The sequence below is a fragment of the Cololabis saira genome, chromosome 3 (genome assembly GCF_033807715.1).
Source record: "Cololabis saira isolate AMF1-May2022 chromosome 3, fColSai1.1, whole genome shotgun sequence".
In the NCBI taxonomy this organism is placed as follows: domain Eukaryota; kingdom Metazoa; phylum Chordata; class Actinopteri; order Beloniformes; family Belonidae; genus Cololabis; species Cololabis saira.
Genome location: NC_084589.1, coordinates 5,418,288 through 5,687,000, shown reverse-complemented (window position 1 = coordinate 5,687,000; position 268,713 = coordinate 5,418,288). Strand labels below are relative to the sequence as shown.

Here is a 268,713-nt window from a genome sequence, read left to right as displayed (position 1 = left end):
AATAACTGTTTCTCGCTGAGAAACAGCCTAAAAGCGGATTTCTGTGAAAACACAGTTTTACCTTCTGATTTTTTGAGGCAAGCTATTGAAAACGTCAGAAAATTGAAGGAGGGAGTCTATATAGTTGATTTGAGTGACTCCTTTCATTATTGGACTCACCAAACCACTTACCTGTGTTTCAGGTTGAAAATGACTGTTTCTGGCTGAGATAAAGCTAAAAGCGGATTTTTGTGAAAAGACTGTTTTACCTTCTGATTTTTTAAGGCAAGCTATTGAAAACGTCAGAAAATTGAAGGAAGGAGTCTATATAGTTGAATTGAGTGACTCCTTTCATTATTGAACTCACCAAACCAATTACCTGTGTTTCAGGTTGGAAATGATCGTTTCTGGCTGAGATAAAGCTAAAAGCGGATTTCTGTAAAAACACTGTTTTACCTTCTGATTTTTTAAAGGCAAACTATTGAAAACGTCAGAAAATCGAAGGAAGGAGTCTATATATTTGATTTGAGTGACTCCTTTCATTATTGGACTCACGAAACCACTTACCTGTGTTTCAGGTTCAAAATGATCGTTTCTGGCTGAGATACAGCTAAAAAGCGGATTTCTGTGAAAACACTGTTTTTATCTTCTGATTTTTTAACCTTCGTCTGGTGTTAGGGTCGCCACCGACCCGTTCTTAGGTTTGAAATTCATAAAACTACCACAAAAATGCGTTTATTGCATCAAGGCTTTTTGACTTTGTCAGGAACCTCTATTTCAACAAAATAATATCCAAAAAATGTTTTTCACTAAATTATAAAATGCTCTGGTTGAAATTGTTACCTTTTTGGTGTTAGGGTTGGTTTCGACCCGGTTATAAAATAAGCTTATAAAGCAATAATTAGAGTCAAAACTGAAATCATAAGTGCACTGTCAGACAGCCAGCTCCTCTCCCAGTCATGTGAGCTTCAGTGGATTCTCATTTTGGATTTTTGTTTTCCAGTTTACCTGCACATAAACAAAAACAAATAGTCGAGCATGTCCAGACGTTTAGGGTCAATTCACTCATTTCACTTGCAGAGTGCACATCTCCAGTTTGCAGCATGCAAAAATGAGAAGAAGATTTACAGTAAGCCAAGTTCTGGACTATATTTTTGTTGAAAATGAGAGAGACGACAATGAGTAGCATAGTGATGCAGAGGAGCAGGATTCTGAGGAGGAAGACTATGTGGAGTATCATCCAGAAGACACTGACACATCTGGTGAGTCTGACGAGGAGGTCCCTGATGCTGAAGCTTCTTCTGCTGAAAAATTAAAGTCCAAAAATGGAAAGATACTTTGGAGCTCAGTACCTCATGTACATGGCAGGGCAGCTGCTGAAAATGTCATCAAAAAGACCCCTGGAATCTCAAGGTTTGCTTTGACAAGAGTCAGCGATATCAAAACATGTTTTGAGCTATTTATGCCATTGTCAATAAAAAGAGTCATAATTGCTATGACAAACCTTGAAGGGAAAAAAGTCCATGGCGACACGTGGAAAGACATGGATGAGGAATGCCTGGATGCTTATATTGGAGTTCTTCTTCTTGCTGGAGTGTACAGATCCTGCAATGAGTCCACTGATAGTCTCTGGGATGCATCGAGAGGCAGAAATATTTTCCGGGGAACAATGTCAATTCAGACCTTTCGAATGATATCACGATGTCTCAGATTAGACAACAGGGATACCAGAGCAAGATCTGACAAGCTTTCCCCCATCAGGGATGTTCTGGGAGAAATGGGTGCAGCTCCTTCCACTGATGTTCAACCCAGGGCCAGAGGTGACAGTGGATGAACGTCTTCTCCTTTTCCCAGGAAAATGCCCCTTCCGGCAATACATACCCAGTAAGCCAGGGAAGTACGGCATAAAAATCTGGGCAGCCTGCAATGCCTAAAACAGCTATGCCTGGAACCTACAGATTTACACAGGCAAAGCTGCGAGTGGCATCCCTGAGAAGAACGAAGGAAAACGTGTGGTCCTTGATTTGACTACTGGCCTGCAAGGTCACAATATCACTGGTGACAATTTTTTAAAGTTCTATTGCTGAAAAAATACTTTTTTTCCATTTCCTTGAGGTAAACGTAAACGGGTCGAAATTGACCCATAACACCATAGATGTTACTATAGTTAATATTATTAAAATGAAAAAATAAATGAAACAAATTTATTTAAGAGATGTGTTATAATATGCCTCAGTAATAGCCAGGTAACACGACAACCTTTTATTTATTCATATGATTCTCTTGAGGTACATTTTTACCAGTTTTTAAAATTGAAATCAAGGGCTATACTGACAAAAAAGGCCCAGAGGCCCACACCAAAAATATTAAAAGCAATATTTTCATGGATAAGGAAGCCTAACAATGTAACCAAGAGATGAGAAACAAATTGGATGATGGATAATTGCTTTTAGTGTATTTTAGAGATGATTTAAAACACGGGTCAAAACCGACCCGTTAACATCGGAGATGGTAACAGAAAGCTAACACCAGACAAAGGTTAAGGTAAGCTATTGAAAGAGTGACTCCTTTCATTATTGGACTCACCAAACCACTTAGAAAGTTTTCAAAGTTCCAACTGAGTGCAGCTAAACTCATCCATGGAGCTCTGCTTCCATCTTGTGGGCAAAAAATGGAACTTCTCCCGTGCAGACAACACTGCAATTTCCCCCTCTTTTCTGCTGATATTTTCAATTCTGGTGGAGGCCAGTCAAAAAAAATGCAAAAGGAGGGCCCCATCATTGCTAAGCCATTTTGATAATTTTTAGATTTTTAAATGTAATTTTAGACAAGTTGGAGGGATTTTAATGCAGTATTTCTGCTGCTTTTTAACCCTGGCTGAAGTGCAATTTTTTCCTCTTTTCTTTCATTTGGCTGAAGTAAAGCCAGGAAAAACATGTGCAAAAGGCAGGCCGCATCATTACTAAGCCATTTTGATCGTTTTTAGATTTTTAGATTGTGATTTTAGACAAGTTTGAACAATTTTAATGCAGCATTTCGGCTGCTGTTTTTGGCAGAGTCTGGAGTGAGATTTTCCCCTCTTTTCTTCTCATGTTTCTAATCTGGCTGAAGCAAATGAAGGGAAAAAATGCTCAAAAGACAAAGCCAATTTTTGTGAAGGAATTGTGTTTATTTTCAGATTTTTTTCAGAGCAGTTGGAGACATTTTAATGCTGTCATTCTGCCTTTTAGGCGAATATGCAGTACCTCATTTTGTCCACAGCACGGCGCAGTGATGCGCTCCCGGTAATGGGCGGGGGGGGCAGACCTGTGTTTCAGGTTCAAAATAACTGTTTCTCGCTGAGAAACAGCCTAAAAGCGGATTTCTGTGAAAACACAGTTTTACCTTCTGATTTTTTGAGGCAAGCTATTGAAAACGTCAGAAAATTGAAGGAGGGAGTCTATATAGTTGATTTGAGTGACTCCTTTCATTATTGGACTCACCAAACCACTTACCTGTGTTTCAGGTTGAAAATGACTGTTTCTGGCTGAGATAAAGCTAAAAGCGGATTTTTGTGAAAAGACTGTTTTACCTTCTGATTTTTTAAGGCAAGCTATTGAAAACGTCAGAAAATTGAAGGAAGGAGTCTATATAGTTGATTTGAGTGACTCCTTTCATTATTGGACTCACCAAACCACTTACCTGTGTTTCAGGTTGAAAATGATCGTTTCTGGCTGAGATAAAGCTAAAAAGCGGATTTCTGTAAAAACACTGTTTTACCTTCTGATTTTTTAAAGGCAAACTATTGAAAACGTCAGAAAATCGAAGGAAGGAGTCTATATATTTGATTTGAGTGACTCCTTTCATTATTGGACTCACCAAACCACTTACCTGTGTTTCAGGTTCAAAATGATCGTTTCTGGCTGAGATACAGCTAAAAAGCGGATTTCTGTGAAAACACTGTTTTTATCTTCTGATTTTTTAAGGTAAGCTATTGAAAGAGTGACTCCTTTCATTATTGGACTCACCAAACCACTTAGAAAGTTTTCAAAGTTCCAACTGAGTGCAGCTAAACTCATCCATGGAGCTCTGCTTCCATCTTGTGGGCAAAAAATGGAACTTCTCCCGTGCAGACAACACTGCAATTTCCCCCTCTTTTCTGCTGATATTTTCAATTCTGGTGGAGGCCAGTCAAAAAAAATGCAAAAGGAGGGCCCCATCATTGCTAAGCCATTTTGATAATTTTTAGATTTTTAAATGTAATTTTAGACAAGTTGGAGGGATTTTAATGCAGTATTTCTGCTGCTTTTTAACCCTGGCTGAAGTGCAATTTTTTCCTCTTTTCTTTCATTTGGCTGAAGTAAAGCCAGGAAAAACATGTGCAAAAGGCAGGCCGCATCATTACTAAGCCATTTTGATCGTTTTTAGATTTTTAGATTGTGATTTTAGACAAGTTTGAACAATTTTAATGCGGCATTTCGGCTGCTGTTTTTGGCAGAGTCTGGAGTGAGATTTTCCCCTCTTTTCTTCTCATGTTTCTAATCTGGCTGAAGCAAATGAAGGGAAAAAATGCTCAAAAGACAAAGCCAATTTTTGTGAAGGAATTGTGTTTATTTTCAGATTTTTTTCAGAGCAGTTGGAGACATTTTAATGCTGTCATTCTGCCTTTTAGGCGAATATGCAGTACCTCATTTTGTCCACAGCACGGCGCAGTGATGCGCTCCCGGTAATGGGCGGGGGGGGCAGACCTGTGTTTCAGGTTCAAAATAACTGTTTCTCGCTGAGAAACAGCCTAAAAGCGGATTTCTGTGAAAACACAGTTTTACCTTCTGATTTTTTGAGGCAAGCTATTGAAAACGTCAGAAAATTGAAGGAGGGAGTCTATATAGTTGATTTGAGTGACTCCTTTCATTATTGGACTCACCAAACCACTTACCTGTGTTTCAGGTTGAAAATGACTGTTTCTGGCTGAGATAAAGCTAAAAGCGGATTTTTGTGAAAAGACTGTTTTACCTTCTGATTTTTTAAGGCAAGCTATTGAAAACGTCAGAAAATTGAAGGAAGGAGTCTATATAGTTGATTTGAGTGACTCCTTTCATTATTGGACTCACCAAACCACTTACCTGTGTTTCAGGTTGAAAATGATCGTTTCTGGCTGAGATAAAGCTAAAAAGCGGATTTTTGTGAAAACACTGTTTTACCTTCTGATTTCTTAAGGCAAGCTATTGAAAACGTCAGAAATTAAAGGAAGGAGTCTATATAGTTCATTTGAGTGACTCCTTTCATTATTGGACTCACCAAACCACTTACCTGTGTTTCAGGTTGAAAATGACTGTTTCTGGCTGAGATAAAGCTATAAAGCGGATTTTTGTGAAAAGACTGTTTTACCTTCTGATTTTTTAAGGCAAGCTATTGAAAACGTCAGAAAATTGAAGGAAGGAGTCTATATAGTTGATTTGAGTGACTCCTTTCATTATTGGACTCACCAAACCACTTACCTGTGTTTCAGGTTGAAAATGACTGTTTCTGGCTGAGATAAAGCTAAAAGCGGATTTTTGTGAAAAGACTGTTTTACCTTCTGATTTTTTAAGGCAAGCTATTGAAAACGTCAGAAAATTGAAGGAAGGAGTCTATATAGTTGATTTGAGTGACTCCTTTCATTATTGGACTCACCAAACCACTTACCTGTGTTTCAGGTTGAAAATGATCGTTTCTGGCTGAGATAAAGCTAAAAAGCGGATTTTTGTGAAAACACTGTTTTACCTTCTGAATTCTTAAGGCAAGCTATTGAAAACGTCAGAAATTAAAGGAAGGAGTCTATATAGTTCATTTGAGTGACTCCTTTCATTATTGGACTCACCAAACCACTTACCTGTGTTTCAGGTTGAAAATGACTGTTTCTGGCTGAGATAAAGCTATAAAGCGGATTTTTGTGAAAAGACTGTTTTACCTTCTGATTTTTTAAGGCAAGCTATTGAAAACGTCAGAAAATTGAAGGAAGGAGTCTATATAGTTGATTTGAGTGACTCCTTTCATTATTGGACTCACCAAACCACTTACCTGTGTTTCAGGTTCAAAATGATTGTTTCTGGCTGAGATAAAGCTAAAAAGCGGATTTCTGTGAAAACACTGTTTTACCTTCGGATGTTTTAAGGCAAGCTATTGAAAACGTCAGAAAATTGAAGGAAGGAGTCTATATAGTTCATTTGAGTGACTCCTTTCATTATTGGACTCACCAAACCACTTAGAAAGTTTTCAAAGTTCCAACTGAGTGCAGCTAAACTCATCCATGGAGCTCTGCTTCCATCTTGTGGGCAAAAAATGGAACTTCTCCCGTGCAGACAACACTGCAATTTCCCCCTCTTTTCTGCTGATATTTTCAATTCTGGTGGAGGCCAGTCAAAAAAAATGCAAAAGGAGGGCCCCATCATTGCTAAGCCATTTTGATAATTTTTAGATTTTTAAATGTAATTTTAGACAAGTTGGAGGCATTTTAATGCAGTATTTCTGCTGCTTTTTAACCCTGGCTGAAGTGCATTTTTTTCCTCTTTTCTTTCATTTGGCTGAAGTAAAGCCAGGAAAAACATGTGCAAAAGGCAGGCCGCATCATTGCTAAGCCATTTTGATCGTTTTTTGATTTTTAGATTGTGATTTTAGACAAGTTTGAGCAATTTTAATGCGGCATTTCGGCTGCTGTTTTTGGCTGAGTCTGGAGTGAGATTTTCCCCTCTTTTCTTCTCATGTTTCTAATCTGGCTGAAGCAAATGAAGGGAAAAAATGCTCAAAAGACAAAGCCAATTTTTGTGAAGGAATTGTGTTTATTTTCAGATTTTTTTCAGAGCAGTTGGAGACATTTTAATGCTGTCATTCTGCCTTTTAGGCGAATATGCAGTACCTCATTTTGTCCACAGCACGGCGCAGTGATGCGCTCCCGGTAATGGGCGGGGGGGGGCAGACCTGTGTTTCAGGTTCAAAATAACTGTTTCTCGCTGAGAAACAGCCTAAAAGCGGATTTCTGTGAAAACACAGTTTTACCTTCTGATTTTTTGAGGCAAGCTATTGAAAACGTCAGAAAATTGAAGGAGGGAGTCTATATAGTTGATTTGAGTGACTCCTTTCATTATTGGACTCACCAAACCACTTACCTGTGTTTCAGGTTGAAAATGACTGTTTCTGGCTGAGATAAAGCTAAAAGCGGATTTTTGTGAAAAGACTGTTTTACCTTCTGATTTTTTAAGGCAAGCTATTGAAAACGTCAGAAATTAAAGGAAGGAGTCTATATAGTTCATTTGAGTGACTCCTTTCATTATTGGACTCACGAAACCACTTACCTGTGTTTCAGGTTGAAAATGACTGTTTCTGGCTGAGATAAAGCTATAAAGCGGATTTTTGTGAAAAGACTGTTTTACCTTCTGATTTTTTAAGGCAAGCTATTGAAAACGTCAGAAAATTGATGGAAGGAGTCTATATAGTTTATTTGAGTGACTCCTTTCATTATTGGACTCACCAAACCACTTACCTGTGTTTCAGGTTGAAAATGACTGTTTCTGGCTGAGATAAAGCTAAAAGCGGATTTTTGTGAAAAGACTGTTTTACCTTCTGATTTTTTAAGGCAAGCTATTGAAAACGTCAGAAAATTGAAGGAAGGAGTCTATATAGTTGATTTGAGTGACTCCTTTCATTATTGGACTCACCAAACCACTTACCTGTGTTTCAGGTTGAAAATGATCGTTTCTGGCTGAGATAAAGCTAAAAAGCGGATTTTTGTGAAAACACTGTTTTACCTTCTGAATTCTTAAGGCAAGCTATTGAAAACGTCAGAAATTAAAGGAAGGAGTCTATATAGTTGATTTGAGTGACTCCTTTCATTATTGGACTCACCAAACCACTTACCTGTGTTTCAGGTTGAAAATGACTGTTTCTGGCTGAGATAAAGCTATAAAGCGGATTTTTGTGAAAAGACTGTTTTACCTTCTGATTTTTTAAGGCAAGCTATTGAAAACGTCAGAAAATTGAAGGAAGGAGTCTATATAGTTGATTTGAGTGACTCCTTTCATTATTGGACTCACCAAACCACTTACCTGTGTTTCAGGTTCAAAATGATTGTTTCTGGCTGAGATAAAGCTAAAAAGCGGATTTCTGTGAAAACACTGTTTTACCTTCGGATGTTTTAAGGCAAGCTATTGAAAACGTCAGAAAATTGAAGGAAGGAGTCTATATAGTTCATTTGAGTGACTCCTTTCATTATTGGACTCACCAAACCACTTAGAAAGATTTCAAAGTTCCAACTGAGTGCAGCTAAACTCATCCATGGAGCTCTGCTTCCATCTTGTGGGCAAAAAATGGAACTTCTCCCGTGCAGACAACACTGCAATTTCCCCCTCTTTTCTGCTGATATTTTCAATTCTGGTGGAGGCCAGTCAAAAAAAATGCAAAAGGAGGGCCCCATCATTGCTAAGCCATTTTGATAATTTTTAGATTTTTAAATGTAATTTTAGACAAGTTGGAGGCATTTTAATGCAGTATTTCTGCTGCTTTTTAACCCTGGCTGAAGTGCAATTTTTTCCTCTTTTCTTTCATTTGGCTGAAGTAAAGCCAGGAAAAACATGTGCAAAAGGCAGGCCGCATCATTGCTAAGCCATTTTGATCGTTTTTTGATTTTTAGATTGTGATTTTAGACAAGTTTGAGCAATTTTAATGCGGCATTTCGGCTGCTGTTTTTGGCTGAGTCTGGAGTGAGATTTTCCCCTCTTTTCTTCTCATGTTTCTAATCTGGCTGAAGCAAATGAAGGGAAAAAATGCTCAAAAGACAAAGCCCATTTTTGTGAAGGAATTGTGTTTATTTTCAGATTTTTTTCAGAGCAGTTGGAGACATTTTAATGCTGTCATTCTGCCTTTTAGGCGAATATGCAGTACCTCATTTTGTCCACAGCACGGCGCAGTGATGCGCTCCCGGTAATGGGCGGGGGGGGCAGACCTGTGTTTCAGGTTCAAAATAACTGTTTCTCGCTGAGAAACAGCCTAAAAGCGGATTTCTGTGAAAACACAGTTTTACCTTCTGATTTTTTGAGGCAAGCTATTGAAAACGTCAGAAAATTGAAGGAGGGAGTCTATATAGTTGATTTGAGTGACTCCTTTCATTATTGGACTCAGCAAACCACTTACCTGTGTTTCAGGTTCAAAATGATCGTTTCTGGCTGGGATACAGCTAAAAAGTGGATTTCTGTGAAAACACAGTTTTACCTTCTGATTTTTTAAGGCAAGCTATTGAAAACGTCAGAAAATTGAAGGAAGGAGTCTATATAGTTGATTTGAGTGACTCCTTTCATTATTGAACTCACCAAACCAATTACCTGTGTTTCAGGTTGGAAATTATCGTTTCTGGCTGAGATAAAGCTAAAAGCGGATTTCTGTAAAAACACTGTTTTACCTTCTGATTTTTTAAAGGCAAACTATTGAAAACGTCAGAAAATCGAAGGAAGGAGTCTATATATTTGATTTGAGTGACTCCTTTCATTATTGGACTCACCAAACCACTTACCTGTGTTTCAGGTTCAAAATGATCGTTTCTGGCTGAGATACAGCTAAAAAGCGGATTTCTGTGAAAACACTGTTTTTATCTTCTGATTTTTTAAGGTAAGCTATTGAAAGAGTGACTCCTTTCATTATTGGACTCACCAAACCACTTAGAAAGTTTTCAAAGTTCCAACTAAGTGCAGCTAAACTCATCCATGGAGCTCTGCTTCCATCTTGTGGGCAAAAATTGGAACTTCTCCCGTGCAGACAACACTGCAATTTCCCCCTCTTTTCTGCTGATATTTTCAATTCTGGTGGAGGCCAGTCAAAAAAAATGCAAAAGGAGGGCCCCATCATTGCTAAGCCATTTTGATAATTTTTAGATTTTTAAATGTAATTTTAGACAAGTTGGAGGCATTTTAATGCAGTATTTCTGCTGCTTTTTAACCCTGGCTGAAGTGCAATTTTTTCCTCTTTTCTTTCATTTGGCTGAAGTAAAGCCAGGAAAAACATGTGCAAAAGGCAGGCCGCATCATTGCTAAGCCATTTTGATCGTTTTTTGATTTTTAGATTGTGATTTTAGACAAGTTTGAGCAATTTTAATGCGGCATTTCGGCTGCTGTTTTTGGCTGAGTCTGGAGTGAGATTTTCCCCTCTTTTCTTCTCATGTTTCTAATCTGGCTGAAGCAAATGAAGGGAAAAAATGCTCAAAAGATAAAGCCCATTTTTGTGAAAGAATTGTGTTTATTTTCAGATTTTTTTCAGAGCAGTTGGAGACATTTTAATGCTGTCATTCTGCCTTTTAGGCGAATATGCAGTACCTCATTTTGTCCACAGCACGGCGCAGTGATGCGCTCCCGGTAATGGGCGGGGGGGGCAGACCTGTGTTTCAGGTTCAAAATAACTGTTTCTCGCTGAGAAACAGCCTAAAAGCGGATTTCTGTGAAAACACAGTTTTACCTTCTGATTTTTTGAGGCAAGCTATTGAAAACGTCAGAAAATTGAAGGAGGGAGTCTATATAGTTGATTTGAGTGACTCCTTTCATTATTGGACTCAGCAAACCACTTACCTGTGTTTCAGGTTCAAAATGATCGTTTCTGGCTGGGATACAGCTAAAAAGTGGATTTCTGTGAAAACACAGTTTTACCTTCTGATTTTTTAAGGCAAGCTATTGAAAACGTCAGAAAATTGAAGGAAGGAGTCTATATAGTTGATTTGAGTGACTCCTTTCATTATTGAACTCACCAAACCAATTACCTGTGTTTCAGGTTGGAAATTATCGTTTCTGGCTGAGATAAAGCTAAAAGCGGATTTCTGTAAAAACACTGTTTTACCTTCTGATTTTTTAAAGGCAAACTATTGAAAACGTCAGAAAATCGAAGGAAGGAGTCTATATATTTGATTTGAGTGACTCCTTTCATTACTGGACTCACCAAACCACTTACCTGTGTTTCAGGTTCAAAATGATCGTTTCTGGCTGAGATACAGCTAAAAAGCGGATTTCTGTGAAAACACTGTTTTTATCTTCTGATTTTTTAAGGTAAGCTATTGAAAGAGTGACTCCTTTCATTATTGGACTCACCAAACCACTTAGAAAGTTTTCAAAGTTCCAACTGAGTGCAGCTAAACTCATCCATGGAGCTCTGCTTCCATCTTGTGGGCAAAAAATGGAACTTCTCCCGTGCAGACAACACTGCAATTTCCCCCTCTTTTCTGCTGATATTTTCAATTCTGGTGGAGGCCAGTCAAAAAAAATGCAAAAGGAGGGCCCCATCATTGCTAAGCCATTTTGATAATTTTTAGATTTTTAAATGTAATTTTAGACAAGTTGGAGGCATTTTAATGCAGTATTTCTGCTGCTTTTTAACCCTGGCTGAAGTGCAATTTTTTCCTCTTTTCTTTCATTTGGCTGTAGTAAAGCCAGGAAAAACATGTGCAAAAGGCAGGCCGCATCATTGCTAAGCCATTTTGATCGTTTTTAGATTTTTAGATTGTGATTTTAGACAAGTTTGAGCAATTTTAATGCAGCATTTCGGCTGCTGTTTTTGGCTGAGTCTGGAGTGAGATTTTCCCCTCTTTTCTTCTCATGTTTCTAATCTGGCTGAAGCAAATGAAGGGAAAAAATGCTCAAAAGACAAAGCCCATTTTTGTGAAGGAATTGTGTTTATTTTCAGATTTTTTTCAGAGCAGTTGGAGACATTTTAATGCTGTCATTCTGCCTTTTAGGCGAATATGCAGTACCTCATTTTGTCCACAGCACGGCGCAGTGATGCGCTCCCGGTAATGGGCGGGGGGGGCAGACCTGTGTTTCAGGTTCAAAATAACTGTTTCTCGCTGAGAAACAGCCTAAAAGCGGATTTCTGTGAAAACACAGTTTTACCTTCTGATTTTTTGAGGCAAGCTATTGAAAACGTCAGAAAATTGAAGGAGGGAGTCTATATAGTTGATTTGAGTGACTCCTTTCATTATTGGACTCACCAAACCACTTACCTGTGTTTCAGGTTGAAAATGATCGTTTCTGGCTGAGATAAAGCTAAAAAGCGGATTTTTGTGAAAACACTGTTTTACCTTCTGATTTTTTGAGGCAAGCTATTGAAAACGTCAGAAAATTGAAGGATAGTACAGCGGCATATCCCCCAAAGCAAAGAGGATTGTGCACTTTTTGAAAAAAGCATGAAACTTCTACCACTGTTAGATGATACCATGAGGTTTATTTTCAGATGTGGAGGACAGTCAGATCTGACCCCTGAGGCCCGGGAGAGGTCAAATTCAAAATGGCCGCCAAGAATATTGAAAAATGCTTAACTTCGGAACCAAGCGCAGTAGAAGAACATTTAAGATGTCATTTCCTACTGATTTTTGGGTGCCCAGTCAGCTGGTGATACCTTTGAGACCAATAGAATTCAAGAAAATGCATTTTATTTAAGGTCAAGGTAAAAAAAAAAATGTAAAAAACGCAATAAATATGTATTTGTATCCATGTGCCCCAAAATGTTCTATAACTTTTTAATATCTGTTATTATTAACTATGATGATGTGTAGTGATTTTATTTCTAGCATTAGAACTACCTCCAGGTCCAGGTGGCCCTCTATCAGTAGCTAATTCCATTAGAGTTGTCAGTAGGGTGGATGACACCTGAGCAGCTGAGGCTAACAACTAACGTTACAGTCTGGAGGAGAGACAACTTCTGGCAGGAATATTCTGACATGAATATTCTGACAAACAGGTAAACTGAACATTATCAGTAATGTTGTGAATGTTTAAAATTACGTAGTAATTTGTGAGCTAAGTCAGTTGAATGATTGAACACAGCATAGATTTCAGCTTTCTAATTTAAAGGATATCACTTATCTTGATAGCTAAAAGTAATGACTCCTAAAGCCAAACTCTTGCATGCTAGCTATTTAGTGGTTAGCCAATTAGCATAACAGCCACTTTGACTACTGGTACAAGACCTTGTCATTGGAGCTCCTCCTTCTACGGTACATCAGGTCCATTCGAGAAGGCAACTTCCAGCTGTACGTGGAATCCCTTACACAGGTCATGCCCTGGATGTTTGCCCTTGATCATAGGCCTACGCACTACAGCAGGTTGCTGTCCGTGCACATCCGGGACATGATGGCCCTTAAGGACAGACACCCAGATGTCCATGCAGAGTTCATGTCAGGACATTTTGTAGTACACAAAACCACCAACAAACTCTCTGCTATGGCTATCGACCAGTGCCATGAACAGAATAATGCTATGGTGAAAGGTTCTGGAGGGGCAATTGGATTGACTGGGAATCCAGGAGCACTGAGACGCTGGATGGTAGCTGGGCCAGAGATTGCAAGGATCACTAACGAGTTTGAAGAACAGGCAACAAAGCAACAGTGTGAACCTAGTGACTCGAGACACCATGAGCAGCAACCTGCAGTACAAGTAACATTCCTGAAGGAGGTCCAAGCACTCATAACAGTGCTGGAAGAGATGGGGAATCCCTTTCTAGAACACAGCCAGGATCTTCTAGTCATTGACACAAGAGACATTGTGGATACCCAAATAGCTGACACTGTAAGAGGAATTGCTACCCTTGGTGAGGAGCAGTACACTAAGTTTGTGACTGAAAGGCTGGATAAGTGTACAACACCTATCACACATCCTCTTCCAAAGAACAAGTTGCCACTGTTCAACAGGCCACCTGTCAAGGTCAAGTCAAAAGAGAAGGCACAACTTGCTGCACTGAAGAGTGACTGTGGTCTTTTTTCAAGGATGACATCTCGTGTCAAACAAGAGATGGCAACATCAACAATTTCTTTTCCCATGAAAACCAGGCAGCACCCCCAGCTCTGTCAAGTGGAGGGAAACTTCGGCTTGGGGTTAAAGCTGATCTGCTTCGATGTCTGGAGTCAAATCTGCCCGAAAACAAGAGTGTCCCCGTGGCTGATGCAGTTATTTTAGATGGTGCAGCTGTGGTTCAAATGCTGAATCCAAATACATCAAGAACATTCCAAGAGTATGGTGAAACTGTTTTTACACCATACATCTCTGCTCAACTCGATGTAAGCTCCCGTGTTGACCTTGTTTGGGATGTATACTTATCTGCCAGTCTGAAAGCCTCAACAAGGCAGAAAAGGGGGGGAGGGCATGAGGAGAAGAGTGGCATCCCTTAATGCGATGCCCAACAACTGGAAGGACTTCCTTCGATGCGATGACAACAAAACAGAGTTGTTTTCTTTCCTGACACGAGAAGCCATTCGCCTGCCTGTTACACAGGGCAAGGAACTGTATGCAACTGATGGAACTGGAGTGCTCTGCTCTCTTACTGACTCATGTGTGGCCTGTCTTGCCCCATGCCTGCAAGAGGAGGCTGACACTCGGCTACTTCTGCACGCGGCAGATGCTGTGCAGAAGGGTTGTAAGAAGAACCCAGGCAGCCCTCCAGGAGCACATCAAGAGGACTTGCTTTCAGGCCAACCTATGGAACTGGTCTACTGGTCTTGGATCCAAACATCCCAGACCCATCTGACTGGGGTTGGAGAAAAGAATCCACTGGGTGGCAGCCATTCTGGACAGCTCTCCCTGAAGCATCAAAATCTTGCCATGAGCTGATCCGGTGTAACTGCCGCAAAGGGTGCACTGGACGGTGCACATGTGTCAAAGCTGCACTTGCGTGTACTGATCTCTGTTTTTGTTCGGGAGATTGTGTTAGAGTTTAGTCCTTCATGACTAAGAAATTGGATTTCCATTATGTGATCCATTATTGATTGTTTGTTTGATTGTTATGCAACCTTACAGTAGGTTTTATGACAGGTGCTGTATTAATATAAGTTATTATAATAATTCTTGTCATCATAAAAAAAATCACTTGTTACTTTCATTATTTGGGAAATACACCACCTTTCTCCGTCTTTCGCCTCCCTTTGTCTGAATAAATTGACCTTGACATTGATCTGAAGGCATTTTGTTGAATTCTATTGGTCTGAAAAGTATCACCAACTGAATGGGCACCTAGAAATTAGTGGGAAATGACATCTTAAATGTTCTTCTACTGTGCTTGGTTCCGAAGTTAAGCATTTTTCAATATTTTTGGCGGCCATTTTGAATTTGACCTCTCCAGGGCCTCAGGGGTCAGATCTGACTGTCCTCCACATCTGAAAATAAACCTCATGGTATCATCTAACAGTGGTAGAAGTTTCATGCTTTTTTCAAAAAGTGCACAGTTTTTTGGTAATCCGCTGTACTACAGGTGTTTTGGGAGAGGGAAGGGCTAGGGGACAGAGTTATCTTGTTTGCATTCCTCCAGGAGATTGTGAGCAGGAGCGGTCGTGCCAAGCCGCTCTCTCGAGGTCAAATTAGTAGAATCAGCGGTTGTTTTGAGAACAGGCAGCCCAGTAATTTTCCGTCTGCCTTTACAGTCTCTGATCATCATCAGCGACTTCAATCAGACGAAATAGTGATCAATCAATTCCGGCCAAGCTGAGCTCTCAGCTTCTCCATGTTGTTATCCATCTTGTTGATGAGCTCAAAGCCCCCCGCCAGCCTGCGGTTCTGCTCGAGAATCGCATCCAGCTTACGGGCCTGCTCCCCAGCGTAAAAGCCAGAGGGCTGATCGCTTTGCTTGATCCTTCTGCCACGTCCGGCAGCCTTGCAAAGTGGCTGAAAGAGGCCGCCGACGACTTACGCATTTGTCGATACATCAGGAAACCACCTCCTCCGATCATGGAGAAAATCAGGAGAAATCCTGCGATCATAAATCCAAATATGTAGGCATCTTCTGCATCCTCAACTGACAAAATTGCCAAACATAACGGCTTCCACGCTTTATACGCGTCCATCGAATATCCAGCAAAGAATGTCCCGTCAGGGCAGGAGGGCTACCTTACCCCCTGTCTTCTTGTTGAAAAAAATTGGTCAATTGTGCTGAGAGACCAGTTAATCCATTCCATGGTTGTAGGGTTTCGGTGGAGTGAAAAGAAGGAAACTCTGAAGATGAGACAGGACAAAAGCAGTAGCAGGGCAGATAGATAAGGGAGTGGAGCAGAGAAGCGTCCGCCTTCGCTGAGAGCCGGAAGAGAATAAGATAAGTCCACAACCCCACTTGATCTGACTGTCTACAGTCATGTCTGACTATAGATTTCACCCTTAATATCATTCAGTATCACACAGGCTTGAATGACATTGAAGAGAGAGAGAAACAGAGAGATGGGGAGTGAGGAGTGAGTTTGCGCGCAGTTAATACACGCTTCGAAAAGACGGTATTTGCTCAACTATTTTTGCGTGTGGGAAATAGCGCTGGCCTTTGTGAATAAGACGGTTTTTGCAATGAGGCTTATTTGCATAGAAAGGGGGCAATTTTGCGCCGAAATGTATGAATATTCCCTAATTTACATGCATGCAAATGGCACAGGCGCACCATGACGCTATTTGCTTGGCAGCGCAAATAGCTGCAATTCGCCCTTTGCGGGTGCTTTGTGAATTAGACGCTCTCTTTTTGTCTCATTTGCACCGGTTTAGCGGCCGCAAAAGCCGTGCAATCCTTTTGTGGATTTACCCCATAAGACACAAAGAGCGGCAGCCATTTCCGAATGATTCAGGTTTGTAAAATAGCCTTTTTCCATCTCCGTAATATTGCAAAGATTAGGAAAATCCTCTCGCAGAGTGATGCAGAAAAACTAGTTCATGCGTTTGTATCTTCTAGACTAGATTACTGTAATGTGTTGTTAGCAGGATGTCCAAGTAATTTGCTGAATAGGCTCCAGCTGATCCAGACTGCAGCAGCACGAGTGCTGACAGGAATCAGCAGGAGACACCACGTCTCTCCAGTGTTAGCGTCGCTCCATTGGTTACCCGTAAAATTCAGAATCCAATTTAAAATTTTATTACTTGCATATAAAGCCCAAAACGGCTTAGCTCTGCATTATTTGCAAGACCTGATAGTGCCTTATGTTCCTGTCAGAGCTCTCCGTTCTCAGAGTGCAGGTTTACTCGTAGTTCCTAGAGTATCTAAATGTAGATTTGGAGGGCGGGCGTTCTGCTATCAGGCACCACTACTATGGAACCAACTTCCAATCTGGGTTAAAGGGGCTGACACCACCTCCACCTTTAAAACTAAACTTAAAACATTTCTGTTTAGTAAAGCCTATAGTTAGTGTTTAGTAAACCTCTAGCTGGTGTTGGTAAATCTCTAGGTAGTGTAAACTTTAGTGTGTCAGAGTCGCTCCTGTAGTTTCTTGTGCTGGCCCCCCCTTCTCCTCCCTTTTCTCTCTTTTGTCCATGTTGCAGCATCCTTTGCCGGACACCGGAACCTGCAGGTGGTCGTGGGTGGCTTGTAGCTTGCATTACGGAGCACAAGTCTTTCCCCGACCCTGCACCCCAACCTGGGACTTGCTGATTGGGCCGGAGCTTCGGGAGCTGCGTGCTGGCCTGCGGTCCCCACCCCTGGCCCCCCCTTCTCCTCCCTTTTCTCTCTTTTGTCCTACAGGTGGTCGTGGGTGGCTGTAGCTTGCATTACGGAGCACAAGTCTTTTCCTGACCCTGCACCCCAACCTGGGACTTGCTGATTGGGCCGGAGCTTCGGGAGCTGCGTGCTGGCCTGCGGTCCCCACCCCCGGTCATCCCGTTGCTGCTTCCACCTGCCTGCTGTGCTGTTGCCGTCCCTGACCCACCAGTCTGGCCCTCGGCAGGAGGGTCCCCCCTGATGAGCCTGGTCCTGCTCAAGGTTTCTTCCCTCCTAAAGGGGAGTTTTTCCTTGCCACTGTTTGGCTTAAGGTTTTTCTCCCACTAGGGGAGTTTTTACCTGCCATTGTTTATGTAATAACTGCTCGGGGGTCATGTTCTGGGTATGGGTCTCTGTAAAGCGTCTAGAAACAACTCTGTTGTATTAGACGCTATATAAATAAAATTGAATTGAATTGAATTGAATTCACCCTTCTGCATGTCTGCTTCGTGGTCTGCAGGCATAGGAGCTATTAGGTCAACTCCCACAAACGCAATACTAGTAGAAGCAGGAGAGACACCACTGGATTTAAGAAGGGATAAACTGACACTTACATACTGGGTAAGATTAAAGGGGAGTGGGGAAGAAAACCTTGCAACAACGACAATAAAAGACTGTTGGGAATATTCTAAATTCCAGAGCCATGGGTTTGGGTGGTCAAGGGATGAAAGACTGAGAAGATATGCAATGGAGACATTAGAATTCACTAAGTACACACCAATGAGTAATATACCTCCTTGGCTCTTCCCAGAAGCAAAGGTAGACATGAACATACTGGAACAGAAAAAAGAATGGAGAATGAATGAAGTAGGAGGTAAAGCGAGTATTTACTTGAGAAATAGTTATTACAACTACCTGAAAATATACACAGATGGGTCAAAAAATCAAAAGGATTGTGTGGGAATAGGTGTGTATATCCCTCAGTTTGATGTGAATATCTCTTAAAGATTATCTAACCAACTATCAGTATATACAGCAGAAATGGTGGCAGTCCATTTATACTTTATTGGGTTACAGTGGGTGGAAGAGGTTAGTCCGGATAAGGTGGTGGTTTGCACAGATTCTATAGCGGTATTGAAAAGTATACAATCAAAATCAACTTGCAGAGAAGACTTACTCATCGATATTTGCACATAATTGCACATGAGGGAGTAACAGGGAATGAGGGTGCTGATAAATTTGCAAAAATGGCTCTGCAAAAGGAAATAACAATACCAGTTCCACTAGGAAAAGGAGAAGGTAAAGCAATAATAAAGAAGAAAGGAATGGAAATATGGCAGAAAAGGTGGGAGGAAGATCAGAAAGGACAGGAATACCACAAAATACAAAAGTCTATAATAACAAAGAATTATACTGAAAGGAACAGAAGGGAGGAAACAGTTATAACAAGACTCAGACTGGATCACACAGGACTAAATGGCACCTTGCATGTAATGGGAAAAAGGGATAGTGATAAATGTGAGAACTGTGGAATTAAAGAAAACAGTGAACATATCCTAATGCATTGTAACAGATATAAAATAGAAAGAGAAAGGCTAGGCTGGACGTGGGTCTGGTGGTCTCTGGGTTTGTTTTTTTTTAACAGTTAGAACATAACAACCTAGTGAACTGTCCATGACTTAGTCTCTGAACCTGACAGGGCATCTCACTGCTCTGCCACTTCTGGTGTGGTATGTAGGTGAGTCATCCACACACACAGGCGGAGGATCACGTGGTGGTGGTGGGTCTTGTGGTGGCAGGTCAGCAGACTCAGGTGTCTGAGGGTGTGTTACATCTGAAATCTCGGGGGGGTCAGTGTCCCTGAAAAAACTAGGATGTACCTTCCTCAGATGTCGCCTGTTCCTCCTGAATGTTTTCCCTGCAGGTGTCAGCACATTGTAGGAGCGAGGCTCATGTCTCCGGCTCGCCACTATGGCAGGCTCCCATCCGCGCCGTGTCTGCATATGTACGGTGGTGCCCGGGATTAAAGCTGGTAGTGGCTTGGCATCTCTGTTGTGGTACAAACGCTGGCGCGTCTGCAGGTCCTGAATCCTGCTGTGCACGTGCTGCGGTGTCGACTGCTTTAATACAGCACTGGAACAAGGAAGTATACTCTGCAGGACTCTTCCCATCAGCATTTGTGCAGGTGACATGTTCAGTCCTGTCACTGGCGTGTTCCTCAGTGACAGCAGCACCAGATGTGGATCTGTGCCAGTTTGCATCGCTTTTTTCAATGCGTGGTTCACAGTCTTTATGGTCCTCTCGGCGAGTCCATTGGGCCGCGGATAGCCTGGGCTGGAGTGTGTGAGTCTGAACTCCCATGAAGCTGCAAATGACTGCATCTCACAGCTGGCGAATGGAACGTGATCGCTCACCAGCTCTCTGGGGATCCCATGCCTGGCGAAAACAGACTTCATTTTCTGAATAATTGAATGAGCTGTTAGATCAGGCAAGTTCAGCACCTCAGGATATTTTGTCAGATAGTCCACTACCCAAAAGATAGGACTGACCTTTCAGCTGGAAGATGTCAGCTCCAACTTTCATCCATGGAAGCTCTGGGACATCATGTGTGATGAGTGGCTCTTTCTGCTGTTGTGGCTGAAACTGTTGGCACTGCACACATTTCTCCACCATTGTCTCTATGTCGTGTGACATGCCCGGCCAGTAGAGGACTTTTCTTGCTTTGGCTTTTGTGCGCTGCACTCCTTGGTGAGCTAGATGGAGCTTCTCTAAGATTACCTTTCTGAAGCTCTGTGGTATAATAATTTTGTCTCCAACCATCACAATATCATTCTGGATATTGATGTTGTTTTGCATCGGCCAGTAACTGTGTAGATTTTTGTCCAGGCTGTGCCTTTTAGCAGGCCAGCCTTTCAGATGCCTCTCACATACAGCTTGCAATACCTTGTCTGCTGCTGTTGCCTTAATCAGCTGGTTGAGTGTCTCTTCACTCAGTGCATCTGTGGCCTCCATGGCATACACCACTTTCTCGTCACAGGGGTTCTCGTTGACGTTTTCTCCATCTCTGCTCGCTGTGGCTCGTGATAATGCATCTGCGATGTGCATGTGCTTTCCTGGGGTGTATGTAATGTTCAGGTCATACCTCTGGAGCTGCAGCAACATACCTTGTAGCCGTGCGGGTGCTTTACTCAGTGGTTTTCGCACTATGGCCTCCAGGGGTTTGTGATCTGACTGCACTGTCACGGGTCTGCCGAAGACGTACTGGTGAAATCGTTTGGCAGCAAAGACGATCGCAAGTAGCTCCTTCTCTATCTGAGCACACCTCTTCTCAGTGTCAGTGAGCGCTCGCGATGCATAACAGAGAGGCTAGCCCTCTTGTAGCAAACATGCACCTAGTCCATCTTTTGATGAGTCGGCTTGTAGTGTCAGTGGCTTTTTGTGATCATAATACCGCAGCACAGGAGCCTGTGTGAGGGCCATGTTTAAAGTCTCTAGCGCTGCGCTGTGGTGCGGGCACCACTGCCACACTGCATCTTTCTTGAGCAGCTGTCTGAGGGGTGCTGTCAGAGAGGCCTCACTCGGTATGTACTGCGCTAAGAATTTCGTCATTCCCAGCAGGCGTTGGAGGCTCTGTTTGTCCTCTGGCGGCGGCATGTCGATGATTGCCTTGATTTTTGCATCATCAGCTCTCTGTCCTGCTGATGTGATTATGTGTCCCATGTATTTCACTGTGTCCGCTTTGTACTGGATTTTGTCCTTGTTTAATCTCACATTCGCTGCCTTTGCTCTCTCCATCACTTTGTGTAGGAGTTCATCATGCTCTTGTTCTGATGAAGCAGCAATGATCATGTCGTCTGCAATGACGTGTACACCTGAAATATCACAAAAAGTCTCACAGTTCTTTTGCTGAAACACTTCGCTGGCCGACTTGATCCCAAACAGGAGTCTGAGGAAGCGGTATCTGCCCCACGGCGTGTTGAAGGTGCACAATTTTGAAGATGGCTCGTCTAGCTCTATCTGCCAATATCCATCTTTTTTATCCAGGATGGTGAAGATGGATTTTCCTGCCAGTTTGCTGCGCACATCTTCAGGAGTAGGAATGGAGTAGTGCTGGCGCACAAGGGTCCAAACACACCCTTAGTGAACCGTTTTTCTTTTTTGTGGCGACAAGACTGTTCACCCATTCTGTCGGTACGTTGACAGGCGTTATCACATTTCTTTTCTCTAGGTCATGTAGTGTGTCTTTTAGTGTGTCCATGATAGAGAGGGGTATGATTCTGCAGCCATGAATCACAGGTGGGACAGATGGATCAACATGTATGTGATGAACTACTGGAAACTCACCCAGCCCTGTGAAGACCTCAGAATACCTTTCAATCAGTTCGTTTTTGGTGGATGGAGGTTTTGGTGGCTGCGGCGGTGTTGATGTGATTATATCAACCCTCTTCACCAGCCCCAACTCTGTACACGCTTCTGCACCCAGGATCGCCTTGTCTGTCTGGCTGGTTACATGGAACTCCAAAGTGGCTGTGTGTTTGGCGGTTTTGCATTGCAGAGACACAGTGCCCCCTGATGGCAGGCGGGCTCCACCAAAAGCGATTAAAACAGCCTTTGTAGGCCGCAGCTGAATGGGACCTGGCAGGCACTTGAAAATGGACATGGGTAACACGCTTGCATCAGCGCCTGTGTCAAGCTTGAACTTTATTGGTACACCTCTGATGCTGGCTGTCTCATGCCATTTGCTGTGCTTGGTGTGGCATGCTGGTTTGTCTCCATCACTGCCTACTGAGCCAATGTATAAGGAGTCCACTTCACTCTCTATATTGTGTACAGTCTTTGCACGATAGTTGCCACTTTTCACACTGTCTGCTCGACATACCTTAGAGAAGTGATTACTTTTCCCACATTTGTGACACACTGCTCCATAAGCTGGACATTGGCGGGGCTCATGCTTTCTTCCACATTTCTGGCAGTTCATCGGTGGTCGTGTCATGGCATTTTTATTCCAGCTGCCTGCACGTTTTTGTCCTTTTGCTTTCTCAATAGCCTCCACTGGAATGTCATGTGTGGCTGGTGTAGCCTGCATCGTCTGTATTTGTGTTTTTGCAAGCTCAGTTGATCTGCATATTTCTAAGGCTCTGTGAAGTGTAAGGCCATTTTCACGCAGCAGTCTTTCCTTCAGACGAGGGTCATTTATGCTGAAGACCAATTTATCCCTCAGCATGTCATCTTCACGTTGGCCAAACTCACAGTCCTTACTTTTATGGCACAGCTCTGTGATAAATCTGTCCACAGAAATCCCTGAAGACATCACATGTGACCAAAACTGATGCCTTTCAAATACAACATTTTTCCGTGGGCTGCAGTAGTCTTTGAATGCTTCAAGTACCTCTTCCATCATGACATCACCATCGACTGAGGTAATTGTGAGTGTATTATACACTTCTAACGCTTCTTCGCCTATGGTGTGAAGCAGGATCTCTATTTTAACATCCTCCTCCTTGGCTTGCGCACCTGAAGCGACCATGTACAGCCGAAAACGTTGTTCCCATCTGCGCCAGTTTTCAGCGATGTTGCCGGTGAGTATCAGCTGTGACGGCGGCTTGAACTGCTCCATGCTCACGCTGGCTGGCTGCACGGCTTTAGCTTGCGGTCACGTGCCTGCTAATCCTCTGTAAACTTGCACACAGTACCTCGGCTCACTCCGGAACTCCGTCTTCTGACACCATGTTGTAGTCTTGTGTTATATCCAGACTCTGTAATTCTAACTGTGGGTAACTTATGTTATATGAAATAACACACATGAAGGCGAGGCTGCAGTTAACTCTGTTTAGTGCCGCTCAGCTCTACACGCAGTTACAACTCAGACCAACATAGTTGAGCACCGAGTGCTCGACCAAATACATCACAAAGATGCCGTTTCACTGAATGTATAAATTAATATTTTGTTTAGTAGGCTATGTTGCGGTCTCCACACAAATAACATTGGAATATGGCTCAAAAATGGAAACCACAACATCATGAAGGACACCAACAAAAGAGAAAGTTTAACAGCTTTTATTTAAGCAAACCTCCCAAAAATAAATACACCGACAGAAATCATAATACTCACTATAAGGAAAAAAGGGACCTGGAGATGCCGGCTGAACTAAGGAGGATGGGGGGGGGGGGGCACAGCCCACCCCTTTAAAGGGACGTCGAAGCTGGACCCCCCTCCCTAACTCAAAACCCAACTAAGTATAAACAAATGAGCAAACGACCTAAAATAAAGACTACCGGCCATCTCCAGGCCCAAACTAAACTAAGGATCAAATTAAAAAAAGCTAACAAAAGAGCATCCAGTTTGGTGTTGCTTGGTCTGTGTCTCCTGGCACACTGAGCAGAGAGGAGCTTTATAGGCTGATGGGAATCAGTTCAGGTGTGCCAGTCCAGGTGTGGTATTCTGAGATGGGAGGAGACAAGATTAATTAGATGATTGGGAATGCTGTGTGTTGAGAGAGAGAGTCATGGCCACACGCAACAGCTACACCCTGTGTTAAACATCGGGTTGATATTCTAAGAACCTTTTCTTAGATTTCCTTTTCTTTTCAAGGAATTAGTCTAATATAGCCTACAGCAGAGGTCTGTTTTTCACGTTACGCACTGTTGCGGTTTGGTTGGAAGATCTTAAAATAAAGTGTAAAAAAAAAAAGACTGTCTTGTCATGCTATTTTTTACTTAATGTTTATTATCTCCTCTTGCCTTAAGCTTTATCATGTAGCGATGCACTCTTGACTTTGTAAGAAAAATGATTTTGTGGTCATTTCAGCACCGCCATGTATTAGACAGCTCCTCCCGTGCTGTCTGATGCGATGGTGAGGTTTGTTGACCTGCAGACTGTTGTGTAGAATCTTGACCTCTTAAAAAGTTTCTAATAGGCTACAATAACCCAAGTCATTTATTTGATTGTAAAATTTAACAAACTGTTGGTCAAATCTATATAGACTTCATAGTAGGGGTGAGCGCATGCATGTGCGCGATTGTGCGGGTACGCCTAATTAGTAACATGCACTAGGGCCCGTCAATATATCTAGCACTGGGGCCCGTGCTGAGGTTGCTACGCTGCTGGGTAGAAGTATAGATACTAGAGTTTAAAAATACTCCTGTACAAGTTAAAGTAGCAGCTCAAGTTTTTTACTCAAGTAAAAGTATAAAAGTAAAAGTAATGTAAGGGGGAAAAAAGCCATTAAGGACAAAAGCCATTGAAAATGAATGCATTTTAGTATAATGGAAATATATTAAAGAACCATATATGTGTACTATTGAGCATTAACATGTGTTTCAGAGAGCAGAAGATATGATGACTAGTTGCCTATAAGTATTGTAATGGTGCAAAAAGTCAAACTTATGAGGCATGTTATCATTTATCCTAACCTTTATTGGAATGTATGTCCAAGTTTAGTTGCAGGAATTTGAGGGCAACGGATGTAAGAACAAAACTGGACAAATAACAACAACATAACAAATACTAATAATAACAAATAATAACAATAGAAACAGTAATAAAACAACGATAGAAACAGTAATAAAACAATAAATGCTGACTCATATTTATAAACTTCTATTAACTTACATAAATATATATTTACATGGTAAAATAAAACATCAATAACAACAATAACAATCGTAGTTGGGTGGCCCCGGTGGGGGGGTGGGGCCGGGTCCGGGGATCGGGCCTCCCCTGACCGGGGGGTGCACGGGCAGGCGCGGCGGCGGGGTGGCACCATTCCCAGGTGTCTATGTCTTATGTTGTCAGTATAAATGGGGGGATGTTGGACCGTTTCCCCCTCCGTCCGGGGGCTCCGGCGGCGCCGGGGCGCCCGTGGAGGTACGGTGGGGCCCTGGCCCGGCTCGGAGGGCCGGCCCCCCGTCTACTGGATGGCCGGTGGGGGAACGCGGGTGTCTTACCAGAGCCGGCTTTGCTGCTCCTGGCTTCGGCCTCCGCTCCCCCTCCTTCCCCCCCTACACGATTCATACGCACATAGGCGAAGGGGCGGGGGGTCCGGGTCGGGGGGGGCATTGTCCCGCGTGGCCCGGCACTCCCCGCCTCACAGTTTTAACAGCAAAGTAGACACTGCACATTCAACACTTAATAAATACATTTGACAAGGACACGTAGTTCGGGAGGGGGGGGGGGTTGGTGTCAAATCGATACTTGGCCCTCCCCCTCCCTGTTTTTATGGCATTAATCACATGCACTCAACACCAGGGGCGGGAGGGGGTCCCACATCACCCGCGTTCCCTCGCCGGCCTGGGATAGTTGGGTCGGGATACCCGGGCCTGGCGGGGCTCGCCGTGCAGCCTGGGGTGCCCTCTGGCGGTGCTGGACCCCCCCGGGGAGGGGGAAACGGTGCGTGATTGTGTGTCTGTGTCGGTGAGAATGCGGTGTGGAAGGGTCCTGCCATGGAGGATTTGAGCCTCCATTGGCAGGACAACAAAACTTAATAATTTATCAATATTATATTATACAAAGATGGTTATTATTATTATTATGCTCGCAGGCAATACTAATATTTTACAATAAGATGTAAAAAGGCATGGAATAACTAATATTTAGAAATTTCATTGTAAATCCATTGTTTGGTGCAAAATTGTACAGATTCTGTCATTGTTCAAATCCTTCTGTACTGAACTGTATATGAAGTATGCTGAGGTCCTCACCATTGTGTAAGTGTGGCAGCGTTTTCTTCGGGGGGCTGGATGTTGGTCTCACTCATCACTCAAAGAAATAGGTCATTAGATTTAAATAATAATGTAACGTCAACCAGTCCCACAAAACTAGTTTATTTAAATTTGAAGAAAACTAGATGAAACTGTCTTAATTAAGTGCTACATCATACAGTTATGTTGAATTTACTTAGTGCTATTATGTTGAATTTACTAAACATCATTACGTTGAATTTATTAATCATTGTTGAATTTACTTAACACTGTTAAGTTGAATGTATTAAACATCATTATGTTGAACTTACTAAAAATCATTACCTTGAATTTACTAAACATCATTACGTTGAATTTGTTAATCATTACGTTGAATATACTTAACACCGTTACGTTGAATTTATTAAACATCACTATGTATAATTTATGAAACACCATTTTGTTCCATTTACTAAAATCACTTATGTTAAATATACCAAACACAAATTAGTTGTATTCATGTTGTAGGACTTCAATAAAAACCACTTACGGCAATTCACGTTATTCACATTTTATTTATTTACTAACAACAAATTTGAATAACAGGCCAAAACGAGGCATGTGCCAAACAGGCCCCATGTGCTGTGAGTGAGTGAGTGAGTGAGTGAGTGAGTGAGTGAGTGAGTGAGTGAGTGAGTGAGTGAGTGAGTCAGTCAGTCAGTCAGTCAGTCAGTCAGTCAGTCAGTCAGTCAGTCAGTCAGTCAGTCAGTCAGTCAGTCAGTCAGTCAGTCAGTCAGTCAGTCAGTCAGTCAGTCAGTCAGTCAGTCAGTCAGTCAGTCAGTCAGTCAGTCAGTCAGTCAGTCAGTCAGTCAGTCAGTCAGTCAGTCAGTCAGTCAGTCAGTCAGTCAGTCAGTCAGTCAGTCAGTCAGTCAGTCAGTCAGTCAGTCAGTCAGTCAGTCAGTCAGTCAGTCAGTCAGTCAGTCAGTCAGTCAGTCAGTCAGTCAGTCAGTCAGTCAGTCAGTCAGTCAGTCAGTCAGTCAGTCAGTCAGTCAGTCAGTCAGTCAGTTTCACCTAATGGACTAAATAAAGCCTGAGAAGAATGTGCAGGATGAACACAATGTATTGTTCTGACTGCTCGTTTCTGAAGACGGTATAAAGGCTCAAGTTTGGTATGATGGGTACTAGCCCAGACTATCCATCCATCCATCCATCCATCCATCGTCCGCCGCTTATCTGTTCCCGGGTCACGGGGGCAGCAGCCTCAGCAAAGATGCCCAGACTTCCTTCACCCCAGACACTTCCTCCAGCTCCTCCGAGGGGAGTCCGAGGCGTTCCCAGGCCAGCCGAGAGACATAGTCTCTCCAGCGTGTCCTGGGTCTGACCCGGGGTCTCCTCCCGGTGGGACATGCCTGGAACACCTCCATAGGGAGGCGTTAGCCCAGACTATATTACAGTAATTAATATAAGGATAAATCATAGAATAATATAACATAATGGCTAGAGCTGATCAAATGACGGGTTTTACGTAAAATACCAACACTCTTAGCAATCTTTGTAGATATAAACATAATATGTGATTTCCAAGATAATGATTCATCAACCATAATGCCGAGGAATCGTGTGGAGAACACATTAGTTATAGGGATATTATCGATATATAATCTATCTGTGTGTCTGTCTGTCTGTCTATCTGTGTCTGTCTGTCTGTCTGTCTATCTGTGTCTCTGTGTCTGTCTGTCTATCTGCGTCTGCCTGTGTCTGTATGTGTAAAAATAACCATATGTAAACTAAAAAAAACAGGCATGTGCCAAATGTGACCAACACAGGCCATGAGTGTGTGTCTGTCTGCCTGTGTCAAATAGCAATATGTAAACAAACTAAAAATTAGCACACAAAAACCAAGTGCATCAGTGAGGTGTTAGAGAACAATGAGCCACCAGAACAGGTAACACACTCATAAAATACAGGTGTAATTTTCTAACATTAACACCTAACATAAAATTCTATTGGGACAGTGCTGGTGTCTAGAGAGGCTATTCACAGGCTAGGAAACTGACGCCTGGTGCACTCGAACAACCAGCAAAAAGAGAAAAAAGGTTAAAAAAAAAGAGAAAAAAAAAAGAAATAAAAACCTGTCTCTGATTGTATTTACAGTAACTGCAGTCCAACTGCTAGCAGTCATAGGCACTACTGGTGCAAGCACATGTAAACTCCTTACCCTTACTCATATAATTTGCCTTTGAGGACCTGTACCGTCCGTGACAGTTTCTGTCCATTGTCATGACCGGCTCTAAGTCATGGCAAAATACAGGGACAGGAGACGGAAGTAAAACAAATATTATTTATTAAGTTAACCGAAAAACAAACTACTGAGGTACCATAACAAACAGAAAAAGCCATAAGGATCCTATGGAGTGTGGAGTCAGTAAGTCAGTAGTGTGTGCGAGTGATGGATGAGTGAAACATAGTGTAGTGCAGGGTGTGTGGATGGAAAGAATACAGAAGAACTAGAACACAGACAAAGACATGGAGAGCTGAGGGAAGGTGTTCTCTCATAGAGATCTTTTCAGACTCAGGTGCAGGCTGCTTATATACTCAGGGGTGGAGACACCGGGCCCAGGTGAATCCAATGAGCACAAGCAGGCAATCAACCCTCAATGAGCAGGTTCTCAAGTTTCAGGCCTACCTGGAATGTTAGCTTGCAAGACATGCTCCATATTAGGAGTAATCTATATAGGGGCATCACACCTCCCCCCCTAAGGTCGTGGTCCCTTTAGGAGGATCCACGGCTCCCCAATTTAGAATAAATTTAAATTAGAAGACCATTAACCCAAAATCCAAAACTCAAGAAAGTAATAATAATAATAATAATAATGACTTGGATTTATATAGCGCCCTTCAAGGCACCCAGAGCGCTTTACAGAGATCATTATTCATTCATACACATTCTCTCCGGTGGTGGTAAGCTACATTTGTAGCCACAGCTGCCCTGGGGCAGACTGACAGAAGCGTGGCTGCCATATCGCGCCAAACGGCCCCTCCGACCACCACAAACATTCATACACATTCAAACACATTCACACGGGGCAAGGTGGGTAAGGTGTCTTGCCCAAGGACACTACGACAGCAAACTGGGACAGAGCGGGATTCGAACCGCCGACCTTCCGATCATTGGACGACCCGCTCTGCCACCTGAGCTACTGCCGCCCCATTCATATTTAACAATTTTAACATTAACTTTAAAATTAAAAATTTCCCCATAGCAAAATTTTAGATTTCAAACACTGGTGTTAAACAACCCCTTTAGAAGCCATGTTCCTCAACACCTTCTGAATAAATTCAAAGGTGTATTTGAGGTTACTGGGGTACTCCAGATTTAGGCAGTAGATGAGCCCAAGGAGGAGTGCGCAACCAATTGCCACATCCTTCACGTCCTGCAGCACTTCCACCCCCTCTATGATAATGTTGACATCCTCAGGGTCATCTGTGGGCTCCGCTCCTTCATGTTGGATGACATAGACCACCATGTCGAGTTGCTCACTCATTGCCTGCTGCGCTTCAGGATCAACATCCTAAAAAAAAGGATTTAGAAAAAAGAATTTGTGAAGATCTGTTTTAACAGTCAGTGTCTCAGATTGTCTTATTGTCACACTATTTTTAAAAGATATTCATAACAGTTAAAAATGTCTTCAGGCGTTTACCAATAGTCCAAACCCCAAGTATATTCAACTAGAATGATAGAAAATCATGAAGTAGAAAATACTTGTATATCAGAAGCTGAACCTAGATCGTGACATTTTGGTTCAGACTTGATAAAAATAACAATAATCAAAATAATTATTTCAGCTCTTAATTAGAAACCTGGAAGTAATTTCACAAACCGCTGGACCAATCAGTGCCAAAACTTGTAAGCACACTCCCAATTGGTTACAGAAGTACCCCTATTTATTTTCATATGTTTTATACTTTTTGAAATATTTAAGTGCAATTTCATGTTGGAAGTCAATCAGTCTGTGATTGTACCGACACAATGACTTACTTTGGAGTCATCCATAATTGATATGTCAGATGACTGGCATCATAGTTGACCGACATCACAGCCTGGCCACATGAATTGAAAGATCCACATTGGAGCCTTAATGTTCCCATGTGGAGCCAGCGATCCATGTTATTTTATCTTTATATGGTAAATGTCCCATCCAGTAAATATGTCACAATCAATTATAATCTTTGTCATAAATGTTTGCTTACTTGATGATTTATGTAAAATAAATATTTATATTGAATATCCAAAACAATAAATGTTACATCCAAGGATTCATATCATACCATTTTGCAACTTACCAGGGACTCCTTTATGAGGTTATAAGGACTTTCATTGAGGTAAACACAAAGCGCTTTCAGGATGCATTCTCTGCATTTTTCAACAGAGGGATTCTGTGGAAGAGAAATACAAATTCAAAATCTACACATAGTAGTCTCTGTGTACATCTCCAGGACACAGGTTTCCTATACTGGGTTAATTTTTTCCATATGGCCTATGGGAAATTAACCACAACAGCAAACTGGTATGCTGACATCTGAACACCTGGGAATGTAGTTATGCACAGAAACAATACAGAATCCGGGTGCAGGTGATCATACTTTAAGGACTTGCAGAGTGAAGACACCCATGTTCACATTACCCATACACAAGGGTTGGTGAGATAAAGAAACAGGATCAGGGGCAGACAGAACCTCAGGTAGTGAGAAAATACAGGGAAAGACTGGGTAAATAAGTAGAGTTATAAGTTTAATGAGAGAAAAAGTGTAAGATGGTGACACATGAACAGCATTTACGTCTTTTTACCCTTCAAGCAGGGAATAGCATCCGTGTCATTTAAGATGTTTCTAGATTATACATAGAAAAAAAAATAACGTTTTTGGTGAATGTGGAAAATTCTGTTAAGTTTTTCAGAACACTTAGGTTAGGATAGAAGCCGTTTTTATAATCTGGATCAGGTCTTGATTTCCTGCAACTACCGACCTTGCCCATGGGCCCAGGGATCATGGCTGCCATGATCCCTTTTATCTTTAGTCCTGCTGTTCCCCCCCTTCTTTCGGAAGGCCTTCAACAACGGATCCGTGTAATAATCCAGTTGGAACACCAAGGTGGACACCAGCGGCTTAGTGGTAATGCGGGTGAATTCAGCATTTACCTGAAACAGATTGAGTGATGCACAAGAAAATCTAAAGCTGAAAAGCCGTGTTATCACGATCACGACAGAGGTGTCATGGTGTGATTCTCAGGTCCTTCAACTAAATACACCATACCATAAGCTAAGGGTTAGGGTTAGGACGCTGACGCGCTGCATAAAAGACAAGCCATTTCCGTGTTGTTAAACCGTGTCCGCATTTATTCTTCTCCAACACTGGACAAACAGCCAAAAGCAAGGCAAGATATTCACTCTCTCTGTCCGTATATTCACACGGTAATCAAGCGGTATTCATGCGGTCAACAAAAAATGACACACTCCCTACTCACCCCCTCTCCATGCAGCCGCCGCAGTGAAGAGGTGAATATATGCCCATTCATTCAATGACCCAGATTACTACGCCTTGACCACACCCCCCCGTGACATGAGTGACAGGTGTCAAACTAACAGCTGATGCCAACATAAACATAAATATTTAGCATATGGCACCTACACCAGTGTTTCGCAGTATCTGGCGGTAATTGTTCATTTTAGTGCCCAAACTTATCTGCCACCGTAACCAGTTCCTTGATTTGTTTTGCAACCAGAGCCCGGGCCACTTGTTCCAAGTCTTCGCTCTCATTACATTTCATTACATACATTTCATATTTTACCATTTCTTTTACCAACACATCTAGAATGCCCGACCTTAGGCTGGTATTTCGACTCAGAGGAGTGCCATCTTTGCGATAGGCATCGTTGGCCTCAGCTAGCTGATGCTCTATCTCAACAGCAAACTGGGGTATAGTGAAGGTTTGAGGCCATGGCTGTGATCTCAAGGATGACCCTGAATTTGAGGATGAGGCAGAGGAAAGAATGTCTGTGTCTGATGCCGAGGACAAAGCATCATCTGATCCTTGACACAGTTGGCCTGATGGTCATCCATGTGTGGGGCATGGTATGGTGCTATTGTGAGGGCTAGTGCCTGACTCATTTCTTAAGTAAATTACTTTCACTGTGCTCCTGTCTTTTATCAGGGAAGTGGATGACAAGTTCACAAAGTCATTGTCGAATCTTGCGTCTCTTAACTGCAGTCGAAAATTTCCTAACAAGTCATGCTGTCTTTTGATCTCCGTTTTAAGGTCTTCCAGATCAGGTGGTATTCCATTGGGAAGATCCAAAATGACTACATTGTCTATTCCAAGTACAACTCTCAGGATTGCAGCCATCTCGTATTCAATCTAAGAAAAACAAAGACAGGGTATTAATGAAATGGAAAATATAATAACACAAATCTGGCCATAGTAACCAGACAACATAAGATAAGTCATAATAAAGCAGAATGTGCGACAGAGAAAGACAGAAAGTAACAGCTCATGACAGACAGAGAGAGCGACAGAGAGACAGTAAATTCTGGGAGTGTGCAGAATTAGCCAATTAGATCACAGAGATGATTAGGATGCAGTTTGAGATAGCCAGGTTGGGAATTTCACCAACACACCGGGGAACCCCCTACTCTTTGTGATAAGTGTCATGGGATCTTTAAAGGAGCTGTATGTAAGAGCAATAATAAAACGAATCATAAAATGACCCCGATATGTCAACAGACATTTAAAAATCATGTTAATTTCAAATACTTATGTCACTGACAACAGCACTCAAGCCAGGATATTCCAGTTTAAAAAGAGGAGTTGCAGCCCTCAAATGATGTTTATGTTGTCATTTTTTGTTTTGGCCTGAAGCTCCACCCTCCACCTATCTCCCAATCACAAAGTCAGTATTGTTTCGGCATCCGGGTTGCCAGCTCGGCTCTAATTATCACAGCCATGGCAGCCTACGTTCCTGCTGCATTCTGCAGCCAACCTGGCAACCTCTGGTCGGGGGGAGGAGGGGGAGGGTACACGCCGCTCAACAATATTTTGAAAGTGACTGCAGTACCAGTTTTGGCCATTTCTTACAGACGGCTCCTTTAACATGAACATCAACTCAAGGTGAGCATTAAAGCCCATGAGACATTAGTTGACCATGGCAACATGAAAAGTAGAACTTCACAGAATTAGATTCCTAAAAAAAAGTTTCCCAAAACTGTCATGTGGCTACATGGGAGCCTATTTTTCCTGCTACACAATTTTCCGTCATGTTCATTTACAGTTATTGAGCTTATTCATTTTACCTCTACAATGTAGAAATCTTTTTAACGTCACCATCCGCTTGGATCCAACTTTATAGTCAGCCAGAGGGTACTGATCAGCAAGGTCCTTCCAGTCAACCAATGCCACCTGTCTCGTTGGCTCCAACTTGTAGGCTCTGTAGTGCTCCCAATACCATGCAGACAACTTTTTGATGATGAAGCTTAAGTCACCTTTTAAGATACAGAGCTGGATTATTTCAGAGAATTCTGGGAGGCCTCCGCAAGATCCAAGCACAACTATCATGCCCTTTTTGTAGTCAATGCCATTAATGGAGACACTATTGGCAAGGTTCACAGCAGTGACTTCTGGGTATTTCAGAGTGAGAATATGCACAACGTCTTCATTTAGGACATCAATGGGGACCTTCGAGACTTGTGCTACTTTCAAGGGTGATTGTTCACTTTCAGGTATGTTCAGATGGCCCACCATCAACTGATGTTTTTTTTGCCAATGACAAAGTTATCTTCCGGAAGTTCTTTGTATGCCTAACAATCTGTTTAAAAAGGCTGTGTTTGGCCTCATATCTTATGGTCCATAGCGCTACGAGGGGACCAAAGTTTCTTACCATTTCTGGATAATGTTCCAGAAAATGATGTTTTGGCAACAACTTTTTATCAGGAAAGACTTCCTTTAAACGTCGTCGGTGCTCTTGAGATTTTGAACTCTAAATAGTCAATGTTCTCTGCACAATGAATGGGAGCAACAACCAAATCGACAATGTCTTTTAGATCCAAAATCAACTGCCATGCAGGTTCATCATCCGGAAAGTGTGCCAACAATCAAAGGAAGTAACCTAAGGAGACACCAGTTTTCATGGGCATTGCCACCAATCGTGTGAATCTTGGGGTTTTTTTGCAGCAAAGTTTTGGGCAACAAATGAGGCCGTTTTTTTATCCACCCACTCGTGTGGGAACAATGTAATGAGACTGTTTTTTTTTTTTTTTTTTTTTTTTTTCACCTTGTCTGCACACATATTGATACCATGACGGTAGAAACCAAGAAACCAAAGGTATATATATGTGCATTATTACTATATTTAATATATATATATATATATATATACGCATACATATGCATACACATACATAAATATACACATACAAACCCATTTTTTTTTTTTTTTTTTTTTTTTTTGGGGGGGTGGGGTGGGGGGGGTGACGACATCCACTGCCAATCCAGGAAGCAGGAACACACGGAAACACACGTCAAGCACTGGAAATCTGCAACAAAAAAACCACAAGCAAAGTACGAAACCGGCACGGAGCCGACCAAAACATGAAGGGCAATCGACACAAATCTTGAGATCTGATCGCAGTCTGAGCTAAGCTACCGCTACCTAACCCCAAAAACTACAAAGCAAGCATGCAGGTGAACAGGCCAGTGTGTATGTCTATGTGTGTGTATGCGTGTATGTATATGATCATGCGTGTGTGTGTGTGTGTGTGTGTGTGTGTGTGTATATGTGTGTTCGTACGTGTGTGTGTATGTGTGTGTGTGTGTGTGTGTGGCTGTGTATGTTTGTGTATATGTATGTGACTGAGTGGCTATATGTATGTGTGTGTGTGTGTGTGTGTGTGTGTGTGTGTGTGTGTGTGTGTGTGTGTGTAATAAACCAAACAAAGCTCCACCTGAAGTGTATCTATTTTGGGGGGGGGGGGGGGGGGGGGGGGAGCAACCCCGCCACCCGCGAGACCAGAGGCCGACACAGAAGAGTCCCCACATCCGCAGGGGCACGCGGCGCCCGCCCAGCGACGGAGGACCAAGGCAGCAATGCCCCCCCAGCGCAGACAGCCACCCCCCACCCAGGCAGGGCCGGGCCCCCCCCGAGTGGGACCCCCACGTCCACGGCCCAGCCCCCCCCCGGGAGACCCGGAGACGTCCCAGCCACAGCCCCCCGCCCGAGCCCCCCCCAGCCACCCCCCCCATAGGCCCCCAAGGCCCCCACCGGCCAGGGACAGGGCCCCACGGCCCCACCCACCGCCCCCCAGGGGCCACCAGAGGCCCGCGCCCCAGACCCCCCAAGCCGACCCCCAACCCCAAGGGCTACGAGATCACCACCCCCCCGCCCCCACTAGGTAACGAAGCCAATAATCGGGGACCAGAGAGAGTGCAATTCAGCCGAATGTTGTTCAGTGGAGGCAGACATTATCTCACTACTAATATGATCTGATAAAAGATTCCTAAAATGGTTGATACATGGTTTTCTTTGCGATAACTAAGGCAGTGAGAACCCGGTGTGTCCAATTAGGTTCTATTTGAGTGTCTCCCAGGTGACCTAATATACATACCGTGGGGCACACTGGTATTCTGTAGGTGATCCATGTGGATAAATCCTCACAAATCTCCTTCCAGAACCTCTGTACAGAACCATAAAGCATGCATATAATTATCTGGGGTGTTCTCTGTGCACTGTGAACAGATATTAGAGGTGACAAAGCCCATCTGGAACATCCTTTGTCCAGTATAATGTATTCTATGAAGAACTTTGTACTGTATAAGTTGTAAGTTTGGGTTTTTAGTCATAGTAAACGTATTTAAGCATATTTGTGACCAAGAAAACTGGTCGGTATTAAGAGAAAGATCCGCCTCCCACTTGGAAATCGGGAGAGAGACTGAATCGTCCAGTTTAGACACTAACCTGTAGAGCTTTGATAACAACTTTAACGTGCTTAGATTCAATAAATCTGTTATCTTAGCGGGAAGTTGTAAGTCTAATTGGCTAATTTTGTATGTTTTATTTATTATGGCCTTAAGTTGTTGATACTCTAAAAATGTATTCCTGCTAACTCCGTATTGAACAATAAGTGTATTGAAAGGTACAAACTGTCCTCCTACAATTACGTGCTGTAAATACCGTATTCCTTGATCTCTCCATTGAACAAAATTAACCATCTTTTTATCATTTTTCACGATGTCTGGGTTGTTCCATATGGGTGTACAGTCACATGGAAAAAGTGAAATTTTAGCTACTTTAAGAAATTCCCACCAAGCTGATAAAGTTGTGCTAATATTAATGCTTTTGAAACATTGATGATGTTTGATACTTTGACTAATGAATGGTAACTCTGAGATTTCTAGTTCATTACAAAACACTTGCTCTGAGTCCAGCCATTGACTATCTAAAGGATGATCTTTTGACCATTTTACAATATACTGTAATTTATTGGCTATGAAGTAATACTGAAAATTAGGTAACTCTAAACCTCCATATTCTTTAGATTTTTGCAATGTCTTTAAACTAATACGTGGAGTTTTATTTTTCCACAGAAATGTTGATACATATGAGTCCAACGATTTAAACCAGGAAAGAGGGGGAACGTCCTTGGTTCTGCGCTGAAATGTTCCTGATCTCACTTCTTTTTAGCCCATGAGCCCCAAGGTTATCCGCAATAACACACTGTACTGTGCCCTTAATAAATGACCCAAGCTGTGGTATGAACTACTGTTGCTAGAAAAGTTTAAAGAAACGCTTCCTGAGCGCCTGGCTATTTATTTGAGTGAGAAGAACGCTAAGACTTTGGCTAGGGTTGCCAACCGTCCCGATTTAGGCGGGACATCACGCATTTGAGCCAAAATGAGCGCATCCCGCACGGGACGCTCTTTGTCCCGCCGCAGCAGCCGCACTGGTAAAGGGAGGATGCATATATTTTTTCTCTTTGTGCGCCGCGCATTGTGTGTCTGTCTGCCTGCCTGTCTGGCCAGCTGAATCCTAAGGGCACTACTAGGACCGCTCAGTATGCAGTGCTCATGTGCTCATGTGCGTGTGATTCAGTCTCTGTGTGTGTGTATGGGCGTGTGCGCGCGATGTGGGTGTGCTGCGTTGGTTTGTGAGGAAGTGAAACGCGTGCCAATATTTACATCTAGTCTCGCATGGAAAAATGAGCGCTGCTGCAGGAGGACGTGAAAATGATGAGAGAAAATATGAAGAGGAGGACGTGGATGTCCCAGGCCCCGGCCCTTCGAAAAAGAAAAGACTTGTGTCATATAACAAAAAGTGGGAGGAAAAATACGTTTGGGTTAAGCCTGTGTGTGGAGACCAGTCGCGGGTCTTCTGCACGTTCTGTCGGAGGGAGTTTTCTAAGTTATAAGTCACGCTGGAGAAAATGACCTGAAGAAACATGCAAGTTCTGATATGCATACCCGTGCAACAAAAAACAAAGGCAGCTCAAATATTGCAACATTCTTTGCAAATTCCACTGCAGAGCAAGACAAAATCGCTGCATGTGAGGTAACATCAGTACATAAGCCTAACAACTTCTAACCAGTCAGATTTGTAGAAAATGTGTATGATTGATTGCTATATAAGCTGATTCACACAAGAGTTTGATTGAATCCAAAAAGAGACAATTTGCATGAATGTGTGATGAAATGGCCTTAAGTAGTCTAACTAAATAATACAATGTGATTTTCAAAGGTTCGTTTCCAAGACAATTAAGTCTTAAAGTACATTTTCTCAGATTTATTGGTGTCTTTCTAGTCACACAATTGAATAGTCAGTGTTTCCAATACACTGATCTATTTGTGGTAGTAGGTACACCCTAAATAGATTTTGACCCCCACAAATACTGCCACATATTAATTTCAACTAGTTGACTGCAAACTCCTGCTTTAGCTTACAGTATATTTTTATCTTGTCGGAATATTATTCCAGCCAATAAGTTAGGAAGTTCCATTTGATTTGATTTTACTTTTGTTTTGCCTACAAAGCAAAATGTTACTTTACTTGAGTCTCCCCTGAAGTGATTTTCGTATTATTTATGCAAGCAAAATTCTACCATAACCTGTATGCAGAATATATATAGGGAAACAATTATTTTTTCATCGCTGTAAAACCACAGAACAGTAAAGAAGATATTGATGTGTATAGGTCTTCATAGATCTAGTCTCTTCATTTTGACCTAAAAGTGCACCAGATTGATCAATTTTTACTTAAAATCTACAAATTTTTCTTCCAGGGGGGCATTTCCACGGACCCCCCTAGGGGTTCTGTGGTCCATGAAGTTTGGGGAGGCTGAGCCCCCCCAAAGCTCTGATGCTAAAATCGCCCCTGTATATATATATATATATATATATATATATATATATATATATATATATATATATATATATATATATATATATATATATATATATATATATACATTTGAGTACATTTTCTCTAAATGGACCTCTTAAAGTTTTAGTTGAAGACCCCTGCTATACAGTGTTAATATTTAATGGGCCCAGGGTCACTCTGTACTGAAAAAACTGGGCCTCAAGGTCAGAAAGGTTAAGAAACCCTGGTATAAACAACCCGTGCTGCTCCAACGTCACTAAATCATGCAAAAGGGGCTCGGCTCGGACCCGGACCTGGACCCGGAACTGGACCTCGACCCGGATCTGGACCTGGACCCGGGTCAGGACCTAGACCTGGACCAGGACCTGGACCCGGGTCTGGACCTGGACCCGGGTCTGGACCTGGACCCGGGTCTGGACCTGGACCCGAAGCTAGACCTGGACCCGTGTCAGGACCTAAACCTGGACCTCGACCCGGACCTGGACCCAGACCCGGACCTGGAACCGGGTCTGGACCTGGACCCGGGTCTGGACCTGGACCTGGACCCAGACCTGGACCTAGACCTGGACCCGGACCTGGACTCGGACCCGGTTCTGGACCCGGTTCTGGACCTGGACCCGGGTCTGGACCTAGACCTGGACCCGGGTCTGGACCTGGACCCGGGTCTGGACCTGGACCCGGGTCTGGACCCGGGTCCTAGACCTGGACCTGGGTCTGGACCTGGACCCGGACCTGGACCCGGGTGTGGACCTGGACCTGGACCCGGACCTAGACCCGGACCTGGACCCGGACCTAGACCCGGACCTGGACCCGGAACTAGAGCCGGACCTGGACCCGGGTCTGGATCTAGACCTGGACCCGGGTCTGGATCTAGACCTGGACCTGGACCCAGACCCGGGTCTGGACCTGGACCTAGACCCGGACCCGGGTCTGAACCTGGACCCGGGTCTGGACCTAGACCTGGACCTGGACCCGGAGCTAGACCTAGACCTGGACCCGGGTCTGGACCTATACCTGGACCTGGACTTGGGTCTGGACCCGGACCTAGACCTAGACCTGGACCCGGACCTAGACCTGGACCCGGGTCTGGACCTAGACCCAAACCTAGACCTGGACCTAGACCTGTACCTGGGTCTGGACCTGAACCCGGACTTGGACCCGGACCTGGACCCGGACCTAGACCTGGGTCTGGACCTGGACCCGAACCCGGACTTGGACCCGGACCTGGACCTAGACCTGGGTCTGGACCTAGACCTGTACCTGGGTCTGGACCTGGACCCGAACCCGGACCCGGACCTGGACCTAGACCTAGACCTGGACCCGGGTCTGGACCTAGACCTGGGTCTGGACCTAGACCTGGACCTGGGTCTGGACCTGGACCCGGACCTAGACCTGGACCTGGATCTGGACCTGGACCCGGACCTAGACCTGGACCCGGGTCTGGACCCGGACCTGGGTCTGGACCCGAACCCGGACCTGGGTCTGGACCCGAACCCGGACCCGGACTTGGACCCGGACCCGGGTCAGGACCTAGACCCGGACCTAGACCTGGACCCGGACCTGGACGTATGGCGCTTTTGCATTAGTACCGCATCAGCCCGGCTCAGCGTGGCTCGGCTGCACCCGTTTTGTCCTCGTTTGTTTTTCCACAGCCAGGTGAGAAGTGTATGGAGTGATATTTGTGCCAGAATCTTGAGCGAGCAAAGATATATTCTGAGCACACAAGGATCGATTTTGAGCACATAAAAATATATTTTGCAAGCACATCAATAATATTTCAAAAATAAATAACTATGAATTACTTAGCTTTAAGGCTCTTTGGATTTTCAATTCTAATTTCAAAGCAATAAATAAAATTATTGATGTTGCTGTGAGGTGAGGAAAGTTGTCCATCATCACTGGTGGTCTCTCTGATGCATCTCTGTCAGGCCAGTGGATGAGGAAGCTGATTTACATAAGATCTGGACCTGGACCCGGGTCTGGACCTAGACCTGGACCCGGGTCTGGACCTGGACCTAGACCTGGACCCGGGTCCTAGACCTGGACCCGGACCTAGACCTGTACCCGGGTCTGGACCTGGACCTAGACCCGGGTCTGGACCTGGACCCGAACCCGGACCTGGACTTGGACCCGGACCTGGACCCGGACCTAGACCTGGACCCGGGTCTGGACCTGGACCCGGACCTAGACCCGGGTCTGGACCTGGATCTGGACCTAGACCTAGACCCGGAACTAGACCCGGACCTGGGTCTGGACCTGGACCCGGGTCTGGACCTAGACCTGGACCCGGACCCAGACCCGGGTCTGGACCTGGGTCTGGACCTAGACCTGGACCTGGACTTGGGTCTGGACCCGGGTCTGGACCTGGACCCGGAGCTAGACCTGGACCCGAGTCTGGACCTATACCTGGACCTGGATTTGGGTCTGGACCCAGACCTAGACCTAGACCCGGGTCTGGACCTAGACCCGGACCTAGACCTGGACCTGGGTCTGGACCTAGACCTGGACCTGGACCTATGGCGCTTTTGCATTAGTACCGCATCAGCCCGGCTCGGCGTGGCTCGGCTCCACCCGTTTTGTCCTCGTTAAATGTGTACCCCCCCGGTGGAAATATGTTTTGTTGTGGTTCTCTGCTCACCGCTGTTTGACCGCCGTGTCGCTCATTGTGTTAAATACATGTTGTCGCACATTGTAAACTATTATGTAGGTTGAACACGTGTGTTTGAATTGTGCTACTCGGCGAATCCATCTATGGCTAAAGTGAAAACTTAGCCTTAAAAATAAAAATATCCCCACGATAAGCCATAATTATGAGATAAAAAGTCATAATTATGAGATAGAAACTCGAAATTATGAGATAGAAACTCGAAATTATGAGATAGAAAGTCATAATTATGAGATAGCAAGTCGAAATTATGAGATAGAAAGTCATAATTATGAGATAAAAAGTTGAAATTATGATTTTTATGTCATAATTATGACTTACCGTGGGGATATTTTTATTTTGAAGGCTAAGATTTCATCTTATTTTTTTCTTTTACTGGTGGAAATGAGCTTCCATAGACATCACTGGATGTGATTTTATTTTTATCTCCAGTTTGATACTTATATCCTAAAGTCTGCATTAGGCTTATAATCAGGTTTCACATAATGACTGGTAAATCCCTGGTGCTAGAACCTCATTTGAATTATTCTGACCGTGCTGCTGCTGCTGTGGTTGTGTGTCAGAGACCTGATCTGTGGCATTTTTTTTAGTGATTATGTTTTACTGGGATGTTTAGGCCACAAGGGCCCATCTAGAATGCTTCGCCCCCCCTGGGCTGGGACCCTTGCTCCGCCCCATTCATGAGAATGTCAGAACCCTGGAGAGCTCCATCAGTGACCGGCTTCGTCACCAGTGATGCACCACTGAGAGGCATCGCAGGTCCTTCCTCCCCGCTGCCATCAGACTCTACAACCGTTTTTACACTGTTTCTTTATTTCTTTTAATGTACTGTATATACTGTTCATATCTTGTAATTATATATATTTTTTTTACTTTTTACTTTTTTACCCTTCCCTGCATTTGTATGTTAAGTGTACTGCTGCTAAACAAGTGAGTTTCCATATTGAGGGAGAAATAAAGGATTATCTTATCTTATCTGGTTAGAGACAGCAGACTGTTGAAAAACAGTTTATTGTTAAAAAATATGGACCTCTTTTTTATTTTACAAAAACCTTAAATAATCTTATGACTGATGTTTAAAGCTATTTTCATGAAAGTCAAACAAATGGAAATATAAAACAAGTCTGGAATATATAACAGCGATGCTGTACACAGTAAAAGTCCTCCAGACGTCACATGTTGGGGTTCGGGTCGTCGTCCTTCAGCTCTGCTGCTCGGGTGAAGCTGCCGCCTCATCGGCGTCTCCCGGCTCGGCGGCCGGACCTTCCTCCTCAGAGCTGCCGTGACGAGCTGCTGTACGGAATAATCGCATCAGATCCCGAAATCTGCGAGAAACCTGAAGACATCGAGAAGGTTAACGGACTTGCAAAGCGAAAGCTGCTTAGAGGCCGGAGAAAAGCGTCACCTCGGCCGGAGTCTTGTTCCCTAGCAGGTTGGAGATCGATTGGAAAGTGTTCTGATTGGCTCCTTCCTGCTGACACGTCGTCAAGATAACGCGATCAGCTTCTCTGGAAACATAAAAACAAATCCGGTCCATTCCTCCTCAAAGCTGATGGACGGGGGGGGGGTTACCTGAGGAAAGGAGAGGAGGAGGAGAGGAGGAGACCTACCTGGTCCAGAGGATGACTCTCTCTCCACTCGCCGTCAGAGAAATGTTCTTGGCACAAACAGGGAGATCTAGGGGGGGGGCAGAGCGAGGGGGGTGCGGGGGGGAGGAAGAGGAGGAGACGGGAGGAGGAGAAGAAGGAGGAGAGGAGGGAGGAGAAGAGGAGACGGGAGGAGGAGAAGAAGGAGGAGAGGAGGAGACAGGAAGAGGAGGAGAGGAAGGAGGAGAAGAGATGGGAGGAGGAGGAGAAGAGGATACAGGATGGGGTGGAGGAGAAGAGGAGGGAACTGGGGGAGGAACCGAAGGAAGGAGAGGAGTGAGGGAGGAGGAGGAGGAGGAGGGAGGAGAAGAGGAAACAGGAGGAGGTGGTGGAGGAGGAGGACAGGAGGTATCGGGGGGGTTGGAGGAGGAGGGGGAGAGCGGGGAGCCGGACATCTCCATCCTTCTCCTTTTCACCGCTGGACTTTTCTCTCTCTCGCTGTTCTTCCCGTCGTCCTCTTCATCACCATCTTCATCATCCAGTTCATCCTCCTCCTCCTCTTCCTCCTTCCCATCCAGAGGAAACAAGCTTTCCCATGATGCAACACTCTGATCTGTGGATACAGGAGAGTTTATCTGCATACAATTAAGTTTAAAATACAAGAAAAAGAACATTATAATAAGCAAAAGCAAAACTGTTAAATATACATGGTCAATAAGCATTAGCACTTTACAATTCTGAGCACTAAAGCACTTTAAAGAAGCAATCGGGCAACGTGTAATCTGCATCAGCACTTTACAAACTCTTGCACTTAAGCACTTAGCACTTTAACTTTACGGTCACTTACTGGTTTATCAATTGCAACTTGTTTTATTGCTCAATGATTTTTATCTAGCTCAGTCGTGTTTTTGTTGGTATGAATGTCATATCTCGTCTCCTTTGTCTGCTGGTTCTGATTCTGTGTCTGTGGCATTAATTTAATGCAGGGACGAATGGTGGAAATTACTGGCTACAACCGTGAATATTTACACTTGTGTCTATTAACATGTACAGTTCAACAAATAAAAGTGAATTGAATTGAAAGACAGTTGGATAAAGATGTGTTTATCAAAAGTACCTAAAAGTGAAATAAATTAAATATAGGGTTGTTTTAATGAACATAATTTAAAATGAACAGAAAGTAAGTTACATATACAGCGGGGAAAATAAGTATTGAACACGTCAACATTTCTCTCAAAAAACATATTTCTAATCGAGCTATTGACATGAAATTTTCACCAGATGTCGGCATCAACCCAAGTAATGCACAGATACAAAGAAATCCAAACATGTATGTCCATAAATTAAGTTATGTGTAATGGTGATTACAGCCTCAAGACACCTCCTGTATGGAGAAACCAGTCGAATACATTGCTCAGGTGTGATTTTGGCCCATTCATCCACACAAACTGCCTTCAAATCGTCAAGGTTCCGGGGGTCTCTTCTGTGAACCCGGATCTTCAGTTCTTTCCAAAGATTTTCAATTGGATTCAAGTCTGGTGATTGACTGGGCCATTCTAGCAGCTTTATTTTCTTTTTCTTCAACCAGTTGAGTGTTTGCTTGGCTGTGTGCTTGGGATCGTTGTCTTGCTGAAAGATCCACCCTCTTTTCATCTTCAGCAGCCTGGCAGATGACAGCAGATTCTGATCAAGAATGTCTCCATACTTTTCTCCAGTCATTATTCCTTCAATGATATGAAGTCTACCAGTACCCAATGCTGAAAAACAGTCCCACGCCATGATGCTCCCACCTCCAAACTTCACTGTTGGTATGGTGTTTTGGGCGTGATGTGCCGTGCCATTTTTCCTCCAAACATGTTGTCTTATGACATCCCAAGAGTTCAATTTTGGTCTCATCTGACCAGAGTATGTTCTCCCAGAATGTTATGGGTTTATCCAAATGTTGTGTCGCAAACTCCAAACGAGCTTCAACATGCTTCTTCAAAAATGGAGTCTTGCGTGGTGTGCGTGCATGGAGGCCATGGCGATTGAGTGCATTACTTATTGTTTTCTTTGAAACAAAGGTACCTGCTGATTCCAGGTCTTTTTGAAGCTTTCCACGAGTGGTCCTGGGCTGTTGGAGAACCCTTCTGATGATTGTTTTGACTCCTCTGTCTGAAATCTTGCGAGCAGCCCCTGGCCGTGGCTGGTTTATGGTAATGCAGTGTTCTTTCCACTTCAGGATGATGGCCCCCATGGTACTCAATGGAACTTTCAGAAGTTTAGAAATGCGCCTGTAACCAATGCCTTCAGTGTGTTTTGCCACAATAAGGTTGCGTAGGTCTTTGGACAGCTCTTTGCTTTTACCCGTCATGCAATGCTTCTTGATATTGCTTTGCACTAATAGGGGACAGGTTAACCTTCTAAATACTGACAAACTCCAGCTGTTTTCTTGGCTTTCCAGACCTATTTACCCCTCCTTTTCTTCATGTGTTCAATACTTATTCCCTGTGCCATTTCACTTTATTACACATAACTTAATTTATGGACATAAATGTTTGGATTTCTTTGAATGTGTGCATTACTTGGGTTGATGCCGACATCTGGTGAAAATTTCATGTTAATAGCTCGATTAGAAATATGTTTTTTGAGAGAAATGTTGACGTGTTCAATACTAATTTTCCCCGCTGTAAATTGGGTGAGAAGTTCAGTCGTCCCGGAGGAGCCGATGGGAAAGTCGTTGCTGCTCCTCACCCCCTCACCCCCTCACCCTCTCACCTTCACCCCCTCTCTCCCCCCACCCTCACCCTCAACCCCACCCTCACCCTCTCCCCCACCCTCACCCTCTCACCCTCTCCCCCACCCTCACCCCATCACCCTCACCCCCACCCTCTCACCCTCACCCCCACCCTCTCACCCTCACCCCCTCCTCCTCACCAATTCTTTTCTAAATATCTTTAGTTTTATGTGTTACAGGCTGCACCGATCCAGATCCAGATCCAGATGCCTGTCCTTCACCCGTCGAGTAACGTCTTTCAGGGATGATACAAACCCGGCTCAGGTGTAACTGGTGCTGCTCAAGTGTGACTGGTGCTGCTCAGGTGTGACTGGTGCTGCTCAGGTGTGACTGGTGCTGCTCAGGTGTGACTGGTGCTGCTCAGGTGTGATGCTCACCTGGCTGAGGACTGCTGCCGCTGCTCCCCTTCAGGTCCGGGTTCTTGTCTCCATGTTGGTCCTGAGCGGTTCTGATATGAGGGAACAGCGGGTCGAGGCTCTTCATGGCCCTGGAGGTCTGGAGGGGTAAAGGTGAGTCAGCGGGGCGGGAACATGAGTCAGCGGGGCGGGAACATGAGTCAGCGGGGCGGGAACATGAGTCAGCGGGGCGGGAACATGAGTCAGTGGGGCGGGAACATGAGTCAGCAGGGCAGGAGCAGGGCGGGAACATGAGTCAGCGGGGCAGGAGCAGGGCGGGAACATGAGTCAGCGGGGCGGGAACATGAGTCAGCGGGGCGGGAACATGAGTCAGCGGGGCGGGAACATGAGTCAGCAGGGCGGGAACATGAGTCAGCAGGGCGGGAACATGAGTCAGCAGGGCGGGAACATGAGTCAGCAGGGCGGGAACATGAGTCAGCAGGGCGGGAACATGAGTCAACAGGGCGGGAACATGAGTCAGCAGGGCGGGAACATGAGTCAGCAGGGCGGGAACATGCAGCTTTACGGTGGTGACGGTTTTACTAGTCGTGTAGGTGAGGGCTGCTGTTAGTCTGAATCTGCGTTAGCAGCATCTCTGACTAACCCTAACCCTGGAGGTCTGGAGGGGTGAAGGTGAGTCAGCAGGACGGGAACATGGGCTTTACGACCTCTGAAGGTCTGGAGGGGTGTGAAGGTGAGCCAGCAGGGCGGGAACAAGCAGCTTTACGATGGCGACAGCTTCACTAGTCGTGTAGGTGAGGGCTGCTGTTAGTCTGAATCTGCAGCATCTCTGACTAACACTAACCCCCCGTTTGTTCTGCTCAGGCGAAGCGGGTAGAGGCGGTTTCATGGCTGTGTTATGTTAATGGAGTTATATTAAAAACATTTAAGTGAAATAGCTGGCAAGGCTATTTGTTTAAAAAATAAATAAATAAATCAGTTGAATTTAAACATTGGTAATTGGTGATTTGTAATAAACAAAAGAAAATTTATTTTTGAGTAAAATGCGTGGCAATGCCATACCATGGAATTTTCCAATGTCAATAAGAATGTCTTACAACCATAGAAATGATCTGATATTGTTCAAATAAAATACATTTTCTATTGATTGTACAAAGTCTAATAATATTGATAAGTCCTCGTGTTGGTACTCAGTATCTGCAGCACTCCTATGCAAGTACTTGTAATCTGGAAAGAATGTAGTGTATCAGAGTAACCTAATTACTATAATATTTATTTCAAATGGGTATGTAGGACTTGGATTTCTCACTTTTTGCAGCTCTTTTCCTCTTTTTGTTTGCACCTAACATGACAAATCCCTAGTACTGTAAAAGTTTCTTGACTGAACCTGGAAATAAAACCTAATTCTGATTCATTTTGAACCCCTTATCACAATATAGTGCAGCTAATTCCCTGTTGCCATCCGTTACCTGGTTGCCATGGCAGCGAGAGCATCCTTTCCTCTTGTGTCTGCGGATCTTCACGTCTTGACAGAGGCAGGACCACTCTTTTTCTGACCAATCACAGTCCTGCAAACACAAACACACAATCATTAAAGCTCATTTAGCCTCATGTCACCTGCAGGCGAACTATTAGAGGACTATTTTATTTCCTGTTGAACTCTGAACTGCAGTAACAAAACAGTTAGGGTTATTTAAACCAGCCGCATGTCTCTTACACCCCCATCCTAACCCTGACCCCCTAACCCTAAACCAGCCGCATGTCTCTTACACCCCCATCCTAGCCCTGACCCCCTAACCCTAACCCTAAACCAGCCGCATGTCTCTTACACCCCCATCCTAACCCTGACCCCCTAACCCTAAACAAGCTGCATGTCTCTTACACCCCCATCCTAGCCCTGACCCTAACACTAACTCTAAACCAGCCGCATGTCTCTTAGACCCCCATCCTAGCCTTGACCCTAACCCTATACCAGCTGCATGTCTCTTAGACCCCGATCCTAGCCTTGACCCTAACCCTATACCAGCCGCATGTCTCTTAGACCCCCATACGAACCCTGACCCTAACCCTAAACCAGCCGCACGTCTCTTACACCCCCATCCTAACCCTGACCCCCTAACTCTAAACCAGCCGCATGTCTTAGACCCCATCCTAGCCCTGACTGCCTAACCCTAACCCAGCCGCATGTCTCTTAGACCCGATCCTAACCCTGACCCTAACCCTAAACCAGCCGCATCTCTCTTACACCCCCATCCTAGCCCTGACCCTAACCCTAAACCAGCCGCATGTCTCTTACACCCCCATCCTAACCCTGACCCTAACCCAGCCGCATGTCTCTTACACCCCCATCCTAACCCTGACCCCCTAACCCTAAACCAGCCGCATGTCTCTTAGACCCCCATCCTAGCCCTGACCCCCTAACCCTCGCCCAGCCGCATGTCTCTTAGACCCCATCCTAACCCTGACCCTAAACCTAAACCAGCCGCATCTCTTACACCCCCATCCTAGCCCTGACCCTAACCCTAAACAAGCCGCATGTCTCTTACACCCCATCCTAACCCTAACCCTAAACCAGCCACATGTCTCTTAGACCCCCATCCTAACCCTGACTCTAACCCAGCCGCATGTCTTAGACCCCCATCCTAACCCTGACCCTAAACCAGCCGCATGTCTCTTACACCCCCATCCCAACCCTGACCCCCTAACCCTAAACCAGCCGCATGTCTCTTACACCCCCATCCCAACCCTGACCCCCTAACCCTAAACCAGCCGCATGTCTCTTAGACCCCCATCCTAGCCCTGACCCTAACCCTAAACCAGACGCATGTCTCTTAGACCCCCATCCGAGCCCTGACCCTAACCCTAAACCAGCTGCATGTCTCTTAAACCCCCATCCTAACCCTGGCCCCCTGACCCTAACCCAGCCGCATGTCTCTTAGACCCCCATCCTAACCCTGACCCTAACCCTAACCCAGCCGCATGTCACTTACACCCCCATCCTAACCCTGACCCCCTAACCCTAACCCAGCCGCATGTCTTAGACCCCCATCCTAGCCCTGACCCCCTAACCCTAACCCAGCCACATGTCTCTTAGACCCCATCCTAACCCTGACCCTAAACCTAAACCAGCTGCATCACTCTTACACCCCATCCTAGCCCTGACCCTAACCCTAAACCAGCCGCATGTCTCTTACACCCCCATCCTAACCCTGACCCCCTAACCCTAAACCAGCCGCATGTCTCTTAGACCCCCATCCTAACCCTGACCCTAACTCAGCCGCATGTCTTAGATCCCCATCCTAACCCTGACCCTAACCCTAAACCAGCCGCATGTCTCTTAAACCCCCATCCTAGCCCTGACCCTAACCCTATACCAGCCGCATGTCTCTTAAGATAAGAGAAATTTCTGGAAATTTCCAGATTACAGCAGCAAAGGGGATAGTGCAAAACACAAGAGGCATCAATATTACACAATAATAATAATAACTAGACAATTTCTTGCAGAAATTTTGAGAGTGCCACGGCGGGCTGCTGCAAATTTGTGTACATTTTACAAGCAATAAAGGTGAAGGACTCTATACCGAGTCCAATGACACCACCCATGACTCTCTATGTCAAACCATTCAAAAGATATTGGACTTTAACGTATCAGCCAATCAGAAGAAGGGGCGGGGCTAATTTGCACCAATGAGGGTCAGGGACTCGATACTTAGTCATTTGACACCACCCATGTCTCTGTATGTCAAACCATTCAAAAGATATTGGACTTTAACGTATCAGCCAATCAGAAGAAGGGGCGGGGCTAATTTGCACCAATGAGGGTCAGGGACTCCATACTTAGTCATTTGACACCACCCATGTCTCTGTATGTCAAACCATTCAAAAGATATTGGACTTTAACGTATCAGCCAATCAGAAGAAGGGGCGGGGCTAATTTGCACCAATGAGGGTCAGGGACTCCATACTTAGTCATTTGACACCACCCATGTCTCTGTATGTCAAACCATTCAAAAGATATTGGACTTTAACGTATCAGCCAATCAGAAGAAGGGGCGGGGCTAATTTGCACCAATGAGGGTCAGGGACTCCATACTTAGTCATTTGACACCACCCATGTCTCTGTATGTCAAACCATTCAAAAGATATTGGACTTTAACATATCAGCCAATCAGAAGAAGGGGCGGGGCTAATTTGCACCAATGAGGGTCAGGGACTCGATACTTAGTCATTTGACACCACCCATGTCTCTGTATGTCAAACCATTCAAAAGATATTGGACTTTAACGTATCAGCCAATCAGAAGAAGGGGCGTGGCTAATTTGCACCAATGAGGGTCAGGGGCTCGATACTTAGTCATTTGACACCACCCATGTCTCTGTATGTCAAACCATTCAAAAGATATTGGACTTTAACGTATCAGCCAATCAGAAGAAGGGGCGTGGCTAATTTGCACCAATGAGGGTCAGGGGCTCGATACTTAGTCATTTGACACCACCCATGTCTCTGTATGTCAAACCATTCAAAAGATATTGGACTTTAACGTATCAGCCAATCAGAAGAAGGGGCGGGGCTAATGTGCATTCCCTTGGTCATGTGACCAGTTCTGGGTCACATGACCCGGAAGTGTATACTGTATTATGCTGTATATACTGTGGATGGATGGATGGATGATGGATGGATGATGGATGGATGGATGGATGATGGATGGATGGATGATGGATGGATGATGGATGGATGGATGGATGATGGATGTATGGATGATGGATGGATGGATGGATGGATGATGGATGGATGATGGATGGATGGATGGATGGAGGGATGATGGATGGATGATGGATGGATGGATGATGGAGGGATGATGGATGGAGGGATGATGGATGGATGGATGGATGATGGATGGATGATGGATGGATGATGGATGGATGGATAATGGATGGATGGATGGATGATGGATGGATGGATGGATGATGGATGGATGGATGATTGATGGATGGAGGGATGGATGATGGATGGATGGATGGATGGATGGATGATGGATGGATGATGGATGGATGGATGATGGAGGGATGATGGAGGGATGATGGATGGATGGATGGATGATGAATGGATGATGGATGGATGGATGATGGATGGATGGATGATGGATGGATGGATGATGAATGGATGATGAATGGATGGATGGATGATGGATGGATGGATGATGGATGGAGGGATGAATGGATGATGGATGGATGGATGGATGGATGGATGATGGATGGATGATGGATGGATGGATGATGGATGGATGATGGATGGATGGATGATGGATGGATGGATGATGGATGGATGATGGATGGATGATTGATGGATGATGGATGGATGGATGATTGATGGATGTATGGATGATGGATGGATGGATGGATGGATGGATGGATGGATGGATGGATGGAGGGATGGATGGATGATGGATGGATGGATGATGGATGGATGATGGATGGATGATGGATGATGGATGGATGATTGATGGATGTATGGATGATGGATGGATGATGGATGGATGGATGATGGATGGATGATGGATGGATGGAGGGATGGATGATGGATGGATGATGGATGGATGGATGATGGAGGGATGATGGATGGAGGGATGATGGATGGATGATGGATGGTAGAGGAGGATGATGAAGGTAGAGGATGGTGAAGGTAGAGGATGATGAAGGTAGAGGAGGATGATGAAGGTAGAGGATGATGAAGGTAGATGATGATGAAGGTAGAGGATGATGAAGGTCAGGGTTCAGATTTCTCCATTTTCCAGGTTATATTATATTAAGTCTGTACTGACTGAGTCATGTGACCAGTCCTGGGTCACATGACCCAGAAGCCTGCGGGGGGGATGAGTCATCAGAACAGAGAAGCTTCTAGAAACTTCAGAAGCTTACTAGTATATATACAGAGGTAATGACTCAGCTATATTTTCGGTTGTGACAAACCTCAAATCACTCCACTTTGTCATCAAACCGTAGCTCTTAGCAGAAAAATGAAAACATCGTGAGCGACGGAGAACCCAGCAGATTCCGGAAATGTTATTTTCATACAGATATCACTTAAAATGTGTTAGCAACGGCAATTCGAAAACAAAAATGAGATTTTTTTGAAGAAAACTTCATTTAACATGGGAGTCAATGGAGAGAGAGACAGGATTTGGCGTGTCTGTTGGCCCTGCCGTTCCAATTTTGTGCACACAACGCCTGTCAAAGTCACATTATTTGAAACTCAACATCTATGTCTACATTCTGACCAAAAATTATCTTTCTAGCTTTTACGGTTTGCCCGTGAGCTCGAGTTACAAATAAAAATTATGATCATTTTTCGAAAGTCTCTCCACTCTAATGAATTCGAACCGCACTGATGATTTGACAAAAAAGTGATTTCCAGTCCTCGCTTGAGCGCTCATATCTTGAAAAGTGTACATTTTAGGAAAAAACAGTTCCAGGTTCAGAGAGAGAAGAGAAGTTTTCCTCCGTTTTGAAGTTTGAATGACATTTCTACGTGCAAGTATGACAAAGATACGTGACTCAGAAAAAAGGTGAATTTGGAGTTTTTCCAACCTCCTTCCAGCCACAGTGTGAAATGCTGCCCCATTCACTTACATGGGAAAATCTCCCCATTAGTTTGGGAAATTTGGAAATGTTTTTGCACTTCGTGCAAAAACTATTTATGCCATTGCTCTGAAAATCCACAGGACTGTAGATAAATTCAGGCCCTACAACTTTCTAATTTGGTTCAGAATTTTTGGAGTAACGGTGTGCGAGTGGTGAGGCCCCAAACTTCTCCCAATGCATTCCGGATGGGTTTTAGCGCGCACGTTTGTGCACGTTGCGCAAAAACGTGCACGCCAATAGCTTATAAAAGTCATAGCACACGATTCCCGATTAAGGCACACGTTTCTACGTTTTTACTTTTCGCGTTTTCCCAAAGCTCTAGGAGGAGTAGCGAACCGAAATCTGTCCGGAAGAGGAATCAGAAGAAGGCCTACTCCTCCTTGCTATTGCATAGCTTTGGAGGAGTCGTGCCTCTGGCCGGGGGCCGTGGCACTATTGTTATTCTGCGGGTTTATTATTCTTCTGATTCCTCTTCCGGACAGATTTCGGTTCGCTACTCGCTACTCTACTCGCTACTAGAAAATTTCTGGAAATTTTGATACGGCCCATTCGACCCCTCTCGCTGCTTTGGTTTGGGGCTGTAATGGTTGTGTTCGGGGTGGTTCTATGTCAGTTTGAGGTGTTTACAGTTGTATTGCATTCATTCCTGTGCTCCCAATAGTTATTAAAGGCGTGCGCTTTTTGGCGTCTAGTGCCCCCCACGGTGACACTTTTGACTGAAAAAAGTAATGCCCATCGAGGCACGATGGAGACGCATCCAACGATGTATGCCATGCATGGGTGCACGTTGCGGTTCAGGCTACGTTAATGGATAGGTTTTTGTTTCACCGTGGTAAAAAAAAACATCCGAATGAATGGGGCCATTTGGCATGGATTTTGACATAAAATTTCCTTAAATAACAGCTTCATGAAATTTGAATATGTTGAAGTCCACAGCGTGCCGAGTCGGGGAACATTTGTAGGATGTCTCTATGATAATCTGTTGCCTAGCAACAAGCGTCAAAGTCAAATGGAAATAAAGAAAAAAATGAAAGGTCATTATCGCAAAAAGTGTAATAATTGGCATAATGAGCTTGTAAGGTCCGTTAGTGCCAATCGGGCCGAGTGTTTGAAAGTTTGAACGATGTCTCTACGATAAAGTCTGGCCGAGCAATAAACGTTCAAATTTTTGCCTTTTTTTTTGCTTTTTGGCATCTAGCGTTGCCACGGTAACACTTTTGACTGAGAAAAGTAATGCCCATCGAGGCACGATCGAGACGCATCCAACGATGTATGCCATGCATGGGTGCACGTTCCGGTCCGGGCAGCATTAACAGATGGTTTATTCACATGGTCCCCCATACAAATGCATTGGTTTTTGTTGCCATGGTAACAAGCTCCATAGGATAGAATGGGACAATTTGGCTTCAACATCTCAAAAGCTGGAAACGACAGCGTAATGAAACCTCACTATGTTGTAGTCCACACCAACCCGAGTATTTTAATGTTGAATTAAAGGTGACCTATTATGGCATTTAATGTATATTTTAAACAGGCCTTGAATGTCTTAAAAACAATCTAAAGCTTGTTTTTTCTACATAAATCATAAATTCAGCCTGTGGGCCATGTCACTAGTTTTACCGCTTCTAACCTCTTTTTCTGCGCCTCATTTTTAGGGAAGGGGGGGGTATGATAATGAGGCTCTGTGCTGATTGGCTCCCTGAATGACGTGTAGCAGGGGAGGAGCATAAACCTCGCTCCGCCAGAGCAGCCCGAGCCTGTAAATTATCACAACACTGAATTTTCACAAATGGCAACTTTGTTAAAAAAATAAAATATGAGTTGTATATAAATAACATTTATGCACTATTTAAGCCGGATCTGCCCGGCGGATGCTGAACGCTGCCCCGGAGCCCCGCCGGGCGCCCGGGAGCACCGCGCATCACCGCGGCTTTAACGGGGGAATCTGACCGGTTCCGACCGGCCGGGACCGCAGGAACCCGCCTGGACTGGTAGCAGGGACTCCCGGGGGACCGACCAGCGGAATTTCAGCCGGATCTACCCGGCAGATGCTGCGCGACGGGCGCCGCAACCCCACAGCGGGCGCACAGATCGGCTCCTGAGCACATCCGCGGCGCATCGCCCGTTACCGGGGATCAAACCGACAGATTTGCCTGAAAATCTCGGAGGATGAAGCTGGTCCAGCCTGGGACAGACCCCCGAGGACCCAGCTCCCAAACCACCCGGAAACCTGGATGATTTAACCCGGATCCGCTCCGCCGCGGCGCCGCGTCCGACTGGCTGAAGGAAGGACCGCTCCAGCAGCGGAGAGAGCTGGTTGTGGGCGTGGTTTCAGCAGCGGAGGCTGAACCTCTGGAAATCTGCTGATTAAAATCTGCTCCCGTCGTGACGTCACGACGGGAGCAGATTTTAATCGGCTCAAAAAAAACCACGTGACACTGGGGGACTCTGTCCGGCGGGGGTCAGAGAGCTTGCAGAATTTCATGGTATTTTGTCTCCCCTGTGCTGGCAGGGTGAGGGGAGACCACTTTATATATGTTAAAACAAGAAAAAACGTGTTTTTCATAATAGGTCCCCTTTAAAGTCTCTACGATATCACGTTGCCGCGCAACAAGCGTCCAAAATTCCGTTAGCATCAAAATGAGCAAAGTGGAATATCTCAAATACCGTAATAACAAGCATGACGAGACTAAAATATGTTGCAGTACAAAGCGTCCCGGGTTTGTCAATGTTGTAATGATGTCTGTACGATAAGCCGTTGCCTAGCAACAAGCGTCCAAAATAAAATGGATTTTTTTTTTAAATTGAAAGTTAAATATCGCAAAAACCGTAATAACCAGCATGATGAAGTTGTATGGGCCTTTGGGGACAATCAGTCCGAGTGTTTGAAAGTTTGAACGATGTCTCTACGATAAAGTTCGGCCGAGCAATAAGCGTCCAAATTTTCGCCTTTTTTTTTGCTTTTTGGCATCTAGCGTTGCCACGTTAACACTTTTGACTGAGAAAAGTAATGCCCATCGAGGCATGATGGAGACGCGATGTATGGCATGCATGGGTGAACGTTGCGGTTCGGGCCGTATTAACGGACAAAAAAAAGTGCGGAATAATAATAATAATAAGGAAGAAAAGGGAAACCTTTTCTGGATACTAATATATCGCCTTCATTTTTCAGGTTTTTACGGCCGTGTTTCACTTTTTGGGGATTTTTTTTTTCCACATCAGAGCGGGGTCATGCTCTACACCCGCTGGTGCGCTGTGGGACTTTTGCGACTTTAGTTTGTTAGCAAAATGCTAGCAACATTGCCTTTTGGGCCATTCTGGACGATTGCAATATGGTCATGCCACTACTTGGCATGCCCATAATAAGAAGAAGGAAAATAAAAATAGTAATAAATAAAAAATACTAGTATACAAAAAAAGAAAAACAGATGGATATTTACAGATGTTATTTATGCACGTTGCAGAGTATGGTATTGCACATTATTTTCCGGTTTGTATATTTATTGTCAGGATTGTTTGTGGTCTACTGTGAGCAGTGCTGGTTGTGTAGTCTCACAGCTGCAGGGAGGAAGGACCTTCTGTAGCGTTCCTTCAGACACCTAGGGTGAAGGAGCCTGTCGCTGAAGGAGCTCTCCAGCGCTCTGATGGTGTCCTTCATGGGGTGGGAGTCCTTCTCCATCATGGATGACAGCTTAGCCATCATCCTCCTCTCTCCCACCACCTGCACTGTGTCCAGAGAGCAGCCCACGACAGAGCCGGCCCTTTTGATTGTTTTGTCCAGCCTCCTTCTGTCTGCAGCTGTGATGTTGCTGCCCCAGCAGACCACTCCGTAGAAAATGGCTGATGCCACCACAGTGTTATAAAATGTTTTCAGGAGTGTTTCCTGCACACCAAAAGCCCTCAGTCTCCTGAGCAGATAGAGTCTGCTCTGGCCTTTTTTATGGAGTGCGGAGGAATTAGTAGTCCAGTCCAGTTTATTGTTGAGGTGAACATCCAGGTACTTATAAGATGTCACCATCTCAATGTCCTTTCCCTGGATGTTCACCGGTGTCGGGGGGGATTTATTACACCTGCGGAAATCCACCACCAGTTCTTTAGTTTTCCCCGCGTTGATCTGGAGGTGGTTCTGCAGGCACCAGTCCACAAAGTCCTGGGACAGTTCTCTGTACTCGCTATCGTCTTCATCTGTGATGAGGCCGACGATAGCAGAGTCATCAGAGAACTTTTGAAGGTGACAGGTTGGGGAGTTGTAGGAGAAGTCAGCAGTGTAGAGAGTGAAGAGGAACGGCGCCAGGACCGTTCCCTGCGGGGCCCCCACACTGCAGACGACCATGTCCGATGTGTGGTCCCGTGTCCTCACATACTGTGGACGGTTGGTGAGGTAGTCCAGAATCCAGGATGTGAGGTGACTGTCAACCCCTGCATTCTCCAGCTTGTCTCCCAGAAGTGCCGGCTGGATGGTGTTGAACGCACTGGAGAAATCAAAGAACATGATCCTCACAGTGTTCCCAGGTTTCTCCAGGTGAGACAGGGCACGATGTAGCATGATGATGACGGCGTCATCCACCCCAATGCCAGGTTGGTAAGCAAACTGTAGTGGGTCCATCGCTGGGCTCAGCATGGGGCGGAGATGTCGGAGGAGCAGCCGCTCCAGGGCCTTCATCAGGTGGGATGTCAGAGCCACCGGCCTGAAGCTGCTGAGGTTCTTGGGGTGCGGGTTTTTGGGAACAGGTACCACGCAGGATGTCTTCCATAGTGGTGGTACCCTCCCCAGGCTCAGGCTCAGGTTGAACATGTGTCCAACAATCCCGCACAGCTGGTCTGCACAGGACTTCAGGAGCCTGGAGCTGATGCGATCCGGACCTGCAGCCTTCCTCGCGTTCATCCTCCTGAGCTGATTCCTCACCTGGAGGGTTGTGAGGGACAAGCTGGAGCAGGGGGGGGGGGGGGGTGTATCAGAGGTAGTGGAGGGGGGTGGGGGGGTAGAGCAGAGTGCAGGAACAGCGGGGGGTCGGCTGTGGGATGAGCTTTGTTGTTTTGGGAGTGGAGGTGGGGGTGGGGGTGGAGCTGGAGGTGAAGGTGAAGGTGTCGATGACAGTGGGGGGGCTGTTGTTGAGCTGAAGGAGGAGGAGGAGGAGGGGGAGGGGGGATGTCCTGTAGAAGCAGATGAAAGGGGTTGCAGCAGTGTGAGCTGGGTTGGGGGAGGGGGAGAAGACTGATCAAATCTATTGAAAAACAAATTTAGATCGTTCACCCACTGTTGGTCCCCCACAGCCTGGGAGTCTGGTTTCTTCTTGTGGCCCGAGATGGTTTTTAGGCCTTTCCAGACTCCTCTGATGTTGTTCTGCTGCAGTTGTTCCTCCATCTTTTTCCTGTAGCAGTTCTTCCCCTCCCTGATCCTCCTCCTTAGTTCCTTCTGAGCAGTCTTCAGCTCCTCTTTATTTCCTGATCTAAAGGCCCTCTTCTTCTCCTTCAGGAGAGCCTTTATGCCAGGATTAATCCAGGGTTTATTGTTGGAAAAACACCTTACTGTCTTTGTGGGTATGGTGTTTTCCACACAGAAGTTGATGTAGTCTGTAATACAGTCAGTGAGACCATCAATGTCGTCCCCATGTGAGTCACAGAGTTCCTCCCACACAGTTGTGTTAAAACAGTCCTGCAGAGCTTCTTCAGCTTCGCTGGACCATCTCTTCACTGTGCGGGAGACAGCTGGTTCCCTGTGCACCAGGGGTCTGTACACAGGCTGGAGATTAACCAGGTTGTGGTCGGATCTGCCCAGCTGGGGGAGTGGTGATGAGGTGTATGCCTCCTTGGTGTTGGCATAAAAAAGGTCCAGAATTTTATTGTCCCGGGTGCAACATTTTACGTATTGGGTGAAAGTTGGCAGAGTGGAGGACAGAGATACGTGATTAAAGTCCCCAGAGATCAGAAAGAGAGCCTGCGGGTGCTGTGTCTGCAGCCTGCTGGTGACTGAGTTCAGTGCATCACATGCTGCATCACCATTAGCAGAAGGGGGAATATATGCAGCCATCATGATAACATGCGTAAATTCCCGCGGCAGATAATATGGCCTCATACTAACAGTCAGCAGCTCAATGTCCCTGCTGCAGTGTTGTTCTTTGATGGTGATGTGCCCGGGTTTGCACCATCTCTCATTCACAAACACCGCCAAGCCCCCTCCTTTCCTCTTTCCACTTTCTCTCGTCCGATCCGCCCGCACCAACTTAAATCCGTCCAGCTCCACCACCGTGTCCTGGATCGCCGCAGTGAGCCATGTTTCTGAGTAAACCATTACGCTGCATTCCCGGTACTCCCGCTGATGCCGGGTCAGTGCCGCCAGCTCATCCATCTTGTTAGGGAGAGATCTTACATTTCCCATTAAAACAGACGGGAGGGGTTGGTGAGCAGATGGAGTAGACGTGTTTCGTGAGTGCTCCCGTAAATGCCAAACTTTTTAAACCACCAAGCCCTCAAACTTTCAAACTTTTTCCTTTAAAAGGGATTCCCTGTTGCTGTTTTTCTTTTTTTTTGTCTCGAACGAGCCCACTTACCTCCGAGATGGCTTCGAAGAGCGGCAAGTCGGGAAAAAAGGACGAGGCTGGCGCTGTCTTAACCCTGGCGGCCATTACCACGTTGCTGGAGGAACACCGCGCTGCCCTGGCCGCCGAGTTCAAAAATACTTTCAGTCAGCTCGACTCCAAACTCGACCAAACGCGGCTCGCGGTCGAGGACCATGGCCAACGGGTTTCGTCCCTTGAACTCGCCACAGAAGACCTCAGCCAGCGAGTTACGGACCTTGAAGGCATCTGCTCGACTCTACGGGATGATAATGCTCGGCTGAAGGCTAAGGTGGTGGATTTGGAAAGCCGAAGCAGAAGGCAGAACATCCGTATCCTGGGCTTACCGGAGTCGACCGAGAGCGGTTCTCCGGCGGCTTTCTTCTCCAAGCTGCTGTGTGAGGTGTTCGGGAACGATACGCTGCCGTCACCGCCAGAGATAGACAGAGCGCACCGCTCGCTCGCCGCCAAGCCGGCCCCGGGACAGAGACCGCGTCCGGTCATCCTCCGCCTTCACCGGTACCAGACGAAAGATCTCCTCATCAGGGAGGCGCGCCGTAGAGGAAAGGTGGAATATCGCGGCCACCCCATCCGGATAGTGGAGGATTACAGCCCCGAAGTTGCCAGCCAACGAGCGGAATACAGCGGAGTCATGTCGGAGCTCTACCAGCTGGGTCTGAGGCCGGCTCTGCTCTTCCCCGCCCGGCTCCGGCTCACGCTGTCCGGGGGGGCCAGGAAGTGGATCGGCTCCATGGATGAGGCGCGCAAATTCATCACGAGTCGCAGCAAAACTTCAAACCCGGCGTAACGGGACCGTTGGAGGCTGTCACGGCTCCGCCTGCAGCCCGGTGCGGCTCACTGACGCTCACGGACTGACTTTTTTTTCTCTCTCCTTTTTTTTTTTTTTTTACGTGAGCCACATTATTCCTGAGGGGAGGGTGAGTAACCCCGCGACAACCAGTATTTTCTCTGTTGTTAGTTTGACTGCCCTTTTGCAAATATTATTAATTTGCAGTTCTTTTTGGCTATTTGAGGGAAGGGGGAAAATAAGTGGTGAAGAGGGAGAGAAAAAAAAAAAAAAAAAAAGAAAAAGCTTTTCCGATTTACCTATACGTTTTGTAATAATTGTAAGCTGTTAACCTTACTTTTACGCTGCTTAAGTCGGACGTTTTATATTTTATATTTTTGTACAAATATTTCTGGGCTCATATCGGGACTTCCAGGTCAAGATTTGAGAGGGTATTCCTTTTTTTTATTTATATCTACACGTTTTAAGGTGCTAATAGGTATACACCCATGATACGGGAGCAAAAGCTATTAGTGTGTAGGATTGGAAGATGCGTTATTGCACTTTGTTTGTTTTGAAGAGCTTGCTGCTTTTTTTTTTATTTTTCTATAGCAGCTGTATTAGTTGGGGGGGGTGGGTCGGGGGGATATGTCACTGCCAGAAACTTTGCATTAACTCTTTTCAACTCATTACTCAATGTGGGTCACATTCAACCTCCTTTCCGTTCTCTTTTTTTTTGCCTAGGTCATTGTGCACACCTAATTTTTCTTCTTAGATATTATGAGTAGATACTTGAAGTTGGTGAGCTGGAATGTTAAGGGTCTGAATCACCCTGTTAAAAGGAAGAGGATCTTCTCACATCTAAAACACCTTAAAACAGAAATAGCCTTTCTACAAGAAACTCATATTCGTAGTTCTGATAATAGCCGCCTGTTCCCGAGGTGGTCAGGGCAGAGATTTCACTCCTCCTTTCAAGCTAAGGCCCGAGGAGTTTCAGTTCTGATCAGTCAGGATGTTTCATTTGAGCAGCACAATGTGATTTCTGACAAGTTTGGTCGCTACGTGATCGTTTCTGGGAAATTATTCAATACATTGGTCGTACTTGTGAACGTTTATGCCCCTAATTCAGATGATGCAGTCTTTTTTGAACGACTGTTTTCACTGCTCCCTGACCTTAATACATATTCTCTCATACTGGGTGGTGATTTTAATTGCTGGCTCGACCCAGTCCTAGACCGATCCTCTACCAACCCCGGCACAGCAAGTAAGTCAGCCCGTCTTATTCAGGCGTTCCTTTCTGACTACGGTGTTTGTGATGTGTGGCGTTCTTTACATCCATGTGACAGAGAATACTCCTTTTTCTCACAAGTGCACCACACATACTCGAGGATTGATTATTTTTTTATTGATAATCAACTGATTCCCCTGGTTCATTCCTGTGCTTATCAGAGCATTGTCATTTCCGACCACGCTCCTGTGGTTCTAACCATGTCCCTTCCTGACCTACCTCAGAGAGACAGACAGTGGCGATTCAATTCAACTCTGCTGTCGGACACAAATTTTGTTAAATCTATGGAAACGGAAATAGCCTTTTTCCTATCCACGAATATGACTCCAGGAATGTCTAGTCTAACTGTCTGGGACTCCCTCAAGGCTTATCTCCGGGGACAGATTATATCCTACACTGCTAGGGTGAGGCAAAAATCTTATAGGGAGCGATCAGACCTTGCCCGCCAAATCAAAGAGGTCGATGAAGAATATTCTCGCACTAAATCCCCAGATCTTTACAAAAAGCGGCTAGAACTTAAAACTAAATTTGACCTGCTTACCACTCACCCAATTGAACAGTCACTTCTGAAAAGTAAAACCAGGTTTTATGTTTATGGAGACAAATCTGACAAATTATTAGCCAACCAACTTAAAGGCTCTAAGGCTAAACAAAATATTTCTAAGATTCGATTACCAAATGGCCATGTAACTACAGACCACTTACTCATAAATGAAGCATTCAGGGACTTTTATACCCAGCTATACACCTCGGAATCTCAGACTGATCGAGATGAGATTGCAGACTTTTTAAATAGTCTTAGTATTCCCAGTCTTTCACCAGATCTAAGGAAGACATTAGAAGAACCGATATCCCTGATGGAAATTACTCGAGCCATTTCTTCACTGCAGTCGGGTAAATGTCCTGGCCCTGATGGCTTCCCGGCGGAATTTCTAAAGAAATTTTCTACTCTGCTTTCCCCACTGCTATCTACAGTTCTTTCAGAATCCTTCAGCCACGGTTCCCTCCCTCCTTCTTTTTCGGAGGCCTGCATCACCCTCATAGCTAAAAAAGGGAAGGATCCTACTGAATGCGCCTCCTACAGGCCCATCTCCCTCTTAAACACAGATGCTAAAATCCTAGCTAAAGTCCTAGCCCATAGGCTGGAGAATGCCCTCCCCACAATTATATCTGAAGACCAAACTGGCTTCATTAAAGGTAGGCAGTCTTACTTCAACACAAGGCGACTGTTCAATATTATCTACTCTGCCTCCGAGGCTATCCCTGAATGCGTTGTCTCTCTGGATGCGGAGAAGGCATTTGATCGCGTCCAATGGGATTATCTCTTTGCTGTGCTGGACAGGTTTGGTTTTGGTCCGAACTTTGCTCTGTGGATTAAACTTCTCTATTTACACCCAACAGCCTCAATTCGTACTAACTCTCAACGGTCAAAACCATTTAATCTGCATCGTGGAACCCGTCAGGGGTGCCCCCTTAGTCCCATGCTTTTTGACATGGCTATCGAACCGCTTGCCACAGCGCTCCGATCTTGTGAGGATGTGTCCGGTATCTGGAGAGGTGGCAGGGAACATAAGGTCTCGCTTTATGCCGATGACCTCTTGCTTTTCATCTCTCACCCTCTGGCCTCATTACCCCCTGCGCTGTCACTTCTCAGTCAGTTTGGGAAACTCTCAGGCTATAAACTGAATCTCAGCAAAAGTGAGCTTCTCCCTACCAATCTCGAATCGCATGCTTTAGACCTTTCCAATTTTCCCTTTAAAATCGCAAATGACAAATTCTCCTATTTAGGCATATCTGTGACAAGGAAACACAAAGACCTGCTCCAAGAGAATCTTATCTCATTGTTAAATGAGACCAAACAAACCCTTACACAATGGTCACCCCTGTCAATGTCTCTTGTGGGTCGCATCAATTCAGTTAAAATGACCATTTTACCTAAATTTTTGTACCTTTTCCAGACCTTACCACTCTTTATTCCTGGTTCTTTTTTTCAGTCCCTTGACTCAGTTATATCTACATACCTATGGCGGGGTAAAAGGCCACGTTTGAACAAAACTCACCTTCAAAAAATTAAGTCTGCAGGTGGTCTGGCCCTCCCAAACTTTCGTTATTATTATTGGGCTGCTAACCTGCGCTGCCTTGCATTCTGGTCCTTCTACTGCGACGGCGCTGACCGCCCTGACTGGGTGGCGATGGAGTTACATCCAACTGATGACCTGTCAATTCCTGCCCTACTCGGCTCCTCACTTCCACTTCCTTCACTTAAATCAATCAAAAACCCAGTGGTTAAACATTCTCTTAGAATTTGGGCCCAATTTAGGAAGTTTTTTGGTTTTCACAGCTTCTCTCTTCTTAGCCCCATTGCATCAAATCACTCTTTCAAACCATCCCTTGAGGACCCCACCTTCCAGGAATGGCACAGGAGGGGTATGATTCGTTTCAGAGATATGTTCATAGACGGCACCGTGGCATCTTTTGAGCAGTTAAGTAGTAAATTCAGCCTTCCAAAATCACATTTCTTTAGGTATCTTCAGGCTAGACATTTTGTTCTTGCCCAGACACCCAGCCCTGGTGCATCGATAGGCTTGACCACAGTTGACAAAGTTCTTGCCACAGACCCATTCAAAAAGGGGCTCATTTCGTCTTTCTATGGCATGTTGCTGGATCTTAAGAGTGCCCCTACAGATAAACTCAAAGCAGCATGGGAGCAGGACTTAGGGCTTCCCTTATCAGAGGATACCTGGGAGTCCATACTCAAACTGGTTAATACAACCTCCCTGTGCGCACGTCACTGCTTAATTCAGTTTAAAGTGGTACACAGGGCTCATATTTCCAAAGCAAAGTTATCCTCCATGTACCCAGATATTAGTCCATACTGTGTAAGATGTAAAGTAGCAGAAGCCTCTCTCATCCACATGTACTGGTCCTGCCCATGTCTAAACAAGTACTGGATGGAAGTATTTCATACTCTCTCTCTGGTGCTTAAAATCAGATTAGAACCAAACCCACTGACTGCCCTGTTTGGGGTCATGGAGGGAGGAAGGAAGTTAACCACTGCACAGGGGCACACTTTGTCTTTTGCCTCCCTTTTGGCTCGTCGGGCAATTCTGTTCAGGTGGAAGGATCCCTTCCCTCCTACTCGTGCGCAATGGCTGGAAGACATCATGTCCTGCTTAAAACTGGAGAAAATTAGATACTCGCTTCAGCAATCAAATAAGTTCCAGAAAGTGTGGGGACCTTTTCTAGAAGCATTCCAGACCCTGTGAACTATACTTCATATTTCTTTTATATTCCTAGTGCAGGCTTTTGATGATAGAGTGACCTCATATTGTGATTAGTAATCTGGCAGTGACAGGGGAGGGATTAGTTTGGTCTGTAGTTTGTTTTTGTTACTATTTTATATTTTTTCATACTGTTTAATTGTTTTTTATATTCTGTACACTGGTGTATGCTATGATTAACATGCCCATGCCTAATCAAAATGTTTGTAATTGACATGCAGCATTTCACCTTTTTTACTTTGTGAAAATTTTAATAAAAAGATCTTGAATTAAAAGAAAACAGACGGGAGAACAGGTCTGTATTTCCTCCTCCTGATGCGGCGCTCAGCTCCGGCACGGCATCCCCGTCTCCAGACCCCCATCCTAGCCCTGACCCTAACCCTGAACCAGCCGCATGTCTCTTACACCCCCATCCTAGCCCTGACCCCCTAACCCTAAACCAGCCGCATGTCTTACACCCCCATCCTAACCCTGACCCCCTAACCCTAAACCAGTCGCATGTCTCATAGACCCCCATCCTAAACCTGACCCCCTAACCCTAACCCTAAACCAGCCGCATGTCTCTGACACCCCCATCCTAGCCCTGACCCCCTAACCCTAACCCTAAACCAGCCGCATGTCTCTTACACCCCCATCCTAACCCTGACCCCCTAACCCTAAACCAGCCGCATGTCTAATAGACCCCCATCCTAACCCTAACCCTAAACCAGCTGCATGTCTCTTACACCCCCATCCTAGCCCTGACCCCCTAACCCTAAACCAGCCGCATGTCTCTTACACCCCCATCCTAACCCTGACCCCCTAACCCTAAACCAGCCGCATGTCTCTTAGACCCCCATGCTAACCCCGACCCCCTAACCCAACCCTAAACCAGCCGCATGTCTCTTAGACCCCCATCCTAACCCTAACCCTAAACCAGCCGCTTGTCTCTTATACCCCCATCCTAGCCCTGACCCCCTAACCCTAAACCAGCCGCATGTCTCTTACACCCCCATCCTAACCCTGACCCCCTAACCCTAAACCAGCCGCATGTCTCTTAAACCCCCATGCTAACCCTGACCCCCTAACCCAACTCTAAACCAGCCGCATGTCTCTTAGACCCCCATCCTAGCCCTGACCCTAACCCTAAACCAGCCGCATGTCTCTCACACCCCCATCCTAACCCTGACCCTAACCCTAAACCAGCCGCATGTCTCTTAGACCCCAATCCTATCCCTGACCCCCTAACCGTAACACTAAACCAGCCGCATGTCTCTTACACCCCCATCCTAACCCTGATCCCCTAACCCTAAACCAGCCGCATGTCTCTTACACCCCCATCCTAGCCCTGACCCTAACCCTGCCGCATGTCTCTTACCCCCCCATCCTAGCCCTGACCCCCTAACCCTAAACCAGCCGCATGTCTCTTACACCCCCATCCTAACCCTGACCCGCTAACCCTAAACCAGCCGCATGTCTCTTACACCCCCATCCTAACCTTGACCCCTAACCCTAACCCAGCCGCATGTCTCTTACACCCCCATCCTAACCCTGACCCCCTAACCCTAAACCAGCCGTATGTCTCTTAGACCCCCATGCTAACCCTGACCCCCTAACCCAACCCTAAACCAGCCACATGTCTCTTACACCCCCATCCTAGCCCTGACCCTAACCCTAAACCAGCCGCATGTCTCTTACACCCGCATCCTAACCCTGACCCTAACCCTAAACAAGCCGCATGTCTCTTCAGATTCAGATTCAGCTTTATTTGTCCTTTGCAAGGAAACTTGTTTTCAACCCCGTACGCCACACACAACCTCAAGATACATAAATACATACATTACATCACCCACCCATACACATTAAACAGGAACACACATTTAGCGACGCAATCTATTTAGTTCTGTTATAGCAGAGGGGACGAAGCTTCGGCTGAACTTGACCCTTCCAGGTCAGGGACCTGTACCGGCGGCCAGATGGAAGCAGCACAAAGTACGGGTTTAGGGGGTGACTGGGGTCCTGGGTGATGGTGAGTGCTCTGCGTGTTATGGCTATGGTGTTGAGGTCAGAGAGGATGGGGGTGGGGAGGCCAATGATTTTGGCAGCTCTGTGAGTGATTTGTGTCAGTCTTTTTGTGTTGGGGGATGACAACATGTTGAAGAAACAGGAGGAGCAGTAGAGGAGGATGGGCTGTATTATGCTCTTGTACAGTAACAGTAGGAGGTGGGGGGCCACTGAGAGGGCTCTCAGTTTTCTGATGGCAGAAAGTCTTTGTTGGCTGCGTTTATGGATGTCGTGGATGTGTGATTCAAAGGTGAGTTTATTGTCTATAATGAGTCCCAGGTATCTGAAAGTATCTATCACCTCTACGGCTTCTCCGTTGATGCTGATGGGGTTGTGGGTGGGGAGGGGGGTTGACTTGCTTGTGCTGGGGGAGGTGATGACCAGTTCTTTGGTTTTGGACACATTGAGGTGCAGATGGTTGTCAGAGCACCACTGTGTGAGGTGAGAAATGGAGTTCTGGTATTCTGTGAGTGAAGTGTCTAAAAGTCTAACCCTAACCAACTACACCCCCATCCTAGCCCTGACCCTAACCCTAAACCAGCCGCATGTCTCTTAGACCCCCATCCTAGCCCTGACCCCCTAACCCTAACACTAAACCAGCCGCATGTCTCTTACACCCCCATCCTAACCCTGATCCCCTAACCCTAAACCAGCCGCATGTCTCTTACACCCCCATCCTAGCCCTGACCCTAACCCTAAACCAGCCGCATCTCTCTTACACCCCATCCTAGCCCTGACCCTAACCCAGCCGCATGTCTCTTACACCCCCATCCTAACCCTGACCCCCTAACCCTAAACCAGCCACATGTCTCTTAGACCCCCATCCTAACCCTGACCCTAACCCAGCCGCATGTCTCTTAGACCCCCATCCTAGCCCTGACCCTAACCCTAAACCAGCCGCATGTCTCTTACACCCCTATCCTAGCCCTGACCCCCTAACCCTAAACCAGCCGCATGTCTTACACCCCCATCCTAACCCTGACCCCCTAACCCTAAACCAGCCGCATGTCTCATAGACCCCCATCCTAAACCTGACCCCCTAACCCTAAACCTAAACCAGCCGCATGTCTCTTACACCCCCATCCTAACCCTGACGCCCTAACCCTAAACCAGCCGCATGTATCTTACACCCCCATCCTAGCCCTGACCCTAACCCTAAACCAGCCGCATGTTTGACACCCCCATCCTAGCCCTGACCCACTAACCCTAAACCAGCCGCATGTCTCTTACACCCCCATCCTAACCCTGACCCCCTAACCCTAAACCAGCCGCATGTCTTACACCCCCATCCTAGCCCTGACCCTAACCCAGCTGCATGTCTCTTACACCCCCATCCTAGCCCTGACCCCCTAACCCTAAACCAGCCGCATGTCTCTTAGACCCCCATCCTAACCCTAACCCTAAACCAGCCGCATGTCTCTTACACCCCCATCCTAGCCCTGACCCCCTAACCCTAAACCAGCCGCATGTCTCTTACACCCCCATCTTAACCCTGACCCCCTAACCCTAAACCAGCCGCATGTCTCTTACACCCCCATCCTAACCTTGACCCTAAACCAGCTGCATGTCTCTTAGACCCCATCCTAGCCCTGACCCTAACCCTAAACCAGCCACATGTCTCTTACACCCCCATCCTAGCCCTGACCCTAACCCTGCCGCATGTCTCTTACACCCCCATCCTAGCCCTGACCCCCTAACCCTAAACCAGCAGCATGTCTCTTACACCCCCATCCTAACCCTGACCCTAACCCAGCCGCATGTCTCTTACACCCCCATCCTAGCCCTGATCCTGACCCTAAACCAGCCGCATGTCTCTTAGACCCCCATCCTAGCCCTGACCCCCTAACCCTAACACTAAACCAGCCGCATGTCTCTTACACTCCCATCCTAACCCTGATCCCCTAACCCTAAACCAGCCGCATGTCTCTTACACCCCCATCCTAGCCATGACCCTAACCCTAAACCAGCCGCATCTCTCTTACACTCCATCCTAGCCCTGACCCTAACCCTAAACCAGCCGCATGTCTCTTACACCCCCATCCTAACCCTGACCCCCTAACCCTAAACCAGCCACATGTCTCTTAGACCCCCATCCTAACCCTGACCCTAACCCAGCCGCATGTCTCTTAGACCCCCATCCTAGCCCTGACCCTAACCCTAAACTAGCGGCATGTCTCTTACACCCCCATCCTCGCCCTGACCCCCTAAACCTAAACCAGCCGCATGTCTCTTACACCCCCATCCTAACCCTGACGCCCTAACCCTAAACCAGCCGCATGTATCTTACACCCCCATCCTAGCCCTAACCCTAACCCTAAACCAGCCGCATGTCTCTGACACCCCCATCCTAGCCCTGACCAACTAACCCTAAACCAGCCGCATGTCTCTTACACCCCCATCCTAACCCTGACCCCCTAACCCTAAACCAGCCGCATGTCTCTTACACCCCCATCCTAGCCCTGACACTAACCCAGCTGCATGTCTCTTACACCCCCATCCTAGCCCTGAACCCCTAACCCTAAACCAGCCGCATGTCTCTTAGACCCCCATCCTAACCCTAACCCTAACCCTAAACCAGCCGCATGTCTCTTACACCCCCATCCTAGCCCTGACCCCCTAACCCTAACCCTAAACCAGCCGCATGTCTCTTACACCCCCATCTTAACCCTGACCCCCTAACCCTAAACCAGCCGCATGTCTCTTACACCCCCATCCTAGCCCTGACCCAAACCCAGCTGCATGTCTCTTACACCCCCATCCTAGCCCTGACCCCCTAACCCTAACCCTAAACCAGCCGCATGTCTCTTACACCCCCATCCTAACCCTGACCCGCTAACCCTAAACCAGCCGCATGTCTTACACCCCCATCCTAACCTTGACCCTAAACCAGCTGCATGTCTCTTAGATCCCATCCTAGCCCTGACCCTAACCCTAAACCAGCCGCATGTCTCTTAGACCCCCATCCTAACCCTGACCCCCTAACCCTAAACCATCCGCATGTCTCTTAGACCCCCATCCTAACCCTGACCCCATAACCCTAACCCTAAACCAGCCGCATGTCTCTTAGACCCCCATCCTAACCCTGACCCTAACCCCAACCCTAAACCAGCCGCATGTCTCTTACACCCCTATCCTAACACTGACCCTAACCCTAAACCAGCCGCATGTCTCTTAAGGCTCAGTTATGGTTCTGCGTCAAAATGGCGCCGTGCCTACGGCGTGTGGTTTGGATCGATGCAGAGGACACGCCGTCACCTGCGCCGTCTCTGACGTGCACCTCCTGAAAATTGTAACTACGCGTCGAGGAGACGCCGACCACACACAGACCGAGAGGGCTGTGATTGGTTCGTTTGAAAGCGAAGCATTTCCGGTTTCCGGTTTGAATCAGTAGTCTCTTTTCTTCGTCAGGGCTCTTTTCTTCGTTTATGTGTGATTTTTTTTGTTTTTGTTTTTTGCACAATAGTTGTCCTTATTTCTTTGATTTACTGTGACCGGAAAAAGTCGGATAAACCATTCAGAAAAAGATCGCTAACTAGTGGCCCCGGGGGGTACTGCACCGCGACCAAATGGAGAGACGGAGAAGTCTGAAGGGTACACGGTGCACGGCGTCACGGCTGCGGCGTGTGCTCTGCGTTGGTGTGACGCAGAACCATAACTGAGCCTTTAGACCCCCATCCTAGCCCTGACCCTAACCCTAAACCAGCCGCATGTCTCTTACACCCCCATTCTAGCCCTGACCCTAACTCAGCCGCATGTCTCTTAGACCCCCATCCTAGCCCTGACCCTAACCCTAAACCAGTCGCATGTCTCTTACACCCCCATCCTAACCCTGACCCCCTAACCCTAACCCAGCCGCATGTCTCTTAGACTCCCATCCTAGCCCTGACCCCCTAACCCTAAACCAGCCGCATGTCTCTTACACCCCCATCCTAACCCTGACCCTAACCCAGCCGCATGTCTCTTACACCCCCATCCTAGCCCTGATCCTGACCCTAAACCAGCCGCATGTCTCTTAGACCCCCATCCTAGCCCTGACCCCCTAACCCTAACACTAAACCAGCCGCATGTCTCTTACACCCCCATCCTAACCCTGATCCCCTGGCCCTAAACCAGCTGCATGTCTCTTAGACCCCCATCCTAACCCTGACCCTAACCCTAAACCAGCCGCATGTCTCTTAGATCCCCATCCTAACCCTGACCCCCTAACCCTAAACCAGCCGCATGTCTCTTAGACCCCCATCCTAACCCTGACCCCCTAACCCTAAACCAGCCGCATGTCTCTTACACCCCCATCCTAACCCTGACCCCCAAACCCTAACCCTAAACCAGCCGCATGTCTCTTACACCCCCATCCTAGCCCTGACCCCCTAACCCTAAACCAGCCGCATGTCTCTTAGACCACCATCCTAGCCCTGACCCCCTAACCCTAAACCAGCCGCATGTCTCTTACACCCCCATCCTAACCCTGACCCCCTAACCCTAAACCAGCCGCATGTCTCTTACACCCCGTCCTAACCATGACCCTAACCCTAAACCAGCCGCATGTCTCTTACACCCTCATCCTAGCCCACAACCCCCTAACCCTAAACCAGCCGCATGTCTCTTACACCCCCATCCTAACCCTGACACCCTAACCCTAACCCAGCCGCATGTCTTAGACCCCCATCCTAGCCCTGACCCCCTAACCCTAAACCAGCCGCATGTCTCTTACACCCTCATCCTAGCCCTGACCCTAACCCTAACCCAGCCGCATGTCTCTTACACCCCCATCCTAACCCTGAGCCCCTAACCCTAACCCTTTCTTACACCCCCATCCTAACCCTAACCCTTTCTTACACCCCCATCCTAGCCCTGACCCTAACCCAACCCAGGAGGTTTTTAGGTCAATTACAATTCCATACCATAAACTATCAGTCTCTCTTTATGAACATGATACCAGACTCAATGTTTGAGGTTGTAATAAAAGCCCATCTTTATCCAGGAGATCAAGGAGATCTAACGAAGAACCTCGGACACAGACCGGTGTCAGTACTGGTCTTGCTGGTCCTCTAGACCTGGTCCTGCTGGTCCTCTAGACCTGGTCCTGCTGGTCCTCTAGACCTGGTCCTGCTGGTCCTCTAGACCTGGTCCTGCTGGTCCTCTAGACCTGGTCCTGCTGGTCCTCTAGACCTGGTCCTGCTGGTCCTCTAGACCTGGTCCTGCTGGTCCTCTAGACCTGGTCCTGCTGGTCCTCTAGACCTGGTCCTGCTGGTCCTTGAGACCTGGTCCTGCTGGTCCTTGAGACCTGGTCCTGCTGGTCCTTGAGACCTGGTCCTGCTGGTCCTCTAGACCTGGACCTGCTGGTCCTCTAGACCTGGTCCTGCTGGTCCTCTAGACCTGGCCTAGGTCTCTGCTGGAGTGTAGGTGTATAGCTGTCTTGACTGACTTGATTATTAGAAGGTTTCAGGTCGTAGAAAGTAATTAAATTCCCTTCAGCCGTGTCTCATTTACAAACTTTTCGACATAAACTGAACAGTTTGTAAATGAAGTTCTGAGAACAGTTTGTTTACTGTTTCTGTATTTGTTTGTTTACTACAAACAAATACAGAAACAGTCCATGTCTGGGTTGTTGTGTGCTACGCTTTTTATGGCTTCACTTCAGGCCGGTTGTCATGGAAACATGATGTAATTGATTTAACTGGTCTGGGTTCTGACCTTGTAGTTTCTGTGGGGATCCATCTTCCTCCTCTGGCGGCGGCTGGTTATTGGCTGGATTTTCTGCCCTTCCTCCTCCTCCTCCAGCTCTGGCAGCGTCACCTCCTCGAACCCGCCCAGGGCCAAACCTCCGGGCACCTGGCCGATGCCCTCTTCATCCTCCGGCCAATGGGCTTCCTCAAACTGCCCGGGGTAGGCCGGAGGTGGGCGGAGATCGTCGAAAAATACCCAGAATTCAGCTTGTAGGTGGATGTGGCCTTTTAACAGGGTGGCCATTTGAGTTTTGAGCTGGAAACCACAAACTGCCATCGTTACCATCAGTGTGCAGATCAATAACAGCAGGACATCAAGTTATTGGCTGGAACTGGATCTACTGACTGTGGTTCTTCCTGGTGCTGCTTTGGTGGTTAATCTGAGACAAACGTACCTCCTGGATGCTGGTGTCACTCAGATCTGTCCCCGTCTGCAGAGCCTTGATGATCTTCTGGTAATGAGATGGATTGTCGCCAAAACTGATCTCCAATTGTCGCAAAAAACGGCGGCTGCGTTCAAACGCCTGCTGTTCCTCAAACTGGAGAGACAAGAGTTCATCAGCCAATCACCTTCTGACTTCTGCTCCCCCAGATTCAGGGAGCTTGACGTTTGAAGTTTGAATTTATTCACAATACCATAATAATAGTTATAATAATACAATTGAATTAAGTGGGTAGAGTGAATGGGTCCCCCAAGGAAGCTAGGAAAGCTTATAGGTGGGGGCCCATAGTTCATATAAGGGTGGGGGTACAATCAATGGTATAAGCAGTTACCATCCGTAAAGAGATGGTGATGGATAACTGCATACAAAGTACACAAAAACAAAAACACTTAACATACATACTTAACATTACATACACATACAGTCACACACATACATTCCAGCGGTCCATGAAAAAGCATTTTATATTATATATAGGTTAGTAATAGATTATTTTTTAGTTGTCTTTTAAACTTGGAGATAGAAGGCAACACCTTGAGGCCATCATCATCAATCCTATTCATCAATCCTATTCCAAACCTGCAGCCCCTGCAAACAACACTCATACTGGCACGCACATGTCGGCGACATTTCCCTAATATGAGTGGTTTGATTCTTGTTTGGTATGTGTGCTGAGGACTGGAGATTGGCACAAGACTAGGGTTGAGCCTGTTGACCATTTGAAACATAAGACAAGCATTATGATAATTGTTTAGCTCAGCCAGTCTTAGTAACTCAAAGCGGTGAAATAGAGGGTGAGTGGGGGAATTTATCTCTGACCAAGACAGGGCCCGTATGACTTTCTTTTGCAGAGATGCTAGTTTTTTAAGATGGCTTGTGAAGGTGTTGCACCATATCACATTACAGTAGTTGAGATGAGGTTCACAGAGAGTTTAGTACAACGTAAGAAGGGCAGACAGAGGAAGGAAGGGTCTGATCTTGTAGAAGAAGCCAACATACTTGGACAGTTTGTTTACAAGATGGTCAATATGACATTTAAAATTGAGAGAATCATCAATATGGACCCCCAGGAATTTAGTGGCATATACTCTTTATTTCCTGCCCATTTATTTTAAATAGGCAGTAACCAGTGTGGACAAACCTTTTGTTTGATTTGAATAAAATGAAATTTGTTTTGCTGACATTTAATAAAAGTTTGTTACATTTGAACCAAGAGTCCACTTTGGTTAACTCAGAGTTTACTATATCTTGAAGAATAAGTTGGTTTCTGTGTGAGGTAAACAAATTAGTATTGTCAGCAAAATTATTTTATAAAATATTTTGGAACAATTTACAAAGTCATTTATATAGGATGAATAGGAGTGGCCCCAAAATGGAACCCTGGGGGACCCCAAAGATTTTAGGCTTACGGGTAGAGTTATGATCATTTACATGGACATACTGTTCCCGCTCATATAAATAACTTCTGAACCATGCAAGTGCCAAACCTCTGATACCATAGTGATGTAATTTATCCAGCTATGTATCAAAGTCAATGGTATCAAAAGCTTTTGATAGGTCCAAGAAAATACCAACCCCACATTTTCCCTCTTCAATGCAGTCATGAATTTGTTCTATTAGGTCAAGTATTGCCATACAGATTGTGCTCTTTTTTCTGAAAACGTATTGGGAGGGAACAAGAATATTTAGTTTTTCAAGATAGCCACTGAGTCTATTGTATACCACCTTCTCCATTACTTTAGAAAAGGTGGGATTGACATGGGCCGATAGTTGCTCATATCATTGCGGTCACCTGATTTAAAAATGGGAATTATCTTTGCTATTTTGGTCATTTTGGGTACAGTGCCAGTAAGTAAAGAAAGGTTAATACAATGGGCCAGTGGCTCTACAATGATGTTAGCAATGGCTTTCATGATATTACTACATATTCCATCTACACACGCGGTGTATGAGCTCCTCACATCCATAATGATCTTGAGTAGTTCAGTACTATCTGTTGGTTTCATGTAAAATGAGTGAATGTAGCTACCAGAAAGAAACACCCTGGGGTTGACTGATCTTCCTAAACAGATTTACACCTATTGAAGCAAAATGAGTATTAAAACTCTGTGCAAGATCAGCTTTGGCATCACCAAGATCAGGTAGAGTAATGGGTTTATGTCTCCTGTTGAGGACTTCATTTAACACATTCCAAGACCTCCTGCAGTCCCCCTGTGAAGCTTGTAAGAGTTCTGTGTAATGACTTCTTTTGCACTTTCTTATGATCTGTGTTAATTTATTTTTATAAGAAACATATTTCTCTTTATTTAGGTTAGTAGGATTTTTCATGTAAGACTTCTAAAGCCTACTTTTATATTTAATAGACTTTAAAATTCCATTCGTAATCCAAGGGTTCTGAGTAGTGCTGCATCTGACAGTCTTTTCAGGGATTGTGTCCTTAATGGAGTCTTGGATTATCTTAATCAGGCTCTCATATGCAGCATCAGCAGTCCCACTATCATAGACAGAGTCCCACGACTTGGTCTGTATATTAACAATTAGGTTCTGCACATTCCTCTCATTAAGAATTTTAGATTTAGTTTTTGAGAGTGGAGGAGAGAACAATTTGCCAGAGCCAAAGAATATTGCAATGGGAAAATGGTCTGTAATGTCAGACTGCACAACTCCCGTCTCCAACTTAGTGTTTAGAATATTAGTGATAATATTATCAATAACGGTCCTGGATGCCTGTGTAACTCTAGTAAATCTATTGATAGTGGGGAAAAAGGGGAGGAGTGCAATGTGTTCATAATGTCATGTTTTGGCCCATCTTCCTTGGAAATATCGATGTTATAGTCACCAAGGAGTATGCAGTCTTTTTTTAGCTTATTCAGTTTGTGTAATAGAACTTCCAGATTACATAAAAATGTGTTAAGAGGAGAGTCTGGAGGACGATAAAGTACACCAACAATGATTGTCTTGTCATGATTGTGTATCTCAATGAATAAAGACTCACAATGATCATCTTCTAAGTGAAGATCACAGGTTTCTACTTGGAGACAGCTTTTAACAGAGACGGACCCCTCCACCTGATCTATTTGGTCTGTTCTTAAAGTGTAAATTGTACCCATCAAGGTTAAATAAATCAACATATGAAAAGTCATTGAGCCAGGTTTCACTACACCCAATAACATCAAAATGACAGCTTGAGTTTGACAGTAAGGCAGCTAAATCGGAATGATGTTTGTTTAGGCTTCTGATGTTAAAGAAAAAATATGTACATCAATTACCGGCTTTAAATTATCGGCTTCAAAAACATTACAGGTAATATTACCACCCATATCACTACGGTGCTGAGAATCTCCAACAAAGTTTAAGTCATCAAAACCCATAATATAAACAGTACAGATTTATCAAGGACTTTACTGGGATTACATGTATACATTGACACGGCAATAGCCGCAAACACACTCGGGACAACCAGACACATACATACATCACACATCTCCACACCATACACACAAAACAATAAAACAAAAAACAAACCACAAACAAACATATACACACACAATGCAAAACTGCCATACACACATACACACCCATTCCTCCCCATTTCAATAATACACAGCTGAAACCTTAAGAAAACTCGCTATCTCCTCATATACAATCTTTCTCGTATGGCCATTGATTCACTCGTTTCACCGTTACTGAACAACTTAAATTCAATTCATTTGAACTAAGCTTAAGTGGAGAATGCCAGACCTCCGTCCTCCAGGTCCTCTGGGGGTTCAGAGGAGTTTCCAGACCACCCAGGATATGTGGAGCCAATCCCAATACACCCCCTACTGTCTACCACTAGCCCTACTTTCTACCACTAGCCCTCTCTCACTACCACTACCCCTAAAAAAGAAGCCACAGATTTTAGGGCACTTGAAATCTTCCCAGGGCCCTGTCCCAATACTCCCCCTACCCCTACTTTTCAGCACCACCCCAAAGTAACCGTTAAGATCCCCAACCTGGGCTCAGTTTATCCAAATAACGCCTGTTAAGAAATTTGACCCGATGTTTTCGGAGAGGAGCTGCCGGCTCGGAGCAGCAGCAGCAGCAGCAGCAGCTCACAGCTCAGCGGGCCTGCGCCGTCGTCCCGGGGAGAAACCTGCAGCTCTGTGGAGAATTACCGCTGGCTGAAATAAATCATTTAGGAAAATAAATGTTGGTTTAATAGATGAAATCTTACAGTTGTAGCTACGCCTGTTAAGAAATTTCCTCGGAAAATTTCGGGATGATGATGCCTGCCGGCTTGGGACCTGATTTATGGTTCTGCGTTAAATCGACGCAGAGCCTACGGCGTAGGGTACGGTGTACGCCATAGGCTCTGCGTTGTAACGCGGAACCATAAATCAGCCTTTATTCTGGCGAGGTTTGAAAAAGACTTCACAACAACGGGCAATCGAGTAATTATGTACATTCACTGAGTGAATATTATGAAAGTAAAATATATATTTTGCGCTAGAAATGTAATCGAAACGCATTTTTATGCAGAAACTAACTCAAAATATTTATTTTATTCACTAAAAAATAAGAAATGTCCGCCATGTTTTTTTTTTTATTCAGTCCGCAAATGACGACGAAAAGCATTCTGGGAAATTTTTCTGGCCCTAGGTCAGCTAGTCAGCATCTGAAAACCGTCGCTCTGTAGGGACAGATTTATATCCACTACCCCTAAATAAGCACACTCCCCCAAGGTGAAAAGAGGAATTGGGACACCACTACCCTCACGGGAACGCGCAACATTTAGGGGAAGGGCTGAAAAGTAGGGGTAGTGGGGGTATTGGGACAGGGCCGTGGTCTCTCCAGTGTTTCTGCTGAAGGCCTCCTGATTAGAGATGACCACTAGCACCCGCCCAGAGAGCCACCCAGGGGCCCTCCTAACACTAACCCCTGATGGGTTAGGGTTCTAACCCCTGATGGGTGAGGGTTAGGAGGACTCCCAGCCCAACCCTCACCCTGATGGGTTAGGGTTAGGAGGACTCCCAGCCCAACCCTCACCCTGATGGGTTAGGGTTAGGAGGACTCCCAGCCTAACCCTCACTCCTGATGGGTTAGGGTTCTAATCCTTGATGGGTGAGGGTTAGGAAAACTCCCAGCCCAACCCTCACTCCTGATGGGTTAGGGTTAGGAGGACTCCCAGCCTAAACTTAACCCTAACCCTCACCCCTGATGGGTTAGGGTTAGGAGGACTCCCAGCCCAACCCTCATCCTGATGTGTTAGGGTTAGGAGGACTCCCAGCCCAACCCTCACCCTGATGGGTTAGGGTTAGGAGGACTCCCAGCCCAACCCTCACCCTGATGGGTTAGGGTTAGGGTTAGGAGGACTCCCAGCCCAACCCTCATCCTGATGGGTTAAGGTTAGGCTGCTGTCCTGGATGTGGAGGAACAGTGTTTCTACTCCCACCTCCTCCTGGATGACTGAACTTCTATCTCAGGGTGAATCCGGTTACCTTGTGGAATAAACTTATCTCAGCTGCTTGTTACTTTCCTCAGTTCTTTCACTACCCACAGTTCTAGAGGAGAGGGTATGGCTGTAGATCAACTGGTAAACAGATACTCTGTCCTCACCACAAAATCCTGGTATAGGGTCCAAATTACTGCAGCTGCTGCAACACTCAACCTAGCAGTCTCAGAATGAGTTGCTCTCTTCAAGTACATAAATCTGGGGGAACCAGTTATGCAAACTTAGATGTGCACTTCACGTCCCAATCAAGGTTATTGATCTAATGCAGTGTTGGACTCTCGCACCCCTGAATGATCTTTACCAGGAGGCTGAGGGTTCGATTCCTCTGTAGCTGGAGCCTCTTCTCTAAAAGGGGAACCACCATCAAAGGGTGCCGGTCCCCATGGGCTGCTGTCCCCCACATGTAGCAGAGGAAAGAAATCCCCTCCACATCCAGAACTTTGAGTACCTTCCACCACCAGGAAGACCCACCCACCACCATGTTAGTGGGCTGGAGAAGATCTCTGTTTCTCCAGCCATCTACTGAAATCAGCCCTGCCTCACAACACATATTGCGCTTTTCCACTAGTACCTACTCAGCGCGCTTCTCCACTACGGGCCAAGGCGGATAGAGGCTGGCCGAGTAGATACTTTTCTGTATCTATTCTGCCGAGGTTCTAAGCGTGTTGAGTCGGTCCTGTATCTGACGTCATCACAATACACGCCAAGGATTGGTCGGGGGGCGGGGCGGTCAGACGCTTGAATCAGGAAGCGGAAGTCGAGAGCGACTCGTGGCTCTTCATTTTATCCGACAGGCAATGGCAGCGCAAACGTCTGTTTCTGATCCAACTCTGAGGTGCAGATGTTAATAAACTTGGTGGCTGAGGAGAGAATTAAAAAGATCTAGACGGGCGATAAGGAACGACCAGATCTACCAGGAGCTCTGTCATTTCTCAGCCGCTCGCGGCTCCCAGCTGATTTCTCATCAGCGCTGAAAAGAACAAAATAAAAAAAAAAAAATTGCCGCTTGAAGCTTCTCTCACTTTCATTTTTTAACTTGATATGGAACACAAGCCACAGACCCAGCAGCATATATCTCATCTCCTCCAGGTTCTACATCTTTAGTGTTGTTGTCTTCTTCGTTTAGATCACACAATCAAATACGTCACAGCAGCATCACTCCAACCCGCCCACTTCTCACCTGGGTGTCTAGAAACAAACGAGGACGAGGCGAGTGGAGGCGCGCTGAGTAGGTACTAGTGGATAAGCGCCAATAGAGTTGGTGAAATGGCCAATCACGCCCCTCAAGCTAACCACATCACACCCCTCCAGCTAACCACATGGGTGTTGAAGTCCCCAAGCAGAACCACGGATGCCGGTCCAGTCCTACATGGTACCTCCCACCCTTTAGCCTGGAGGAAGGTCCGGGACCACTCAGGGAGTTTGGTTCAGAACACAGTTTGTGATTGAGATGGTTCCGTCACGTCGAGTCAGTATTTTTCATCCTCAAACATGCTCAGGGTGAGAGTTAGAAACACGCCAGAAACCCACAGAACCCACTCAAGATTACAAGCTTACACATTTCAAAACTAAAGAGCTTCACAGAACAAACATCACCCTGAGTTCCCAAGTGGCTGCTTACCAGTCCACACTGCAGAGCCTGGTCAGGATGAAGGAATGCAGCAAAGTCTCGGAGGAGGTCCGTCCGGTTTCCCAGGAGGCAGCGCAGCTTCCTGAACAGCAAAGTCACCTCCACCTTCTCTCCAGCGTGGTCAAACTTGTTCAGTAGAGACACAAACTCCTCAACCTGGTCAGGTGTATCATGTAGCGCCTCACGTACCTGTGTCCACAGAGAAGAATCATCTTGAACTAACAAACCCAAACATGTCCCTCTCCTACAGCGACTCCGGTGGAAACCTGCTCTCACCCTGTTCAGGTAGCTCTGGGCGAAGGCCATGTCCTTGCTGTCCCTGTGAGGGTCGTTGTCCAAAATGTTCTCATCGTACAGCAGCAGCAGCTTGGCTGCATCTTTACTGTGACGTTCCTGACGACGACTCCTCAAACCTCGATGAGGACGGCTACGACCTGAGGACGGACCAGGACAGAGGACAAGAAAGGACAGTGGTGGACGGAACAGAAAAGAGGAGACAAAGAGGACACATTACTGGTGCGATCTAAACGATGGAAACCACAGCCCACCAGAAACCCCTCACACCTCGTCCTCGTCCAGGACACCTGCCTCCTCCTCCTCGGGGTGTGCCCTCTCCTGATGGGATCTCCTCATCCATCTTGATGCCCCGCCCCTCCTCTGATTCCTCCTCTTTTGGACCCTCCTCCTCCTCTTCCTCCTCCTCCTGCGAGCCAGGAGAGGTGGGGGAGTGGTCCTCCTCCGAGTCGCCATCGGGACAGAGTCGCTGCTCCGCCGCCAGCCATGTCAGCTGCTTCATGGTCTCCTGGGTTGGGGTAGGGGTAAAGTTCGGCCGGGTTAGAGGTTGGGTTTGTGTTGGGGTAGGGTTAGGGTTAAAGTTGGGTTAGGGTTAGGGGTTGGGGTTAGGGGTAAAGTTGGGTTGGGTTAGGGGTTGGGGTTAGAGTTAGGCCCAATCCCAATACTCCCCCTACTTTCTTTCACTAGCCCTACTTTCTACCACTACCCCTAAAAAACAAGAGACAGATTTTAGGGCACTTGAAATCTTCCAAGGGGCCTGTCCCAATACACCCACTACCCCTACTTTTCAGCACCACCCCTAAAATCAGGAAGCTGAGAGCCAAAAGCTGTAATTTCAGCTGTAGCGCTGTTAATATGGCACTTTATTAAGTTTTAATATTTTTTCAGGTGTAAAAGTAACCGTTAAGATCCCCAACCTGGGCTCAGTTTATCCAAATAACGCCTGTTAAGAAATTTGATCTGATGTTTTCGGCGATGATGAGAGCCGCCGGCTCGGAGCAGCAGCAGCCGGAGTACAGACGTGATCGCCAGGTCAACCTGCGCCGTCGTCCCGGGGAGAAACCTGCAGCTCTGTGGAGAATTACCGCTGGCTGAAATAAATCATTTAGGAAGATATATGTTGGTTTAATAGATGAAATCTAACAGTTGTAGCTACGCCTGTTTAAAATTTCTGCCTGCCTGCCGGCTCAGGAGCTTATGGTTCTGCGTTAAATCGACGCAGCAGACTTCCGGTATGAGGCACGAGGGATAGACGTGCAGGCAGCTCGCTCCCGCAACTTTACTTTTAGTTTACATGTAGAACCTCTCTTTTTTTTATTTTTGTTTTCTATTTTTTTATCTCTGATAACTTGTCTGACCACTTTTTTACCTCCACAATGTCTAAATCGAAGAGCAAACAGGATAAAGACGGCTCTCCCGCCTCGCTTGCTGGTGTTACATTAGCAGAACTTAGCTCCCTGTTAGACGAGCACGGGAAAGCATTAGCTGCCGACTTTAAAGCATCCTTCGACTCATTGTCAACAACACTGGAAGGCTTGAGTTCGACTGTAGCGGGCCATGGGGAGAGGATTGGCTCGCTAGAAGACAACTCTAATGAGGTGGACCGCCGTCTCCAACATTTAGAGACCGCCTGTTCTTCCCTCAAGCAAGACAACACAATGCTAAAGGCTAAGCTAGCGGACCTGGAGGGACGTAGCAGACGTCAAAACATCAGGATCATCGGTAGGGCTGGGCGATATGGCAAAAAAAGTGATCACGATTTTTTTTCCCATATTGAACGATCTCGATTTTTAATCACGATTTTTTTAAATCAGAAGATCCCCCCCTCCCTTCTGGAATAAAATAGAAAGAAACCAGAGATTAGTTTTTTTTTTATTAACAAATAAAGCAAATAGCATGTTTTAACAAGAATCCAGAATGCTACCAGTGGTACCCACCGAAAAAACTAGGGATGCACCAAAATGAAAATTTGAGGCCGAAACTGAAGCGGAATAAAATTTAAAGACTTGGCTGAATACTGAGTACTGAATAGCCTACGGAATGCGGTTGTTCACAGTTTTTCATTTATTTTGCCATTTTTTTCACATTGCATAAATAAAATTGCAATGACATTATTAAAAACAAAAACAGTAAACTAATATGATTTGAGCCACTGTCAAGCAGCTGGCGATGCGGTTGCTTAAATTGACCAACAGGTGGCTCTCTAACATCACTGTTTGTTTACTGTGCGTGACTCTGACGCTGGTTGGTAATTAAAGAGTTAAAACTCACTCGCCACTTACAGGACTCAGTAGCCAGCAGAAACGGCAGTTTTATTACATTTATTAACTGTAGTACCGCTATTATGAGAGGTTATTTCTCACAGTATTAGCCTAAAGGGACTTAAGGCTGATTTATGGTCCCGCGTTACACCAACGCAGAGCCTACGGCGTCATCATACTGAGCTATGCTTGTTTCCTCCGCGCTCCGACACATTCACTCCGCTGAGCGCGCACACACACACGCACGCACGCACACACCCATGTCGGGGCCGCGGAGTTTCTGAAGTCGGCGGTGATCAGAGTAATTTGTGGTACAAGCAGAGCGAATCACAACTTTAATGAGTGCGGTTCGAATACACAATACATCCATCATGAAGGGCATTTTGTGAATCCATCACACCCTCCTCCTGTACGCTCGGAAGAAGTTGTCCGGCGAAATAAATAAATAAATAACCGCTAACCGTGAGTCCCGGTCGGCTCGAAGCTAAGCTAACGCTAGCCTGCGGTTGTTGTCTTGTAGTTTTATTCTCTCTGGTCACGCTTGCTCCCACCAGTGCAGGGGAGGCAGATGTGACTAGTTTACTGCCTATGGTCATGCAACTTGCCGCGGCATGTCATGCATGATCAATTAATGCAGACAGCGCGGTGCCAGGAAAGCGGGTTGTGATTGGTTGTCGTGCACTTTGCTGCAGCATGTTTTGCACGTGATCGAGAAAGTAGACCCACAGCTGATCACCGTGATCGAGCTTAATTTGATCGCGATCACAAATCGAGATCGTATAATCGCCCAGCCCTAATCATCGGCCTACCTGAGTCCCTTGAGGGTTCACGACCAACCGCGTTCTTTTCCCAGCTACTCGTGGATGTTTTTGGCAAGGAGCTGCTGCCTTCACCACCGGAGCTCGACCGAGCCCACCGGAGCCTGACCGAGCCCACCAGAGCCTTGCGCCCAGACCTGCTGCCGGAGCCCGGCCACGGCCTGTCATCATCCGCCTGCATCGCTTCCAGGTGAAGGACCTGCTTATCCGTGAGGCGCGCAGACGAGGTGAGCTGTTCTACAAGGAGCACAGGATCCGTCTCTATGAAGACTACAGCGGCGATGTGTTGAAGCAGAGAGCTGAGTATAAAAACTCCATGGCTGAACTTTACAAGCGTGGGTACAAGCCAGCTCTGCTGTATCCAGCTAAACTCCGTATAACTCTCCCCAACGGCAAAAAGACGTGGATCCAGTTCGTTTCGGAGGCTGACAAGTTTGTGCAGGACTTGAACAGAGATACGTAAGCAACCAAACTCTCTATATAGCCCTGTTAACCTACAGTATACATGAATGTGTGTTTTTCTTTTCTTATTTATTTATTTATTTTTTCTTTATTTTTTTCCCTTTTTTTAATATATATATATATATTTTTTCTTTATTTATCTATTTTATTTTATTTATTTTTTATTTTTTACCTATTCATTTTTTTTATTTATCTTATTTATTTATTTATTTATTTTATTTATTTATTCATTCATCTTTTTTATTTTTTTAGACCATATCTTATCCAGCTCAGGGAGCAGACTTGGACCCTATAGATACTCAAACTGGGCTTCTAAACTGGGCTTCTATAATTGTTACCAATTTTCCTTTTTTTTTATTATTTATTTATTTATTTATTTATTTATTTTTTCTTTTATTTTCTTTTTTTTATGTATTTTTTTTAAATTTTTTTATTTTTACACTGTATCTTGTCCAGCTCAGGGAGTGGATTTGGAACTTATAGATACTCAAACTGGGTTTCTGAACTGGGTTTCTATAATTATTATCTATTTTTTTCTCTCTTTTTTTTATTTATTTATTTTTCTTATTTATTTTGTATTTTTTTTTTACACTGTATATTATCCAGCTCAGGGAGTAGACTTGGAACCTATAGATACTCATACTGGGTTTCTGAACTGGGCTTCTATAATTAATTATCTATTTTTTCCTCTCTTTTTTTCCATTCAGTTATTCATTTCTTTTCTCTCTCTTCTTTTATTTATTTTTTTAATTTTTTTTTCTTTGATTTACCGTAGATGACCATTTAGTAGCCCGGGCGTTTAATATGCTAAATCCACTTGGACCCCAGGCGTTTATAAGAACCAGGCGGGTATTTGCACCAGGCTACAATTTATTTTTGCAATGAGCAGCACCGGACCATTACTTACAAAGAACATATGAGATCACCATAGTACCACTGGAACTAAAATTGTACACACTGTACACAACACAACACCTCACGACGAGCTCCCGATCCGTGAGGTCGCAAGAAAATCAACCGTGTTTGAAATCCTGGTCGCTCCTGGTGAAGGAATCACAATTGAAGCAGCTGCGACCCGATTTGACTCATCCTTTCACAGAGAGCATGCACAATCTCTGATGTTACGTCAAAAACTATTATTTGTAGTTTAAGTTTTGCAAATTCACATTACAAATCATGTTTTAATAGCAAAAAAAAAAGAGCGCATTTCAACGTACGGTGCGGGTCGCCGCGTACCAGTGCAGTCGCTCTCAGTCGCGCTGCAGACTCTGAAGCCTGAATTATGGTTCTGCGTAAAAATCGACGCAGAACCTACGCCGTAGGGTACGGCGTGGCCTACGGCGTATGGTACGCGGCGACACGCACCGTACGCCGTAGGCTCTGCGTTGGTGTAACGCGGAACCATATATCAGCCTTCAGTGTGTGCGCTGTCTGCTCTTCGGAAAACCTCTTTTTTCTCTTCTCATTTTGCTGGGACGCCGGGTTCCTCCGTCAAGACGAGACGAGGAGCGGAAATTCTCGCCGCTCCACTCCGCTCACATGCTCTGGTATACAAAGACAGTTTGTCTGTGTAACGGCGACACACAGAGCTGATCAGAGCAGTATGAACGATACTGTACACAATACAATGCAAATACAGTGTTATTACCAGGTTATTACCGGTAGTCGCCCGGGCGTTTAATTGAACCGGCGTTTATTATGCCAAATGGGCTCGGACCCCGGCGGCTATTAGAGCACAGGCGCGTATTTGCGCGCGGGCGACTATTTGGTCATCTACGGTATTTATTTATTTTATTTATTTATTTATTTTTTTAACACTATCGTATCCAGCTCAGGGAGTGGACTTGGAACCTATAGATACTCAAACTGGACTTCTATAATTATTATCTACCCACGACCCCTTTTTTTTTTTTCTTTCTTTTCTTTTTCTCTTTACACGCACACAAAAAGTAAGGATTTTTGTACCTTTAAAATGCCTTTTTTTTTTTCTTTTCCCCTTTTTTTTTTGATCAGAATGGGGAAAATGTGTGATTTGTCCCAAAGTCTACTGTTTAATTGTATTTCTGAATAGACTGACGGGTTCGAGTTTCAAATTGCACTATTTCTTTGTGTTTCCAGTAGACTGATATGTTTGGGATACAAGTAATACAGTTTCATGTATTTCCAGTAGAAGTTTGCGTGGGGTCAGGTCACTGACATGTTCGTATGGGTTGATGGGCTAAAAACAACTCATCATATCTCTTTATATATGGGTTCTTTTTGTGGCTTTTGAGGTTAAGATGCGTGACAGGGCTTGGGGTGGGAGGGTGGGATGTTTGTACTTTGTTTTTTCGTTGTTTTTGTAAGTTTTGGTTTACTGTGCGTTCTGTTAAAGTATTTTTCCATTATTTTTGTGCTGTTACTGCTACAATTCAAATTTTTCTCTCTCCAACACTGACTCTGCGACATAGGTGGGAAGGGGCGGGGGCATTTATAGTGGATACATCTCCAACCACTCGGTCAATCCTTTCTCATGGCTAGTACAGTCTCTTTTTCTGCACCGAGTGGTGCAGTTCGTTTCACTAGTTGGAATGTTAGAGGTCTAAACTCCCCTACCAAACGCAACAAAATAATCAACCATCTTAAAGCCCTTAACACTAAAATAGCTTTTTTACAAGAGACTCATCTCAAGCCACTAGACCACGCTAAACTTCAGAGGGGTTGGGTAGGCCATCTTTTTCACTCCTCATTTTCTAGCAAGGCGCGCGGGGCGGCAATTCTTATTCATAAATCCATCCCTTTTTCAGTGTCCTCGGTCATTTCAGACCAAAACGGACGCTTCGTAGTTGTTGTAGGTAGATTGGGGGCTAATAATCTGGTGTTGGCAAATGTGTATGGCCCAAATTGGGACAACGAGAATTTTTTTAAGAAATGTTTTTTTTCTCTTCCCGACCTAAATTCTCATCAACTTATCCTTGGTGGTGACTTGAACTGCTGTCTTGACCCCTCGCTTGATCGCTCGTCTAACAGGCCTTGTGTGCCATCTAAATCATCTAAAGTGATCCAGCTGTACATGGAACGATTTGCAATCTCAGATGCCTGGCGTTTTTTCAACCCTAACACCAAGCAATTCTCCTTCTTCTCTCCTGTTCATGGAACATTCTCACGGATTGATCTTTTTCTTATTGATAGTAAACTTCTCTCCTCTGTCGTTTCGTGTTCTTACAGTCCTATTGTGATCTCAGATCATGCAACCGTCGTCATGGATGTCTCTTTTCCAGGCAGGTCTCTTTCCCGCTCTCCCTGGCACTTTAATTCTCTACTACTTTCTGACTTGGACTTTGTTAACACAATCAACAGTCGTATTGATCTTTTTATATCCACTAATGTCAAGCCAGATGTTTCTGCAGCGGCCATATGGGAGTCATGTAAAGCTTTCTTGAGGGGAGAAATATCTTACTCTGCTTATCAGAGGAAGATTGCTATAGAAAACAAGGTCTCCCTCTCCAAGGATATAGCGGAGCTGCAGTCAAAATGTGTGGATACACCTAATGCAGATTTTCTTAAGGATTTACTCACGAAAAAGGCAGAATATGACATTCTAGTCTCCAAAGAAACAGCACAGTCTTTACTAAAAACCCGCCATAACTATTATGAATTTGGGGATAAACCAAGTAAGTTGCTTGCTCACCAAATTCGACATGCCTCCTCATCAAAACACATCACCCAAATTAACACAGATACGGAACCTACCAGTGATCCTCAATCCATTAACGATCAGTTCAGAGATTTTTATGCATCATTATACACCTCTGAGTGCCCGTACAATAAAACACAATACAAACGCTTTTTTAATTCCTTAGATTTCCCTTCTATCAACCCCGAAGTGTTCTCTGGTCTGGATGCACCATTTATAATAAATGAGCTTAGGAGTGCCTTAACACTTATGCAGAGCAGGAAATGCCCGGGCCCTGACGGGTTCCCGGCTGAATTTTTTAAAACCTTTGCAGATTTCACTGTCACCCCTATTACTTAATATGTTTAACGAATCACTGCAGAAAGGTTCACTTCCTCTCACTCTACGTCAGGCTACTATATCCCTAATATTGAAGAAGGATAAAGACCCACTGTCCTGTAGTAATTATCGCCCTCTCTCTTTGCTGTGTGCAGACGTTAAAATACTGGCTAAAATGCTGGCTAGGTGCCTGGAGAGGGTCCTGCCAACTATCATCGCTCCAGACCAAACAGGGTTCGTAAAGAACAGACAATCCTTTCACAATGTCCGACGTCTGTTTGATATTCTGTATTCATCGACAACCTCTGATGACCCTGAGCTGGTCATTTCTATGGATGCCGAAAAGGCGTTTGACCGGGTGGAGTGGCCCTACCTGTTTTACACTCTGAAACGTTTTGGCTTTGGCGATACATTTATTTCTTGGATCAAACTTTTGTACACGTCCCCCCTTGCTTGTGTTCGCACGAACAATGACTATTCTGACTATTTTTCCCTCAGTCGTGGTACCCGTCAGGGCTGCCCACTCTCTCCACTACTTTTTGCAATTGCCATTGAACCTTTGGCAGTAGCCCTCAGGTCCAGTCAGATGGTTGGCATCTCAAAGAGGGGGCATAGAACATAAGCTGTCCCTATTTGCGGATGATCTCTTGGTCTTTCTTGCTAGTCCTGATAAATCTATCCCCATTGTACTATCAGTGTTGAGAGATTTTGGGCATGTCTCTGGTTACAAATTGAATCTGCATAAAAGCGAACTTATGCCGGTTAATGCGGCGACCATTGCCAATCCCCTTTCCAATTTACCATTCAGAACATCGCGGGAGCACTTTAAATATTTGGGCGTTTGCGTTAAGAAGAATTTTTCTGAATTATTTAAGAGTAATTTTTCCCCTCTCTTAGCTAGGCTGACCCAGGATGTCCATCGTTGGTCTGTGCTGCCTCTGTCTCTCGCTGGTCGTATAAATTGTGTTAAAATGACTGTGCTGCCCAAGTTCTTATACCTATTCCAGTGCATACCTATTTTTCTCCTTAAACATTTCTTTCACTCTCTGGATAGCTTAATCTCACAATTTATTTGGAACAAAGGCACCCCTAGAATCAGAAAAGACATTTTACAAAAGCCTAAACAGTTTGGGGGCCTGGCTCTGCCCAACTTCTTGCTTTACTATTGGGCTGCGAACATAAGAGCAATGTTGCACTGGTGCCCCCCCGACAGCCAGTCTCCATCATGGCTGCAGGTTGAGGAAGCCTCATGTAGTCCCTCTTCTTTGCTGGCCCTGCTGTGCCTCCCGCTGTCATCGTCACCGACTTCTCGGTCCAGTAGTATTGTGGTGAAAAACTGCCTTAAAATCTGGAATCAGTTCAAGCGACACTTTGGACTTAAGGAAATACCTATCTTGGCACCAATTCATTCTAACCCTCTGTTCACTCCATCTGTTATTGACAGAGCTTTTTTGATCTGGAAAGATCTAGGGATTGTTTCACTAAAACAGCTTTACATCAGTGGCACATATTGCTTCCTTTGACCAGCTGGCCGAGGCTTTCAATTTGAGTCGCACCCATTTCTTTAGGTATTTGCAAGTTCGAGATTTTGTTCGCACTGGCTTCCCTGCTCTTCCTCCTTCTACTCTTGTTGATACACTATTGGATATTAAGCCCAGCCGCAAAGGCTCAATTTCAATATTGTACAGTACTCTTCTCAACAGTCGGACTGTAGCCTCTGACACATTTCGCAATGCCTGGTCCGTAGAACTTGGTGAAGATATAGATCCTGCCACCTGGGAGCAGGCTCTGAGTAGGGTTCACTCCTCGTCTATCTGTGCTCGCCATGGAGTTCTACAGTGTAAAGTGGTGCATAGAGTTCACTGGTCTAAGACTAAGCTGGCTCATAATACCCTGACATCGACCCAAACTGTGACAAATGTCATCTAGGTCCAGCTCATCTCAGTCACATGCTCTGGTCTTGCCCCACCCTTGCTCCTTTCTGGGATTGCGTTTTTAACTCCCTGTCAGCTATCACATCTGCCGACATCCGACCTTCGCGACTACTCGCCCTGTTTGGTGTCCTACCCACTGGCCTTTCACTGCCGTCCCACTTTGCTGAGCTTGTTGCCTTTCTCACATTGTTAGCAAGACGTGCCATTCTGATGCGGTGGCAACGCCCTTACCCTCTCTCTCTCATTCTCAATGGATTAAAGACGCCCTGCAGTTTATGAGACTGGAAAATATTAAATACTCTCTTTGTTTCTCCGAACGGAAGTTCCATAAAATATGGCGACCCTTCCTGGATCATGTCAGATCTCTCCAAATAGAGATCGACCCTGACATCTAGACAACCTAGTCTTGCTGCCCCCCACGCACGCATGCACGTGCGCACACACGCGCGCACACACACACACATGAACATTAGCCTATAGTGCAGTAGCAGTGGTTTTTTTTTTTTTTTGCATTTATGCACGTACTTGTGTTAATTTTGTTTTTACTTGTACGGGAGGGTGGGGGTGGGAATTGTGGATAAAACTGCCTCTTGTTTATTGTATATTTGTGTAAGTTTCATAAATAAATCATACAAAAAAAAACAAAAAAAAAATCGACGCAGAGCCTACGGCGTAGGATACGGCGTAGGATACGGCGTCACCTACGCCGTAGGCTCTGCGTTGGTGTAACGCGGAACCATAAATCAGCCTTTATTCTGGCGAGGTTTGAAAAAGACTTCGCAACAACGGGCAAGCGAGTGATTATGTACATTCACTGAGTGAATATTATGAAAGTAAAATATATATTTCTCACTAGAAATGTAATCAAAACGCATTTTTATGCAGAAACTAACTCAAAATATTGGTTTTATTCACTAAAAAATAAGAAATGTCCGCCATGTTGTTTTTTTTTTGATTCATTTTGCAAATGACGACGAAAAGCATTCTGGGAAATGTTTCTGTCCCTAGATCAAACTAGTGAGGAAATCCCTCTATCCGTAGGGACAGATTCATAGCCACTACACTACTTTTCTTCACTACCCCTAGGTGGAAAGAGGAATTGGGACACCACTACCCTCACGGGAACACGCAAAATTTAGGGGTAGGGATGAAAACTAGGGGTAGTGATAGTATTGGGACAGGGCCTTAGGATTGGATTAGGGTTTTAGGGTTAGAGTTAGGGATGGATCAGGGTTTTGGGGTTAGGTTTTGGTTAAAGTTGGGTTGGGGTTGGGTTAAAGTTGGGTTAGGGTTAGGTTGGGATAAGGTTTTAGGGTAAGGTTGGGTTGGAGTTAGGATTAGAGTTAGGGTTAAAGTTGGGTTGGAGTTAGGGTTGGATTAGGGTTTAGGGATTAGGGTTAGCCTTCATGACAACAGCTTCGGACGGCATCATTGCCCAGGAAATGTTAGATCTTACCTGTAACTCTGGAACTGAGAGCACAGACTCCTCCGACGCTGATGACATCACCTCCTCCTCATCCTCATCCTGTGTGAGGTCATCAAAGTCCTCCTCCTCTTCCTCTTCTTCCTCCTCACCCTGACGATCCTGATCTTCCTCTTTTTCCTTCTCTCCATCCTCCCCATCTCTGTCTTCCTCCTCCCCATCTCCCCCACCATCCTCTTGCTCTCTGTCTTCTTCTCTGTCTCCACCTCCGTCCTCCTGTTCTCTGTCCTCCTCCCCGTCTCCACCTCCGTCCTCCCAGTCTCTGTCTTCCTCTCCCTCCCCAGCATCCTCACCATCTTTTCCTCCTGCTTCCTCGTCTCCGTGTCCTTCAGGTTCACCTTTACCTTCTTTCCTCTCTGCTTCCTCTGGGTTCCCCAGCAGAGTCCTCTCTTCCTCCTCTTCTGGTTCTCCACAGGAGGACAGAGGACTCAGTGTGGAGGTGGAGGTGGGACCTTCCTCCTCCATCTTCTTCTCCTCCTCCTCAGGTGGGGGGTGGAGCTTCACCAGGGTCTCCCCCTGCTTCTCCCGTGTGATTGGCCCTTGCAGCTCCTGCCCTGGTGCATTGTGGGAGGTGTTGGTGGGAGCTGGTGAAGTCCACACCATCTGGAGCAAGAAGCAGTCTGGTTTCTCTGCAGCCGCCGAGCCTGGAGGGTTGGGGGTGGACGGGGGGGGCAGGACCCGAGGGTTGGGGGTGGACGGAGGGGGCAGGACAAGAGGGTGGGGGGGGGGCTGGCCAACAGCAAGGTGGTCAGGGGGCAACTGGGCCCCCGGAGGGGGGGGGGGCGGCCAGGTAGCCGAGCGGCTGCAGCTCCACCTTCCTGTCCGACTGAACCTCCACCGGAGCTTTGGCGATGGGGAGCAGAAATGCATTGTGGGCCAGGGTGAACAGGCGCCGGTGGGCCCGGCGAGGGGGGCGGGACTTGCTGACGTAATAGGGGTGGAGTCTGAGGAGGCAGCCGGCGGGGAGGGAGGGGGGGAACCGGTTAGTGGGGAGTCGGGTCTTCTGGATGATCAGCCGACTGTTCTGTTGGACAGAACCAGAGTTAACGGGTCGGTTAACTGGACAGAACCAGAGTTAATGGGTCGGTTAACTGGTTAATAACACATTTCATTTTTATTGTCCTTAGTTAGTTAGGGTAGGGTAGTCTCAACGTGCTACACCAACAAAACAGCACTTAATCCTAAAGTTATAAAAACTATTCTCAAATAATTTCATACAATTCCTTCTACATTCTAAAGGTTTTCTGAACAAACATGTTTCAAACGTCTCCTAAAGACTGGAGGGTCTAGCGGTCTCAGGTGACCTGGTTCAGGTACCACAGAGACCTGGTACCAACCAGACCAGACCTGGTACCGACCAGACCTGGTACCAACCAGACCAGGATGATTCTGTTCTGATGATTCCAGAGATGATTCTGTTCTGGTAGGACCTGGACTGACCTCCGTGGAGGTTACTGGAGCGGGTTCTGAGTCTGGATGCTTTTCTTATACTTGGTTCTTACGTTCTGTTGGGTTTTTTGGGAACTGGGTTTTGTTTGCTTCCTTCTGAACCTCTTCTATTCAGCGTTGAAGGGACGTCGTTGTTTTCTGGTTGACGTCCTTCATCTGCCCTCATTGTTTGCTGTATCCATATGTAACAGTGTTAAGAAATACTTTGATTATAGTCAAATTATGTTAAACTTGGTACACAGCCATGGCTAGTTCTATTTGATTTCAGTTTGTATTTGATGTATTTTATTTTGAAGATATTGTGTTGCATTGTGGGTAATCCTCAGTACAGCAAAATTCAATACTGAGGGTAAGATGGTCTCCTGTTTGCTCAGACACAAACTAATTAATTAAAAATATCTATGCTTCATATAAGTGACCAAATATGCACTCATGTTTTCATAATGTTACCCAGTAACATTCGTTGTGTATTGTTTTGTATGTAATTGCTTATTTTATGGTGTAGAAAAAACGTTTAGCATGTTAGCTCGTTATGCTATTGGGTGTCACATAAGAATCCACTAACATTGTTAATGCTGTGTCTGAACAGGAGATGACCACAAGTTGTACTGTGTCTGAGCTGTCGTTGTGTGTCCCACTGTGTTTACTCAGGTATGTTCTGTGCATATGTGCAATACTGTTTAATATTGTTTTTGCTGTTATGTCTGCAAAGTACCGTATTTTCGCGACCATTCGGCGCACCGTGTGGAAAGGCGCACCCTCATTTTTGTGTGTCATTTTTAGATTTAAAACATACATATGGCGCACCGACCCAAAAGGCGCAGTCTACAGAGCAGAGCTGCACACACGAGTGCCGCAAAACACGCCGGCCGGAAAACACACACACCCGCTGCAGAACGCACACACGCAGAACGCACACACAAGCACACAAGCGCTTATTTAAAAAATAGAGCGGGAGCAAAACCTCTGTTTCTGCATTAAAGAGCTCCGCTAATTCAGCTGCGCCAGTCCGAATTTCCTCGGTGTCAGTCACTTTCTGCACAACAGTAAATAAACTTTTCATACCCCGTTGTGCGGATCCTCCACCGCGCAGAGCCCGTCTCTCCCCAGCGGGGTGGAGCAGCGCGCGTCACAGCGGCTTTAACCGGGAATGTGACCTGTTCGGACCGGCTGGGACCGAAGCCACCCACCTGTATGGGAGTAGGGGCTCCCGGGGAAAGACCAGCGGCATTTCGGCCGGATCTGCCCCGGGGATGGTGCGCCCTGGCCCGGCAAACCCGCGGCGGGAGCCTGGCGGCTCCTGAGCGCATCCTCTGCATCTTGGTTAGGCTACCAGAGATCAAACCGACAGATTTGCCTGAAAATCTCGCAGGGTGAAGTTGTTCCGACCTGGGACAGACCCCTGAATAAATAAAAGGTAAGAAAATAAACGTTTCCCGACCGCGGCGGTCCCGGGTCCCGCGTCCCGCGTCCCGGGTCCCGCGTCCCGGGTCCCGCGTCCCGGGTCCCGCGTCCCGGGTCCCGCTCCGCGCTGGTCCCGGGTCCGCTCCCCGTCTGCTCCCCCGCGCTGGACCCGCTCACACACGCGCTGTCGGGGAGCCGGTACCGGGGTTTGTATCCGACAGGAGCTCCAGTCCGAATTTCCAGACCTGTCTCAGCCACCTGATCATCATCATCCCTTCATCCAGCCCCCCCTTTCCATTCGTCCTTATAATGACTCCGGCTGGAAACGTCTTATGCAAAGTTTTTCTTTTAAAAGTCACCATAGGTTTCTGTCCATCAGCTGCGCCAGTCAAGCGCTACATAAATGAGAATCTGTGTGTCGCGCCGCGAATACACACCCGCGCATGTCGGGGTCCGGTACCGGGTTTGTAACCGACAGATTTGGCTGCAAATTTCGGAGGGTGAAGCTGATCAGACCTGAGACAGACCCCAGAAATCTCTGCTCGCAAAGCGGCCGGGAACCAGGTCGATTGGACCGCTTGGGGAACCAGGAAGTCGGGTTGCAGCAGCGCCCATCACCGCGCTGCTCCAGCCGCTGCTTTAACCGGGGAAAGTCACCGGTTCCGACATGCAAAACACACGCGCGCTGCAGAACAAGTGTGCTTATTTAAATAGAGCGGGAGCAAAACTTAGTTTGATTGTATTTTATTTCACTTTACACATCAAGCAAATCCTTAAAAGTTTTCATCTTCTGTTTCGCATTAAACAGCTCAGTGGATGGTCTCATTCAGCTTCACCCGCCCCCTTCTCCCTTTACCGTTCTCATGGCCGGCCTTACATTACCGTAATTCAGGTAATAGACACGGCGCACCGTTTCTTAAGGCGCCCGGCACATTTAAAAAAAAAAAAAAAAAAAAAAGTTGCGCCTTATGGTCGCGAAAATACGGTATGCAGATTTGAAGAATATAGAGGTTTACCTGTAATTTCGCGTTTATCTTAACAGGTAGCACTAAAGTTAACTTTGTTTCCACTTAATTAAAAAGGAGCTTTGTTATTTATTTTTCTATTTTTGTCAGACTTTGTGTTTAAAACAAATAACCACTATACGATCACTATATCAGTATAGCGAAATTCAATACTGAGGGAGATGACCACAAGTTGTACTGTGTCTGAGCTGTGGTTGTGTGTCCCACTGTGTTTACTCAGGTGAATAAACCACACTCTTCTGCTCCAACCTGGACGTCTGTGAATCCTTGACCGAGACGGCAGGCAGGACAGATAGAGGGTGTCACATTGGTGCCATGACCCGAGACTTCTGTTGAGCTGTGGATGCTACCGATCGATCCGGGACTGTTCTGCTGTTGCTGTTCATCTACAGTTGATGAAGTCAGGTGGATGTTTTGTTTTAATGCAGTGCAAGTGGTTAGGAAATCAGATTGAGGACATTTTTTTATTTTATTTTACCAGTTATCTGTGCAAGCCTTTTGAAGTTTAATTTCTATTTTATTTTGTGATATTGTGCGCTTGACATGAGTTATTCTAAGAGGGGATTTTTTGTGACTCCTTTTGGGGTTGGTAGAGGTAGGGGCCTTATAGCTCCTGTGAATTTGCAGTTCGACAGACCTGTTCAGGGGGGTCGCGGTGTTGTGTCGGGTTACCAGAGTGCAATTATGTAAATATCCATCTGTAAATATCCGTCAGTTATCTTTTTTATATACTAGTATTTCTTATTATTTATTTTTCTTCTTATTATTATTATTGTATACCAGTTTACTGTTTATAGTGTGTTATTATTATTACTGTGTTATTACTTTTACTTTTTCTATTGATGCCTCTTGTTTTTGCACTATCCCCTTTGCTGCTGTAAACTGCAAATTTCCCCTCTGTGGGACTATTAAAGGTTTATCTTATCTTATCTTATCAGTCAGCCAAAGTGCGGGTTCCCCTGCCCCGACTAGCCAGACCACAGCTTCCCCTGTCACAGCCAGGCAGGGCACTGGTTCTTTTGACCCGGCTAGACAAAGTACAGATTTACTTGTCCCTACCCCTACGCCTGATGCCATTGCTGCCAGTATTGTCAGTCAGATGGGTGATGTATTAATTCAGCAGGTCAGTCAGTGTGTAGCACAGGACATTATGTCTCACCTCAGTCCGTCTGTCAGTACCCCCTTACTCAATGCTGCCCCTTCACCTGCCCCTGCCAATGTGTTGACCAGTACTGCCTTGCATGGCGCTGCCCCTCCGCCTAACCATACCAATGTGTCTGCGACAAATGCACTTGATGTCTCCCATTTGCAATATGTGTCCCATCGGAAGCTGAAGGAGCCGCCCTGCTTCAGAGGTGACAGCTCAGACTCCGTTTCTGTACAGGAATGGGAGGAACTCATGAGGAGTTTCATTAAAAGGTGTAATTTGCAGCCTGAGGAACAAGCAGAGGAGATCCTTGTTCACCTCAGAGGCAAAGCCAGGGATGTTGTCCGGTTTGGGACCAGGAACAGTGATATCGACATCACCCGCAACCCTGATGCTATTTATGGCCTTCTGCAGAAGCACTTTGATTCTGCCCCATGCTCGTCCCTCCCACTGGCGGACTTCTACACCACACTTCCTGAGAAGGGTGAAGGTGCGTTTGACTATTGGCTCAGGCTGAACCGTGCTGTCGACCTAGCTGCTGGACGCCTGAAGGAGCAAGGCAAGACACTAGATAGCCCTAGCACTGAAGTGACACGCATGTTCATAAAGAACTGCCCGTCCACTGAGCTGGCTTTGACCTTTAGGTCCAAGACGATAAACAAGTGGACAGTACATGAGGTTCAAGATATTCTGAACGAGTACCACTCTGAGACTGCATCAGCGGCTAGCAGGGCTCCCAAGGAGCGGGTGTCTGTGAATGCTCTTGCTACTGCTCTTCCACCTGTACTACCTGCTGAGGGGCAGAGCTCAAAGCAACCTCAAGCCACTGACCCTGATGCCTTGAACCGCCTTATCGGCATGTTGGAGAAGGTTCTACAGCAAGGGCCTGTTCCGAGTTCAACCAGGCAGTCTGGTCCACGACTCCCCAGGGTTCGCGGTTTGAACAACATGCCCTGTTCTGTCTGTCGAGATGCTGCACATTCTGCATTGACCCACTGCCGGGAACATAGACTCTGCTTCCAATGCTATTCACCTGACCACTCCAGGCGTAATTGTCCCGACAATGCATTGCCAACCTTCAGTCAGCAGTCGGAAAACTGATGGGTCCACACCTAAGGGAGGACAGTGTGGATCATGACCGTGACCCTCCCAACTGTGATGATGAAGATTTGGAATCCATGTATGACTCTCTCTGTTCTGTCGCAGTCTCTGGGAAGACTGCCATACTCCAAATGACACACAGGCTTCAAAGGGCTGACAGTTTGTTCTATACCAATGTTTGTGCTGCTATTAAGGTGCTTATACGTCAGATGAAGGGTTCTGATAACTATTGGAGTCTTTTGGCTGCACCAGTTGACGTTGCCAATGATGAGTGCTACCAGTTCTTGTCCTTGCTGTCCAATACTGAGAAGTGGAAGGGGGGACCCATGCCAGACAAGGTTGGCACTGTAAAGCTGAGACAGAGTGTCATGCTCGAGCCGTTGTGTGAACACCTTGTTTGGGGCAAGCTGCCTGCTTCTGCACCCATATCAGTGGGGAGTACAGTCGTTGTTGAGGCAACCCAGTCAAGATCCAGGCCCAGGAATGTGCTGGTGGGCCGTGTCATATCGCCGCTGTGGGGGGACAGGTGGGTGCCCCTGAAACTGATCAACCCTAGCACTGAGACAGTGGTACTGAAGAGGAACAGCAAGATTGCAGATGTGTCACCGTGTGTTGCGGTTGAGGAGTTGTCCCCACCTGACAAGGTCTCTATTAATATGCAGAGTGTCACGCAGCACCCAGTGGCAACGAGGTCTCTTGAACAAGTGGAAGATGTTTTAAACAAACTGGGACTTCAAGAACTGGACCTGAATGCCTGTGAGGTGTCAGACTTGTGGAAAGACAGACTGCTGCGACTTATTGAGAGCTACGAGGGTGTTTTCTCGAGAGACAAGATGGACTGTGGGGAGGCCGCAGGTTTTGTCCACAAGATAAGCCTTGTGGATGACAGGCTGTTTCGCTTACCGTATCGCCGTGTACCGCCCAGCCAGTACGAAACGCTGAGAACAGCCCTCAATGATATGGAGGAAAAGGGTATTATCCGGAAATCACACAGTGAGTTTGCGTCACCCCTGGTCTTAGTGTGGAAGAAGGATGGCAGTCTCTGCATCTGCACTGACTTCAGGTGCCTCAATGCGAAGACAGTAAAAACGCGCACCCACTGCCTCACCAGGCAGATGCTCTCGCTGCGCTTGGGGGAAACGTTTTCTTCTCTACCATGGACTTAACATCTGGTTTCTATAATGTACCACTCTATGAGGAACACAAGAAGTACACAGCCTTCTCTTCACCCTTCGGCCTGCACGAGTATAACAGGATGCTGCAAGGTCTGTCCAACAGTCCTGCAACATTTATGCGAATGATGCTGTCAATCTTCGGGGATGAGAACTTCACTAGTTTGCTCTGTTATCTGGATGATCTGATGACCTTTGCCCCCACCGAACAGCTGGCTCTTGAGCGTCTGGATATGGTGTTCTCCCGTCTCAAGAATCATAGGCTCAAGCTAGCACCAAAGAAGTGTCATCTCTTGCGGAGATCAGTTAAGTTTCTGGGACATGTCATCTGTGGGGATGGGGTGAAGAAAGACCCTGACAAGATGAAGGCCATCATGGATGTGGGCGAGACTGACCTGATGGAAGATGACGGTGTAACTCCTTCCTGGAAGAAGATAAAGTCCTTCTTGGGCCTGATTTTCTATTACCAGCACTTCATTGCTGATTGCTCTGCGAAAGCTAAGCCCTTGTTCAAGCTCCTCTCTGGGCGACAGGTGCAGCGTAAGACCATGAAGGGCAGGAAGGCCAAGAAACGATTATCTGCTCCACCGGTGCTTACAGCAAGCGACTGGACTTCTGCGTGCAAGGACTCATTCCAGACTCTGAAGAGTGAGCTAGCCAATGGTGTCACATTAACCCATCCTGACTTCAGTGAACCTTTCATTCTGTCTGTTGATGCATCATTCGACGGGATTGGTGCAGTCCTGTCTCAAGTCCCACAAGGTGAGACTGTTGCACGACCTGTCGCCTTCGCCAGCAAGACACTGTCCCGGTCACAGATGAACTATCCAGCGCACAGGCTGGAATTCCTGGCGTTGAAGTGGGCCGTTTGTGACAAGTTTGGTCATTGGCTGAAGGGGAGACACTTTACTGCCTGGACGGATAACAATCCGCTGTCCTATATCCTGACAAAGCCCAGCTTGGATGCATGTGAACAAAGATGGGTGGCTAAGCTAGCGGCATTCGACTTCGATCTTAAGTATGTCCCAGGTGTTAAGAACGTTGTTGCCGATGCGCTCAGCCGCGAGCCATTTGTTCACACTTGTATCAGTCACCGTCTGATGAAAGAGCCTTACATCGCATTGTTGGATGAAGTCAATGGTGTTGTCAGGGGTACAGTACAGGATGCCTTCTGGCTGACAAACAATTGTCAGGCTGTTCGGGATGTAGAACCGAGATCATCTGATTCCGATGTTGAAGCTGTCTCTCGAACTGGAGAAGGCTCCATCAGCCCTGAGGAGATGTCAGCGGTGCTGATTGCACATGGTGACAGTGGCATGACCAGACTGCTTGGTAATGGCCCACCTTTACCACAGTTGCCTGGAGAAGAGGCTTCCACAGTTATTCCCCAGAGTCAGCTCTTGAGTCTTCAGGAGCAGGATGCCACGATAAGCAGAGTCATGTTCTATGTGCAGCGGCATAAGAGAGCCACAAGACGGGAGACAGCATCTGAACCTAGCTGTGTCAACAAGCTCCTCAGACACTGGAAGAAGTTACGGGTGCGAGATGGAGTCCTGTACAGAGTGAAGAAGGATCTCAGGCTCAATAAGAAGCTCTTCCAATTCATTGTGCCAGATAGCCTCAAACGTCAAGTTCTCTGTGGTGTCCATGATAATGCTGGTCACCAGGGCCGGGCACGAACCCTCTCCCTCGCCAGAGAACGGTTCTTCTGGATCGGCATGGAAAATGATATCGCCAATCATGTCCGCTGATGTGAGAGATGTCTCATTGGCAAAACACCTGAACCTGAGGCCCGCGCGCCCCTTGAGAGCATACAAACATCTGCGCCAATGGAATTAGTTTGTATTGATTTCTGGTCTGCCGAGCTGACTGACAAGAAGACAGTCGATGTCTTGGTTGTAACGGACCACTTCTCCAAATGGCACATGTCTTTCCCTGTCGAAATCAGTCTACGAAGCAAGTTGCCCGCCGGTTGTGGGATGATTTCTTCTGTATTTATGGCTTCCCCCAAAGAATACACTCGGATCAGGGTGCCAACTTCGGGAGCAGACTCATGAAAGAGCTTCTGGAGATGGCGGGAGTTCATAAGTCGCGCACCACCCCATACCACCCAATGGGTAATGGTATTGCAGAACGTTTCAACAGGACACTGGGGAACATGTTGAGAGTCTCGCCCCCGACGGCGAAAGCCAGATGGCCACAGATGTTACAAACGTTGACCTTCTGCTACAACTGTACGGTGCACGAGACCACTGGCTTTGCCCCCTTCTTCCTGATGTTTGGGCGAGTCCCACGTCTCCCCATTGACATCATGTTCCAACATGTCTGCCAGGATGACAAGGTGGTCAGCCGTACCGAGTTTGTTAACCGCTTGAGGCAGGACTTGTGTGCGGCCGCAGAGATTGCTCGAAGGCACAGCCTTCAGGAGCAGGCGCACCATGCCAGGATATATGACCGCCGAGTTAAAGGCTCTTCATTGTCTGTGGGCGATCGAGTGTTGCTGGCTACTCGTGGTGAGAAGGGCAAAAGGAAGCTCTCTGACAGATGGGACTCCACCCCTTATGATGTTGTGTCGGTGAGACCTGACATCAACGTGTACAGGATAAAGGATGTTCAGACAGTCAAGGAGAAAGTTGTGGACAGGAACCTTCTTCTCCCGGTGGACTTCTTGACTTTGGATGAGGATGAAACCCCAATCTCCGTAGCCGGATCAGATTTCAGTGCCATGGCTGATGAAAGTGTCCAGGAGTCAGCTGGTGGTGTGGATCACAACGTCCAGACTATGGATTGGCTCATGAATACTCCTGAGATTGAGGACTCTGTTGATGGGAGTGGTGGGGATGAAGTTTTGTCAGTGGCTGCAGGGAGTGATTCCCTCTGTTAACTTTGATGATTCTGACCCCGCTCCAGCTGTTGCAGCTCCTTCCCCAGACCCTGTCTCTGCCGCTGCATTCCATGTTCCTAATTTTGCCCCTGCCAGTCCAACATCTGTCCCCGATTCTGCCCCTGTTGGTACAGCTCCTAAGACAGCCCATTCCCCTGTTGTTGTAGCTCACTCACCTGATCCAGACTCAGTCAGTGTGCCTCGTTTCGATTTAGATGTTAACCAGGATACTGCTGTTTGCACACAGCCTCAGAGTGTTAGTGCAGCTCGGCCTGGTGCAGTCACTACCAGGCTTGGGAGACATGTCAGACCTCCTGACAGATTGATTTGTGAAATGTCTCCACAGAGGGTTGAAGTTTTGTTTTGAACCCTTTTGGGAATATGTTTGTGGTTTAGGAGACCAACATTTTTTTTTGTTATGAGTTTCTGGTAACCCTTGGTTTGGGGACATTGATTTGTGACTGTCATTTTTGTTTGACGTGTGCAATGAGAGCTAAGTGAAATATGATGTGTCAGGAGGTGTAAAGGGCAATTTCTATTGGTCTGTGAGGTGTGTAGGGTCTGCCTTATTCTGTCACGCTCCTTATGAGGATTTTGTTTTGACTGTGTTATACGTCTGCGCTCTGATTTTATTCAATCTTTTTTCTGACTTCTGTGAATCCTTGACCGAGACAGCAGGCAGGACGGATAGAGGGTGTCACATACATACATATCTATATATCTATATATATATATATATATATATATATATACACATACACATTATGTTCTGCAACATTCTGGATAACATCAGCTGTCAAATGAAGGCTAGGTTTGATCATTTTGGCGAGCTAGCTTTCCTTGGTTTGGTGGAGTGCGCAAAATTCAGGGTCATGTCACAACATTTTGATGACATGAAACTGCAGAGCCTGTCAAAGTATGCCAAATTCTTTGACTTTGTGAAACTGAAGGTGGATCTCGTTGGACTGTATAGTTCACAAATGGTGAGGGATGAATGTAAATCTCCTGGACAGCTTCTCAGCTTTTTGGCCCGGAACGATCTCATTCCAACTGTTTCTGAGGCGACAAAGTTGCTCCAGCTCATGCTAACTGTTCCAGCTACTACAGCATCGGGGGAGAGGTAATTCTCAGCACTTAAAAGACTCAAAACATACAGTCGCAACAGGACTGACCAAGGACGACTTTCTACCCTGGCACTGATTTCCATTGAGACAGAGAGACTTTTAAAACTGAAGGAAGATAAGGAAGACTTCTACAATCAAGTCATCGCTGCTTTTGTTCAGAAGGAGCGGCGCATGGACTTCATTTATAAGTAAAGGTAAGACCATAATACCGTATTTTCTGGACTATAAGCTGCACCTGTATATAAGCCGCATCCACTCTATTTAAAAAAAAACAATAAAAAAAGATATACAAGCCGCACCTGTATATAAACCGCATCCGCACTATTTAAAAAAAAAAAGATATTTAGCCGCAGATATTTATGTTGTTAGATTAGATATTTACTACATGTACAGAAGGATTTTGAACTGTAAATGATGTACATGTTTGTACCTAAATAGATCCTTTCCTAACAGTGTCTTTTAACACGGCAGCAACTTTGCTGATTAAAACGGGACAGAACCAAGAGAAAATAACCAGTATTTTTTTATCTATTTATCTGTTTGAAATCTGCTTCTACCTACTTCTATCTGCTAAAGAAGAAGTAGCGTATTCTTCTTTGCATTTATTTTGTCTTATTTTTTATTCTAATTCCGGTTAGCACTCCCCCTAGCGGTGGAAGAAAAATCCACAGAATATCCACAGAACCTTTGTATAAGCCGCATGGTTCAAAACCTATGAAAAAAGTAGCGGCATATAATCCAGAAAATACGGGTAACTTTTTTTTTAATTAAATGTGCTTTTTGTGCGCTACAGTTTGTATGTGTAAAGCATTTGTATGTGAATGACGATAGGAGGTTTTAAACATAACCAGTTAACTGCTGCCATTCAAATGGTGAATAAGTTGCTCTGGAGGGTTCATATGCTTGTAAATCTGACTGATTAAGTCAGTCCCTCACCATCCATGAATCTCACCGCACGTCACTGATAGATTATATATATATATATATATATATATATATATATATATATATATATATATACACACACACACACACACACACACACACACACACACACACACACACACACACACACACACACACACACACACACGGTCGCCATAGAAACCATCCATAAAGCTCTGCACTCCTTCTTGAGCCGACCTGATATGGGCTCAAATTAAAGCCATAAATATTTTGTATCTGTAAATAAACTTTGTACTTGTAGAAATATTCTGTGCGTGTGCAAAAAATATTTGTACTTTTAGAAATATTGTGTGCATGTTTAAAACATTTTTGTAGCTGTGGAATTAATTCGTCTGTGTGCAACATTGGATATGCAAAGCTACAACCTTTTTTTTTTTTACAAAAGCTACAAACTTTTTTTACAACTACAAATTATGGCGAATTATGGCACTGTTTTGACGTGCCAATAATAAGAGCCAATCAGCGATCTTTGGCACGGGTTTCTGGAGAGCCAATCAGCACATTGCATACAAATATTTTTTGCACACGCACAAAATATTTCTACAAGTACAAATATTTTTTGCACACGCACAAAATATTTCTACAAGTACAAAGTTTATTTACAGATACAAAATATTTATGGCTTTAATTTGAGCCCATAACCTGAAGGCACATGAAGTCCTGGTTGCACCACAGGCCTCAGCATCCGCTGCCCCGCTCCGTCATCCATCACACTGGAACTCAGAGCTGCTGACCCGGTCCGGGTTCCGGTCCCAGCCCTGGTTTGGGTCCAGAACCAGGATCCAGCGGACCATAAAACAGGATAAAGGTTTACCTGGATCAGGTTTATGGCGTCGTACCTTCAGCCAGTTGGGCATGTTGGATGTGTTCTTGTCCACCGGGGGGCGCTGGTCTCCAGACTGAACACTGCAGGAGGCTGGGAGCTGGGGGACCAGTCCCCGTGTCAGGAAGACCTGTAACCATGATGACACGAAGACCTGTAACCATGACAACAGTAATACCTGTTTGTTTTTTTGTTTATTTAATTCGATCCCCATTACTCTTCCTGGGGTCCACACACAACAAACATCACATAAGACACAATAAATCAACAAAACGTAAATCAATAAGACATCAACAAAACATCAAATGAGACACAATAGATATCATGTCTGACAAAACATAAAAACAATTAAAATTAAAGCTGCAAGCAGCGATGAACGGGCCCTCGCACTCACGGCCACCGCCCCCCATAAGCATATCAGAAATGACACCACCCATGACTTCCTATGTCAAACCATTCAAAAGTTATAGCAGAAAAAAGGGACAACCAATCAGAAGAAGGGGCGGGGCTAATTCAGGCCAATGAAGGTGAAGGACTCCATACAGAGTGTGATGACACCCCCCACGACTCTCTATGTCAAACCATTCAAAAGTTATAGCAGAAAATCGGGACAACCTATCAAAAGAAGGGGCGGGGCTAATTAAGGCCAAAGAAGCTCAATGACTCCATACAGAGTCAGATGACACCACCCACTACTCTCTATGTCAAACCATTCAAAGGTAATGGCAAAGAATAGTATTCTAGGGGGCGCTGTTGAGCCGTTAGGCCACGCCCATTACTGCAAACCATGAAATATCAAATTTATCGTCAGGCCTGGCTTGCATGCAAAATTTGGTGACTTTTGGAGAACTATCAAATATGGACCAATCAGATGAAGGGGGGGGGGGGGGGCGCGCTTTTTGGCGTCTAGCGTCGCCACCGTAACACTTTTGAAAGAGAAAAGTAATGCGCATAGTCGCAGGATGGAGACGCACATTTTGATGTATAACACATCTGGGTTCACGATACGGTTCGGGCCGTATTAATTCTCGAAGGAATGGCATATATTACGCGATTAATTCAGAATGTTCAAAATGGCCGACTTCCTGTTCGGTTTCGGCCATGGCGCCAAGAGACTTTTCTTTAAGTTGCGACATGATACAGGTGTGTACCAATTTTCGTTCATGTACGTCAAACCGTATCGTGGGGCTTGAGGCACAAAGTTTTCAAGGGGGCGCTGTTGAGCCATTTTGCTCAACCATTAAATATCAAATTTTTCGCCAGGCCGGTCTTGCGTGCAAAATTTGGTGACTTTTTGGGCACGTTTAGGGGGGCAAAAAGGCCCTCCTTTTGTCAGAAGAAAGAAAGAAAAAAAAAATTCCTACAGATACAATAGGGCCTTCCCACCGCAAGTGCTCGGGCCCTAACAAGTAAAGCAAACATACAAAAACAATGCAAGACAAAAACAAAACATAATAACAAACGGTATAGGCTTCAAATTAAAACAAACTAAAGTATAAAACCAAACATCACAATATATTAAACTATATCCCATCTAATTCCCTCAGATTTAGATAACATTTGGATTCAAATTAATGTGATTTTTTAAACAGTTTTTTAAAACTTGCCTTAGTCAGTGCTTCAATAATCATAATTGGCGACTTGTTCCACACGGAAAGAGCCCGATATATTCTAGACCTCCGGACTGCATCTGTTCTGGGTTTGGGTTTCACTAGAGAACCTCTAGTAGCCTGCCTGCTATTGTAACTGTGCTGATCTCTGGTGACATAATGTAATTGTGAATACAGATGGTTTGGTTGTTTACTGTGGAAGATGTTTCTGAAAAAAAACATTAAGTTACAAGCCAACCTCTCCTGGACTCTGAGCAATGAGAGACTGGCATGCAAACTTTCAGTACTCTGTCTCACACCTGATGGACAGCACAATGCGAGCCTTGCAGCTTTATTCTGAGCAATTTGAAGCTTAGAGAGGTCTTTTTTGGCTGCACTCGACCAAATTGGTGAGCAGTAATCAAGGTGAGATAACACTAGTGCTTGGATCACCAGGAGTAAGAAAACCAGAACATCTTCTGATACATGCTACACCTTTACCCATTTTCTTGACCAAATTCTCAATATGTTTCTCCAGTCACTCATCAAGTGCGACACCGAGCAATTTAGTCTCTTGAACCTGTTCAATACCTGAACCTTTGAATGATAAGACCAATTTGTTGTTATTATTAGCAGCATGTTTGGCCCCAAACATGATGCTTTTAGTCTTTGCCACATTCAAAACCAATTTATTCTTGCATATCCATTGAAGTATTAGTTGTAGTTCTGATTGAAGTGTGTTCCTTAACTCTGTCTAGGTTTGCTGTTAGCAGCCGAGAAACTCTTCTGTTTGTTTTTAGGAAGAGGTACGACTGTGGCAGAGTGGAGTAGCTGCAGCCACTCAGGTGGATGGGAAACAGGTGTGTCCCATCAGCCTGCCAGCCTTGATAAGGACTGGGAGACTGCAGCTGGGCAGGTGGGAGACTGAGAAGCTGCTGCTGTGCCATGCTTGTGCACTGTGTGGTGATTTTGTGAGTAATAAAGAAGGGTCTGCACGAAACTCCGTGTCCTCTCCATCCTTCGGTCGGGCCCCCGTAGCATCCACCCTGCTACATCTGGCGCCCAACGTGGGGCCCGAAGAATGGACGAGAGAGGCACGGAGCGGGCCCTGGACACGCTCGCCCGGGCCATGGCGGCTACCTTCCGGGACCAGGGCGAGCGGCAGCTGGCCGCCATAGAAGCCCTGGTGGCCGCGGGGCGACCCACCGCCCCTGCACCCCGTCTGAGGGCCGCCGCCGCAGCAACGCGGGAGGAGCTGGCGGCGCCGCAGCTGATAGGCCGGGAGGCAGAAGCTGCGGGCCGCCAAGCGACGGCTCCCGAGGCGGCGGGACCCGCGGAGCGACCCATCCCTGCACCCCGTCTGAGGTTCGCCGCGGCAGCGCTGGTGGCGCCGCAGCTGAGAGGCCGTGAGGCGGAAGCTGCGGGCCGCCAGGCGACGGCTCCGGGGATGGAGTCAGCGGCGGAGACGGAGACGGAGGCGGAGTTGGCTGGGGAGGCGGCTGCGGAGGCGCAGCCGCCATCAGCGACGGCGGGGATGGAGGCGGACCACCAGCCAGAGCAGGGCTGCGTTGCGGAGGAGGAGGAGGAGGCGGTCCTGGAGGCGGACCGGCAGCTGGCGCAGGACTACGCCACGGAGGAGGCGGTCCGGGGCGCACCGTGTGGCCCGAGGCCACCACGGGCCCGGCCAGGAGAGCGTCGTCCACGGCAACCGGGCCGACGCCGGGGTCGCCCCCCCCGACCGTTGCGCTGGTCGGGCCGACGCCGGGGACGACCCCCCGACCGGGAAGCCCGGAGGGTTCCTCTCCCGCTCCGAGGGGGCGGGGGGAGTATGCTCGGCCGGACGGACCCCGGCTCGAGTTTGTCGTTGGGGGTGTGTGGCAGAGTGGAGTAGCTGCAGCCACTCAGGTGGATGGGAAACAGGTGTGTCCCATCAGCCTGCCAGCCTTGATAAGGACTGGGAGACTGCAGCTGGGCAGGTGGGAGACTGAGAAGCTGCTGCTGTGCCATGCTTGTGCACTGTGTGGTGATTTTGTGAGTAATAAAGAAGGGTCTGCACGAAACTCCGTGTCCTCTCCATCCTTCGGTCGGGCCCCCGTAGCATCCACCCTGCTACAACGACCTTGGCAGATTTCCAGGTCTGTGGGAATAGACCCTGCTTCAGACTCAAATTGAAAATGTGGCAAATTGGCAAGGAAATTATATTTGAAACAACTTTAAGTAGCTGTCCATCCAAATTATCCATACCAGCTGATTTACTATTATTTAGCCCAGCAAGTAGTTTTTCCACCTTTTCAATTTCTATAGGTTGAAACTCAAAACTACATTGTTTGTTGCTCATTATATAATTGGCAATTATTTGAGAAGACATACCGTTTTGACGAGGGGAGCCCATTTCCTTTCTTAACTTATCAACTTTGTCGTCAAAATACTGTATTTTCCGGACTATAAGCCGCTACTTTTTTCATAGGTTTTGAACCATGTGGCTTAAACAAAGGCGCGGCTAATCTGTGGATTTTTCTTCCACCGCTAGGGGGCGCGCTAACCGGAATTACCGGTAGAATCAAATCTAAGACAAAATAAATGCAAAGAAGAATACACTACTTCTTTAGCAGATAAAACTTGGTAAAAGCAGATAGAAGGACGACAAATTAAATATTTTCAAATCCTCCCCCCCCTTCATCATGGAACCCACACGAAGAACTTCGTATGATGCAAGTTTTAAGTTTAATAAATTGACCGATACAGGACATGTGTCCTTAACATCGGTATCAAGAATAACTTACAATAAATACATAGGACTAAAATTTACATTCAAAACATTTCATAAAATCACACACAGTTTAATTGATTCCATTTTGCATCACCTATCAGCTCTAAAATCATACAAAAAGTCTTTGTTTGACCAGAACCTATCCAGTCTGTTCTTGAAAGAGTTCGAAGATTGGGCCTGCACGACTTCCTCTGGAAGTTCATTCCATTCTTTGACCGCGCGCAGTGTGAAAAAGTTCCTCCTCTTCTCTGAGTGACACTTTTGAGGGAACAACTTCAAAGAGTTTCATCTCAGTTCATATGTACTGTTCCAGAACTGAACAATAGGTTCGGCTGTGGCATCGTATATCTCATGTACAAGCTTGTATACTTCGATCATGTCCCCTCTGTGTCTCCTGTATACAAGGGTTGGCAGTTTCAGAGCTCTTACTCTCTCTTCATAGGACAACCCTTTCAGACCTGGGACTAGTTTCGTAGCTCTTCTCTGAACACCCTCAATTTTTTCAATGTATTTAACTTTGTAAGGGCTCCAAACAGAGTTAGCATATTCTAAATGAGACCTGACCAGAGCTTTATATAATGGTAGCAGCACTTCACTATTAAGATCTAAAAAAGTTCTTTTTATTATAGCCAACATGGAATTGGCCTTCTTGACCTTATCTGAGATGTGGGTTTGGAATTCTAATGTACTGTCAATCGTGACCCCCAAGTCCTTTTCCTCCTGTATTTGTTTGACCACTATGTCTCCAATTTTATAGTTTACATTACTGTTACCTTTTTTTGTAATATTTAGATGCTTACACTTTTCAGGGTTCAGTCTCAGTAACCAAGTATCACTCCAGGTACTCACCCTTTCAAGATCTGATTGGAGTTCAACTCTGTCGGAGTCATTTGTGATGATTCTGAATACTTTTGTGTCATTTGCAAAAACATATACATCTGATTTCACTGAACTGGGTAGATCGTTTATATAAATGACGAAGAGCACAGGGCCTAACACGGAGCCTTGTGGAACTCCCGACGTCACTCGTCTCCACTGTGAGGCTGCTCCATTTACCACTACCCGCTGTCTCCTATCCCTTAAAAAGTCCCTTACCCAGTCTACGACTCTCCCATCAATACCATAAGCCTTCAGTTTCGCTATGAGTCTTCTGCGGGGAACCGTGTCGAACGCTTTTTGGAAATCCATATATATACAGTCCACCTCCTTCTACAGCTGCTGACCATTTTTCGAGAACTGTAAGGAGTTGAAGTGTAGTTGATCTACCAGATATAAACCCGTACTGTTTATTACTAAAAAGCTTATTAGATTTCATATGCTGAACTATGTTCGTCCTTATTAGTTTTTCCATCGATTTACATATTACTGACGTCAGGCTGACTGGTCTGTATTTTCCTGCTAATGCCTTACATCCTTTTTTGAAAATTTGCACTAATTTCTGCCTCCTTCCACTCTCATGGCAGAGCCGCTGCATCTAGCGAGCTATTAAATAGCGCTGTTAGAGGTTCAGCAATCACCTCAGCTAGTTCCTAACAAGATCTTCGTGTAACAGATTACCTGAAACAACAGAACACTGTGATCACTTTTGCCTAGGGGGCTTAAATACAGAATGTCCTCGACCATATTTTCATTATTTGTGATTATCAGGTCTAACACATGTGGTGTGTCCTTCCCCCTCCATCTTGTTGGCTCCAATACATGTTGGGTTAACAGCTCATTCTGTATACAGTTCAAAAACCTATTGTCTAGTGATGTCAGATTATTGACCTTCACATCAGACAGATCCCAATCTATAGTTGGCATATTAAAATCTCCCATGATTAATCTATGAACATACTTTCTATTTACAACCTCCTCCATTAGAGCCAGTAGATTATTATTGTTGTCTTCAGTCCCACTGTCAGACCTATTGATTAAACCCACCAGCATAGCCTCTTGTTTATCACACTTAATCTCAACAAACATGCTTTCTTGAAATTCAGTCCTGAATGTTACTTCAGTGACCTCTAGGGATTTGTGTGTGTATAGCAGCAGGCCTCTACCAATATCATTCTCAATGTTCCTTGAAAACATAATATACTCATTAGTATCATCCTGACTAAAGTCTCCTGGGTTCAATTTTTGTTTCTTGCTTTTAGGCTTGACCTCAGTAATCCCCATAATATGTATGAGAGGCATGGATTTCAAACGGGCAGTGAGCTCATGCATTTTGTTAAACAACTGATCAACATTTGTTTATATGCATGTAATGTTTTCTAATGCAGGTGTTCTGCTGACCCTATGCACCTTGGATGTAGCGGGCAGTCACTCATTAGATTTTGACATCTTCACCACCCGCCTAGCCCAGGGGGGGCCACGGACTCTGAAGATATGACCTTCTGTCGACTTCTTCTGTTTCTCCTTTGCCTCTTCATATAACTCCCTCTCCTTTTCCCTCTCTGCCTTTGTGAGGTCATTTGCTACACTGGTCTTCTTGAACTTGTCGTTTTGGTGCAGCAAAGAGACGTTCTTGAACAAGTTGGTCTTAAGTTCCATGTTCTGCAATGTGACCAGCAGAGGTCTCCCTCTCCTCCTTCTCTCCTCTGCGTCCTCACTCCTGACGAATTTCCCCAGCCTGCTCGCTCGCACAAACGAGGCTGTAGTCGTTCGCACCTTACACGTTTTGAATATTTCCTTCACAAAGTCCAGATCCAACCTTTGTCGCTCCTCTGCATCATCCAAGTCCTGGTCATCCATACCAAACACCACGATATTTCTCTCCCTTGATTTCCTCTCGTCTAGCTCCGTTAGGACATTGTTGAATGTAATAGATTGTTCCCTTGGCTCACCATTGCGCACTACTTCGGCATAACTTACTCCGTCCTGCGTCGTAGACTTCAGACTCTCCTGTATAAGCTCGATGACCCTCTTCTCGTCACATTTAACCTCCAGCTTTGCCTCCCATTCACTCATTTGCTCTTTGAACTGCTGGGTGATTATCTGGCATTTCTCCTCCATCATCTGTTCCGCAGCGATACATTTCTCTACGCCCTCCTCACAGTCCTGACAAAACCACATAACGCCAGAGCCTTGTTTCCGCAACACCGCATATTCATCTTCATCTTTCTTTAGGCATGATATGCAATTATGCTTCTTGCAGCGCTTACAGACCAGTGCCGAAGGCAGTTGAAGGCCGTTGATCTCGCTATACAGGAAGGAAACCGCGCTGCTGCTCGGAAGCTTAGCGTCAATGAGTCCATGGTGAGACATTGGAGGATGCAGCGGGATGAGCTCATGCAATGCCCAAAGTCCAGGAAAGCTTTCAGGGGACATAAAAGCAGGTGGCCTGAACTAGAAAATGTCCTGGAGGACTGGGTGAACACGCAGAGAGCAGGTGGCCGAGGTGTATCCACTGTACAGATCCGAGTTAAAGCCAAAACCATTGCCCACGAAATGGAAATTAAAGATTTCAAAGCGGGGCCGTCATGGTGTTTCAGATTTATGAAGCGTAAAAACCTGTACATCAGAACACGGACCACTCTCTGTCAGCAACTCCCCCCTGACTATCAGGAAAAAATAAAAAACTTCCATAAATTCGTTGAAAAACATGTACAAGAACACTCCATCAGACCAGATGAGATCATAAATACGGACGAGGTCCCTTTGACGTTTGATCTGCCTTTGACCAGGACCGTTAACAAGAGGGGCGCATCATCTGTGCAGCTGAAAACAACGGGCCATGAGAGGACGCATTTCACCTGCGTTCTGGCATGCACTGCATCCGGGCAAAAACTTCCACCACTGGTGGTTTTTAAGCGCATTACTATGCCTAAAGAACAATTCCCAAAAGGCATAGTGGTCAAAGTTAACAGCAAAGGGTGGATGATGGAAGGCGTGATGAAGGAATGGTTAACGGAGTGCTACAGCAAGCGGCCGGGAGGATTTTTTCACCGGAAAAAAGCACTGCTTGTTTTGGATAGTATGAGGGCCCACATCACAGATTCTGTAAAAGCAGCAATCAAGAAAACAAATTCTATTCCAGCTGTGATTCCTGGAGGTGCAACCAAGTTTTTGCAGCCGCTTGACATCCGTGTCAATCGGGCAGTTAAAGCTGCGCTCCGGGTTGAGTGGCAGACTTGGATGACAAGTGGAGAGAAGTCATTCACAAAAACCGGCCGCATGCGAAAAGCATCCTTTACTGACGTCTGTCAGTGGATCCTAACAGCGTGGAGTGCTGTGAAAGAATCCACCATCACCAGCACGTTCAGAAAGGCTGGACTGCTACGCGAGGAGAGCAGCGCAGCTGCAGAGCCGACCTCAGCGGAGGATGACAGTGATGACAGGAGAGTGAGACTGATGGAGACAGATGTGATGAAGCGCTGCTGAGTTTGTTCAACTCCGACACTGAAGAAGAGGACTTTGTGGGTTTCAGCGAAGATGGTTAAGGTGACGTGATTTCACAGATAAATAAATAAATACAGTTTATTTTCTCTTGGTTCTGTCCCGTTTTAACCAGCAAAGTTGCTGCTGTGTTACTGTTAAAAGACATGTTATGTCTTTGTTTATTGTTAGGAAAGGATCTATGGTATTTAGGTACATACATGTACATCATTTACAGTTCAAAATCGTTCTGTACATGTATTAAATATTTAATTTAACAAATAAACTTTAACATAAATATCTGCAGCTTCCATATCTTTTTTTTTTTAATAGAGCGGATGCGGCTAGAGCGGATGCGGCTTGTATACAGGCTTGTACATCTTTTTTTTATTTTTATTTTTTTAAATAGAGTGGATGCGGCTTATATACAGGTGCGGCTTATGGTCCAGAAAATACGGTACTCATTGAAATGGTTTGCAATGTCCTTTGGTTTTGTTAAGAAAATTCCCTTGGCATCATGAAATAAGGTATATTAGTTTTAGCTATACCCATGATTTCATTCAGGGTTTTCCAAAGTTTGCTGCTATCATTCTTCTTTTCCTGAATCATGTTTTGATAGTATATTTTTTTCATTTTTCTGTTAAGATTTGTAACTTTATTTCTCATTACACGATACATTTTCCACTTTTCAGTTTCTTTAGAGTCAACTGCAGCTATTTCAGCTCATCTCTTTTATGCATACACTGCGTGATTTCTTAATCAATCCATGGTGCCTTATTAGATCTTACTGTGAACCTTCTTAATGGAGCATGTTTGTCGGCCACAGAGAGAAATAGTTCAGTAAATAAATGTAGGGCTTTATCCACCTCATTTAACATTAACACTTGGTTCCACCCAACATTCTTTATATCCTAAGCAAAATCATTTTTACAAAATGTTTTATATGACCTATTATACAGTATTTTAGGGCCAGCTTTAGGAATTTTGCTTTTTCTTACTACGGCCACAATATTATGGTCACTAAAACCTATGGGAGCAGATACTGCTTTGGAGCATAATTCACTGTTATAAATAAATATAAATATGTGGTCAATACAAGTTGCAGATGTTTGGCCATTATTACAATAAAATCTTGTTGGCTTGTTCACCATCTGAATTAAATTACAAATGAGTGCAGTGCTGTTCAACTTTTTCCTCAATGGGCATGAAACTGACAGCCAATCAATATTAAAGTCACCTAGGACAAACATTTCTTTACCGATATCAGTTACCTTCATCAATGCAGTACATAAATCTTCAACATATTGCACACTTGCACCTGGGGGCTTATAAACACAGCCAAACTAAATCTGCTTACAGTGAGAAAGGTGGACCTCCAACCAAAGAGCTTCTGTTAGGAACCATCAGGTCCAGCCTAATCTTGGTAGGAATATGGCTTTGCACATACAGTATATTGCCACGCCTCCCCCAAAAATATTCCTATCGTTTTTAAAGATGTTGTAACCTGGTATGGCTAGCCACATGTCTATCACTGAGTTGTCTAAGTGTGTTTCTGAGACAGCAAGAACATTGATATTTTCACTATTAATTAAACAAAATACTTCATCCACTTTGTTTCTTAAACTCCTAACATTAATGTGAGCTATTTTTAACCCTTTGTTTGGCAGGTTCAGTGCCATTCTAATCTCAGTTCACATTGACCAGTGCAGTAGAGTTATATCAGTGACTTGGGGCCTTCTTGGTCCCAGTCCCAGGCCTCACAATGAGGCGGTCGTAACTGATGATAGCATAGTCACCTCTGGCTCTTGCTTCCCTCATAGCGGGCAACAGTCTCAGCTCTCAAAAGTCCTCACTGATGTAAACTGAGGTTTTCCTCAGGTTCACTCTAGCCTTGCCCAGGATTAGCTGTTTCTCCTGTAACCATGACAACAGTAAGACCTGTAACCATGACAACAGTAAGACCTGTAACCATGACAACAGGAAGACCTGTAACCATGAAAACAGGAAGACCTGTAACCACGACAACAGTAAGACCTGTAACCATGACAACAGGAAGACCTGTAACCATGACAACAGGAAGACCTGTAACCATGACAACAGTAAGACTTGTAACCATGACAACAGGAAGACCTGTAACCATGATAACAGGAAGACCTGTAACCATAATAATAATAATAATAATAATAATAATAATGACTTGGATTTATATAGCGCCCTTCAAGGCACCCAGAGCGCTTTACAGAGATCATTATTCATTCATACACATCCTCACTAGTGGTGGTAAGCTACGTTTTGTAGCCACAGCTGCCCTGGGGCAGACTGACGGAAGCGTGGCTGCCATATCGCGCCAAACGGCCCCTCCGACCACCACCAACATTCATACACATTCAAACACATTCACACGAGGCAAGGTGGGTAAGGTGTCTTGCCCAAGGACACTACGACAGCAAACTGGGACAGAGCGGGATTCGAACCGCCGACCTTCCGATCATTGGACGACCCGCTCTACCACCTGAGTTACTGCCGCCCCATGACAACAGGAAGACCTGTAACCATGACAACAGGAAGACCTGTAACCATGACAACAGGAAGACATGTAACCATGACAACAGGAAGACATGTAACCATGATAACAGGAAGACCTGTAACCATGGCAACAGTAAGACCTGTAACCGTGACAACAGTAAGACCTGTAACCATGACAACAGTAAGACCTGTAAGACCTGTAACCATGACAACAGGAAGACCTGTAACCATGACTCGAGAGCCGCTTTGGACAGAGATCAAATCTAACCCTCCAAGTTATTCCAGAGCTTACCTGGATGATGTCACCTTGGTGATCTCACCTGGATGATGTCACCTTGGTGATCTCCCCCTGATGTCACCTTGGTGATCTCACCCTGATGTCACCTTGGTGATCTCACTCTGATGTCACCTTGGTGATCTCACCAATCTCACCTTGATGATGTTGTCGCTGGGAGCCTTGGCGCTGCTCATCTCTCTGATGTGCTTCCTGATGTTCCATCGACTCTTACAGAGCAGGTAGGAACTGATCAGCTGATCCGGGTGGACCGTCCCCTCAAAATGCTTCAGACCCAGAACGATGAGCCTGCAGCAATGCACCATGGGAAAAGATCAGGTCAGCGTGTAGTTAGTTCCTGGTAATGGAGTCAACAACACGGCCTACTGGGAACCGGCTCTGGAGCCGTCGGCTCCATCTGACACACCGTTCCCTGGCAAACTTCATCATCCCTATCATCTAAAGGGAAGCTCTAACCTGCTGTATAACCTGTATATATGTGTGTGTGTGTGTGTGTGTGTGTGTTACCCGTCCTCCCCGGCCGTGAACATGTGTGTGTGTGTAGTAAGTGTGTGTGTGTGTGTGTGTGTAGTACATGTGTACGTGTGTGTGTTACCCGTCCTCCCCGGCCGTGAACACACTCCTCCCCCCCCCCCGGTTGTGCAGGGCGGGGTCCAGGCTGCAGACAGGAAGTAGTTCTGGGTACAGGAAGACGGGCCTGGTGGCCATTAGCCAGGCGGCATCGGGGGACAGCAGCGGGAAGGCGTGGCCTAGACACAGCAGAGGTCAGAGGTCAGTGTTAGGGGTCAGAGATCAGAGTTAGGGGTCAGAGGTCAGAGTTAGGGGTCAGGGTTAGGGGTCAGAGTTTGGGGTCAGAGTTAGGTGTCAGGGTTAGGGGTCAGAGGTCAGAGTTAGGGGTCAGGGTTAGGGGTCAGGGTTAGGGGTCAGAGTTAGGGGTCAGAGGTCAGAGTTAGGGGTCAGGGTTAGGGGTCAGGGTTAGGGGTCAGGGTTAGGGGTCAGGGGTCAGTTAGGGGTCGGGGGTATGGGTCAGATTTAGGGGTTAGGGGTCAGGGGTCAGTTAGGGGTCGGGGGTATGGGTCAGATTTAGGGGTTAGGGGTCAGGGTTAGGGGTCAGGGTTAGGGGTCAGGGTTAGGGGTCAGGGGTCAGTTAGGGGTCGGGGGTATGGGTCAGATTTAGGGGTTAGGGGTCAGGGTTAGGGGTCAGGGGTCAGTTAGGGGTCGGGGGTATGGGTCAGATTTAGGGGTTAGGGGTCAGAGTTAGGGGTAGGGGTCAGAGTTAGGGGTCAGGGGTAGGGGTCAGGGTTAGCGGTCAGGGTTAGCGGTCAGGGTCAGAGTTAGGGGTCAGGGTTAGGGGTCAGAGGTCAGAGTTAGGTGTCAGGGGTCAGAGTTAGGGGTCAGGGTCAGAGTTAGGGGTCAGGGGTCAGAGTTATGGGTCAGGGTTAGGGGTCAGAGTTAGGGGTCAGAGTTAGGGGTCAGGGTTAGGGGTCAGGGTTAGGGGTCAGGGTCAGGGTTAGGGGTCAGGGTCAGAGTTAGGGGACAGAGTTAGGGGTCAGAGTTAGGGGTTAGGGGTCAGAGTTAGGGGTCAGAAGTCAGGGTTAGGACCTGGTTGGTCTAGTGTTGCTGCTCTTACTGCTGGTGGACGCAGCCATCTGAGGCAGGAGCCTCCTGGGAGCTTCAGCCGGAGGGGGGTGTGGGGGGTTAGGGTTAGCCCCTGGGGGGGGCTCCACCTGCTCCACCTCCCCCAGCAGGGCCAGCGCCCCCCCCAGGTTACACACTGAGAAGCTGCTCCACAGACGTACCTCCTCCTGACGCCGGCTGAATTGCTGCAGCTCCTCCTGGGGAAGGAGATTCTGGATTCAGACATTTCTGATATTCAACATGAATCAGTAAAAAGTGTAAAGGAAATGTCTTTAATTCTAAAAAACTATCGCAAAAACTTTGCTAACCAAAGTTTTGTTGTATAAGCTGCTGGAGACTGAAGCTCCCAGAGGGATCAATAAAGTTGAGTCTAAAGCCTGAATTATGGTTCCGCGTCAAACCAACACAGAGCACACGCCGTCACCGTGACGCCGTCGTGAACCCTTCAGACTTCTCCGTCACTCCATCCCTGTCCAGTACCCCCTGTGACCGCTAGTTAGCGAACGTTTCCTGAATGGTTTATCCGACTTTTTCCGGTCACAGTGAATCAAAGAGATAAGGACAACTATTGTGCAAAACACAAAAAAAAAAAAAAAAAAAAAAAAAAAAAAAAATTCACACACACGAAGAAAAGAGCGCTGAAAGTTTACGACAGCTTCAAACCGGAAATGCGTTGCTACCAAGCGAACCAATCACAGCCCTCTCGGTCTGCGTTTGGTCTGCGTCGCCTCGACGCGTAGTTACAATTTTCGGGAGGTGACGTCGTCAGTGACGGCGTCAGTGACGGCGTCAGTGACGGCGTCAGTGACGGCGTCAGTGACGGCGTCAGTGACGGCGTCAGTGACGGCGTCAGTGACGGCGTCAGTGACGGCGTCAGTGACGGCGTGTGGTCTGCGTCAATGCATACCCCACGCCGTAGGCACGGCGTCGTTTTGACGCAGAACCATAACTCAAGCTTACGGTGCTTTCACCTCTGTCCCATTTGGAGCAGTTGTTCCGAAACAGGGAGCGTTTCCCCCTAAAGATCGATTCGTTTGGTACATCTGAAAACAGCAATCGCGCTCGGATGCAGCACAAAATGGCTCGCTTCCATTCCAGACCTGGAGCGGTTCGTTTGCAGTGAGAACATAATCCACACAGTAATCGACACAACTCCATTCATGTGTATGCGCAAGGAGAAGAGTCAGGGCAGAGGCTCCACCCCCTTCTCTCCTATTGGACCCGCCGCGATGTTGTCACAGCGCGCCACGGTGAAATTATAAAATGTTCAAGTCAGGCAGGCAGGCGCGGCACAAAAGGTGCGGCAGGTGTCCTCTCTCGCGCGCCGCTGAGCTCCGCGCCGGTAGCACATACACTATGAATGGGATTGGCGGCGGCGGCGGCGGCGGCGGCGGCGGCGGCGGCGGCGGCGGCGGCGGTCTGCACTTTGCGCCCTCTTTGTGAAAGGGGTTATAACCATTGTTGTTTTTCCCGGGGTACGGAAGAGGAAACTCCATCCGTGTTCATTTCTGACCAATGAGAGAACAGTTGGTTCATGGCATTTGTTAACAGCTTTGAACCGCTACAGACGGTTGCCTTGTGAACACAAACGTCACAAACTAAAAACCAAACAACTGTATCGATTTAGCCCCTGAATCGGAACAAAACAAACCACAGACCACACGTCTCAAAGCTCCCTAATAACCTCTCTAAGCGAGGGTTAGGTTTCAGGAAATGGTTTTTCAGACGCATCGGTTATCCATATCAGCATCATTCCACCCTGAAGAGGCCAGAGGAACCTTCCCAGCCACTCCGCTGGTAGGACAGGATGCTGTTTGTCCACCCCCCAGGACATGGACCCCCCAGGACGTGGACCCCCCAGGACGTGGACCCCCCAGGACGTGGACCCCCCAGGACTCACCAGGTACTGTTTAGTAATGGCCGCCTCGTGGTTCAGCGCCAGGATGCGCTGAGTCAGCAGGTGAACTTGAGTCAGCAGCTGCACGTGCTGCAAGAAACAAACTCAGGTGAACATGAAGCTGGAGAACCCAAACCACACACTCTACCACACACTCAACCACACACTCTACACACTGAACTACACACACTCAACTAGGCCCGTAAGCCGCTACAGCCACCGCGCTACAACCACCGCTACCACGCTACCGCCACCGCGCTACAACCACTGGGCTACAACCACTGCGCTACAACCACGCGATACCGCTACCTCGCTACAACCACCGCGCTACCGCCACCACGCTACAACCACTGCGTTACCGCGCTACTGCCACCGCGCTACAACCACCGCGATATCGCTACAACCACTGCGCTACCGCTACCGCCACCACGCTACAACCACTGCGCTACCGCGCTACAACCAACACGCTACCGCCACCGCGCTACCGCCACCATGCTACCGCCACCGCGCTACCGCCACCGCGCTACCGCCACCACATTACAGCCACCGCACTACAGCCACCGCGCTACAGCCACCGCGCTACAGCCACCACGCTACCGCTACAACCACTGTATCCATGAGCAGCTCTTTTTTCACACGTAGGTGCACCGGGTTTTAAGATGATAAAACCACCGCGCTACAACCACTGCGCTACAACCTCCGCGATACCGCTACCTCGCTACAACCACCGCGCTACCGCCACCACGCTACAACCACTGCGCTACCGCGCTACTGCCACCGCGCTACAACCACCGCGATATCGCTACCTCGCTACAACCACTGCGCTACCGCTACCGCCACCACGCTACAACCACTGCGCTACCGCGCTACAACCAACACGCTGCTACCGCCACCGCGCTACCGCCACCATGCTACCGCCACCGCCGACGCGCTACAGCCACCGCGCTACCGCCACCGCGCTACCGCCACCGCGCTACCGCCACCGCGCTACCGCCACCACGCTACCGCCACCACGCCGCCGCGCTACGGCCACCGCGCTACCGCCACCGCGCTACAGCCACCGCGCTACAGCCACCGCGCTACAGCCACCGCGCTACCGCCACCGTGCTACAGCCACCACGCTACCGCCACTGTATCCATGAGCAGCTCTTTTTTCACACGTAGGTGCACCAGGTTTTAAGATGATACAACATATAAACCGAAGCAACAGTCTGGAAAGTCAAACTTTATTCAACTCAGACTATCGTTCAGTTGTAACTAAAACAGAAAAACACATTTTAGATAATTCGTCTTCCACCAATAAAAAGAGGAGGTGGTGAGCGTCATACTAGTCCTGTTCTCTGATTGGTCCATCATTGCCAGCGATAGCAGACAGTTGAAGTTAGTGTTTTGATACATACAAGTCTTTTTATTCGTTTTTTATCATTAAAACAGGAACAAATTTTTATTATTCAAATAGAAAAAAACAAGAAAAATTAAAGCTGCAAGCAGCGATAAACGGGCCCTCGCACTCACGGCCACCGCCCCCATAAGCATATCAGAAATGACACCACCCACGACTTCCTATGTCAAACCATTAAAAAGTTATAGCAGAAAAAAGGGACAACCAATCAGAAGAAGGGGCGGGGCTAATTCAGGCCAATGAAGGTCAATGACTCCATACAGAATCTGATGACACCACCCACGACTCTCTATGTCAAACCATTCAAAAGTTATAGCAGAAAATCGGAACAACCAATCAGAAAAAGGGGAGGGGCTAATTAAGGCCAAAAAAGCTCAAGGACTCATTACAGAGTCCCATGACACCACCCGCAACTCTCTATGTCAAAACATTCAAATGCTATAGCAGGAAATAGGGACAACCAATCAGAATAAGGGGCGGGGCTAATTTTCATCAATTATGATCAAGGACTCAATACCGAGTCCAATGACACCACCCACGACTCTATGTCAAACCATTCAAAAGTTATGGCAGAGAAAAGTATTCTAGGGGGCGCTGTTGAGCCATTTTGCCACGCCCATTAATACAAACCATGAAATATCAAATTTATCGCCAGGCCTGGCTTGCATGCAAAATTTGGTGACTTTTGGGGAACTATCAAATATGGACCAATCAGATGAAGGGGGGGGTGCGCTTTTTGGCGTCTGGCGTCGCCACGGTAACACTTTTGAAGGAGAAAAGTAATGCGCGTAGTCGCAAGATGGAGATGCACATTTTGAGGTATAACACACATGGGTGCACGTTACGGTTCGGGCCGTATTAACTGCCGAAGGAATGGCATAAATTTCATCAAAATGACACGACTAATTCAAAATGACCGACATCCTGTTCGGTTTCGTGCATGGCGCCAAGAGACTTTTCTTTAAGTTGCGACATGATACAGGTGTGTACCGATTTTCGTTCATGTACGTCAAACCGTATTGTGGGGCTTGAGGCACAAAGTTATCTGGGGGGCGCTGTTGAGCCATTTTGCCACGCCCATTAATGCAAACCATTAAATATAAACATTTTCGCAAGGCCTGACTTGCATGCACAATTTGGTGACTTTTTGGGCACGTTTAGGGGGGCAAAAAGGCCTTCCTTTTGTCAGAAGAAGAAGAAGAAAAAGAAAGATAGAAAAAAAAATTCCTACAGATGTAATAGGGCCTTCGCACTGAAGGTGCTCGGGCCCTTATAACCCCAAAAAAACAGACAAAAAAAAAATTAAAACTTAAATAACATATATTGCCAGATAACCATCAGACACAGGGCCAACATAAATGAAAATGAATGAAGTCCCCTACATTATATTATCAGCATCCATACCCTCCACAAAGTTCAGGAAAGGCTGCCAGATCCTCTATAAGGTCTCAGTGGATCCCTGAACAGTTACCTGATCTTTTCCAGTTTGAGATGAGTCATGACTTCCCTGATCTAGTGATTAGATGATGGTGGAGCAGAGTCTTTCCATTTAAACTAAATCAGTCTCCTAGCCAGGAGGGAACAAAAGGCCATCATGTTGGTTTCCCGCCGCATAAATAGAGGAGAGTCCACAGGAGCCAAACAGAGCAATATATGGTGACGGCACAATCCTTTTCCCACATATTTTAGAAAAAGTCTCAAAAATGTTGTGCCAAAATAAAAAAAGTCAGCAGCACACAACAGTCATGTGGAAGCAGCAGCTGGATGACCAGGGGGGGGTGCAGGCAGGCGGAAGCAGCAACAGCAGACATCGACATAGGCAAGTGGAAGCAGCAACGGGATGACCGGGGATGGGGGAGGGGGGCCGGGAACCGAGGCTCCAGCCTGCAAACATGCACAAAAGAGAAAAAAGGGGGGCCGGCACAAGAGACTACAGGTACGATGGACAAAAATGATAGCTATGAGATATTTATAATAGATAAAAATGGTAATGGAGAAGAGAGGCAGGGAAAAGGAGAGGAGAAGAAGGGTGAGAGGCACCGCCCAGCGGATCATGTCGGTGCCCCCCTGCAGCATAAGCCTATAGCAGCATATCTACCGCGAAGCTATATTTGAGACTAACTATTATAGTCTTGTTCTATAGCTGCAACTATGACTACTCACTCTAACACACTAGAGTTTACACTACCTAGAGATTTACCAACACCAGCTAGAGGTTTACTAAACACTAACTATAGGCTTTACTAAACAGAAAGGTTTTAAGTTTGGTTTTAAGTTTAGTTTTAAAGGTGGACGTGGTGTCAGCCTCCTTAACCCAGATTGGAAGTTGGTTCCAAAGTAATGGTGCCTGATAGCAGAACGCCCGCCCTCCAAATCTACATTTAGATACTCTAGGAACTACGAGTAAACCTGCACCCTGGGAGCGGAGAGCTCGGCCAGGAACATAAGGCACTATCAAATCTTGTAAATACTGCGGAGCTAAGCCGTTTTGGGCTTTATATGCAAGTAATAACATTTTAAATTGAATTCTGAATTTTACAGGTAGCCAATGGAGTGACGCTAACACTGGAGAGACGTGGTCTCTCCTGCTGATTCCTGTCAGCACTCGTGCTGCTGCATTCTGGATCAGCTGGAGCCTATTCACAGGGATTAAAGCAAAAAAAAAATTTTTGACTGAGATTTTTTTTTCAGGCCAGTTCATATTCCCCCTCCATCGATGCACTGCACCTATTGTGAAAACCAGGTTTTTTCTTGCTTTAACATATATAAAGTGGTCTCCCCTCAGCCTGCCAACTCAGAGCAGGAGGAAAGCAACCAAATTATGCAGTGTCTGTACAGCAGCCCGGATGAGCCGTCCAGTGTGATGTGGATCTACGAGCCGTTCAGATTCTGCTCCCCAAAGTTACAGAACTTGGGTCACCACCCATCCCTTGAATTAAATGTTGCGTTCCGTATTGAACCAATACGGACATATATTATGCTCTTATTTATTGATGTCATAATCTACATGTGAAGGTCGGAAAAGTTGAATATATTGCAAAACTTCATTCGTAGTAAATTCAACTAAAGGTAAAACAAATATCTTATTTCCCACTACATTCAAAGTGAGATATTTCAAGCCTTTATTTGTTATAATTTTGGTGATTATGGCTCACAGTTTATGAAAACCCCAAATAAAAAATCTAAAAAAATTAGGATATTTTATGAAATCAATAAACAATTCAACCATCAAAATGATAACAAATAAAGGCTTAGGATATCTTGCTTTGCCTGTAATGAGATAAATTAACTTTTACACCATATTCTAATGTTCTGACCTTCACCTGTAGCCAGTACTCGAGTTGTAAAAAAAAAATATCAGGGGGGATGGTGGATTTGATCATATGGGGACAGATAATTTGTGCTGATTACAAATAATATAATATATTACAAATAATAGCAGTGACCAAAACACCTGCAGAAATACTGCAGGAATGACATAGCAGCAGTTAAATGCAGCCTTCTGTAAGCTTTAAATATCCACTGGGCTTACATCAAAACACAACAATAAAAAACACTTTTCTGAACTTATCAATATGACTCTGTCCTTCACAGGATAAGTAACATGGATCACTGCAAAAACTCACAATCTTAACAAGAATATTTGTCTTATTTCTAGTTAAAATGTCTCATTTTAGTAAAAAAAATCTCATTACACTTAAAACAAGACTCATCACTGGAAAAAAACAACAATTTTCACCTGTTTCAAGTAGTTTTTCACTTGAAATAAGTAGAAAAAAGATTTTTTTGCTTGTAATGAGAAGATAAATCTTGTCCCACTGACAGATTTTCCTTCTTATTTCAAGTGAAAATGTACTTGAAACAGGTGAAAATTGTCAAATAAGTTATTTTTCTGGTGATGACTCTAAATGTTGAAATAGCAGTAAAACCACATGCATTGATGAGGTCGACATAAGGGATGGCAAGGGGGGATGGCAGTTTTACAGGGGGGGATGATTTGGACCGTTTTTATTTCAGGGGGGATGATTTGGACCGTTTTTATTTCAGGGGGGGATGATTTGGACCGTTTTTATTTCAGGGGGGGATGATTTGGACCGTTTTTATTTCAGGGGGGGATGATTTGGACCATTTTTATTTCAGGGGGGGGGGGGTGATTTGGACCGTTTTTATTTCAGGGGGGAGGATTTGGACTGTTTTTATTTCAGGCGGGATGATTTGGACCGTTTTTATTTCAGGGGGGATGATTTGGACCGTTTTTATTTCAGGGGGGATGATTTGGACCGTTTTTATTTCAGGAGGGGATGATTTGGACCGTTTTTATTTCAGGAGGGGATGTCATCCCCCCTCATCCCCTAACAGGTCCCCGGCGGGCGTCGCAGCTGGGGAGATCCGCGGGAACGGCCCGGCGCGCGTCTAGAGTCGCCGCCGCCGACCGCCGTTCCCGATCCCCCCCCACCGGCCCGCCTTCCGCGCGGCGCCGGACACCGCCCCGCGAAAACCCCCGCCTGACGACGCGGGGACGCCGCTGGACGAAGGCCCCGCGCGGCGGGCCGAACCCGCATCTGCGGCGGCGGGGAGAGGAGGGCGGACGGGGCGACTGCTCATAATACATCCATGCTGCTCCCCCAGACTCCCCCCTTGATCCAACACCCCCCCTCTGTTTCTGATTGGCTAATACCAAGACTCTGGCTCGCTTAATTGGTTTACAATAGCGCCAGTTTAATGACGAAAGGCTGATTTATGGTTCAGCGTACTCCAACGCAGAGCCTACGGCGTAGCTCTGCGTCGATTTAACGCAGAACCATAATTCAGGTTTAACATGATAACGCACGTGCAAATGTTTTTTTGTTCTTTTTTTTTTTTCTCTAATTTTCGAATTGACGGAAATCTGTCTAGAGACGGAGAACTTTAATCCCTACTATTCAGCAAATGACTTGGACATCCTGCTAACAACACATTAGAGTAATCCAGTCTAGAAGATACAAACGCATGAACTAGTTTTTCTGCATCACTCTGCGAGAGGATTTTCCTAATTTTTGCAATATTACGGAGATGGAAAAACGCTATTTTACAAACCTGATTAACATATGGTTTAAACGACAAATCCTGATCGAAAACAACACCAAGGTTTCTCACAGTTGCACTGGAAGCCATCGCAACACCATCTAGTCCCTTCCTAAGGTGCTCTGAACCAAGAATGATAACCTCTGTTTTATCTGAATTTAGAAGCAAGAAATTTCTGGACATCCAGTCCTTGATGTCCCTAAGACATGCCTGAAGTTTAACCAACGGTTCTGTCTCATCCGGCTTCATAGACAAGTAGAGCTGCATATCATCAGCATAGCAATGAAAGTGTATGCCGTGATTCTGGATTATACTTCCCAACGGCTGCATGTATAAACTAAACAAGATTGGCCCTAGCACTGAACCCTGCGGAACACCATAACAGACCCTTGACTGTTCTGAAGAAACCTCATGTACATGAACAAACTGGAACCTGTCAGATAGATATGATTTAAACCAACGTAGAGCTGTCCCTTTAATCCCAACAACATGCTCTAACCTGTGCAGTAAAATGCCATGATCAACAGTGTCAAAAGCAGCACTGAGGTCCAGTAGAACCAATATGGACACTAATCCCTTATCTGAGGCCATAAGAAGGTCATTCGTGACTCGAACCAGTGTCTGAACCCTGACTGAAAGACTTCAAACAGATCATTTCTATACAAATAGTCACATAACTGGCTTGAAACTGCCTTTTCCAGAATTTTAGATACAAATGGAAGGTTAGAAATTGGCCTATAATTAGCTAAGGTGTCTGGGTCAAGAGAAGGTTTTTTAAGTAAAGGTTTAATTACTGCCACTTTGAAAACCTGTGGTACATATCCTGAGCTTAGGGGATAGGTTGATTTGGTCCAGTATTGTCACACCAATAAGAGAAAAAACATTTTTGAATAGTCAAGTCGGGATGGGGTCTAACATACATGTGGTAGACTTAGCTCTATTAACGAGTGAAGTCAGCTCAGGGAGGTCAATAGGATCAAAACAGTCTAGAGTCAAGTCAGAGCCTAGGGAAGTCGCTAAAGCTGAAGAAACACCTACAACCGGCTGGTTGATTTCTTCTCTAATTCTTGTGATTTAACTGTTAAAGAAGCTCATAAAGTCTTCACTACTGAGAGCTGCAGGAATACACGGCTCCACAGAGCTGTGACTCTTTGTCAGCCTGGCTACAGTGCTGAACAGAAAACGTGGGTTACTTTTGTTATCCTCTATCAACGTTGAATAATAAGCTGTTCTTGCTTTGCGAATGGCTTTTTTATATACTATTAGAATATCTTTCCATTCACGATAGAGGTCTACAGACTTACAAGAGTGCCACTTCCTTTCCATTTTACGCACGCTTTGTTTCAACATGCGAATATCTGAATTGTACCAGGGAGTTAAGCTCCTGTGGCTAGAAACCCTCCTTTTCAAAGGAGCAACTTCATCTAAAGCTGAGTGCAACAGATCAGCAGTGTTACTAACAAGAAAATCAACATCAACATCAGAGGTAGAACCCAGGTCACTGGCCTCTACCAAAAAGCAAAGCATTTGCACCCTTGTCCTGGTATAAATTACAGAGTCATCTTAAATTGGATCATCTCCCAAGTTTGGTAGATTTTAAAGCTAGGATCAAGGTCTATCTGACTACTGAATGCACATGTTCTTTTATCGAACATTGAGTGATTATACTGTAGTATTTATATATACTGTAGTATATATACTGTAGTGTTTTATGTCTGTTTTGTTGATGTTGTTGAATGTGTAACTGATGTGGACCTATTGTGCTGCCTTCTTGGCCAGGACCCCCTTGCAAAAGAGATTTTAATCTCAATGGGTTTATTCCTGGTTAAATAAAGGTTAAATAAAAAAATAGTGAGAGAGAGGCTGGCTGACAGAGAGGTAGCTCTAACTGAGGCTCCTCCAGGACCGTCCACGCAGGGGCTGTGGTGTCACTGGTCACCCAGTACAACATGGCTCTAATGTTGGCAGCCCAATAGTAACACATAACGTTTGGGAGAGCCATGCCCCCCATTGTACTCTCTGCAACACACGCAGTACGTGCACATGCAGCGATTCAAGGTGGTTGGAGATCTGATCAGATAATGACATGCAGAAGATTGGATCAACTTGTCTGATTACACATGCTGTTCTGAGATCAGACTGAATCAGATTGAATAAACCACTGTAACCAGAGCATGGCTGACTCCGTGACGCTAGGTGGCGCTGTACCCGAGGTAACCATGGTAACCATTTCAACAAAGAGCCACTTCCGGTTGACCTCCGCTTAACAACAAGCGGAATTCTCCTTCACTCGCCCTTCTTTTCTCCAGTCGCACTTCTTTTCTTCCCTAACCCCTAAAAAAGAAGGGGGAGATTTTAGGGCACTTGAGATCTAGGGCACTTGGCCCAGGTGCCTGTCCCATTTCTCCTACTCCCCCTCGTTTTCATCCCTAACCTGATCAGGAAGCAGAGAGCCAAAAGCTGTTTTAATTTCAGCTGTAGCGCTGTTAATATGGCACTGTATTAAGTTTTAATATTTTTACAGGCATAAAGGTAACCTTAAGATCCGCAACCGGGGCTCAGTTTATCCAAATAACGCCTGTTAAGAAATTTGACCCGATGTTTTCGGAGATGAGAAGAGCCGCCGCCCCCGGGGAGCAGCCTCAGCTCACAGCCCGAGGAGAGACGTGTCCGCCGGGTGAAGCTGCTGCGTCAGCCCCGGGAGAGAAACTCTCTCTGGGACGCTGCTCTGTTGAGAATCACGCCGGCTGAAATAAATCATTTAGGAAGATGTTGGTTTAATAGATGAAATCTAACAGTTGTAGCTACGCCTGTTAAGAAATTTGCTCCGAAATTTAGAGATTTCTGTCTGCCGGTTCCGGAGTTTATGCCGCGTTCCATTTACCTCGGAAATCGGAAGTGGGAACTGGGAATGGCAGCCATCTTGGAATGGTAACTCGGGGGTGGTGAAGACTCTCCCACTTTCCCAGTGGGAAACCCCACTTCGAGGGGCGTTCCAGTTGAAAATTCCGACTGGGGACTGGGAAATCCCCACTTCCGAGGATAAATGGAACGCGGCATTAGGTCCGCGTTAAATAGACGCAGCCTACGGCGTAGGGTACGGCGTATTTTGTTTTTTTTATGCCACAGTTTGCAGATTGATTGTTGATGCGTGGGCTAACGTGTCTGCTGGGATTATTTTGCGAGCTTTTGCAAAAGCGTGCATTTCCGAGGCACCGCACGGCACGGAACGTGACTCTGACAGCGAGGAATTCGGACTGGCACAGCTGATTTAGCGGAGCTCTTTAATGCAGAAACAGAGGATGAGACTTAATGGGTTTGATTAATGTAAAAACTGAAATAAAGTAGCCTACAATCAAACAAAGTTTTGCTCCCGCTGTATTTTTAAATACGCACACTCCTGTGCTTGTGTGTGTGTGTGTGTGTTCTTGTGTGTGTGCCGTTTCGGTCGGTGCGCCGTGTGTGTTTTAAATACAGAAATGTGACACAAGACTGAGGCTATGCCTTTTCACACGGCGCCCGTATGGTCGCGAAAATACAGTATTTATATATGAAATGTCAGAATAGGAAATATTTTGAGGACACCCCTGAAGCAGTCAGACGACACCCCAGGGAGCTACTACTGAGCAGCGTTGCGTCGTCTCCTTTCACTTCCGGGTGAATCCCCTCCCCCGGGGGAAAACCCCACCCGGGGGAAATTCTCGAGCATGCGCAGACTGTAATATCCATGTCTCCGTACACATGGCATTAACAAGGCGGTTGCGACTGGCTTATCTAGGTGCTGCAAGCGGGTTGATGAATCCAGTCTGATCAGATTACTTGACTGACTTAAGGTGTTCACATGCAGTTTAAAAGTCAGTACGATGTGTGCAAATGATCTCCAACCAGTTTGAATCGCTGCATGTGCACGTACTGACTTCTCTTAATTCGGGGTGTTTTTTTGTGCCAGATAAAAGTTGAAATATAATTGTTCAGTTTGGAGAAGAAAGATTTTGTCAAAAAAAAAAGGAAGGCATTGGAAGACATAAAAACTTGGGCAAGACAGTCATCTTCACGGTATTAATTCTACCACCTAAGGAAAGAGGCAAGGGATCCCAACGCTCAATATCACTACTAAGGTTAGACAGAAGAGGCTGATAGTTTGGAGTGTATAAATCTTTGTGATTGTGGGTGATCCAAATTCCAAGGTATTTGAATTTCTTGAGGTTAATTTGGAATGGGAATGAATCCAAAGCTATCTGACTAGCACCAATTGGCATTAACTCACTCTTCTGAAAATTAACTTTGTAACCAGATATTCGGCCAAATTCTTTAAGTAGAAGCATTAATATAGGGAGGTTGGAAAGGGGTTGCGAAATGTACAGTAACATATCGTCCGCATAAAGCGAAACTTTGTGTTCCAGTCCAGCATGCTGAATTCCCTTGATATCAGTATTCTGTCTCAGAGCAAGAGCAAGAGGTTCCATTGCAACTGCAAACAGGAGGGGCGACAGAGGGCAGCCTTGTCTTGTGCCTCGTTGGAGCTCAAAGTAGATGGACAAGTTATTGCTAGTGCGTACAGCAGCCATGGGGGATATATACAATATTTTTATCCATGATATAAACTTAGGCCCAAACCCAAATTTCCTCAGCGTAGTGAAAAGATAACCCCACTCCACCCAGTCAAACGCTTTTTCAGCGTCAAGTGAAAGCACTATCTCTGGTGTTCCGGGTGGAGAGGGGCCATAAAGGACATTTAGAAGACGCCTAACATTAAAAAACGAATAGCAGTTCTTAATAAAACCAGTTTGGTCAGGTGATATAATAGAGGGAAGAACCACCTCCAAGCATTGCGCCAGCACCTTAGCAAGAATTTTAGCATCTGTATTAATAAGGGAAATTGGACGGAATGAGCTGCATTCTAGAGGGTTTTTCCCCTTTTTCAGTAACAATAAAATAACAGCCTGACGCATCGTTGGAGGGAGGGACTCTAATGCTAATGATTCTTTGAAAACTGACGGTAATAAGGGCGAAAGCTGGGTGGAGAATTTCTTATAGAAGTCTGTCGGAAAACCATCTGGGCCCGGAGATTTGCCAGTTTGCATAGAGCTAATTGCAGACGCTATCTCCGCGGCCGAGAGGTCTTCCTCCAGGCCATCAGCCATCTCCAGATCTATACATGGAATATGTAAAGGGTTAAAAAATTTGTCAAGATCAGAGGGGCTTGCAGAGGAATCTGACGTATATAATAACTGATAAAAATTTTGAAAGCAAGAATTTATTTTCAGACTGTCTGTGGTTCTGGCACCATACTGATCATTCATTTCAGGGATGGTCTGGTAGGCTGTTCTTTGGCGCAGCTGATGAGCGAGTATCCGTCCTGCCTTTTCTCCATGTTCATAGCACCCCTGTCGGGATTTAGAGATGAGGTATTCTGCCTGTTGTGTTGATAAGAGATCAAACTCAGCTTGGACTAATAAGCGCCTCTTCATAAAGTCAGGTGATGAAGATTGACTAAATAACCTATCTAGATCCAAAATCTAATCTGCCAGCTCTTTCAGGCGAGTATTGTTCACTTTTTTTTTGCACAATATGAAATAACCTGTCCGCGTAAATATGCCTTCAGTGATTCCCAAATAGTTAAAAAAGACATTCCCGGAGTTTGATTGATATCAATAAACGACGTAATCTCAGATGCAATTAAATTGTTAAAAGCTTCCTCTGATAATAGCAGTGAATTTAATCTCCAAGGGCGGTAAATAGACTGAGTGTTGGGAATACGCACTGACAAAGTCAAAGGACCATGATTTGAAATAACAATCGCACCGTAGTTGCACTTTGAAACAAGGGGGAGAAACCTATTATCAAGGAAAAAATTGTCAATACGCGAGTAGGTCTTATGAACAGGGGAATAGAAAGAATATTCCCTGGCAGTAGGATTACGGAATCGCCACACATCAGTAACAACGTATGAGTCAAGAAATAGCTGGATAGGGTTAGGGTTAGGGTCCTACTGCAAGAAACTCATTTAGTTAAAGCTTCAGCAGATGCATTGGCCACGGCACATTTTCCGCATGTTTTCTCCGCCTGTTACAACTCCAGACAAAGAGGGGTAGCAATTCTCATTAATAAAAAAGAGTAAATTTCACTGTAAAGGACACACACATTGACTCAGAGGGTAGATATTTAATTTTAGTCTTGCAAATTTGAAGCTTGAATTTATGTATTTCTAATGTATATGGTCCAAATGTTGATGACTCCTCGTTTTTTCACTCTTTTTTCACCTCACTTTCTGCTCACCTAGACAACACAGTCATCATCGGAGGAGACTTCAACATGGTTCTGGACCCTGGAGTGGACAGGCTCAGTAATGCAGGCGGACACAGGAGTTGGCAGTCAGCAAGTATTGTTAAGCAATACATGAATGATCTGGGTCTTTGCGATACATGGCGCTCTTTACACCCAACCCTTAGGAACTACACTTTTTTCTCAGCCGTTCATCACTCATACTCTAGGTTAGATTATTTTTTAGTCAGTAGCTCTCTGATGAGAGATATCTCAGAATCACAAATTCACCCAATCATTATTAGCGATCACGCACCTGTTTCTTTCACTCTGGGGAAGAGGGGGAGCGTATCATCCTCCAAAATTTGGAGATTTAATACATCATTGCTCAAAGACCCCGACTTTACTAATTTTTTTAAGAAAGAATGGGATATATTTTTACAAAATAACGACCAGTCGGAAATATCAGCGAGCGTTCTATGGGAAGCAGGAAAAGCAGTAATGCGAGGCAAAATAATTTCCTTTTCCTCAAATAAGAAAAAAAAGACAACTTAAAAACAAAAGAATTAGAATGTGAAATAAAGACGCTAGAGGAGGCCTTCCAGACCTCTGCAGACAAACGTATCCTTAACAGAATAAGGAAAACTAAAATAGAATTAAATAAAATAATTGACGCAAAAACACAGTTTCTAGTACAAAGGCTTCGCCTGGAAAACTTTGCACATGCCAACAGATCAGGAAAATACTTAGCCAATCAATTAAAAATAAACAAAGAAAAAACAACCATAACATCCATTAAGGACCAGTCAGGGGAAGTTACACATGATCCCCGTTTAATAAATTCAGTCTTTAGAGACTTTTACTATAAATTATACTCGTCACAAATTGAACCATCTGATCAATCCATTAATGAGTTTCTTGGAGACATTAATCTGCCGAAGTTACAGGAGGGGGAAACGGTGCGTGATTGTGTGTCTGTGTCGGTGAGAATGCGGTACGGAAGGGTCCTGCCATGGAGGATTTGGGCCTCCATTGGCAGGACATCAAAACTTAATAATTTATCAATATTATATTATACAAAGATGGTTATTATTATTATTATTATTATTATTATTATTATTATTATTATTATGTATAGTATATCATATTATTATTAGTATAGATATCGGATAGGTGAATGGATGAATGAATGGGATGCCTGGGTCTGGGGCCCTCCGTTGTCGGGCCTGCACGGGTGTCGCCTTGTTGGGGGGTTCCCTCTCTCCGGGCCCGTCTCCGGTCCCCCCCGCTGCCTCTGCGGCGGGGCGCCCCTCTGGTCTTGGAGGGCCACTTTCGTGGGGGGCGGGTGCGCCTCCCCGCGTCGGCGGCCGGGGCGGCTCTGTCTCTCCGGGCAGGCTGGCCCCCTGCCGGGTGGGGGTCGTTGGCCTGAAGGGTGAGGGCCTCCTGGCCGCGTGTCCGGCCCGGACCGGGTGGCCAGGGATTGCCTGGGTCGCGGTCCGCCGCCGCGGGATCCCTGGCTGCTTCTTCCCGCGCCGTGAGGGCCCCCTCGGCCGCCGCCGGGGGGGGGCCCTCGCAGGCGGTGGGTTGCCTCCCTCCTACTTCTCCCCTCTGTGGGGTTGCCGGTGGCCTGGGTTCCGGGCTCTTCCGTGTCGGCCTCTGGTCTCGCGGGGTTGCTCCCCCCCTCCCCCACTATAGATACACTTCAGGTGGAACTTTGTTTGGTTTATCACACACACACACACACACACACACACACACACACACACACACACACACACACACACACACACACACACACACACACACACACACACACACACACACACACACACACACACACACACACACACACACACACACACACACACACACACACACACACACACACACACACACACACACACACACACACACACACACACACACACACTCACCTGCTCTCTAGTTTTTGGGTTTAGGTAGCGATAGCTTAGCTCAGACTGCGATCAGATCTCAAGATTTAGGTCGATTGCTGTTATTGTTTTGGTTGGCTCCGTGCCGGTTTCGTGCTTTGTTTGTGGTTTTTTGTTGCAGATTTCCAGTGCTTGACGTGTGTTTCCGTGTGTTCCTGCTTCCTGGATTGGCAGTGGATGTCGTCGCCCCCCCCAAAAAAAAAAAAAAAAAAATCACTGGGTTTGTATGTGTATATTTATGTATGTGTATGCATATGTATGCGTATATATATGTATATATATTAAATATAGGAATAATGCACATATATATACTTTTGGTTTCTACCGTCATGGTATCAATCATTAATATGTGTGCAGACAAGGGGGAAGAAAAAAAAAAAAAAAGAAATAGCTGGATAGAACGAGTGGACTTGGACATGGAGGAATTATTGCGTGAGCTACGGTCTAAGGTAGGGGAAGGTGTACAGTTCATATCACTCCCGAGAATGAGATGATGCGTTTGGCAGTCTGGAGAATAAATTTGAAAAAAAAACATGGGATTGTCCCAGTTTGGCGCGTAAATGTTTACTAGAATAACAGGAAAGGCATAAAGCAGTCCCACTACAACAATATATCGCCCAGCAGAGTCAGCCTCTACACTCGTCATTGTGAAAGGAGTGTTTGAGTCAATTAGTATTGCAGCCCCCCTGGCTTTAGACTGAAAATTGGAATGGTATATCTGCCAGGCTCCCTTCAGTTGAAAATGGTCAGATGTGTGCAAGTGAGTCTCCTGGAGAAATGCTATATTTATCTTGAGCTGTTTTAGATGTGTAAATATCCTTTTACGCTTTACCGGATGATTTAGCGATTTTACATTCCAACTTACAACGTTGACCACACAGCCATCGAGCCCGCTGGGAGTGGAAGTCCTACTCATGTTGGTTGACTAGAGGTTGAAATTAGGAGCCGACATTGTAAAGACCACAACTTAAAAGCAAGTAAAAAAAAAAAAACTATAGATATCTGGCAATTCCACAGATGAAAAAGTCTGGTAAATCCCCCCCTCCCCACCCATAACACCTAGAACGAGGTGAGCAAAATACCCTACCAAAACGGCCTGTGTCTCCAAATATTGAACAGTAACAGTAGCAGACACTGAAGATTAGGCAAAGAACATACCTCCACTTAGTTTAGGAAATAATATTAATAGTCAATAATATATTTGGTGTCCGCTGGGGCAGGCTGCCGAGGAGGGAGGAGGAAAATAAAAAAAAAAAGGCAAGAAGAATCCAGAAGCGTTCAGTGTAATACGGTTTCACAGCAACGTCAGACTCATCGGGCAAATTTCTCCTTGACATAAAACAAGGCTTCCGCTGCATCAGTGAAGTCCTTCTCCACTCCGCCGTGCGTAATCCGGAGACGCGCTGGGAATAGGATGCCAAACCGGACTCCTTGGCAGCCGTGCAGCAGTTTCCTCACCTCCGTAAACGCAGCACGGGCCCTGGCGACGCTTGTAGTGTAGTCGGGAAATATATTGATCCTCTGCCCTTTGAATGTGAGCGGCTTTGGGTCGCGCGCCATGGCTGCTGCTTTAAGCGCAGTCACCTCGGCGCCCAGGGCAGTTACCGTAGACTTTAAAACAGCCACCTCGTCAGACCATGTATTTAGCCCGTCTTCAACCTCCCGAATAGAAGTCTTCATCCGGTCAATGTCGGAATGCAGCTCCGCCGTGTTGCTCGCAAGCTCAGCCTTAACAGCCTGCAGCTCACTTTTACTAAAGTTGAAGTCATCAGCGAGTGCACTTTTTAATTCTCTCTTGAGTTCTGACTTAATCACAGTTTGCATCTCTGATTTTATTGCCTGGAGAATATCTGCTTTCACGGCATCCATCTTCTCTTTATCAAGCCGCGGGGAGGTCCTCGCCGTCGGGGTAGCTTTGGCGCTCGTTGCCGAGGCGGTGTCGGGCCCAGCGGTTGAAGATCCCTTGTATGCAAATTTCCGGAGATTTGACGCCATAAATCCATCAAAACACGAACTTTTAGGCTACAGCAATGTTATAAATCTGATTTATCAAAAGTACTGTGCATGAGGCGCTTTTAAATATAAATAAAGCAGAGGTCCAGCGGGAGCTCAGGCTAAGCACGTCTTATTCCATTGCCACTCTCCAGCAACCCCCCCCCCCCCCCCCCCAAGGACCGACTTTAACGTATCTGAACGGTCTGACATCGATCAGCGGAGCAACTTCGTCTCCACCAAAGTCAAGCAGGAAACCGCATAAAACTGGTTGGAGGTGAGTAAACACAACTAAATTCATACATAAGGTGTCCTGAGGGGTATTCCAGGAAGCAGGTTCAACAAACTAAACCTAAACTGAGTTGACTTATCCTGAGATAGGAAACTAGTTTTCGGTTCCAGAACAGCGGATATGAGTTAGTTCAATAACCTCTGAGTTTGTTAACCTTGAATTAAGCGCGTGCATGAAGAAAATAAAAAGCCATCATCAATGGAGCCCTGATACAACGATTCACCATGGCAACCGGCGACAACATAAGATCCACATATTTCACGCCACTGGAGTTAGAAGTGTTAATACGTGCGTATGGGGAGTATGAGAGCAGATTTCGGGAGAAAAAGCAACACAGCTGAAAAGTAAGCAGACAACCACGCAATTTAAAAAAAAAAGAAGAAACAAGGCAAGTGATGGTCCAATGTTGCCCCAGCAGCAGAAGATATTAACGAGGCTGTTAGCCACTGATGGATTAATTATGCAAGTTCATTTTAAGGAAAAAATATCAAATCACCCTACCCTCTTATAAATCTGTTTAAGGGAGATATTTGACTTTTTTTTAAATCTCTCTCTCTCTCTCTCTCTTTCTGTCTTCTGCCCCCTCCCTCTCCTTTTTGAATTTGGACTTTAACTGTTTGAAGTTAAACTCGGATGTCCCTGTGATATTGTTGCACTGACATGGTGAATAAAATAAGTTACGTTTGTTAACTCTGCTCTTGCTGTCCGTGGTGCAGAAAACGGATGTGTATTGCTTAAAGGCCCATTGGCTGAATTGACGCCACTGAGGGAGGAGACAGAGAGAAACTCAGGGTTTATTGAAGTAAACCTGCTAGCAAGCAGGTTAGGTTCACAGGGCCAGTTGCCGTAGTAACTGACTCAGAGTTTGAGTTAAATCGCTTTCTGGAACTGAAAACTCCGGATTTCTCTCATCTCAGGGTTAACAAACTCAGAGTTTTCACAAAACCCGCTTTCTGGAATACCCCCCTGGATAACAGGGCGCACTGCCAATTTTTGAGAAAAATTTATGATTTTAAGTGCCTTATAGTGCAGAAAATACAGTACATTTATTGAATAAGCACCAGTTAACAACAAAAACAGTCTCAAGGTTATTCACGATGAGAACAAACATCGTCCTCCTGACAGAGTCCTGCTAAAATATCTATATTCATAGGTCTACCCATCTACCGTATATTTATATCTATCTTTATCTATCTATATAATATCTAACTATCTATCTATATTAATATATCTACCCATTTATATTTATCCATCCATCTATATTACCTATAGCTATATCTTTATCCATCTGTTTATTCAGATATATGTTGATCATGTCCGTCTATACGTCTCACGTTTGTCCTGAACCCCACGTTCCAGACAGCTGTGGTTCCAGCCGTGAGCCAGCTGAGGTGCGTTGCAGGTGATGGGGGATGGGAGGTCCAGGTGAAGGGTGGGGGTCTGACTCACCTGCTGCAGCTGCTGCTGGAGCTGCAGCAGGTGAGGGGGGGGTCCAGGTGCAGGGTGGGGGGTTCCAGGCGCAGGGTGGGGGGTCAGACTCACCTGCTGCAGCTGCTGCTGGAGCTGCAGCTTCTGGTTGTGGTCCAGGTGGAGGGGGGCGTGGTCCAGGTGCAGGGTGGGGGGCGTCTGGCTGGGCAGCAGCAGGATGGGGGGGTTGGGTTGCTGGTACGGAGCATCGCTGCGAGGCGGGTGGATGGTGTCCTGCAGGGCTCTGCGCTGCTGCAGAGCTTCGTACTGTTTCCTGACCGTCTGCCGCCGCTCCGTTAGCATGCTGGCTAACGGGGCCTCGAAACTACGGAAACACAGAAGGGTCAGACTTCTGTTAGCATGCTGGCTAACGGGGCCTCGAAACTACGGAAACACAGAAGGGTCAGACTTCCAAACATGAGCAGCTGTCGCTGTTTAAAGAATGTAACGTCTCATCGAGCTGCTTCCACCATCACAGTGTTGGACATTTAAAAGGTCTCTTCCTCTGGATGTGTAAGATTCATCACTGGCTGCGTTTACATGGGAAGTTTAATTCCTTTTTAAGTCAGAATTAAAATTAAATCTGATTTAAAATGAGTAAAAATTACCATGTAAACACCTAATTCCAAATGAAAATGGCCATTCCGAATTAAACTAATTCCGAAATAAGTGGCTGGTTTATTCCGATTTTAAATCCGAATCGAATAATTCCACGATCCGCCAGCACCGGCGGTTCTCATGGTTCCTGGGGGAGATGCTAGCGTGTTAGCGGTCGGCCTGCTGCCAGCAGACTTGTATCTGTTTCCTCTCAACGTCTTCTTCATGAGTTCTGTGCTCAGAAGAGTCAGTGGAGGAAGTTTCTGTTCCTCCCTACCCAAACGGTGGCAGCACTTCTCTGCTGCACCGTCCCATAAGGAGGACTGACACTTCCCAGTGTTCAGTGGTTCAAGTCTGAACTCCCACCACCCTGATCTGGACTCAACCACCCCCTCAATAAAAACACTGAATCCGTCTGTCAGCATCTCCTCTTTAAGCTTGAGTTATTGTTCTGGGTCAAAACGACACCGTGCCTACGGCGTGTGGTACGCATTGACGCAGACCACACGCCGTCGCTGACGCCGTCACTGACGCCGTCACTGACGCCGTCACTGACGTCACCTCCCGAAAATTGTAACTACGCGTGGAGGCGACGCAGACCACGTGCAGACGGAGAGGGCTGTGATTGTGCAGTCGTGAACTTTCAGTGCTCTTTTCTTCGTGTACAGTATGTGTGATTTTTTTTTTGTTTTGTTTTTTTGCACAATAGTTGTCCTTATCTCTTTGATTCACTGTGACCGGAAAAAGTCGAATAAACCATTCAGGAAAAGATCGCGAATTAGCGGTCGCGGGGGGTTCTGCACCGTGGAGAAATGGAGGGACGGTGAAGTCCGAAGGTTCACGACGGCGTCACGGTGACGGCGTGTGAACGGCGTTGGTTTGACGCAGAACCATTATTCAAGCTTTAGAGCCACGTCACAATAAAAGCACAATGAGTCAGGTGGCGGTGATCTCTGAGTGATTGTGGTCCCAGCAGGGTCACATGGAGTTCGGGGTTCGATACCCGTCTCACGCAGTTACCACCCATCGCCCAGGTGTCTGAGACCTGAATCCATTTCACAAACTGTAGATAAAGTTAGATGTAATAAACGTAAAGCTGTAAACTAGGGGTGGGCGGTACACCGGTGTCATAGTCATCACCGGTGTGACACTGCGCCACGACATGGATTTTGCAATACCGTCAATACCGTAATAAATCAATTATAAAATAATAAGCCTAAATAAGGCATTAAAAACGTCGGTGATATGCAAGGTTTGCTGCAGTGTTGTGACAGCAAGAGGTTGAAACACAAGCAACCTGTTTCATCACTTAAAAAACACGCACGCCCGTGAATATGAAGAGGCAACCCGGGCCAAAACGAGCGCAAGTGGGACCAGCAGCTGCTGCTGGGACCGCTGCTCCGCTGGTGCTGCTGAGCAGCACCAGCGGAGCAGCGGTCCCAAGACTACACAGCTTTCACTGCAGGCATCGTGTAGGCTACTGCTGCTACACCTTACGACAAGAGTAGTAAGAAATGCAGGGCTTAAAGTATTCCGGCACCGTGCCGGATCTCCGGCGTACGGAGTTTTTTTTTTCTCGGCGTGCGAGTTTGACTGCTTTAAAAAAAAAAAAAAAAAAAAAGGTTTGAGAGAAAAAAAAAGTCTGAGTCAACCGAGTTCGTCTACCAATGGAATGAGAGGAAAGCAGCTCTGGCTCAACCAAACTAACACCAGCCAATCAGAAGTAGAGCGGGGCGGGTCTTTGACGGCAGCGGAGCGCAGAGCGCTGTTTCAACCTGCTGGAAGAATCACCGACTTCAAGATGGAGAAAAAATTAATGAATGTCGGTTTAAAAGAATCTTTTTTCCCAGAAGAAAAAAAGAGTGACAAAAAAATACCCATAACCATGTTCTTCTCTCGAAAAAACACACCTGTACCGCGGGCTTTAGAAGAAAAAGACGCTGCAGCGCAAGTCGGGATGGAGCGGCTCAGAAGAGCAGGGAAATACGTGCGAGGCGGTGCTGAACTCCGCAATTTGAAGCTTTGTATAATAATTATTAAAAAAAAGGGGTTGCTACTATGTGAATATCACTTATCACGGGTTCTTTTTGGAACGTAACCCTATCGAAAAACAAGGGATTACTGTATATGAATACTCATGGCATAAACCTGTCAAGTTTTGGATTTAAAATTAAGGGAAATTTTCCACCACCCGCTGTCCAACCAGCCCAACCGAGGTCCAGTATTAGATTTTAAGACAGGTTTACAAAATATTTAGAATATAATATAATAAAAATAAATATAATATATATATATATATATATATATATATATATATATATATATATATAAGATCAAGATAAGATCTTTAGGTTTTTTGCCAAATAAATATGTTGAGAATGCATAATACTCTCCCATGTCTCTTTTTTATAAGGATACCTACCATTTACTTATTATATTATAAAAATATTAACCTTATTCACATAAAGGGACAGGACAGGCTACTCCTCCCAAAACATACCAAAAAATACCGTGATATTATACCGTCACCGTTCAAAAGATGAAAAATACCGTGATATTAATTTTAGGTCATATCGCCCACCCCTACTGTAAACACGTATCCCCATCATGCATGTTTACCGTAACTACCCCTCAAATCAGCAGCATTACCGTAAAACCTGTGGAACATTAAACTTGGGTGCAGGTAGTGAAGGGGGCTCCTCTTCCTCCCGCTCCTCATCCTCAGCTGCCACATCCTGGAGCTGAACAAAAGTAAGAGGAAACATATTCATGGGTTCTACTTCAGTCCATCAGAACCTTAAGAACTGGTACTGGTGGAGTATCAATGGTCAACTGGACTCACCGTGTCGAAGAGTTCTTCCAGAAGCTCGTTCACCTCCTTCTCTGAGAAGAACAGAAAGACTTCAGGTCAACCGTACCACGCAGAAAACTCCTGAGGAGTTGAACCCCGACCCCCGGAAACCCCGACCCCCAGAAACCCTGACCCCCAGAAACCCCGACCCCCAGAAACCCCAGAGAAACCCCAACCCCCAGAAACCCCGACCCCCAGAAACCCTGACCCCCAGAAACCCCCCAGAAACCCCCAGAAACCCCGACCCCCAGAAACCCCAACCCCCAGAAACCCCGACCCCGAGAAACCCTGAGAAACCCTGACCCCAAAAAACCCCCCAGAAACGCCGACCCCCAGAAACCCCCCAGAAACCCAGACCCCCAGAAACCCCCCAGAAACCCCGACCCCCAGAAATCCCGACCCCCGGAAACCCCTAGAAACCCCGACCCCCAGAAACCCCTACCCCCATAGTCTGGTCAGTTTAGGCAAAATGGCTGCAAAAAATGATTAACATTTGAGCCAATGTTTTTCTGTTAATTTAGGGCCTAATAAACAAAAAAATGCAAGGAGCCCAAAAAATTAGCTAGGCGAAGTCCCTGAAACGGCCACGCCCAGTTTTTAGACCTGGAATTTTGTATCTCGGCTCATGAAAGTCGCAGAGAGCTGATCTTGGGCTCAAAAGATGCGGAAACACCACATTTATATTAGTGTTATTAACAAACATATACTCTAAAACCATTATTTGTTCAGTTATTTGTGAAAAACTAGTTTTCACATGATGCATGGTGGTATTATCACTAGAAATGTAATTATGTAAAGAAGAGAGACGAGGCATTCCAGGAAAAACATCTAGAGGACAACAGTTTGATTTGGAGCAATTGGGTGGCCAATGAAAACAGCCCCATGTTTCACTACAGGACCAATGTCCTTGAAGCAATCAAGAAAGTTCTTATCTTCATCAGATCCTTCCGGGAGGCCAACTTTATCATGATGATCAGTGCACTTGAGCAGCTCATTCCTCTTTTCTTTGCACTTGATCATACACAATATGCCAGATGGGCATCAGTGTTTCTTCAGGATCTCAAAGAGCTCAAATGGAAACACCCAGAGTTGTTCAAGGAATTTCTATCAGGCTCTTTCACAGTAAACACCAGAGGTAACCCATTTTTTCGAAGATTGCATGTGATCAAAAGCAGGAGCATAATATAAAGGTCATCAAGTCTGGCACTGGATACGTCGATATTATCAATCGGGAAGATCAGGAATTCTTCAGGAAACTTTAACTTGCCCTACCCGAAATCCAGTGCTACCTCGCCAAGATCGAAGGTCAAGATCTAGCACACGGGCACAAAGAAATGCTGGACTCGTTCAAGGAAACATTTTCAAGCCACATACTCAAAGTGTACCAGGGGATCCTTACCAACCCATTCAACCAAGCTCAGTTCATGAGGTTGAACTCATCCATTCCCTTCCCAGATGTCATAACTAAAGATGCCAGCCTTGTTTTTACAGTCGGAAAAACACAGCATGACCAGTTTGTGCAGGAGCGATTTGTATATGCTCAGAAGGATGTCAATGCGAACATCTCACGAAATGCCCTGAAAGTTCCAAGTTCAGGTGCAAAAGTCCAGCTTGCTAGCCCTGCAATCAAGCCACCTAAAGGAACCTTTGCAAAGCTGAAGGAGGCCTGCAGATCGAGAGAAGAAGAGACAAGGGGGCTCTTTGGTGGTGAATTCACGGGTAAATCTAGTTGATATAATTTCAAAGTTATTCAATATTCATTTTATAGGTGAATTGATTTAACAGTACTAATTTAATTTTGGTTAAACTATTCATTTCAATTACAGGTTTACCAGAAGCCCTGTCGACAAAGGATGGAGACATTTATCACAGCCAAAAGTCTCAAATCCTGAAGGACATCGGAGTACAAGTTCAATCTACACCCTCAGAGGGACTTGTGATAGATCTATCTGTGCAAGTACGAATCCTGGCAAAGTCTCTCACCAAAGGCATGACATTTCGGGACTGTGTCATCAAGGTGTTGAACAGCATTTCCAAGATTGGTCATGAGAAGGGAGCCAATCGTATTGACATTGTGGCTGACCTCTACCAGACTATGAGCATTAAGACTGCGACTAGGAAGAATCGGGGGTCAGCAGGTAGTTCACAGATGGCCTTCAGCGAGAATGACACCGTGCCCGAATCTAAGCAATTCTTTGAAGCTTTTCTGTCTAATCAAGACAACAAGGTAGCTGTAAGGTTTTAGAGATGGTAACCCTTACAGGCAGGACGAAACCTTGCGGGATTCAGGTGTAGAGCGAGCAATGACATGACATGAGACCAGCAGGGATTTTCCAGAACTCTTTTTCTTTACTTGTTGCACAAAGTCACACTTTCCTACATGGAGCAGGGCAAACAAAGCACAGGCTTACAGGTGCCGCAGATCCTGGCAGCCAAGGTGAAGCCCAACTTGACGCCCCTCTCTCTCGCCCCCCACTTGTTCTCACACCTGGCCTATCTACTAACGGCCTCTACCATTTCCCACACACACCCAACTAAGTTTAAATATGTTAACCAATAAATCCTGCAAATAATATTTACACAAACAATCTACAAATGCATACTGCATAACACAGATTAAACAAAATACATAATAAACTGAATAAATGTCCAACAGAAGCTAAATTCAACAAAACCCTCTACTTCCTCCCCTCTCTGGTCCTGGTCTACTTGGTACAGCCCAACCAGGTAGTCAATTGACACAGCTGTATCCCATCAATTGGAGTTCTGTTGCTGCATGCTCATGTATGCACCCATGAGAACACGCCCACCCGGAAGTCGACCTCAAAGAGAGAGTGGTTAGTAGGGTCACCAAAATAAAAATACAAAAAACAACAACAAAAAAGAACTTCCTATATTAAACAGTTTTTCCAACTGAACACATATGTGTTTAAGAGTGTGTTGATCACCTTAGTGAGGGGGATGATTTCCAGCTCCCTCACACTTCTCACCCCCTCCGGCAGTCTCGCCAACCCCGTGGCGAGACAGGAAGTCAGCCACCGTATTCTGCTTCCCTGGCCGGTAGTGGATGGAGAATCGGTATGGTTGAAGGGACAGGAACCAACGAGTGATCCGGCTGTTGGTATCCTTCATCTGCTCCAGCCATTGCAGCGCTCTATGATCCGTTTCCAGGTTGAACTCCCTGCCAAGCAGGTAGTACTTAAAGGTGTCAACAGCCCACTTAATGGCCAAACATTCAAGCTCCACAGTCGAGTATCGGGTCTCCCTGGGAAACAGCTTCCTGCTGATGTATGCCACTGGTTTCCTTTCTTCTCCATCTCCTTGTAGGAGGACCCCACCGATCCCCCGACGAGAAGCATCCGTCTGGACTGTGAAAGGCAAGTTGAAGTTTGGACTCTGCAAAACCGGCTCCTGGCACAGGGCATCCTTGAGGTCCTGGAATGCCTTTTCCTGCTCCTCACCCCACTCCAACTTGGTTTTTGCTGTGCTGGTGAGATCCGATAAGGGCGCCGCCCTTGCAGAGAAGTCCTGGATGAAGCGCCGGTACCAGCCCACCAGGCCCAAAAACGACTTGACCTGCTTCCGGGTAGTCGGCCTCTCCCTTGCTCGGATTGCTTCCACCTTGTCCTGCACAGGCTTAATGACACCGCCTCCTAGGATGTAACCCAGGTATTGGGTTTCCTGCTTCGCCACTGCGCACTTCCCCGGATTGATAGTCAGGCCAGCCTCCTTGATTTTCTGCAGCACCATCGCCAGGTGGTTCAGATGTTCCTGCCAAGAGTTACTGTATATGACAACATCGTCAAGGTAAGCAGCGGCAAATGTGTCCATACCTGCCAGCACTTGGTTCATCAGCCTCTGGAAGGTGGCAGGAGCCCCGTGGAGACCAAAAGGCATCTTGGTGAACTGCCAGAGTCCTTGAGGGGTCCTGAAAGCCGTTAGCGGCTTGGCAGCATCCGACAGGGGCACCTGCCAGTAGCCTTTGCAAAGATCCAGGGTGGTGATGAACTTTGCTTGGCCCACACACTCAATAAGATCATCCAGTCTTGGCAGAGGATAAGCATCAAATTCAGATTGTGCATTTATCTTCCGGAAGTCAATGCAAAATCTGATGCTCCCATCCTTCTTGATCACCAGGACGATAGGATTGCTCCACTCACTGCTGGAGGGCTCGATGACGCCCAACTCCAGCATGACAGCAATTTCCTCTTCTAACACCGGCAACAGCCTCTGTGGAGTGCGGTACATTCTCTGCCTGATGGGGGTGCTGTTCTTCAGGCGGATGTCATGCTCCACTAGCTGGGTTGCTCCTGGTTTCTCCTGAAACAAATCTGGTGGAAAAATGGCCCGCAACTCTTGCTGCTGAGTCAGAGAGAGATGAGAGAGATCAAGGGGTATAGAGTTGTGACATGTAGGAGTAAACTCACCCACAACATCATCCTCCTCCCCCACAGTCCGAACAAACATCTGCTGTTGGGGTGGGGTTTCCCGAGTTTTCCACTCCTTCAGCAGATTGATGTGGAAAGTCTGCTTTGGATTTCTCCTCTCTGGCATCGCAATCTCATATGTTGTTGCACCCAACTTCTTCAGCACAGTATATGGTCCTTGCCATTTCGCCAGCAACTTGTTTTCAACTGTAGGAAGAAGGAGAAGTACCTGCTGACCTGGACTGAAGGATCTCTCTCTGGCCGCCTTGTCATACCAGGTTTGCTGTCCACGCTGCGCCTTCTCCATCTTTTTCCTCACCAGCTTGGTAGACTGCTCCATTTTCTCCCTCATCTGAAGGACAAATTCCAAAACACTGGTTTCCTTACCCTGGGATCCCACCCAGGTCTCCTGCAGCACGTCAAGGGGACCCCTCACTTGCCTGCCATAAAGGAGCTCAAAAGGTGAGAAGCCAGTTGAAGCTTGCGGCACCTCCCTATAGGCAAACAGTAGATACGGGAGCCACTTGTCCCAGTCTTTGGCATTAGTGGAGATAAACTTCTTCAGCATGCTTTTCAAAGTTCTGTTGTACCTCTCCACTAAGCCATCGGTCTGGGGGTGGTAAGGGGTGGTCCGAATGGTCCTAATGCCTAAGAGCCTGTAGACCTGCCTTAGAGTGTTTGAAAGGAAGTTTGTTCCCTGATCTGTCAGGATCTCAGATGGAATACCCACTCTAGAAAAGAGCTGCAGTAATGCATATGCTATTTGTTTAGCTGTAATGTCTCTGAGGGGAAATGCTTCAGGATATCTGGTGCTGTAGTCACAAACCACCAATATGTAGCGGTGTCCTGACTGTGTTCGCTCTAACGGACCCACAATATCCATGGCTATTCGGCTAAATGGCACCTCCATAATGGGAAGCGACTGCAATGGGAATCTGGGGACATTCTTATTTCCTGATAGCTGACAGATTGGACAAGACTGACAGTAATCCTGTACCTCTGTGTTCAGGCCTGGCCAGTAAAATCTGCTGGCAATTCTGTCCAAGGTCTTTTTAGCTCCTAGATGACCCGCCCAGGGAATACTATGGCCCAACTCTAGCACCTGTTCCCGGAGCCTCTGTGGAACCACAAGTCTTTCCCGCTCATCTAGGTTGCCTTTGTAGTACAGCACCTGGTCCCTGAGGAAATAGCCTTCCCCTGCCACCTGACCCCACTGCACTACAACTGCCTGTTTAAAGAAGCCCTGAAGTGACTCATCCCGTTTTTGAAGTTGTAAAAAATCACAACTTTTGTCACCATCAAAAATATCCGGCTCTGAAAGCCCTGAACCTGTCCTTACTGTACCCGCCATTTTCTCTTGTCTTTTCAGTCTCCTACTTTTCCTCACTTTAACAGTGACCTCCGGAAAACCTTCATCAAAGTAAGGTAATTCGGAGAGAACATTTAGATCCTCCTCAGCTGAATCCTGGCCTGGACCGTGAACCTCTGGATTTACCTGGACTGAGGACTGGGGTACTGGCTCCTCTAGGCCCGGAACACTTTCAGGTGGTCCTGCCTGGTCTCCACTTTGCCCTTCCTCAACCAACTCCTGTACCCGTCTTTGTGATCTCGTAGTGACAATGTTGACTGGCTTACATGACCTAACCAACTCCTGCAGGATGGGAACATCCTCTCCCAAGAGTACTGGATAGGCCAAGCTGTCTACCACCCCCACTGAGAGAAGGTAAGTTCGCCCCGCTACCTCCAAGTACACCATAGTCATAGGATAGGCTTTAAGGTCACCATGCACACAAGAAATATCTAGGACTGACTTTCCTAGGGGACCCTCCTTCTGGACTAATGATGGGCGTATGAGAGTTTGTGTACTACCAGTATCAAGGAGAGCCTGGGCTGGTTTACCATTTATCTTTACTGTAGTGACCCGTCGTTTCCCCACTACACAACTGTCACTTTGACCAGGCCGAGGGACAGTGCAAAAATAATCTGCTTTAGTTTTTCTGACAGGACATTCTGGCTTAATGTGCCCCTCCTGACCACAGTGATAGCAAACAGGTTTAGCAGCCGAACCTGTCCTAATGAGAGTTTGAGGTTTTTCTAGGGGCCTAGCTGGCTCTGGCTCTCTGGGACCACCCCAACCCCCTGACCCCAATGGCTTACCACGGGTAGTTATGGACTTCTGTGGAGGCTCGAACCTGTAGCTCTTGGACCCCCATCGGGCAGCAAGGAAGGTTTCCACCAGCTGAGCTGCATGGCGTGCTGACTTTGGATCCCTTTCCTTCACCCATACTCTGAGTTCTGGAGACAGAGAGCGGTAAAATTGTTCTAGAATGAAGGTCTCCCCAATCTGCTCCTTCGTCTTCTTCTCCGGTTGAATCCACTTATCGTAAAAGTCTTTAAGTCGATTGTAAAACTCTCTTGGGCTCTCATCAGGGCGGATGTCAGGCTCCCTGAACCTCTGCTGATAGACATCTTCATTGATTTCATATTTGGCAAGGATGGCCTCCTTGACTGCCTTATAGTCAAAGGTGTCCTCTGCTGCCATGGTCACATATGCTGCTCGTGCCTTCCCCGTCAGGTGAGGAATCAGCCTCACTGCCCACTCGACCTCCGGCCACTGATATGCCATCGCAAGGCGCTCGAATGTAGTCAGGTACTGCTCAATATCATCACCCTCCTCCAGCCGGGGAACTGCAGCCTGCCCCCAGCCCCTGCCCGTTGGCTCGCTGCGGACACTGGACTGGGAAACATGCCCCTCCGGCTCCTCCTGCTGTGGCTGCTGCTGCCGCCGCCGCTCTGGTGATGCATTCAGTTGGGGCTGATTTTCACCTCCCTGCTGCTGCTGCTCCAGATCATCTCTGAGGTTGTTCATTTGAATCTGCATTTGGCGCCACCTTTTGTCCTGTCTAATTGTTTCTTTGTCCCACCTTTCACTCAGGTCACGTTGAAAGTGAAGACATTGCTGCAACATACCAGTAATTGATTCCATATCCACAGGCCCCCGGTGCTCCACGCTGGGGTGTAGGATCATGGGCTGTCCTCCTGCAGCACCCTCTTCAGAGGCATCCTCCACAACATCCATCTTTTGAGCCTTGGACTGTGCTTTAGGTCCCATGTTGTCAGCTCTCAACACTTTTCACCTTAAATCTTGCCACGTCTCATCCCACTCCTGACACCAAATGTAAGGTTTTAGAGATGGTAACCCTTACAGGCAGGACGAAACCTTGCGGGATTCAGGTGTAGAGCGAGCAATGACATGACATGAGACCAGCAGGGATTTTCCAGAACTCTTTTTCTTTACTTGTTGCACAAAGTCACACTTTCCTACATGGAGCAGGGCAAACAAAGCACAGGCTTACAGGTGCCGCAGATCCTGGCAGCCAAGGTGAAGCCCAACTTGACGCCCCTCTCTCTCGCCCCCCACTTGTTCTCACACCTGGCCTATCTACTAACGGCCTCTACCATTTCCCACACACACCCAACTAAGTTTAAATATGTTAACCAATAAATCCTGCAAATAATATTTACACAAACAATCTACAAATGCATACTGCATAACACAGATTAAACAAAATACATAATAAACTGAATAAATGTCCAACAGAAGCTAAATTCAACAAAACCCTCTACTTCCTCCCCTCTCTGGTCCTGGTCTACTTGGTACAGCCCAACCAGGTAGTCAATTGACACAGCTGTATCCCATCAATTGGAGTTCTGTTGCTGCATGCTCATGTATGCACCCATGAGAACACGCCCACCCGGAAGTCGACCTCAAAGAGAGAGTGGTTAGTAGGGTCACCAAAATAAAAATACAAAAAACAACAACAAAAAAGAACTTCCTATATTAAACAGTTTTTCCAACTGAACACATATGTGTTTAAGAGTGTGTTGATCACCTTAGTGAGGGGGATGATTTCCAGCTCCCTCACAGTAGCCCTGAACTTAATGTTCTCCAAGATTGCTAAGGAACAGACATGGAACTGGAGCAAGGAATTCTGCATTACCTACGGCAGGAAGATCCTTGCAAACTTTGGCGAAGATTTTGAGATCCAGCTTTATGACCGCATAGAAATGCTTGAGGAGGCTGACAACCGCATCGTTTTCCATGTGATGGACATGCTAAACAAGGGGATCAGGTCAGTTACAGTTCGAACAGTCGACTCTGATGTAGTTGTCATCCTGCTAGGGTTCACTACAAAGTTCCTGTCAGTATGTTGTGACTTGCAACTTATCGTTGACTTTGCCGTTCCGGACAAACGCAAGTTCTACTCAATCACAGAAGCACACAAGAAGCTTGGTGGAGATGTGGCTGATGCCATGCCTGTGTTCCATTCTTTCAGTGGCTGTGATTCTGTGAGTGCCTTCTTTGGCCACTCAAAGAATGCTCAATTCAAAGCCTGGATGAACCACAGTAAGTTGACAGAGCTCACTGCTGCATTGAGAGGACTAAGTTGCTGCCCTGATATCGAGACAGTTAAGAACAGCATGGAAGTTATTGAACCCTGGGTAATGAGCTGGTACAACAAGGCTGGACTGTACGACTGTGTGAGTATAGATGGACTCAGATTCCAGCTGTTCAAGCACTCTGTTAAAGATGAGCTGCGAGACCTGCCCCCAAGTAAGGATGCACTTCTACAGCATCTGTTGAGAGCTGCATTCCAGGCAGGATGGCTGTGGGGGAACAGCCTTCTACAACTCCCTTGTCCCCCGGTTGTTGAATGGGGATGGATTACCGATGGGGAGGAACTCTTCGTCAGGTGGAGCACAATTTCCGCAGGAGACACATTGTCTCGGGTAACAGGGGTGTGTAGCTGCAGAACTAATAAATGCACCTCATGTTCTTGTGCTGGCAGGGGGATGAAATGTCTCATATATTGCAAGTGCCTAAGCAAGTGTTTGAATCCTGTGTGATGGGATGTGTGATATGTTTAAATAAAGTTTTTTGAGGCTTCACATGGTTTGCTCTATTTCTTAGGTGGTTGTTGGGGTCCTCATCTTCTAACAATTACTCAACTTAAACACTAGTAGGGGCCTATGCCCCATGAATAGATCTAGAACTAGATCATGAACTTCATGAGCAGATTTGGCTGAAGTGGCTTGGGTATTGATCAATTCAGTGATAAAAAAGGGTTTTTCTTGAATATCCCAAAAAGTAAAGGTTTTAGGCCATATGTTTCTTCATAACACTAATATAAATGTGTCATTCCCGCATCTTTTGAGCCCAAAGTCAACTCTGTACGACCTTCAGGAGCTGAGATACAGAATGTTGCGTGCAAAAAGTGGGTGTGGTCGTTTTGGACCCTTCGCCTACCTACATTTTTGGGCTCCTTGCATTTTTTTCTTTATTGGACCCTAAATAAACAGAAAAACATTGGCTCAAATGTTAATCATAATTTGCAGCCTTGACCCCATTTTTGCCCCAAACTAACCAGACTACCAGGGACTCCGACCCCCCAGAAACCCCAACCCCCAGAAACCCCGACCCCCAGGGACTCCGACCCCCCAGAAAACCCCGACCCCCAGAAACCCCCCAGAAGCCCCAACCCCCCTCAACACCTACTGGTGATCTGCACCGCCCGGTCCGTCCTGTAGTCCTCCAGGTCCGGCTCATCCAGATCCTCCAGGAAGTTATATTCAGGGTCGTCGTCGTCATCGGCTTCATCTGAAAAATCCCAGATTCAGAGTTGAAAGGTCGTGGTGAAGGTTGCTGGTTCAGACTCCTGCAGGTTTAACGTCAGACTATGTCCTGGTTCAGGGTTCGTTTATGACATCCTTTCATCCTCCATCATTCATTTATCAAAAACATGATTACAGGAGGAAAAGTTTGCTCGTTTAAATCAGTGGTTTCCAAAGTGTGGGGGGAGGGAGGGGGGCACTGAATCAATGAAACAATGAATGCTGGGAGAGTCCCGGCCATGTACAGAAATGATCTGAAATCAGTCAGTTCAGAATGAATTATAGCACAGAGACAACACTGGTTCCACTGGACCTCAGGTAAGGGATTAGTGTCCATACTGGTTCTACTGGACCTCAGGTAAAGATTAGTGTCCATACTGGTTCTACTGGACCTCAGATAAGGGATTAGTGTCCATACTGGTTCTACTGGACCTCAGATAAGGGATTAGTGTCCATACTGGTTCTACTGGACCTCAGATAAGGGATTAGTGTCCATACTGGTTCTACTGGAAATCAGATAAGGGATTAGTATCCATACTGGTTCTACTGGACCTCAGATAAGGGATTAGTTTCCATACTGGTTCTACTGGACCTCAGATAAGGGATTAGTGTCCATACTGGTTCCACTGGACCTCAGGTAAGGATTAGTGTCCATACTGGTTCTACTGGACCTCAGATAAGGGATTAGTGTCCATACTGGTTCTACTGGACCTCAGATAAGGGATTAGTGTCCATACTGGTTCTACTGGACCTCAGATAAGGGATTAGTGTCCATACTGGTTCTACTGGACCTCAGATAAGGGATTAGTGTCCATACTGGTTCTACTTGACCTCAGATAAGGGATTAGTGTCCATACTGGTTCTACTGGACCTCAGATAAGGGATTAGTGTCCATACTGGTTCTACTGGACCTCAGATAAGGGATTAGTGTCCATACTGGTTCTACTAGACCTCAGATAAGGGATTAGTGTCCATACTGGTTCTACTGGACCTCAAGTAAGGGATTAGTGTCCATACTGGTTCTACTGGACCTCAGATAAGGGATTAGTTTCCATACTGGTTCTACTGGACCTCCGATAAGGGATTAGTGTCCATACTGGTTCCACTGGACCTCAGGTAAGGATTAGTGTCCATACTGGTTCTACTGGACCTCAGATAAGGGATTAGTGTCCATACTGGTTCTACTGGACCTCAGATAAGGGATTAGTGTCCATACTGGTTCTACTGGACCTCAGATAAGGGATTAGTGTCCATACTGGTTCTACTGGACCTCAGATAAGGGATTAGTGTCCATACTGGTTCTACTGGACCTCAGATAAGGGATTAGTGTCCATACTGGTTCTACTTGACCTCAGATAAGGGATTAGTGTCCATACTGGTTCTACTGGACCTCAGATAAGGGATTAGTGTCCATACTGGTTCTACTGGACCTCAGATAAGGGATTAGTGTCCATACTGGTTCTACTAGACCTCAGATAAGGGATTAGTGTCCATACTGGTTCTACTGGACCTCAAGTAAGGGATTAGTGTCCATACTGGTTCTACTGGACCTCAGATAAGGGACTAGTATCCATACTGGTTCTACTGGACCTCAGATAAGGGATTAGTGTCCATACTGGTTCTACTGGACCTCAGATAAGGGATTAGTGTCCATACTTGTTTTACTGGACCTCAGGTAAGGGATTAGTGTCCATACTGGTTCTACTGGACCTCAGATAAGGGATTAGGGATAGTTGTCCAAAGACTTGTATTGTCTCCATTTATGATTCATGATCTACGTTAAGGTGTGAGAGTCTGACCTTCACAGTCGGGGACCATGAGACCCTGCAGCCACTTCGTCCAATGACGGTCCTCCTCTCGGTGGGCGTGGCTCTGGTCGTACATGTCAGCGGTGATGTCAGGGGCCAGAAGCTCCGCTTCCAGCTGGTCCAGAGGGACGTTGACCAGAGGAAGCCTGGAGCGGGTCCGGTAGGCCAGACAGCTGGAGCCACCGTCCTCTTCCTTCCTGTCTAGAGACTGAGATGCAGAAGTGGAGCCTCCTTCACCGTGATGATCACCATCCAGAGGTAAACATGTAGGCTGTAGCGGAGCCAGAGGGAGGGCGAGGGGGCGGGCGCCCCGGGGCCCACAAGCTCATAGGGCCCAATGATAGGGCCCTTTTTTGTGTGATACGTTCATATATAATCGTAAATTGTAGGCTATAATTATGTTAAAATGTGCATTGTGCAGCCAGTGTAGGCTAATTTTTACTTTACAACTGTCCTGAACGCATCAGGGCCGTGAGCCAACGCTGATTGGCTGTAAAGCCTGATTTATGGTTCCGCGTTAAATCGACGCAGAGCCTACGCCGTAGGGTACGGCGTAGGGTACGGCGTAGGGTACACCGCGACGCGCAACGTACGTGTGCTTCACCGCGTACCCTACGCCGTAGGATCTGCGTTGGTGTAACGCGGAACCATAAATCAGCCTTAACAGTTACAGCCAATTTGGTGACTCAGCAAATTTGCTGCCATGAAGGAGATGAGCGCCAAACTTTAAAAGAGGAATAAGCATGTACAAAGTTTTATGGAAGAGTTAACTACCATTGGTGAGTCAGTGTAACCTTCATAAATAATTTCTTTATCAGAATGTTGTGGTAGCCTTGACCACCTGCCTATTTGAATGAGCTTTGTGTTGTTGTCAACTAGACAGCCGAGTCTATTCTGTTATAGAGCTCAGAAATGATGTTACAGACCGCTGTGTCTATATCTATCTAAATAGATTGTGTCATTTTAGACCAGATATGTTGTTTTTTTTGCATTTAAGCTGTATCAAAGATGGAACTGAGTCAGTCCGTGACTATCCGTTTTCATCGCCATGTGATTGACTCAGGCCTCTGTGTGTGTGTGTGTGTGTGTGTGTGTGTGTGTGTGTGTGTGTGTGTGTGTGTGTGTGTGTGTGTGTGTGTGTGTGTGTTCTTCTGAAGAAGTTTGTGACTTTACTCTGCTTTCTGCAGCATAGGCTGCAGAAAGTGAGAATAAATGTTGTTTGATGGGTAGGATGAGGTGTTGAACGTTAAAATGACTATCATAAGGACCCATGGAGAATGCTCCACCCCCTCTGTACTGAGACCTGCGCTCTGCCACTGCATGTAGGGGTTAGAGTTAAGGTGTTACCTGGTCGTAGGTGAACGCAGGGCTGCAGTCCAGCTCCTCCTGCACGGCATTCAGTCTCTCCAGGAAGGAGAACTCAGGTGGGGCAACGAGGTGGTGCGGTGGAGGAACGCTGGGTATCTTCATGCGTTTACTCTGGTGCTCTGGAACAGCCTAGACGACAGGTAGGACATCAGTCTAGACGACAGGTAGGACATCAGTCTAGACGACAGGTAGGACATCAGTCTAGACGACAGGTAGGACATCAGTCTAAACAGGTAGGACATCAGCCTAGACGACGGGTAGGACAGCAGTCTAGACGACAGGTAGGACAGCAGCTGCAGGGTTAGGGATCATACAAAGTAATTTGCTGAATAGGCTCCAGCTGATCCAGAATGCAGCAGCACGAGTACTGACAGGAATCAGCAGGAGAGACCACGTCTCTCCAGTGTTAGCGTCGCTCCATTGGCTACCCGTAAAATTCAGAATCCAATTTAAAATTTTATTACCTGCATATAAAGCCCAAAACGGTTTAGCTCCGCAGTATTTACAAGACCTGATAGTGCCTTATGTTCCTGGCAGAGCTCTCCGTTCCCAGAGTGCAGGTTTACTCGTAGTTCCTAGAGTATCTAAATGTAGATTTGGAGGGCGGGCGTTCTGTTATCAGGCACTATTACTATGGAACCAATTTCCAATCTGGCTGACACCACCTCCACCTTTAAAACTAAAGTTAAAACCTTTCTGTTTAGTAAAGCCTATAGTTAGTGTTTAGTAAACCTCTAGCTGGTGTTGGTAAATCTCTAGGTAGTGTAAACTCTAGTGTGTTAGTGTCAGTAGTCATAGTTGCAGCTATAGAACAAGACTATAATAGTTAGTCTCAAATATAGCTTCGCGGTAGATATTCTGCTATAGCCCTATGCTGCAGGGGGGCACCAACATGATCCACTGGGCAGTGCCTCTCACCCTTCTTCTCCTCTCCTTTTCCCTTCCTCTCTTCTCCATTTCCATTTTTATTTATAATAAATATCTCATAGCTATTGTTTTTGTCAATCGCTCCTGTAGTTTCTTGTGCTGGCCCTCCTTTTTTTTCTCTTTTGTGCATGTTTGCAGGCCGGAACCTCGGGAGCTGCGTTCTGGCCTGCGGTCGCCTCCCCCCATCCCCGGTCATCCCATTGCTGCTTCCACCTGCCTACGTGGATGTCTGCTGTGTGCTGCTGACGCCCCGCCCCCCCCCTAATCATCCCGTTGCTGCTTCCACATGCCTGCTGTCTGCTGCTGACGTCCCAGACTCCCCCAGTCTGGCCTTCGGCAGGAGGGTCCCCCCTTATGAGCCTGTTCCTGCTCAAGGTTTCTTTCCTCCTAAAGGGGAGTTTTTCTTGCCACTGTTTGGCTTAAGGTTTTTCTCCCACTAGGAGAGTTTTTACCTGCCATTGTTTATGTAATAATTGCTCGGGGTTTATGTTTATGTTCTGGATCTCTGGAAAGCGTCTAGAGACAAAATCTGTTGTATTAGACGCTATATAAATAAAATTGAATTGAAAATTGAATGTTCAGGTACAAGCAGGAAAACCCGCCACGCTGCTAGAAATCAACGTGCAGGAGTGAATATCCACCAAAACACGTTCCTCCAGATCTCCTGATGTAACGAGGGATTTAAATAAACTCCTGACTTTCACCCGAACGAGGAAAGAGAAGCCCGTCTGACCCCCATAAACCTGAACCAGAGTCTGGTGGAGACGTGAACATCAGTGAGAGTAGCTCAGACGTCCATTAGTGATGAAGCAGCTGATCAGATTCATGAACACCGTTAGGAACCTACATGATAGAAATGACTGTGTAAAGTCACGTCGCTGCACAACCGTGGAAGCTTTGGCACAACTAGAAGACATTAAGGAGTCTGAGTCGGAAACGTGGAGTTGGACGTACACACAGTTTTGGACATCAGAGTTCTTTTTTTGGTGTTTGCACGATGATCCAGCCCTGGATGATCTCCTGGATCCCAGATCTTCCTACTGACCCCCCTGGGGCTGAGGGCCGCTTAGGCCCTCAGCTGTCCCAGTCTTGGGATGAAACTTCACTGTAAAACGACTAATAAAGGAATCTCAAGTTGGGGTTGGAGTAGTGAAGAACCAACGGCTCCAGATGGTAAAAGTCCAGGTTTGTTTCACACTCCATGTTCTTCCCTGTAAAGTCCTGCTTCCTTAAATCCAGATGTTTATGTAGAAAGTTTCATCTACTCCAGAAATGTTACCCCTGGAAAGATGCTGTTATACTCATTTACTGAACGTAAAAAACTGATTGGGAAATTATTCTATTTGAATTTCGGTGTTTTGATCTGTATTTATTTTATATCGTTACGTTTATTCATGTTTATTGTCCTACATTTTTCTGTGTTACATCTTTGGGTCTTTACATTGTAGAAGTATTAATTCATAAAGAGTTTTTTATAAAACGCTTACCTGCAGGGGTTCTTCAGTCTGTTGGTCCACTGGAAGCACCTGAGAACCCAGGTGCATTCTGGGAGGTGAAGACAAGCTCTCCACATCACTGGAGAAAGTCTTCAGAAACAGAAAATCAGCAGTTAAACATCCATGTTTGGCCTCAGCAGCTTTCAGAGATGTTTTAAATTGGTGCATCATTTATGTGTCTAGTGAGACGAAAGCCGTAACTAATGAAGATTACAGCGGCCTCAGCGGCCTACAGGGAAACATCCCTCCTGTCCCCTGCAGGTGGAAGCAGAGCTTCTGCAGCAGTGGTTAGGGTTAAGCTGCAGTTAGACTTGCAGTTGGTGCCTGTGTTCGCGTCCTTTCGGGTCCCAGCGTTCCTCGCGTAGTACGCAAGGACAGCCCTTCATACCGGTGGTGACCGATAGGGGGCAGTAAGCAGAGCAACAGTTGGAAAAGCTACTTATATATATACACAAGGCCGCCAGCAACTTATCTGATCAAATGCAATGTATCAAACCCCCCCCCCCCCTAGTGACAACACCCAGAAAGAAATTAGATATTAGATGGATAGTACAGGCGCCATGCCATATCTGCGAACATACCAATAATCCTAGCTAGCCAATGGCATGGTAAAAAATATTACTATAAACACAGATCATCTTGTCAATACAATGATAACCTTAAGACTGTCAATATCCAGCCAAAGCAGACAACCTCCTCTGACGTGGACGTACAACAGATAAAATTAGCTCTCCTTAATATCAGATCACTAAATAACAAAACTTTCTTAGTAAATGATCTGATTAAAGAAAATAACTTAGATTGCATCTGGCTCAATAACGACACAGCTACAGCAATAATGATAGAGACTTGTCCACCAGACTACAGCTTTCACCAACTACCCAGAAAAAACAGAAGAGGAGGAGGGGTTGCAGCTGTTTTCTCCTCAAAACGTATGTTTAGAATCATAGAACTAGGTGATTTCACGTCAATGGAATATCTTGCTATTGAGCTCAAAACTAAATCAACAGTTTTGGTCATAATATATCGCCCACCCAGACACTCACCAATATTTATACAGGAGTTATCTGAGCTGATCTCATTATGTGTTACCACATATGATAAGGTAATCATAAATGGAGACCTGAACATCCATTTTAACAAGAAAACAGACTCCAAAACTATAGAACTTGTGAATCTATTAGATAGCTTTAATCTAACACAACACGTAACAAAGCCAACTCACCGGCATGGTAATACATTAGATTTAGTGATAACAACTGGGCTAAACATCAATAATGTCTCAATTACAGAATTGCCTCTCTCTGACCATCACTGTATAGTTTTCAACGCAGAGATAACCTCAACTAAAATTAAAAAAGAAGTCATAGTCCACAAGATGCTTCTAGATGACAAAGCTGAATCAAAGTTCTCTGATCTTATCAGTCTATATGAGCCACACAGTCATGATAGCTCTCTAAATGCAATGGTAGAAAATCTCAATGATGCACTGTCATCTGTATTAAATTCTGTCGCACCGCTAAAAGCCAAAAAGAAGTTGGCGACCAGAACCTCTCCATGACTGAACTATAATGGTGTCACCATGGAAAAAAGGAAATGTAGGGCAGCTGAGAGGAAATATAGAAAAACAAAAACCCCGATCCACTATGATATCTATAAAGATGCTTTAACTACCTACAACAAAACCATCCGCTTAGCAAGGAAGGATTACTTTTCTAAAATGATCACAGAAAATTCTGGAAATTCCAGAGTTCTCTTCTCTACCATTGATCAACTGCTCGACACTGCCCCCACGCCTCCACAGTCTTCAACAATCAAATGTGAAGAACTTGCACAGTTTTTTAACAGAAAAATAACCTTCATCAGAACCAGCATTACTCATGATGGAAATAAAGCTGATTCCGGCAAACCGTGCAATGCAAACATGGGAAGGTTCACATGTATCACATTAGATGAGCTCTGCAAAACTGTCTCTGAATGTAACTCCTCTACCTCAGACATTGATCCTGTTCCTACAGCATTCCTTAAGCGAGTGCTTAATAGTGTTTCAAGCCCTGTCCTAAACATCATAAACACATCCCTTAAGACTGGTGTTTTCCCAGATGCCTTTAAAACAGCAGTTGTAAAACCCTTGTTAAAAAAACCTAACTTGGATAGTGAGGTACTGGCAAACTATAGACCGATTTCCAATCTTCCCTTCATTAGTAAGGTACTTGAAAAGATAGTTTTAACTCAAATAAATTATTTTCTAGAAGAAAACAACATCCTAGAGGAATTTCAATCAGGGTTCAGAAAATATCACAGCACTGAAACCGCTCTCACTAAAATTATCAGCGACCTCAGACTGAACTCTGATGAGAATAAGGTCTCCATCCTTGTCCTGCTAGATCTCAGTGCAGCATTCGATACAATTGATCATGATATTCTAATCAATCGTCTTGAAAAGCTTGTTGGTCTCTCGGACATTGTGCTGAACTGGTTCAAAACGTACATCAGAGGGAGGAAATTCTATGTTAGACTAGGAGGTCATATGTCTGAGAAATATGACAACTACTATGGAGTTGCACAAGGAAGTTGCCTAGGTCCATTACTTTTTTCCCTTTACATGTTACCTCTGGGTGATATTATCAGAGAACACAATGTACGTTTCCATAGCTATGCGGATGATACACAACTGAACATATCCGCAGAACCAAATGATACAGCAGCTACAAACACCATTACTAACTACCTATCAGCAATACATAAATGGATGAGTAATAACTTCCTGAAACTAAATGAGAACAAAACTGAAATTCTAATTATCGGCCCCAAAACAAAAAGAGAAACATTAATTAAAAACCTAGGTGGGTTAACTCCTTGGATTAAATCCGAGGTCACAAGTCTTGGTGTTATCATAGACTCAGAATTGAATTTCAACTCCCATATAAACAAGGTGAGCAAAACTTCCTTCTTTCATCTCAGGAACATAGCAAAGGTAAGACCTTTTATAAATCAAAATGATGCTGAGAAGCTAATTCACGCTTTCATATCTAGCCGGTTAGACTACTGTAATGCACTTTTCACAGGTCTCCATAAGAAAACCACAGGGAGACTTCAGCTCATCCAAAACTCTGCAGCTCGATTGTTAACAAAAACTAAAAAGAGAGAGCACATTAGTCCTGTCTTAGCTACTCTGCACTGGCTCCCTGTAACATTTAGAATTGACTTTAAGGTCCTGCTCCTTACATACAAAGCCCTTAATGGACGAGGACCAAGCTACATCTCCAACATTCTAACAAAGTATGTTCCAAAAAGAACCCTGCGGTCGTCAGCTGCTGGGTTATTAGAAGCTCCCAGAAACAGAGAAAAGCAGATTGGTGATGCAGCGTTTGTCAACTACGCCCCAAAACTATGGAACACACTGCCCAAAAACATCAGGGAAGCCGAGTCGGTAGATATTTTCAAAAGACAACTTAAAACCTCTCTCTTTACTCAAGCATTTAAACATAAGATAACCGCGCCTTAGCTGCCACTTTCCTTTTATCTACTACCGTATATATATCATTGATTTTTACTGTCTGTATTACTTTTATACTTTTAAATTTTTTTATATGATCATTTTTATCTTGTACTCTTATTTGTTGATATTGTTCGTTGTTCATTGTTAGTTTTCATATGAATACGACTCGTGCCGCATTTTTACCTTTTTATATTCATATATTCAATTTTTATATTCCTTTTTTATCCTATCTTAGTAGTTGTCCTGTGGAGGAATTTGGAACTGAATTTTGTAAGGGTTATGTTTTATATCACTGCACTTAAATATTTGTGTTTTTTGTTTTATTTGCTGTTGTTGTTTCTTATTTGTACTCTTACTGTAAAGCACCTTGAGCTGCGACTTTCGTCTGAAAGGTGCTATATAAATTAAAGCTGCAAGCAGCGATGAACGGGCCCTCGCACATACGGCCACCGCCCCCCATAAGCATATCAGAAACGACACCACCCACGACTTCCTATGTCAAACCATTGAAAAGTTATAGCAGAAAAAAAAGGGACAACCAATCAGAAGAAGGGGCGGGGCTAATTCAGGCCAATGAAGGTCAAGGACTCCATACAGAATCTGATGACACCACCCACGACTCTCTATGTCAAACCATTCAAAAGTTACAGCAGAAAATCGGGACAACCAATCAGAAGAAGGGGCGGGGCTAATTAAGGCCTATGAAGGTCAAGGACTCTTTACAGATTCCTGTGACACCACCCACAACCGTCTATGTCAAAACATTCAAATGTTATAGCAGGAAATAGGGACAACCAATCAAAAGAAGGGGCGGGGCTAATTCAGGCCAATGAAGGTCAAGGAGTCCATACAGAGTCAGATGACACCACCCACTACTCTCTATGTCAAAACATTCAAAAGTTATAGCAGGAAATAGGGACAACCAATCAGAAGAAGGGGCGGGGCTAATTTTCACCAATTATGGTAAAGGACTCAATACCGAGTCCCATGACACCACCCACGACTCTTTATGTCAAACCTTTCAAAAGTTATAGCAGAGAATAGTATTCTAGGGGGCGCTGTTGAGCCGTTAGGCCACGCCCATTAATGCAAACCATGAAATATCAAATGTATCGCCAGGCCTGGCTTGCATGCAAAATTTGGTGACTATCAAATATGGACCAATCAGATGAAGGGGGGGCGCGCCTTTTGGCGTCTAGCGTCGCCACGGTAACACTTTTGAAAGAGAAAAGTAATGCGTGGTGTCGCAGGATGTAGACGCACATTTTGATGTATAACACACCTGGGTGCACGTTACGGTTCGGGCTGAATTAACTGCTGAAGGAATGGCATAAATTTCGCCAAAATTACAAAATTTATTCAAAATAGCCGACATCCTGTTCGGTTTCGGCCATGGCTCCAAGAGACTTTTCTTTAAGTTGTGCCATGATACAGGTGTGTAGCGATTTTCGTGCATGTACGTCAAACCGTATTGTGGGGCTTGAGGCACAAAGTTTTCCGGGGGGCGCTGTTGAGCCATTTTGCCACGCCCATTAATGCAAACCATTAAATATCAAATTTTTCGCCAGGCGTGGCTTGGGTGCAAAATTTGGTGACTTTTTGGGCACGTTTAGGGGGGCAAAAAGGCCTTCCTTTTGTCAGGAAAAAAATAAATAAAATTAAAGCTGCAAGCAGCGATGAACGGGCCCTCGCACTCACGGCCACCGCCCCCCCCATAAGCATATCAGAAACGACACCACCCACGACTTCCTATGTCAAACCATTCAAAAGATATAGCAGAAAAAGGGACAACCAATCAGAAGAAGGGGCGGGGCTAATTCAGGCCAATGAAGGCCAAGGACTCCATACAGAATCTGATGACACCACCCATGACTCTCTATGTCAAACCATTCAAAAGTTACAGCAGAAAATCGGGACAACCAATCAGAAGAAGGGGCGGGGTTAATTTTCACCAATTATGGTAAAGGACTCAATACCGAGTCCCATGACACCACCTACGACTCTCTATGTCAAAACATTCAAATGTTATAGCAGGAAATAGGGACAACCAATCGGAAGAAGGGGCGGGGTTAATTTTCACCAATTATGGTAAAGGACTCAATACCGAGTCCCATGACACCACCCACGACTCTTTATGTCAAACCATTCAAAAGTTATGGCAGAGAATAGTATTCTAGGGGGCGCTGTTGAGCCATTAGGCCACGCCCATTAATGCAAACCATGAAATATCAAATTTATCGCCAAGTCTGTCTTGCATGCCAAATTTGGTGACTTTTGGAGAACTATCAAATATGGACCAATCAGATTTCAAAATGGCCGACTTCCTGTTCGGTTTCGGCCATGGCTCCAAGAGACTTTTCTTTAAGTTGTGCCATGATACAGGTGTGTAGCGATTTTCGTGCATGTATGTCAAACCGTATTGTAGGGCTTGAGGCACAAAGTTTTCCGGGGGGCGCTGTTGAGCCATTTTGCCACGCCCATTAATGCAAACCATGAAATATCAAATTTATCGCCAGGCCTGGCTTGCATGCCAATTTTGGTGCCTTTTGGGGAACTATCAAATATGGACCAATCAGATGAAGGGGGGGCACGCTTTTTGGCGTCTAGCGTCGCCACGGTAACACTTTTGAAAGAGAAAAGTAATGCGTGTAGTCGCAGGATGGAGACGCACATTTGTACGTATAACACATCTGGGTTCACGATACGGTTCGGGCCGTATTAATTCTCGAAGGAATGGCATATATTGCTCCAAAATTACGTGATTAATTCAGAATGTTCAAAATGGCCGACTTCCTGTTCGGTTTCGGCCATGGCGCCAAGAGACTTTTCTTTAAGTTGCGACATGATACAGGTGTGTACCGATTTTCGTTCATGTACGTCACACCGTATTCTGGGGCTTGAGGCGCAAAGTTTTTTCGGTCTGAACCAACCAGATGAAGGGTGGGCGCGCTTTTTGGCGTCTAGCGTCGCCACGGTAACGCTTTTGAAAGAGAAAAGTAATGCGTGTTGTCGCAGGATGAAGACGCACATTTTGATGTATAACACACTTGGGGGCACGTTATGGTTCGGGCCGTATTAACTGCCGAAGGAATGGCATAAATTGCGCCAAAGTGACACGATTAATTCGAAATGGCCGACTTCCTGTTCGGTTTCTCGACATGACGCCCAGAGACTTTTCTTTAAGTTGCCCCATGATACAGGTGTGTACCGATTTTCGTGCATGTACGACAAACCGCATTGTGGGGCTTGAGGCACAAAGTTTTCAAGGGGGCGCTGTTGAGCCATTTTACCACGCCCATTAATGCAAACCCTTAAATATAAAAATTTTCGCCAGGCCTGACTTGCATGCAAAATTTGGTGACTTTTTGGGCACGTTTAGGGGGGCAAAAAGGCCTTCCTTTTGTCAGAACAATAAGAAGAAGAAGAAGAAGAAGAATTCCTGCAATTACAATAGGGCCTTCGCACTGCAAGTGCTCGGGCCCTAATTAAAGCTGCAAGCAGCGATGAACGGGCCCTCGCACTCACGTCCACCATAAGCATATCAGAAATGACACCACACACGACTTCCTATTTCAAACCATTCAAAAGTTATGGCAGAAAATCGGGACAACCAATCAGAAGAAGGGGCGGGGCTAATACAGGCCAATGAAGGTCAAGGACTCAATACAGAGTCCCATGACACCACCCACGACTCTTTATGTCAAACCATTAAAAAGTTATGGCAGAGAAAAGTATTCTAGGGGGCGCTGTTGAGCCGTTAGGCCACGCCCATTAATGCAAACCATGAAATATCAAATTTATCACCAGGCCTGGCTTGCATGCAAAATTTGGTGACTTTTGGAGAACTATCAAATATGGACCAATCAGATGAAGGGGACGAGCGCTTTTTCGCGTCTAGCGTCGCCACGGTAACACTTTTGAAAGAGAAAAGTAATGTGCGTCGTCGCAGGACAGAGACGCACATTTTGATGTAAAAAAAAAAAAACACAAAAATTGCTGACAAAAATTTCGGCATACAGCTGGGCTCGAACTCCCGACCTCTGGCACCAAAGACCGCAATACTCTGGCTGAGCTATGTCTCAGCTATTCCTTTCACTTTGACTTACTCGCTTAGGAGAGACCAACATAGCGATAAAATGTCTGGAACTCTTTTTTCCTAATTTTTTTAAATATTTGTAAAGGTATAAATATTAGTAAATCAATACTATTTCATATTATTACTTTTTCTGTAACCATTCTACCGAGGTTCTAACCGGGCTGAGCACGGGACTATTTCTGACGTCACCACATTAAAACAGCTGATTGGTCGGGGGGCGGGGCTGTCATCACCCTACTCGCCACTGATTGGTCGGGGGGCGGGGCCGGCAGACGTTTGAATCAGGAAGCGGGAGTCAGCGCAAGAGCGACTGGCGGCTCGACGGGCTGCGCAAGATGGCGGCCCGTACAGACGTGAAGGTACGTGGCTGAGTCGAGTTTTCAGTTTTCACCCTTTTTTATCTTATTTTTGAACAACTTTCAAGTCATGACTTTTTTGTAAGACCTTTTTATATCTCCCTGCTCCATTTGACTGAGGAAGTGCTTCACCAACGCTGCTTTTACACCGAAGTCCGTCGAGTTCATCAAAAAGCTAACGGCGGCGGCTAACATCAAATAAGCTGACGGACTAGACTGACGTCCTTCAATTCTGGGCTGCTGTCACCATGTTCCGGACGGAGCACGGGCTTAAACGCAAAGAAAAAGAGAAAATACTCCCCTCCAAGAATACGACGAAAGTTTCACCCAAAGGTATGATGGCAACTGCTAAGACCACTAGTGCTCCGGCTTGTTCTGCGACCGCTGCCGCCCACGCTCTAACCGAGCATGATTATACTGGCTCCAACACCTGCAGTCGCAGCCAGAGCCCGGAGCTGTCATCTTTTCCTGAGTCCGACCCTGATACTCCTTCCAAACCAGATGGGAAGAAGATGAAAGGCGACTTAACCCTTTCTGAGTTACAGAGAAATATTGCTGGCCTTATCAATGAGCGCTCCAATAATCTGGAGAGCATGATCAACAATAATACTGTCAGCATCGACGCTCTGAAAAAATCCATTGACTTTGTGTTCACGGAGGTCGAAACCCTGAAAACTGACATGAAAGCGGTGAAGTCCACATGTAAAAGTAACACCCAGAGGCTGTCGGAGGTTGAATTGAAAGTCAACGAGGCAGAAAGATACCAGCGAAGATGGAACCTAAGGCTCCACGGTATCCCCGAAGACAGACAAGAAAATATCAAAGCCAAAGTTGCCGACATTTGCTGTGCTGTTGTCGGGGAGACCCGGGCTAAGATTAAAGAAGATATTGACATCACACATCGTCTGGGTCGATATGACGACAAGCAAAGGAGACCGAGGACGACCATCATCCGCTTTGCCAACAGATCATCGCGTGACCTGGTGTGGAAAACGGCCAAAAACTGCAGCTTTCTCACAGAGAACAAGCTGAGATTCACGGAGGATCTTACTGCTACTGACAAAGCACTGCGAGAAAAACTTTGGCCCTTGATCGATGCTGCCAGAAAAGAAGGAAAGAAGGCACACTTTGCTGGGAATCGTGTGATAATAGAGGGGAAGGAGATATGCCCACCGGTGTCTCCACAAGAAATACTTTCTGATTCTGCTCAGATGGACACGTCAAGACCTCCTTGATAGTCATCTTGCTGCTGTCTCCGTTTGAAGCTCATCCTGCTGCACCTACACCTGCACTCTGCACCTGCTCGGATGGAGATCAGATCACAGCAAGATTTTCCTGATGGATGTTTGTGCTCTTTCTATGCACACACACACTGTTCATGGTACAGTCTCGTTTACAGCACTAGTGCCTGGGAATATAAGGTTATATTTTTATATTTTTGTTATATTGTTCCTGGTTAGTCAGACCTATTGTTTATTAAGGGGTGGAAATTGTTCACTTTGATTACAACACTTCTTTCACTGTCTTTATCAGTCTTTTCTCTCAATGCCAGGGGATTAAGAGAGAATGTTAAGCGTAAAGCTTTATTTTTATTTGCAAAACAGCAGAAATCTGATTTTTGTTTTTTTCAGGAATCACATACGGTGGTTAATGATGCTTCTTTTTGGAAAACTCAGTGGGGAAATAACATATGGTTCTCGCATGGCTCAGAAAGATCAGCAGGGGTCGCTATCTTAAAGAATAACTTTGATGGTGCTATCTTGCACTCAGAAAGCGACCCTGATGGTCGATATGTAATACTAATACTGAACATTGACAGCAACATTCTCCTTCTTGCCAATTTATATGGGTATAACTCAAAACCTGAAAATGACTATTTGTTTGATGCCCTAGATTCTCGTTTTTTACACTGGTTATCAAAATACCCAAATGTTATTTTTCTTGTGGGTGGTGACTTCAACGTTGCTCTGAATGGTTCTATAGATAGGTGGCCTCCAAGTACAAACAATTCCTCAGCTTCTCGTCTGTTACTATTCATGCAAAAATTCCATTTGGTAGATATATGGAGGAAAAAAAATCCTAACGTTAAACTTTATACATGGAATAATAAGGCTTGCACTTCAATGTCACGCATAGATTATTGGTTAGTTTCTGATTGTTTAGATGAGAATAACCTTTCTGTTAATATAATAACAACTCCTCTAACTGACCATAGAGCTGTGTCGTTATGTATCTTTGTTAAATCTAGCACAATTCACACATTTAGAGGCGCTTATTGGAAACTTAATAATTCTGTTTTGAAACACGATTCAGTAATTAAGAAGGTCCAAACATTGATAAACTTTTTCTGGAACAAGGCTTTAAATGATAAATGCTTTTGCAGAAACTGGGAACTTTTTAAATTTGAGGTAGCTAAGTATTTAAGAGAGTATGGGTCCTTATTATCCAAATCTAGAAAAATTGAGGAGACAAATGTAATTTCTAGAATAACTGCTCTCTCGCAAATTTTACCTGAAAATTTATCAGAAAATGACATACAGGATTTAATCTTACAGCAAAATAAATTAAATTAAATATACAGGATGAAAGCGGAGGGAGCTTTTGTGAGGTCAAGGAGGAAATGGTTGGAGGAAGGGGAACAAAATTCTGCATATTTCTTTCAATTAGAAAGATCTCGTGGTAAAAGCAATTCTATTCGAAAACTCACTATCAATGGAATTACTACTGACGACCCCAAAACAATTGCTAATTACTGTTCCACATTTTATAGAAATGTATATGAGTCACAGTATAGTGAAGCTGATGCTAACAACTTCTTTGGATATCTCACTGAAACAAAATTAATCAAGAATGACCAAAAAAAGCTCTGTGATAGCCCTATAACTCCAGACGAAGTCCTGTTTGCCATTAAACACCTAAAGCTTAATAAATCTCCCGGAGTCGACGGCTTAACTTCTGAGTTTTATATTTCTTTTGCAGAAAAATTAGCCCCCTTCCTCCATGGTGTGTTTATAGAAAGCATTACAAATCAAACTCTCCCTCCCACTTTATCTCAAGGCCTTTTAACCCTAATTCCAAAACCTGGAAAAGACCCGCTTTGTATTGATAACTGGCGACCAATCTGCCTTCTTAACGGTGACTACAAAATCTTGGCTCAGATTTTTGCCAACAGAATAAAAACTGTGTTGGATTACATTATCGATGAAACCCAAATTGGGTTTATGAGACATAGACATATATCTAATAACATCAGGCTTGTTCTCGACCTTATTGACTACGCCGATCTTTGCAATGATGATAGTTTAATTTTGTTTCTAGATTTCCGCAAGGCATTTGATACAATCGAACACAACTTTATATTTCAGGCCTTGGAAAATTTTGGTTTTGGCCCTTACTTTTGTGCCGCCATTAAGACCATGTATAATAACGCAAATTGTTCAATTAAACTGTATGCAGGCACCTCTCCCAGATTTGATTTAAAGCGCGGAGTCAGACAAGGATGTCCGGTCTCGCCGTACTTGTTTCTGATTTGTGCTCAATTACTCTCTGATTACATTAAGATCAGCCCCTTGAAAGGTATCACAATAGCTGAAAACGATATTATTATTAGTCAGCTGGCTGACGATACCACCTTATTTTTAAAAGATGCTTCACAGGTTTCAGTAGCCATTAATTTAATTCAGATGTTTTCCAATGCCTCTGGGCTCTGTTTAAACGTTAATAAGTGTGAGCTGCTGGCTCTCAAAGATTGTGATGTTTCCTCTATCTCTAACATTCCTGTGAAAGATTCTGTCACTTACCTCGGTATTGTTATTAACAAAAATCAAGACACTAGATGCTCTTTGAACTTCAGCCCTACCATAAGAAAGATACAGAAAAAACTAAACTCTTGGCTACAAAGAGACTTATCCATTAGAGGAAGAATTCTACTAACCAAGGCAGAGGGCATATCCCGATTGACTTATGCAGCTTTATCTCTCGATGTGAATAAACAGACCTCTAGAGCCATTGATAACATACTTTATAATTTTGTGTGGAAAAACAGAATACACTACATTAGAAAATCAGTCTTAATGAACTCCTATGAACATGGTGGCCTGAACTTTCTTGATTTTTTTTTTATTTATTTATTTTTTATTTTTATTTTTTTTTTCTATTCTTTTTTTGGCGTAATTAATTCTTATCCTGCTATAATTTCATATCCATTTATTTTTATTTTATTTTTATGTTTCTATGTTGGAGGGGTAAAAAAAAAAAAAAAAGGGTAAAAAAATCTTTGACTTGTGATTTTCTTTTAGTGATACTTGGTACACTACGGTCACTTAATGTAGTGATCTTTCTATTGTTTTTTTTTCTTCAAAATAGTTATGAGATGTATGTACCATTGTTACTTTGGCTATTGATTGATAAAAAAAATTAAATAAATAAAAAAACAAACAAAAAAACAATAAATACAGTTAATTTTAAGTTCATATGGAGAAATAGATGTCAATATATAAGAAGGATTGACATGGTAAAAAACTATGATGATGTTGAATGTGATCGATTTCAATATTATGAATGGTGTCTTGAAACTGAAATGGTTAAAATCTTTCCTTACAAACAGACATTCCATCTGGTTTATTTTTCCTAATATGATTTTCCAAAAAAATGGGTGGAATAGACTAGAATAATATTATTTTGTTGAAGACAAGAATTTGGACTTTGTCCTTAATAATTTGGTGTTATTGGGAAAGTTCTTCATTCACAAATGTAGATTTTTTTAAGACCAAACCGTGTTTGACCCGTTGGAGAAATGAGCTAAAGCTCTTGAGTAAGTCCTTGAGTCTTGTTAAAGAAAAGAAAGCCCTTAAACAGTTTTCTTTACTTGAAAGATAGGATTTAATATAAGATGGCCCTTGTTTTTATTTAATTTTTATTTTATGTTGTACAATAATTAGATTCTCAGTGTATATTTTGTAATACTGATGTTGCTCAACCCAAGGCAAAAGTTTGTAATTCTGATATGACTTTTCAATTTCAATTTATTTATTTGGTGAGGAGGGACAGTGCACATCATTATGCGTTTACAAATAAAGGCAGATGCACCCAAATGTAGCCTATTGGCTAATTCCCATTGGCAGTCCCCCCCCCGGCTAGGATATAAAAACAGGCAAGTTAAGACCAATAGAGTGTTCAGTTAAAAAAATACAATAGTACAATAATAAACCAATACAACAATAATACAACCAACCCCATAACACATTTCATAGTATTTTACATTCATAAGTTATAGTTATAAGTTATAGCAGCAGACTAAATAAAGTGCAAGTGTCTATGTAAAGTCCTGGTGTCACAGCTATTAAGTGCAGAGTAGAGGTGTAAAGTGTGTGGTGTATGGGACTGTGGACTTGAGAAAAGAAAGAAAAAAGAAGAGAAGAAAAAAAAGAAAGAAAAAAGAGGTAGGGGGATGTAGGTGGAATGGGGTTGCAGCAATGCAAGACCGGGTCATGCTATTGGTTTAGATGTGGTGGTGAAGGATTGATTTTAGTTTTAAGTCATTGAACGGTGGGAATGGGGAAAAAAAATAAAATAATTAACTAAAGGAGAGGTAGTAGTAATAACAGTATGACAGCGCTACATGATAACAGTGGTTACATCAAACATGGTCACAAGTTTGTCTGTGTAGCAACCATTTTTTCAGGTTAACTTTAAATGTAGCATATGTGTCACATTCTCTTATGGTAGTTGGTAGACTGTTCTACTCACGCTTGAGAGTACTGCCTGTCCACGTGATGTGCGTCTGTGTGGGATCATGCAGTCTCCTCTTACAGTTGCCCTCGTGGTATGGCATTCACGTTTTGCGTGACGTAGGCAGACATAGGAGGCGGTGCTAGGCCCTTCAGCCTTCAGTATTTTATATATGGTACAGGCATATTTAAAATCAGTGAAGTTGTTGAAGTTGAGCAGACCATATTTTCTAAGTATATGACAATGGTGGTATGTTACGGTTTTTTTGTCAAGTATTTTTATTGCTCTTTTGTATAGTGATTCTACTTGGTTGAGTGTCGTTTTAGTAGTGAAAGACCAGTTGGTGAATCCATATTCGATGTGTGACATGACCATTGCGTGCATGAACACTCTGGCTGCCTTGGTAGTGAGAGATGGTCTTATAGTTTTGAAATTGGCAAGGTTGAATTTGATTATTTTTGAGATCCTGTTGACATGATTCCGGAAAGAGAGGGTGGAGTCCAATGTGACTCCCAGGTATTTGAATTTGTTCACTAGCTCTAGCTCCTCTCCTCCTAGGAAGACGCCAGAGTGATCTGGATTCTTTGGTTTTTTTGAAAAGTACATGCAGACGTTTTTTTTTTAGTTTCAGAGAAGACATGATTTCTTCAGTCACTCATTGATATGGGTCAGTTCTGTAGTGAGTACACTTCTTGAACAGTTTTGGCAGAAGTAAAAATTACTGCGTCGTCTGCGTACATTTGAATATGAGTGTTCTTGCACACATCAGGCATGTCGTTAATGTACAGTGAGAACAGGATAGGCCCGAGTATTGACCCCTGAGGAACCCCTACTGTACATGGCAGTTGAAGGGATCTGGCACCTTCGATGGCTACACACTGTTTCCTGTCAGCTAGATATGATTTGGTCCACCTGATTGCCTGTTCTGAAAAATTGAAAGAAGACAGTTTGTTTAGCAGTACTGTGTGATCAACGGTATCAAATGCCTTTTTCAAATCTAGGAACACTGCTCCAACACATGCCGTTTTGTCAAGAGAGTGCTTGGTCTTTTCTAAAAACAAGTTGATGGCTGTTTCAGTTGAATGGTGTTTCCGGAAACCAAATTGAGCAGGATGCAGCGGGGTGTGGTCTAAATTTAGATATTCTGTGAGTTGCATTAGAACCCATTTCTCTAGTATTTTGGAGGGGGCAGGTAGAATGCTGATGGGCCTATAGTTCTGCACGTCTGTCTTTAATCTGTCTGTTAATCTGTCAGATTAACAAGGTGTGCGATGGGATCGGCTAGTGATTGGATATGGGTTTTAAGGAACATGGTATCAATACCATGGGCATCCTTGGCTTTAGAGCTGTTTAAGGAGCCAGTGATTTTAACCACTTCATTTCTTGTAATCGGTTGTATACTGAACGTAGGCCCTTCGGCTGCGGTGCCAGCTCCCCAGCTGACAGCACAGCCAGAGGGCGCCCCCATGAAGAGTTTTGTAATGTCCTCAACCGATTTCAAGAAAAATGTGTTCATTTCGGTGGCGAGAGAGGCTGGATTCCTTGCTAGTTTATTATCAATAATCAGTTCTAATTCACTATTACCTTGTTTACTCTGTTTGCCTGTTAATTTGTTGATGTTTTGCCACAGCTTTTTCCCCATCACCCCCTGCATTTTTCATGATTGTTATAAAAAGTTTTGCTTTGGCCTTGCGCATTAATTGGGCATGGCCAAGGCCTCCTTTTATGTGCTTTGTTTGTTTGTATCTATCTTTCAATTAAAAAAAAAAAACAAATTCTGGTGTAAAACTAAAGTGAAGTTAAAGTGAGTTAACGAGGGGCAAGTTAACCTGCATGGGGAACTTTCTCCAGCTGAGAGCAGCATAATCGTGCCAGCTGGGATCAGACTGGGAACAGCGATACTAGTGCCCAGAGCGAGAACTGCAGGTCCCGTACGCGTTCAGTGTCTTTTTGAGAACGTGCCTGTCGACGCGCCAAATGAACGCAGGATACGCGTGACGTCACGCGTACGCATTCTGAACTGCAAGCATAGATGGGCCTTTAAGGTCGTCCTCAGCTTCATCACATCCTGTTGGTGGTTAGACAGAGCCACGTCCGACCTGTCGGACCTGTCGGCTTCACTCACCTCCTCAGCGGTGTCCTCCTCCTCCTCATCCTCCTCCTCGGGACAATACTCTTCATCTGACGAGTCTTCATCATCATCCAGATCGATGTCCACAAACTGAGGAGGCTGAAACACAGACGGGTTATTAACCTCATGAGGAACATCAACATCTACCTGCAGCAGGTGGTTATGAGGCACCGCAGACGTAGCCTGGAACTTTGCTGGTTCCTGTGTTCCTGCTGCCCATCTGGAGCTGCTATCACCAGGGAGGAACTCCTGAACCAGACCCTGGAGCAGAGAGGAACTCCTGAACCAGACCCTGGAGCAGAGAGGAACTCCTGTACCAGACCCTGGAGCAGGGAGGAACTCCTGTACCAGACCCTGGAGCAGGGAGGAACTCCTGAACCAGACCCTGGAGCAGGGAGGAACTCCTGAACCAGACCCTGGAGCAGGGAGGAACTCCTGAACCAGACCCTGGAGCAGAGAGGAACTCCTGAACCAGACCCTGTAGCAGGGAGGAACTCCTGAACCAGACCTCCTCATGGGTCCTCAGGCTACCAAGCTCAGCTAAAGCCTGGATTATGGTTCTGCGTTACACCATCGCAGAACACACGCCGTTGCCGTGACGCCGTCGTGAACCCTTCGGACTTCTCTGTCACTCCATTTCGCTGCGGTGCAAAACCCCCCCAGAGCGCTAGGGGGGTGCGATCTTTTCCTGAATGGTTTATCCGACTTTTCCGGTCACAGTGAATCAAAGAGATATGGACAACTATTGTGCAAAAAACCAAAACAAAAAAACACGAACGGTCAAGGAAGTGCACTGGCAAGCATCCATAGTCGATAAACGACTGACGGAGGCCGCCGCCACTTCACGAACCGGAACTGGAACTGGTTGCTACCAAGCAAACCAATCACAGCCCTCTCGGTCTGTGTAGGGTCGTAGTTACAATTTTTGGGAGGCGCCTAGGCGTGGCGTGCGCCGTGGGGTGCGCCGTGGGGTGCGCAACACGGCGCAACCTGCGGTGCACGCTCGGTGTGGATTTAACGCAGAACCATAATCCAGCCTTAAGTAAACAGCAGTAGTTTTAAATGTTCTCACTGAAACAGCTCGGGGGGTTGACGGAGCGGACAGGTAGATTCAGCAGGTAGTAAAGACTCTTTACCTGGGGGGAGACGGGGTTCAGTTGTCCCTCCTGAGCCTTCTTCAGTCTGGACCGGGTCATCTTCGGCTCCTGGTGGATGACAGAAACCCTGTTAGCTGAACAACCTGAATAACTTGCTCTGGCTTGCTGATTGGGTAACGTACTGCGTCACGCATCGCGTCACTTCCTGGTGTTGCGGTCTGTTGCTGCTGCGCAGCGTTTGCAGGCTCTGATCTCTCCCGACTTTTTTGTCTAAACTTAGATTGTTTTCTGGTAAAATAGCAATATATCTGGTACATTTCTGTCTTTATTTCAACACTCGCTCATTTTCTCTTCCGCAACTTTCATTGTCACCAATCACCAATACATTTTCTGTCCGTTAGCTTCCGTTAGCATCTTAGCATGGCCTCTCCGTCTCCGTTTCTCCACCGTTTCACCTCTCTGCTGCTCAGTGTGTGAAATGTTTAGCTATTCCTCTGCCTCCTTTAGCCAAGACGGTAAGTGCTTAAAGTGTAGTTTATTTGCAGGGTTGGAGGCGGGGCTCAGTCAGTTAGAGGTCCAGTTCTGCCAATTTGACCATAGTCCGATAGACTCGTCAGCTAACCAGGCTAAGTTAGCGGCCGACCAGCCTGTAGTAGCTGCCGTTAGCTGCTCCCCTACAGCTCCCGAGCAGCCGGCCAGGCAGGGCCGGTGGGTGATGGTTCGGATGAAGCGTAGTCCTAAAAGGTGCACGGAACACCACCACTCGCTTCACGTGTCTAACCGATTTTCCCCACTCAGCGACACACCCGTTGAGAACCCGATCCTGGTGATTGGCGACTCCATAGTCAGGCATGTGAAGCCGACTCCAGCGACCATAGTTGCATCCCGGGGGCCAGAGCAGGCGACATTGAAGCAAATTTGAAGCTACTGGCAAAAGGTAATCGTAAATTTGGTAAAGTTATCATCCATGTCGGAGCTAATGACTCCCGTCTTCGCCAGTCGGAAGTGACCAAAATGAATATTGTCTCGGTGTGTAACTACGCCAAAACCATGTCGGACTCCGTAGGTTTCTCTGGTCCCCTCCCCAATCTGACCAGCGATAACATGTTTAGTCGCATGCTCTCGCTCCGTCGCTCCGTGGGAATTTTCAGATTTCCTTTCTGGATTATTGATCAGTACAGATAAATTCCTCATAGTGGGTGATTTTAAAAGTGGACAAACCGATGCACTGTTTTAATCATACTCTCGATCTCGTTCTCACCTACGGTGTTGAAACTGATGATCTGTTGGTGTCACCTGTGAACTCCCTTTTATCCGACCATTACTTAATAACATTTGAATTTCATTTTGCTGATGTTGAAGTGCAAAATAGGAGGTATTATTTTAGCAGATGTTTGTCTGATGAAGCTATTGCTAAATATAAGGAGGCCATTGCTCATCTTACGACAGTGGAAAATAGTGAAGCAGTAGAGGCCAGTGACCTGGGTTCTACCTCTGATGATGATTTTCTTGTTAGTAACTCTGCTGATCTGTTGCACTCAGCTTTAGATGAAGTTGCTCCTTTGAAAAGGAGGGTTTCTAGCCACAGGAGCTTAACTGCCTGGTATAATTCAGATATTCGCATGTTGAAACAAAACGTGCGTAAAATGGAAAGGAAGTGGTACTCTTGTAAGTCTGTAGACTCCTATCGTGAATGGAAAGATATTCTAATAGTGTATAAAAAAGCCATTCGCAAAGCCAGAAAAGCTTATTATTCAACGTTGATAGAGGATAACAAAAGTAACCCACGTTTTCTGTTCAGCACTGTAGCCAGGCTGACAAATGGCGCTTTTGCATTAGTACCGCCTTAGCCCGGCGCGGCGCAGCGCGGCTTGTCGCAGCTCCACCCGTTTTGTCCCTGTTTGTTTTTCCACAGCCAGGTGAGAAGTGGGGGGATTGGGGTGAAGCTGCTGTGACGTACTCGATGCAATCGAGCGCAACCGCTTTGTTCGTGTCGGCGCTGATGAGAAATCAGCTGGAGCCGCGAGCGGCTGAGAGTAAAACAGCCCGTCTACATCCCTTTTTTAATTCGCTCGTCAGCCCCCAGGTTTATGAACATCTGTTCTAGAGTTGGATCACCCAACAGACGTTTTGCGCTTTATAATAAAATCGCCGCAAGCCGCGAGTCGTTCTCGCGCTGACTCCTGCTTCCTGATTCAAACGTCTGACGGCCCCACCCCCCGACCAATCAGTGGCGTGGAGGGTGATGACGGCCCCGCCCCCCGACCAATCGGTGGCGCAGAGGGTGGTGACGTCAGAAATAGTCCCGGCTCAGCCCGGTTAGAACCTCGCCAGAATGGTTACAGAAAAAGTATCTGCTTGGAGCGGCTCTACCCACCTCAGCCCCTAGTGCAAAAGCGCAAGACGGGGCCATGGCGGGTAGAACCGAGCTGAGTAGATACTAGTGCAAAAGGGCCAAAAGAGTCACAACTCTGTTGAGCCGTGCATTCCTGCAGCTCTCAGTAGTGAAGCCTTTATGAGCTTCTTTAACAGTAAAATCACAAGAATTAGAGAAGAAATCAACCAGTCGGTTGTGGTCGTTTCTTCAGCTTTAGCGACTTCCCTAGGCTATAATAGTTAGTCTCAAATATAGCTTTGCCCCCCTGCAGCATAGGGCCGCAATAGGCCTATGCTGCAGGGGGGCACCGACATGATCCGCTGGGCGGTGCCTTTCACCCTTCTTCTCCTCTCCTTTTCCCTTCCTCTCTTCTCCATTTCCATTTTTATTATTATAAATATCTCATAGCTATCGTTTTTGTCCATCTCTTTTTTCTCTTTTGAGCATGTTTGCAGGCCGGAGCCTCGAGAGCTGCGTTCTGGTCTGCGGTCCCGGTATATTGCCTAAAGTTAAAGAAGTACATTTTACAATTATGAATAAGGTCTATCCTGTGGCAGAATTTCTTTAAAAAAAATGAAGCCATATTGTTTTCTTCATGGATGATTTGGAATTTTCTGTTTCTGATGGTAAGTACCATATTCATTGTGCCAAATGGAGAAATTGTAAACCCTCCTCCTTTTATTAACGATTTTAAGATTTTTTTTACATGTCTCAAAAGAGTAGAAAACAAAAATGCAAGTCAAATAAGTCTAGACATTGCTCGTTACTTGTTATTCTAATCTAATAATTCCTCTCCTTTTCTATGCTCCATCATGTGAATTTAAATGCTTAATTTATTTTGTTATTCATATGCACCTTTTAATTATTAGAGCGCCTTGTTTTTTATTTTTTGTACTCTTCACAAGAATCCCCATTTTTTATTGTAGGTTTTCCTTTCTTTTCATATTGCATTTAAATTGCTATTTGTCCATTATCCTGTTTGAGATTTTGTATATTTTCAATAAAGTTTTTGTTTATTGATAAACTTAATCAATCATCAATATGAATAAATCCGAACGGGGCACCACCTGAATACCAGGAATTACTCAGTAAACAGCCGTTATTCTACGCGTTCCAGGTGTCATGGGGGGGGTGGGGGTTAGTTCAGTACTGGTTCTTTTGGACCGAAGCTCAGCTTCTGAGACTTATTTTGTTGGACGGCTCCACCAGATGGTGGGAGTCTCTGATTCACCTGCCAGGAGCTTCTCTGTCTATCAGCAGACCTTCCTGCCCTGCGGTGTTCCTCTGGGACCTGTTCTTGGACCCATTCTGTTAGCGTTGTCCACGTTGCCTCGTGGTCAATTAATTACAAAGTTTAGCAGCGTTTCCCATCATCTTTATGCTGATGATACCCCGCTTCTTTGCTATGTCCATCCAGATGAGTTAAAAGGTTGACGGTCATCGAGTCCTGGTCGGATATAAACTCTCTGCAGTTAAACTCAAGTTAAAGAGAGACTGTTATTTGTGCTCCTGACAGTTACATCCCGACGATAAAACCGAGGCCTAACCCTAACCGTAACCTTACCTTGTGCAACCTCGGGTTGTTCTGGACCATTCTGTGTCCTGAGATGCTCAGGTTCATGTTCAGTGTTTTCCATCAATGAAACATAAGACATGTTGTTTTTAAGGCAGAAATGGAAATGATTATTCCTGCTTTCACAGCTGAATTACTGTAATTCTCTCTTCATCAGTCCCTGAATGGCCTGCAGCAGCTGTTTCACCACCAGGAAGAGGGACCGCATCACTCCAATCATAAAAATGCTTCACTGACTTCCAGTTTTAGGATTAGTTTTTAAGTTCTAGTTCAATTCAAGGTTCAGAGCTCTAAATGGTCCCCGCAGTACGTCTCTGAGCTGCTGTGGTTGTTCTGAGGTCATCTGAGCAGAGATCTGCTGGTTCCTGCTGGACCTCGACCCCCTTCTCTTGGTTTCATAGTCTCAGATGAGACTTCTAGAAAACAGCTGAAAACACTATTATTTCTTCAGTTTGTTGTGCTCCCCCCACCCATGTCTGCAGGCCAGAGCTTCAGGAGCTGCATGCTGCCCTGCACCTAATCTGAGACCAGAACAACGTGCACCAGTTTTAGTAGTTTTAGGTTACAGCTGAATATTAGTTAGCTAATCCTCCTCAGCGATGGATCGACAGGGTTCCTGCAGACCAACCAAGGTCCTTTTAACTTATACGTGTTCATGTCGTCTATCAATGTTGCTGAAATTACTGCCAACAGAAACCAGGAGAGTTAACCACCTCTGCTTCTAACATCCAATCTGTCATAAAAATCTAAGTTCTGATATAATTGTTTAGAAGCAGTGGTCATAACCTCCCCGGACCTAATCTGCAAGTACAACTAATTTTTGAGGTTACGGTGATTTCTACGGTATTCGTTTAGAAACACTTTATAAAAACAGAAAAGCGTGACGTGAACCCTTCAAGAGGTCCTGAATGTCGACACGAGGAGTTGCAGGTTGAACTCCGACCATCAGCTGATGGATCACGATGGAAACCAACTCACAAACATGGGCAGGTCCTGCGTGTCCCTGATGGTGGCCTTCATCATGGCCACGACGTGCTCGTGGGTGATCACCTCCTGGAACAGAGACGCGCGTCAGAGAACAGCTTTTAGCTAGTTAACCTGCACAGAGACCACCTGTAAACCGGTTCAGGTGCACAGAGACCACCTGTAAACCGGTTCAGGTGCACAGAGACCACCTGTAAACCGGTTCAGGTGCACAGAGACCACCTGTAAACCGGTTCAGGTGCACAGAGACCACCTGTAAACTGGTTCAGGTGCACAGAGACCACCTGTAAACTGGTTCAGGTGCACAGAGACCACCTGTAAACTGGTTCAGGTGCAAGACGGAGGCTGCTCACGTGCAGGATGGCGCGGACGTTGCTGGACGTCAGGTTGTGCCGTCTGGACTTCCGGTCCAGATCGATGTCCAGCCGTCCCAGTTCGTCCTCGCTGGACTCTCCTGTCTCCATGGCAACGGATTCCTTGCCCAGCCCCCCCTGACCTGAGCGGGAGATAGAGATACAGGTGTGACCAAAGCTGTGACCAAAGCTGTGCCCCCCCCCCTCCTCACGTGTTCAACTGTCTGCTCCTGAGCTCCTCACCTGAGACAGGTGTCATCTCCACTTCCTGGGCGCGGTTAACGGGACTTCCTGTCTGAGGCATGGCCGACGTCCAGATCTGTCCGAGGTCTCCGCTGTCCTCCGGATCTCACTGACTTCGCCTCACCGTCTGCTGGAACGCAGGGATCAATTCTCTCAGTGATGGATACCGATGGTATCAGTGACGGATACCGATATCAGTGATCGATACCGATAATATCAGTGATGGATACCGATAATATCAGTGATGGATACCGATAATATCAGTGATCGATACCGATAATATCAGTGATCGATACCGATAATATCTGCGATCGACACCGATAATATCTGCGATCAATACCAATATCAGTGATCGATACCAAAATCAGTGATCGATACCAATATCAGTGATCAATACAGATGGTATCAGTGATTAAGTATCAAGGACGCTCACACAACCAGACCCCCCATAATCAACAACACCTGAATATCGTTATGGCTGCTCCTCCACCCTTGCCACAGTTAGGTTTAGGTTAGGTTTAGGTTAGGGTTAGGGTTTGGGGTCGGGGTTAGGGTTAGAATTCGGGTTAGGTTAAGGTTAGGGGTTCGGTTAAGGTTAGGTTTTAGGGTGAGGGTTAGGGTTAGAATTTGGGGTTAGGGTTAGAATTTGGGGTCAGGGTTAGGTTAAGGTTATATTTTAGGGTGAGGGTTAGAACTTGGGGTTAGGGTTAGGTTAATGTGTTAGGGTTAGGTTAAGCTTAGGTTTTGGGGTCAGAGTTAGGTTAAGGTTAGGGGTGCGGGTTAGGGTAGGGATTTGAGGTTAGGGTTGGGTTTAGGGTGTTGGTTAGGATTCGGGTTAGGTTGAGGTTAGGATTAGGGTTCGGGTTAGGTTGAGGTTAGGATTAGGGTTCGGGTCAGGGTAGGATTAAGGTTTGAGTTTTGGGTTGGTCGGAGTCACCTGGTGGGGTATAGTAAATTATATTCAAGGGTGAGGTCCTGGTGGACGCAAAAGTGACCATTTTTGGGTGTTAGGGCTAGGTTGCTTGTTATTGTTATGAACTCGTGATTCGGTTGTGTTTAGGGTCCTGTCCTGTTTGTTTGTAGATGATAATTTCGCGACTGGTCTGTAGGGTTTTTTGTTTAATTTTGGGTATTCTTTTTTGTACTTGCTGAGTTAGGTTAGGGTTAGGAGTTAGGTTAGCGTTAGGAGTTAGGTTAGCGTTAGGAGTTAGGTTAGCGTTAGGTAAGCGTTAGGAGTTAGGTTAGTCCAGTAAAAACATGTATAATTCTGAACTGAATGAACTCTTGCATCCCTTGAAACTACGCTAATATTTTTACAAATTCTGTTCCGATCTTCATCACTAAATGTCAGGTTCAGATCCCTTTCCCACGTCTCCTGCAGGGCTGAACCCGGTATCCCCGACCGGTACCGGGTCGCCGGTAAACTGGACCGGTGTTCTGCCAATTTCTGCTGCTTTGCTCCCTAAACCACTTCCTTGTCTCTTGCCAGGCCGTCATTGTAAATAAAAATGTTCTTAATTACCAGCCTGGTTAAATAAAGGCCAATGACAGAATGAATATCCAATAGGGCTTGGTCGTCTTGACATCATCACTTGGCGGACCCACCATTTCCGATGCTACATTAGCTGCTCTTCAGGCCACTGCACACTGTGTACAGACGTGCTCCCTCTTCGTTGTGTCTTACTTGTAATCAATACTTTCCGTTATTCTGTAAACCATGGTAACCCATTGCTGTGTTGTGGGTGCAGCAGCTGCACCCATAACAGACGTGGTGAAAAGATCGCTATTGGTGTAACTTTTCACCGCTTTCCTGCTTGGAAGCAGAGCCACGGAGACCAAGCATCTGAGATAACAAAGAGTCGTCGCCTCGCTTGTATCGCAGCGACCAAACATAACCTTCCACAGTATCCCGATTTCGATGAGTTTACTCCCTGCATTTTCATTCTGGTAAGATAGTGTACGATTATCTTTTTATACATTGTCTCTCCTTCAACCGCGACACCACACACATACAAGCGCGCACACAAACACACGTAGGCAGTCACAAGGCTAACACTATGCATTAGATAGACGTGACACTCATAATCATGACATGGCACCTGTAATAACTCTTCAATTTCTTACATGTCATGATGTAAGTTAGATAGTGTTAGCCTTGTGACTGCCTTTACGTGCGTTTGTGTGCGCACTTCTATATGTGTGTGTGGTGTCGCGGTTGAAGAAGAGACTGTATAAAAAGATAACCGTACACTATCTTTAACTTACCAGAATGAAAATGCAGGGAGCAGACTCATCGAAATCGGGATACTGTGGAAAGTTATGTTTGGTCGTCTTACAGCTGCGATCCAAGAGAGCCGACGACGCTGTTATTTCAGATGCTTGGTCTCCGTGGCTCTACTTCCGAGCATGAAAGCGGTGAAAAGTTACACCATTAGCGATCTTGTCCGTTAATTATCACTATTTTCTCCAAATAACGGTCCCAGGCTACCTTGTTTAAGGTATCCCGGTAAATACCAGTTCCTTTCCAACATTTTAACTTTTTTTTTTGCGTTCCGTGCTACCACACTGCTAGTACACTGCTTTGTTTGCACTCACAAGGCATCGGCAATGGCCGCCGTGTCCCAGAATGCACCTTGCACCCACGTCCGAAATTGCTTACTTCCACCCTAATGAGTATGCAAAATGTATGCTCTATCCATACTCATTCCGGAGAAATGTATTAGTGTGGATTGATGGACACTAGCCGAGCAGAAACCTCCCACAATGCAATTCAGCGGTGATTGGTTGCTAAGTAATACGTATATGTCATAAGTATAAAATTAAGTATAATAATATTATTCTACAATATCATAATATTCGTATATAATAATATTATATAATGTCATCATGTTTCGGCCAGGAAATAGCGGAGTGGTGCTGCTACTGCTGCTTTGAAAGGTTACCATGGTAACAACTCCCCCCCTCCGTACGGCAGGAAGTGACGTGTGTAGGGCTGAAACGATTCCTCGAATAATTTGAGTAATTCTATTACAAAAAATGATCGAGGAATTTTCTCTGCCTCGAGGAATCGTTTAATTTTGCCAGCTCAAGGCAGGGTGTTTCGCCCGGACTACATTTAATGTGGCACAACGCGCACGTAAAGGAAGAAGAAAGAGGAGGCGGATATGTTTGGTTTTAGTAACATGTCGTGCTCAGGCAGTCTGCAATAGCCCAGACGGGAGACACATGTAGCTCAGTGCTTAACTTTTATTTTCAATCCACGCTATATTCGTCTGGTCCGTTCTCCTATATGTTCCCCCTCTAACCCCTTACATACATAGGTTCCTCTAAACATCTGTTCCCGCTACAGTTTTAACTAAAAAAAAGGCAGAAAATGTCAGAAAAATAAAAATTAGTTGTTTTCAATTTTAGCTCTGTAGTCATTCGTGGATAAAACAAGCAGCACTGGTGTCTAATGTGCTCCAATACAGCAGGTCTCAGAATTTTATTTTGAACACTGCCAAAACTCAAAATCTTATACTTTAACTTAAAACTTAACTAGAACTTTAAATTTGCTTGACACAAATGAAAGTTCAATTGAAACACGTGGGAAAAACACCTAACCTTTTAAGTTTTGTGTGTTATCAGGTGTAATGTCATTTTTAGGTTAGAAATAAGAACATTTCTGGGTAAGATCCTTAGTTTTTTGAGTGATGGCAGTGAATTTGGTCAACTGGTGTAAGTTCAGGGTTTTTAAATGCACAGCCATGAACCTACTGTATTATATAATTTAGTCTTAGTAATGTCAATTAACATCTAACATCTTATGTATATTTATAATTGCTCTTTAACTAAACAAAAATATGTTTTATCTGATTATTCGATTAATCGATGGAATTTTCAGTAGAATACTTGATACTCGGTACTAAAATATTCGATAGCTGCAGCCCTAGACGTGTGCGCTCTTAATAGTACGTCCGAATTAATGCATACTACTGATATTTACTCAAAAGTGTGCCGAAATGAAGTATACTTTTTAGTATATACTGTTTAGTATGGCATTTCGGACGCACCGATAGAATTATTTATTTTTCCTTTTGTATCGTATAATGTTCACAAAGTGTAATGCAATTCATGTAATGGGCCGTGTATTTTGAAGGATCAAATACTCAACATCCCATATTATCCATTTAGCGTGGCAAACTGAAAATCAACTGCGCATGCGCAGAACCACAAAGTAGCATTTCTCGGCAGGTAGCAAACATTGGCAGAACACCGGGTCGCCGGTAAACTGGACCGGTTCCGGGTCGCTGGTACCGGCGACCCAGTACCGGGAACATTAACCCGGTTCGGGCTAGCGGAACCACCTGACGGTACCAGAGCTGTTTGGCGCAAACCCGGTAAACTGGACCGGTACCGGCGGGAGACTCACCGAGCTGCCGCGGCGGGTCGACCTGGTTACCGGGCTGGTACCGGGTGGTGACCGGCTGGTCGAGGGTTCGATTCCCGGCCTTAGGTAGTTAGTTAGTTATTTAACCATGTTTACGCTGAAGCTTCCTTAGCAGAGCAGCTTCTCCTGCTGCATAACAAACACACTTCCGGGATAAACCCTCCACAATAAAATACTGTATCCGGGCCGCCATAACAAACACACTTCCGGGATAAACCCTCCACAATAAAATACTGTATCCGGGCCATAACAAACACTTCCTTCTTCTCTCATCTTCTTCTCTCAGTTTATTGCAACCCAGCTGCAGGCTTTTTTTTTTTTTTTTTTTTATTGAACAGAATTTTTTAAACAAGAAAAACACACTTTATACAAAACTACTAGTAGAGGAAATATAAGAAAAAAGAACATCCAGGAGGTTTTATGAACAAGAGACATATAAACAAAGATAAGAGACAAGTAAAGTCAATACGAAGGAACAGTAAGGCATTACAAAGCAAATAGCATCGACATTTCGGAAAGAGACTTAAAATAAAGATACTTTGATATATCGGTTACTAATTTTTTTGCAGAGTTATTTGACTTAATATTTTTTAAAGAAAGAAAAAAACTTTTGAAATCATTTATAAAAAAATGGAAAGAGGGCTTCATTTTTCTCCACTTACAACAATGTATGTGGTATTTAGCCAGTATTTGGAATGTCATTTATTTTTAAAGATAGCCAATTTCTAATTTCTTGCCAAAAGATTTTTGAGACAGGACACAATAAAAACATGTGATCAAGAGATTCTTCCGATTCATTGCAAAAAACACAGGGGTCAACTTCAAATTTAAATCTACGTCTCAAGAATTCAGCGGTTGGATACATTTTATTGATCAATTTAATATGAGTTCCCTTGACTTTGGGGGGAATGGGCCATTTTATATAGTTTGAGTGGGCTTTTTCTAATGTAGACAAACTTAAAGACTGTGAAGTGTCAGAATATAAACCTCTGTGATAGTCGTTAAATGATCTCGACTTAAAGACAGCACTTATAAACTTGTTGTTACATTTCTTATCCAATAACCCATAATCCTCAATAACTAACACGGGAAGTGCTGTCTCAATATCGCCATACATTAGAGCACTTTTAATCAAATGAATAAGTGGCAGGGGAATGGCTTTACAAACCTTTGTAAATTCTGCATGACAATTTAAACCATATTTGGTCAAGAAGGAAGCAAAATCAATGACATTCCCAATATCATCTAGTAGATCAGTGACAAAAAATATCCCTTTCTCAAACCAGTTTTGTTTAAACAAAGATCTTCTATTAGATAGTATTACTCTATTGTTCCATAGAGTTGATCTATGGGGTGAAAAATTATGATTGAACAGCATTTTCCAGAAATTGAGAATCTGCTTGTGTAAATTTGACAACTTAACAGAAATCTTGCCCACTTCAAAATCACATTTTAGGAGAAACTCTAATCCACCTATTTTACTAAACAAGGACCTGGGGATATGAAACCATAGAGAGTCAGGCTGAGACAGACAAGCCTTGATCCAGTTAATCCTAAATGTACCAACCATTGCCTCGAAGTCCAGCGCTTTCACACCACCTCTTTCATAATCTTTAACAAGTTGTGACCTTCTAAGATAATGGGTTTTATTCCTCCACAAAAATTGGAAAATTACAGAGTTTGCTTTTTTTATATTTTTGGAAGAAACATACAAGGAGTGGCATGGATATATCAATCTAGAGATTCCCTCTGCCTTAGACAGAATAATTCTGCCAAATATTGTAAGGTCTCTTGTTAGCCAACGGCTGAGGGATTTCTTCACATCAGTAATACGGCTGGATACATTTACATCTTCACGTCTAATAAGATCTTTTGATATGGTTATTCCTAAGTATTTCACCTCAGATACAACATTTATTTGTTCTATAATGGAGTCAGGACATTCATGAATAGGGAGTATTTCACATTTGTTGATATTAAGAGACAGACCTGAAGCATTAGAGAAAAAAGAGATCTTGTTTAATATTCTTCCCACCATTGATTTGTTTTTTAAGAAAATAGATGTGTCGTCCGCAAATTGACTCAATTTAAACTCTTTGTTAAGAATGGTAATACCTTCTATTTCTGGGGATTGTTGAACTAGGATAGTTAGTAATTGAGTTGCCAAAATGAAAAGCTTTGGGGATATAGGACAGCCTTGTCGAATACCTCGCGATACCATAAACCTAGGCGTCATACCAGGATTAAGAGAAACGCAACTGCTTATATCCGTATAAAACATTTGAACAATATTACAAAAGTTTTTACCAAAGCCCAGAAAGCTTAAAGCTTCCAAAAGAAAGGGATGTTCCACGCTATCAAAAGCCTTATAAAAATCTAGAAAGAGCACTAAGTTTTCAGAATCAATATAATTACTATAATCCAACATATCAAGTATCAACCTCGTGTGATTATGTATGTTTCTGCCTTTTATGAAAGCCGACTGGCATTCATCAACAAGTTTAGTTATGCCACAATCCAGGCGGCTTGAGTATACATGAGCTAACATCTTATAATCATTACACAAAAGTGTAATTGGCCTCCAATTTTCAAGTGAGAGTTTATTTTTGTTGGGCTTTGGCAATAGGGTAATGAGTCCCCGTTTCATTGTAGGGGATAAATGACCATTTGCAATTGTTGTGGAATTTATCAAACCAGTTCAGAAGTCCGCTTTGTGGTTTTTATGAGGTTTTATTGAGCCGGCGGTGAGCACTTCTACACAGGCCAGAGGTCTGGTAGAAATGCTGACCTCGAGTGAGGTTGTAATCAGATTCTTATACAACAAGGAGTTTAACAAATGCAGGAATACACTAATCAGGCAAGAGACAAAAAGTAATTTACAGTCGGATGTGAATCGGGCCAAATGTCATTATCAGACATTTGGCATGACTGACACAGACCTCCAAATCACCCCATGGGGTGCTCTCTTGATTCCTGTCTGTTTGAACCAACTTCCAGGTGTCGGGATCTGCCCGGGGGGTAGGAAGTTGAGTAGCAAGTTGTAGCTTCCTCAAAAGGTCTTGAGTCCAGTTCAAAGCCCTGCAGGAGGTAGGACTGGGGCGACCTCCCCCTGCAGGGGGCCAAGCTGTCAAAATTCTTCATCAATTCACAATTTTTTTTTTTTTTTTTTTCTTTTTGTTGAATTACAGTGGAGTATTTTGCAAGTGAACCTTAAACATGTGATCAGAAGTCAAATAACAACAAGCCAACAAAACAAATTCAAATATCAAGTAACCAACGTGTCCTAACTGTTCTTTAAAGCAATCAAAAAACTAGTTGCGACAGTTGTATGTAACGTTTTAGCAATGTCTTTCAAGTGATGCGTTATTTCTTGGACTGTGGCATTGCGGGTATAAATGTACAACATTCAGTTTTAATGACAGCACAAGTTCCCCCTTGAGAAGCTAATAAATCCATCATCCCTAAAGCAGTCATTTCTTGTGAGAGCATAGGCATGTCTTTTGCAGTGGTGTTGGCTAATCTTCAACTGCATGGGATAAATATCTTATCTGTTCCAAAGCTGCCATGACTCCGTAATTTGGAACGAGGGCACCAAAAAATCTTGTCCATGGTGTTTGTGTGTGTGTGTACAATTCTCTTCTAACAATGTGAACGATTCTCATGGCTGGTACCGCATGGCCCAGACCACATATTCCAGACCAACCGTTTGGAAGATATTCACAAGCCTTCACGCCACAAATCCAGTAAACATCCTTTGGTAGAGGTATGGAACAGCGATTAACCATTGTAGCAAGGTAGCTATAATAGTGGATTTTGGCTGGTTTTAGGCTTAACAAGCGGTTCTTCAGAAGGAGAGCATGTGGAGTCACAGTTTGGCCTGTGCTGCTCCTTTGCTCCCCTGCTCCCCTGCTCCCCTGCTCCTCTGCAGAGGTCCCAGGTGCTGGAGCTCAGCTACTTCCGGGCAGGAAGAAGAAGGAATCGGCTGGTTTCCGCTGCATGGTCGAGGAGTTGTGTTCTTGCAGTGGGATGCGTGGAACCAGGTTAGACGCCCCTCACACTTGACGGCGGTGTTGGTGGTGAGCAGGACGTGTTGAGGTTTAGACCAGCGAGGTTTCAGGGCGTTTTTCCGTCGGAACTCCCTGACACAGACCCAGTTGCCGGGTTGGAGGTTATGGCACGGTTTGTGACTAGGAGGAGACTGGACAGCTTTTACTTGTCTGTGGATTGACTGGACAGCAAAAGTTTAGAGTACAACAGAATGATATCATGGATTCATCCATGGCATGGAAGTCCATCTTCTTCATATATACAGAACTGAATTGCTTGGTATGGTCATAGGTCTACCCATAATCCTTTCATGAAGCGTGAGTTTTGTGCTTCCTAATGGGTGTTAACAGGTGTCAACATTGTCCATTTAAGTCCAGTTTAAAATTCTCTGCACATACAAAAACATTTTCATACATGAACATTTTCATACAAGAATAATTTCATATCCCTCACATAATGTCTATTTGCAGAGCTTCAAAAAAAATCACGGTGGGGGGAAGTGTTGATAATGTTTGCAATATTTTTATAGGATGCAAATCTTGGAGCTTATCAGTCTTTCAACACTATCTGACACATTCCCCCTTTTTCTCATCTGTGATTGCCAACTGTGATCAACTATTCACGTGTACAAGGATGTTGGTGCAACAACGCGGCCGTCGTTGCTGACCCACAAATTATTTACATTTTTACAACCATGGGAATGCTACAATCCGTTTTTCCTTCACCTCAGTAGTCTTCTTGTAGGAGAGCTACATCATTAGGAGAAACCAGGTCGTTAGCGGGTATAGAAGGGCAAAGTTTTACATAGACAGGTAAGCCAAATTTGGCAGTTTCTTTTGCTGCATGGTCAGCTGAAGCATTGCCTAGTGAAAACAGGGTTGGACTGGGTGTGGGCTTCACATTTAACAAAGCAATAGATGAAGGTAGTTGACAGGCTTGTAACAGTTCACCAATCAATTAACCACATTTATCTCCGAGGATGCGATAAATGCTCGGTTCGCCCACAATATATAAAATCTATAAGATACAATATACACAACCAAAAGCATATCTGGAATCTGTATAGATTGTAACAGTTTTACCTTTTGATCAGTATATAGTTTCATCTACTTGGGTGGAGCTGGAGAGGGGGGCGCTTTCAACAATTAAGAATTATCACAAATTGTATAACCTGCGTATGGTATTCCATTTTTATAAGCAGAGCCGTCAGTGAGGAAAACAGGAAAAGTCAGGACGAGTGTTAAAGACAGAGGTGTCAAAAGTATTCTCATTCATTACTCAGGTAGAAGTATAGATATTAGAGTTCAAAAATACTCCTGTAGAAGTTGAAGTATTGTAGAAGTTGAAGTATCAACTCAAAATTTATTTATTTTTATTTTTCTCAAGTAAAAGTATAAAGTACTGGTTTCAAAAGTACTTAAAGTATAAAAGTAAAAGTAATATAAGCGGGGAAAAACCATTAAGGCTAAAAGCCATTGAAAATGAATGCATCTTAGTATAATGCAAATATATTAAAGAACCATATATGTGCATTATTGAGCATTAACATGTGTTTCAGAGACCAGACACGTACAAACCAAATATGTTTATACTTCTCATCCAACCACAACCAAATTCACTCTATCCGGATGGCACAATTTAACTGGATAGTTTTTTTAAAGGCCGAAATGAAGTAGAGTAAGGAGGCTGTTTTTAAAACGTAAGGAGTAAAAAGTAAAGATAATTGCGTGAAAATGTAAGGAGTAAAAGTAAAAACCGTCTAAAAAATAATTACTCCTGTGAAGCATACACAACCAAAAGTTCTACTTAAGTAAGGTAATGAGGTATTTGTACTTCGTTACTTGACACCTCTAGTTAGAGATTAGTTATACATGCATTCAGAGACGTTATAGTAGGCCACAGACAGATTTCCATGCACTTCCATGATGAAGTTACCATAGGCAGGATACGATTATGTAAATTGGGATGCTCTGATTTGGCTCACCCCAATGGGAGCCGATCATTGGCTGTTTCCTCTGCGCCTCCTCTCAGCGCTCAACCTGTGTAGGAAACACTTTTGAAAAAGACATTAGTATTTTCATACATTTCAGATTCTTTTTTTGCGTTATCCAGGCCTACCCTTTGTGGAGGGCAATTAGCAAATATATATTTTGCATGTACCCTGGAGGGAATCCATCAATCTGATCTCGTGACAGACCACAATTCTCTTTTGCTGTCAAAATTGTTTTAGCATAAAGTTCCCTGGGATTATCAATTTTCCCTTTGAACTGTTAAGGCAATAAATACTGTGAAAAAAAATCTGAGCTTGCTCTGGTGTGATTTTGGCAACAGCTGTGGGATTAAAAGGGAATTCTACAAGCATCAAGTACTTTGCGCATCAAGTACTTTACTTTTCAAATCATGTGGCAAAGTTAGTTTAACCGCTGTTTCCTCTAGCCATTTTGTTTATTAATTTAAAATCTCTTACCATTATTTGGCTCCAAATTTTGTAGGCAACAGATCTTGGATTTTTGTAAAATCCAGTCGTCATCAGAAGTGTCATCGTCATTTGATTCTTTAATCAGTTTCATTGGATAAAGGTTTTGATTTTATCATTTAACTGGTTCTCTAATTTCTTTTTCGTCTGCGTTGTGTTTTTAAATCCTTCTAGCCATCAGCTTTTTATTTTGATCAGTAAGCGAAGCTATTTGAGATTCTGCATTACGGCGTCTACCTTCATCCCTCCAAAAATCTGAGGGAGTTTGAAGTGCTTTTTAGTTATTTTAACAATATTTAATACTAACTGAGTAACAAACAAAACTAACAAATAAAACTATCGGTACCGTGATTACCATACATGTATTTAAAGAACTGAAAAACTTCACTTGACAGAGCATACAAATCATTCCTGTTGGTGCAAGAAGAGCAAGTCGATTCTTGCAGAAATGAAATATACCTCATTTTGGGAGAGCGTGTCATCCCGACTTATAAAATAAAACAGTTTCTCTACATACATTATGTCTATTTCTCACAAATATATCAGTGTTCCAACACTTACGGACCCCACGTCCTGCATATGCATAAGAATAGTCCCCCTGGACTATCTTTTTATTGGTACCAGACCAACCATGGCGCTCTTGGCCATTTCTCTCTTTAATGTTACCTGAGATATTAAACCTTTTTTAGAAGAGCGAGTCAGATTCTTAAGGCAGGAGAAGCAGAACATTCTCACAACACAATCAAATTCAAGTGTTATGAAATTGCCAGCGTTCCTAAAAACATCTCTACAATAACGTTCCCAATAACACAAAATAATAAAATAACCTTCACAACCACACAGCGGACTTACCTAAAATCTCAGGATGACGTCAACCATTCTCCGGCACTCCAATTCACAGACTTTCGACAACAACTCAGCAACAATAATTTGGGATTTTGTAAGTGGATCCCTTAACCTCTAAAATTTTAGATAGAGTCGCTGATTGCGCCGTTGTTCTGGAACAGGAGTTTCCATCGAAGGTCTATTGTCATCCGGGTCACAGCACCAAATTGTTGTGGAATTTATCAAACCAGTTCAGAAGTCCGCTTTGTGGTTTTTATGAGGTTTTATTGAGCCGGCGGTGAGCACTTCTACACAGGCCAGAGGTCTGGTAGAAATGCTGACCTCGAGTGAGGTTGTAATCAGATTCTTATACAACAAGGAGTTTAACAAATGCAGGAATACACTAATCAGGCAAGAGACAAAAAGTAATTTACAGTCGGATGTGAATCGGGCCAAATGTCATTATCAGACATTTGGCATGACTGACACAGACCTCCAAATCACCCCATGGGGTGCTCTCTTGATTCCTGTCTGTTTGAACCAACTTCCAGGTGTCGGGATCTGCCCGGGGGGTAGGAAGTTGAGTAGCAAGTTGTAGCTTCCTCAAAAGGTCTTGAGTCCAGTTCAAAGCCCTGCAGGAGGTAGGACTGGGGCGACCTCCCCCTGCAGGGGGCCAAGCTGTCAAAATTCTTCATCACAATACATTCTGTCAGGGCATTAAACAACATCATTATAATATCAGTCCAAAAAAAAGTAAAAAACTCAACAGTTAACCCATCCAAACCAGGTGATTTTCCCTTTGACATCTGTTTGATCGCATTATCCAATTCTTCAATTTTTAGATCCTCTTCCATAATTTGCATAAAATCATCATCCAACTTCTTTCCATGTGTCTGGATCATTCCAAAAAATAAAGACTTGCTCTCCTCTGAAAATCTTGATGTGTATAAATTTTCATAAAAGGCTTTTATTTCTTCATTTATTGTTTCTGACTCTCAATTAACATCATTGATAGTTAACTTTTGAATCCTTTTTTTAGTCTGTCTTTGTTTTTCCAGGCTGAAGAAGTAGGAGGAATTTTTTTCACCCTCTTCAATCCAGCGGGCTCTTGAGCGAATATACGCCCCTTTTGCTCTTTCTAAATATAAGTTATCCAATTCAACTTGAAGCTTGTTTAGTTGGAGATGCTCTTCTACAGTTAAGTTGTCATTATTTCCTAATTTATTGATTTCACTAATAATACGATGTTGTCTCTGCTTTTTAATTTGGTTGAGGTGTTTACTTAATCTAACAGCAGACTCTTTGATTTTAAACTTAAACCACTCCCACTTGCTTAAAGGTGATAAATCCAAATCAGAGATCTCTCTAACCATTTTTTTCACTTCCTTACAAAACTCAGTATTTTCCAGTAAACTGTTATTAAACTTCCACACGGAGATGGCTCTCGACTCAATCCTTTGATATTGTAAACACAAGGTAACCATACAATGATCAGTCAGAGGTGATGCAGAAATTTCACAATTAGAGACGTCACTGATGAGGTTGTTGGAGATTAACCAGTAATCTAATCTTGAACACTGACCGTTTGAAGCTGAGTTGAACCATGTAAATTGTGAGGTATACGGGTGCTTTACTCTCCAGTAATCAACTAGATTTAGCTGCGATGTAAATTCAGCTATGGTTTCATCATAATTATGACTTTGCCTTTTAGGTGGAATACGATCTAAACAAAGATCAGGTGCCAAGTTGAAATCGCCCCCAATTACAATTTTCTCAGTAGAATATGAAACTTTCCATCTCTCAATCAGCCTTTTCAAAGAGGAAAAGAAACTTTTGTTCAATGTTTTTTGATTATAACCATAAACATTTATCAAAATATATGAGACATCGTTAAGTTCTATCACAACCATTAACCAATGTCCTTTTGTGTCACTCATATGGTCAATTACTGTCCCAGAAAATCTATTTAGCAGAATCATCACACCAGCTGAATGTGACGTCCCATGACTGAAAAAAACAGAGTCCCCCCACTGTTGTTTCCAAAATTTAACGTCAGTCTCTGCAGAATGAGTTTCCTGCAAAAAAACAAGATGTGTCTTTTGCTCTTTACAAAAAAGAAAAGTCGCCTTACGTTTAACACTGTTCTTTAACCCCCTGGAGTTCAAAGAAAGAAAAGATAACATTTGCCAAACTAAGGAAGTCCTTAGAAATGTGCCAGTAACCTGATGGGCAGGACTGAATTAAGATTGTCCTTGTAAACATTTCAACATTGTGCAACTGTGCAACAAATCCCTGCAACGGCATTTAGAAAAACAACAAAAAACAACAAACTGAACGTTTGATTTAAAGCTCACTTACAGCATATCTTTCAGCTTTAAGCAGATAAAGACGGACCATCATAATGTCCGTGTTCAATCAGGGTCAACCCGCCTGATGTCAATCAGAGCGTATCCCTCCTTCAGAAATGCTCTTTTTCCTTTTTTCCGGGCTTCTTGCACCAACGGCCAGAGTTTAGCTCGAGCCACCCGGTCCTCGCTGGAGAAGTCTTCTTTGAAGCGGATGTGCATCTCACTGCAGACTCTTGCATCACGAGACTTTTTCCACACTTCATCCCGAATATTTCTCATGCCAAACTGGATGATGATTGCCCTGTTTGATGTTGCCGGATCATTTCTTTTTCCCAGGCGATGAACGGTGTCGACAGAGTCCCGAAGTCGATCCACTGACAGCGGCACCACCCTCGTCAGGATCCCTATGACGGTTTCTCTCGTATTTTCTCCCTCTTTTTCAGTCAGCCCGGTGAGTCTCAGGTTCCACCTTCTTTTATAGCGAGCATGCTCATCACATGCATTTCTGAGGGTTTTATTTACCTTCTGTAGATCATCAACTTGCTTCTGCAGCACGGCAATATTCTGCTTATTCTCATTTATAGCCGCTGCGTTCATCTCAATCTTCTTTTCGATGTTCTTTAGGAGCGCGGTTTGACCATCCACCTTGCAGGTTAAAGCTTGGATGGCGTGCAGGATGGCAGCGCTGTCACTCGGCTCATCATTTTTCTTACCATTACCACGTTGTTTTTTTGGATTTGGACTGTTAAGGATTCTGTCCTGGACCCAAGCGCACGACACCAGACAGGTTCAAAGTTAGCCAAAAAGGCGTAGTTTATTCTCACAAACAAAAAACACTGCCTCCTTAAATGGCAGGGGAAAGAAAACTCGCTGTACGAATACAGGAAAAAAGTCCTCAACAAAAATCCACAAAGTAATCCAAGAGAAAGGTCCTCAGCATAATCCACAAAGAATCCAGAAAACCCTGATCACATACAGGAGTGACAAGACGAACTCACAAGGGTTTGCCAGCAGTTCTGATCTTTATATGAGCTCCCAGTAATGACCTGATGCACTACAGCTGCGCTCCCGTGGCTCAGCTGCGCCACCCGGCTCGTCGCCGGGCGCGCAGATCTCTGGCTCTGCGCTGCGCAGACTCTGCTTCTGCAGTGCGATCGGGCCAAGGGGAAACCCCAGCTGGCCGAGACATAACAGTACCCCTCCCTCCAAGGGAGCCACCTGGCGACTTGCCAGGCTTCTCGGGATGGGTCCGATAAAAGTCGGTCAGAAGACCGGGGTCCCTGATGAGATGGCGGGACACCCAGCACCGTTCCTCTGGACCATAACCCACCCAGTCCACCAGAAACTGGTACCCCCGCCCCCGTCGTCGAACGTCCATCACACGGTGGACCCTCCATTCCGGGTGGCCATCCACGATCGTGGGTGGAGGCGGATCCGGGGCAGGGGGCATCAGGGGACTCCGTGAGACAGGTTTGACCTTTGACACATGAAAGACAGGGTGGATGTTTAGGGAAGCCGGCAGTCTCAGCCTCACGGCTGCAGGACTGAGAACTTTCGTGACCTCGTAGGGTCCCACGAACCGCGGCCCCAGCTTCTTGCCAGCCGACGGTAGGGGAAGGTCCTTGGCAGAAAGCCACACTTTCTGCCCCGGGCGGTACGTCGGTGCAGGGTTCCGGCGACGGTTGGCCCCCCGCCTGCCGCTCTCCGCTGTTTGAAGCAAGGCAGTCCTGGTGGACCCCCAGACACGACGACACCTCTCCAGATGCGCCTGCACCGACGGGACTGCCACCTCCGTCTGTTGCGCCGGAAACAATGGCGGCTGGTACCCCAGCGATGCCTCGAAGGGGGAAAGACCTGTCGCTGAGCTGACCAGGGAGTTGAGGGAGTACTCGACCCACGGGAGAAATCGACTCCAGGAAGCAGGGTTCTTTGCAGCCACACAGCGGAGTGCTGTCTCCACACTCTGGTTCATTCTCTCCGTCTGTCCGTTAGTCTGAGGGTGATAGCCAGAAGAGAGACTGATCGAGGCACCCAACCCCTTGAGGAAAGCCCGCCATACCTGGGACGTGAACTGGGGTCCTCGGTCCGAGACCACATCCTGGGGAAGGCCATGGAGCCGGAACACCTGGCTCGTGAGGAGATCCGCCGTCTCTGCCGCCGAGGGGAGTTTGGGGAGGGCCACGAGGTGCACCCCCTTACTGAAACGATCAACAACAGTTAGGATCACTGTCATCCCCTGGGAGGCCGGTAGTCCAGACACGAAGTCCAAGGCAATGTGGGACCAGGGACGGCTCGGAACAGGAAGTGGCTGTAGTAGGCCGGCCGGTGCCTGGTGAGAAGCCTTGCTGCGGGCACAAACAGGACAGGCCAAAACAAAGTCCCTCACTTCCCTCCTCATCCCAGGCCACCAGAACCGTCGAGCCAGAAAGGTGAACGTGCGGTGGACCCCAGGGTGACAGGCAAACTGGCTAGAGTGACCCCAATCCAGTACTCTGGACCTAACTGATTCCGGAACGAACAACCTCCGTGGCGGCACACCACTAGGGGCCGGGTTAGAGTGCAGCGCCCTCCTGACCACCGTCTCGATGCCCCAGGCCACCCTGCCCACCACTCGGGCCCCGGGAAGGATAGGTGCCGACTCCTCGGTGGACGGTCCCCCCCCTTGATGCAGCCGGGACAGGGCATCCGCTTTGCAATTACGGGAGCCGGGACGATAGGTGAGGGTGAAGTCGAACCGACTGAGGAAGCCGGCCCAACGAGCCTGTCGCCCATTAAGGCGCCTGGCTGCCCGAATGAACGTGAGGTTCCTATGGTCAGTCCAAACGATAAACGGCTGCCCCGCCCCCTCAAGCCAATGGCGCCACTCCTCCAGAGCAGCCACCACAGCCAGCAGCTCACGATTCCCGATGTCATAGTTCTCCTCCGCGGGAAGAAAACGCCGAGAGAAGAACGCACAGGGGTGCACTTTCTGATCCCTCTCCGATCGTTGGGAGAGGACCGCCCCCAGCCCGGTGTCCGAGGCGTCCACCTCCACGATGAACTGCCTCCCGGGGTCTGGATGGAGCAGAACAGGGGCGCTGGTGAACCTCTCCTTGAGGGACTGGAAGGCGGCGTCAGCAGCCGAAGACCAGACGAAAGGTTGGGAGGGGGAAGTCAACCTGGTGAGGGGTTCCGCCACGACACTATAGTTCCTTATGAACCTCCGGTAAAAGTTTGCAAACCCGAGGAAACTCTGCAACCCCTTCCGTGACCCAGGAACCGGCCAATCGACCACCGCCTGAACCTTGCGGGGGTCGGCTCGAGTTTGACCCCCCTCCACTATCAACCCCAGGTAGTTGACAGAGGCAGAGTGGAACTGGCACTTCTCCGCCTTAACATAGAGTCGGTTCAAGAGGAGACGCTTGAGTACCCGGCGGACGTGCTGGACATGCTCCCCGAGGGTCTTAGAGAAGACCAAGATGTCATCGAGGTACACCACCACGAATTCATCCAACATGTCACGGAGCACGTCGTTGATAAGCGCCTGAAACACCCCCGGGGCATTGGTAAGACCGAATGGCATTACTCGGTACTCGTAGTGACCCCGCGGTGTCTTGAACGCGGTTTTCCACTCGTCCCCCTCCCTGATCCGCACCAGGTGGTAGGCGCTCCGTAGATCCAGCTTAGAAAAGACGGTAGCCTGGGTCAGGGGCTCAAGGGTGGAACTCATGAGGGGAAGGGGGTATTTATTCTTTACTGTGATGTCATTGAGTTGACGGTAGTCGATGCAGGGACGGAGGCCCCCATCCTTCTTCTTTACGAAGAAGAAACCCGCTGCCACCGGGGAGGACGAAGGCCGGACAAGCCCAGCTGCCAGTGACTCTGAGATATACTCCTCCATGGCGGCCTTCTCCGGAATGGACAAACTGTAAAGCCGGCTACTGGGAAGGGGGGCCCCAGGATGGAGGTCGATCGCGCAATCGTAAGGCCTATGCGGAGGAAGACTCTGGGCTCGGGACTTACTAAATACCTCCCCCAGATCCCAGTACTCTCGGGGGACAGAGGCAAGATCCGGGGAGGTGACGCTGGGGATCGACCGGGGTAACGAGCCAACAGCCGCCTGGAGACAACGAGCGTGGCAAGAAGCACCCCACTCCAGGATGGTTCCCGAGGACCATGCCACATGCGGCTCATGTTGCATGAGCCACGGGTACCCGAGAATCACCGGAGCCGACGGGGATGGAATAAGGAAAAACTGACGGGTCTCGACGTGGTTACCCGCCACCGTGAGGGAGATGGGACGGGTGCACTGGGTGATACGGGCCAGACGACGGTCGTCCAGAGCGAAGGCCTCCACGGGTTCCCCCAGAGCCTCGAGCGGAACCTTAGCCTGGGCGGCGAACTCCTCATCTAAAAAACAGTCATCCGCCCCTGAATCGAGGAGAGCCCCCACCGTAATCCTCTGACCCCCCCAGGCCAGGGTGACGCTAACCCGTCGGTTGGGTGGTAACGGACTGCGGGAACACGAAAGGTGACTCACTAGGATCTCCCGGGGTCCTGGTGAGCCTAATCTTTTGGCCGCACGGGGCAGTTACTAATACGATGTCCCCTCTGGCCGCAATAGAGGCAGAGCCCTGCCCTAAATCGGGCCTCCCGTTCGGCCGGACTAACGCGCGTGCGCCCTAGCTGCATGGGTTCCTCTTCATTCGCAATCTGCGGCGTGGAGGACCGGAAGGGACCCGATGGCGCGTTATACGGGACAACAGAATCCCTCTCCCGTGTGCTAGGGACCTGGGTCTCACGAAGGAACCCCCGAACTCGCTCCCGCCTTCGCTCCCTGAGACCTCCGTCAACACGGATGGCCAGGCTGATGAGGTCGTCGACGCAGCTGGGCTCCTCCCGTGTAGCCAGCTGCTCTCTCACTGCATCGTTCAGTCCCCTACGGAAGGTTGCCCGAAGTGATGGATCGTTCCACCCGCTTTCTGCAGCGGCCAACCGGAACTCCACCGAATAGTCCGCCACTGTGCCAGTACCCTGTCGAACACGAACCAGCCGGTCGCCGGGGTCCTGACCCCTGGACGGGTGGTGGAAGACTTTCCGGAGCTCAGCCACGAACTCGCGGTACGAGTGACGGAAACTGGCCCCCATGGCCCAGGAAGCGGCGGCCCACTGGGCTGCCCGCCCGGTGAGCAGGTTAGTGACGTAGGCCACTCGAGCAGCGTCCGAGGTGAATCGGCTAGGTTGGTGAGTGAACACTAACTCACACTGCATGATGAACCTGGAACAGGTCTCGAAATCACCCCCAAATGGTTGTGGGCTGGCAAGGCAGGGTTCCTGGGGTAGCGGATCGGGCATAGCAGGGCGCGGAACCTCGAGAGGTGGGTTGACGGCCCCAGCAGGTGCAGGTTGGTTCGGCGGCCGGGTGGTGAGGCTCGCCGTTAACACCTGCAGCTGTTGTAATATCGCCGTCTGCTGCTGGGTCAGGCTATCCACCGAAGCCTGCAAAGGCTGGACCTGGGCGTGGAGGTTCTGCACGGCCACAGCGGCCGCCTCCAGCTGGTGAGTGTGGCTATTCGTTAACCGGAGCTGCTTATCTAAAGCAGCCTGCAATGAACCACGCTCTGGGTCGGCTGGGTCCATCTTGGTGAGTTCGTACTGTTAAGGATTCTGTCCTGGACCCAAGCGCACGACACCAGACAGGTTCAAAGTTAGCCAAAAAGGCGTAGTTTATTCTCACAAACAAAAAACACTGCCTCCTTAAATGGCAGGGGAAAGAAAACTCGCTGTACGAATACAGGAAAAAAGTCCTCAACAAAAATCCACAAAGTAATCCAAGAGAAAGGTCCTCAGCATAATCCACAAAGAATCCAGAAAACCCTGATCACATACAGGAGTGACAAGACGAACTCACAAGGGTTTGCCAGCAGTTCTGATCTTTATATGAGCTCCCAGTAATGACCTGATGCACTACAGCTGCGCTCCCGTGGCTCAGCTGCGCCACCCGGCTCGTCGCCGGGCGCGCAGATCTCTGGCTCTGCGCTGCGCAGACTCTGCTTCTGCAGTGCGATCGGGCCAAGGGGAAACCCCAGCTGGCCGAGACATAACATGGACCCTTAATTGGAGTGTGGCTCAGGTTGATTTTACTGCTTTTAGGGCTTGAATCCCTCACCATCTCTTCAATATCGCTTTCGTCACAAACTTCATCCCGCAGGACTTGCAGGCTGTAGCCGTGGTCAGTCATACTTGCAGGTGCACACTTTTCAAATCATTAAATAGACTTCTACAAGAGCCCAAAAACAGACCCAAAGTAGATCGACTACTCAATTAAGTGGCTTATCTCACTAAAAGAAAAGTTGTTGCACTGAAAAATTAACGATTTAAGGACAACAAAATATTTTTAAGACGAGCCTGCTAAAGGTGCGACCGCTCAGTCCGCCATCTTTGATCCTCAACCCAGCTGCAGGCTGGGAGGCTGCAGTTCCAGGACCCGCAGTTCCTTTTTTTTTTTTTTTTTTTTTTTTTATTATTTAAATCTCAAAATACAATGCAAAATTAAGAACAAAGGTAACATACAAATACAGACATTCGAGCACCATATAGAAAAGAATATATAAAGAACAAGACAGTTGAATGTAAATTAAACATAAATAAAAATAAAAACAACATAATGTGTGAGAGTAGGTTTCATGTAGTCAAATTGAACAATTTACAGATGCCGATGGTTTTTTTTGCCTTGCCTTGTTTTTTGATGAGTAAATTGTCCTTATATATAGATCAAGTTCTTTTTTAAGTACAAGGAGTTCAGGTTTTCTGCGGATGAATTTAGCTAAAAATAAAAACAGATTAATAAAAAAGAAAGCGTCCCTATCTTTGTGTTTAAAATTATGAAAACCAAAAATAACATTCTTAAAATAAAGATGAAAATCAGGAAAGACAGAATCAACAATATATTTGTGGAAGTCCCTCCAAAATTTATAACTGAATTCACATGACCAAAATAAGTGGGAATATGTCTCAGGATATTTTTGGCAAAAAGAACAATTAACGTCTATATCCTTCTTAAATTTAGATAAATATTGTTTTGCAGGGTAGAATTTGTGTATCAATTTAAAAGAGATCTCTTTGACTTTATTTGTTAGGAAGAATCTTTGTGGTAACGACCAAACTTTTGTCCACTCAATATCTGTCACGAAATTGAGCCAATAAAATGTGGCTGGTGGGGTGGAAGTTAAACCGTCCTGAAACATGGCTCTTACTTTGGCATTCGGAAGCTTAGCAGGTGAAAAACAAACACTACCCAGAGAAGATTGTGACACATCAGGAGGGCTGCATGATAGAGGAGGAGAACTGTAGGAGCACCGGAATAACATGCACAGACCAGAAGGAATAGCATCAAATACGACTGAAAACTCTCTAGGTGTTATTGGTACATTATATCGCATTAGAAATTCAGAGTAATTATACAACAACCCATCTTTTTTTAACAATTGACTAACCAAAACAATTCCATTGTCAAACCATCTATCTAAAAATAAAGTTTTGTTTTTGTAAACAATATTACAGTTGTTCCAAATGAAGCAATTTTGCGGAGAGAAATTGTGTTTGTAAATCAATGTCCATGCTAAGAGAACCTGTTGATGGAAGTGAGAAAGTTTCAGTGGTATTTTTGGAATGCTATAATTACAGAGCAGCAGGAAATTAAGGCCACCTAAATTTGAGAATACATGGTGAGAAATAAAATTCCAAATAGATGTGGGGTTTTTCAAATACTTTTTGATCCAATTTATCTTGAAGGTATTATTAAGCGCGCCAAAATCAATAAAATTCAAACCACCTTTGTCATAGGAGCTTAAAGTGACAGATTTTCGTAAGTAGTGGGTTTTGTTTTTCCATAAAAAATTGTGTAAAATTTTATCAATCGATTTACAGGTTGTTTTATCAACATGCAAGGATTAAGCAGCAAAGGTTAGACGTGAGATTCCTTCAGCCTTCGAAAGCAAAACTCTTCCCTTCAAGGACAAGTCTCTCTGCAGCCAGTGATTAAGGTTTTTTGGGTTTTTTTTCTATAATAGGATTGAAGTTTGCAGAGCATCTGGATTGCTCGTTTTTAGTGATTTGAATACCGAGGTAAGTAACACAGTTTCTCACAGGGATTCCATGAATTGAAGCTGCCAGACAGTTTTTAACAGGCAAAAGTTCGCATTTATTAAGATTAAGGGAAAGTCCAGAGGCAATTGAAAAGGACTGAATACAGTTGATTGCTACTGATACTTGAGAAGCATCCCTGAGAAAGAGAGCAGTGTCATCTGCTAGTTGACTTATGAATATTTCTTTGTTAGCGACAACCATACCTTTTAAAGAGCTGAGTTTGATATGTGAATTAAGGAGTTGGACAGAAAGTAGAAAAAGATACACCGATAGGGGGCACCCCTGCCTAACTCCACGTTTCAAAGAAAATCTTGGGGAAGTACCACTAGCAAGTTTTATAGAACTATTACTATTAGAATATAATGTGTGAACTGCATTGCAAAAGGATTGACCAAAGCCAAATTTATTCAAAGCAGTAATAATAAAATCGTGTTCCAAGGAGTCAAAAGCCTCATAGAAATCTAAAAAAAGAATAAAACTGTCATCCTGCACAAATTCAGGGTAATCCATTATATCTAAAATCAATCTTATGTTATTTGAAATATGACGATTCTGCATGAATCCAGATTGACTCTCATCAATAATAGTATCTAAAACAGATTTTACTCTATTTGCAAGAATCAATGCTAATATCTTATAATCATTATTCAATAAGGAAATTGGTCGCCAATTATCTAAAAGTAAAGGGTCTTTTCTTGGTTTGGGAATCAGGGTGATTAGTCCCTGACATAAAGTAGGAGGGAGTGCACCCCTATCAATGCTTTCCTTGAATACTTCTAAAAGAAATGGGGATAAGCTGTCAGAGAATTGTTTGTACAGTTCGGCAGCAAGGCCGTCTGTCCCAGGAGACTTGTTCACTTTTAGACACTTTATTGCATCTGTGACTTCATTCAAAGAAATTTCCCCGTCACAAAATTCACTATCAGCCTCGCTCAACTGAGTAATATTATTTATGGAATAGAAAGCAGAAGTAGCTTGAGGACAATATTTGGAAGAATAGAGTTTACTATAAAAATCAGCACAATAATTAGCTATGACATTCTTATCGTTAGAAACTGTCCCATTAATATTTAGTTGTACAATAGCGTTAATGCGAGATTGGTGTTTCTCGAGTCTGAAAAAATATGCCGAGTTCTGTTCTCCTTCTTCAAGCCACTTTTTACGTGACTGAACAAATGCTCCTTCAGCCTTCAGCCTTGCGCTTATAGATCTCATCTAACCTATGCTGCAAATCAGTTATCTCTGTTTTTTCAGATTCATTAAGAGCCTCTATTGGTTTGGAAGTATAGGATGTAATCTTATGTATTACTTCTTTCTTGTCAGCTCTTCTTCTCTTTGCCAAATCAATGCTATATTTTCTAAAGAATTTACTGAGTTCATATTTCAAAAGCTCCCAATTGTTACAGAACATATTTTCGGCTAGAGCCTTGTTCCAGTGAAGCCTTATCAAGCTATTAACTTCAGTGATCACTTCCTTATGCTCAAGGATAGTACTGTTAAGTTTCCAATATGAAGTTTTAGTCCCAGAGGGGGAAGACAAGGGGACAGATAAATGAATTGTTCGGTGATCTGAAAGTGGCGAAGGATAAATATCCGTTTTAACTTCTTTTAACTCTTTTGAAATGAGCCAATAATCGATACGCGAGTGACTGGTCTCAGTTTTGTTGCACCATGTATACGCTCTTTGAGCTGGATGAGAGTCCCTCCAAGAATCAGTTAAATTAAATTTTTGTGCAAACATCCTTATATGCGAGTTAGATTAATCTACACTTCTAAAAGGCCACCTATCCATGCAATTATTAAACACAACATTAAAGTCTCCACCAAAGATTATAAAAGAATCTGGATATTTGGATAACCAGTGCAGTAAACGCTCTCCCAACCTGTCTAAATAAAGGTTATTCTCTGTTTGACAATTGAACGCATACACATTTACTAAAATATAGATAGAGTGTGCAGCCTCAAGTATCAAAAAAATATAATGACCATTTTTATCACAGTCAGAGATCAAAACTCTTCCATTAAATCTGTTTTTCAGTATGCAAACACCAGCAGCTCGCTCCGTGCCATGGGACATCCACAAATCCTCTCCCCACTGCGACCTCCAGAAAGACTTATCCTGTTCAATGGAGTGGGACTCTTGTATAAAGCAAAAATCTGTGCTGAACTGCTTGCAAAACAAAAATATGGCTTTACGCTTAACATTGTTTCTTAAACCTCTCGCATTTAAAGAAATAATAGACAAAACATAAGAATAAAATAAAAAAGAATAAAAAAAAAAACGCAAAAAAGAAAGCTTAGACCAAATAAGTGAAGAAGTGGTTAAGTTGGAAACCTATGGTCACTTAAGAGTATTGTTGAAAATGAGAACTGCAAACCCTAGATGAGGGAACTGTGAGCTTTAATGATAGTAAAGAGTATTTAATAAGAAAATAGAGCCAACGTGGCATCTAACCCATCTCATGTATGAGATTTATGAAGGAAAAAAAAATAATGAAAAAATATTCAACTTTTTACTCTTTTAAATAACTAGTTCAACAAAAAATAGCTGCTGTTCAGATCACTCAGGAGCAATAAACAATGCACCATTAGAGTAAAATAAAGTGCATATACAAATTGGAAATAACAACTAAAAAAAATATAGCAGCTTAATTGTAATCGGCTTTTGAGTGCAACTAAAAAAATATATATATATATATATAAAAAAAAGTAACATAGGAAAAAAAAACAGTCAGTGTGAGAGATGGGTGAAAACGTTCAAACCATGTATTACTTCAGCTTGTACCTGTTGCTATCTTAGAACAGATTAATGAGGTGGAAAGATTTCCTTTCCATTCACGAACGCACGTCCTCCAACAAAGAACGCCAACTTGTTTTCCTTGCGTGCTTTTTCCACTGCTGGCCAGAGTCGGTTTCTCCGGTCGCAGTCATCAGCTGACAGATCCTCTGCCAGTTTAAGGTTGTTGTCTTTTAAGAATGCTGACTTCTTGGCGGAACGCCAAACAGCATCACGGTAGATCCTGGATGTAAACTGCATGATGATTCCCCTGGGCTGGTTGTTGTCGAATTTCTTGGGACCGAGGCGGTGTACCGTATCCACGACGTCTGGTAGTTTATCTTTCGCCTCGGGTAAAACAGACTGGCAGACCTGGATAACCTCTTGCCGGACGTCTTGCTTCTCCTTCTCGGCCAATCCGTAAAGTTTCAGATTCCAGCGGCGTGAGTAACTCTCCAGGTGGGAGATCCGCTTCTCCTGCATTTCAGCATTTGCCTTGTATTTTTCTAACTGTGATTCAACAGCGACAACTCTGTCCTTCATAGCACTTATCTCAACACAGACGGCATCAAATGAATCTTTCACAGCTGTGATTTGTTTAGTGTTCTCTTGGACTGCCTTTTTCGTCTCAGAGATCACTATGGAGTTGCCACTGACCATATTTTCGAGAGTGTCCGACCTCGAGTTAATCAGTCTAGTAAGTGAGGTGAGCTGGGAGAGAACAGTAGCTGACTCTGTGTCCCCAACTTTTCTCAGCTTACCAGCAGAAGAAGCACTTGGTGTGAAGGGAAGAGGAGGAAATTCCTCCTCCATCAGGGCAAACTGTGATGGTTCAGGAACCGCTTCCATATAGTCATGCATGGGGTCCATAAAAGAATTTTCAGTATCGGCAGGCTCAGGAGTAGAAGTTGGTTTCGGAAGTTGGTTTGGTTTTGGTCGGCTAACGTTAGCGGGCTTGCTAACGGCGCCGATGTTAGCTAACGCTAGTGACTTTTTGGATTCAGTCTTTCTCTTCTCAGGTTTGCTCATTTTGGTTCGTTGATAACAACCAGAAGTTTCAATTAAAAGTAGCTGTCAAAATATGTCAAAATATGTGCAAATAACGTCTTTGCTCACCGTATTTAATTTAAAAGAAGCAGTTGGGTTTGCAGAGCTCAGGGAAAAGTGACTGCTCAGAGCGCCATCTTGGCCCCGCCTCCAGGACCCGCAGTTCCAGGACCTTCAGTTTTGCAAATTAAACGTTTATTACGCCAAAAGATTACTTAACATGATGAATTGAAGTATAACTTTTTTTAAGTTTTAGTTAGAAATTCTTATTTAAAGCTTGTTTAAGTTAATAATCAGGTACGGATAATTAATAAACAAGCATTTTTATGTGTAAAGGTTTATTCCACCAGATTAATACTTTTACTTCATGTGTAGTAAATAAACAAGGATAATTAACAAATATTTTGATTTCTTGAGGTCAATCCCGTCAAATTATTACTTTGTATGGAGTTGATAAACAAATAATAATAGTTAACAAGTACATTGGTTTACTCCAACCAAATATTAATTACTTTGAACAGCCTACTCTGCAATACAAATCAAATAGGATGCTAAGAGTTGCAAACAAATTGCAAATTTGTGATCAGCATAATTAGCTCATTCAATTAAATTTTTTCAATTCAATTTTATTTATATAGCGTCTAATACAACATATGTTGTGTCTAGACGCTTTCCAGAGATCCAGAACATAAACATAAACATAAACCCCCGAGCAATTATTATATAAACAATGGCAGGTAAAAACTCCCCTAGTGGGAGAAAAGCCTTAAGCCAAACAGTGGCAAGGAAAAACTCCCCTTTAGGAGGGAAGAAACCTTGAGCAGGACCAGGCTCATAAGGGGGGACCCTCCTGCCGAAGGCCAGACTGGGGGAGTCAGGAACGTCAGCAGCACACAGCAGGCAGGTGGAAGCAGCAGCGGGATGACCAGAGGTGGGGGGGGGGGGCATCAGCAGCACACAACAGTCATGTGGAAGCAGCAGCGGGATGACCAGAGGGGGGGGTTTGCAGGCAGGCGGAAGCAGCAACAGCAGACATCCACGTAGGCAGGTGGAAGCAGCAACGGGATGACCGGGGGTGGGTTCCAAAGTAATGGTGCCTGATAGCAGAACGCCCGCCCTCCAAATCTACATTTGGATACTCTAGGAACTACGAGTAAACCTGCACCCTGGGAGCGGAGAGCTCTGCCAGGAACATAAGGCACTATCAAATCTTGTAAATACTGCGGAGCTAAGCCGTTTTGGGCTTTTTATGCAAGTAATACAATTTTTAATTGAATTCAGAATTTTACAGATAGCCAATGGAGCGACGCTAACACTGGAGAGACGTGGTCTCTCCTGCTGATTCCTGTCAGCACTCGTGCTGCTGCATTCTGGATCAGCTGGAGCCTATTCAGCAAATTACTTGGACATCCTGCTAACAACACATTACAGAAATCCAGTCTAGAAGATACAAACGCATGAACTAGTTTTTCTGCATCACTCTGCGAGAGGATTTTCCTAATTTTTGCAATATTACGGAGATGGAAAAATGCTATTTTACAAACCTGATTAACATATGGTTTAGACGACAAATCCTGATCGAAAACAACACCAAGGTTTCTCACAGTTGCACTGGAAGCCATCGCAACACCATCTAATCCCTTCCTAAGATGCTCTGGACCAAGAATGATAACCTCTGTTTTATCTGAATTTAGAAGCAAGAAGTTTCTGGACATCCAGTCCTTGATGTCCCTAAGACATGCCTGAAGTTTAACTAACGGTTCTGTTTCATCCGGCTTCATAGACAAGTAGAGCTGCGTATCATCAGCATAACAATGAAAGTGTATGCCGTGATTCTGGGTTATACTTCCCAATGGCTGCATGTATAAACTGAACAAGATTGGCCCTAGCACTGAACCCTGCGGAACACCATAACAGACCCTTGACTGTTCTGAAGAAACCTCATGTACATGAACAAACTGGAACCTGTCAGATAGATATGATTTAAACCAACATAGAGCTGTCCCTTTAATCCCAACAACATGCTCTAACCTGTGCAGTAAAATGCCATGATCTATAGTGTCAAAAGCAGCACTGAGGTCCAGTAGAACCAGTATGGAAACTAATCCCTTATCTGAGGCCATAAAGAGGTCATTCGTGACTCGAACCAGTGCTGTCTCTGTGCTATGATGCATTCTGAACCCTGACTGAAAGACTTCAAACAGATCATTTCTATACAAATAGTCACATAACTGGCTTGAAACTGCCTTTTCCAGAATTTTAGATACAAATGGAAGGTTGGAAATTGGCTAATTAAATTAGCTAAGGTGTCTGGGTCAAGAGAAGGTTTTTTAAGTAAAGGTTTAATTACTGTGACTTTGAAAACCTGTGGTACATATCCTAAACTTAGGGATAGGTTAATTTGGTCCAGTATTGTCGTACCAATAAGAGAAAAAACATTTTTGAATAGTCGAGTCGGGATGGGGTCTAACATACATGTGGTTGACTTAGCTCTATTGACGAGTGAGGTCAGCTCAGGGAGGTCTATAGGATCAAAACAGTCTAGAGTCAAGTCAGAGCCTAGGGAAGTCGCTAAAGCTGAAGAAACACCTACAACCGGCTGACACCTACAACCGGCTGGCACCTACAACCGGCTGACACCTACAACCGGCTGATTTACTGATTAGCTACTCTAAGGCATTTGATGAAGAGTTGCTCAAGAACTGACCAGCATTATTATAAATTGCTCATTCATTACTCATTAGTTTCTTTCTAACTAATCAGTAACTACAATACTTTTTGTTACCTTGACTGACCATCAACTAATGATAAAATACTCATCTGTCGCATCTGTTACTCATTAATTTCCAATTGACTACTGACTTATCAGTAACTTTTACCTAATTGTGAAGTGTTACTGTTTATTTGAGCATGTTTTGCATGTTCTGGCCACTTGACCGCAGTCCTAAGTTATAGGTTATAATGTACTGTACAAAGAAGCATAACATTACAAGCAGAGTCACAAAATAAATGAAGTGTAAAAAAAAACGTTACATGACATTAAGATTATGTCATATTGACATATGACATTAATACAGTTTAGGTTGGAATACGTAATTCTAGATTATCAGACAGGTAATGACATAACACTGCTTTAATCTTTAAAAATCTATGTACTGGATAGAAATAATCGAATTAATCATCCATCCATCGTCCGCCGCTTTATCCGTTCCCGGGTCGCGGGGGCAGCAGCCTCAGCAGAGATGCCCAGACTTCCTTCATCCCAGACACTTCCTCCAGCTCCTCCGGGGGGAGTCCGAGGCGTTCCCAGGCCAGCCAAGAGACATAGTCTCTCCAGCGTGTCCTGGGTCTGCCCCGGGGTCTCCTCCCGGTGGGACATGCCTGGAACACCTCCCTAGGGAGGCGTCCAGGAGGCATCCGGTACAGATGCCCAAGCCAACTCAGCTGACTCCTCTCAATGTGAAGGAGCAGCGGCTCGACTCCGAGCTCCTCCCGGGTGACCGAACTCCTCACCCTATCTCTAAGGGAGCGTCCAGCCACCCTGCGGAGGAAACTCATCTCGTCTGCTTGTATCCGCGATCTTGTCTTTTCGGTCACTACCCTTTTTCACCATAGGTGAGGGTAGATGCGTAGATTGACCGGTAAATCGTGAGCTTCGCCTTTTGACTCAGCTCCCTCTTCACCATGACGGTCCGGAACATCGACCGCATAACTGAGGACGCTGCACCGATCCGTCTGTCAATCTCCCGCTCCATCGTTCCCTCACTCGTGAACAAGATCCCGAGATACTTGAACTCCTCCACCTGGGGCAGGACTTCCCCACCCACCCGGAGAAGGCACGCCACCCTTTCCCGGTGGAGAACCATGGCCTCGGTCTTGGAGGTGCTGATTCTCATCCCTGCCGCGTCACACTCGGCCGCAAACCGCCCCAGCGCATGCTGAAGGTCCCGGTCCGATGAAGCCAACAGGACAACATCATCTGCAAAAAGCAGAGATGAAATCCTGAGGTTCCCAAACCGGAACCCCTCCGGCCCCTGGCTGCGCCTAGAAATCCTGTCCATAAAAATTATGAACAGGACCGGTGACAAAGGGCAGCCCTGCCGGAGTCCAACATGCACCGGGAACAAGTCTGACTGAAGGCTGAATTATGGTTCTGCGTCAAAACGACGCCGTGTCTACGGCGTGTGGTTTTTGTACACGCAGAGGACACGCCGTCACATGCGCCGTCTCTGACGTGCACCTCCTGAAAATTGTAACTACGCGTCGAGGAGACGCAGACCACACGCAGACCGAGAGGGCTGTGATTGGTTCGTTTGAAAGCGAAGCATTTCCGGTTTCCGGTTTGAATCAGTAGTGAACTTCCAGGGCTCTTTTCTTCGTTTATATGTGATTTTTTTTGTTTTTGTTTTTTGCACAATAGTTGTCCTTATCTCTTTGATTTACTGTGACCGGAAAAAGTCGGATAAACCATTCAGAAAAAGATCGCTAACTAGTGGCCGCGGGGGGTACTGCACCGCGACCAAATGGAGAGACGGAGAAGTCCGAAGGATTCGTGACGACGTCACGGGTGCGCCGTGTGCTCTGCGTGTGTGTGACGCAGAAGTATACCCGCACCTTTACTGCCGGCAATGCGAACCAGACTCCTACTCCGATCATACAGAGACCGGACAGCCCTTAATAGAGGGCCCCGGACTCCATACTCACCGAGCACCCCCCACAGAATGGCACGAGGGACACGGTCAAATGCCTTCTCCAGATCCACAAAGCACATGTAGAGTGGTTGGGCAAATTCCCATGAACCCTCGAGCACCCTGCGGAGGGTATAGAGCTGGTCCAGTGTTCCGCGACCGGGACGAAAACCGCATTGTTCCTCCTGAATCCGAGGTTCAACTATCGGCCGTAATCACCTCTCCAGTACCCTGGAGTAGACTTTCCCGGGGAGGCTGAGAAGTGTGATCCCCCTGTAGTTGGAACACACTCTCCGGTCCCCCTTTTTAAACCACCACCCCGGTTTGCCACTCCAGCGGTACTGTCCCCTTCCTCCATGCGATGTCGCAGAGGCGTGTCAACCAAGACAGCCCTACGACATCCAGAGACTTGAGGTACTCAGGGCGAATCTCATCCACCCCCGGTGCCCTGCCACTGAGGAGCTTACGAACTACCTCAGTGACCTCGGCTTGGGTGATGGATGAGCACGCCCCAGAGTCCCCACTCTCTACTTCCTCAGTGGAAGGCATGTCAGTCGGGTTGAGGAGATCCTCGAAGTATTCCTTCCACCGTCCGACGATGTCCCCAGTCGAGGTCAACAGCTCCCCACCCGCACCATAAACGGTGCCGGCAGAGTACTGCTTCCCCCTTCTGAGGCGCCGAACGGTCCTCCAGAATTTCCTCGAGGCCGACCGAAAGTCTTCCTCCATGGCCTCCCCGAACTCCTCCCAGACCCGGGTTTTTGCCTCCAGGACCGCCCGAGCCGCGGCTCGCTTGGCCTGCCGGTACCCATCTATTGCGTCAGGAGTCCCACCGGCCAACATAGCCCGGTAGGACTCCTTCTTCAGTCTGTCCTGTACTTCCGGTGTCCACCACCGGGTTCTAGGATTGCCGCCACGACAGGCACCGGAGACCTTGCGACCACAACTTCGAGCCGCCGCGTCGACAATGGAGGCAGAGAACATGGTCCACTCGGACTCAATGTCCCCGGCCTCCCCCGGGATCTGAGAGAAGCTCTCCCGGAGGTGGGAGTTGAAGATGTCCCTGACAGAGGGCTCGGCCCGACGTTCCCAACAGACCCTCACAATCCGTTTGGGTCTGCCCGGTCTGTCCAACCTCCTCCTCCGCCAGCACATCCAACTCACCACCAGGTGGTGATCAGTTGACAGCACAGCCCCTCTCTTCACCCGAGTGTCCAAGACATGCGGCCGAACAAAGTCGATCATTGACCTCCGGCCTAGGGTAACTATGAAGCTAATCGAATTAGCTTCATAGTTAAATAGAAATCAAGCAATGTTTCCACAACTTCAAATAAACGTTAGCCTAACTGTAGAACAACACGAAATTATTTTGTTTCCAACACGGAAATGTTGCTTTTAACTTTCTGAAGAAAGTTAACTGTTGCTTTTAACGGAACTGTTGCTAATGTTAGACGAGTTAAGACGAGTATACTCGTCTTTTTTTTAATTAAAAATGCATCTGTTGAGCCGGTACCATGTTAGGCTAACGCCAAACGTTAGCCTAACTGTAGAACAACACGAAACTATTTTGTTTCCAACACGGAACTGTTGCTTTTAACTTTCTGCAGAAAGTTAAAAGCAACAGTTCTGCAGAAAATTAAAAGCAACAGTTCCGTGTCGCTAATTTTAGACGAGTGTCCAAGACATGCGGCCGAACAAAGTCTATCATTGACCTCCGGCCTAGGGTAACTATGAAGCTAATCGAATTAGCTTCATAGTTAAATAGAAATCAAGCAATGTTTCCACAACTTCAAATAAATGTTAGCCTAACTGTAGAACAACACGAAACTATTTTGTTTCCAACACGGAAATGTTGCTTTTAACTTTCTGAAGAAAGTTAACTGTTGCTTTTAACGGAACTGTTGCTAATGTTAGACGAGTTAAGACGAGTATACTCGTCTTTTTTTTAATTAAAAATGCATCTGTTGAGCCGGTACCATGTTAGGCTAACGCCAAACGTTAGCCTAACTGTAGAACAACACGAAACTATTTTGTTTCCAACACGGAACTGTTGCTTTTAACTTTCTGCAGAAAGTTAAAAGCAACAGTTCTGCAGAAAATTAAAAGCAACAGTTCCGTGTCGCTAATTTTAGACGAGTTAAGACGAGTATACTCGTTTTTTTTTAATTAAAAATGCATCTGCGTCAAAGACAAGTTTACTCGTCTTTGACGAGTTTACTCGTCTTTGACCGCCAAAAGACGAATATACTCGTCTTTGGTGCTTTTTAATAGAGTGCAGCTGGTGAACTTCATGGTTAAAGGAGCTGTCTGTAAGAAATGGCCAAAACTGGTACTGCAGTCACTTTCAAAATATTGTTGAGCGACGTGTACCCTCCCCCTCCTCCCCCCGACCAGAGGTTGCCAGGTAGGCTGCAGAATGCAGCAGGAACGTAGGCTGCCAAGGCTGCGATAATTAGAGCCAAGCTGGCAACCCGGATGCCGAAACAATACTGACTTGGTGATTGGGAGATAGGTGGAGGGTGGAGCTTCAGGCCAAAACAAAAAATGACAACATAAACATCAGTTGAGGGCTGCAACTCCTCTTTTTAAACTGGAATATCCTGGCTTGAGTGCTGTCGTCAGTGACATAAGTATTTGAAATGAACATGATTTTTAAATGTCTGTTGACATATCGGGGTCATTTTATGATTAGTTTTATTATTGCTCTTACATACAGCTCCTTTAAATTAGATGATCGCTTACGGCTACATGTTGTTCAATTTGCTTTCAAATTATCCTACATTTAGACCGCAGTTTAAACAAATAACTTATAACTTGACATGTTACTTACGTTCGTCATCGAAGTCCGGATACAATCTGCAATCTGCGACCTGCAAACCTGCAATGACAACTCCAATTCATTGAGTGGCGCTGTTGCAAAAACTGCGGGTCCTGGAACTGCGGGTCCTGGAACTGCGGGTCCTGGAACTGCAGCCTCCGAGCCTGCAGCTGGACCCTTCTCGTTTATTGGCGGATCGCAAACAACTTTCAGGTGCATACCGCCACCTACTGTACAAGAGTGTGTAAAATTATTTCAGTTAGCCAGTTTTAAATTCTGTTTATCAGCCTAGTGTCTTTTAAAGGTATTGTGACATCATTTTTAACATGCTTTTAACACTATTAAAAGTCTTGGCCAACATCCCTCAAATGTGTCTAAAAGAGTGTAACAAGAAAAACTTCACTCCAGAACTCCATTCCTGGCTTTTTATTACAGTGTTTTTTTGCGCCGTGAAAAATGCTTCCTTTTCTCCCTTTCCTGTCAATCATTGCTCCGCTCCTCCTCCCAACCTCCTCCTCCTCCAGCCATACGCTCACAGCGGCGTCGGAGAGAGCCGGGAGCGACAGGCGAAGCATGCATGGAAAAGCTGCACGGCGATCCACAGCAAACAATCATAAAAATAAAGCCATGTAAGCAGCAGTGTCCCCTTGTCTTAAGTCCAGTCAATGGCCGCGGGTCTTCTTAGCAGTTGTCCTCCCGTGATTAGAACAAAAGAGGCTTTAAACAGCTCCGTGTTAAGCCTGATTTATGGTTCCGCGTTAAATCGACGCAGAGCCTACGCCGTAGGGTCAGCGTACGAGCGCGTCGCCGCGTAACCCTACGCCGTAGGCTCTGCGTCGGTGTAACGCGGAACCATAAATCAGCCTTTATGGTGCGCTGGAGAGGAGAGGAGGCAGGAGCTGGGTGGAGGGGGCGGTGATTTAGCGGGCCCTGACGTCACGGCCCGCCACCAAACCAGGTGCGCCGTTTTTGCACAGTTATGCGGAAAATCCCAGAAAGCACACAATACACTGAATGTTAAAAGTTCGTTGTTTTTTGGGTTTAATTGATGTCAAGACACCCAACAAAACACAAAAAATCAAGAAAAATGTGTTTTTCATGTCACAATCCCTTTAAGAAATGAATCAGTGTCTTTCTGGTGATTTCATTTCAACCCCCTCTCCCTCTGTTCAAACATACTTCCGGGATACACCCTCCACAATAAAAGACTCTCTCACAGGGGAAGGACCGATGTCCAGAGAGCATCATGGGGGAAAATGACATATGAAACGAAAATGTAAATGTTTTACTTGAAGACAATCGATGTGTATATATAAATTATATATATATATATATATTTACGGTTAATGTAGAAAAACGGCTATTTTGCAAAATAACCGGCAGGGCGTTTAATGTGTAAAATAGCCGGCCAAACGGCTATTTTCCAAAATAGCCGGCTAATGTGCAAAATAACCGTCATGGTGGCTAATGTAGAAAAAACGGCAAAACGGCTATTTTGCAAACTAGCTGGTGAATGTGTAAATTATAATAAAACCCATCCGCACTCTCCCAGCCTGCCCTGCATAATTAATGCTGTGGATGTGTCAGACCCAACACTTTTTCTGGACCTGCGTGAAGCTGGCCCCCCACGCCACGCAAAATTCCGTGAAAATATTCTCAATCGTTTGTGCTGCGTTAGTGCTGGTTTGTGCAGAAAGAAATTTCGTTTGTGCTGCTTTAGTTTTGAAGATATCACATTATTTTTCAAAGGTCATTCAAAGTTCACGCAGCCCCCCGACTTTGTCCAAAATAAACCAAAATGGTCTAGTTTGTTTGTGCTTCGTTAGTGCTGGTTTGTGCAGAAAGAAATTTCGTTTGTGCTGCTTTAGTTTTGAAGATATAACGGGTTAATTATGACACGATGACGTCACCGCAGTTCCCCGTGAAGCTGGCCCCCCACCCCACGCAAAACTCAGTGAAAATATTCGGAATCGTTTGTGCTGCATTAGTGCTGGTTTGTGCAGAAAGAAATTTTGTTTGTGCTGCTTTAGTTTTGAAGATATAACCGGTTTATGACACGATGACGTCATCGCAGCTAGCCGACTCTGTCCAGGTGAAAACGCTTCACTGGAGCGGTGCAAGGAGCGTCGTTCTCCTGAGGACTGAGCGTGACATTCCTGCTTTGGGTGTTTATTTTTCCAATTTTGAGACTCTGCGCATCAACATAACAAGTGAGTATTTAAGTTTTCTAAGTGCACCTGTTTTAGTTGAGAGTAATGTGTGTAATTTTAGCCGATATTTCTAGTGTTGGGAACATATAATGGCGTGGCCCAGTAGCTCCAAATCTAACCATTTACATAAACTTTAGTAATCCATTGTCTTACAAGCTAATGTGTTGGACAAATCATTTGTTATTTTAATGTTTTTAATATATTTTTTAAATTATATTGACCGTGTTAGCACAGCCACGTGTCTGTGAATATTGAGAATAACGTCAAAATACAGTGTCGAGTATAATTCTCAACACTGTATTTTGACTTAATTCTCAACCTTAATTAACATTAGCATTAGTATTTTTTTCAGCCTTTACGGATGTTCACAATTAAACACATTTAATGTGTTGGCAGGTGGAACATTTCCACTGGCCAGGTGTTTGAGGCCGGGCATAAATACCTGCGACACTTCAGGTCACTGCTGTCGGCCTTTGGTCAAAGATGCTCTCTCTGCTTTGGTGTAGCAAAATGTTTTTCTTTTTTTTGTATTCTATGAAATCCTTTTTTTCCGTCATTACTCTGAATTTGTAATAAAATAATTATTTTTTATATTTAACTCAGCTGACTGACTGCTTGTTAATGTTGGTGATCTTTTCACAAGGTTACATATTGATAACACCAAATATGGAATATTTTAATGAGGGATACTGAACATACACAAACTTAGAACTGGGAAACACCAACTTTAGAAACAGGTATTGTCGATAAAAACAAATAGAAAATAAAACAAATAGTGAAATAGTATGTTCTTCTTTGTTACACAAAAATGAACTATTATTCACATATTTTCCTCCTACTCAGTCCTTGGTGTACTGTACCATATCCTTGTGTTTTCTGATGCCGCTGTGACACCACTTCTCAGGTCGTCATACATCTCCCAGACACGATCCCGATCCCCATTAGCCACGGCAAGCGACCTGCTTTCCTCACAGATTTCTGTTACCCAATGTCTTAGATCAGTCTGGATTGGATCACGTGGCTCTGCTTGTTCCAGTTCTTTCCCATCTATGTCTGGGATGCAATCTGGACTTTCAGGTATTTCTTACATATCTCTGATGTGAGAGGGACTCCAGAACTATCATTACCTTCTGCCTCGCTGAGTGCCACAACAGTGATGGCATGTATCAGTTCTTTTGCATGTTCCAGGGACTGTGATATAATGAGCTGTGCTATTGCCCTCACAAACAAATCTTTAATACGTGGTGTTTTGTTTTTCAGACATTGCCACTGGCAGATCATCTTGATGATGTGTGCAACATCAACTCTCATAAAACAAGGAGGCAGTTTTGCAGATTGGTTCCCTAGTAGGACACCAAAGCACTCATTGATGTAAGTCTTTAGGTCACGATGATTAGTAAAAGCCTTCACCAGAGCACCAAGGAAAGCAAGAGAAAAATCACTCACAACTTGTTTTGGCATTGGTGCACCTGCACGAATCCACTCTGTGAGCCACTGTGCTATTGCAACTGCATCATGTCTTTCAGACAACATCTGGACCACTGGGACACTGGAGCTGTTGGATCCTGTCAGGACCCCTTGGTAGAGGAATATGTGGCCAGATGAGCCATTTGGTCTCACCAGTTTTTGCCCGCCATACATGGGGTTCCTTCCTGCCCTCACACAGTTCTGTGGCCACTTGCTCACGCAAATGTCCAGACAGGAAACGTTTACAATGACCTGTGTGCTTGGACTCGTCAATGTTTTTTATATTGCACTTGAGCTATATATATATATATATATATATATATAGCTATATATATATGGCTCAAATCCTCCATGGCAGGACACTTCCACACCGCATTCTCACCGACACAGACACACAATCACGCACCGTTTCCCCCTCCCCGGGGGGGTCCAGCACCGCCAGAAGGCACCCCAGGCTGCACGGCGAGCCCCGCCAGGCCCGGGTATCCCGACCCACCCATCCCAGGCCGGCGAGGGAACGCGGGTGATGCGGGACCCCCTCCCGCCCCTGGTGTTGAGTGCATGTGATTAATGCCATAAAAACAGGGAGGGGGAGGGCCAAGTATCGATTTGACACCGACCCCCCCCTCCCGAACTACGTGTCATTGTCAAATGTATTTATTAAGTGTTGAATGTGCAGTGTCTACTTTGCTGTTAAAACCGTGAGGCGGGGAGTGCCGGGCCACGCGGGACAATGCCCCCCACGACCCGGACCCCCCGCCCCTCGCCTATGTGCGTATGAATCGTGTAGGGGGGGAAGGAGGGGGAGCAGAGGCCGAAGCCAGGAAGCAGGACCAGCAAAGTCGGCCCTGATAAGACACCCGCGTCCCCCCACCGGCCATCCAGTGGACGGGGGCTGGCCCTCCGAGCCGGGCCAGGGCCCCACCGTACCTCCACGGGCACCCCGGCGCCGCCGGAGACCCCAGACGGAGGGGGAAACGGTCCAACATCCCCCCATTCATACTGACAACATAAGACATAGACACCTGGGAATGGTGCCACCCCGCCGCCGCTCCTGCCCGTGCACCCCCCGGTCAGGGGAGGCCCGATCCCCGGACCCGGCCCCACCCCCCCCAGGGTCACGGAGCCCCCACATCCGCAGGGGCACTCGGCCCCCGCCCAACGACGGAGGACCAAGGCAGAAATGCCCCCCCAGCGCAGACAGCCACCCCCCACCCAGGCAGGGCCGGGCTCTCCGAGTGGGAGTTGCCGTATTTAGATGACAAGAAACGTGCTGAATTGGTTACCCTTATTAAAAGTTATCTTGCGCTGTTTTTTCAGATGTGCCTTCTCGCACGCATCTTATTGAACATGATGTGGAAGTTGGCGATGCGGCACCAATAAAACAACGCTTTTATCGTGTTTCATCAGTGTTTTGGGAGAAATTCCAATAAGGTTCTAGGAGTGGTCGGCTGTGCAAAAATGAATCAGACACACACTCGCTTTTGCTATAAGATACGAATACATTTATTAGCAAACAAGAAAAGCAAGCATTTGCATAGAAGACATCCACAAAACTACTCGTTTGCTAGGATAAGGCGCTAAGTTATCCCCCGCAAATGGCAGAACACACAAAACTACTCGTTTGCTAGGATAAGGCGCTAAGTTATCCCCCGCAAATGGCAGAACACACAAAACTACTCGTTTGCTAGGATAAGGCGCTAAGTTATCCCCCGCAAATGGCAGAACACACACAATTACTTGTTTGCTAAGATAACTCTGTGTCAAGTTATCCCCTGCAAATGGCAGAACACACACAATTACTCGTTTGCTAAGATAACTCTGTGTCAAGTTATCCCCCGCAAATGACAGAGCAACATACAATCACATAGGGCTTGGCCTGAACTCTTACCTTAACACAGAGGACTGGGAGAGCCGGCAGTCCAGGCAGAGGCAGCCATCAAAAACCCTGGGCGCTGGGCGTTGTGCACTCCGACCCACAGCAGACTCTCACCGGAACCTCCGGCTCTCTGTCTTTCATATCTTTCTCACGGTTGGGGTTGCCCCTTCAACCCCCGCCTGCCAGTTCTCACGCTAAGTCCAAGCCCTGGCTCACACGCTAAGACTCGGTTCACACGGGACTGAGTTTGTGAACAAGCAGTTACAATAATACTAAACAGCAGGTGCAGATATATGGTGGGCAATCATATTGCTGAGCCATGTTTTTCGAGTTGGGCATCACCGTGTTTGTTGGTCGGTAAACCGGACAAAACCTTTAGACCATGTACTGACTTTCGTAAAGTTAATAACGTTACGAAGCCAGATGCGTTTCCTCTTCCACGCATGGAAGATTGCATAGATATGGTGGGGTCTGCCACTTATGTGAGTAAATTTGACCTCATGAAGGGTTACTGGCAGGTTCCCCTGTCTAAGTGGGCACAGGAAATTTGTGCGTTGATTACACCTTCTGGTCTTTACAAGTACACGGTTATGCCATTTGGCCTGCGCAACGCACCTGCAACATTCCAGCGTCTCATGAATCAGGTTGTAGCGGGGCTGGATGGCTGTGCAGTGTACCTTGACGACGTGGTAGTATACAGTGATACATGGTCTGAACACATTCACCGCATACGTGCTTTGTTTGATGAATTGGTCTGGGCAGGGTTGACTGTTAATTTGGCAAAGTGTGAATTTGCAAAGGCCACAGTCACCTATTTGGGTAAAGTAGTCGGTCAGGGCCGGGTGCGTATGTTGCAGGATAAAGTGGCTGCAATAGTACAGTATCTCCCTCCAACCACCAAGAAAGAGCTAATGCGCTTTTTAGGGATGGTGGGATATTATAGAACCTTTTGTCGAAATTTCTCATCTGTGGTAGAGCCGCTGACAGCACTTTTGAGAAAAGAGGCAAAATTTGTCTGGTCAGAGAGATGTAGTTTGGCGTTTGAGAATGTCAAGGCACTTTTGTGTGCGCAGAGGTGGAAAAAGTACTGAAAAATTGTAATTGAGTAAAAGTACTTTGCTTAAATTCTACTAAAAGTAAAAGTACTCATCTAAAAATTTACTCGAGTAAAAGTACAAAAGTACTTCATTTAAAATGTAATTTGAGTAAAAGTTACTTTCAGTTATTTAATGCAAAAAATGGATGAGTCACGAATCAAATCCAGCACAAGTTGTTTTAATCAACTTTGAGGCATATTAAAGTACACATCAACACTTGTAAAAGCTCAGCTGAGCTCAGTAACATGATCCTTTTACTTCCGCAGAACAGGACAAGAAGGACAGTCACAACCTGTACTGTAAAGTCCAAACTATTTTCCGTCATATTGTCCAACCGACAACACTAAAACCAGAATCGAAGTATTCAAACACAAAATAAAGTGCCCAATGCCCGCAGGATCCTGCTATGCACAATAAACCAAAATAAAATGCCCACAAGATCCCACAATACTGCCCACAATCTACAACTTTAGACTGGAAAAGCTCTTGTTTAATTTCAGCAGCAGCTGATTTTGGAAGTTTTCTGCTGTAAGTCTTGCTCTCTTTGCTGTGAAGAGCAACCCGGCAGAACTAAAAAGTCTCTCACAGGCGGCTGAGGCTGGAAGGCCTGTGTTGAGTTTCAGAGACAGTTTCTTAATGTTTGGGAAAGAGTTCAGCAGGTCCATGCTCTCTGAAACACAGACGAGGTACTCCTCCAATTCCCCAGAACCCTCTGACCTGCGGGAATTCATCGTGGAGAAGTAGTCGTCTTCGTCTGACAAATCCTCCTTGAGCGTGCCTTGCTTGACCTAAGCCTCAGCCATCTGGTCAAGGGGATGCCTCAAATATAGTAGTCCTGTTTAATGACAGACAGCATAGGGAAATTAAGTACTGAGCTATTTTTCTTAAAGAGTACTATGGACAGCTAAGTCAGATGACATATTGCAGTAGGCACGTTGGCACTATTCATGGATATCATGTGACGTCACACAGTACTCGCAGCGCCATCTTTAGGACCGACTTTCAGCATGCCGTCTATCTGTTGTGCCGTGGGATGCGACAACAATAAGTCTAAAAAAACGGGATTGACCTTTTATCAGTGCTTTAAGTGGGCCGTGGGATATTGTGATATTTAAATGTTCTTTTATTTTCTTCCTTTCACTCGTGTTGAAAGCCGGTTGAAAGCGCTGTAGGAAACAGTCATGATGAGGAACGGCTGATCCAGTTAGTTGAAATGAGAAGTTATCTATGATTCCTCCTCATTTCACCACAAAAACCACAATAAAGTGGCAGAAATAAATAATATCCTATTATTATATAGGTCCTGGAACATCGGACGGGAGGGAGAGAAAAGGTCCTGTAAGTGGGGGAAAAAAAAAACAATTAATAACTGCGTGTGGTGACGCAATCAAACAGCAAACAGCGTGAATGAGCGGCGTGTTCGTGGTGTTAAATGCAGTCAGCATGTCAGATCATTACTGAGATGTGGGGAAAAAGCAGAGGACACGAGAAATGATCCAGGCTGAGTTGAATTTGGGAAACCGCTTGGTGATGGAGACGTCACGGGACGCACCGCGCAGGAGATCGGGAGCGCAAGATGAACATTTGCATTAATAATATAATAAATCATATTTTATGTTTTAATAAAGTTTTATGGTGACATGATGATATGCTTTTACTTTCTAGAGTAGTAACGTTACTGAAAAAGTGAACTGCCTTCTTACTTTTCATTACATAAACGTATCCTGTGCAGGCAATTCAATGCTCACCAACAGACTGTCACTTACCTTTCCTGTTACCATGAACATTTTTTTGGCCTCCACATAATAATAATAATAATAATGAATTTCATTTATAATGCACTTTCCATTCGGAAATCTCAAAGTGCTAACAAGAAAAAAAAACAAAAAAAAAACCTTCAGATCATTTATCATAGCTGGCATATGCTTTGATGAAGTTTGGCATCTTTAACCCATCATGATGTGAAGTAGCGGTAAGCTTTGGTACTTTAAAAGCTTTGAGAGCTTTGCCGGTGTATGGAGAAGGATTGTGGACCAGGTAGATATATATGTCCGCAAACGACAAATCTGGCAGGTTTTTGGCAGACTGGAGTGGAGTCAGTAATTGATTAGATATTAGATACGGATCGAAACCTAAAGTGTCAATTTTCTGTAGATACCGTTGCTGTTCTTCGGGAGTTAAGTGAGTTATTAGGTGAGACGTCATATTGGCTGCGCGACGGAAAGGTCCTCGGTCGGTCCTCAAGATGGCGCTGACAACAAAAAATGTCACGTGACTGAAACCCATGAATTGCACTTTAATACCCCAGCTCCCACTAACAAACTGCACAGTACAGATGGTTAACTGTAATTTCACCTCATGTTATGCTTTTTTAGTATTTCTATGCATGTGGCAAATAAAACTCCTTGTATTCTGTATTGAAATGTTGTTAATATGTATTTGTTGATAAAAAACTAATAAACAAGACTAAAACAAATTCCTGATCGCTGTGATATTGAACAATGGAGTCATACCTGCTTCAGTGACTTCAGCTTTGTCAGTCCAGCCCGTCTTAAATTTGGGTAGGAGGATTGCTTAGCAGATAAGCCTGATGAGGAACCGGTCAACTGTCCCTTGAGACACACGGATGGCACCACCCACCGCAAGTTTGGCCTGGTTGTCTGGGAGCTTGCTCTGCTTACTTTAGCCTTGTTCCTGTGGTGACTTCCGTGAACATGCACTAAAAGCAGCAAGCTTTGATGGATGCTTTCTCTGTGAATACACACAATACAACAGGGTACAGAGTGATTATGTATTCGTAGGCACACTCATATTTAGAAAACACTATTTAAGAACTAGAACATGTATTAAGCTAGAACAATCTCATCCTTGTGAAAAATTTGTTGTACTGTCACTTTTCAGGATTTCCCCCAGAAAACTTGTAAGGCCCAGTGGTAGGGTGACTCCGGCGGTGCACCGGCCTGCCCCTAAACTTGACTGATGGAGCCCTACGTATAGGTAACAGATTAATTAATGAAGCAGTAGAATTTAGAAGACATGATTCCATAAAGCCTTGCCTAAATGTTTAAAGTTAAACAGAAATCTAAATACATTACCATAATCATGTAGTATTATATAACATTTATGTAACATATTTTAACAGCAGCCAAAGCAGAGTGAGACTGCTCAAGACACTTGAAATGCTGTTCAACCAATCACATAAAATAAATGATAATTATAATAATAACAACTGTTTGCACTAAAAACTTAACTCTGGTGTAGCCTTATTAAGGCTCTCTCTCTCTCTCTCTCCTTATCTGAGAAACGCCTCTTTTTCCGGTCAGTTGCCTGACAACGTGACACTCACTGATCAACTGTTTGGTCCTGAGTGAAAACTCAAACGACGGATCATTTTCACGTGTGGTGAAAGCATCTTAGCTCACAGAAGCTCTGAGCTCTGTGCTAACAGCTAGCAGTCATGCTACAGCAGTGGCTGAGCCTTGTGAAGCCGCGGCTCGGTTCTCATTAACTCGGTGCGGACCTCTCGGTCAGCTGGTGGTTTGATGAGCATGACGTCTGTGACATGTCCCGTTATGCGCGACAATGCTCAACGAAGTTGTGACGTTGCCAGGTGATGAAAAAGACATCTGGTCATGTGTTGATGGAGTGCGAAAAATTCATTTAATGAAATTAATAAATAATTAATGAAACAGCCCACCCGCCCTCGCCAAATCTCACACCTACGTTTCTGGGAAAGTTGGCAGCACTGTGTTATCTGGGATTTTAAAACCAAACAACAAATAAACCGTTTGGGATGTAAGAAACAAAAACACATGCGCTCACTTACCACCACATGCTTTCATAAATTAGATGTTGATGTCTTGAAGGCTGAAAGCTCCGTTCTGCCGGGCAGGCACATTTTACACTGCATTATAATGTTGCCTTTTGTGCGTTTGAACGCGAATAAGTCTTCCAAATTTGGCCAAGGGTTTTTGTGGCTTTCCGCTCCAGAATTTGTCGGGCCCTTCCTCCTCCATGATCTCCATATCAGCAACATCCATCTTCAAACCTCAAACGCGTAGATCCAACAGGGCGCGCAGAAGGCAAGGCGCACTTTCATGTTCACTTCCGGGACACAGGGGTTTCCACCCGCATTTAATTTTTTCACCATAAATTTTGTACTCAGTAACGTGAGGGGATTCAAATGTAGCGAAGTAAAATACTTGGGTCAAAAGTTACTCGAGCAAAAACTACTTAGAAAATTACAAATTACTCATAAAAAGTACTCAATTACAGTAACGTGAGTAAATGTAATTCGTTACTTTCCACCCCTGTGTGTGCGGCACCGGTGCTAGCTGCTCCCCGGTTGGATGGGGTTTTTTCCATGCAGGTGGATGCCTCGAATGTGGGAGCAGGGGCTGTACTCTTACAGGCCGGAGAACATGGGGTTGAAAATCCTGTGGCCTTCTTCTTTAGGAAGTTTAACAAGTAGCTAAACTATTCTGTGATTGAGAAAGAGGCACTAGCATTGATATGGGCACTGCAACATTTTGATGTCTATTTGGGATCTGGTTTAACTCCGTTGATTGTGTATACAGATCATAATCCTCTGACTTTCTTGCGGTCGCTTCAAAATCCAAATCAGAGGCTGATGCGGTGGGCATTGTTTTTGCAGCCATACCATTTGGATATTCGTCATATTAAGGGATCAGAAAATGTAATAGCAGATGCCCTTTCTCGTTTACCCTAGCTTTGTGTTCTTACTGATTTGTCTATTCTGCTGCTTACAGTTCTGCCTGCTCACTACTCTCTTAATTTGCTCCTAGGATCCGGGTTGCTGAGAGTGGAGGATGGATGTAGAGGTGGAGGAGTGGAAAGATGATGTGGTGGGACCACATTCTTTAGGAGGGGGGTGTGACGGCCTGCCCCTCTCCCTCTTGATTGGCCATTCTGCTTCTTGGATGGAAGTTGTGGCAGGTCGTCAGCCCAATTGGCCTGTGTGTGTGTGTGTGTGTGGGAGCCAGGGTATTTAGGGGCTCTCTAGCCTTGGGCCGTTTCTCAATATGCGTTCTTGTCCGTTCTTGTGTTCTTGTGTCCTTGTGAAACGTCATCAGTCGCCGCCCAAGTACTGTCCCAATACACAAGTTCGCATTTCGCCAAGAACGGATAAAATTCCCGGAAGTGTTCTTGACACGCCCCTTTTACCGAGGATGCATCGGTCGGTAACTTGTGTAAACTTCTCAACACAAGTATCCCAGCATGCATTTCGGCAGTCGGCGAACGGGGAACCGGCGGACAAAAGCTGTAAGTTGTTTACAATTTTCGTATGCTATTTCATTACTAAATTCAATCTGAATTCACTTTACGCCATATATCAACTGTGTAGATTTCAAATATCTGCAGTTTTACGAAAATTGATGGCGATTCAAACATTTGCTCCTACATTTTGGGAGATGAGAAGCTCCATAAAGGGGCTCTCCTGCAGGCAGCGCCTGCGGGGCGAGCTCGCTCTCCAGTCGGCCAGTCCAACGCTCTCACACCCGTCTGCTTTTCCCCACAGTCACATGATGGCAGAAGGCAGGCAGACCCACAACTGTAAGATATTTTTTTATTACTATTCGTAACACTGTTATTCTGTCATTACATTGATTTCTGAGAGTAACTTTAAGTAACGTTAGTTGCAGTACTCCAGTCGTAAAAAAAAAATCAGGGAGGGGTGGTGGATTTTATCATATGGGGACAGATCATTTGTGCTGATTACAAATAATATAATATATTACAAATAATAGACCAAAACACCTGCAGAAATACTGCAGGAATGACATAGCAGCAGTTAAATGCAGCCTTCTGTAAGCTAGAGAACAAGATTTTTTTGCTTGTAATGAGAAGATAAATCTTGTCCCACTGGCAGATTTTTCTACTTATTTCAAGGGAAAATTTACTTAAAACAGGTTAAAATTGTCAAATAAGTTATTTTTCTGGTGTTATTTTTCTGGTGATGATTCTAAATGTTGAAATAGCAGTAAAAGCACATTCATTGATGAAATGACAAGGAAAGGGGGGATGATTTGCATTATGGAGCACAAGTCTTTCCCTGACCCTGCACCCCAACCTGGGACTTGCTGATTGGGCCGGAGCTTCGGGAGCTGCGTGCTGGCCTGCGGTCCCCACCCCTGGTCATCCCGTTGCTGCTTCCACCTGCCTGCTGTGCTGTTGCCGTCCCTGACCCACCAGTCTGGCCCTCGGCAGGAGGGTCCCCCCCTTATGAGCCTGGTCCTGCTCAAGGTTTCTTCCCTCCTAAAGGGGAGTTTTTCCTTGCCACTGTTTGGCTTAAGGTTTTTCTCCCACTAGGGGAGTTTTTACCTGCCATTGTTTATGTAATAACTGCTCGGGGGTCATGTTCTGGGTATGGGTGTCTGGAAAGCGTCTAGAGACAACTCTGTTGTATTAGACGCTATATAAATAAAATTGAATTGAATTGAATTGATTTTGACCGTTTTTATTTCAGGGGTGGTGCCATCCCCCCTCAACTCCAGTACTGGTTAGTTGTACTCGGCCTAGGGTAATAGTTAACTTCAGGTGAGGCATCAAAGCTTATAATGGTGGTCAGAGCAAAGAATTCTTCTGAAAATGACATCTGTTACATAGAACACTTTTTGACTTAACTTGGAGACAGACATTCAATTTGGGATGATTCTTTATAACTAAAATAGCTGGTGATTAATAGAGGCATTTTTTCAATTTTCATTGCCATTGTATGAGATATGTAAAAAATTTATAAAAGTTAGTAGCCATATAATAATAATTTTTCATTAATCAACAAAACAAATTCATAACTTTTCATCATAGATAATTCAGCTAATATAATGATTATAATAATGATTGTAATAACTAATTTAACAGTGTTCATTGGACATTTAACTATATGCACAATATTTTTGAATTAGTCAACAAAACAATATTTATAACAATTTAACATCACAGATCCTGGATGTCTCCTGTCAGCAGACAGAGATTGTGCAGGATGCAGCAATCACTTTGGGGGCAAATAGAGGCCGGAACTCCAAAGCCCGGAGGAAGATGGCTCTCCAGGGTTTTGAGCACCCGAAGGTTCTGCTCAATCACGTTCCTGGCTTTGGCAAGGTGCCTGTTGAATCTGCTTCAACTTGGCCTGTTGATTAAAATACAGGTAACATAAAATACATGTAGGGTTTCAAATGGATAGATAGAAACTTCAGTGATCCCGAGGGAAATCCAGGAATGCAAATGCAAAGTAACAACTGTAATAAATAATATTGTAATATTTATTCTGTGTTTTTTCTTACTTGCTACAGGATGGCGGTATGTTGTCATGAGGGTCACAGGATGCTGCAGGCAAGGGTAGCCCCGTCTCCAAGGAGGAAGCAGCAGCTGGTGGGTAGAGGACTCCTTCTACAACTCCTTGACACCGAAGGGAAGAGCTTGCAGTTCAAACAGCACTTCTTTTGTGGTTCAGCAGGTGGGAGGATTCTGACATGGCACCATCTATGCCACCAGCCGCACAGTGGAGCCCCCACCTCCTCCATCTCTCCTGCCCCACCTCTTCCATCTATCCTGGCTTGGGGAAATGGATGGCCATCATCTCCTCCACTACACTGTGGACTATCCTGCCAACTGTGGCTCTGGGTATGGTGAAGATGTCTGCTGACACTCTGTAGGAGGTGCCTTCATGCCAGCCAGTACAGACAGACAGCCACCTCCATGTCATGGCTCCATCCATGTGGCTGTTGCCGAGGCAACATCTGGAGCAGCACGTTGATGGATCTCTGGAGTCTAAAATCTGGTTTCAGGTCGGCCTCAGAACGTGCAGAGGATCGGCACATGGTTGTTTATTTGCACGTACCTCCGACCTTTGATCCTGTTTAAAAAAAAAAAAAAAATGTATATATTTAATATCTATTCCACTTATTTATTAATTATCAATTAACATCCCAATATTCATTTATTTATTCGTCTTTAACTGTTTACTGTGTTTGTTCATGATTATTTCACCTACTGTAGATGTATTTAATATTATGTAATGTGAATGTCTCATTAAACGTTATGTATCATGTATTCCTATTGCTTCTATTATAAAAATGTCTGTTCCAACTTCTCTGGTTATTTATATTTCATTTAAAATATGTACAGATGTATAAAGACAAATATTTTAGTCCAGACACATTTGCAGATAAAACCAATCTGATATCTTAAGTTATCTTTATAAGATAATAACTTACATAGCCAGAGACAAAGGCTAATATTACACGATTTCACCATAAGGTGGTGCTGGGGCATCAACACTATCAAATGTCACATGTCAAGTTGGATTGAAGGTTGGAAATGTATGAATGAAAGGGTTGGATCTAAAGCATCACTATTACACAGTTCGGGGAGGATCCTGTTAATCATGTTTCATACCTTAATATTTCTAAACCGTATCATAATCATTTCGTTAACTTTAATAATCATAGAAAACAAAGTGCTGCTTTAGGGAAACTTTGTGAGATAACTTACAACGCCACAGACGCCTGGATAGCGCAACGTCTTTCCAGACTTCTCAGCTCAGCAGCCTCCTCTTCTGCTCCCAGTAAAGCTGCCGACGGCCACGATAGCTCATATGGTTGCCGGTCCATATTTGCCAACAATGCAATTCAATTTGCTCTCTTAAATACTATTAAATAACGCGATCCACAACCATAACCTTTACCGGGGTTTTTTTCCCCCGCCGTTGCGTCGTGATGTACAGAAAATTCTTGGCTCGTGAGACTTAAAAGCACTTAAACTAAACAAATTAGAATAAATAACATGTACGGATATTGTTGCTGCTTTATTAAAAATAGGCATTACATTGTTAGTATACACTTGTGGCAGCCCACATCAGCGCATCAGAGTATTGTATATTGACTGTTTTATTTATATATATATATATATATATATATATATATATATATATATATATATATATATATATATATATATATACATGTGTGTGTGTGTGTGTGTGTGTGTGTATATTATATATAATGTGTACATATCGCAAAACCAACTATTATTTTGGATGATAAAGCCCAGCTAGGAGGCTGCGTCGGGTATTGCGCAATACCAGCAAGAACGCATCGTCTCAAACTGTTCATGTCCTCGTGTTCTTGCGAGTACTTTCTTCCAAGAACGACTTGCAAGAACGTACTCTCTAAGAACACAAGTCTATACTTGTGCGTTCTTGGTATTGAGAAAGGCCCATTGGAGTCTTTGGCTTGCTTGATCTGGCTTGCTCTTGCTCGCTTTTGCTGCTCCCAGGTCGTTTCCGAATTCGCATACTGTACTACAAGTATACACTGATTTGGCCAAAGTGTAGTAAGTAGTATGCTGTATGTGAACAGAAGGAAATCTGCAGTGTGCGAAAAATACCCGGATGTTGTACTGATTTGGAAAAAAATCCTCAGCATGCTTCAGACAAGCCTACCTTGCTTACTATATCCCAGAATGCAATGCAGCCTCGGCCGGGCAGCGCTTTTTTCTTTTTTTTCTCAAAGCTTTATTGAGAAAACAGCTGCATTCGGACAGTGATGTGACGTGAAGGCAGAAAGGACTAGTTGCACCGTGGAGAGGGAGAAGGAGGAATATAAATGTAAGTAACTTTAATATGCTCCTATGGAGTTTCCCCAAGTTCCATGTCCTTCTTTATCCCCACCCATGGACATAACTACCGATCCCTCTGGGTATGAGCAAAGTACCAATGTGGAGTGCCCCCCACCTGACCCACCAGCGGCCACTCCACCAGCCCCATCAGTGCTCAGGAGGTCTGGCCGGGAGTCTCGTCCCCCAGACCGCTATGTGCCTTGAGGGACTTGATTCCTACAGGGCACTGTTTCAGACTGTCTTCATCAGGGATGGGAGGGTGCGATATTCTGTGTCTTGTGTTCATGTCATAACCTCACCTGCCCACTAGAGGCAGCATTTCCCTCTCTCTCTTCCTATATAGGTGTTGACCTTTTTCTGAACCCGGCCCTGTGAGCAGCCATTTTGGGACTGCTGTTTGGAATGTTTGCTCTCCCTGATTTGAGATAAAGAATTAACCTGCCTTGGTCTTTGTCATCTTTCCTTGGATGTTTCAGTACTGAATCGTTCATTTAGTAGGCAGTATTCAGTGCATACTTTGCAGTATGTAGCATGTAGTGCGGTAGTGTCCAAATTCGGAAACAGCCCCAGACTTGGGCTTGGTTCTGGGTTTCCACCTGCCAATGGGGAACTAAGTATTCTTTCCTCCTGCATACAACACTTGCACTCAGCATACTTCATTCAACCAAACACAGCATACATGACTGACACTCTACATTAAAACCTACATATACTTTTGGTTTATTTTGATTTAATTTTTACTTTAATAAATTACATTTTTGAATTTGGTGACTCATGTGTGGACTCCCTCTTTGGTCGTTTCCGAATTCGGACACTACCGCACTACATGCTACATACTGCAAAGTATGCACTGTATACTGCCTACTAAATGAATGATTCAGTACGCTGCTCCAGCAGACCGTTCACACAGCAGTGTGCTACAGTGTATCCCAGAATGCATTTCGCACCAAAACGTCAGCGAAAGATGAGATTTAAAAGCAGACTAGAAGCTGTTTTAATTTCAGCTGTAGCGCTGTTAATATGCCACATTATTACGTTTTAACATCTTTTCAGGTGTAAAAGTAACCGTTAAGATCCCCACCCTGGGCTCAGTTTATCCAAATAACGCCTGTTAAGAAATTTGATCCGATGTTCCGGGGATCAAAAGAGCCGCCGGTCCGGCCGCATCAGCAGCTCACGGCCGGAGAACAGACGCGATCGCCGGGTCAAACTACGGCGTCGTCCCGGGGAGAAACCTGCAGCCCTGTGGAGAATTGTCGCCGGCTGAAATAAATCATTTAGGAAAATAAATGTTGGTTTATTAGATGAAATCTAACAGTCGTAGCTGTCACGTTAGTTTGTCTGAATATAAAGTGAAGCTTCATGTTTTTACTAGATAGATAGATAGATAGATAGCTAGATATAACTTTATTCATCTATCTAGTAAAAAAAGAAAACACGAAGCTTCACTTTATATTCAGACAAAACTACAAACTACAGAAAAAACAAAGTGCCTGGGTCTCACGGTTCGGTCATCACGTCTGACAGAGGCCCCCAGTTTATTTCAGAACTTTGGTCGTTGTTGGCAGGAGCTTTGGGAGTGTAGGTACACCGTACTACTGCATACCACCCACAAGCTAACGGCCTTTGTGAACGTTTTCACAGGTCCCTCAAAGCAGCACTGTGTGCTGCGCTCTCGGATGGTAACTGTGTCGGCCGCTTATCGTGGGTCATGCTCGGTTTGCGCACGGCCCCGAAGGAAGATTTGAATGTGTCTTCCGCAGAGCTGGTGTTTGGTCAGCCGCTTCGTGTGCCAGGAGAATTTTTGCCTGAAAGTTCGGCTCCGCAAACTCACCCAGCAAGAAGTTCCTTCGCATCAAATAGTTTTTTGACCCCGGGACCCATTCACAACTGTCTTCAGCGAGCATTCATCCCATCGGAGCTCAAGTCGGCTCGGTTTGTCTTCGTGCGGCATGATGCTCATCGTTCACCCCTACAGCCTCCATACGATGGTCCCTTTAGAGTCCTCGTTTTTTTGCTAGACCTAGGTGGCTGCAAAGAGCACGTTGGACTAGATAGGCTGAAACCTCCTAAAGTCTCCTGCAATAATGTAAACACCATCTGGGTGGGCCCGCTGATGTTTGTTAATGGTGTTCAACAGGAGAGAGAGCGCTGTGTTACACAGGCATCAGGTGGGATGTAAACAGCCATGATGATCACTACAGTGAGCTCTCTCGGTAGAAAAAAAGGCTGACATCTTACAGACATGTACTCGACGTCTGGGGAGCAGTGTTGATCAATGATTGTCCCGTTGTTGCACCAGTTGTCGTGCACGTAGATGCAGAGACCCCCTCCCCTGCTCTTACCAGAGTCTCCAGTCCTGTCCCCCGTAGCAATGTGCGGCCCGCTAGCTGCAGGCTGGCATCGGGGATCTCCGGACGAAGCCAGGTCTCAGTGATGATCATCACTTTGATGATACTGGTTCATATATTTACCCCCAATTATATACATAAAAAATACTATAAATCTATATATCAACATATCTACATATAACTATAAATCTATATATATTAATAGAGTTATATATATATATATATATATATATATATATATATATATATATATATATACTGTATGTATAATATAACTCAATATATCCATATACATACCTACATATAACATATTTATATCCATAATATACATCTACATATATTAATAAATGCAACAACTTGTGCTTTGTATTATTTTACCTCTTTTCTTATCATTTTATTTGTTATTTACTGTTTGTGTCTTGGTGCCGCGGTTCCTCCTCCACACCAGCAGGGGGCGCAGCAGCGGCTCCCCGTCTCACGGCCATTGTTGTTCCGGCGCTGGTAGGCAGCATGTTGTCCAGTCTAACGGCGAAGATCGGCGAGGTTCTGGTCCCGGGGGATGAGTTCGGGTTCGAGGCCGAGGACACCATCTCCCTGGCGGGCAGCAGCGCCCCGCCGGAGCGGGCGGTGTGCGGCCCGGGGCTGCGGCGCAGCGGCGCCCGGCTGCTGGTGTGCAAGAGCGGGGTGCTGAGACACAAGCCCCCGCACACCTTCTGGGTCGAGTCCCAGCAGAAGAGGGTGAGTACCGCGGCACAGGCGCGGCCGAACCGCCCAATGGGCCCGGCAGAACCGCCAGACGTGAAACGGATTTTCTCAGAGCCGAACCCACCGAACCGGAACGCGTTAAATGTTAAATCCTCTATTATTTAAAGGGAGTCCGCGGGAGCGGTACCGGCTCAGGTGAGCAGCTGACGTCACCCGCGGATTTAACAAGAAACAGTTATATTAATAGTTATATGGGCTTTAACTAGTTATAATAATAGTTATATGTGCTTTAACTAGTTATAATAATAGTTATATGGGATTTAACTAGTTATAATAATAGTTATATGGGCTTTATCTCGTTATAATAGTAGTTATATGGGCGTTAACTAGTTATAATAGTAGTTATATGGGCTTTAACTAGTTATAATAATAATTATATGGGCTTTAACTAGTTATAATAGTAGTTATATGGGCTTTAACTAGTTACAGTAATAGTTATATGGGCTTTAAAGCAGCACAATGTAACTTTCAGCTTTTGTTGAGTTTGGCGGCTCCTTTGGACAAAAGCGGTAGTGCTTTACCAATAGTGTGGAAGGGTTCCTACCATCCACCTCAAAGTTATATATATATAGTATAGAATATACAGTAATATTGCATTTCGGAACAAAATCCAATAGGGTTGTCCTATTGGAATGACCTTGGTGTCAAATCATAACCTTTTCACTATGTAGATTCTAAATTTGGACCCATGGACTTACTCATTGGCTTCCTTGTACCATACATCAGTTCCAGAATCCTAATATTCTGCCAAAATATAGGTTTTTTGTTATGTTTGATCCCGGTAAAATGGATGGTAGTGTATAGCTTAGTATTTTTGGAGGTGTGTGTGTGTGTGTGTGTGTGTGTGTGTGTGTGGGGGGGGGGGGGGGGGGGGGGTTCATTCATTGTTCATACTACGTATGAATCGGTACGTATGACTCAGTATGTACTGTAGGTATCATACTAAAATGCATGATTCATGGCGCTCTGCCAGGAGATGCTATCCCTGCTTCCGAAAGGGCTCCTGTCTAACCACTGTCCTGGAGTAGAGTTCCAATAGACTTCAGTCTCAATATGCAAGCCTCCGAACATTAGGACAAACTTGTCCTTACCATAGATTTCAGACCAGTGCCACTGGACCTGCTTGACTACTGCATATATTGACTGGTCAGCAGCACTCACTGGCACCTGGCCGGGGTTTAGTAATGTCACTATCTCCTTGATCTTGTCCATCACGTGCTTGATTCTAGCAACCGAGTGGGCCTGATCTCACAGCAGAGGCAAAAATGATGTAATGCTGACCTCAAATGGCTTTCCTCTCTTCTGTGAAGCATGGTGGGGTGACCAAGTTACATCCACCGGCCCATCTGTTAAAATTACTTTCTCCAGCCACTCGTACTCCATTGCCAGATGTGGCCTCAGCAGACTGGTGTATGGGGGTGTCACACCACTCTGGGGAGGAGAGGGTTTCTTCTTGGTGAAGAAGGCCGGCCGGACATTGGTGAAGGTGTCTGGAAGTTCTGGAACTCTCTTCACTATCTCTTCTCTGAACTTCAGCTTTCCACAATCTTAACCTTTGTCTTCTTATGTTGGGTGCTGAAAAACAGAGATGATGGTTCCGTGGAAAGAAGTGGTTGCTGTTGTTGCAGTGAGGTTGTGGTCTATGTTGTCCATGGCTGATGTTGTGAACAGCCCTTTTCGCAGAACTGGTGGACAGACCACCCCGTCTTCCATGTACTTACTGACTGTTGCATCTCCCAGCTGTGCAGATATCTCTAGAACCCTGTTGTATGGAATGCTTATGCCATGCTCATTAAGCATGTCCACCAGCTTTTGCTTTCTGGTCTTTGCGTAGATGGACATCCCCATGTAAACAGGGAATGGGGTCTCTCTATTTTTGGAGTGTCTGTGAGTTGCACTTCCTTCTTTGTACTGTGTGTAGCAGTTGTACTGAAGCAGCTGAGCAATTGCTTGATCGGTCTTTGATGCACCAAACCTCAGCTGAGATTTGATGTCTGCTCTGTGTTCAAGCATGGCCACAAACTGAAGAGGGACTGTGTGGAATGGCCTCCACAATGCAACTCTCATAGAAGGTTCCATCCAATGTGGACTTGTGGTCCAACATATGTCTTCGCAAAATGTTAGCTGCTTTGCTAAGAATAATAGCTTCACTATAATAGTCAGAGGCTTCTGACAAGACAAAGCCTACCTCTTTCTGGAAAGCCAAAAGAAGATCCCTTCCCTGCTTGTGAGCCTCAACTCAGGTATTTCTGACAGCAGTTTTTCCTTCAGTCTTGTGGAGTTGACAGCAGGTGCATCAACACCCTGCTGTTTCAGGCGCTGGGCATACAGGTGAACTATGTCTGTAAGTCTGAAGACTGAAGGACCCTCACCAGATTTGGTGGTCTCCACTAGATATGTGACTAGCTCTGAGAATGCCTGTGGGTGGTCATCCTCTTTGGTTGCATGTTCCTTTTCCAGTCTCTTGGTGGCTCTGAGGTAGGACCTCTCTCTATTGTACAAGTCTACCAAGCATGCAGCATGGTATTGGAGCTCCTGTGCAACAACATCTTCACCGCTGAGTCTTGCAATAAGTTTTCCATCATTTAAAGTCCGGGCCCATTCATTAACCCTCTTATTGAGATTCATTGTCATAGCCTTTCTGGTCTGTTCAGAGGATGTGAGTTCTTTGTCATATATGAAACACAATGAGCTTTGAATGCTGGTTCTGCTAAGCTTGGTCTGGCATTCCACTGGCTGAGCACTCTCTGCCTTAAGTTTTGAGGTTCTCACTCTTTCCAGTTTTGTATTTGTCAACATAGCATGACAACTTTGATGGTATTGAGCCTTGTTCCTCCTCAACGTATCTTCAATGCCACCACCTTCATCAAGTCTGTCTGGATCAACTTTAATAGGCATCTCATTCATTGCATGAAAGATGGGAATATTCATTGCAATCATAGTACCCATCATGCCATTCTGATTGTCGTGCGTGTGTGGTGATGAGAGCTCATTACCATTTTTCTCTTGGCAAAGACAACACTTGCTCCAGTCAGTCAATTTAGGCAGTCCTGGATGTTATATTTGCCATTTTGATTTGATTTTGATTAATCAAGATTTCACAGTGTGATGATGTGTTATTTATTGAAACAAGGCCCGAGGGGTTATCCTTTTACCACCATTATGCACAATAAGGTATGGGATACAACTAGGTTCGACAATAACTTATACAATCTACACCTAGCCCGATCATTCATTCAGTATCATGTAAGTCCTGTTCGATCTGTACACCATCTGGGTAAGTCCATGAATAGTCATGCTTAGCCCCCTTACCCTTGGCTCGGCTCTCCCGCGCTGGCACACCCTGTCAATTCAGGCGTGGCTGTCTAACTAAACATCAAACTACATGTAAACTACACTAGCTAACTGATGTGGGGCTTATTAGACAGCATTTAGGACACTGAAGCCATTACTTAGTTACACCAAACTAATGACTCAGCTGATACTGAACCCCATGCTGAGTTTCACAGCAGCTGGTACCGACAGTGTGCCCTGGCTGTGCATTGACATCCGCTCTGTTGAGCTGCTACATTACCCCCCCCCCCCCCCCACCACCCACCCACCACCACCACCACCACCACACAGACACACACACCCCACACACACACACACACACTAAACCTCTAACAATACTAAGGTATACACTGCCATCCATTTTACCAGTGTCAAAATTTTGCAGAAAATTAGGATTCTTGGACTGATATATGGTACAAGGAAGCCAAAGTGTAAGTCCATGAGTCCAAATTTAGATTCTACGTAGTGGAAAGGTTATGATTTGACACCAAGATCATTCAAATAGGAAATGTCTAAGCAATTTTGTTCCGAAATGCAATATTACTGTATATTCGATGGCGGCCATCTTGAAAAAAGGCCGCCATCTTTTTTTTTTTTTTGGCACAATGGTTTTATGAAAAGAGCAACCCCTAAGGAGTATGTGTGCCAATTTTGGTGCTTGTAGCCGCAACTGAACGATTCACCTGTTTTCTGCCTGTTATTTCTCTAACTAATAGTGCCAGTGAAGGCGATACAGACCCCTCAGACCATGACAGAAGTTCATTAAACCTGTTGGAAGTTGATGTACCATCACAATGACTCTGGAAATATTATATTAAGGTGGAAAAGTTACATAGTACTGCTTTAACTAGTTATAATAGTTATATGGGTTTTAACAAGTTATAATAGTAGTTATATGGGCTTTAACTAGTTATAATAGTAGTTATATGGGCTTTAACTAGTTATAGTAATAGTTATATGGGCTTTAACTAGTTATAATAATAGTTATATGGGCTTTACCTAGTTATGATAATAGTTATATGGGCTTTAATTCAATTCAATTTTATTTATATAGCGTCTAATATAACTATAAGTTGATAAGTTGTCTCTAGATGCTTTCCAGAGACCCAGAACATGACCATAAACCCCCAAGCAGTTATTACATAAACAATGGCAGGTAAAAACTCCCCTAGTGGGAGAAAAACCTTAAGCCAAACAGTGGCAAGAAAAACTCCCCTCTAGGAGGAAGAAACCTTGAGCAGGACCAGGCTCATAAGGGGGGACCCTCCTGCCGAGGGCTAGACTAGGGGGTCAGGGACGTCAACAGCACAGCAGGCAGGTGGAAGCAGCAACGGGATGACCGGGGGTGGGGACCGCAGGCAGGTGGAAGCAGCAGCGGGATGACCAGGGGTGGGGACCGCAGGCAGGTGGAAGCAGCAACGGGATGACCAGGGGTGGGGACCGCAGGCAGGTGGAAGCAGCAACGGGATGACCAGGGGTGGGGACCGCAGGCAGGTGGAAGCAGCAACGGGATGACCGGGGGTAGGGACGGCAGGCAGGTGGAAGCAGCAACGGGATGACCAGGGGTGGGGACCGCGGGCAGGTGGAAGCAGCAACGGGATGACCGTGGGTGGGGACCGCAGGCAGGTGGAAGCAGCAACGGGATGACCAGGGGTGGGGACTGCAGGCCAGCACGCAGCTCCCGAAGCTCCAGCCCAATCAGCAAGTCCCAGGTTGGGGTGCAGGGTCGGGGAAAGGTTGAGAAGGGGCAGGGCTTTAACTAGTTATAATAATAGTAAAAGAATAGTTATATGGGCTTTAACTAGTTATAGTAATAGTTATATGGGCTTTAACTAGTTATAATAATAGTTATATGGGCTTTAACTAGTTATAATAAAAGTTATATGGGCTTTACCTAGTTATAATGATAGTTATATGGGCTTTAACTAGTCCTCCCGGGACTGTAAACACCTTTAACAACCTTCAGTCCTGGACCAGCAGATCCAGACTAAACTTGCTGATGGTCCAGTCTTAGTCCTGGACCAGCAGGTCCAGACTAAACCAGCTGATGGTCCAGTCTTAGTCCTGGACCAGCAGATCCAGACTAAACCAGCTGATGGTCCAGTCTTAGTCCTGGACCAGCAGGTCGGTGTGATCTGATCATCAGCAGGTTCCTCTAACGGAGCCAAAGCTCCATCAGGATTTGCTGGTTCCATCATTGAGCTCCTTTAGTTGTGTGTTCAGATCATGTGGTTGATTGTGAGATTGTTGCAGTTCCACTCTTGTGTAACATATCTGGTGATGTGGAGAGTGTCGTGTCCTTCACGTGGTCGTGAACTTATTATTGACGTCACGTTTCCTCATATTCTGGACTTCACTGCATCACCAGTGAGTGTCGCCAACGGACAAAACCTCAGAAAAGTGCGTACGCCAGCCTTGGTGTGTGAGTGACGGACCGCAACTTTCTAGGTTCACGTCATTCTTTGTACATCCGACCGTGAGCGTTGAAAGTGGCAAACGCACGTTTTTTGTGCGCCGCATGTTTTGTACATCTGGCCCCTGGTCTGGCCCCTGGTCTGGTCCTGGGGTCTGGTCCAGGGTCCTGGTCCGGTCCAGGTCCCTGGTCCATGTCCTGGTCTGGTCTGGTCTGGTCCGGTCCATGTGCCTGGTCCAGGGTCCTGGACTGGACCAGGGTCCTGGTCCAGGGTCCTGGTCCAGGGTCCTGGTCTGGTCCAGGTCTCTGGTCCGGTCCAGGTCCCTGGTCCATGTCCTGGTCTGGTCTGGTCCAGGTCCTTGGTCCAGGGTTCAGGTCCCTGGTCCATGTCCTGGTCTGGTCCGGTCCATATGCCTGGTCCAGGGTCCTGGACTGGACCAGGGTCCTGGTCCAGGGTCCTGGTCTGGTCCAGGTCCCTGGTCCAGGGTCCTGGTCTGGTCCAGGTCCCTGGTCCATGTCCTGGTCTGGTCCAGGTCCCTGGTCCATGTCCTGGTCTGGTCTGGTCCATGTCCCTGGTCCAGGTCCGGTTCTGAGTGTCCTGTCCCCCCAGTACGTCCCGGCCCGCGGGGAGACGGTGGTGGGCGTGGTGGTGTCCCGGTCCGGGGACGTCTTCAAGGTGGACGTGGGGGGCAGCGAGCTGGCGTCCCTGTCCTACCTGGCCTTCGAGGGGGCCACCAAGAGGAACCGGCCCAACGTGCAGGTGAGTCTCAGGGGTGGGGTGGGGGTTGGTGTCTGACCCCTGACACCCCCCCCCCCCCCCCCCCCATGTCCCTCTAACCCCCCCCCCCCCCCCCCCCCCGTGTCCCCCTGACCCCCGTGTCCCCTTGACCCCCCTGTCCCCCTGACCCCCCGTGTCCCCGTGTCCCTCTGACCCCCGTGTCCCCCGTGTCCCTGCAGGTGGGGGACCTGGTCTTCGGCCAGTTCATCGTGGCCAACAAGGACATGGAGCCGGAGCTGGCCTGCGTGGACGGGGGGGGCCGGGCCAACGGCATGGGCGTGTTCGGGGGGGGGCGGCCTGCTCATCAGGGTGTCCCTGGGCCTGGTCCGGAGGCTGCTGGCCCCCCACAGCCCGGTCCGGGCCGACCTGGAGCGGCTGTCCCCCTGCGAGCTGGTGGCCGGGGCCAACGGCCGGGTCTGGGTCCGGGCCGGTACCGCCCAGCAGACGCTGGTCACGGCCCGGCTGCTGCAGAGCTGCGACACCATGACGGGGGCCCAGCGCCAGGAGCTGTTCCGGAGGGTGGGGGGGGCCCTGTAGGGCCCCGCTGGGGCCCCCCGGGGCCACGGACCAGACCAAGAGCTGTTCCGGAGGGTGGGGGGGGCCGGGGCCACGGACCAGACCAGGAGCTGTTCCGGAGGGTGGGGGGCCCCGGGGCCACGGACCAGACCAGGAGCTGTTCCGGAGGGTGGGGGGGCCACGGACCAGACCAGGAGCTGTTCCCGAGGGTGGGGGGGGGCCCGGGGCCACGGACCAGACCAGGAGCTGTTCCGGAGGGTGCGGGGGGGGGGGCCTGTAGGGCCCCGGGGCCACGGAGCCACGGACCAGACCAGCAGCTGTTCCGGAGGGTGGGGGGGGCCCGGAGCCACGGACCAGACCAGGAGCTGTTCTGGAGGGTGGGGGGTGCCCCAGGGCCATGGATATGATTGATCCTGGATGGTGTTTCCATGGCGACAGACTGCTTTTACAGTTTAAATGTGCTGATGGTTTTCAATAAAAGTTTGTTTTTTTACATAAATGACTGAGTTTTCCTGATCGTTGAATATAAACCCCTCTTAAAATTAATAATGTTCCACCTTTTGAATGAAGCCATATTATTTTCTTCATGGATGATTTGGAATTTTCTGTTTCTGATATTATTAACATCATTTTGTTACTGGGTAAGTACCATTCATTGTGCCAAATGGAGAAATTGTAAACCCTCAGGGCTGAGATCCAGAATAAATGTTTCCTCTGCATTAGGAGGAACTGGCTCACCATCCCCTACAACACCTTGAATCCCGTGCAGAGCTTTAGAGTTCTCACCTCCAATAATGTCCAGAACCACATCTGTGTATTCACCTTTCTTAAAGGGTTTGTTGCCTGTTTGGGTGTTTTTTGCTTCAGCAAGGTCCTTTGTTGCTCTGGCCCTCAGATTCTTCCATCTAAATTTTACTTGTTCTCTTCCTCTTCTGGCCAGACCCCATTGCATTCACATTCTGGGTGATTTCAACCCAAATGTCTTTCTTCCTTTTGTTAGTCACCACTGCAGCAGAACTTCCTACTATTGAGGCATAATGGCACTTAACACCCTCCAGCAGTGAATGGGTTTCTGCAATTGTGAAATTTGGTCCTTTTGAGTCCATGGTCCATGGGAAGTGGAAGATGGCGCCGGTGTGTCTGGCCCGCTTTCTGACGCTCCCGACTTTTGTGTTGTTTGTACTGTTTCTTGTGTTTGTAACGAGATCCACACACTCTCTGCTGACTTATAATCGCCATGACTTATTAAAAGTCAAAGCCACTGTGGATTTTCTGGCGGAATATGGCCTAGGCGAGCCAAAAAACTTTCTTCCGCCTCACCTGGCTGATGTCCCATCACACCTGTTCCGTGCTGGGCTTCCACTTCCCCGGAGGCGCAGACGCCGGGGGAAGCGCAGTGGGCGCCTAGTCAGACTCAAAGCCTGGCTGGCCCTCTCTCCCAGGCTGGCACAGTTTCCCCGTCTCTCCTTGCCGGAATATGAGGCATGTCTACGCCGCTATGTCTCCCGGCGAGCCCTCGTTCCGGTCGGCACCTGGTTGGTACCTGTTGCCTGCCCGTATGAGGCGCTCCATGCTCCGCGTCTTCGCCTGTCTCATCTCCGCCGTCCTGGAGGAGTCAATCACGGCAACCTCAAGCCACTGAACCGGGCAGCTCACGCGGCTGATGCCCCGGCTCTGACTAGATGTGCGCTGGTAAACGCAAGATCCATAAAAAACAAGACTTTCATTCTCCAGGACTTCTTCTCCTCACAAACTCTGGATATACTCTTTGTGACGGAAACCTGGATAAATGCGGGTGAGTCTGCTGCCTTCACAGAGCTTCTACCTCCCGATTGCACCTTTTTTAATTCACCGCGGCTCACTGGTCGTGGAGGAGGAATTGCGACAGTTTTTAAGAACAAGTTATATTGCAAGCTTTTGTCGCCACTGTTTTTCTCTTCTTTTGAACTGAGCTTGTTTGAACTGGGTCGGTCGGATCCGATACTGTGTGCGGTGGTTTACCGGCCACCAAAATATAACCGAGACTTTATAAAAGACTTCGCTGAATTCTTGGCTGGTATCATGACAAAGTATGACAGGATTTTAATTGTTGGTGATTTTAACGTGCATGTCTGTTGTCCTACGAAGCCACTGGCTAAAGACTTTGTAGACTTGATTGATGCTTTTAACTTTCTACAACATGTTACTGGACCCACACGCAGCGAACACACGTTAGATCTTGTATTATCATATGGTTTGCCAATTTTTAATATTCAGGTTTCTGATGCATTTTTTTCTGATCATATGCCTGTCTTATTTGATTTTAACTTGCCCTGTCATAGTTTTAAATCGTGCGCTTCTGCACGTCACCGCCGCATCTTAAAACCCTCCACCGCTGCTCAATTCTCCTCTGTTTTTATTAAAATTGCTCAGTCTGACACTAGGTCTCCTACTTACCTGGACACAGAGCAACTAACCGCATCCTTTCTCTCAACCTGTGCTGACATCCTGGACACTGTTGCCCCTTCAAAAGCTGTGCGCCCCAGACCCAAACCTGAGCCATGGCTCAATGACACCACTCGTGCGGCCAGGCGAGAGTGCAGGAAAGCTGAGCGCAGGTGGAAGAGAGATAAGCTCCATGTGTCATTTGAAATCCTTAAGGACAGTTGGCGAAAGTATCAGAAAATTTTAAAAGCTGAAAAAACACGTTACTTTTCTGATATTATTTCACAACATTTTAATAACCCCTGTTCTTTTTAAAACCATTGATTCGATTTTAAATTGTCCCCAATCCACCTGTCTGGAAGCTTCATCTGAAGTGTGCGAAAAGTTTCTCCGCTATTTTATTGACAAGGTTGCTACTATCAGAGCCCATATCTCATCCCCCTCTTTCGACCCTTCCATAGCCGTCACTTGTTCATCTGTTTTTAATCAGTTTGAGCCTGTGTCGTTGTCATTTTTAACTAAAATTGTCACCCAACTCAAACCTTCATCCTGCCCCACTGACATTGTCCCTCCTCGTCTTTTTAAAGAGATTTGGGAGACTATTGGACCAAATGTCCAAAAAATAATTAATAGTAGCCTTGCTTCAGGTGTTGTCCCGGCGCAATTTAAAGAAGCTGCTGTGGAACCCCTGATTAAAAAGCCAAATTTAGACACTTCAGTTTTATCAAATTATAGACCCATTTCAAAGCTCCCTTTTATGTCGAAAATTTTAGAAAAAGCTGTACTTTTACAATTACAGTCCTTTTTAGACATGCATGGCATCCTTGAGATGTTTCAATCTGGGTTTAAAGCTTTCCACAGTACTGAGTCTGCACTGTTAAGAGTTTTTAATGACATCTTTTTAACTATTGACTCTGGTGATTCTGTGATTCTTATGCTTTTAGACCTTACTGCTGCCTTTGATACAGTTGATCACACAACTCTCATTTCTCGGTTAGAGCATTGTGTTGGTATTAGAGAAACTGCCTTGGAATGGTTCAGGTCATATCTGTCCCAGAGATGCTTCTCAGTCAGACTTGGTGACTCCCAATCGTCTTCTGTCCCTTTATCTTGTGGAGTCCCCCAGGGTTCAATTCTCGGACCTATCCTCTTTTCTTTATACCTTCTCCCCCTTGGACTGATTTTTAAAAAGCATGGCATCTCTTGCCATTTTTATGCAGATGACACTCAAATCTACCTGCCCCTCAAAAGAAATGACAGCAGCTCCCTGAAGCCTCTGCTAGAGTGCCTAAAGGACATTAAGGCCTGGATGGCATTAAACTTTTTAAATTTAAATGAAGGTAAAACTGAGGTCATGGTGTTTGGACCCAATCGGGCCTGTGATGGCCCTCCCATTGATCTGGGTTCCCTACACATTTACCTAAAAACCACAGTCACCAACCTCGGCGTCAAAATTGACAATGATCTTAAACTGGACAAGCAAATTAATTCTGTAGTAAAATCCAGTTTTCATCATCTGAGGCTTTTATCTAAAATTAAATCTGTTTTATCTTTTAATGATTTTGAACGAGTAATTCATGCTTTTATCTCAACCCGTTTGGACTACTGTAATGCCCTCTATACTGGTGTCAACCAGACCTCACTTGCTCGCTTACAGTTAGTCCAAAACGCGGCTGCTCGTCTTTTAACAGGAACCCGCAAGCATGACCACATCACCCCCGTTCTGGCCTCCCTTCACTGGCTCCCTGTCTCTTTTAGAATTAATTTAAAAAAAAATATTGTTTGTTTTTAAGTCACTAAATGGGTTGGCACCAAAGTACATCTCGGACCTCCTACATGTGTACACTCCCTCGAGGTCTTTGAGGTCTTCTACTCAGTCGCGTCTCGTTGTTCCGAAAACAAGGCAAAAAACCAGGGGCGACCGTGCCTTTTCAGTTATAGCCCCTAAGCTTTGGAACGAGCTACCTCCCCACATTAAAATGGCCCCCACAGTAGAAATTTTTAAATCTCGTCTTAAAACTTATTTTTATTCCTTGGCTTTTAATCCAGCGTGAGAGTTGTGTGGTCTCTGTCCTGTCTTTTATGTCGTGCTTTTATGTGCTCTTATCTATTTTACTCTGTTTTTAGCTTTTTACTATTTTTATCATGTTTTATTTTACTCATTGTGCAGCACTTTGTTAACCTTGTTGTTTTTAAAATGTGCTATACAAATAAAGTGGATTGGATTGGATTGGATGGTTCCCCCTCATCTGTTGTAGTGAGCATAGTATTTATAGGCCTTGGACATGATTCTAAATTTTAAATCTGCAAATTTCCCCTCTGTGGGACTATTAAAGGATTTCTTATCTTATCGATTTAATTGAACACAAGCTAAAGCACGTCAGCTAATCACTGGGTGGGTATTTGACAGCTATCTTATATTCAGCCTTTCTCAGAGGACTTACAGAGAGGCACTGACATGACAGGTATTGTCCATCGCTACCACCATTTTGGTGGAAGAGGATACCGTCAAAGGGTGTATGTTGAGCGTGCAGAACCACTGGAGCAATACACCACTGAAGAACTGTATGTTCGCTTTCGCTTTGGGAATGCTGATATTAAGTACATTGCAGACCTTGTCAGGCCAAAACTTCAACGGAGAACCCGGAGGAGTCACTGTTTGTCTGTGGAAGAACAGGTCCTCATTGCTCTGCGCTTCTATGCATCTGGGACTTTCTACTAGTTGTTGCTGACAATATAGGAGTGGACAAATCAACTGTGAGTGGTGTAGTGAAAGCTGTGTCAGTTGCATTGGCCAGCCTGGTCAATCAGTTTGTTTCACTTCCAAAGGATGACCAGATTGCCCAAACCAAGCACATATTTTTTTCTTTTGGGGAACATGCCCAATATTATTGGAGTTATTGACTGCACTCATGTGCATATACAAACACCTGAACCTGTTGAAGAACCAGACCAACACCTGAGCCTGTTGGAGAACCAGACCAACACCTGAGCTGTTGAAGAAGCAGACCAACACCTGAACCTGTTGGAGAACCAGACCAACACCTGAGCCTGTTGGAGAACCAGACCAACACCTGAGCTGTTGGAGAACCAGACCAACACCATAGCCTGTTGGAGAACCAGACCAACACCTGAGCTGTTGAAGAACCAGACCAACACCTGAGCCTGTTGGAGAACCAGACCAACCTCTGGCGTTCTGTCATAATGAGGGACTGACTGGACGTGTAGTAAGGGATGCAATAGTTGAAATTATTTTTGACAGGTTCATCTCTGATGAACCTGTCAACCTGTTTCTTTGATATTAATATACAGTGAAAAATTGAATACATTATTTTTGTTTGTTATTGAAATCTGTTTGGGGGATTATTTCATGGTAACAAGATCATTTTTATTTTATTTTTACTTGACTATACTGAAAGGCTTAATTGGTAGCCTATGTTTACTTGATCTACTTTATCACTGTTACGGTTAAACAAGTCAAGTGCAAAATATAAATAAAAGTATTTACACTAAATTATACAAATGTTGTATTATTTGACCAATTTTAAAGTTTTTTGACATTTTCCTCCTGAAATCCACCTTGAAATCTTACTGTCCCCTGTTGGGATCAGGATAATTGTCGACGTCCCTGACTCCCCCAGTCTGGCCTTCGGCAGGAGGGTCCCCCCTTATGAGCCTGGTCCTGCTCAAGGTTTCTTCCCTCCTAAAGGGGAGTTTTTCCTTGCCACTGTTTGGCTTAAGGCTTTTCTCCCACTATGGGAGTTTTTACCTGCCATTGTTTATATAATAATTGCTCGGGGGTTTATGTTTATGTTTATGTTTATGTTCATGTTCTGGATCTCTGGAAAGCGTCTAGAGACAACATCTGTTGTATTAGACGCTATATAAATAAAATTGAATTGAATTGAATAATCCTGTGTTTTTGGATCAAAGTTATCCAAATCCTACTGGAAAGTTTTGAACAACACAAACTGAAGGTTTTATCCAGATTAAAACTAGGATTGGATTACGTGATCTAATCTGATTTCAGAATCCTTCTTTCCCTTTTGAACAACCCATTTTCAAACTTTGATCCAATCCGATAACCAAAATCCGATCAGATTACCTTTGAACAACTGGCCCATTAAGATCTGACTCCCATTTCATTCTAGACTTATGGAAACCTGGTTTTGGGCCCTCATTCATCAACAGGTGATGCATTTTAGAAATTAATTTATATGTGTTCCCCTCACAAAGAAACCTCATTTCAGGACCAAGGTTAGCTCACAGAAAGGATCTTAGCTGGAGATAACAGATAAACGTCTGATAGGACAAGTTGTATTTCCTCCTCAGTTGTTCAAATGACATGAAGAGTCCTTGGTCGAAGCATCTTCCAAGTGTTGGATTCCTTTATGATGCCATATATCCAGAATCTTATTGTCAAGGGTCATGGGTATAAGGTTATTTTGTTTTAAAGGCGTTTTAGGTTGCAATCCCACCCTCATTCCAAGACTTTTGTGAACCTCATACCAGATTTTAATCAGATGTATTATTATAGGGTTATCCATCCTGTTGTTTACAGTTCCAGAATTATGCTTATAAATGAAGTCACTGTGGATCTTTACTTTCAGGGGGTGCAGTGCGATTTGTGTCCAAAAGGGGGCGTCACTGCCCTCAAAAATGGATGACACGAACCTCATTTGAGATGCCAAGTAGTAGTTTTTAAAATTGGGTAGTTGAAGTCCCCCCTAAACCAAAGTCTCATGTTAATTTTCCCATAAATATCCGGGGTACTTTACAGTTCCATATGAATCGTCTAACATATTCATTGAGAGTTTAAAAAAATTATTGTGGTAATGGAATGGGCAGGGATTGAAACAAGAGGTTGTTGAGGTTGTTGTATACAATTATCCCAAGGTATTTTATACCATCCACAGGCCATCTAATGGCCACAGGCCATCTAAATAGACTTGTGCGCTGGAGGTTGGAGTGGTCCAAGTTTGTCAATGGAATAATTTCCGGAGAGACAGAGCCGCCGACGCGGGCAGGCGCACCCGCCCCCACGAAAGTGGCCCTCCAAGACCAGAGGGGCGCCCCGCCGCAGAGGCAGCGGGGGGGACCGGAGACGGGCCCGGAGAGAGGGAACCCCCCAACAGGGCGACACCCGCGCAACGGAGGGCCCCAGACCCAGGCATCCCATTCATTCATCCATTCACCTATCCGCTATACTAATAATAAGATATACTATAATAATAAGATATACTATACATAATAATAATAATAATAATAATAATAATAACCATCTTTGTATAATATAATATTGATAAATTATTAAGTTTTTTTGTCCTGCCAATGGAGGCTCAAATCCTCCATGGCAGGACACTTCCACACCGCATTCTCACCGACACAGACACACAATCACGCACCGTTTCCCCCTCCCCGGGGGGGTCCAGCACCGCCAGAAGGCACCCCAGGCTGCACGGCGAGCCCCACCAGGCCCGGGTATCCCGACCCACCTATCCCAGGCCGGCGAGGGAACGCGGGTGATGGGCCCCCCTCCCGCCCCTGGTGTTGAGTGCATGTGATTAATGCCATAAAAACAGGGAGGGGGAGGGCCAAGTATCGATTTGATACCGACCCCCCCCTCCCGAACTACGTGTCATTGTCAAATGTATTTATTAAGTGTTGAATGTGCAGTGTCTACTTTGCTGTTAAAACCGTGAGGCGGGGAGTGCCGGGCCACGCCGGACAATGCCCCCCACAACCCGGACCCCCCGCCCCTCGCCTATGTGCGTATGAATCGTGTAGGGAGGGAAGGAGGGGGAGCGGAGGCCGTAGCCAGGAAGCAGGACCAGCAAAGCCGGCCCTGATAAGACACCCGCGCCCCCCCACGGCCATCCAGTAGACGGGGGCCGGCCCTCCGAGCCGGGCCAGGGCCCCACCGTACCTCCACGGGCGCCCCCCGGCGCCGCCGGAGCCCCCAGACGGAGGGGCACGCGGGGCCTGCCCAGCGACGGAGGACCAAGGCAGCAATGCCCCCCCAGCGCAGACAGCCACCCCCCAGCCAGGCAGGGTCGGGCCCTCCGAGTGGGACCCCCACGTCCACGGCCCAGCCCCCCCCGGGAGACCCGGAGACGCCCTAGCCACAGCCCCCCGCGAGTTTAACAGTTTCAGTGTGGACAGAGAGAGTTTAACGGTTTCAGTATGGGCCGAGAGCGTCCGATGTCACGCAGCTCAACGTGATAGTCGGACGCTCTCATTCAGTTACACGGTGGAAACGGATCTAAAGGCCCTGACACACCAAGCCGAAAATCGGTCGTCGGTGAGCGTCGGTGAGCGTCGGGCCGCGTCGGTCGGGCTAGTTTCCCCTGTGTGTCCCGCACGTCGCCACAGGTCGGGCGCCCGTCGAGAGCTTTTCAGCCGATTCGACATGTTGAATCGGCGTCGGCCGTCGGTCAAACAGCTCACTCTGTGATTGGCTGTTCAGGTAGCGAATCAGTGCACGAGAAGAGAAACGGAAGTGACGAAAGTAAACAAACGGCGTGTCAGGGCCTTTAAAGGCCCGACTTCCCCCGCTCTCTGCCGACTGCTCTGCTCATTTTTCATTTTAATTCAAAACTTTACGGATTTTTCACGTCATGGCCATCTGGACAGAAGACATTGAAGAGCAGCTGATCGCCATGATCCAGGAGAGGGCACCTCTGTACGACATAACGTCAACATTTTACGCCAACCGAGTGGTGAAAACACAGCTTTGGCAAGAAATTGAGACGAAGCTTGTTATATCTGGTAAGATTTTATTTTTTGGTCATTGAGCTCAAGCTGTAGTAGAAACTGCTTGTAATTGTGGGAGTTATTGTCCGCTAGTGCTGGCAAATATCATTAGTTATTTTCTGTTTATTAAAAAAAAAAAAAAAAGCCATTATTTCGTTTGGTTTGGGTTGATTTCAGTTGATTACCAGTTGATTTTCAACATAGCTCAAGCTCTTTTACTATTACTCTTATTTATTTTACTCTTTTATTCTTAGCAAGGCACAATGATTAAAATTTGTCTTTGTCTTTCAGTAAAGGAGCTCAAGAAAATGTGGGATTCTCTGCGAACCCAGTACACACGGTACAAGAAACTTGCACCCTCTGGAAGTGCAGGAGCACTGAAGACTAGCAGGCAGCACTGGATCCTGACCCGGCTGCAGTTTCTAGAGCCCCACACGAAGAGGAAGGAGACCACGTCAAACCTGGTAACTGGACTATTTTATTTCTAAAAGTATAAAAATCTCTTGCTTTTCCATTTACTTATTGTAAGTATGTAACTTACTGACTACTTACTGTAGAGTGCACTCCACACTGCAATTTCAAGATGTTGTTTACACAATGACCTAATATTGTTATGAATGCTTGGCGAAAAGTTTTAATAATCCATGGTATTAAATCCCCCCCCCCCATTGTGAATCTATTTTTTTAAGGAGGAGCCCTGCTTTGTTGGGACTGACTCGAGGCCCGGTAGTCCCCTCGTGGAATCCACCATCTGTTTTTTTTTATTTTATTTATTTTTGGGCTCTAGTGGCCCTTTATTCAAGCTGCAGATATGAAAGGGGAAGAGAGAGAGAGATCGGGGATGACATGCAGCAAAGGTGCGCAGGCCGGGATTCGAACCTGCGACCGCTGCAGGAGGACTGTAGCCTCAGTATGTGAGCCGCTGCTTAACCCACTGCGCCACCGAGCGGCCCGGAATCCACCATCTGTGGAGGGGAGTCGTCTTCAACTCAGCCAAGCACCTCCACTCTCTCCTCCACCTCCACCTCCACAAGCGCAGCAAAAAGGCACTTGAGTCCAGCAGTGAGTCAACCAGTCTGATGCATAGCATCAATAAAACACTGGACAGGATGTTTCGGGGCGACCATGATGATGCCATCTCTGCATACTGCAAAAACATTGAACACAGAATGCAGCAGTTGCCACCAGATGTATTGCCATATTTCCAGCATGAGGTGGACAACTGCCTCTTCAAGTATTTGGTGGACCAGAGGCAGACAGAAACATCTGACACACATTTGACTTTGTTATAATTTTTGATGTGCTACTGAAAATAATTCCTGCATGTTTATATTGTTTTTTTTACGACCTACGTTTTTATATTTTTCTTTGTATTTCATTTTTGCACTATAGATACTTTAATCAAGAAGCACCATTTTTAACTAATCTAGTTAACAGTTGTTTTAAATAACTATTTGTGAATGTCATATTGGAGTTAATACAGCCACACATGTGGGTCAATGATGAATAAGGATTTTCAACAGTTCAATTTTAAAATAATAAAAAAAAGAATATCTATTGCAGTAGTTCAAACATTAAGAATGTTGTGTACACATAAATTCATATACAAATTTTAAATTGAGCACTAGCCTTAAAGGTCATGTGGTGCAACCATGATTCATATTAAAATAGTTTCCTTAACATCTTGACATCTTATTTTTTTTTTTACAAGTTTTCAGTGTTATACAAAAATTGTTTTTTTTTTTAATGGTCGAGCCACATATTTCCAAAAATGGTCAAAGTTTGTTTGCATATTAAGATGGAAATCGACAAATGTGTTGCAATCTTACACACTACAAGACACTTGGGAAATCATGCCAGATAAGGCAGAAGATTGATTTAAATACATTTAGAGTCACCGGCCTGGGATAGGTGGGTCGGGATACCCGGGCCTGGCGGGGCTCGCCGTGCAGCCTGGGGCGCCTTCTGGCCGTGCTGGACCCCTCCGGGGAGGGGGAAACGGTGCGTGATTGTGTGTCTGTGTCGGTGAGAATGCGGTATGGAAGGGTCCTGCCATGGAGGATTTGAGCCTCCATTGGCAGGACATCAAAACTTAATAATTTATCATTATTATATTATACAAAGATGGTTATTATTATTATTATTATTATTATTATTATTATTATTATTAGTAGTATTATTAGTATTATTATTATGTATAGTATATCATATTATTATTAGTATAGATATCGGATAGGTGAATGGATGAATGAATGGGATGCCTGGGTCTGGGGCCCTCCGTTGTCGGGCCTGCACAGGTGTCGCCTTGTTGGGGGGTTCCCTCTCTCCGGGCCCGTCTTCGGTCCCCCCCGCTGCCTCTGCGGCGGGGCGCCCCTCTGGTCTTGGAGGGCCACTTCGTGGGGGGCGGGTACGCCTGCCCGCGTCGGCGGCCGGGGCGGCTCTGTCTCTCCGGGCAGGCTGGCCCCCTGCCGGGTGGGGGTCGTTGGCCTGAAGGTTGAGGGCCTCCTGGCCGCGTGTCCAGCCCGGACCGGGTGGCCGGGGATTGCCTGGGTCGCGGTCCGCCGCCGCGGGATCCCTGGCTGCTTCTTCCCGCGCCGTGGGGGGTCCTCGCAGGCGGTGGGTTGCCTCCCTCCTACTTCTCCCCTCTGTGGGGTTGCCGGTGGCCCGGGTTCCGGGCTCTTCCGTGTCGGCCTCTGGTCTCGCGGGTGGCGGGGTTGCTCCCCCCCCTCCCCCCCCTCCCCCCTATAGATACACTTCAGGTGGAACTTTGTTTGGTTTATTACACACACACACACACACACACAGTCACTTAGTCACACGCATATACACACACACACACACACACACACACACACACATGATCATATACATACACACACACACGCATAGACATACACACTGGCGTGTTCACCTGCATGCTGGCTCTCTAGTTTTTGGGGTTAGGTAGCGGTAGCGATAGCTTAGCTCAGACTGCAATCAGATCTCAAGATTTAGGTCGATTGCTGTTATTGTTTTGGTTGCTCCGTGCCGGTTTCGTGCTTTGTTTGTGGTTTTTTGTTGCAGATTTCCAGTGCTTGACGTGTGTTTCCGTGTGTTCCTGCTTCCTGGATTGGCAGTGGATGTCGTCACCCCCCCCCACCCCCCCCCCCAAAAAAAAAAAATCACTGGGTTTGTATGTGTATATTTATGTATGTGTACGCATATGTATGCGTATATATATGTATATATATTAAATATAGTAATAATGCACATATATATACTTTTGGTTTCTACCGTCATGGTATCAATCATTAATATGTGTGCAGACAAGGGAGAAAAAAAAAAAAAAACATTTGGAGTGATTTCAAATAAGTTTTCAAAACAAGAGTCATGGTCGGACAGTCGCACCACATGACATTTTGATGCTTAAAACAACAAAATCCCAAATAACTAGTATTCTTTCGTAAAATTCAAGTGAGTCCATATGTGGGACAGGTATGTCATACATTTAAACCTTTTTTGAATTGAAAAAAAAAATCTTTTTCAGAAAATATAGGCGTCACGTCATTGACCCATATAGAGATAAGTGGAAACTTGGGTTAATATAAGTTGACCATCTATTTTAAATACACCACAAATGTGTTTATTCCTAAAGCAGATAGTTGGCATGTGTTATAAATAACTAAATCCAGCAAGTCTTGCTAGAAACTGTATTAGTCCTTGAATAGTGCACAGAACTGTGGAAAAAAAACTAAGGCACTCAATCTTCAGGTAAAAGATACTCTGAATTTATTTTTGATATTCAGACACCACTCGCATACATGCCAAAGAAACATGAATCCACAGTAAGGCACAATCAACGAGTGATTAACATCAAGCCAAAATAAAAGATCCAGAAAACAAATACTGTATATACACTATTTACATGATACTTCTGACATGTATGAAAGGTCTTTCCCTCATTATCATTTACTATATTTTGCCCCACTGAAAATGCAGCGCACCAGCATCAGAGATGAAGTAACTGCATAGTTCATCCCTGTGTTGCTTGGCTCTTGTTGTAGCATTGGTTGTGTGTGGCAGGGAGGCTTGCCGCAGGTCAGGGTCTTCTCTCCATCTTCCTGGGACAGTGTCATGATCTGGTCCTTCCTGGTCAACAATTCCCGCCATGTATAGGTCACGGCTCTCGGTCCACTCGAAGTTGTGTAGAGGACAGCAAGACAAAACAATGTCCACCACTTTGGCAGTGTCTTGAATGTTAATGGTGGTTAGAAAGACTTGGAAACGGTTGGCTAGGATGCCAAAAGCATTTTCTACCACCCTTCGAGCTTGTGACAGCCTGTAATTGAAGATGCGCTGCTCTTCAGATAGCCTGCGGTTTGGATATGGTTTCATGATGTACTCCTTCAATGGAAATGCCTCATCTGCCACAATGCAATAAGGAGCCAGCTGTTAAGAACCAGGAAGTGGTGCAGGGGCAGGGATGTTGGATGTTCTATTCTCCAGGGCAGACTGCAGTGTGCATCCTCCAAACACTCCGCCATCTGAAATCCGCCCATTGCAACCAACATCCACGTACAGGAACCTGTAACTGCTGTCGACCAGTGCCATCAGGACTATGGAAAATGTATGCTTGTAATTGTAGAATGTTGATCCAGTTCCTGGTGGGGGGCGAATGTTTACATGTTTCCCATCCAGGGCACCGAGGCAGTTTGGGAAGTTCCACTGAGCCTGGAATCCATTGGCTACTTGCTGCCACTCTTCCACTGTGTCTGGGCACTGGAAATAAAACACATGAAGGACAGTTTAAGTAACCTAATAAATACAAAAACAAATAAAGATAAATTATTTGCTATTCTGTCTGACCTGTAGGACAGAGAACCTTGACAAACACATATACTGTCTGTTGTGATCAAAGGACAAGATTAACATAGGCCAATGCATGTCTGTCTGACATCATCAAAATGCAGGTTGAGTTCTGGGCATCTCCTGCTCAAGACAATTCATACCACAGTGCTAATCAAGTTACTTTTTAGTTAGCAGCACGGTGGCTTAGTGGTTAGCACTGTTGCCTCACAGCAAGAAGGTTCCCGGTTCGACTCCCAGGCCCAGCAGGGTCTTTCTGTTTGGAGTTTGCATGTTCTCCCCGTGCTTGCGTGGGTTTCCTCCGGGTACTCCGGTTTCCTCCCACAGTCCAAAAACATGCATGCTAGGTAAATTGATCATTCTAAATTGCCCGTAGGTGTGAGTGTGAGTGTGTCTGGTTGTTTGTGGGGACTGCGGGCGGAAACTAGCATTTCTGCTAAACCCGGTGTATTTACACTGCCTAATGTAGTGTTCATGAATATGCATTGTCCCCTCTAAATAAACTTTGAAACTATTATAATTACAAAAGGCAAAAGGACAGACAGCCTGAGAGTCTGAATAAGTTGATTTTCTGTGTGAGTATCTTATTGGCTAAATTGTCCAGGTGTATTGCTGTACGGACATGCAACAATACACCTGAACAGTTCATTTCCATTTGATTAGTAACTGAATTGTCCAGATATATTGCTGTACGGACATGCAACAATACACCTGAACAGTTAATTTCCATTTGATTAGTAACTGAATTGTCCAGTTGTATTGCTGTACGGACATGCAACAATACACCTGAACAGTTCATTTCCATTTGATCAGCAAGTCCCTAAGTGGGACTTGCTGATTGGGCCGGAGCTTCGGGAGCTGCGTGCTGGCCTGCGGTCCCCACCCCTGGTCATCCCGTTGCTGCTTCCACCTGCCTGCTGTGCTGTTGCTGTCCCTGACCCACCAGTCTGGCCCTCGGCAGGAGGGTCCCCCCTTATGAGCCTGGTCCTGCTCAAGGTTTCTTCCCTCCTAAAGGGGAGTTTTTACCTGCCATTGTTTATGTAATAACTGCTCGGGGGTCATGTTCTGGGTATGGGTCTCTGGAAAGCGTCTAGAGACAACTCTGTTGTATTAGACGCTATATAAATAAAATTGAATTGAATTGAATTTGATTAGTAACTGAATTGTCCAGGTGTATTGCTGTACGGACATGCAACAATACACCTGAACAGTTCATTTCTGAAGGGTTTTATGCCGTCCACTAGGGTATGAGCCTTACTATCCTGTAGAAGGAAGTAACAGGCTTCGTTGTTGTGTGTGGGTTCACATTCGTTCAGAGATGCACGTGGTGTTGGTTGGGAGCTCTCCACGTTATTGTTGTAAGTTTACCATATATTGCTCATGGGTTTTATGAAAGTATATGGTATAGTTTCTGTTACTTTGTTTTGTTATTTTATTTCGGGATTTGCTTACTTAGATGTTATATAAACAATACAATGATTGAGTTATATTATAATATTATTTTAGCAAGTTCCTATATTATTTTCATGTGAGATTCAGCCTGCTTATGTTTATTGTTTATTATTTCTGCAGGGCTTCTTCATCTCTGTCAATAAACTAAATAATTGACATTGAGGAGTCTATTTCTTCATGAAGAAGCCATGGTTGTGGTTAGATGCTCTGTGCCTGGCTGCGCCTTCACGACTATTGACGTTTCTGAAGCTCTCGCCATCGCTCTGTTGAATAATCATGGACTTGGCCATCAGAACGCGCCGCCTGCCGCTCCAGCCCAGGCCCCAACCCACCAGGCTCCTAGACTAGATCGGCCCACGGTCGACGTTGGCGTGTCTATTGAAGAATGGAACGTATTCATCCGTCGTTGGGAGGTCTTCTGCACCGGCTCAGGCATGGGTGCTGCCCAGGCACCTTTCCAGCTCTTCCAGTGTGCTGGACCTGAACTTGGACACAGCCTGTTGAAAGCCAATCCCAACGTCGCTTCAGGTACTTTGCCAAATCTCATCGCCGCCATGCGCTCGCTAGCGGTCATTCCAGTCGCCACGTGTGTACTGCGCACCGAGCTGCTTCAGCTACGCCAGGAGCGCGACGAGACCTTCCGCGCCTTCGCTGCCAGGGTGCGGGGCAAAGCAGAGACATGTGCCTACGTTACAGTATGTGGGTGTGGCATCAATGTGGACTATACCGACCATATTATCCGCGATGTTCTCATCAATGGGATTTATGACTCAGACATACGGCGTGAGATGCTGGGGATGCCTGACATCGATTAACGACGTGGTTGCGCTTGTCGAGAACAAAGAAATGGCTCGTAATGCTCTCCCGTCGTCTGCCCTATCGGCCATGTCGTCATTCCAGCGCTTGAAGAAGAGCCCACAGGCATGCCCCACCCCGACCCCAGGCCCAGCGGACAAGGCGAGACTCGCCTCATGCTCGGAGTGTAGGGGCACCTTTAATGTCTTCACAGAGGGGCCTCGTGGATGGAACACCAAGCCTCACCAGCTTTGTATTGACTGTTATAGGGCCCGCCGACGCAAGAGGCGACCACAGCTATCTGCAGGCAGTCAGCAGGCCGCCATGGAGTTGGAGCCAATCTCCCAGAATTCGTCTATTCGGTCCGGTGCCAGCCGACGTCGCAGGGGCCTTGTCAACGAACCCGTCAGTCTGGAGCACCACATTTTCTCGAAGGGCGAATGGAGGCGAGCCAGGATGAGGGACCATCCTCGTGTGCTGATCACCATCTCTCTTGACAGGCTGGTCGCACTGAGTGACAGCCATAGTGGCCATGACTCGGCCGGCGTGGTCAAGGTTTCTGCCATTGCGGACACTGGGGCGCAGTCGGACCTTTGGTCCTTGGAGGACTTCCTTGCCTGCGGTTTCTCCCGTGATGACCTGCGCCCTGTCCGCCTCAGCATGTCGGCTGCCAACCGCTCCCCCATTGCTGTCGAGGGCGCCTTCTTCGCTAGGCTCTCGACGGCCTCCGGCAGCGGGGGTGCGTCGTCCTGCCGTTCCATGGTGTACGTGAGCAGCTCAGTCCGGGCCATGTACCTCTCCTATGACTCGTTGCTCAACCTGGGCCTCCTGCCTGGCGGCTTCCCGTCGGGTGGCATCGGTGGGGGACCTGAAGACGAGCATGGGCCGGATGCTCCTTTATCCGTCTATGCTATAAGGTCCACCAACGGTGGCTGCACCAGTCTGGGTGACCATCACGGCAACCAGTGCCTGTGTCCGCAGCGTACAGTCCCTCCGTCACGCCCTGCGACTCTACCGTTCCCTTGCTCACCGGAGAACAACAGCCGGATGAAAGATTTCTACTCCAGAGGTACGCCTCATCCACATTCAACACTTGCCCTCATCGACCATTGCCGTGTATGGAGGGGCCGCCCATTGAGATACATGTGGACCCTGCGGCCACGCCGAAGGCATGCCACACCGCGGCCGTGGTGCCTCTACACTGGCAACAGAGGGTCCACGATGACCTTCTCCGCGACGAGGCCCTTGGTGTCATTGAACGTGTGCCATATGGCGAGCCTGTGTCGTGGTGCCATCGTATGGTGGTCACTCGGAAGCATGATGGTTCCCCCCGGAGGGTCGTGGACCTCTCACCTCTCAACAAGTTCTGCCAGTGTGAGACTTTCGCCTCCGAGTCTCCATTTCACCTTGCTCGTCGTGTCCCGAAGGGCACCTGGAAAACTGTCACAGACGCCTGGAACGGCTACCACAGTGTCTCCCTGCGTGAGTCGGATCGTCACCTGACCACCTTTATCACACCCTTTGGCCGCTGGCGCTACACGAGGGCGCCGCAGGGTTTTTTGTCATCAGGAGATGGGTACAACCGCCGTTTTGATGCTGTCCTCTCAGATTTTGAGCGCAAAGAACGTTGTGTGGATGACACTGTCCACTATGACACCGACCTGGAGCAGCACTGGTGGAGGACCATTGACTTTCTGACGTGTGTCGGCCGCTCAGGCATTGTGTTGAACCCAGACAAGTTCCAGTTTGCGGAGAGGGACGTTGATTTTGCTGGCTTCAGGGTGTCGGACGCTACCATTGAACCACTCCCCAAGTACTTGGATGCCATACGGGACTTTCCTGCCCCGGAGTCCACAACGGATATTAGGAGCTGGTTCGGCCTGGTCAACCAGGTGGCTAACTATGCCCAGTTGCGCGACACAATGGCTCCATTCAAGCCGTTCCTCAGCCCACGATGTAAGTTCTCGTGGTCATCCGAATTGGAGGAGGCGTTCCAGTTGTCCAAACGTTGCATTGTTGAAGCAATCCGTGAGGGCGTGGAGATCTACGACATGCATAAGCGCACCTGCCTCCGTCCCGACTGGTCCAGGCGTGGTATCGGTTACTTTCTGCTCCAACAGCATTGCAGCTGCACCTCGGGCATACCGGACTGTTGCCCGGGAGGATGGAGGATCACTCTCGCTGGTTCGCGCTTCCTGTCATCGGCGGAGCAACGTTATGCGGCCATCGAGGGAGAGGCCCTGGCCGTGGCCTGGGGTCTGGAGCAGACACGGTACTTTACGCAGGGATGCGACAACCTCGTTGTTGTTACTGATCATAAGCCCCTGGTGAAGATTTTCGGCGACCGCACACTGGATGAGATAACGAACTCACGCCTGTTCAGGCTCAAGCAGCGCACGCTCCCATGGCGCTTCGACATTGTGCACCTGCCGGGCAGGAGCAACTATGCTGCTGATGCTATCTCCAGGCATCCTTCCCCCTCGGACTCAGCGGATGGCCTCTCGCTGGGGTTGCCGGGCATGCTTGATGAGGTGGAGTGTGCGCATATGGCTTCCATCCGCAACAATGCTCAAGAGCTCGGGGCCATCTCCTGGTCCCTCCTTGCACAAGAGACGGCGGCTGATGCTTGCCTCGGCCGCCTTCTGTACTTGATCGAGCATGAGGACAGAGTCGACGTACATGACCCCGCCCTGGCAAGTCTATCACCAGTCTGTGAGTCTGTCTATGCACAAGATGGCGTCCTGCTGTATTGTGACCGCGTCGTTGTCCCCCCATCTCTTCGTGGGAGAGTCCTCCGGAATCTTCATGCCGCCCACCAGGGGGTCTCAGCGATGGAGCAGTATGCCCGTGCCATAGTCTACTGGCCTGGAATGTCGGAGGACATCCGTGCTACTAGGTATGGGTGTGCAGACTGTAACCGCAATGCACCGTCGCAAGCGGCCACGCCCCCTGTGCCGTCCTCACCGCCATCCACCCCGTTTGAGGCGGTGTTTGCTGACTTTTTTGACTATGGAGGCCGCCATTATCTGGTTGTCGGGGATCGACTTTCAGGCTGGGTGGAGGTCCTGTGCTCTACAGCTGGCACTGATTTGGGTGGCTCGGCCAGCCTGGTTCGCCACCTCCGTGCATTCTTCGGCACTTTCGGTGTGCCAGTGGAACTTTCTAGCGATGGTGGCCCGGAGTTTGTGGCTGGCCAGACACAGGACTTTCTCCGCTTGTGGGACGTCCGGCATCGTGTGTCCTCCGTTGCTTTCCCGCAGTCGAATGGGAGGGCGGAAGTCGCAGTGAAGACTGCTAAGCGCCTCTTGATGTCCAACACTGGCCCAACTGGCAGTCTCGATCATGACCGCTTTCTGCGTGCCATGATACAGTTGCGCAATACACCTGACCCCGACTGCAACCTCTCGCCGGCGCAGATTATTTATGGTCGCCCCCTTCGAGGCTCGCTTTCCTTCGTCGACAAGCTTGAGAAGTTCTCGGACCCTCGTGTCCGACCGCTCTGGCGCCAGGCATGGGCGGCGAAGGAGGATGCCCTTCGGACCCGTATGTCCCGTACCACGGAGTCCCTGAAGACTCGCTCGAGGCCGCTCCGCCCGCTGGTGCTTGGTGAGAGGGTGTTCCTTCAGAATCAGCAGGGCCCGAGCCCTAACAAGTGGGACAGGTCGGGAGTGGTGGTGGAGTTGCTTGGGCATGATCAGTATCGAGTTAAGGTGGATGGGTCGGGGCGTTTGACTTTGCGCAACCGGCGCTTCCTCCGGGGCTACACCCTGGCAGCCCCTTGTGCCCTGCAGCAGCCTGCGGCACTGTTTCCTCCACCCGTGGCCCTGGGACACCAGCCTCTGCCTTTCCGCCCGGGCCCGGCAGCGCCCCAGGGGGTCGTTCTGCAGTCAGAGGATGGGCCCCATGGCGTGGGCATGGGCTCCTCCCTTCCGGCGCCGTCTGTTGAGGTGGCGTCTGACCTCGGGTCCCAGGGCGACCCGGTTCCCTCTGCCATCGTCCCGGACACGTCTCTTCAGTTGGCGGAGTCACCGCCATCCCTGCCCCTGTCTGCGAGGCCGTGCCGCGCTAGGAAGCCGCTAGCACTACGAGCCTGAGACTGGACGTTGGACGCTTTATTGAGTCCTTTAATCTATGTCGGTTTATAGCTTGCCGGACTGGGGGGGATGAAGGGTTTTATGCCGTCCACTAGGGGGCAGTATGAGCCTTACTATCCTGTAGAAGGAAGTAACAGGCTTCGTTGTTGTGTGTGGGTTCACATTCGTTCAGAGATGCACGTGGTGTTGGTTGGGAGCTCTCCACGTTATTGTTGTAAGTTTACCATATATTGCTCATGGGTTTTATGAAAGTATATGGTATAGTTTCTGTTACTTTGTTTTGTTATTTTATTTCGGGATTTGCTTACTTAGATGTTATATAAACAATACAATGATTGAGTTATATTATAATATTATTTTAGCAAGTTCCTATATTATTTTCATGTGAGATTCAGCCTGCTTATGTTTATTGTTTATTATTTCTGCAGGGCTTCTTCATCTCTGTCAATAAACTAAATAATTGACATTGAGGAGTCTATTTCTTCAATTTCCATTTGATTAGTAACTGAATTGTCCAGGTGTATTGCTGTAGGGACATGCAACAATACACCTGAACAGTTCATTTCCGTTGGATTAGTTTCTAGAGTTTCTTTTACTCACAGGAGGCCTATTTTTATGCAGTTTTATGTAGTTGTGTATGGAAAAAAATATTAGACCACCCTTGTTTTCCTTGTGTTCTTGTTCATTTTAATGCCTGGTACAACTAAAGGTACATTTGTTAGGACAAACATATTGATAACCACAAAAATAGTTCATAAGAGTTTTATTTAAGAGCTCATATCTAGCCATTTTCCATGGTTTTCTTGATAATAACCTAAATCATTTAAGTTTTCACTTCAATATCTATGGCATTGCACTGCCAAAAACAGTGCTTTTATGCATTCAGTGTTTTCTTTTCTGTCTGTTTTGGTCACATGATACACTTTAGTGGTACCAGGCATTAAAATGAACAAGAAATTGAAGAAAAAAGGGTGGTCTTATAATTTTCTCCATGACTGTATATACTGGAGACAATATCAAAATACAAATGTAACTAAATCTATAAATCGACAATACAAATGTAACTAAATCTAGTAGATTATGTTTCTACAAAGCCAAGATGTAAACCGTATTGCACAGCTGAAGATGTAAACGAGATGTAAAATGTAAACATAATTGCTACAGACTATGTATCACACATACCTTCAGGTATTTCTCTTTTAAAACCTGGTATATTGCTGCACAGGTTTCAGGAATGAATTGACGAATCATTGATACTCCCATTCGGAACTGGTAAGAAAGGCTCCTGAAGCTTTCCCCTGTAAATATTAACAAGCACATAACTTAGTTATTGTGTTTCAAATGTGTCACCTGTTTGTTCTTTATTCAAAATCCAAACAATGTTCAATCTTTAAAAAGCACATTATACAAAATGAACGTGTTGTAGTAGTTTTAAACATATCAAAACCGTTAGCTTGCCTACATGTTGCTAAGAGGCGCAGTGTAACCATCAAACGTTCCCCCACGGAGATACAATCCCTGTAGTTGGTGTTTTTCCTCTGGATGATTGGCCTGATAAGTTCCTCCAACATGTGGAACTGAGCAGGGAAAAGCCGAGCAAAATTTTTGAAATCGTTGGTTTCATTCATCTCCAGCTCTCGACACAGGTTCGGGTAAGCTCCTTGAGCCTGTCGCAGTTGTATCCATGATTTCACCCATGTAGTGCGGTTTCTTATTTTCCGCCTCCTCCTTTCTTCTTCCACAAGGTGAAGGCCGAGGGCTGACAAAGCCAGTGCTAATTTTTTATTACGCATTGTGGTAGCGAGAGTGGTGTGGAAATGTGGCGTGAATATGAAGCCTATTTGTTTTGTTTACGGCTTTCCAGAGCTTCCGGTTTTGCCTTGTTTTTGAGTGAATACAGACTACCGCTGCCTGCTGGTATGGAGGGGAATTACCTCTCACGCATGCGCAGAACGTACGTGCTAGTCAGGCCGTCGGGTGTCGTATTTGCAGTGTGTTCAAAGAGCCCTACACAGCCCGACACAGTCCGACGCGAGCCGACTCGCAGTCGGCAGAGAGCGGGGGAAGTCGGCTTGGTGTGTCAGCCCCTTTAAAGCCTGATTTACGGTTCTGCGTTAAATCGACGCGTACCCTACGCCGTAGGCTCTGCGTTGGTGTAACGCGGAACCATAAATCAACCTTTAGTCACTTCGTCTTCACACAGGAAGATTTCTCATCATTTCTTATGTTACAAGACAAATGAATCATGTTAACTGTAAAGAAATCACAACACTGAATTTTCACAAATGGCAACTTTATTGTTAAAAAAATAAAACATGAGTTGTATATAAATAACATTTATGCACTATTGCTGGCTCAAGGAAGGACCGTGCGTTTTCTGAAGGTGTCGTTGAACAGCTTCAGGTGCCATTCCAGTATCAATAAACAGGAAACTACTATTATATCCTTAGACGCGGAAAAAGCATTTGATAAGGTAAATTGGAAGTTTCTATTGGCAACCTTACATAAATTTGGATTTGGTGAATCTTTCATTGACTGGATAAAAATATTATACAGCTCTCCCAAGGCACGTGTAAGGACAAATGATCAAATCTCTACAAGTTTTACCTTGCAAAGAGGCACTAGACAGGGTTGCCCTCTATCTCCCTCATTATTTGCAATATTTATCGAACCTTTAGCAGCAGCTATTAGACAAAATCAAAATATTAAAGGTATACAATGCAAAATAGTAGAGCACAAAATAAGTCTTTATGCGGATGACGTACTCCTCTTCCTCCAGAACTCACAATCTTCACTATCACAGACAATCGCACTTATAGAGGGATTTTCATCTCTGTCTGATTATTCTATTAATTGGTCTAAATCCACCGTTTTGTGCGTGAACTGCAATTTTAGGAATATATCCAATACTCAATTACAATCAGGGAACATTAGATATTTAGGCATAAACATCTCCCCTAGGCTGTCAGAGTTAATAAAATTAAATTATGTTCAGCTTATAAAGAAAATAGAAGATGATCTTTCCAGATGGAGCTCTCTCCCCATTTCACTCATGGGTAGAATAGCAACCATTAAAATGATGGTTTTACCAAAAGTAAATTATTTTTTCTCAATGATACCATGCAAACCCCCTCTTTTCTGGTTTAAATCGTTGTTCCGGAGCCGCCGGAGCCCCCAGACGGAGGGGGAAACGGTCCAACATCCTCCCATTCATACTGACAACATAAGACATAGATACCTGGGAATGGCGCCACCCCGCCGCCGCGCCCGCCCGTGCACCCCCCGGTCAGGGGAGGCCCGATCCCCGGACCCGGCCCCACCCCCCCCCCGAGGCCACCCCGGCGGACACCCCAAGGGTCACGGAGTCCCCACATCCGCAGGGGCACTTGGCCCCCGCCCAGCGACGGAGAACCAAGGCAGCAATGCCCCCCCAGCGCAGACAGCCGTACAAACTGTCCTCCTACAATTACGTGCTGTAAATACCGTATTCCTTGATCTCTCCATTGAACGAAGTTAACCATCTTTTTATCATTTTTCACGATGTCTGGGTTGTTCCATATGGGTGTACGGTCACATGGAAAAAGTGAAATTTTAGCTACTTTAAGAAATTCCCACCAAGCTGATAAAGTTGTGCTAATATTAATGCTTTTGAAACATTGATGACGTTTGATACTTTGACTAATAAATGGTAACTCTGAGATTTCTAGTTCGTTGCAAAACACTTGCTCTGAGTCTAGCCATTGACTATCTAAACGATGATCTTTTGACCATTTTACAATATACTTTAATTTATTGGCAAGGAAGTAATACTGAAAATTAGGTAGCTCTAAACCTCCATATTCTTTAGATTTCTGCAATGTCTTTAAACTAATGCGTGGAGTTTTATTTTTCCACAGAAATTTTGAAACACCTGAGTCCAGCGATTTAAACCAGGAAATAGGGGGTTTGAATGGTATCATTGAGAAAAAATAATTTACTTTTGGTAAAACCATCATTTTAATGGTGGCTATTCTACCCATGAGTGAAATGGGGAGAGAGCTCCATCTAGCAAGATCATCTTCTATTTTCTTTATAAGCTGAACATAATTTAATTTTATTAACTCTGACAGCCTAGGGGAGATGTTTATGCCTAAATATCTAATGTTCCCTGATTGTAATTGAGTATTGGATATATTCCTAAAATTGCAGTTCACGCACAAAACGGTGGATTTAGACCAATTAATAGAATAATCAGACAGAGATGAAAATCCCTCTATAAGTGCGATTGTCTGTGATAGTGAAGATCGTGAGTTCTGGAGGAAGAGGAGTACGTCATCCGCATAAAGACTTATTTTGTGCTCTACTATTTTGCATTGTATACCTTTAATATTTTGATTTTGTCTAATAGCTGCTGCTAAAGGTTCGATAAATATTGCAAATAATGAGGGAGATAGAGGGCAACCCTGTCTAGTGCCTCTTTGCAAGGTAAAACTTGTAGAGATTTGATCATTTGTCCTTACACGTGCCTTGGGAGAGCTGTATAATATTTTTACCCAGTCAATGAAAGATTCACCACATCCAAATTTATGTAAGGTTGCCAATAGAAACTTCCAATTTACCTTATCAAATGCTTTTTCCGCGTCTACTCAGAGAAGGAGGAAAGCAACCAGATTCTGCAGTGTCTGTACAGCCGCCCGGATCTCTTGCGTGCTTGCTGATTGGGTAACGTACTGCGTCACGCATCGCGTCACTTCCTGGTGTTGCGGTCCGTTGCTGCTGCACGGCGTGCGGGCACAGATCTCTCCCGACTTTTTTGTCTTAAACTTAGACTGTTTTCTGGTAAAATAGCACTATATCTGGTACATTACTGTCTTTATTTCAACACTCGCTCATTTTCTCTTCCGTAACTTTCACTGTCACCAATCACCAATACATTTTCTGTCCGTTAGCCTCCGTTAGCATCTTAGCATGGGCTCTCCGTCTCCCACCGTTTCACCTCTTCGCTGCTCAGTGTGTGAAATGTTTAGTTATTCCTCTGCCTCCTTTAGTGAAGACGGTAAGTGCTTAAAATGTAGTTTATTTACAGGGCTGGAGGCGAGGCTCAGTCAGTTAGAGGTCCGGTTCTGCCAATTTGACCATAGTCCGATAGCCTCCTCAGCTAACCAGGCTAAGCTAGCGGCGGACCGGCCCATAGCAGCTGAGGCTAGCCGCTCCCCTGCAGCTCCCGAGCAGCCGGCCAGTCAGGACCGGTGGGTGACGGTTCGGGGGAAGCGTAGTAAAGGGCTCACGGAACACCACCACCCGCTTCACGTGTCTAACCGATTTTCCCCACTCAGCGACACACCCGTTGAGAAGCCGACCCTGGTGATAGGCGACTCCATAGTCAGACATGTGAAGCCGACTCCAGAGACCATAGTTAGGTGTATCCCGGGGGCCAGAGCGGGCGACATAGAAGCAAATTTGAAGCTACTGGCAAAGGGTAATCGTAAATATGGTAAAGTTATCATCCATGTCGGAGCTAACGACTCCCGTCTTCGCCAGTCGGAAGTAACCAGAATGAATATTGTCTCGGTGTGTAACTTCGCTAAATCCATGTCGGACTCCGTAGGTTTCTCTGGCCCCCTCCCCAATTTGACCAGTGATGACATGTTTAGTCGCATGCTCTCGCTCCGTCGCTGGTTGTATCGGTGGTGTTCAGAAAACGACGTGGCCTTTATTGACAATTGGGAAACGTTCTGGGGAAAGCCCGGTCTGATTAGAAGAGACGGCATTCATCCCACCCGGGATGGTGCTGCTCTTGTCTCTAGTAATTTGGCCTGTTTCATTAGACCCTCTCCCTGACATCGCAGGGTCCAGGCCAGGATGCAGAGCTGTAGTTTAACACACTTCTCTGCTGCTTCTCGAGGACCAACGCCTGCCAACAAAACTATAAGATTACATGATGTAACTGGTAACTCTAACCAGGTGCCTAGCAAAATAGAAGTAGTTGCAGTTCCCCGCCCTCCACTAGTTCACCAGGTGCGGCGTTATAGAGGCGTTAACCAAAATAATCTTGTAAAAATTAAAACCAATGCACATTTGGTACCAATAAGAGACCGAAAAATTAGATGCGGACTACTAAATATACGATCATTAAGCTCTAAGTCTCTGTTAGTAAATGATATAATTACAGAGAGCAGGAGTGATGTTTTCTGCTTAACAGAAACATGGTTACAGGATGAAGAGTATGTTAGTTTGAATGAATCAACTCCGCCCGGCTACTTTAATCATCACATTCCTAGAAACACGGGCCGGGGCGGAGGAGTCGCAGCAATTTATAACTCCAGTCTCCAAACAAAAATTGAACCTAAGTGCAATCATAATACGTTTGAAAGCCTCACGCTTAGTCTGAAATTTCCGAGCTGGAAATCAGAGAAGCCAGTTGTGTTAGTGGTAGTGTATCGGCCCCCTGCTGGCGCTTATCTAGAGTTTTTGTCTGAATTTTCAGATTTCCTTTCTGGATTATTGATCAGTACAGATAAATTCATCATAGTGGGTGATTTTAATATTCATATGGATGTTGAAAGCGATAATCTTAAATTAGCTTTCAATTCTCTTCTAGAATCAATGGGTATCTCACAAAAAGTGGACGGGCCGACGCATTGTTTTGGTCATACTCTCGATCTCGTTCTCACCTATGGTGTTGAAACTGATGGTCTGTTGGTGTCACCTGTTAACTCCCTTTTATCCGACCATTATTTAATAACGTTGGAATTGAATGTTGTTGATGTTGAAGTGCAGGGCAGGAGGTATTATTCTAGCAGATGTTTGTCTGATGAAGCTATTGCTAAATTTAAGGAGACCGTTGCTCGTCTTGCGACAGTGGAAAATAGTGAAGCCTCTACTGAAGCAATAGAGGCCAGTGACCTGGGTTCTACCTCTGATGTTGATTCTCTTGTTAGTAACACTGCTGATCTGTTGCACTCAGCTTTAGATGAAGTTGCTCCTTTGAAAAGGAGGGTTTCTAGCCACAGGAGCTTAACTCCCTGGTACAATTCAGATATTCGCATGTTGAAACAAAGCGTGCGTAAAATGGAAAGGAAGTGGTACTCTTGTAGGTCTGTAGACTCTTATCGTGAATGGAAAGATATTCTAATAGTATATAAAAAAGCCATTCGCAAAGCAAGAACAGCTTATTATTCAACGTTGATAGAGGATAACAAAAGTAACCCACGTTTTCTGTTCAGCACTGTAGCCAGGCTGACAAAGAGTCACAGCTCTGTGGAGCCGTGTATTCCTGCAGCTCTCAGTAGTGAAGACTTTATGAGCTTCTTTAACAGTAAAATCACGAGAATTAGAGAAGAAATCAACCAGCCGGTTGTGGGCGTTTCTTCAGCTTTAGCGACTTCCCTAGGCTCTGACTTGTCTCTAGACTGTTTTGATCCTATAGACCTCCCTGAGCTGACCTCACTCGTTAATAGAGCTAAGTCTACCACATGTATGTTAGACCCCATCCCGACTCGACTATTCAAAAATGTTTTTTCTCTTATTGGTGTGACAATACTGGACCAAATCAACCTATCCCTAAGCTTAGGATATGTACCACAGGTTTTCAAAGTGGCAGTAATTAAACCTTTACTTAAAAAACCTTCCCTTGACCCAGACACCTTAGCTAATTATAGGCCAATTTCTAACCTTCCATTTGTATCTAAAATTCTGGAAAAGGCAGTTTCAAGCCAGTTATGTGACTATTTGTATAGAAATGATCTGTTTGAAGTCTTTCAGTCAGGGTTCAGAATGCATCATAGCACAGAGACAGCACTGGTTCGAGTTACGAATGACCTTCTTATGGCCTCAGATAAGGGATTAGTGTCCATATTGGTTTTACTGGACCTCAGTGCTGCTTTTGACACTGTTGACCATGGCATTTTACTGCACAGGTTAGAGCATGTTGTTGGGATTAAAGGGACAGCTCTACGTTGGTTTAAATCATACCTATCTGACAGGTTCCAGTTTGTTCATGTACATGAGGTTTCTTCAGAACAGTCGAGGGTCTGTTATGGTGTTCCGCAGGGTTCAGTGCTAGGGCCAGTCTTGTTCAGTTTATACATGCAGCCGTTGGGAAGTATAATCCAGAATCACGGCATACACTTTCATTGTTATGCTGATGATACGCAGCTCTACTTGTCTATGAAGCCGGATGAAACAGAACCGTTAGTTAAACTTCAGGCATGTCTTAGGGACATCAAGGACTGGATGTCCAGAAATTTCTTGCTTCTAAATTCAGATAAAACAGAGGTTATCATTCTTGGTCCAGAGCATCTTAGGAAGGGATTAGATGGTGTTGCGATGGCTTCCAGTGCAACTGTGAGAAACCTTGGTGTTGTTTTCGATCAGGATTTGTCGTTTAAACCATATGTTAATCAGGTTTGTAAAATAGCGTTTTTCCATCTCCGTAATATTGCAAAAATTAGGAAAATCCTCTCGCAGAGGGATGCAGAGAAACTAGTTCATGCGTTTGTATCTTCTAGACTGGATTACTGTAATGTGTTGTTAGCAGGATGTCCAAGTAATTTGCTGAATAGGCTCCAGCTGATCCAAAATGCAGCAGCACGAGTACTGACAGGAATTCGCAGGAGAGACCACGTCTCTCCAGTGTTAGCGTCGCTCCATTGGCTACCTGTAAAATTCAGAATTCAATTTAAAATTTTATTACTTGCATATAAAGCCCAAAACGGCTTAGCTCCGCAGTATTTACAAGATTTGATAGTACCTTATGTTCCTGGCCGAGCTCTCCGCTCCCAGGGTGCAGGTTTACTCGTAGTTCCTAGAGTATCTAAATGTAGATTTGGAGGGCGGGCGTTCTGCTATCAGGCACCATTACTATGGAACCAGCTTCCAATCTGGGTTAAGGAGGCTGACACCACCTCCACCTTTAAAACTAAACTTAAAACCTTTCTGTTTAGTAAAGCTTATAGTTAGTGTTAAGTAAACCTCTAGCTGGTGTTGGTAAATCTCTAGGTAGTGTAAACTTTAGTGTGTTAGAGTCAGTAGTCATTGTCGCAGCTATAGAACAAAACTATAATAGTTAGTCTCAAATATAGCTTCGCGGTAGATATGCTGCTATAGGCTTATGCTGCAGGGGGGCACCGACATGA

General features: G+C 45.5%; 2 protein-coding genes across 2 annotated transcripts; one reads left to right on the top strand and one right to left on the bottom strand.

The window, feature by feature from the left end:
- Window positions 1–41,601: 41,601 nt before the first annotated feature.
- On the bottom strand, window positions 41,602–183,782 carry LOC133424898 (GON-4-like protein). Its single transcript, XM_061715478.1, is given in 30 exon segments — window positions 41,602–42,496; window positions 42,566–42,668; window positions 42,771–43,359; window positions 45,900–46,017; window positions 47,348–47,446; window positions 72,170–72,457; window positions 72,597–72,740; window positions 79,760–79,957; window positions 80,045–80,202; window positions 80,333–80,570; window positions 90,988–91,824; window positions 91,826–92,038; window positions 104,126–104,239; window positions 115,786–115,936; window positions 116,244–116,397; window positions 117,279–117,483; window positions 119,187–119,273; window positions 137,692–137,941; window positions 140,863–140,954; window positions 141,056–141,096; window positions 151,049–151,150; window positions 152,964–153,180; window positions 154,320–154,469; window positions 156,755–156,853; window positions 172,573–172,677; window positions 173,715–173,783; window positions 178,604–178,678; window positions 178,963–179,105; window positions 179,206–179,332; window positions 183,617–183,782. Coding segments are annotated over 29 exon segments (5,235 nt in total). The 5' UTR covers window positions 179,267–179,332; window positions 183,617–183,782; the 3' UTR covers window positions 41,602–42,361.
- Window positions 183,783–231,910: 48,128 nt separating this feature from the next.
- Window positions 231,911–239,381, top strand: LOC133440826 (exosome complex component RRP40-like). Its single transcript, XM_061718149.1, is given in 4 exon segments — window positions 231,911–232,167; window positions 238,551–238,700; window positions 238,898–239,002; window positions 239,004–239,381. Coding segments are annotated over 4 exon segments (735 nt in total). The 5' UTR covers window positions 231,911–231,939; the 3' UTR covers window positions 239,256–239,381.
- The last annotated feature ends 29,332 nt before the right edge of the window (window positions 239,382–268,713 follow it).